Below are 239495 nucleotides of genomic sequence, written 5' to 3'. Positions count from 1 at the left end.
GGCTTCGCCGCGTGGCTTCGACGCGGGGTCGGTATGCTTGCAAGGTAGTACGAGAGATGGCGCGAGTGTTGCTCTGCTAACGACACCTAATGGCGGGGTTACTTAGGCGCGAAAAGGAGAAGGCTCTTCCTCTTTGGCTCGGGTTCGGCAAGCGACGCGGACGTTCTGCGCGTGCGCCGATCCATGCTTCTGCGAGACCACTTCGCGAAGCCTACCACGAAATGGACGAACACGATCGTTCGAAGGCACCACCGTTCTCGTGGCCGTACGCGCGAACGACCATGAGTTGACGTCTAGCATGGGGCGAACATACTGGCTCGTTATCCGGTCGCGGTGAGTCGGACTTCCACGATTTCTCGCGCGCCCATCGGCATGTTTTGTGGATAGCAATTCGGCTAGCAGGCATCAGTCTATGAAAGGTGCAATAAATGCCCTTGTGATTGTTTGCACTGCTGTGTTGCCGTTCCTTTGTCAAAAGAACACGGGTGAGAACCCCACAATGTCGAGCTCTGCAAGAGCACTTTCAGCTTCCACACCTGGTCGTGGTAACAGTTCTTCTGTCGCTCCACCAGGTTATCGGCATGTACGATACTTCCGACTTTACCATCAGGCGAAACTATGAAGGAGTGTTTTTTTTTTACACTGTGACGTTGCCGGGCGACAATCCCACTTCGAAAATTTCTGTAGCCCGCTGCAAGAGCTCGGTGTACTGAAAGACGTGACCGGTATAGGGCCATTGAAATAACGCATGTGTGGCTGATCAACCTACGAACGCCAGAGGTAAAGGAAGGGCTGGTTAACGTGACTGGCCTGGAGATGAAAGGGCGTTTTCGTGCTGTCACTGACACTGCACAGCAAGACATAACAGCCAATGTGAACAGGGTTCCATTCCACGTTACCGGGGATGCACTGAATACGACTTTCGACAACTATGGCGAAGTGAAAGATGTACGGCAAGTGGATTGGCAGGTGAGAGGTTTCGAGCAAGCCGAGTCTAACATAACTCATTAATTTCATTGCAGGGGTCGTCAGAAGATAGAATTGCTCATTTCGCATGTAGGAGCATAAGTGTCCCCTTAGGTTTGATTTAGAATAATATTGTTGCGGAGGGAATAAGCTAGACGAGAAACGTATTTGCAGTATGTACAATAGTTCACAGTAAATGACAAAGACAAGTCTGCAGCAGGCTGGTCACTGAAGCGTTGTCTTCTTCAGTCCCAAGCTCGTGCTCTTCTTCAGCGCTGTGCAGAGAAGCATAACATATTTCCGCTCAGCGCGCAAGCGCCGTCCCGGTGCTTCTTAGGCTGATAAGGACTGGTAGCGTAAATATTTTTATATTTATCTGCATGTACACGAGATTTCCAGAATGTTGTCGCATATTTTATGGTGAGAGAGTGTTATCTACTTAAAATGCGCACAGGAAGGGAATATTTGCGTACATTTCCGATCAAACGCGAACGCCAGCAATTGCGTTGGAATTTACAATGATTTGTGCCTGGTTAACCAACGTCATGACCTGCAGATCATATTCCGACAACGGGTGACAGTGCACGCCGCTATCGTTGTGCTTTGAGTGATACTACTTTTTCGGGGAAGAAGTGCCCGAAATATGGAGTTTGATTCGCCACTCATAATTTTGGAATTACTTCTAGATGACAGTAAAGACGTGTTATATATTCATTGAGCGAATACGGGTAAATAGACTTTGGACTTTTGTTCCGCTTGCGCTTATTCTTCAAACAAAATATTTTATTATTCACAACAGAGTTCTTCCTCTAACAGATTGCAGAATACAGTAACTTGGATATTATCAGGATGTCTTCAGAGAAAAGACAATTTTATCGCTTGTTATTCACGTTTCGTCGGAGGGAAGAAAACGGAAATACGACAGAAATATCTTTAGCCTATTTAAAAGTCTGTCAAATTCAAAAAGCTTCTTTTGAGCTCCTCCTTTCCACGCGGACACCGACTACGGGAAAAAAGAGGGACAGATAAATAAAAGAAGATAAGAATTGGGAAGGGCCACACTCGAAGAGGAATTACCGCTAACACTCGCAAGCATTCGTATACAGTGTGCAGTCGTTTTGGAGAAGCGCAATAGGTCTTTATGGTCTTCGGCTTAGGACGAGTTGTCAGGACATTTTTTCTCCTAGCGCAGTTTGCCATCCAAGCGGCTAATACAAAGCTCCTGGAGGAGAGCGTCAAGCATCCGGCGTTGAGAGTTCGGCATCCACACGTCAAACGAGGCACGCGTCAGCCTAAAAACGACAGGATGGCTGCCAAGGGATTGTCTTGGCTTGGATGCGATTGTCACGAGACCCAGAACAGCACCCTGTTTTCTAACGTCTTATTACTTGGTCAGCAACATATCTTCATTTATTTTTACTTAACCAAAAATAAATATGCACTTCAGGGATATTTGTTGTATCGCAGATATTTCGGTGTAACGTGATGTTTGTCCATAAAGAACACAGCCAGTGTACTGTAGGGTCAGTACAGATCAATATACAAGCCGATTGGTATGCCTATATCGACCGCTGCGAAGCCTTTTAGAGCATCAGACGGATAGGCTTTGTTTAAGCACGCATTCAGTTATCGTTTTACTTGGAACCATACCACAGACTAGTCTTCAAAGGTGTTCGCACACTTCGAGAAAGATGCCAATCTGAATCAACTGCTGCGCGGAGTTCAGTGGCCCCTCAGGGAACTGATCTCTGAAAACGTCTACAGGACCAGGCAGTTGGTGTCAGCACCAGAGTGTGTTAGTAGTATGTTATATGTACTAAGTTCCTTTATTTGCGCAGTTAAGTGCGCAGTTCCCTCAAGTACGAGGCCGCTTGCGACGTCGAAACAAAGATCGACTGTTTTTTTCTTCTTCGCGGTATATTCGGACTACCGCCACCGCTGTCCTACACGCCACCACACCCGCCTATGCGGTGCTCGATTCCCCGTGCTTGACTCCTCTATGCGCTTATAGAGGAGGGCCAGGGCCCGAGCGGGGACGGCGTGGTCACTCGACCCTGGACTGTGCCGTGGCGGTGACCAGCTTCCTGACGACCCGCAGGAGGGGCACGCTCTTCCTGGGACAGACGTCCTCGAAGTCGTCCCGCTCGACGTCGTACACGGCCACGCAGTACCGCGGGAACTCGTGCGACAACCGCCACAGCTGCGAAATGGTGAAACATCCGTGAAATATACTGTGGTCCTATCAAAAGGGGCCAGCGACAGTGGCACATTCGCTGCCACATTCTCCTACGGGAAATAGCGGTCTATGGAGACGATGCCCCCCTCTTTGCTTCGGATAGCAGTTGCGCGCCAAGATATTGGGTTGGACGCGCCAGTCTGCCGGTCCGTTTGTAACACTGCAGCGGCTGTGTCGCAGCACCGATGCTGGTGACGTTAAGAGTCGCGTCATTCTGAGTGAATAACATTCTAAGGACTGCGCCGAACAATTCACGGAGATGGAGCGAGGGTAGAGCATCGGGAATTGGTGCTGGGAAGACCGAGGTTCAATCCCAAGATGGGACACGTCATCGTTCATTCAAGAAGCCCTTAGCAATTTACCTAATTAGCTCAAGGTGCCCGGTACGAACCAAAGAATGCTTTGCGTTGAAAATCCACCCTGAGCCGGGGAGGGAACCCTGGCCCACAGCCAGTGGCTTCGCCATAATTTTCTGCTCTCTGAAGGCGAGGGAAGGGGGTGGAGGAGGGACATATGGGCAAGTTCCACCCCCTAGCTACGCCATTTCCGGCAGCGTCAGCGATTGAAATTTGAACCTGCAGATCATCCTGGCGATGTTAAACAAGTAAAAGAATGCTAGCTCTTCTGTAATGATAATAGTAATGTAATATAATGATAACATAATGGTTAGTATAATGATAATAATAAGAGCAGATATAAGCATGAAATGGCAGCCGGCAAAGCAGATTGGTTGGAGTAATTACGACGATCACTCACAACCATGTCACAACCATTCGCGCCTCGCCGGACGCTGCCGGCCTGGACACGCAGCGTGGCGCCATTTTATTCCTCCCGCATATAAACTACTGTAACCTTGTTTGGGGGACATCTCAAAGAAACATTCACAAATTACTTGTAATACAGAAAAAAGTTATTCGCCATATCGCAAATGCCCCATACGATTCCCATACGCGGGATTTGTTTCAGTCACTTAATGTCCTTTCTGTCAAGCATGCATACATATTTAACCTGTTCTTAAAATACCAGAGCAGCTTAAGACGCACAAATGAGCATTTTTTTCGGATGAGCTGCCTCAAAAAACCATTGCAGCTGCCGTACAGCGTAAGGCAAAGAGAAATATGGGATTTGCCATTTTCCCGAACCAATAATGGCTTTAACAGGTTACAATATCGTGTACCATTCCTGCTAAATAGCCTTGAAAGGAGGCATATAGACCCGAGGACCATCACTAGAAAACAGTGGAAAGAATTTTTAATAGAAAACGACGGTCTTCAACTTAAAAAAAAAGAAAGAAAGGGGAAAAAAGCGAAGGGAAAAATGTAATGTAAACGTTTTCTATTATATTGCAGGTCACTTGTTTTCGTATTACCTTTGTATGATTCTTTTATTGTCTGTACGACCTGAGTGAAAATGGTCTAAATTGGACCAGAAATGTGTTTTTTTTCCTTCCATTTCCTCTATATGTTTTCAGACATGTTGGCCTGTACGTGGGATGCTATTGTACGTGAATCCTTTTTGTCATACATTCCTTTTCCTGCATATGTTTTCAGACATGTTGGCCTGTAAGTGGGATGCTATTGTACGCGAATACATTTGTCTTGCTTTTTTCTGTGAGATGCAACACATATATGTAAACGATGTGTATTTACAATGAGTGTAAAACCTTTTCGCTGCCAGTCAAACAGGGGCAAGGGCCTCGTCAAGCTGCTTGTAGCAGCTTTTTTGCTCTTGTCCTAGCATTCTTTTTTTTCTACGCGGAAGAATGCTGAATAAAGATTTGATTTGATCTTTCGAAGGAGGAGGCGCAAAACCCACGCCGCGGAACTCATGGACCGCTGGCGTTGTAAAGAGCGCAGGCAACTCTGCCTCAACGCCGAAAGATGACAATCAAGCCTACGGTGCACTGTATCGGCCTTTTGAACGCGGTTAGTGGAAATGACAAATGAAACTTCAGCGTACAAGTAATTACAGCTTGAGTTATATTGTGAACAAACATTGGGAAAACATCGGAAGCAATATTTTTTGCGCAGTAACCAGGGTATGTAATGTGCTCCTGTACAAGGGGTTTGCGGCCAGCGACCGCATTTTTCTTAAGTTTTGCCAGGTTGCCCGGATGATCTCGTTTTGCTCTCGCAAAGCTGCCCGGATGTTCTCGTTTCTTTCTGGTTTTGAGTGCCCGGATAACGGCTCTGTACTTTGGCCCAAGGTCTCTTGAAGGTCGCCGGCAACGGGAGCTAAAAGCATGTCACGCTTAACATATACAGGGTGTCCCAGCTAGCTTTAGCCAGAGTTTCATCATCATCATCATCATCATCATCATCAGCCTGGTTACGCCCACTGCAGGGCAAAGGCCTCTCTCATATTTCTCCAACAACCCCGGTCATGTACTAATTGTGGCCATGCCGTCCCTGCAAACTTCTTAATCTCATCCGCCCACCTAACTTTCTGCCGCCCCCTGCTGCGCTTCCCTTCCCTTGGAATCCAGTCCGTAACCCTTAATGACCATCGGTTATCTTCCCTCCTCATTACATGTCCTGCCCATGCCCATTTCTTCTTCTTGATTTCAACTAAGATGTCATTAACTCGCGTGTGTTCCCTCACCCAATCTGCTCTTTTCTTATCCCTTAACGTTACACCTATCAGTCTTCTTTCCATAGCTCGTTGCGTCGTCCTCAATTTGAGTAGAACCCTTTTCGTAAGCCAGAGTTTAAGAATATGCAAATGCCACGTAGCTGGACCGAAGGTAATGTTGTTTGCGCCGCTTTGAGACGCTCAAACTACTTTTTAATTCCGAAATATTAGAGTGGTCTTAATTATTTAATTAACTTATGAAATATTATAAATAGATTAAAAGTGTCAAGGAAAAAAATGTCATGAAAAACTCCCGATACAGCTTTCTGTTCTTCAATACGTGCTACACGAAAGTGCTTTTCCGAGCGTGAAAGAAGCCCGTGAAAACACGCAAAGTGCCTCGAGCGGCCAAAACACTACAGTAGAAAACACGAATAAAGTTATCCTCCGTCTAACATATGCAATTTCCTGAAGAAATTGTGCACCTCTGTGGCAACATTCACCTGCAATTCTGACAAAAGAAATGTACTTCTTCTTTTATATAGTTTCTTGGAATTTGCAGCAATATAAACAGCATAAAGCAGTATAAACGCACTTTAGTGAAGAAATACTACAGTTACATCCTGTACATGGTGTACAGGCTGAACTGTGTGGAAGTGCTATTTTCAAGGCACCTCGGAGTACCGAGTCGTTATAGCAGGGGCACGGCTAGAACAGAGCATACCCAGTCAAGAGGCCCAAAATAAAGAAAGGGCGAACAGCTGAAATGAGAGCAGTTTGATTACACTCGACATCACAGCTAACCATAAATAGCCGTACATATACCTTGCTAGTGATAGTCTGCTTGTTGTCGTATGCGTAGAAGACCGTCCGGTTCTCCCTGAACCGCGAGAGAGCCTTCCAATCCACGCCCATCTCCATGGACGTTTGTTGGCAAGCCTATGCGGGGAATGGAACAACAGGCATAAAACCGAAATATTGTCGCAAACTTGACGAACCACCCCACATTGAGGCACAAGGTCATGGACACGCTAGTCCGACCACTCGAACTCTACGGCAGAGGGCGCTAATCAAGCGCGAAATTTCAAGCGTGAAGACGTCTACCCAGCGGTCGATTTAGGCACCACTGGCCTCCTTGAAGCCCTTGGGTTCAGAGGGAGCAGTGGTAAAGCAAACATGTCCGCAATAGACATTAGTAAGAGGCGACTGGAGGATTGGTAGAAGAAAAGTAGGGAAACGACAAAAGACGGAGACGTACTAAAGCACAGTTCGCAATAGGGGATCAGAAAATTTGGGCGTGGTAGTTCATAGTGTTTTTTTTTCATTGTTTAACTTAGGTAGAATATTAGACAGCGTAGTAGCAAGAGCTTGGTGGCGCAACCCACCACCCCGTTCCAAAGGGGACGCTCATAACATCCATCCATCCATCCATTTCAAACATCTATCTCGGGAAAAAATTCTACTCGAGTAATCCTTGCCGCACCTCTGGGCGATACGCAGGACGGCGAAAAGGGTAACGGGTACAACAGCGCACGACACATTTTGAGCCCGCATATACACAGTAACATGGTTCAAGGCACTTCAAATCTGAGGTATTACGCGGCAAAACCCCGATATGTTTATGAGGAACGCCGTAGTGGAGGGGAGGTGGGGAACTCGGGATTAATTCTGGCCAAGTGTCTTTCTTTAACGTGCACCCAATTCAAAGTGGACGGGTGTTTTTTTTTTGCGTTTCGTCCTCATGGAAATGCTGCCACTGCTGCCACGTAGGTTGATCCCACGACCGCGAGCTCAGCAGCATAACGCCAAAGCCACTACACTGGGATGGCTCAAGCTTGTGTCTTAAAGATATCCGGTGGTAGCAAATGTACATAGCTTTCTTGAGTTCATATAAAAAGTATGGTTTCTAGCGAAATGCTGTACTTTCAGTAGCATTTCTGAAATTACAACACGCACCAGTAAAATCCACAATTGAACAGTTTTACTTTATGGTTTTGTTCGTACGCGTACTTGTGGTTATCGCGGAAAGTATGATGCCCAGCTCCGCTGTGAAGCTGGGCCAGCGAATTCTACCACTTTACCGCGAATCCCTCACCGTTGAGCAGGCAACTCCAACTAAGTAATCATCACAAACTACTCGAGCAAGCACGAGCACAAAACAGACGACAATGACGACGGCAACGGCTATCGTAAAACACGCGGTGCGCTGTTTTCAATTCTCGTAATTATTATCGGAAAAACGCCAATGAGCGAAAGTTAAGAACGGGAGCCCAGGGGGGGTCCTCTCCTCGCGTACCTCCTTGAGGCCTGTGTAGGAGTACGCGAGCATGTTGTTCTTGGTGGGGCCCTTGTGCGCCTTGATCACCGTCATGGAGAGCGTGAAACAAACGTTGTTCACGCGCAGCTGTCGCCGCCATGGGTGGACCCTCCACAGCCGGTACCGCTGCACATCACGCGTCAGACATGAAGGATCCAGTTGCTGACATTTCTTGAGTCACGTCTTCAACTCGTACAGCACAACATTTTCTGAACGGGATGACTTCTTGTTACCCGAAATCGCATCTAATTACGGAACGTTGACAGTCAGATTCGGCAGTATTAGCTATTTGAAATGCAATTCTTATAGACCTAAAGATTACGTCTTTTTTGTAATCCTTTGAACAGAAAAATTAAGAGTAATATTGTTAGAAGAGCTGCCTTCTCCGTGATTTCTTTTCCTTTTCTTCGTTCTTTCCTTGCGGATTTCTTTCTTTCTTTTCTGTTACGTTTTCGGATTCGTGTTTTGTAGTATATTTTGCAGCAATTTATATAATGTATAAATTTCTTCAATCTCTGTGTCCATATTGATTTTAAGCAAATTCTTTCGTGTTGTATTGTTATAGTGATATCGCTAAGCTTATGATCACTAAATAATATTTTTTATGAGCACCGTTCTTTAATTTATTATTTTATCTCGTGATCTTGCATGTATACATAATTCTTACAGTACTTAATCGCTTGCTCGGTGCATCGTGTTGTTGCTTAGACCGTTACGTTGCGTACATAGTGAAACAGGAGGTCTTCCGGTCAGTTTCACTTTGGCACCTGCTAATGCACTGCTGAAAAAAAATTGTGCTTGTTTGCCTTTCGCGCTGCAAATGGACTTCAAACTTCAACCGCACACTTCTTATTTCGTTATTATCCAGGCGCTCACACTGGTACTAATTCGCGTGAACGCTTGTATAGCTATCTCTTGCCAAACAGTTGATCGACTTAGAGGGTTCCATGGCCCAAACCTAGCCGCAATGGGAGACACCATTGCAGAAGCTTCCGGTTTAATTTCGGCTGCGCAGGCCCCTTTTATCCAGCGCACGTAACGGGGTATAAGGAGATCGTTTCTGTACACTGCTACGTGCAAAATGCAGCCACCGCGGCTGCGAATGCGCAACCTGTCACGCCAGTCCAAGGGGCGTAATGTGAACGCACCAGGAGACAGCGGTAATGAATTAGAGAGCGAATGGGTGTAGCTAATATTCTATGCTGGGTGAAGAACTAAGAATCCAGCAAGAGCTTCGCTCACAAAACCAATGTGCAGTTGTCATCTGTGCCTCCATGCTTGAAAGAATTGCGCTTCTGCTGTAACATCATAGTAATGGGAAAATATAATTGTCTGGTTCAAACTTAGTTACTCAGTTAGTTAGTTAGTTAGTTAGTTAGTTAGTTAGTTAGTTAGTTAGTTAGTTAGTTAGTTAGTTAGTTAGTTAGTTAGTTAGTTAGATAGTTAGTTAGTTAGTTAGTTAGTTAGTTAGTTAGTTAGTTAGTTAGTTAGTTAGTTAGTTAGTTAGTTAGTTAGTTAGTTAGTTAGTTAGTTAGTTAGTTAGTTAGTTAGTTACCGGCCATATTCCCGTGCCAAGGCAACCGTTTGCATGAGCATATAGAGTTTACAATACCTGCGTTCAAAAAACCCATACGCTAATAAACTGATAGCATCAGATAATAATCTTAGTTCATCATAAACAACAACACTATCATCTCTAATTAGATCCTAATACTGCACGACACCAGCACAGAATTAATAACACGAGTACGAAACAAGCGCGAAGGCAGATGTATAAAATATACGAGAACCCAAATCCAATGGTGCACACACTCCATTGATTACGTCATACCACAAAAAAGGTGATCCGTTGAATTAAAATGGCATGCTTTAAAGAAACGTCTTTCCTGTTTTCGATGCGAAAGATGCCGCGGTGTCTGCACGCACTAACTCAGCTGGATGCCTGTGGCACTCCGTGACAGTACGAAGGAAGAAGACTTCCAAAAAAAAAATCCTGGAATTTATACATACAAGGTATTTTTGAGTTCGACATTCGTGTATTTGCCGCTGTATTTATAGATTCGGACGTATTACAAAAGAGATTATAAAAAAACAAATGAAGTTGCCCAGGCCACGTAAGCATACAGAATATAACTGGTAGTCTATTATAGGACCAGAAAGAGGTGCCAAGGAAATGGAAATGCAGTCGAGAACGTTCAGACAACAGAGTGTTGTAATTCGTTTAGGAAATTTACAGCTGTTCGATAGAGTCGACTGGAGCACGGAAGGAGTCATTTAAGATTCTTGCGAGGGGCCTAGCTTAGCTACTCGTGTTCATGGCAACAGTATGTCGATAAGCAAGGCCTGTGTAGATTTTAGCAAGTAATCATGGAAGGAGCTGGCGAGCTGTGTCTCCTCCTCAGTTGAACTCCCATCGGAGATTTCTTTTTATCAATCTATCTCTAGCTTCAAATATCGAAGGCATAGTCGGCATTTCACGGTAAAAAAAAAACTACTGATTTCTCGGCACAGTTGTCCTTTTTGCAGCCTAAGAATTACTACTACCGGTACCGTGAAATTTGCCTGTTCACTTTCTGATTCGCGTCAAATCTGCAAAACTCCGCTGAAGCGGCAGTCAATTTTTTTTTATTCTCCGGGAGATTGAATTAAAAGAAATATCAGTTGCGGTTTAGCGGTAAATGAGAGTTAAATGCGTTTGCATCGAGCCGCCCCTCTTTGAGGTCTTGGATCCATAATTTAAAGCGCAGCGTTCACCACATTGCCAGGCGTCGTTCAGGAAGTTCACTCGACACACGTCCTGCTGCTTGAGAAGCAAACTGCAAATTACGGTGTTACGGAGCAGGCTTTGTAATGCTAACGCATTAAAGAGCAACGGCAACTGGCGTTCGTCACCGACTGGTATGCCTACCATGTACACGTCCTTGTTGTGCGACCCGGAGAACGGCTGGTAAGGGTTGGGGTATCGCTTGCTCTTCATGTCTGGCATCTGTGCCACTTGGGCCTCCAGGACCAGGAACACGGGAATGCTGCGAGCATTCGCGCGCGCGCAGTGAGTGTCGCAAATAATGAGTGTCGTTTCTGAAGGAAGAAAATAACTGCACACGCAAGAAGATAAATTCGAGAGCGTCGGTGAGCTAGAGCTGAGGCGGGCTACGCAGGGAAACTTCTGTCGATGTTCTGTCGCGCTTCAGACGCGTCTTGGCAAGCACAAAATCCCGATACACTTATTATTCCGCCACGGAGGCCATGACTAAAAAGGTGGAATAAAAAATGGCTGTGGCTTAGCTAAGGTTAAGCCCAGGATGCGAAGCATACTAGCCTTTATTTTATTTGTTGGGCCACTGTTTAGCCTGGTGAACTGCTGTTGCTTGTCTATATTTGGTTCGGCTAGACGAAGAAACAACTCATGCAGGCGAGCGCACGAGCTGAGACCCGGCTATGTAGCTACGCGGCCGCAAGCGAGCGCACGAGTTGAGCATCCGCTTTTGCAGCTGTTATGACGTCATATGGTAGCTACGCGGCCGCGCGCGGCGCAGCAAGGAGGAGCGTAGTTGTGCGGCTAGTATGCTTCGCAAAATAGAAGCAACTTAATAACAAACATAGCAAACTTAAAAGAGAATAGACCCACATATGAGACGCGCAGCAACGAACAATGGCTCATACCCTCAATGGTAGCTACGCGGCCGCGCGCGGCGCAGCAAGGAAGAGCGTGGTTGTGCGGCTGGTATGCTTCGCATAAAAACACCTTTACGAATCTTCGTCTTGAGAAAGCGAGCGCTGTGAGAAGCGCGAGAATATCCTGGCTGACGATGAAGAGATAATTCGGGGGACGCGGCGAATCTCGCTGCGCGTCTTTCATTGTATCATGGTTATGGTTCTTGCGTACGTTCCTTTTGGTCACGAAAATACCTCGATGGTTTCATACAGGGACACCAGAGGTGTAGACGTAAGTAGATGGGAATCAATCAGCCGCGCCAGACGGCCAGGCTGTGCGATCCTGCAATCCTTTCACCGGGAAAGGTGCCTCTTCCACATTTATTAACGCGACGGCGTTAAGGAGCTCGTGTCGCAGAAAAGCCGGTGTCGTCGGCGTCAGCAGCGTTGGCCGTGAGCGGGAAATCCAGGCAGGCAATTAATGAATAAAAACAACTTGCAAGTTGGGCTGCGCAGGGAATCGTACCAGGGTCTCCGGAGTGTGAGGCGGAGACGCTACCACTCAGCCACGAGTTCGATCGTTTAAAGTTGGACAAAAACTCCTCTAGTGAATGCGGTGTTGCCTTACAAACGGGCCGTAGAAAGCTATACTGCTGTGTATATCGGTAATTATGAGCATGTAAATTACATAAGTCGCAGTTAAACGCGTAGCGAAGTACGTTTCCGTTACATTTCTTCTGCGCTTTTACAGCATGTTTGCAGAGCGATCTCGCCAAGAGAACGCTTGGCAAAATAATTTAGCGTGCGTTGCGTTTGCTCGGTTTCGCTCCGCTGTCTCTAATAATTATCTCTTTAATTAGATAAGTTAGGGACATTTTGTTAATAAGTTCAGTAAGTGAGTTTATCTACTTATGAATGCGTTAGCATTCTTAGGATACTTCTAGCACTTTCCCGGAGCCGACTATTTATTTACGCTCAGTGGCTATGGTGTTGGGCTGCCGAGCACGAGGTCACGGGATCGAATCCCCACCACGGCGGCCGCATTTCGATGGGGGCGAAATCGAAAATACCCGTGTACTCAGATATAGGTACTCGTTAAAGAACCCCAGGTGGTCGAAATTTCTGGAGTCCGCCAATACGGAGTGCCTCATAATCAGAAAGTGGTTTTGGCTCGTAAAACCCCATAATTTTTCATTTATTTATGCGTGTTTGTATCTAATCGTTTTCCCGCCTACCTGGGTAACTTGGTAGTCCATGATCGAATGGATCGCGCATCGGGCTATACTGTGCTGAAGGAACAGGTTTCGTAACCAGCGATCGGACCAAATTGCGTGGCTGAGTATGTGGCATTGTGTATATATGTGGTCCCATTCAACCAACCTCTTTCACGCTGTTTCGTTAGTTATCTTAATTTGGCTAGGTAATAATTAGTTCAACAATTTCCCCGCGACAAGCCGCTTCTTCACGCTCGGAATAACTTTCATGTTGCACGTATAGACCAACAGAAACCAGTATTGAGAGTTTTCCATGTCGCAGTACAATTTTCTCATTGACAATTTTCATCTAATTATGATGCTTGATAAGTTTACTCATTAATTAGGTCTAATTATGTAATTAGGCACCATGCAAAACAATCTCTGAGTATCTCCATGCGACAGCAAACATTACCTCGCTTCTGTACAGCTAAATAGTATTTGAATATTTTTTTTAAAATCTTGGTGCATTATATTTGGCACACCCTGTACGTCAGAGACCTTCATGACCATGTTCGTGATTCTCGTTCTCTCAGGTTTATCGTGGGCTCCATTCTTTGCGCTAATGCCCACGCAAGATGTGTGCATCGGTTGTGTATGCTATCTGTTTGTGTACTACTTTCAAAAGGATGAAGCGCCAACAGGGACAGCACACTAAGAAGGCACAAAGACAGGACAAGGAACAAAGACTGGAAGCGCCTTGTCCTGTCTATGTTCTTTCTTAGTGTGCTGCCACCGTTGACGCTTCATCTTTTTGAAAGCTATGAACCAACAGGCCCTACAACGTGTTCTACTACAATGTATACTACTTGCCTGGCCAGCCTTTCGAAGAGGCCCTTGGTGAGCTCCACCGTCCTCTGCACTTTGATGATGAGGCTTTCGTTACTCCTCATCTTGTGCACGAAGTTCTGCGCAAGGAACCATAAAGATAAGCGAGCGTTAATTACATGCGACAGCTGTCCCGAGCGAATGCCAGAACGCTCTCCTTACTACAGTGTCACCGTATGGCACCAGCACGGTGCCACCGGTACCAACGGTGGTTGCGCACCATAGCGCCGTACCACACGGTACACAGCCGTGCAATACAGATGGGGCTAGCGGTATCAACGGTGATAAGGTATCACCTTGTGGTTTTTGTCGCTGTGTTGGACCGCGCTGTCTTCAGGATCGGTTCACAACAAAAACGGTTGGGCAGCAACGAGAAAATCGTGGTCTGTTCACAAGGAAAGCCTATACGCTTTAACAATCTTGAAACATCCGCGCGACATCGGGCTGCCGCAGGCCATATTCGGGTGACGGGAAGGAAGGTTTTGAGTACGGGCTAGTTGGTATTCCATGGTATCAATCGTCACTCACAGCGCATACATAGACGAGGGACAAAAAGGACGACGAAGACAAGCGCTGACTTCCAACTGATTTTTATTTTCAGAAACAAACATATATACCCTAAACACCAAGACAAAAGCGCCCTCTACAAGCAGCAACCCGACATGAGCATGCATTCAGAATTTGTTCCCTAAGATGTACGAGAGCGCATGTGCGACCTCAGGAAAACGAGTCCTTTGTCTGTTAGTGCGATTGATGGCTTGCTAACCGAACCTTTTAACGCGACAGCGTTAAGGAGCTCGTGTCGCAGAAAAGCCGGTGTCGTCGGCGTAGGTGTCGGTGTCGGCGGCGTTGGCCGTGAGCGATAAATCCCAGCAGGTCCTTCATGAATAAAAAACAACTTGCAAGATGGGCTGGGTGGGAATCGAACCAGGGTCTCCGGAGTGTGAGATGGAGGCGCTACCACTGAGCCACGAGTTCCATGCTTCAAAGCGGTACAAACGCGCCTCTAGTGAATGCGGTGTTGCCTTAGAGGCGTGCGTCGCTTGCTCAGGCGCACATTTCGTTGCCGCGCCGAACGCTGCGTTGCTCGACGCTCACCGCGTCCGATGCGGGGCGCATAGTCGCTGCGCCGAAGCCCATTGTCTTACATCCCTTGGCGGGTCGACGGGAACGCTGTCGCGTTCCACTCTTGAAGGCGAAGCTTAAGCGTCCTCCAGTTTTTTGTCCCTCGTCTATGTATGCGCTGTAAGTGACGATTGAGACGGGAAGGAGCCGTGCTACATACCTGGCAGAACCTGATGAACTTGGTCCGGTGCATCTGGCTGGCCATGACCAGTTCGACGCCGCGCAGTCTCTCGTAGCGCAGGTGTGCCACCAGCGCCTGCAGGACGTCGCCCTCGTTCCAGGTGCCGGCGCCCCACCGAAACGACAGGTACCGCTCGCGGTTCCTGCTGAGCCCGCTGAACACGCGGTAGCCGTCTCGGTCTGAAAAACGCATCCGCGCGTTGCCATCGACCGGCCGTTCACGCAAATCGCCCGCCCGACGAAATCGAGACGTCAAGACTTGCCACTGGTATTGGGCCACATACATCGTGTCCAGCTCTACGTGGGCCTCGCATGTGGTGACCAGAGCCGCTATCTTGTACCCGTTCGAAAAGCCGACGTTCGATTTCGCCTCACGCGATCGGCCTAGATTGGCCTGGGCCGCGATATCGGCGCAGCCTGGACAATCGCGCGAGGCGAAATCGAACGTCGGTTTTTCGAACTTGTACGAGATAGCGGCACAGATGGAAAAGGGTCACCCAGACTTATCGACCTCTGCAGAAACATGCGTTGATGAAGGAACGCTTTTCTAAACGTCTATACACGTCCTATACATAAGCTGCACCCGAACTCACCCTCGGCTGGGACTGGAACCCGTGGTCACAGCGTGAGAGACGAGCATTAAATTGGCAAGCCACAGTTGGTGAACCGCCACGCGAGTTGGTTCTCCTAGAGGTGACGTCACTTCCGGAATCTCGCGGGCACGGCGCGTTGCTCCATAGCGGAGGTCTCGAAGGCGCTTGCCCTGCGACATTGTCGCCCCGCGCTCGATGGAGGTGAGCGCGATCCTAAACGTAGGACACCCGCCGTGGTTGCTCAGTGGCTATGGTGTTGGGCTGCTGAGCACGAGGTCGCGGGATCGAATCCCGGCCACCACGGCGGCCGCATTTCGATGGGAGCGAAATGAGAAAACACCCGTGTACTTAGATTTAGGTGCACGTTAAAGAAGCCCAGGTGGTCAAAATTTCTGGAGTCATCCACTACGGCGTGCCTCATAATCAGAAGGTGGTTTTGCCACGTAAAGGCCCATAATTTAAAAAAAAGAACGTAGGATGACCGACCAGAAAGTCACTCATGACACAGCTCGTCGTCGTCGCTGTAAATTTAATTATAAGGTAAAAAAGATGTGCTTGAATAGACCATTCGTCGTACAAGATGTGCGCCTTGCAAAGGACTCGCGTTGATTTGTTTGCCGCAGCGGATTTTCGGGGCTGTCCACTGGCCGTCGCTGTCCCTTCGGACTTCCGATGCGTAAATAATTTACTAAGGGCAAAGAAAAGTTACAAATTTGGCCATCAAAAATTTGGGTTAACATAAGGATATGGAGAATTGTCGATGAAGAAATGCTATGACAGGTAAGTCCGCTTCTAATAGGTAAAATTACAGCAGGATTATGAAATCCTTCCATTTTTTTCCTTCCATATTTCTCACACCAGCTGACGAGCACCTGCTTTTACGCGCTTTACAAGTGTACTGCTCCTTTTTTTACAGTACTACTTTTAAACAATGAGCCACTAGTTTCAATGAATAGCTGGTAATTGTTTTTCTTAAAAGGCGCCATCGAAACTTTAGAAGAGTTGTGCAGTTTTTAGACAACATGGCACCATGTATGCTTCAAAAGTTCCAGCCCTACAAAACGAATTCGTCTTTGTTTCCGATTGTTCCACATAGTTTGTATCAGCCAGAATTCACATTCTAGTTACGTCATCTTGCAATTTGTACAACCGGCCTAAGAGCGAGTCTGAGTTGCCTGTGACGGCTACAAGTTTTGAGAACGATTTATTTGATGTAGCCAAGCGTTCGACAAAAGTTCCTCTGGTCAGATAACGTGACGAAGAAGGTGAAAAAAATAAAATCGAAGAGACATTTCGGAACCCGTACGGGTTCCGAAGTGTCTCTGCGTCTTTCTTTTTACCTTGACTTGGTCAGTGACCTCAACTCCTTCCCCATTGATTTAAATAAGCAAAGCCCAGAAAATCGGTCGTACCTCGGACGTGCACCTGGAGCTTTCCGCTGGACTCGGAGCGTCCGATGGTCAGCGGTCCGGTGTATATGACGTGCGTGCAGTAGGTGTCCAGAGCCGTAGCCAATTTGTCGGCTCCGCGGCCGCTGGTGGCGCACAGCAGCACATTGGGCGTCACGCGTATCGGGGAGTCGTCTGCGAACAGACGAGTCATTTATACAGACAGACAGACAGACAGACAGACAGACAGACAGACAGACAGACAGACAGACAGGATGGATGGATGGAATAGATAGATAGATAGATAGATAGATAGATAGATAGATAGATAGATAGATAGATAGATAGATAGATAGATAGATAGATAGATAGATAGATAGATAGATAGATAGATAGATAGATAGATAGATAGATAGATAGATAGATAGATAGATAGATAGATAGATAGATAGATAGATAGATAGATAGATAGATAGATAGATAGATAGATAGATAGATAGATAGACAGACAGACAGACAGACAGACAGACAGACAGACAGACAGACAGACAGACAGACAGACAGACAGACAGACAGATAGATAGATAGATAGATAGATAGATAGATAGATAGATAGATAGATAGATAGATAGATAGATAGATAGATAGATAGATAGATAGATAGATAGATAGATAGATGGATGGATGGATGGATGGATGGATGGATGGATGGATGGATGGATGGATGGATGGATGGATGGATGGATGGATAGATGGATGGATAGATGGATAGATGGATAGATAGATAGATAGATAGATAGATAGATAGATAGATAGATAGATAGATAGATAGATAGATAGATAGATAGATAGATAGATAGATAGATAGATAGATAGATAGATAGATAGATAGATAGATAGATAGATAGATAGATAGATAGTGCCTCGCTCAATTTGCTAGAAACTCATAAGCAGATGTAGGTTGGCTTCACTTACAGTAGGTCACCCACTGTTTTCGGTGTATTGGTGGTGCTGCGCACACAGAAAAGCAACAAGTTACAATGGCGATAATAATTTCTAGACACACATAAACAAAAACAAAGAAGACGTGGTGACGTAATGGCATTTTTGATTGGTCGTTTCCCAGCGCTCCCGGATAACTTTGAACAGTAACTCACCTTCAACGGGAGCATATGCGTAAGTGGCCTCTCATGACGAAAACTGACGCTAATGACCTCGCCTTCGAGATAGTGTGCAGCGCACTCGCCTCCCTATCTCGGTGTTCGTGCTAATATCACTGATTTCCCCATAGAAATTACTACTGTAAACTCTAGTTACATGAACAGAGATGAATTGCTTCAGAAAGGCTGGTCTACGTTCCGATAGATGGGCCTTTCTCAAAGACTTTCGATAGATGGACCCAGTGGCGTAGCTAGGTCGTCTGGCACCCGGGGCCCATAGCTCTTCTGTCACCCCCCTCCCCGGGTGTAGCCGGCGGAAAGAGGGGTGTCTTCAGACGTATGACACCCCCCCCCCTCACTGGCCCCTTGCACCCGGGGCCCACGGCCCCCCGGCCCCCCCTGTTGCTACGCCACTGGATGGACCTATGTTTGTCAAAGACAATAGGTCCACCCATCGAAACGTATTCCAGCCTTTCTGAACACACTATCTACGTTTATGTACCTTTTATACCACAATGTGCTACCCCATCTGTCGGCCCCCTTCTTTACAGGGAACTGTCGTGCTCCATTCATTCAGGACCAGAGAATGGTGGTTATGATGGTTACTACACGGATTTACCTTATCTTCGTGCTTGTAGCTTCAAACGTACATCTTGCGTTACTATTTCGCTTTAAAGAAAAAATGTCTGGACAATCATAGTTTTATATACACGGCAAGACCAAAGACTAAGCAAGATAAATCTCTGCGGGCGAGCACAATCATTGCAAGTTGTTCCATTTGCAACACCAGAATTTGTTTCAAATTAAGTGTACTAGATAGTAGGAGTGGGTCAAGCGCGAGGTCCCTGCTGAGGCCTTCTTTTTTGAAAAGAAGGCTCAGCAGAGGTTCCTATGGTGTTTCACGCATCATTAGGTCGATTTTGTCCCTCTTAGCTTCGACACTTGGTTGATCCCTTCTTTTTCAACCAAGAGGCCAGGTGAGCCAATCCCCGAGGCAGTACCGTCTATTGTGCAATGTGTTCACTTTTCGACTATACTGACACTAATTAAGCCCGTACCGCACCAGTTAAGCCGCCTTCCAGACACCATTGCCTTGAACTAGCCCTACTTAGTCACAGCAAATTCGCTGCATTTACCAAAAGTGTGCCGTAAGACGGCTTTGCCCCACTAGGTCTCCATCTATGGCGGTGCACCATTTACAGGGATGTAGCGCAATGTGGTTAATTTTCGACTGTATCGGCGCTAATTACGCCCATACCGTTAACTTTATTCACTCTGCGACTAATTCTAGCGCGGTCTGGTCACCGGCGAACCCGCGTTCTAGGCAACATTGACTTGCAGTCTTACCTACAGTCTGACTTACAGTGCAACGGTACGAGGGTCCCGTTGCAGTCTTCGACTTTGGGACCCTCGTCTGTATATTGTATCTTTCCAGTGCATTGTATTTAAAGAATAATAAACTGAAACTGAAACTTAAACTTAAACTGAACGAGTCCTGCTTTGTCACAACGAACTCGCACAATTTCCCAAAAAGTGTTCTGTAAGGCGGTTTTGCCTTACCATGTCTCCAGTTGTGGCGGTGCACCCTTTACAGGGGCATAATGCAATGTGTTTAATTTTTTGTTGTATTGACGCTAATTACTCCCGTGCCGTTAATTTTACCTACTGTGCGGCTAGTCATCAATCCTTGTCTTGTTGATATCTATGTTTCGATACCTTTTGCAGCTTGTTACAACACTCCAAAACGATGAAATTGCCCCTTTTGTTTACAGGATAGCCAGATGCTGAATATGCCAAAGCCATGTGAAGCGAGCTAAGAAGACTGTGTCTTAAAAATTTGGCGACACAGAAATGTTGGCAGCAGAGGAGAGTCTCGGGTGTATAGGGGCCCTGAACCATTGTTCATCGAAGTGGAGAACGGCATTTGAAGCAAAGATAGACTATTTCAGAAATACTCTGCCACAAAATGTGTTTGAATGTGTTCAGCAAAAGCGGGTTTACTAGCAATCAGGCGTGGCCTACGCTGTGCTCCCATTTGTTCTTCAATGTCTCGCACTGTGAGGGCTATGGCGCCGTGGGGCGGGCACACAACGCTCTGCCTTCTAATTCCCACTGTGGCACAAAGTCGAAATCTTATTTTGGATGTCAACGTAGATGCCACGAGTTCCAATTTTGGGGGCCTACTGCGCGCCAAACACAAGCCAGACACGATTGTCCTCAGCGAACTGCAGTGCGCTTAGCCAGTCGTGGTGGTACCCCACGCCGACCGCTGTATCTGCACTACGCAACAACCGGCCGCTGCTACCGGGAGCAGTCACGTATGGGAATCCACTTTACTACAAAATGAAGCATAACTCTGGCTCCTTAAGCAAGTTAAGGAGGCAGGCTTCTGTTGAAACGACCGTTTGAGAGAAAGGTGACTTCGAGATCCCCTTGAGAGCTTCGCCCACCGCGTACGAGAGCAAAACTTGGCGGAGATGTTCATATTAGCATATGCTACCCGCGGACTACGTTACTTCATCAAGCCTGAGGGGTGGTTCAGGGCCCCTTGAAGTTCTTGACAAGTAAAAAAAGGCAACAAATGTGATATCTGCCATGTCGATGGGGATGGCGCAGTAAACCTGTATGCGATGTGTGAATCACATAGTCTGGGATGCTAATCAGCCTCAAGTACGCGTGGAATGGTTGCCAAATCTAATCAAAATGCAAAGATAAATTTTTTCTGTAAAAGCTCTGCAATTACGTCGTTTGAGAAGGTGAGCGAAACCGACTCTACATATGCCTTTTTAGTTCCTTTTGTTTCCGTGTTTTGTATAGCAGTCTTTTTAAACCATGGATCCCAACCAACTTACTGAGCTCCCTGTCATTCCAAGCATTGTGCCTTCACTTCAACCCTCGCCAATTTTCTTGATGTGTCCGCCGCCTCCTAGTCCTTTTTTTTTCTTTCGAGGGGGCTATCATCAAGCTCGACAAAATGTCTAGGGAAGTAGGGATACCGAAAAGCTACAAGCTGCATCCGGGAGTCCTCATTGGAGCCTATACTTCTGCGCCGTCTTTCCTGACAATAGCTTTTGCGTGAACACAACAGGCATTGCATTCATTGGCTACAAACACTCATCCTTAACAAAAAGGGAAAAAGAAAAATTGCCATGGGATGATTCCATTTCTCTACACAAAGTCCTATTTTCTTTGTCAAACACCAAACTGTTTCAGGCAGTCATGGCCTCATCCAAGCAAGCAAGATTAGCAAATCTCCCGCGAACGAATAAAGTTTGCATTCGGCTATACCGACGAAGATTACAAAATGGCACAATTAAGTCGCATCTTGGAAAACCGAACCTCAGGATCACTTTGCGTAGTTTACCTGTGGCAGTGTCCTCCAAGCCTTGAAGCGCTGAAACAACAAAAACAAAGCATCATCACCAGCATCATCAGCCTATTTTATGTACACTGCAGGACGAAGGCCTCTCCTTGCGATCTCCAATTACCCCTGTCCTGCTCCAACCGATTCCACCTAACACCCGCAAATTTCCCAATTTCGCCACACCACCTAGTCTTCTGCCGTCCTCTACTGCGCTTCCCTTCTCTTGGTACCAATTGGTTATTACGTACTTGTGTATCCAGCGTCGACACGTAATGCGGAAAGCAATGTTCTCTCCGGAATTAGTCGCAAATAGCCTGCGCTAATTTGGTGCAGGTCTCCAGGACGCTTATTTGGAATGGCTGGTACACCCACTGTTGTTGCGGCGTCTGCTGTTATCTTGTATTACGTTAATAATGGCCCGCGCTTCAGTATGTTTACCTTTCTTGCATTCTTAAACTCTATATGTCATTACGAATTCATCATAAACATTTCTCGTCTATGCAACACGTGCTCGATATCTGCTTCTACGTGCTGTTCTTGCCCATTTCGTATAGTTTGTCCCTCAGATGCTTAACATCATAACTTTTCTTGTGTATACAACACCGGGTTTATTTATTTCGAAGTTCTAATCCACCTTTTCCCATGTTTTTACGCATTTCCGGGTAGACTACTGTAGCGCCCCATTCGTATGAAAAGTGTAATTTTGATGTACTTATCAAAATACTATTTTATTTACTCGAGACTGCTTACTATTCACTTGTTAACTTTACACGATTTGCATATCCTGCCTGCGATATTGAAATCTTTAAAACTGATGGTAGCGCTGAAAAGGACGAACACACGGTGAAAAGACGACACAACGACGAGGAACGCTTCCTCGTCGCCGTGTCGTCTTTCCACCATGTGTTCGTCCTTTTTAGGGCTACCATCTGTGTTAAAGAATGCATCAGCAACTAGCCCAGCGCCAAGTTTTATTGAAACTAAAATCAAGTCGTAACTGCGAAGTTCACTAATTCTCTAAAAAAAAACTGGCTGTGGCTTAGCTAAGGTTAAGCCCAGAATGCGAAGCATGCTAGCCTTTATTTTAACGCGACAGCGTTAAGCAGCTCGTGTCGCATAAAAGCCGGTGTCGTCGGCGTCGGCTCAGGCGTGCGGCGCTTGCTCAGGCGCACATTTCGTTATTGCGCCGAACGCTGCGTTGCTCGACGCTCACGGCGTCCGATGCGGGGCGCGCAGTCGCTGCGCCGTAGCAAAGCCACCTAGAAACAGTCTCTGTAGCACGCCGCAACCTTCGCTTCTCATTCCAACGAGCAGGTCCGTCTCCAGGAGGCATCTCACCTCGTGAGTGTCTAGCAGAGGCAAGCGCAGCTACTTATATACCGCCGCGAGCGACGGCGCGAGTTGGAGCCCCGTTTCTCCTCTGTCGTGACGTCACGGTGTCACGTGGTCAGTCTTGAAGGCGACGCCGCGAGCGACGGCGCGAGTTGGAGCCCCGTTTCTCCTCTGTCGTGACGTCACGGTGTCACGTGGTATTGAAGGCGACACCGCCACGCCTGAGGAGCTGGGTTGAGCTCTAGTAATATGCTTCGCATAAAATTCTCACAGGACCCATCTCACGGTGACACGTCAACGTTAATGCGATTGAAATTCAAGCAATGTAGGGGCATACAACATCGCCACCATCGAAACGCATCACGCATGCACCGTGTACGGCCGCAGGCCTCCTCGATTGCTCTTTTCTCTGGACGCACTGCTACATCTAGAGCGGCGCCCTGGCAAAGTCCGCGCAATATTTCCTTCCTTTTGCGTGGCCTCCGAGATTTCACCGGCGGCGCACCGTTGCGTATGAACCGTGTATTGCAGCTGGACTCCTCTGTCACACTTGCCTCTGGACAGGCTGCGCCATCTAGCGGGTTAGCCGCGAAGTCTGCGACAAGTCCTTCCCTTTTTACATAGCCTTTGAGATTTGAGGCTCACCGGTGCCTATACTATATGTGTGGCGCAGCGCTAAAGCGTCGGCCTACTGTATTTAAAGGGACACTGAACAAAAAAAATATTTCTTCTGCATGACTAAATTACCTTTTTACGACACTAAAAATACCACTCTAACCACAATAAGACGCTTGGTAAGCCAGAGAAAGCGCAAGAACGCAAGACGGGTGGCGACGCCTCCTTGAAGTTCGCGCACATGGTCGCTGTGCCGTCATGGACATTGGTGGCATCTTCTAGGGCCTACTTAATTATATAGAAGTACAGATTGACTCCATTGTGTTCTAAAGAAACCAAATAATTAACATGGCAAGTTTCGGAAACCTTTACTCAGCCAACGCGGCCCAAATGCGAAGCATACTTTGGAATCCCTGATGTCACACTGACGTACCGTCGTCGGGGTTCCGGCGCGAAATTCAAATACTGACATTTCAACCTTCATTTTCTCATCTAATAATGTTATTTTCAAATGACTGCCTGCAGTTTTCTCAAACAATGCTTTATTAGTCTAAACTGATTTGTTGTTTCGCTTTAGTGTCCCTTTAAGGAAGCCGTGTGACGCGGCATTCGATTCCTCCTAGCACCAGATACATTTCGAGCGAACTTGAAATGTCTACACAGAGCTTCTGGGTCAACCATTTCTCCCGCACTCTCGACGCACGACGTGGTACGACCGCAACACGGCGCACGCGCAGTAGACATCGCGTTGAACAGATTCACGTATTCGTACCTCGAACGCTGGGGTCACGTGACCTCAGCAAAAGAAAGAAACGTCACGGTGACTGAGCATGGTCGTGGCGAAGACTTAAAGGGACCCTGAAACGATTTTGGCGATTTTCTACAAACGTACTGAGTCGTTAGAGTAGGTTCTTCTGATCATTAATTGATGCACCTAAGTGCTCTGCGTAAAGCGTGTAATTTATTATAAGGTTTTAAAAATACACATCGCTGCCGATCGCAGCGCACTGCTCGGCGGAATTTTAAGCCGCCCCTACCCATATGATGCAAATAACCCATATTACGTCACATGGGCGAGCTATCTGATTGGCTGACCAGGGCGCGTGGTCGATAATTTTGCCAACTTTATGGTGAACAAATGATGCTCGTAATAGTTGGAATGTTAGTTACTTTGTTTTTGTAAAAAGAAAAGAACTTAAAGAGAATACACAAGAATAGTTTTTTAGTACACTTCAGCACTTCCGGCACACAGCAAGTGTCGTCTGCTTGTGTTACAACGTACTCCATTTTGACGAGAGCTCCGCGGTCAGAGTCGGTCTCAGTCTTTTCGCGAGCACTATGATTCGACTTTGTTGCCTTGTGGACTGCAAACCTATCGACCTGCAAACCGCGATTCCAGTATTAGGGCAAACGCAAGCGCAAGGGGACAGGGTCTGGCCGCTTGACTGTGCCGGGATGAGCCACGAGATGAGTGTGAACGGTCTGCACGGTGCAGCCACCTGGTGGCACAGAGCTCAACCATACACAGTAGCAGCAACGAAGTGTATTCTTTGCTGCTGGTGTGTATTTTTCGCAGGAGTGTAATCATCAACACGTTGATTTATAAATGTTTAAAATGCTTTATACTTGGTTAGAGCAATATTAGCGCTTTGTTTGACTGGTTAAGCGCTGCGCCAGCAAGTGTCTGGACCGTGCAGACCGATCAGGCTGCTCACGTACGTCTACGCTAAAGTTCCTTCATCAGCTTGAGTTTATGCCTCCAGTCATTTGCCGAAATGACCAGCTTGCCTGTTTTTTAGCGGAGTACCGGACACGTTCGGCGCTACGACAGAATGCTCGCAACGCACGCTGCTTCGATAGCTCTCGGTCGACGGCCAAGCGGCTAGCGGAGAGGTCTCGCGCGGGAGGGGGCGTGCTCCTAAACAACCGGAAGTGAGCGATGTGACGTCGCATCGTGATGCTGAACCAGTGAAGGCGGAGCTTAGCGCCGCTCGCTCGGTGAGCGAGTTGAGGAGGAAAAGCATAGCTAGGGAGGAGGGTAACTTCTAATCGCTTGCAGCTCCATTAATACGTAACGCTTCACTTAAATTGTGGTGCGAATGTTCTACTTAAGCTGTACCCTACGCGCCTACAAAATTTGTCCGAACCGTTTCAGGGGCCCTTTAAACTGGCTGCGTCTCGTTTACCGAGTCATTGGTCAGGTGACTGAACAAAGTAAGAGCATGCGTGGAGGTGCGACGCAGCGGATGCTTAGCAGGACAGCCTCGTAGCCGGATGGGTAATGTACTGAATAGGCATCGCAATATAGTGAATGGTTTGTAGGAGCGGTAGCAGGAAACGCGACCGAACGGATGTCACTTCACCTGCTCAATGAAGCGTCATGCGTCGCTTTCCAGGTATGTGCGTGACGAATGCTGCCGAGGGCATAGTGGTTAATAATTATAGAATTTGTTTTTTGGGAGTTTCGAACACCAGGAAAAGCAACAAAGCCTAGTTACGACATCTGGCATCTGCGGACGTTGTTTGCACCAGTGGCATGGTCGCGGCCTGGAAGCATGCATCAAGATTTCCCAGTGTATTTGCTGGAATAATATGGCAACATCAAAGAAACTGCTGTCGTCTAGAGCCATAAATGTTGCTCGTAGTTACCGGAATTCATTCACAGCCACCTGGTAGCCATTTTCGTTAACACTCGCGACGTCGTACAGAGAGCCAAGGTGAAGTCTGCCTGTGAGTCGCCGCATGCCAGATCCTGTTATCTTTAGATAAAGATTGAGCGGTTCATTGCTGTATCTCATCAGCGACGCGCATGCGTGATGCACCTTGAATGCGCCTTGAGTTGCACTTCCATAGGCCGAGAAGGAACACGTCTTTACGTAACCGCGCCAGTTGCGGTCGTCACTCTTAAGCCCAGGAGATGTGGTCGTGCTACTGCTCAATCGCTTGTCTATGAACATGATGAACTATCAGTATTCATCATTGAGCACAAGATCGAGAGGGCGTTCCAAAGCTCGAACAAGTGTACGCTGACCGCGGCGGCAAGGCTCAAACAAATGCATGCCGAGAGCGACAACGAAGACCACGTGATCGAAATAACATCAAGTTCCTTTTAAGGTGACGCCCGAGTCATTAAACAGCACGCAGCCAGTTTTAGTCATAGCCATGTACAGTCACGGTGACGCTTTCACTGAGGTCACGTGACTCCGAGCTGTAGAGGTGAAAATAGGCTCTCCCGCAGTGGACAGGAGTAAGAGGGTACCTGTATAGCACATCCGAAAGGTGCTCTGGCTCTAGAGCACCGGGCAGCAGCAAACGTAAGTGTGATAAACCAGCGCTTAAGCTGTTCTATAATGCGAACGAAATTGTAATTGTGAGCAGAAGTCTCGCATAGAGACAAAATTCATATTTAGGTTCTCTCGCAAGCATTAAGGGAACGCGGGTACTTCCTCTTCCAACCATCAAGGAAGATCACCAATCTCTGCTCACCATAGACTGTCTCGTGTGTACTCTACACATATTTTTGGGGCTTTCGCTGCTGAAGAAACAAAGAAAAATCATAGGTATTGATAAAGAAGCGGTAGCCACGAGTGAATTATGGATGTTTCGCTTATAGTTAAATATCAAAAAATTGCCTGCTTCCGCCGTAAATTAACATAGGTTGTCTCTTGATGCGCAAAGATTTTGTCCTCCGTGGCCAGTGGCGTGTGATGGGGCTCCAGCAAGTCCTGCCGCAACCGTGCCCAAAATATAATGACTCCCAACCTATGTGAGTGGTGCCTCCTTAGATGATGACAGTTTTGGCCATCGAGTGTTACATACCTTCGCAATCTTTTCTTTAAAACTAGAACGTACGAACACCGATCGCACGGCACATTACTGTCTTACAACTACGAAAAGAGGTGAGAACGGCAATAATATGCGCAAGCGCTAAAGGCAATTTCCGGTTCAAATGTCAGCTGCTATATGCTGTTTGGCTCAAGGAGCACAGGCGCCCTCCTGCCTTTGTTATACACGAGGTCTCATTGTGCACTGCCACAAACAACCAGGCCACGCAGTCACATGCATTCGAAACCGTCGTTTCCGCTACTTTCTTTTTGTTGGGACAATACCTCCCACGCGTTCCTCAATTTCCTTCTTTTTTTTCTTTATTACCTGGCGGATGCGCGGGTTTCAGTATTACGAAGAACATGAAAAGCATATCGCGCATGTGAAATAATATTCTATGCCTGCTCATACATAGATTCGTCATAAACAGGGGCCGCGCAAATAACTCTGGCAGAGCATGTGTGTTTCCGATGAAAAACAGCGTGGCCGATTGCATTCGAACTGGAAATTCCTTCTCGCGCTTCTCGCCTTTATGAGGCGGTAGCACGTCATGCCGTCGAGGCTAGCGCAATGGTGGTTCAACTATTGCAAGCGTGCACGTAGAAGGCTACGTCCGTAGGCACACAAGCACGGAGGAAGGAAATGATCTAGGGGGGAGCATCACCTCCCACATACAGCCTTGGCAAGCATACTCTCCCTGAAGCCGTTCCCTTCGCTTTCTCTTTTTACTCGCAGTGTGGGCCCAACCCACGACCTTTGAGACTCGGCTTGTTAGGGTGACAACGTAGGGCACCCGGTAGTTTTTAATCTATGCGCAGCTGTTCGGCGGCCGTAGCTCTGCCTGCAAAGCGGGAGTGCTAAAACCTGACGTGGCGATCACGCGTGGCGATCACGTGGCGATCACTTGTTGATCACGTGTTATGCCGACTCGTCTGGCTTCGATCGCACGGCCGCAATGCTCCCTCCTAGTTCACTCCTCCCTCCGTACACGCAAGATTCCCCAGCGTCGCTTACGTACTCGGTGTATGAAGCGTGTATCACGCGGTCTTGACCCCGAGTCCTTGCATTGACTGTGCTACACGCTATGCTGAAATTCTCTTGCGTCTTTCACGCCGTTTGTGGTGCGCCGTGACTAACGTATAGCGAGCGATGACAGCAAGTATTGCCACGCGAGAAAAACGTCATTCTTGAGTGCTTACATGGCGGGGCGTTCGAAGAAGCTGGTTGGGCGACCCGGGGTGGCGGCGCTGGGTAGGAACGACACAAAAAGATGTTAGCACTAATCTCACAATGTGTTGTTTTTTCTTGGACCTTTAAACGCACGCGTAACACACATTGGACCCCTGCTCGCCGCCAGCGAGGGTGCGCAAGCTCGCTGGTAGGACTTTGGCAAGTTTGCTTCTCCGCAACAATAGTGTGTTTGAAAAGAAGCCAGCTTTACGACTTCGCCGATTATTTGTTGGCTCCTCCGCAACAATAGTGTGTTTGAAAAGAAGCCAGCTTTACAACTTCCCCAAGTACTCTTTTTGAAGGCATAGTCTGTGACTTGCAAGCATCTATGCGCACATGAGCGTGTAACGGAACGCGCATGCACGGCAACAAGTCTTTTAGCTACGTTGGCTTTTCCACAACGCGACGTTTCATTACAAGAATCAAGCACCATGACTTCGAGACGGCTTATAGATTGCGAAGTGTGAATATTTATTTCCTTTTTGTACGTGCCTGGGGAATCGGAACTGTCGTCTCCCTAAGTTTCTTTCGTAAACTCGACTTCATCACAACAATAAAACGTGAAAAGCCGATTTTACACTTTCTTTCACCATTTGTACACACGCAACCGTGTGAGGTTGGAAGCGTTCATCTGGTGTTATGAGTAACTGCAAACGTTGCCGTGACAAGGGTGGCGTATAGAAAAGATAGTGTATAAATAACAGCATCAAATCTAGCTTTTTTTAACCTAAGCCTAATAGACTATAAATTTCCTTGTGTTGCGTGGGTACATGAGGGTATGTCCAGCTTTACACACCCCTATGTAGGGCTGGTGCATGATTTATAGAATATTTTCTGGTAATGTCTAAAATTATATCATTGTTCGCGTAGAACAAACGTACGTAATGTACGCAATGTAGGCAATGAATCGGTAACTTCGGCGTCATTTAACTGCATCATGGCACATAAACCCAAACTTTCGCTGCGAACTCTCCACAGCTGCAATGCCCACAAAAAATATTACTTTTAATTTATGCGAATATGTGCTTACAATTGGTGAGGTAAATTTCTACAAAAAAAATTGCTGAATCATGATGCACGACGTCCGACATGGAATTGCGATTTCGAACAAGAGTGGTGGATGGCGAAGGAAACGTTGGCATTACACCTTCGTTTGGTAGCAAGAGGTGGATTATCATGGGAATGAACCATTTTTGAGAAAAAGAAACGTCAAAATCAAAGTATGTCATTGAATTGGTCAATTAAAGAAAACTCAGCTTGAAAGTAAACGAATTTATTGAACGTGGAACACAAAAAAAACTGAATTGCTTACGAATGTTGATTGTCTCAAATGATTCATCCGCGTCCACATCTCGGAGCTATTTACAACTTGCGGTCTTATGCGATAATCGCTTCCACTTTAGCATGTAGGCTTACAGTGAATCACGTTTAAATTGTGGCGGGCATATCGGTGAATAATTTTTATTGTGAGGCAAACTGCTGTTCGTTCAGTAACGAATACGAATCTCTGGTCCGTCGAAGTTCGACTTATTTGGCTCGTCATTGTTTTAGTTCGTCTCCTTATAAGCGTGTGGCGCATCTCTTCGTAGATTGAACGCTGTTGAATCTTATAATATTGTCGCCGGGTGTCCGAGAACCGAAAGACGCCCGCCACCTCCTGTGTCTCAAACAGCCGCTACACTAGAAGCATAGGGAGGTTATTCGACGGGGAGGCTATTGTGACATGGGGGCTATTCGCGTTACTGTGTTTGTCCACTCTGGAGTCCCGAGGTTAGCAAAAAAAGTGCCTTCTGGGATTTATCGCTCACGGCCAACGCCACTGACGCCGACACCGACGCCGACGACACCGGCTTTTCTGCGACACGAGCTCTTTAACGCTGCCACGTTACAAATCTATCCTCCAGACAGGTACTTACCAGCAGACATCGTCGAACCTGCAAAAAATGTAAAAAATGATTCACAACGTTGACAATCGCAAATCGACGAGTAGCGGTAAAAGGCTATCAATTACGCGGTACGTAAGCAGACGTTCCATGCAATTGTACTAGACTGAAACGTGCTAGCATCGAACAGCGTGCGATCAAACCGCACTCGGTGAACATCCGCCGTGATGGCGCAGCAGCTATGGCATTCTGCTGGCGAGAGCAAGATGTCGCGGGTTTGATTTCCGGCCGCATTTCGACGGGGGCGGCAAAATGTAACAACGGCTCGCGTGCTCAAGATTTGGGTGCACGTCAAAGAACCCGAGGTGGTGAACAAAAATATATCCGGAGCACCCCGCCGCGGCGTCTAGCATAGCCCCAGGGTTACCTCGGTAAGTTAAACGTCCCTCAACCCGTCAATCAATCAATCACTCAATCAATCAATCAATCAGTCAGTCAGACAGTCACTCAGTCACTCAGTCACTCAGTCAGTCAGTGTCAGTCAGTCAGTGTCAGTCAGTCAGTCAGTGTCAGTCAGTCAGTCAGTCACTCAGTCAGTCAGTCAGTCAGTCAGTCAGTCAGTCAGTCAGTCAGTCAGTCAGTGTCAGTCAGTCAGTCAGTCAGTCAGTCAGTCAGTGTCAATCAGTCAGTCACTCAGTCACTCATCAGTCAGTCAGTATCAGTCAGTCAGTCACTCAGTCAGTCAGTGTCAGTCAGTGTCAGTCAGTCAGTCAATGAATCAATAAATAATGCCATCAATCAATCGGTCGTACCGGCGAACATGAAGAACGTGGTGACGGCGATGCACAGCATAAGAAACGTCGCCAGGGTTGCCGCGGTCAGCCAGCGCAGTCGGGCGTCGGCACGCCTCCGGCCCTCCTTGTCGTACTCGGGACTGGACATATAAATAAGAGGGTCGGAATGCGGTGACGCGTAAGCGAGGCGCACACACCCCCACACGCGTCGCCGTCGACGCCGTTGTTTTACTCTTTCGACAACGTTCCGTTTGTTTTGTTTTTGTTTTTGTTTGTTCACCACATCACCGCTACTGTGGAGTCGTCGCCCCGCGCGAAGATGTGGCTACAGTATCCGTGAATTCCTCGGACGTCTTCGCCGACTCTGCTATATATATATATATATATATATATATATCGGGCCTTCATTGGTTTGTACACGCCTCGCGAATAGCGCTGTATACGTTGCGGAACGAACGCAAGCGCCAGGCTCTTTGCAGTGGTATATCGACGACGCCACAGGTGAGATAAAACGTTGTGTTGAGGGGAGAACGCGGAAGCTAGACCTTGCGTTCTTTGTGTCCACGTTATTGTTAGCTCCTTCATGAAAAAAATAAAATAAAGGTTCTGCGGAAACTGTCCATTACAGGGCAGCGCACTGACTCCACATAGTCGTCAGTTTTGAAGAGAAAAAGAATGTGTTGCAAGGTGTTGCAAGGAATATTTTCCATGACTTATTAAATCTAACAAAACCGACATTGTCTAGAAAGATATCTAGGGACAACGCGATCGGACCCTCGTTCGTTCTGTCGTCCTGCGTCTGCGTCAGTTCGCGTCGCCCGCGTCTAATACTGATTAAGGCTCGTTCCGCAGCGCCGCTGATGCGTAAACATTTGCTTGCAGAGCGCGCACACGTTGGCAGCGTCCGACGCGGAACTTACTTCATGTCAGGAGGAACGTCTGCGCAAGCTGAAAGAATAATAAAGAAAGAAGTAAGCATCTCATGAGCACTCCACTTTCGTTATGGGAAACACGAAGGGCCAAAAAAAAAAAGACAAATTGCGTGGCAGTGGCGTCACGCGACTCGATACAGTGAGGCTTCCTTCCTGCTATCTTCAGGCTCCTTGGCCTCATCTAATGACACGATACAAATGTATCAGCTAATTTATACAAATCTTACCGCATACCGCATATTGGTATCTTCTTGTTAAGCTACATAGTTTATTTAAACGCACCTACTAGAAGCGTCCTGTCTACACCACCTATGTATATCTACATTAACATGCACCCTTCTTCTAATAAGTCTGACAGTATACATTACAAAGCAATCGCTGGTGTTCACGAGTAAACCCGCCGCGGTTGCTCAGTGGCTGTGGTGTTAGGCTGCTGAGCACGAGGTCGCGGGATCGAATCCCGGCCACGGCGGCCGCATTTCGATGGGGGCGAAATGCGAAAACACCCGTGGTACTTAGATTTAGGCGCACGTTCAAGAACCCCAGGTGGTCCAAATTTCCGGAGTCCTCCACTACGGCGTGCCTCATAATCAGAAAGTGGTTTTGGCACGTAAAAGCCCATAATTATTATTAATTATTAGTGTTCACGAGTTAAGTTCGAAAACGTGCAACACTATCCGACCAGTCGCGGCAGCCCAGTGCCTATGACAGTGCGCTGTTGAGCTTCGAGGGTCGCTGGTTCGAATCCCAGCCGCGGCGGCAGCATTCCGATGGGGGCGGCGTGCAAGAAAAGCTCGTGTACCGTGCATGCGTGTACGTTAAAGAACGCCGGGTGGTCGAAATAATTCTGGGGTCCCCCACTACCGCGTGCCTCACAATCAGATCAGGGTTTCGGCGCGTCAAACCACGTAGAATGTGTGTCGTAACAATATTCGCGACGCGTGCATGGTTTCGTCAGGTACACGCCTCGATTACTGTAGAATTGGCGATAGTATCCGAAGAAATTGTGTGCACAATATGCGCGTCTTGGGCCGAACGACAACTTGGTGCCACTGATGAGCCGGTGAAAGATGTTAAGACATAAAAATTAAAACTACGACGCGTTGCACTGTGGAACCGAACTCACCGGAGCTTCAAAACCTGGCAGGTTCCGGCGGGAGACAGGTCCGAGAAGGTCTGATGTGCCACGCGCAAGATCTGATGTGCCACGCGCGGCTTGAGAGTTCCTTGCGCTTCTTCTTTTCCCAAACTCATTCTCACGGGCCCACAGAAGCGCAGGCCTGCCACCGGCACTAACCTATACCTAAGTGCAAATGGCACTTCACCTGTACGACAACTACATTATCTTTAAAGCCTACCAACCCTTGGTATGGCCTTGATCGGTCGGCTGTCTGTCGGTCGGTCGCTGGTCGAGTTCTCGCCAAGTATATTCAACCTCACTTTAAAAAAAATCATTCTCACTGCGGGATTCGAACCACGGTCCACCAGCGCAGCAGCCTGATGCTTTTACAAGAGCACTTATTTTTTTCTTTATTTATTTCAGGGAAGCAAAACCGTAGCACTTGCACTAAACACGCCACGAGTCGATGCACAGGCAAATTTTAATACAAATCAAATGGGTGAAACGAGTCACGAGATTCACTACAACGCTCGTATATCCCGCGTGTTTGAAGTATTTGTTCCTGGAAAGATGTTCTTCGTTGCTCGGGGTGGTTCGGCATGTCTATCAGTCATTCTTGTTCTGCAGAGACGATGCAATCCAATAAGAAAAACGAGATTGTACGCCTGGGTTCTGTCTTTCGTTACATCAAGATATCTGATAGCGATAAGATTAACTTCCAATTTTGCATTCAGTGTTATCTGTAGAACTTCCCAAAAGAATACTGCGCCACAACATACAACTAAGCAATATTCAATGGTATCTGGCTTTTTAATCAATGTACAATCTCTGTCCCATGGATGAAAGGATCCCTTAGTCTTCTGTCACGTCTTCACAGGAATCGTCCAGGTATGAAGTTTACAAAAGGAATTCCTTACTCCCGGATAAACAGACATTTTCTTAACGCGATTCAACACATCAGACACTTGATGACTGCTTGATGTAGAACGGTATACTGGCATGGGGAAAGTACACGTCAATAACAAACCTAACCAATACCTTACAACTTGAGCTAAATAAATAGGCTGTTAAGAACCTAGCCTAAAGAAAAAGGAATTAGTTACTTAATGTAAGCACGGGTATTTACCAAATCATATATCCTATATTATCATTCAAGCGAAAAGGGACCGGCTTACCCAGAAAACGGTGACGACAACTACTCTGTTTATTTTTATCTCAATAAAAACAAGGATCACAACCTTTATTGGAGGCTTGCATTTAGGCCACGAACGCATGGATGCTTCTCTCGTGCTAACACCCACTGACTCTCTCAGATGGTACCCACACGTTCATTATGATGACGATTTACCATACTATGCATGGGCACATGTCCACACATCCAAAACGTGGTATTGGCGAAGAAGCGGGCGCTACATATCGTCCAAGTAGCCCTCCGAGATGGTAGCCCCGTCTTGATGATGATTACGATTTCCCACTACGGTGCGTACCCACAAGGTTGGATGGGCCGTGAAACATGTCCGTGTAATGATAATGATGACGATGATTTCAGTATTACGGCACATGCCCGCGACAGGGGATCGGCCAAGAAGCGTGTTCGCCCGTTCATGATGATTATGATGATGATGATTATTATTATTATTATTAAGATGATGATGATGATGATGATGATGATGATGATGATGATGATGATGATGATTTCCATACTATGCCACGTGCTCACCACAGAGGTGACGATTTGCTATACTATGCATGGGCACATATCCACACATCCAAAACGTGGTGTTGGCGAAGAAGCGGGCGGTACAAATCGTCCAAGTAGCTCTTCGAGATGTTAGCCGCGTCTTGATGATGATTACGATTTCCCATTACGGTGCGTACCCATAAGGAGGGATCGGCCGTGAAACATATCCATGTATTGATAATGATGACGATGATTTCAGTATTGCGGCACATGCCCGCGACAGGGGATCGGCCAAGGAGCGTGTTCGCCCGTTCATGATGATGATTATGATGATGATGTTTGTGATGATGATGATGGTGGTGGTGTGATGATGATGATGATGATGCTTATGCTGATGATGATGATGCTGATTGTGGTGGTGGTGGTGGTGGTGGTGGTGGTGGTGGTGGTGGTGGTGGTGGTGGTGGTGGTGATGCTTAAGCTGATGATGATGATGATGACGATGACGACGACGACGACGGAATCGAATCCAGCCGCGGACGACGACGAAAAAATGGGTAAGCGCCAAACTCATCAAGGACATCATCATCATCATCACGACGATTTCCATATGCCACTTGCCCATAACGGAGGTGTGCCATAGAAGGAGCGCGGTCCATATGGTGCCACCAAGTATGGCTGCTTGAGATGACCGCCGCGTGTCTGATCATTACGATTTACATACAATGACACGTGCCCACAACGGGCGATCGGCAAAGAAGCGGCCGGTACACTTGAGATGAGCAAGAAGAAACGAGGAAATACGAGTCAGTGGTAATATTTGTTCACATTGCGTAGCATGGGTGAGCGGGATCACGTACTCGCGCCTGTTTCCGTTACGCCGAGGAGGGAGTAACGAAATGGGCAAATTTATATATGAGCATTTCATCAGCCGCTTTACGGGAACCTTGTCTTGACGTAGATTTGTTTTTCTTCTTAATTAAGCGAACAAAAGTTGCTATGCACGAGTAACGCTTAGAAGAGTTCGAAGCCTTGTCCTCCCAGGCCTTTGACCTTTGACTGGGGACCGCGATTTGCTTGGAAGGCTTTATTAGTTGATTTCGGCTCATTAGAATGATTACATTTTACTTCTCCATCGTCTTCATTTTACTTACAATGCATACGACCTAATTTTACATCTAAATATGTGGTGCAGTTTATTCACACCCTTTTTTTTCTTACATCCTCCCTCTCTCTCTCTTCTCTCATATGGCATTTACATAGCAACTCTTCCCGGACTACGCACACGTAGGCAGAAATACCTGCGTTTCACCATCGGCAAATTCATGATCACCAGGAGTGTACGCAGGTGACAAGGACGAAGCGCCGCAACAAATGTTTCTCTACGTTTCATAACGTGGCTCGATTATATTGTGCGATTCGACTTTGTTGCACGCTTGTTCAGCCTTGCTGGTTGGAATTCCAAAGACAATTTATTTCTGGTGCTTGCCTGAAGGGGGATTCTTGACTCGCGAGCCAATGCAATGCGTATCACGTCAAGTCTATATCGGCGACGCGTGTGAGGCCCTGCGCAGTAAACCAGTCTCCGTAAACATCAGTTATTCGATCGTATGTTGTTTCGGTATGCGCATGATGGCACCTCCCGTATAAAAAAAAGCAGCCTGTCGGCTCTGAACAACCATTGTTGCGAGCTACGCTCTTTTGCGCTACCTCGACCGTTACTTCGTATATCGCTTCAACTTACAGCCTGACAAATGCGTCAGCGGCTCGCTCTGTAGACCTCCCGCCATAACTTCATCAACGCTTAAAAAATAACAGTGACCCCTCCCCTACAACCCCTTCCTGTTGCGGCATTTCAAAGCTTCGTCGTTCACGCAGTCCCCCAGCAGACGGAGCTTGGGCGTTTCGAAAAAAAAAAATAGCAACGTTTGTTTACGTATGACAGTGACGTGCAAAAAATGAAGGGCGTTTGCGCCAAGGTGATCGACATTGCTATACCGCCGCACCGCGTCCACTCTGCACAACAGGTTCTCAGACGACGAGGCAGCTGGCATTGCGCTTCCCAAAGCGGGACCACCACCAGCGGCAGCGAAAGGCGTCCTGGAATCCCTCCTCGCGCATGGCAACGTTGCAGACGGCCTCGCCGTCTGGACGGCGGCAGAAGTGGCTGCAGAAGCTCGCGTAGAACGTCTGCCGGCCGGACATCTGCTCCATCGACTTGAGCTGGACGAAGGCGTCGCGCGAGTCGTTCACGTTCCTCTGCAGGGCCTCCGTGGCGATCCTCAGCGCGAACAGGCGGCGTGCCGCGGCTTTCTCTTCGTCCGACTTGGCCAGGTCCCACTGGCAGCTCTCGCTCGCCGACCACCAGAAGCGCTTGGCGTTGGTGTCGTCCACGCCGCGTCCGCGGTCCAGGATGGCTCCGAGCACGTTTTCAGCCACCTGCGTGCAGGTTCGTACGAGTTACTCGTACGTCGTCGTCAGCGGCGGCGGCAGCCTTTTCTAATTCCATTGAAAGGACGAAGGCTTCGCGCGGGATATCTCCGGCTCCTGTCATACTCCAGCAGAGCCTTCGCCGAGTGTCCCAACTAACGTTAGCTAAGCAGTTCAACGAAAAAAAAAACATTTTTAAACACAATGCAAGACAAAATTATAAAACTGATGACCGAACAGCGCAGGTATAAAGCTTTACCTAGCACCGTGTTTCCTTTTTTTAATCCTTTCTTTTTCGCTGGAAATCTTGGCTAACGTTAGCAGAGAGACACTCTACACACACCTACGTCTGCAAGGTTCCTACAGACAGAATGACACACAAGGGTTTTAGAGCGTTACCATTGTTGGTTTCGGAACGGGCACATTCGGGCAGCCGCAGTCGTATTGTGGACCAAGCTACCCATCAGGGCGAGCCCGTGCGCTCCTGCACTTCCCCATCATCTACGTGTTAAGCGAAGGGCCAATGCGGGAACTCAAGTGGCACTCGTCAGGTCTCGAGGGACATCTCGAGTGGCGGACATCGCAGCTCTTCGGCAGCACTCGTCTTTCCGAAGTGGTTTCTCATGAGAGCTAGTGAACAAGCACATTGCTGCTGCTTGGCATCGACGATTTGCCAGACGTATGAAATAAGACAGACGCAGCGGGAGACATGCGCTCCTGAGCGTCGGCTCAGCTGTCCCCGTCTAATATTGTCCCCTTGTAATAATACTGTCCCCGTCTAATAACACGCGCCAAGACCACTCGGTTATAGCTGAGATGCAGAAACAACGTCCTGCTGCGTGTGCGGCCCACGCTGCACGCAACTCGACGCCGGAGGAGCCCAGATAGCGCTGCTGCGGCAATAGGAAGCCGAGCCCAGGGGACAACGTCGACGAAACCCTGCAGTTCAAAAGCGTGCAGCGGACGCAAACACCGCGCCGCCGCGAGCGTGCCACAGTACAGGAACGCCAGGCCGGACGCGAGGCAAACACACGGTCACGTGACGCGCAGCTTTGTAAGGAGGCGCCACGACCACCGATGGGCCGAAAGTGCGAGCAGTATTGCTTTCGCAATAAAAAACGTCGACAAGACCCCGCAGCTCTGACCGATGGTGTTCGCGACCACCGAGTTCTTTGGCTCCATGTGGGTCTAATCAACCGGGAGGTGTGCCCCTCAGACTCGGATCCCATGGACGAGGCATCGACGACATACCGCGAGATAACAAACTACTGCAAGCAAAAAAAGACGAATCTACCCGCCTCCAAACGCAAGCCTCACGCGAGCGCAAGCCTCGATCCTGCGCCGAATCCAAACTAAGTAGTTCCCCAGCCCACATTGGCTGGCCATAATTACCAACGGGCAATGGAACTCAATATGTCCAAACTGCACAAATCGAACATTGGCTACCCAAAATCACATTCTTTGGGGGTGCGAGGGCTTACCCCCTCCCAGATCGCTCCTGCCAGCTCCCTCACAACAGACGTGGGAGGAGCTGCTCAGAACGCCGGATGAAAAACTACAAAAAGCCCTCGTTGCCTGGGCCGAAAGGGTCGCTCCTCGTGAGGGGCCATCCTAGGACTCGGGCCTGCCAGATCATAACTGAGCAGAATATCAATAAAGGATTTACCACCACCATGTGAGTCTGCGCATGTCCCGCCACGCGCGTTTACATGGCCAGTTTATGTTTACTGCAATTCATACTGCCACTGAAGCCTATGATCCTCACCTCGTGCATTATTCTAACATGTTGCGATCACATTCATTGTTTCGCTCTTATCGCAGAATTGTGTTTTTTTAGTAAGTAAATGAATAAAATTGCACGACGGCTGGATTCGAACAGAGGACATCTAGCGCAGAAGCCTGGAATTGTAACCATTGCGCTAGGGACGCTTCTTTTGATACATAACGGCGTGCGTGCCTCGTAATCGGATCGTAGTTTTGACGCGCTAAATCCAGGAAATCATTTAAAATTAATTAACACGTCATCATACGTAAAAAACGCGGGCCGCTCCCGAAGATAGTGATGTTGAGTCCGGCGTTCCTCCTACACCCTTCACGCGAAGAGTGACGCAATAAAGTGCGTTGTGCAGTGACTCTGCCCCTATCTCACCCACCCCCCACCCACCCAACTCGCTCGGGAAGACTTTGTCTTTCATTGACTTCAACTGGAGGTTGAATCGCCTTCCAATTTTTTTTTTTTTTTATGGAACGTGAACTAGCTTGCTCGCATGTCTTGCTTCGTCAGCTTCCGCGACCCGGCAAGAAACCTCACACTCAGTGGCGTAGCTAGGTCGTCTGGCACCCGGGGCCCATAGGTATTCTGTCACCCCCCCCCCCGGGTGTAGCCGGCGGAAAGAGGGGTGTCTTCAGAAGTATATGACACCCCCCCCCCCTTCACTGGCCCCTGCACCCGGGGCCCACAGCCCCCCCCCCCCCCCTGTTGCTACGCCACTGCTCACACTGTACCACCTCCGAATGTTTTCAGAAACGGCGTGGTTCACCTGGAAGCCGACGCCCGCGTAGGACATGCTGACGGAGCCGTGCTGATAGTACGAAGGCGGGTAGAACGCCGCGATCCGGGACATCAGCGTGTTGGTCGACGACAGGTACAGGACGTCCTTGCTGCGCCATCGATACCTGCTCGTGACGACGGGGTGCTCGTAGACGCTGCGCAAGTCGGCCGAGCTGTCCGCGTCCCGCGTGGCGAGCCAGGCGTCGAAGAAGGACGGGTAGTTGTCCGGAAAGCTGGCGTAGATCCAGTCCACGGGGCCGGGGTCCTGCAACTCCGCCGGGAGACTGGCAGGTACGGAGACGCTCCGCAAGACCTTTTCCTCCGCCGTCCTCTTGCTAACGTTGGAGATGACGTCGGACTGAACGATCCGCTCGACAAGGACCAGTATGATGCTGCGGACGACGTCGGCTGCCTTGTCGACGAAATGTGGAACGACGCCTCGCTCGTGGAGGTTACGCGCGACGCGCAGCAGACCGAAGGACTCCTGCACCGCGTGGAAACAGAGCGTCCTGTTGTCGACGCCGCTGTCCCGGTAGCGTTGGTCCGCTGGAGGCGCGAGATGGTCGAAGTCGGGGTGCACCATCCAGACGTAGGTGTACGCGAACGTCCAGCCGATCAAGTCCAGTGCCCGCCTGGCCGGAAGACGAGAAAGAAGCGCGAATATGGCGCGCAGTAAGCGTTCATTGAAGACGAGGACAGCGGAAGACTCTGGGAGAGTGTCGTTCGCGGGCAAGTACTTCTTGAGAAGCGTCAGCAGCGACGTCTCGTTGACTGCCGTAAGCGCAACGACCTTCTTGAGCGTGAATGTCTCGTCTTGTCCGTCCTCGTCGCTCAACGAGTCCAGCATCGACCGCATGCCCGCGTCGTCCCAGTACAGGACGCGAACCTCGTCGTCAGTGAGCGTTCCGGCGTCGCTGCTGTTGGCATTGAGGAGAAACTCGGCGACACTCCTCACCAGGCCCGCGTAATCCACCAGGGACTCGATTGCTCGCAACTGTCTCCTCCTCAAGAGAACCAGCGGTCCGGGTTCCCGGATGACCAGCCCCGAGACGTTCCCGACGATTTTGGCGACCCTGAGGTCGAACCATAGGGACACCTTCCAGTTCACGGTCAGGTCGAAGAGGACTTCCAGGACGGTGGACTTCGCGACCGCGACGCCGTCGACCCGGCGGGGCCACGCCATTCCGCGCTGCCTCATGAACTCGGCGAACGCTTGCGGTTCCTTGGACGACCTCTCGAGGCACGCCCTGAACGCCCCGGACTCCCGGAGCGACGCGACGGCCGCGTCGCCCGCGGTCGACGTAAGACGTGTCCCTCCGGTCGCCGAGTCCATCGGTAAGCGGACGCCGCGCGCAAGGTCCTTGGCGTACAGCCGCATCACCTCGTCCTCCAGGGTGGCGTTGTTCGGTCCCTCGCCGTCGTCGTCGGTGGAGGCCCGCGGGCCCCCGTGCGATCCGCAGACGTAGGCGTACAGGTTGGTGCACGGGTCCGACGCGGCGTTCAGGTGACTCTTGAGGAACTCGGCGTGCAGGAGGCAGTCGTCGGTGCCGCACGGTTCCGCGCCTTCCTCTTCCAGCATGCGCCGCAGCTGCCGGACGGCGAACACGCCGATGGCGGACATCACGATTATCGAGAGCAACACGGCACCGCAGAAGGAGGCGCGCGACGGCGTGGGTTTGGCGAGGCCCGGGCGCGGCACCAAGCCCGACCGCTGTGGAGCGCGCGCCTGCGTCAGTGGGACGGACACGACACGAATGACACTCGCGCAATGTTGACGAAACATCCTTTCTATGCGAAGCATACTAGCCGCACAACCACGCTCTTCCTTGCTGCGCCGAGCGCGGCCGCGTAGCTACCATATGACGTCATAACAGCTGCAAAAGCGGACGCTCAACTCGTGCGATCGCTTGCGGCCGCGTAGCTACATAGCCGGGTCTCAGCTCGTGCGCTCGCCTGCATGAGTTGTTTCTTCGTCTAGCCGAACCAAATATAGCCAAGCAACAACAGTTCACCAGGCTAAACAGTGGTTCAACAACTAAAATAAAGGCTAGTATGCTTCACATCCTGGGCTTAACCTTAGCTAAGCCACAGCCATTTTTTTTTTTTTGCCATGACTATATCGGTGTGTGGTTTCCACTGCGAGGCCCCCGTACACTTTGTTCCTACTTGAAAGAAGCTAAGCAAAAACTGCGAATACGTCGTGGCAGGCCGAAAACTAGTGTCATCAATCTGGTTTCTTCGTTGACGTGTCCTTAGGAAAGGCATCTTTGAGGTTCCTACTGAGCGAAGTACTTGCGGACCGTGCGAGAGCTTTACCCAGCCTTTCATGACCGTTTCAAATCACGAAAAAGGAATGGGCATGGGCAGGACATGTAATGAGGAGGGAAGATAACCGATGGTCATTAAGGGCTGCTTCACTCTAAGGAAAGTTTACACCCTTTGAGTCGTATCTTGCCACACAACAATAAACGTCATCTGTCTTGTCCGCGTTTCCTTTCTTTAACGCTGGGAGCCCAGTACTTGCCGGTAACGAACGGCATGCGCATTATCAGCATGACATAGCATTGCCGACAGGAAAAAAGCGGGCGCGGCGTTTTCAAGAAATGCAACGCAGTCAAGGCAGATTACGATTATTGTTGTGTGGCAGATATACACCCCAAAGGGTGTAAACTTTTTGATGGTGTTGTTCTGTGCAATATAAAAACAATTTGCACCTTTTGGGGTGTATATTTGTCCCACAACAATAATCGTCATCCGTCTTGCTTGCGTTTCCTTTCTTGAAAACTCAGCGCTCGCTACTTTCCTGTCGAGAATGCTGCGTCACACAGATAACGCGCATGCCGTTCGTGACCGGGAAGTACCGGGCTCGCAGCGTTAAAGAAAGGAAACGCGGGCAAGACAGATGACGATTATTGTTGTGGGACAAATATACACCCCAAAGGGTGCAACTGTTTTTAGAGTGTAGCAGATATACACGCCAAAGAGTGCAACTGTCTTTAGAGTGTACCGAGTTACAGATCCCCAAGTCGACCAAGTTATCTATTCTGGCACATACGGAGTGGGCCAAGTTGTCATGCTCGACAAGCCAGCACACTCTTAAGCAAAATTACGCCCTTTGGGTCGTATCTTGCCTCACAACGATAATCGTCATCCGTCTTGTGCGCATTTCCTTTGTTTACCGCTGCGAGTCCGGTACTTCCAAGTCCCGAACGGCATGCGCGTCATAGCACGCCAGGGCATTCTCGACAGGGAAGCAGCGAGCGCAGCGTTTTCAAGAAAGGAAACGCAAGCGAGACAGATGGCGATTATCGTTGTGTGACACGACCCAAAGGGCGTACATTTGTTTAAGAGCGCAGTAAGTTTTCCTGTCTATTCGGGTACCTACGCGTTGGTACATATGCCCATGCATGGACCATGCCAAATGTATACTCGGCAAGGCAGCTGCCAGAAGCGGGTCGTCTATTCGGGCACGTACACTCAGTGTCTCATGTCGATGACTACTGGGCAAGAAAAAACCTACAAGGGGCAAAATAACGCCTACAAAGTCCGTGAAAGAAGTGATGCAATGTTAAAGTAGCTGAAATGCAGAGCCCCCAAGCGGCTCTGCCTTCTTTTGTGTGTTTCTGCTGCGCCATGCCTAGCGGGCAAGATATAAGTGGCCGCAGTAGTAGCATTCGAATAAAAAGATGCGAGTTTGTTAATTCTAGGCGTGCTTGGCCTGTTTCTTCGGTGGCCGCGCTTCGCGGGCCAACTTGGTTCACGTCCACTGAGCCACACGCAATCGTATCAAGAAGGAACAAAAATGAAGTTTGGTCTTTAAAAAAAAGGGTCCCTGTGGTATAGTGTCGCCCCCTACGAGATTTCCGCGTTATCATACATTTATGCTTCGTAGTGGTCCAGCTAGATGGCGCACCCCCTTCTGTCACGTGACGAGCTTGGACCACTCAGGAGGTGCCAACTGGCGTGTAGAGTCTTTTTTTTTTTGGTAATAAACGGCCGCTAGCCGGCTCAGTCCTTGTCCGGTTTTCATCAGGAGCAGTTGGCTCCGCGTCTCCCTCTCTGCGTCGGGTGCTCGCCGCGCGTTCGCTGGGCGCGGGCCGCCGCTTGCCTGCCGCTGCCGACACCCCTTATAAAAATTTCTAGCAGCATTTTTTAGACAGTCCATAGACTTTTGTTACTAGAACCTACCAACAGTCAATTGAAATCCTACCAGCTGTCGTTGTACATCCTAACAACCCTCTAGTAGCACCCTAGAAACAATTGGCCACCAACTTTCAATAGAAACGTGTTCATAGGATGTCTTTAAACTTCCTACCAATTTCCTGTGAACATTTGTCTTTGTACACCCTAGTAACATTCTTTCAAAAGAGAAATGTTCATATATTTTCTGTTAACTTCCTACCAACCCCCTATTAACAAGCTTTCTTTATACACCGTATTAACATTCTTTCAAAAGAAAAATTTTCATATATTTTCTGTTGACTTCCTACCAATTCCCTATTAACAAGCTTTCTTTATACGCCATATTAACATTCTTCCAATTGAACAATGTTTGTAAACGTTCGGCCAACTTCCTACCAGTCACCTATTAACATTTGTCTTTATACACCCTAGTAACATCTTATCAAGAACTGGATCCTATACAACAGTCCCTATGAGTGAGATTTCGAGAGAGTTCAGTGCCGCCGCCGACTCACCGCCGAGGACTTGGCTGAATGCCGGGTGCCACTTGTGTGCTGGTCCAGCCGGGGGACCTTCCGGGGCTCGTCAGGCGATGCCACGGTGGGCGCCGGCGGCACGGATTCCGGCGGCAACTCGTAGGCCTCATCCGGGGACTCGTGGTCGGACGCGGCGTTGCTTCGGTCCGCGCTGCCGCCAGTCTCGCCGGTGCTCCTAATGCTGGTCCCGGTGGACGTCTTCTCCGAGGCGCTCGGGCGACGTGCGGCCGATGCCATTGCTTGCCTGCTTCCTCTTCTTCGTGCGCGAGCGACCTGCACGAGACACGCACTTGTCCGAGGACGATGGCGGTGGCAACCATAGCACGTGCAATTGTTTTTGCCCTATGGACTGTGTTCTAAGCGCGGGTACCATTCCGGACTGTATAGTTCCGCCATGTTGACGAATTCCACAACCTTTAGAATTTTTTTTAGTTAATCATAGAGGAGCCAATCATTCGCTTCGCTCCTTCCTTTTTTGAGTGAGTGAGTGAGTGAAAAACTTTATTGAGCCCTAGATTCGCTGGTCTTCTGCGGTCTTCAGATGGCTTCGTCCATCTTCTTGCACAGCGGTCGGTTGCCCTTAGTCCAGGGCTCCGCTGGATGCTGCTGCCAGTTGTGCTTGCCGAATCAGACCTTCTTGGTCGACCCGGCGATCGCTGGAGAACACTCCCTCCCATTGCTCCGCACTCGGGTTTGGTATAACGGGTACCACGTCTGTCTTCCGGCATGCCCACGTCATGTGATGCAGCGTGTGTGTTTCGTGGCACCAGGGGCATTTGTACTGCGTGGGATACGTTTTGCTGAAGCCAAACTTACTCCGCGTCTTGGGAGACCTCTAGAACCCACCGCGCGCGTGAGCTGCGCATGCGCCGTTAGCGGGGCCACGTGACAACGGCGGCGGCGTGAGTGCACCTCGAGCCTCTGTGTCACCTTTGTCGCAACAAAACGTCTTCGCGCTCCATCAGCTTCTGGGCAGCGTTTTGGCTTCCGCTGCTGGCCTCAGCGTTGTCTGCACACATATTCGGCATTGTCGCGAAGCAGCTGTGTACATGAGACACCGTGTTGCATGCACGGGTTTGAGCGGAAGGGACAGTAATTGCCGGACTATAGGACGCTGACCTGTATTCCGTCGGTGCCGCCTCGCTCACCGTAGCGGTGTAACGCGTCGCAGCCGGCGTTCCTCAACACACCAGCGTTGCGCCACGTCCGGTATTTGCCAGGGTGCGCCGCAGCAGTTTCCTCACGGGCTGCGTCGTCCAATGTCAACTTAGTGTATTGCTAGAACCCCGTGCGACGAGCTGGAGCCCAACGTCAGACCTAGCTATGGCTTTGAATCCTTCGCCTTGTAGCTGAACTCGGATTTCTTTATTGCGCAACACGTGATGCGAAGCATTCTTGTCGAATTTAGACGGATTTTTTCCTGCCGGTTATCTGACAGTTTCGGTGGGCCAATTCCGAAGGCAGTGCAGTTCTAACATCGTGCCTCAAAGAGTGAACTTTATTTGCAGCGCAAAAGTGTTATCAAGCACCCAGATAACAGTCAATGGGAGCTTTCAGGCCCGGTAGAACGCCGATGAAACAATGGGCAATAACTTATCGCTTGACAAAAATCTGCTTTCGAATTCTAGGAACAGCACGCCTGGGCTTTTCCTCGAGTGCGCACACGTCAGCAATGACGCACATTGGGCTTGCTACGCCCCCAGCGGTGAACTCAGCATTGCAGCCACCAGTGGTGTCACCGGTCACAAAACGTCGAAATCACCATCAGTGAACCGCGAATCAGTGAATCAGTGAATGAGCATTGAGTAATTACATTCGAGTGCCTAAACTTTCTTATAAATTTACATGGCTCTTGACATTTCAAAATGCTCATTTTCAACAAGGTATTGCGTTCAAATGCATCAATTCGCAATGGCGGTCCATTTGCGCAGTCTTTTTGGCTTCTGTATATATAAAAAATTGCACAGCTTGGGAATTTATGCTAATAAAGGCAGATAAACGTTTGCTTGTTTGGTCGGTCGGTTGGTTTGTTTCTTTGCTCTTTTGTTCGCTTCTGTTCTTCCGTTTGTTTGTTTGTTTGTTTGTTTGTTTGTTTGTTTGTTTGTTTGTTTGTTTGTTTGTTTGTTTGTTTGTTTGTTTGTTTGTTTGTTTGTTTGTTTGTTTGTTTGTTGTAAATAAAGCCTTAAGAACGTCTGAAGCCACAAGCACGAGTATCAGACAAATCCATGTACCACGGCAGCTGAACGATCGCAGCGCCAGAGTCACAACTAGTGGCTGAAGTCGGAAACTGTGGTACCGGTGACCGATTCCACCAGCACGCCATTCGCCGGCCTTTACCGGTTCTCCGATGAGCTCATTACAAGCCGCCACGCGGGCTGCTCTGTCCAGCTTCATACAAAGCAGACAACTGCATCGTGCGCTTTCTCGCCGCCCAGACGACTACGTACCGTTGCGTTATTCGCAGGGAACTATATGCCTCGTGAATACACGATTTTGTATTTGCGTACAGTCACTTCAGAAAGGCGTCCCTCCCCCCCACACTTCTCTATTCCAGCGATATTTTTACAACCCTGTTTTCTTGTGCTATAGCTTGCTTTGACAAGACGCATCTAACAACCCCGTAACGAGCCCTCAGCGCGATCGCTCGATGCAGATGGACTTCACCGCAGAATCATCATCGTCATCATCATGGATGGATGGATGGATGAATGGATGGATGTTATGAGCGTCCCCTTTGGAACGGGCGGTGGGTTGCGCCACCAAGCTCTTGCTACTACACTGCCTAATATTCTACCTAGGTTAAACAATGAAAAAAGACACAAAAAAACACTATGAACTACCACGCCCAAATTTTCTGATCCCCTATGAGCCAGAAGACACGGGCGCACTCTAGCGGGCGAAGGGTCAAGAGCCATGGGCCCGCCTCTGCCAGCGTCACGGGCGAAAGAGGAAAAGGAAGACGCAGGAGCAACTAACGCGGCGGTCGCGGCGAACCGTATAGCGAAGCTTCGAAGACGTCTGCTGCCGCGAGGTGTTTTGAGTGGAGTACATGTGAGCGCGCCTTGATGCGAGACCAGCAGCAGCAGCGGGGCGAGTGAGCGGCGGCCTCGGGCATGGAGGACAAGGAGCCCGCGTACGCGCCATTCTTCGGCGTCATGGGCGCCGTGGCCGCGATCGCGTTCAGCGCCCTGGGCGCCGCGTACGGCACCGCCAAGTCCGGCACGGGCATCGCCGCCATGTCGATCATGCGGCCCGAGCTCATCATGAAGTCCATCATCCCGGTCGTCATGGCCGGCATCATCGCCATCTACGGACTGGTCGTGGCGGTGCTCATCTCCAGCGCGCTCAGCTCTTCCTACAGGTATGCGCACTACGCGCGTCCCTGATCGCGGGTGTTGTCTTCACCTATAGACATATGAATCTGGCCGAGCAGAAGAGGCTTCAGGCTGATTGGACTAATTTTTTTACTCAGTAAGGCGAACACGCAGCTTCTTCGACTAGGCGTGTGACCGAGTCTTCGCATGACATTCTGCCGCGCAGCATAAAGAGTGCTACTATGCAGGGGGATCTGGAAATCTGCTAACACATTCTGTTTGTTTAGAGAAGCACTGAAGACAGGCTTGAAGATTTAGTTTGTGAAGCGCCGGGTACCTCAGCCTTGTGTATACCGTCAACGGACACTTGGGAAGCCAGAAAAACATGCGAGACAAGACAGGAGGGGACAGCGTACGCCTTGAAATTTCTGCACTACATCGACGTTGCGTATTATGACAGTGCTGGCTGGCGTTTACTTGTTGGTTTAAACATGGATAAATGTTGTATTGCGCTCGGAAGTGAGCAAACCTAGCAACTCTTAAGTGCTTTTCGTGCACCTTTTTTTCCTGAATTGGAAATGATTCATCTGGTTAACGACAGCGCAGTTTCGTCATTGCTAGATACGCTGCTACGTAGCGTAGCATAGGGCGACTAAATAACGAGGTTAGACATACAGGCCGTCGAGACAAGACATCTTGCAGCGTCGCGTCAACCTTGTTACTTGTCTGTTATTGCGCTACGAAGTAGCGTGTCCAGCCGAAGTGTTCCAACGACTAGCTCCCGTCACAGAATTGTTCAGCAGCAGTTTTTGACAAACCAAATCGAAAAAAAGCGTGGCCCTGATATCGCAAACACCAGAGACCAGCGGAGCTGGGGGAAGGCCATTAAAGCAGTTCCAAACCGCACACTTAGTCTAACTTTTAATGGGCTTCCCCCAGCTCAGCTAGTCTCTGGTGTTTGCGATAACTGAGCCATGCATAATTTTTTCCCACTGCGAGAGCAATGACGTCGCATTACCTGTGCCCCCACCACGCCGCACCTTGTCCCCCGCTATGCTCCACGCACCCTCGCCGCGTCTCTACGCTGCGCGATGCTATTTTGATACTCTGCTTTCACTCTCTCTCAGCTCTTTCCCCCAGCTCGGCGAAGCTGCGGACGTCAAGAGAAACCCAGTGAGGTTCTAGCAGCTCCGCTGTAAAACACGAGATAGGACACTCAGAACACACCACTGTACAAAAGAAAACTGCAGCTGAGCTCAAAAATGTCCAAATCGGTTAGTGTATTCACTTAGATAAGTGGTGGTTGTGCTCCGAGACAACTGCCGTCTTATTCCGTTGTTTGTGACATCATCGCTCTCCATTGTTCGTACAGGCTGTACCAGTCCTTCCTGCACCTGGGAGCCGGACTGAGCGTCGGTCTCAGTGGCCTGGCAGCAGGCTTTGCCATCGGCATTGTCGGGGACGCCGGCGTCCGCGGTACGGCTCAGCAGCCCCGGCTCTTCGTCGGCATGATCCTGATCCTCATCTTCGCCGAGGTCTTGGGCCTGTACGGGCTCATCGTGGCCCTCATCATGTACTCGCGTTAGCCGGACGGCACTTTCACAGCCCGAGTAGCCTGCCTCGTCGACCGCCGAACCGGAAGAACGGCTAGTCAGCCGACGGTGCGCGAGTGACCACGAGACTTCGAGAGGGGTGCCTTTTGAACAACTGTTAGAGGCAGGGCCCTAAGAGCTCTCCTTGAAGTGAACACCACAGACAACCGTGTCTCTTTTTTTTTATTTGTTGATGCTGTTAACTGCGTGGAGACTGTGAGCGGACAACAGATCATGAAAGCCAACGTGTGCGAGTACTCTGAACAGTGTCATCAAACTGTGGGGAGAGTCTGTCCAAGGGTGGGTTGTTGCGCGCTGTCCGACCTTGAAGTGGCTGCATCCGTACAATCAGCGGGTCAGGATGCCAAACTTTGAAGCTGTAGGTAAGACGCGTGGACACTGATTGCAACACCGCAGGGTTAAGGACCGAAACAGACTTGCTGGAGCCGTCCGCATGGTGTGCACTCGCCCCTGTTAGTGTTTCTGGGCTTCTTTCTTTCTTTGCTTTCTGAAGGCAAGTGTTGGTATTGGCATTGGTGGGGTGCTGATGAGTTCATACGTTTGTTTTCTTGTTCCTTTCACTTAGGTTTGTGAGAAAATAAAACACATCTTTTTTTGTTCGGGAATTTAGGGACATAGGAACTCTTTTCCGCCACTTCCTTTTCTCTTATTTCTTATTGTTTTTATTTGTTTACTTTCTCTCGCGCAACAATTTACACCTGAACTGTTCCTTTGACAAGCTTACATTATCAGGGCGTACGCAGCCAGTTGAGGGACAGGTACAGTTTTAGATTTGCATCAGATAAAGTGCTTGAGTAAGTGGCAGTCGTAGCAGTCACCCTGAACATAAACATCAGATTCGCTTACATGAACTAAATGTGAGTGGGTCGAGTCAATGTCAAGTTGGACCAGCCCTACCCGACCATGTATGCATGGGCCTTGACAGGCGGGTTTAGGCGGGTTAACACATGCTCTTGCAGACGAGTTGAAAACCCATGCAAGCCCTTGCAAAGTCGCCTCGACATGAACACGATGACTGGATTTCGGCACGGCAAACCGACTCCACCAAACTTTAAAGGAATCATATCGACGTTGCTATTATTAAGCCACTTGGAGTGGGAATGCTACCTGAATCGCACGTACGACCTTTCGGGGAACAGTGAAGCTACGGTCACGTACGGTTCAGCCACTCTGGTAGGGCCGAAAATACGCTCCGTCGATAGAACATGGCCGTCATGGTGGCGACTACTTGACAGAATAAGCCACGCCCTCTCTACGCTTTGTTATCTCTCCGTTTGACTCGGTGATCAGTAGATGGCTCGAACACCCTGGTTCGAGACTACCTCGGCCTCTCCCGGCTGTTCTCTTCGAATCTCGTTGTGATTGCCTCAAAACTTGGCTCGTACCCACGAGGGAGATTGGCCGCACTGGTGTCGGTCGTCTACTAACGCTTAACTACGCCTTCATCCTTTCTTCGTCACTTTGCACTATAGCATCGCATCGCTGCTATTCTGAAACAATAACTTTCTTTAGTTATCGATCTTTTTTTTAAAAGCGAAGCTTTCTTTGGTCGACATCCACGCGGTCTTGTGTGGGTCGTCGCTTTCTCGGCGGATATATTTCATAATGACATTATAATGGTTATGTATTTTTACTCTAAGCATTGTGATGCATGGAGCAGGGAAAAGAACTGTTAACGCATGACGGGGTTCCCACCTCCTGTAATACCTGGCAGCGGCGAGAGACGCACTACATTTGTACCACTTTCATCGCAGAATAATAAACCAAATACATAATGGCGTGTCGTAAATGGCAGCGATAAACAGCAGAAGGAACGAACTTTTCAGTACAAGATATACGAAGTTCTCTCTTTTTTTTTTTTCTCTCCTAACGCAAGTGCCAGCCAACGGGCTTATATGAACGCTGTACGCTGATCGCCAAAGCATGCTTTCAGTAAGCGCACCTCTCTTCTGCGTAATTAAGAAATATTTTTCTACATAAAAACTGGGCGCATTATGTTGGCTGCGCTCATTGGCATTTCTAAAGCACACCGACTTCTTAATGTAATAGTGGATTACATTCAGCTGCCTCTGTAATTTACTATCTATAGGATTTAGCCATTCGGTATGTGCCACTGAAGTTGTGCCCATTTTTGGTTAATCCTCCGTAAGTATGCGTCACTTCAGGATGGGTATGCTCCCCAGTGAAAGAGAAAACGGTGCCCAAATGTCCTCTTTAAAACAAACATACTCATTCAAGCGCATAATTTCTTTGTTAAAGCTAAACCTTCTGCGGCTTAATTCTTTCCCGGTTTTCGCTCGTACGTCTTTTCGGTCGGCTTCTCCCCGAGTGACATGCGAACCGGTCCTGGAAGGAAGTGCAATAGTAAACTGGCCTAATCCCAGATAATGTCTGATGCGAAGTGGCTCGGTCCCAAAGGCAGTGTAAACCGCGGTCATGTGAGTCGCGTGCTTGGCGTCTCCGCGCCTTGCTTCCTTCGCCGATCAGACATGCGTGTTAGTCGCTATGCTGCAAAACCCGTTGCATAAGATGGACAGTTTCATAGTCTTTAATAAACTACTTCACAAAAGTTTTGTTTCGCGTAGATTCCAAAATGTTCGTTGTATCAGCATAAATATTCGCGGTCGGTTTATCTCGCCTCGGAGCGCCTTGCGGGTGGCTCATCCGGGCGCTAGCAAGTGACGTCATAGCGAGTGGAGACAGTGCCCGCTAGGCGCACAGGTTCCCTCACAGGGGGCGTTGGCGCCGCCAGTACCGAAGCTGCGCGCGAACAGGGGGGCGTGAATGAAGGAGTGAAGCCAAGAAACAATGATTAATGAAACAATCAAGGAGTGAAGCCAAGAATGAGTGATTGAATGAATCAATCAGCGAAGGAGTGAAGCCAAGAAACAATCGTAATGATTACCTTGTCGTCATTCCACGAATGTCGTTCTATCGTCGTTGTGCCGTCCTCATCTCCGTCGTCGTTGCGCCAATGACGTCACCATCGTCCGGTCGCAGCCGTAACAGACGCAGTCCCGTCACCAACGATTGGACGATTCGCCAACAGTCAACGATCGCCATCTGGACATATGCATATTCAACTGGAAAACTGGACATATATATTCAAGTCCCGTCACGAAGAGCTATCTCGTAACTGGGGCGATCATCCATCGACGTTTTCCTCCCACTTATTATGCATATCGCTTCAAGAGAAACGTCGAAAAATCGCCAGGTTAACCTGAAGCTGATACAGTGAAAGCGATAGCAAGGTTTATAGCTTTGCACTCGAGCTCCTCACGCGGATGCTGCAGCGCGTGACGCAGCACGCGAGACACCCGCTTCTGGATGGATGGATGGATGGATGGATGTTATGAGCGTCCCCTTTGGAACGGGGCGGTGGGTTGCGCCACCAAGCTCTTGCTACAGATAGGAGCAGCGCCCCCGCCAAGCGCAAGGCGTTTCACAGTGCTGGAGCGATGAGGAACGCCGATAGTGGAGCGGGACAGGCGTCATGCACACTCCCGTATATGATACACGAGATAAGGCGGAAGGAAACCCGTGCGACCCGTGTGCGTTTTTCAGCGCCCGATGAAAAGGATGGGTAGATTTAGCTTGACGTATATTATCCGTTCCGCTCAGACCAGTGTGTGTTCCGCGGTGTCCACGGTATGAACGCATTTGTTCGGCAGGAACGCATTTGTTCGGCTCTTGTGAATTGCTATTTTATGCTGCGTTGTGTCTTCACTTGTATGCCTTGTATATATTATTGCTTTTTTGCGTCTTTTCCCCTGAGTATCACTTCAAGAATTGTACTCCCTGATATGTTCATCTTTTGTGTATTTTACTTCCTACTATTAATGCCTTACGTTACGTTTTACTCATGTTATTTCCTTAAGTGCACCTTTGTGGCCTTTCATTACTTCAGTTGTTCCTGTTTCATGTTTTAATCTTCGTAGTATTGTTGATGAGGCCTGTATTGAGGTGTATCTTTTGTGTACCACATTAGAAGGCTGCTTACTCTTTAACCCCCCTTACACAATGCCCCCATGGGGCCTGTAAGGTGTGTTAAATAAATAAATAAATAAAAGCTAACAGAGAGTTTTAGTTTAGGGGACGCATGCAAGCGGCTTGCGTACGCAAGAACTAAGGGCGACGGTACTGGGCATGCGCAGACTCAGAGGTAGGGGTCTGCGCATGCGCATTACCGTCGCCCCTATATTTCTTGCGTGCGCAAGCCGCTTGCGTCCCCTAAACTAAAGCTCTATAATGTGTGTGCACGCCTAACGCTCACTCCAGCAGTGGACTTGGCTTCTCCGGTTTTGCGTCAAGACACGCTGCTCCTCCGTGGACTCTGGAACGTTTCAAACAGTGCGCACGCATGCCAAGCACGTGCCGTGGATAGCATGGACTGCACGACGGCGGCGGCAACAGCGACGGCGCCTCGGGGGGCGCGTATAACTGATATCACAATGAAATTCGATTCATCATCATCATCATCAGCCTATTTTACGTCCACTGCAGGACGAAAGCCTCTCCTTGCGATCTCCAGTTACCTCTGTTCCGCACCAACCGATTCCAACCTTGCGCCTGCGAATTTCCTAATTTCCTCACCCCCACTTGGCCTTCTGTCGTCCTCGACTGCGCTCCCCTTCTCTTGGCACCCATCCTGTAACCCTAACGGTCTACTGGTTATCTAACCTACGCATTGCATGGCCTGTCCCGTCCCATTTTCTTTCTTTTTTCTTTCGTCCTAATGTCAATTGGAATATCGGCTATCTCCGCTTTCTCCTTGATCCACACCGCTCTCTTCCTGTCTCTTAATAGAGAGGTTTAGCGTGTCCGGTATTCGGATAAACGCAGTTGGGGCGGAGCCATAAACGGGAGCGTCCTTTAGAGCGTCCTGCATGGTGCATCCACCTGGCGGCGCAAAGCTCAAACGGACAAAAGCAGCTAATATTGCTGTAACCAAGTCTATTCTACTTCGCTGCTGGTGTAAATTTTCGGCACTGGCGTAATTCTGTTGCTGCCAAAAATTTATACCCGCAGCAAAGTAAAATACACTTGGTTACTGCAATATTAGCTGTTTTTGTCTGTTCGAGCTTTGCGCCACCAGGTGGCTGCACCATGCAGGCCGCTCCCGTTCATGGCTCCGCCCCAACGCCCCAGCCTGCGTTTACCCGAATACCGGACACTCTAAACCTCTCTAATGTTACTCAGCGTTCGCGAAACAGATTTCGTTGCTCACGGTGAGCCGAACAGCACAAATCGACGGCGCTCGACAGCATGACATCGGGCGACGTGACGCGGCGAGGCCCCGAAATTAAAGCCCCTCCGTGACGTCCTCCGCTGGGCAGGGCGTCCGATCAAGGGGCTTTGCCGAAAATAACGCTCCGCACATGCATGCATGCGTGGGGTTGGAGCGTTCCCTCACACGTGCATTCATGATGCGAGTTCGTGCAAGCACGAGAGAGCGAGAAACACGTGATAAGTTCTTCGCCGCGTTCGATACTTAACAAATGGTTCTTCAAGAAAAAGAAGAAGAAGAACCTTGCTCGCCTCGTCTGCGTCTTTCGTGCGTCGTTATCGTGAGGCCGGGGTATGCTGCCGCCGTACGGAAACGCAGCAGAAAACGTCTTTTACGAGAGGCTTCGTCTATTTCATCCCGCGCACGCACCGCGTTATTGACGAACAATGGTCCAGCTCGACGGCTCGCTGGTACGTATGTGAAGTTGTGTGCCTCGTTTAAGGCACCCTTATTCTATCTACCCTCTCCCCCAGGGCAGAGTAGCAGGCTAGAGCGCAGAAACGCAGGGTCGACCGCTCTACATTTCATGTAAATGAAATTGGTCTCTCTCTCTCTCTCTCTCTCTCTCTCTCTCTCTCTCTCTCTCTCTCTCTCTATCTATCTATCTATCTATCTATCTATCTATCTATCTATCTATCTATCTATCTATCTATCTATCTCTCGCTCTCTCCCTTACTAAAAAGTTGTGCCCCATAACATATGCTTCCTTCTCATGTCAACTGTGCAACAAACACGGATCCTTCATCTTCTGCGACAATTAATTAATTTAGTTAGTTAGTTATTGAGTGAGTGAGTGAGTGAGTGAGTGAGTGAGTGAGTGAGTGAGTGAGTGAGTGAGTGAGTGAGTGAGTGAGTGAGTGAGTGAGTGAGTGAGTGAGTGAGTGAGTGAGTGAGTGAGTGAGTGAGTGAGTGAGTGAGTGAGTGAGTGAGTGAGTGAGTTGCTACGCTCTTGAGTGCATGCATGTCGCTATACCGAGGTTATGAAAAATATTTCACGGCGGGAACATGCAAAAACTGAGGTTTCGCGCGCCATCTTACCGAGGGACCAAAGCAAGGGACCCGGCTAATCGATCCAAACGTGCACATGCCAGTCTCTCTTAAAAAATGTTCAATCCCTGTAGGACGTACATGTTGCGCGACTGGTCTGTGTGCCTCAATTCCGTGGCGACTGCGAAAACAGTGAGAAAAGGCAAAAAAAAAATAACGCTCAGGTTCTGCGTGGCCACTCACTGTCGACGGTCTTCGCGGCTGGTATCGACGCAAAACTGGCAAGACCGCCTGTGGGAGGGGGGAAGTGGCGAGGATCCAAGGGTGGAGGGGGAGAACAGCAGAAGTGACGTAATAAGAGCATCATGCGTAGTTACGTATAGTTACGCTCCTCGTGGTTAGCATATGCGGACTCATTTCGCGGATTAGTTCGCTCTAAAAAAACACGGCTCGCGCCACACGTTGTTTATTTATTTATTTATTTATTTATTTATTTATTTATTTATTTATTTATTTATTTATTTATTTATTTATTTATTCAGTTTACCCTACAGGCTCGGAGGAGCATTGAGTAGGGGGGGGTTACAGAAAAATGACAAATAATTAACGCAAAGAAGGGAACTGCATAGTAAGAGAAACAAATACGTTTGTACATTGGAAAAAAAAAGAACACTGTTAAACATTGGAAAAATACATACAAATTCAAGGAAATACAATGGAAAACAAAGTCCAAAAACAATACAAAGGCGAATACAATACAAAGTCGTACAAAAAAGTCAAAGGAACATGTGAAGTTCCAAATGTTCACGAAATTTCGCAGGATCTTTTATTGAGACAATATTATTTGGAAGGCTATTCCATACTGCGATGGCGCGCGGTAATGCCGAGTTATTGAATGACTGTGTGCGGCCAAAAATGCGCCTGAAACTGAGATGATTATGAAGTCGAGTAGATGTGCGAGAAGGAGTTTCAAGCGACAGGCGGCTGGACCATGAGTTATAGTAGTATTTATGAAAGAGGCAGAGGAGAGCAACGGAGCGGCGGGAATCCAAGTCCGGCAGGAGAACATCGCGTTTAATTTGGGTAATGCTAGATTGACGACTGTAGTTAGAAGTTATAAAGCGGGCAGCACGATTTTGGATGGATTCCAATTTATCTATTAGGTATCGTTGATGAGGAGACCAGATCGAAGAAGCGTGTTCAAGTTGAGGACGTACAAAAGTTTGGTAGGCCTGTTGACGGATGGTAGATGGCGAGAGGTGCAGATGACGACGTAAAAACCCTAAAGTTCTGTTAGCTTTAGCGCATATTTTCTCGATGTGAAAGCTCCAGGCTAAGTTAGTAGAAAAAAAACGCCAAGATATTTGTAAGTAGAGTCACGGGGAACTTCCGATGAGCAGATTTTGTAAGGGAAATTAGGATATGATTTCGTACGAGTGAAGGAAAGAACGCAGCACTTAGATGTGTTAAGTGTCATTTGCCAACGGTCGCACCACTGATTAACTAGGTGAAGGTCATTTTGCAAAGTTAGGTGATCATTATGACAGTTAATTGTTCTGTAAATGACGCAATCATCCGCAAAAAGTCGTATGCAGGAGGAAATGTTGCTCGGTAAATCATTTATAAAGATTAGGAAAAGAAGAGGGCCTAGCACACTACCCTGGGGTACACCTGATGTTACAACAGACGTGGAGGAGTTAAAGTTATTCACAAATACAAACTGGTGCCGATTAGATAAGAAATTGCGAAGCCAAGATAATGTTAATGAGTCAATCTTAAGAGCACTTAATTTAGCTATTAGACGACAGTGAGCCACTCTGTCAAATGCTTTTGCATAGTCGAGAAAGATGCAATCAATCATTTTGCCGTAATTCATGCTATAATGTAAATCTGATGTAAATTCCAAAAGTTGGGTGTCACAAGACAACGCTTTACGGAAACCATGTTGATTTTGAAAGAAAAAGTTATTAGATTCAAGACGGTGGGATAAATGGGAGGCAATGATGTGCTCGAGAAGCTTACAACAAATGCATGTTAGTGAAATGGGGCGGTAGTTACCAGGTGAGTGCCTGTTTCCATCTTTGAATATAGGTGAAGTTTGAATATAGGAAAGTTTGAATATAGGTGATAGTTGCTTCAGGTGAATGCGAAACCATGGCCGGTATTAAAGTTAATGTCATCAGTTTTTATTCCAAATCGGCCATTAGCCCTCCATGATACGTCAAAATGGATCGAGCTCTGCCCATATGGGCGTGGCACCCGCCCCCCCATATGGGCGGGACCCGAACTATTCCGACCTATCACGAAGGGCTTTAACGGATGAGGGATTAGAAGGAAAGTGTGTTTCATCTGTTTGACAGGATCTTGGATTGTAGCGCGAAGTGGCATGGACAGAGACTATAAGCAGACAGGACAGTGGCCGCCCGTGTCACTTCACGCCTCAATCCAAGATCGCGTTACCGTACCAACTCGCCCAGCTTTCTGTCCTTTCGCATTGCATTTCTGTTTGACAGTGTTTTGGCGTAACCGAAGGTGCAAAATTGTTTGTGAGTGTAATGGCACTCGATGGGGTGGGGGGGGGGGGGGGGGGACCGTCAGCGGGGCTGCAACGCGTGCGCCACGCGCCTCTGCGTTAGAGGAAGAAGAAGAAGCGGGAACCGTCAGCCCGCGGCTTCGAGTTGTGCCCCCCGCAAAGCCTCCCTTCTCTTTGCTCGCGAACCGCAGGCCTTGTAAGCCGGAGGCGCACACTCCACGGGAAGGCTCGCAGCAGCCCGCGCACCGTCTCGGCATGTCCGCCAACGTCCCGGAGGGCGGCGTCGTGACCGCCTTGGTGGCGCTGTCGGACGTGGAGCAGCGCGAGCCCCTGTACGCGCCCTTCTTCGGCATCATGGGCGCCGTGTCCGCCATGGCTCTGTGCGCCCTGGGAGCCTCGTACGGAACGGCCAAGGCGGGCTCCGGTATCGCCGCCATGGCGGTGATGAAGCCCCAGGTGAAGGAACGCGCAAGCGAGATTATTAACGATGCACGATGGCGATCGATTGGTTATTTCTAATGGCACGTCCCCTTTGAAGCGAGGCCTCGATAACTAAATAGTCACCTAAGCGAGCTTGAGGTTATCGGGTTTTACAACGTCTGTTGCAGTCTATAGCGTTTTGTGTCTATGTTATTTCTCTTTACTGAAACATATTTCTCTTTGTGTTGTAAAGTTACCTGCTCCTGTAATGACCCCTGGTTCATCTTTTCCCTGGTTTTATTATCCATCAATTATAGTGAACCAGAATACTGGCGTTCTATGTTTCACTGTACCACAGACACTCCAAACCGGAGGTTCCGAAACTTTCTCATGTTGGGAGGAACCCCACCTAGGTGTTCCCCCACACGGACACGAGTAGAACGAAAAGATTTAGTACAAGACAATGGCGTTGTCTGCGCATGCATGAAACGCTTTAAAGAGACGTATTCCGTCCATTTGTCGCGAGGCGTCTTCTAGGCGTGTACAAAAGTACGTTTTCTGGCCGCCTTGAGTAGTCGTAGACGTTGTAGCCCGTTTTGGCTGGTCACAGACGTCTATAAAACGACTTGCGTGCGGCGAGGCTTGAGTCGCCCTTGTCGCTCCTCCTCGTGTCCGCGTTTACACGCCTGCCTTTCACTAACAATGGATGCCAGTGTCGATTGGCTTGCTCAGCTCTCAGTCACTCCGAGTCTATCCGACCTCCTTCTGGCGGAAAACGAAATTTATTTATTTTATTTTATTTATTTCTGAATACTGCAGGCCATTGCTTGGCCCAAGCAGGAATGAATTTACATTGTTACATAACCAAGAGAATAAAATTTACACAATGTCAGCAGCACACATATATCAAAAGAATAAACCAAAAGAATAAAATCGTCGTTTCCGCTCTCCGTCCGCAGCTGATCATGAAGTCGCTGATACCCGTGGTCATGGCCGGCATCATCGCCATCTACGGCCTGGTGGTGGCCGTGCTCGTGTCGAGCGGCCTGAGCGCCCACTACAAGCTGTACACCTCCTTCCTGCACATGGGCGCCGGCCTGAGCGTCGGCGTGAGCGGCATGGCGGCCGGGTTCGCCATCGGCAACGTGGGCGACGCCTGCGTCCGCGGCTGCGCCCAGCAGCCGCGCCTGTTCGTCGGCATGGTGCTCATTCTCATCTTCGCCGAGGTGCTCGGGCTGTACGGCCTCATCGTGGCGCTCATCATGTTCTCGCGGTGAAACAATAAAACGAGACTTAACGAGACTCGCGATTTTAGCGATTTTAGCGAGACGATTTTAGCAGCCGCGCCTGTTCGTCGGCATGGTGCTCATACTCATCTTCGCCGAGGTGCTCGGGCTGTACGGCCTCATCGTGGCGCTCATCGTGTTCTCGCGGTGAAACAATAAAACGAGACTTAACGAGACTCGCGATTTTAGCGAGACGATTTTAGCAGCCGCGCCTGTTCGTCGGCATGGTGCTCATACTCATATTCGCCGAGGTGCTCGGGCTGTACGGCCTCATCGTGGCGCTCATCATGTTCTCGCGGTGAAACAATAAAACGAGACTTAACGAGACTCGCGATTTTAGCGATTTTAGCGAGACGATTTTAGCAGCCGCACCTGTTCGTCGGCATGGTGCTCATACTCATCTTCGCCGAGGTCCTCGGGCTGTACGGCCTCATCGTGGCGCTCATCATGTTCTCGTGGTGAAACAATAAAACGAGACTTAACGAGACTCGCGATTTTAGCGATTTTAGCGAGGCGATTTTAGCAGCCGCGCCTGTTCGTCGGCATGGTGCTCATATTCATCTTCGCCGAGGTCCTCGGGCTGTACGGCCTCATCGTGGCGCTCATCATGTTCTCGCGGTGAAACAATAAAACGAGACTTAACGAGACTCGCGATTTTGACGGGACTCGCACGGGAAGACGAGCAAGACGGGACGCACAAATGCTCGCACTATGTGCCGACTGAAATTTTACTGCAGGCATACACTCTTGAAACGGTTGCACCCTTTGGGGTGTATGTTTGTCCCACAACGATAATCGTCATCTGCCCCTGCTTGCGCTTCCTTTCTTGAAAATGCGGCGCTCGCTACTTTCCTGTCAAGAATGCTATGCCACGCTGATAACGCGCATGCCGTTCGTGACTTGGAAGTATACCGAGCTCGCACCGTTAAAGAAAGGAAATGCGGGCAAAACAGATGGCGATTATTGTTGTGGGACAAGCTACGCCCCAAAGGGTGTAAACTTTTTTAAGAGTGTAGGCGCCGACTACGCGGAGGGGGGAGGAGGGGCCCGAGCCCCCTCCGAACTTTTTCGGAGGAGCCTACCACACCCACTCCCCTCCTCCTAAAGTGTCATTACCAGAGTTCTGTCACCCACATCACTTGAGATTTCTTTTGAGTTGCCTCTGCCTCTTCACTTAAAATTTTATTGTGATTAAAAGCTAACTGCGTCATTATCGGCGCGGACGTGCACGACTTTTAACTCGTACTTTGCTTTATTTCTGCACATCCTGGCAATAGGAGCGCAAACGTATTAGAAGCCCCCCCACCAGTGGCGGCTACCTCATCCGTACTTAGTCACTTCAACTTTTTTTTTTATTTCCGCTGTAAGCACCACGCACAGACAATTATTTCTAATGGTATGGATGGCCTATGCCTAGAGACTGAATATGTTGCTCTATGTTCACCTCGCTTCAAATTGCTTTGCGTGCTTTTTTGACCTCGGAAAAAAAAAAACTGCCGACTTCAGTGACCCCTTAGGCACAGTCTTTAATCAACGGCGTGTGAAATGCGCGTGAATGATACGTGCCTCACTATTTATTGCTTATCTTTCCAGTAAACAATGCTAACGACTCATTAAAAAAACATTCTAATAATTTACAACATTTATTAGGGATCGAAACATCGTCACTTGCATGCAGAGGTCATAAATATACATAATTCACTCAGTAACCAAAATGAGGCCAAGCCGGATGGACTCGAAATCAAAATTGATGGCAGTTATGCGTAGCAGCGCTTATACCGAACTCACATTAAAAAAACAAAAGAGGCTGCAGTTTTGCCGAAAAGGCGAAGCAGTATTAGTGATAGCGAAGTATAAGACTTATATAAGTATAAGACAATTAGACGAAGGAAGAGATGCCAGATTTTTGTTGGTGCGAGAGGGCTCAGGCTGGAAAATTGAACTGTCTCCTACACATGAGGTCTTATAAGTATTCATATAAGGCCGTCACTTCAGTGAACAATTCTTCAAGTCACACGAAGTTTCTTCAAATGAAATCCATAGAGTTTCGAAACCTAACATGCACGTGGTCGCTATGTCTCTTGCTTGTAGTTACTTACGGCACCTTAAGTTACGAAACCGAAATAACAAATTTTGTCGTTTATAGTGAACAAGCTCCGCTGCGCATTCAATAGTACTCGCTACCGATTTCTTGCTCGAATAGAAGCTGAAACAAAATAGATAATCAAAAAGTCCTACACAAAATGGCGGCTCAACAAAAAATAATAATTTTAGCATAAATACGAGTAAAGTAACGCAATTCAAGAACTTGCACAAGATTTCAAAACTAATTTGTAATAATACTGTAAAGACCAACCCAAATTCTAAAGAAACTGTAAAGAGTGGAAAATATTTTGTGTTTTAATAAAATTTCGCCGTGCGTGTCGCGCCAGTCGTGCACACAAAGCAGCATGGCGTTTGCCACTGACCACAAATAAAAACTAGCAGACAGCTTTCATAACACAGTTGTCGCGCAGTTAATAGCCTTTCAATGTGACGCTTCCTTTGACGTCTCTAAGGCGCGGGAATCCGCCAGTGCGGTAAGCTCCTCGTCAAGCTCTGCGTTCGCGAAATGTCAGTTGCCCAAGGCGTCATTGTTCGAGAGTCCGAGAGCTCGAGTGTCAGTCCGCGTCGCGGAGTTTCCGTTCTTTCGTAATTCCGAACGTCCATTTCTTAGCTTGTGGCCTTTGCTTCAGTAAACCGGGGCTATTCTTTGGATCCATCCCGGTCCGTTCGACTGGACACGCTCCTAGTAACGCAATCGACCCGGGTGCGATACGACGTACCGGTACGCCGTGCGTTGTTTGTCGACCGAGCACCATATCCCCGGGGGACAATAGCTGATCGTTTACCTATTACCCGTACGATTACCGACCGATATAACTTGCTTCACACTGATTTCGTGGACCTCCAAACGATAACAAGTGAGGATATGGTATAGTAATTTTCTACCCGCCGTGGTTGCTCAGTGGCTATGGTGTTGGGCTGCTGAGCACGAGGTCGCGGGATCGAATCCCGGCCACGGCGGCCGCATTTCGATGGAGGCCAAATGCGAAAACACCCGAGTGCTTAGATTTAGGTGCACGGTAAAAAACCCCAGGTGGTCAAAATTTCCGGAGTCCTCCACTACGGCGTGCCTCATAATCAGAAAGTGGTTTTGGCACGTAAAACCCCAACTATTATTATAGTAATTCCACCGGGGACTTGAACGTATTCGCTCGAGACGATCGTACACTACAGTCTCGTTCACCGGCCTGTGTCACAACTCTTCGCGGCCCACTCCCGACTAATCGTGCCTCGCATGCAGGGCGAATTTTTGTTCTCACCAATCGCCAATTTCCTCGCCTTTATTAAGCTTTCTGAGACCCCTATACCTGTAAACACGAACCGCAAGCGCATCGAACATTTGATAAACAAGCGTACGTGTTTTGCGATACACCGATCTTCAGTTCCGCGGTCACGTTCGATCGTGAACTCCTCCTACAAACTGCGCGTCGTTGCTGGTCGGCGCCTGGCGATAAGATAACGATCGCGGACCTAGCGACGTTCCTCTCTTGTGTCCAGAGCCTTGATTACGAGGTCATGGCTCCAGGCCGCGTCGTAATGCCTGCGTGAAGAAAAGAGCTGGTACAAGGAAACCCGGTGAGGCAGCAGCAGACGACGCGCCCTTCTCGATCATGGAGCCCTCTGGTTTGACAACCGCAGAGGCTCTGCGGCGTCTGCATCATAGCCTCAAGACGGAACTGCAACAGTTTATGGTGAGTGTTTCACTTATTGCGGAATACTGTCGACCCATCTATTGCAGACCGTTTCGAAGCAAAGAAATGAAATGATGTTGCGCATGCAACAGGGATGGCAGAAACACACCCGCTTACACGAGGATGCTTGAGGAATATATAGATGTACTTCGTTTCATAAATAGCATGCAACAACACTACAAAGGCTCTCATAGAGAGATCTCCCACTGATGCAGCGCCATCTATGAATGAAAGGTGTGCATCGTGTAATTCAATGTAAAATTAAGTCCCATACAGTCGAACGGCTCTACAGCAAAATGGCCTGTATAGCGAAGTGTTACTTATGCCCCAGCTGAATTCCTATCTTTCATGCGTATTGGGAATGCCTGTACAACGAAGACCACTACAACAAATTTGGCTGTACACCGAAGAAATTTAGGTTTCCCTGACAGTTGAATGATTGCTTTACACAGATGTCACCGATGTGTGCTCTGGTCTCGTGCTAACGGCAACGTTAGTGCCGCCACTTCACAGATGTGCTTATGTATGAATTAAGTGCTGCAGAAGTATTAGACTATCAGCCGTACCTGCTGCAGTCTTCCAGGAATCTCTCAATTCATGCATTGCTTGTTGTACTGCATCAGATGGTGCAACAGCTGACGAATATGTTGACATGATGATGTAGGTTCAACTAATGACCTACGACATCTTCAAAACCATCCAGGGCAGAAAGGACACGAATGTCAAAGAATGTAACAGTGATGAGTATCCTGTAAACAAACAAAAGCATTTTGACGACAAGGGAGGTGATAGTGGCATTCGATGATCTCTGCTTTACTGTGCGTATCTCCTGCGTTTCGCCGTTGAGCACGCCTTGGACCACGATGCGGTGTGTCTGGCTGCTGTCACACATTATTTTAGGCAAAGTGTGCATAAACAAATTAGCGACTTACATCATTAAGCCCCTCTCGAACTTATGTTGAACAAAGGCTTTCTTCTGTTGAACATGCTTAGCATGCTCTATTGTGGGCGGTACATTACACGTCTACAACTTTGTTCGACTGTACTTTGCAACTGTACGACTGTACTTTGATGTCGCTAAATGCGACGTAATTGTTGCATGGAAAATGTCGCAAATCTGAACCTATCTGCCATCAAACAAGCGGAGTGGCACGTTTACACAACGGGCGGCCATGGCAAACCGTTTGGGCTCACGACCAAAACATAGTACATCGCATGCTGGAAGCACAAAGGTTCACGAATGGTGTACGATTTTACGCAATCTTACCCCACAAGATGTGCTTGTAGCATGTGAAGTAGTTATTCCGTTAAAAGCATCCAAAATCAGGAACGACTGCTCTGCGACGTCTCTTAAGTTAAATATGACTGCACTGCAGTGTGAGGCTTCCATGACCGTACTACTTACAGAGCTTCTGCGGCACTGCCTGCTAAGTGTGAAACATAGTTTAGCGACAACATCAGACTCAAGTGAAGTATATATGTATCTTTTGTATATAAGGGTACCTCTGCTGGATGCACCATGTTAGCTTCTGAGAAAGGGGCAGCAGCACTGAATCTTGTCTGAAGTCGCTCCACTTTGCTGCGTGCTGAGCAGTTCTCATGATGAGTAGTTGCTTAAGAGGTGCACCTCTGAGCTGATGCTTAAAGGGCTTGTTAATGATATTGGCCAATAAACAGCTTTTCTTGTGAAGATTAAGGGAAGTGTTGAGGGCACATTACGGTGTGGACCAAGTGAAGATTGAGAGAGAGTGTGTACTATGTAACAAGAGAGTAGTCATGCTGACACTTACGCGATGCCACTTAGGTGTCTGTTAAGGAAAATGATTAAGCATTCTCAGACGTTCGGACTCTAACAAATTTCAGGCTGGTTCAGGGACGGCCATAGGACCACGCTCATGTCTGCATTGAATGTTGGCCATGGATAGCACTTTGGGCTGTGGAGGCATAGTAACGCAGACAAATGATAGGTGAATAAGCTAGGGCTAACAAGGGTGCATCCTTCCATTATCGTTATTGACACTTCGGGTGATGTCGGAATGATTTCAATATGTATGTTTAGTTTGGAACCTACATCATGTTTGGTGATAGACATATAGCTCTGCAAAATCATATCAGGAGCGCACACACCATTCTTAACCACAATCTTGCGTAAATTCCTGCCAAACTATTAGCTGTGCTTTTCGGATCACGTGAGCGAAGTGCCTAGAAGAACACGCTATATTAATTTATTTGAGATTTGAGGTCTCAAGAAATTGCAATAGCAGGAGTGGTTGTTGCAAATGTGCTGCGGATTGCATGCAACTTGTGAATGGACATTTTCCTTTGTATCTCTTTCACTTATTCGCAGAATCTCTTGCTTTTGAGACAAAAACGTTTGCTTGTGTCAAAATGTTTCCAGCTGCATTGTATGTGTTTCAACTAGTTATTTTTTTGCCACACTTCTCATGGCCTTCTTTGTATTGTCTTTCAGCGTAAGGAATGCCAGGTGACGTGGCTCGGGGAGTCATTCCACCACAACAACCCGCACTCTATATTCCGCTGGCCAAGCGTGGTGTTGTTGCTCTTCGAAGTGGTGGCGTTTGTGGTGGCCTACTCCCTTGGAGGGTGAGTGCTCATTTTGGATGTCTAATTGAGGAGTAGCCAATGAAATATATTTCAGATTGCTTCATCCTGTTGCTCTCTCGAACAGAGAAAAAAAAAGATATTTGTTTATGGATGGTTCATTGTGCCTTGGCAGCAGGATATAAAAAAATGTGTTGCAGCAGGGCAAGATGTGTTTTAAACTTGCACATTCAAATGTTTAAAACTTGCAGATGTCCCTCGCTTTGCTCTGTTACCATAAAAATGTGCCTCCCACACTGGCAGATCTGCAAGTGGGCCCTGGAGGCTCGGCTACCCTAAACATTTAGCATTACACACGGGGCACATTCAATCGTGATCAAGCCCGATTGCGATCCAATTTCTTGGTTGCAATTGGCTTCCTTGCACAGACTGAGAAAAGTAGCCAATAGCGTCAAAGAACGAATTATCGGATAAAGTAGTAAATCTAAAATCTTTATCGCCGATATCATCACGTTACAAACATATGCAGCGTAACAATACAAGACCAAATACGTAAAAGAGTGCCAGATCAAATAAACAAAACCAGAAACAAGGCCCGCATGTGCACAGGGATTATGAAAGGGGAAAATTCTCCTTCACACGACCGTATCATGAAGTACAAATGAAACACATATGACGAGTTTCTTAGAAAGAAAGCTTGTACAGCAGTACAAGCTTCAAGTGGTGGTAGACAGTGGTTTGCTACAATCTAGCTAGTTGCTAGCTATATTGGCGCTAGCTGCTGTTGATAGCTAGCTGCTGTTGGCATGAAAGAAAGATGTCTAAAAATGTGGCCTTGCAATGAAAGCATCTGACTGGTAGAGCTGGGAGGCTGTGGTGTGATGCAGCCATCGGGCTTGTGTTTCATTCTTATTGAAGAGGTCTGGATTGATACAAGACAGGAACCATGAAATGACTCAAATTAGTCGAACAGGAATGAGTCAAAGAATGCTTGACACTTAACGGCAATGTCAGATTGACTATCTTTTTACAGCGCCGGAAGAAACAGGCAGGAATTGTTTTACATGCGGGCTGGTTCTATTGCAGGGGACCCGTGTTGGTTGGCGACTCTCTCTTCCTCATCTGTGTGCTGGCGCTCAATGTCATCCTCGTGATCTGGGAGACAAGAATACGTCACATGGAAATGAGGCACCGCGCCCAGGCCATGGTCAACACGTTGGCCAGTACGTCACCCTTATCCTGGCTTCTGTTTGCTAATTGTCACTACTCGGACAAGTTGCATACCTACCGCCTGCTTGAATTGTTGGAAGGATGCTCAGCAGATTAGCTATGTTGCACAGATTGTATGACAAGCAGTGCGCGAATCGACGAGAACAACTAAGAAAGAACATAGGATGAGGGATTCATCCTCGTCTGTTTGCCCACTGCTTTCAATCTATGACTTCTGTCATACCAAACTGTACTTTGGGACAGCCTAAGAATTCGATAGAATCTCTGCCAAAACAAAACAAAAAACAACTGCCCTTTGTGCCTCTGTGCTCCGTAACATAAATCCAGAGGGACACTAATATTGCAAAAAGTTTGTTGTTTATTTCTAATAAGAAGGACCCCGCAGGCCTAGGCAACATGTAGGAGGGATTCAAGCGGGGCAGCTAAGTTGGAAGCATGTATAAATTTTAAGAGTATCTGGGTACAGGTGTGGGAGCTTGTCCATGTATGGTAGGCTTCTGGGTTCGCAGCCCCCATCCACGCCTCGGAAAGGCGACGCTTACAGTCTACGCCTGTCTACCTAAACAGGTCCAGATGAGGTGGCAGACATCCATTCGTTCCACCGGGGTTGAGCAATGGGGGCAAGCTTGCGGGCTTTGGCTGGAGTCCGCTCTCCAGAATGCAATGACCGCCGGAGTGAAATACATTGTTTACCTTTTCCAGGCCATCACAGAAATTAGCAATGTAATTGGTTCATGCATCGACTCAAATTCTCAGTGCAAGGTGAGACAGCGGTGTAGCCAGTGCATTCTTAGGTTGCTACCGAGTACAGTTACATAACTCATTCGAAACCGTTTTAAAGCTTGAAGAGTGAAATACGTTGTTTACCTTTGCCAGGCCATCACAGAAATGAGCAATGTAATTGGTTCATGCATCGACTCAAATTCTCAGTGCAATGTGAGACAGTGGCGTAGCCAGTGCATTCTTAGGTTGCTACCTAAGAATGCACTTAGGTTGCAAGGACCTAGTCAAGCTGCTGTTTTGCAGCTTTTCGTTCTTGCCCTAGTGTTCTTTTTCTGCTGTAAAAAAGAATGCTGAAATAAAATGAAATGAAAATGAGTACAGTTACATAACTAATTCGAAACCGTCTTAAGGTATTGAAGAGCACAACCCTGCTTCAGGTGCTGGTAATTTTTTTATAGAATTATCATGAAAAATGTGGCTTTTGAACATGAGCTGTTGAGCATAGTTCTCAATCTTTGTTTGTATGCAAATAGGCACATAGATATGCAAATAATGTTGCAATGAAACGTGAGACTTTTCTTTCTGTTTTACATTTGCACTTGCACTGTACTGTCGATGGTCTCCCAGGTTTTGTGGTTGCCATCCTTTAATTCAGATTCTTTTACTACACAAGAAAGTTGTGCAGAATTTTCCATTTGGGAATGCTCTTGAGTTTTCGATACAAAAGACGGCTTGCATGTGTGTTTATGGATGCCATACTAGCATTCCATTCGCAGCCTCTGCTGTACTGCTGAAGGTAGTTGGAGGATAAGCTGATTGGTTCATCGTTCAGCAATTCATCAAGCTAGTGGTTGCCACCATGGCACGTGCATTGACATAAAATGCAAGTCATCTGTTTCTACTTTTTTTTAATGAACAATGACTACCCTTGGGTCAGAAGTTTCTGCAGTCCACGACATCACGGGGGAGCCAATTAGGAAGTATATACATAGCATATATTGCCGTTTGCATTTTACCGTTACACCATTTTGTGGCATGCCCAACCACTGCTCTTGACAAACACAAGGTGTTTTAAATGCGAGAGCAGTTGTTTGCCTCCATATAACCACTTTTCTGAACCCGAGTTGCTAGCCTCGATGCCATGCTGATGCCCACAGATGGCAACACAATACTTTCTGATGTGCACACATTGTGTGTGTCGGAGCAACATCATCACATGATGACGCTCTGCTGTGCTGCTTGTGGTGTTCGTGATGAAGATGACAGTGGCATTGAATGTGATAATTATGTTTTGATCCCCCATGACAGTGACAAAAAATAATGATGACATTGATGTTGACACTGCCCACAATGCTATGAAGTCCAATGTGATAATGATGATGATTATGGCCATATGATCATGAGTCTTTAGGTGACTGCTTATTCAAATGCCCTTGTGATTTTCCACACTTATTCACCTTTCCTTTGCTCTTGTTTGCAAAGACACATTGGGCCACGGGAGCGGCGACGAGGCGCCCTGGAGCACCTCAGACTACGCCCCGCTGTTCCAGCCAGCATCGCCATGCATCAGCCTGCAGTGGGCTGTGCGCGACGACAAGCTGGTCAATGTGCCCGTGCACCTGCTGGTCGAAGGGGACGTGGTGGTCATCAGGCCTGGACATCAGGTGCCAGGAAAGTGCAGCCTGCTCACAAAGGCAAGTCACTCTGGATTGGCTTAGCTTTGGCTCGTGGCTATTGCCATCTGGGGGCTTTAATTTAAATGTTGTCTCACTTGAATGTAAGGAACAGTGCATTGCGACCACAGAGAAAAAGGATTAACGAAGGGCTCTCGCCGTATCGCTATCTTCACAGCAAGAAAATTTAATTTCTGTCAATGATTTGCTATTTATTTATTTATTTATTTTATTGTTAATATACTAGGTAGCATGGTATAAAGGTGGGCTACATGCGTGCAGTGTGCCATTAGGAGTACGCACACCTTGTAACTATTCCCTCTTGTACATTAGACATTCCATTGTGTTCAGGCCGTTCAAGGTACATGTGAGTACATTATGAGAGGGAGGCTAGAAAAAAAGAACATAAGTCAAATGCAGCACATAATTGAGGATACATTTTTAGAAGCAAGAAAAGACCTTGAAGGTTGAGGCAAAAATACACGAAATATATGGTGAAAAGATAAAAGGTCATCAATACAAAGCAAAAATGGCAAAATAAAAGAACATAAAAAAAATTTGATAATGTTATGCGAGAATATTTAATACAATTTGAAAAGCCACAAATGTTAACCCATTCGCTGCCAATGCCGGCGAATCGACGGGCATAGCTGCAGCGGCAATGTTGCCGAAGCCGGCGAGTCGCCGGGCTGCCGCTTTTAGGATTTCGAGAAGCTATTGATAGATGGCAGCACTTATCACCTGATCTGAAGATGCTTGGATATATTACCGATAGATGGCAGTACTGAGTTGTGTCATTTGAACGCACTTTTCTTTTTCGTGATGATCTCTGGCGGCTGAAGGAATGGCGGTGCCCAGTGGACGGCGTGCTCTCTCCGAGCGTGAGATATTGGATATGCTCTTCGATAGCGACAGCGATGAGTAGCCTCAAGGCAATGCCAGGTGTGCAAGGCTAAAGGAAAGAAAAGGGAAAGCTGCTGGGAGGGTGAAAAGTGTGATGCAGCTCTGCACATGCCTGAATGCTTCCAGATTTTTCACACGCTTGTGACTTGAAAAAAACTGCACATAATAAATTGTGAAGATTTCTCAAATGTCGATAAATGTATGTTTATCAGTGCCCAGCAAATAGTTTGCTGCGGCGCTCATGACGCGCAGAAAGGTGAGCGTGTGGCACGCGCGCACTTTCGGTGAAAAAATATGCGGTACGGATGGCCCACACGCGAGTGCGGAGTGCGGCAGCGAATGGGTTAAATAATGATACAGGCAAATTATTTTATTTGTGGGGATATTCCTGGAAAGTATGACTGTGTGCGTCTAACAGTGTTACAACAGAATGTGTTGACCATCATAAGGTCTTATTGTCCTTAAGATGTGCAGCAACTTAATAGCGGCTAAGTTTTGTCGTGTTTATCTTCCTCTCCTGTTGTTTCATTTCCCTTCAAAGTGTCAGCGTTTCGTTCATGCTTTTTGTTTGTCCCATTTCCGCGCAGTTCTTTACGTCCGAGCGTGTACCAACCACTCTTGCAGTTTTCTTAGTTTTGCACACAGCACTGTCGAGTGTACGTAGTCACAAAATGCGCTGAACGAACCTTCCCAATTGTTTTTACACAAAATGGCAATAATGCCTTATTTGCACAAATATCATGCTGTTGTTCCCCCCTCCCCCCCCCCCAGATATTACTGGCCTGTGAAAGTGCTTTAAGTTATTATCAAGGCAGTTGTCATTTCATTAAGAGATATGTTGCTGTACAATACACAAGTGCATATGGTAGACAAGTTGCATGTCCTTAATTAAACAAAGGGGCATGTTTGTGCCCATAGTTCGGGCAGAAAGAGCGTACAAGTGACACCTCTTTTCACTGTTCTCTGCCTTGTACAGTAATTTCTGCCACACAACTTTTGCAAACGTGGCCGCATGTTTTAATCCTGTGTTCAGACAACATTAATAGAATCCGAATTTATATATATATACATATACATATATATATATATATTTTGTGTGTGATGCCCTGGATGTGACGGTAGCATGAAATCACACTGCCCTCGGATATCTTCGTGATGCCACGCTCTGCAGCTCATCTATGCATTGCCTCTCCTCGGATACGTGCAGGGCAAAGAAACACCACTGGTTCTTGAAGAGAAGGAGACATTTGTCCCAGAGACGGGCATCGGGACCTGTGCCACCTTCACTGGGGCTCGGCTGCGACGGCCGGTCGAGCCTCGCCGCTTTGTCATGCTCGAAGTGCCTTACCTGAAGTTCTTCAGGTACAGATTCGCCGCTCGCCGATTGTTTCACACCGGAGTAACCTTTTAAAGGACACCGAGGTGCAAAACCAAGTCAGTTTAGACTGATTAATTAACGTTTGCTTATTAACTGCTACTAGTTCACAAGTGTCACCGTTTCTTCTTTTGCACTCGTGCTTTTGTGTTCGTTCAGGATTTTGTACTATTTATTCAGTACTTTCTGTTTCTGTTCGTTCTACTTTTGTGCTTATTTTCTTTGTTTGTACAGTCGGACCTTGGTATGATAAAGTTGCATATTACAGGAAAGAATGCGGCTTCGAATCACCCTAGACGCTATCATTCTTATTCTGTCTAGACACCATACTTCGCCTTTACCATTCCTACATCACTTAGTTACCACATTTATTCCAGGGTATCAGCATTCAATCTTGACAGAGGAAATGAAGCCATACGCTTTCCTAGTCGCCTTACAGGCCAACCGCAGCAACATACAATGCTATGTTTTTGAATGCCGCCGAATTACCTCTTTTTGGGATGAAAACCGTCTATAGCCAATTGTGTGAAAAAGAGAAATAGCCACCATACCAGTAGTCAGACGCCGTTCAGGCGGTTGAGTTCCTCCAGCAGGTGGAGGCCATGACGAGTGAGAACACCGAAAATATCCAGTTAGAAACATCGCACAGTATCATTAGGCGCCACTCCTGAGCAGTTGATTTGCTTGCTTCCATGAGGCCTGTGCAATTCAAGAGTGGCTGCTTATGAACTCATGCTTATGAACCCTCAATGTAGCAGCCTAGTTCCTAATACAGTAGACTTCCATCAATTTGGATCCGGTTAATTTGAATTTTCGGTTAATGCGATTCCGACCGAAGGTCCCGACCGGCGCCCATGCATTTCCGTGGGCCTAAACTTTCGTTATTTCAATCGTAAAATTCGCCTTTGCCGGATAATTCAAACTCGATCAGACAGCCCTAGGAAGACTTTCTAGAAATAACCGTAGGTCATGATGTCTAATTAAAGTATTTATGGAATTCTGACGCGCACCCCTTCCTTCTTTTGAAGAAAAATTGGTCTGGAATTTTCTGCGTGGTGTAGTCGGATTCAAAACAAAAACAGCATTCGCGACGTTTGTATGCTTTACCACTTAACAGAAGTGTACTTCGGCATAGCCGACTTTAAAAGACCGTGCAGTGAAGCTGACTGTATAAAACTGACTTCCATTGTGCAACATATATTAGGCCCTTGCCCATTTTCCTTGCTAAAATATCGTGTGCGCGTTACATTTCTTACTTTAGTTAACAGCTTTAATGTAGTTTCTACGTTAGTTTTCAACTTTGGACACATAGAAATTGAGCACTTATTTGATTTCGTGGATGGAATGTTCGATTCGGGCAAATACTTCCAAATGCGTTAGTTGTGTTTTGGGATTTTTTCTTGCGTCTTGTTTGATTCAACCCGCTGGATAATTCGATCAATTTCGCTTGTTCCGTTATGGTCGAATGAATGGAAATAGACTGTATAAACGTGGTACTCTACTATGTATAGGGAAGACTAACAAGCAGTCGCACAATGTTGAAAACCTGCCAAACACTGCCGTTGTTGAAGCACCGCTCAACATCAGCACACACTATCTGACCCGAGCATGAGGCCATTATCGAAGCCCCATTCAGTCAATAATTGAGACTAAAAATGATGTTACTTAACTTGCTGAAAAGAGCAAAGAGAAACAATGTAAAAAAACTTGGAACGAACACTTATCATTCTTAGCATTCTTATCTGAAATATTGTTGCTTTCGTGAAATCGTCATGATGTCCTCAAGTGCGTCACGCACCTGGTATACACTAATAGCTGCAAAAAAAATTATTCAGTTCTATATTTACTTCACCATATCCAATAATTTGTTTTACCCGTATCTATTATATCATGGTTTGACTGCAGTAACACTGCCACACTGTGTGCATGCTACAGTTTGATGCGTATGCCATATGGTCTGTTTTGGTTGGTCTCATTGACAGCACAGTTTGGTCCTGAGCACTCTATTTTCCTTGTGCTTCAATAGACTTTGAAATAACAAACACGGATATATAATGAATTATTGAATGTAACAAAATAAATCTAAATTATTTATTGCGGATATCAGCATATGATGAATATATGCTTATAAAGAATATCAGATATAACAAAGTCATTTTCATGCCAGGTGCGACTTTATTGTAACAATGCATGACTACGTGGTGAAGGCTGTCATAACGGCAAAGCCTTACTGCCCACAATTCTGGCACCACCTAACCAAACGTCAGGACCCTTCTTATCCACCTGCACCTGTATATGTGGCTCACGCTTCCATTCATTCCCCTTGCAGGCTTTGCCTGGAGAACTCGCTCATGCGGCCCGTGTCCATGTTCGCCAAGGAGCTGCACCACGTCAACAGCACCTACCTCGAGAGGACCGTCATCGGCATTCTTGTGAGCCCCTCTCCTGTCCCTTCCCATCTCCGCTTTGCTAGACTGTCAAAGTGTCCGCCTGCACTGGAATCTCGAAGCACCCACCACTTTGATGACTCAGTGGGTCTCTTCGGTTATCCATTCCAGGCTGCCCAGGACTCCCTGAAGCGCTGCTTTCAGCCAATGAGTGTTGCATACGCAGCGTGTCGGGCAGTCTGGGAGGACGAATCGAAAAGACCCACTGAGCGTGGCATTCAGCTTCTGAGCACAGTGATGTTGCTAGTTCATTTCCCAGGCTTGGAAGCCGCATTTCGATTATGGCGAAAGGCAAACACGCTCGTACACTTCGATCACGTGTGGAAGAACCCCAGGCTGTCGAGATTTATCCAGAGCCCCAAGTGCAATGCACTTATGCCGTGACTGCGGTATCGCCCAAAGCCAGTATGCTGCTTTGCAGTGTTAAACCCCGTAATTTGATTTTTCTTTATGTCATAGCAGGACTGTGTGTCCTACTTGCCACGGTGGTTTTCTCGGAAAGGAAGGATTTCTTGGAAAGAAAGCTTGGCGGTTTAAGAAAAATTTCTTCTGGTCTGAGGTTTGAAGTAACGTAAAACTACCAAGAAACCTTTATGGGCTTTCTTTGTTGCTTAATGTGCTACTATCATGACGAATGACAGCATTGCCTCTCGCTAAACTTCCTGTCTTAGGACTGTTTAAGTGCATTGACAATGAGGAACGAGCAAGTGGGCACACAAGTGCTAGTGTGTGTCTGCTTGTCCTGGTTGTCGGTGCTCATAAACAACCCTCATTAAGTCTTAATAACAAAGCGAAACGTCAATGTTTGTCACGTTAATTCCTCTTTCTTGCAGATTTCGGCTGAATCAGTTGTCGATTTCGGCAGAACGTGACAACCTCTTATTCCCTGTTCCCGTGCTTTCATTTGATAATTCATTCACTCTTGTCGCCCTGCTGCCTGCTAGCGTCCCAGTTGGTAGAGCGAATGCCCCAGAGATGCAGGGGTGCTGGTTTCAATCACCTGGACCCAGACAAATTGTTGACACAACTGCGAAGCTTTCATTGTGGGCTTCCATTTGCAGCCTTGTGCTGTGCCTTTGGATGCATCACCACCTCTGCCTTTCGTGTCAGGTCCTGACGACTGTGCTGAAGCTGGCCCAGTGGCGCTACCTGGGGGACCGAGCGGGCAGCGTGAAGGAGCTGGTGCTGCAGCCCGCCCTGGCCATCTTGCCCCTGCTGCCGCTGTCACTGCCTGCGCTCTGGTTAGGTCTGCACGCGCTTGGAACGGCCAGGCTACACCTCATGGTGGCCACACAGGAGCAGACGGTCAGTCCCGCCAGCTCTTTCACAGGGAATAGCTCGAAGCTGAGTACAGTCGGCTTCAGTTAATTCAACCCTGATGGGACCTGTGGAATTGGTTGAATTATCCAGCGGATTGGTTGAATTAGACAAGGAGCATAAAAAAAATGCCGAAACACACCGCTGATTCACTTAGCAATATTTGTGCCGATTATAACACGTCCCTGAATCGAACTTGCACCCAGTGTTTATGGGTTCAAAGTAGAAAATTAACATAGAAATGACATTAGAACGCCTAAACAAAGTAGAAATCAAATGTGTGTGCAATTTTTATTTTAGCAAGAAAAGCATAGAATGCCTCCGGTTATGGCAATAAGAGAAAGACTAAACCAGCGAACTTCGACTTCACTGAATGTAAATTTATTTGCCTGATGTCCGTCCTCATCCCTCTTAGACTAGCACTTTATCGCTGTCTATGAAAAACCACAACATGTCTTCCTTCATGCGATTTTTACCGTCTTTGATATTCTGCGTTCTTGCATTCTGTACTCTTGATATTCTGACCTCGCTAAATTTTTCGGGCATGTGAGCATGATATCGCGTAACAGCAAACATGGCACCGTGAATGAAGTCGGCACCATTCAAGTTGTCGCCCGTCACCTCGCTCTCACACAGTTTTGAAGCAAAACTTTCTTTGTGGTGGCCAACAGGTTTTGATGCTGTATTGGTTGGACTGTGTGAAGAGCTATTTGCTGAAGCAAACACAATTTTTAGTGTCATGCCACTGTAGACAACAGCGAAGGTAATGTTGGCATGCCACAGCGGTAAAATGGACTGAAGGCTTCACCTACTCCAATCACCACAGTGTGGTGGGTCTGTTCTTTATATATATATATATATATATATATATATATATATATATATATATATTTAAGAGCGCATCTACCGTTCCTGCGTTGAGTGTCAGCGTAACCGAACGAACGCGGGGGATGAACGACAGTGATAGTGAAGAAAGAGAGCACAAGGAGGAAAATGATGGAGAGGAGGGTGCAGCAGAACCATGAAGTGGGAAGCGGAGGAGGAAGGTATGGCAAAAGTGGGAGAAGAAAAGTGTAGTGCCGCACAAGATGGGCTTTGCAGCGACGACCGCTACTAGATGGCATCAGAGTTGCGCCGTCGTTTGTTTACGATGGCATGCGGCAAGTGCGTCCACCGATACCATATAGCAAAAGAAAGCACTGCATGAGCGGAGGTCTGTCTGCGGCGGCTGCTGTGAATCGTGCTCATGTGTCACTTACGCGCTGCCTCTCCCGATCCCCCCATTAGCGAAGCTGTTGTGCCGTACTTCACTCCATTTGCAACGCGTTGCAAGAGACGGATTGTCCCCGCCAGCCAATATATCGTGAAATGGAAGCACGTATAGAGCTGCGCTCAAATTTTGCATTAGGGAGTATTGTAATTATGAGTGATTTTTAATTTTTTTTCCCAGCTTTCTGAGTGCCAAACATATGGCCACTGTGAGGTCTTTGTCGACATGGCATCAAACCATAATTTTGATTGTAGACTATAAAATTCAACAAAATTATCTGTTTTCAGTTAAAATTAGTTCTTTCTGCGTTCCTGATTATTCAGACTTTCTTTATGGCTCTTTCCATGCAAGAATAATTGGCCATTGACTGTACATCTTTGCATGCTAGGTTGAATTTTAGTGCAGCAAGATAGTCGGCGCGCCAGCACCGACTTCTTTGGGCCACGTTAGATAGCACGAACGATGTGCAATTTTTATTCTATGCTGAGCACCCAGTGGTTTTTATCTAAGCTTTGGCGTTATGCGAGTTCTTCCTTGCACGACGCTGAAATGATGTTGATGTTGATGTGGCTTCACGCGCAAACACACAGGGCACTTGGAGGCCGTTGTTCCAATCTCTGAGGCTTGTTCTGCCGGGCCGCCCGATGGAGATGACGCACCGCCGTGTTTGTGCGACGAAAAGTGGAAACGCTATGTTTTAACCAATGCATACACAATAAGCTTGTACAGTTTATGCGGATACAAAACACATTATGTTCAATGGCCGCTGAGAAGGGGATTTTACTTTACTATTAAAACGAAACTACTGTTTAAGCGGGTACGATTAACAGGGTTTTACGGTATTCATTTTTGGGGTCAGGAGGTTTTCTAATGCTTCCACATTGCATTTAAGTACAATGTAACCCATATTGATAAGCAATGAACTATCCTTGAGCTTGTGCTCTCAAAATCTTGTGGATGCCACTGAGTCTAGGTAGGATGGCATCCATGGCCTCACTGCTGGGTTGCCCCATTCACTCTGAAGTATTCAGGACTTCCTTGACACTTACACTCACATTTACCACAGCGGGAACTTAGGAAAATGAACAAATCGATCAATCAATTTAATCAAAGTGTCAGTCAGACTCGCCAACCGACTCGGTCACTCAGTCAATCACTCACTCACTGACTAACCAAAGTATTCAGTCAGCAAGTGCTATCGCAACCTGAAAACTTCCCTATCATTGCATTGAAAGGCAAAGCAAAGGTACAGATTGCCTGACACTTTGCTCGGGTTGTTGAATAAACGCCAGTCACCCCGCTCACCTGACAGGCCATACAGCATGCCCACGATGACCTGTTCGAAGAAACGGACGAGGTAGAGTCGACGCACTCCAACAGCTCGGACCTGTCGTGGGGCCAGGTGCGGCCGCTGTTCTTGTCGCTGCTGCGTGGCAAGGCACCGCACCTCTGGAGGACCTCCAGCCTCCTGCACGTCCTGGGTAGTGTGACGGTGAGCCTGCTTGCATAACGCGGTCCTGTCCACTTCGAGTTTCCTTGTGAGAGTGCGCGTTCATTGTTTTCATTTGCTTGGAAATTTGAGCACTTGAAAACTCGTATTTCTAGAAAATGAAACTGAATGCCCACCGAAGAGGTGTGGTTAAAGGCTAAAAAAAAGCCAATTCAGCTTCCACACAGAAGCTTTGTTTGCTAAAGTGTCTCGAAACGTGGAGCTATCTTCAGCACAAAGAAGAGACCACTGAACAGACAAGGTAGGGCGCTGGCTATCAACTGATGTTTATTGTCTGATTGTGTAGATCCAAAAGCCATTGTCAGCGACAGACAGTGCAGTATTCAAAAGGATGCCTTTGGCTCATCGAACCTTACAGTGGGCATAAAATTTGCCTTAGGACGGCATATCATGCCACACTCATTTCAGCAGTTTTGTCAAGTATCTTTGCATAAGTGGGTGGGAGATTACCATGATTCAGATTCAGCCATTTTCTTTTCGTTATCCATATTCTTCAATATTTTAAGAATTTGCCATCACACTTAGTTGCTTTCCTTTGTGATAAGAGAAACCCAATCCGTTTTGATCTTGTGATTTGCCGTTTTAAGCGTTCAACAAGAGCACTTGAAGGAGCAGCTTCCTTCTTTGTTGTGTTGCTCAGGTGCTCTGTATGCTCCTCTTGCAAAAAACAATTGGCAGTTTCTTCCGAAGGCGACACCTTATAAAAGGGCATCTGAAGGCGTCTTAGAACGCCGTCAGTACTGCTACATGCATCGCACCTCAATGGTGCACGAGATGATACCGCTGGAAAGACACTGGCCATTCTGAGCGCTCTAAGGAAAGCATTGCAGATAGATTTAGCTTGATGTTTACTGTTCGTGTTGCTTTCACCAGTGCATGCACCAGAGTGCAGCAACTGCTCAGCAGGAATACTGATACGTGTGCGCAAAGCACTCGTGCCAACAACGTAAGTCCAGACGCAGCCTATGGCTCTGGCAGAGCCGATTGAGTGTAGCATAGCTATGCGTCCACTTGGCTTTGTTACGTTTGCAGCCTAATGCATTGCACGTCTCTGGAGGCCTCCAGGCGCAGACGGTGCATGCACTTCGACACGTGACAGCACGGCGATGCCAACTGTTAGTTACGTGAAAGTCGACACCTTTCTCAAGTGATCCCTGCCAACCATTTTTCAGACTCTTTGCTGCGTCGACAAAAAGGGTATCCTGTCGTGGCCAAACCCAACGCCAGAGAAAGTGTTCTTCCTCAAGCCGCCATGGTCGCGAGGGAGCAGCGGTCACACATCCAACTTTGGCGGCTCGGGCAACGTCCGTAACTCTGGCCACTTCGATGCCGGTTCCGACATCGTAACGGAGGACAGACCGACTACACCTGGTGCCGGTGACTCGGTGCTTGAGGGTGAGCTAGCTTTCAAAAATCGTGACACATCTGAAGTGGTAATTCAGCAGCTTTGCATTTGTCACTGTGCGTGAGGATGGGTTTCGTCCATCCAAGTGGGTAGGGGGAGTGCCAAGAGACGGAGTAAGTGACTGGAGTTGCCATATGAGGCACGAGGTGGCAGCACTGGGACTGGTGAGTGCAGTGTGTGTTATGTGGTGGTGGACACAGAGGGCCGACAAGCGATGCATGAAGCTCAATAATGAAGAGTGGTAGCTGAAGTGTAGGCCCACCGTCAATCCTGACAGCGTGCTTGTGCAAAGCAAAAAGTGTGTATGGGATTTGAGAAAAAGGCTTCCTGCTTGACTATAGCAAAGGAATACATAAGATGTAATGTAGGTTTGAGATGCTACTTGGCAAATGAAGTCAAAAGTATGTAAGAACGATTGTTTGAGATGCATTCATGCGTTTTCTGGGAGTTTTCCAGTGTCGTTCAGGAGACGCCAGAGTTCATTCAGTGTTTTCTGGAAGTATCACACTTGAAAAAAATTGCACCCTTTTGGTGCCTATCTTGGCCCCCGAAGCAGTAATTGTCATCTATCTTGCATGTGTTTCCTTTCTTCAACTCTAAGCTCCCAGTACATTCAGGCCACAAACGACATGTGCATATCAGGTTGCATAACATTTTCCACTAGAAAATAGCGAGTGGCAGTGTCGAAAAAATAAAAAATAAGACGCAAGATTAATGAAAATTATAGTTTGAGGAATGATGTTAAATATTTTTTTTAATAGAATGCAAAGGGTTCTCAAGATTACAGGGAATTTTTAAATATGTCAAGGAGTTGAGTGACCATGGACTGCTGTTCGCAGTAGTATTTTAGTAAGGGAATCAAAGGGTCACTGCAGTCAAGGGATCCTTTTTTATTTCTTGGTGTTTCAGAAAGCCTATAAAGGCTATGTATCAAGTTTCTCTTGGGCACAAGCAAAATGGCTGTCTGTTTCGTGCTCTCTTCCTGCAAGTAGTATGTGTGAAATTACTGTATGGCATCTCTCGCACTAAATCAAGAACAGTTATTTTTCTAAACACGCATATTTAATTACACATCTCAGCATGTATTTCCTATTTGCACCTTTAAAACCTAATGAAGTACGTATTTAATGTAGCATGCATGTAATGTGTGCTCTTCCTGGGATTCATTGTGTACGTTTGCGCACCTATTGAGTCACAACATATCGCAAGACGTGGCGTTGTTCTCTTTCTCTCTCGCCATTCTCGATAGTGTCCACTCCCCTGGTTTGTAAAGTCAACCAAAGAAGCTTATGGACCACAGGCTCGGAGAGTGCATTAAATATTCTAGCACTGTGTGACCGTAGCCAGTAAAACCATACAACACTGTGTTGGCTGTTGGCAGTAAAAGTTTCAGGACCCCGGGATAACTATGTCACATTGTGTCCATTTGTCGTCATTTTTGCGTACATTCCGTTACCAGCAGGGGGCAAGGTGCTGACCGTTGACAACGGCCCACTGAGGCACGTGTCAGGCCTGTCGGGCTACGATGCACCGGACCACATGTACCACCCAGGTACTCACGTCGAGGTGCTGGACCTGACTCACAGCATGCTGTCGGCCTTTGGGGTTCAGTTCGACGACCCCCGGTGGAAGGACTACATCAACAACCTCAAGCCACTTGTAAGTGGGCAGTCTCAGAGGGCTTCCCCTTTCACTCCCCGTAGTTTTTTTTAAAGAAACGTGCATGAACTTTCTGTACTTTCTTTCATTTTGCCAGTTTTTCACACATAACGTTTTTAAAAGAAACGTTAACCCCTTGCAGTCGTACCTTGGACCCTTTCCAGCATGCGGAAATATCAGTTCCAGTCTGATGTCTGGAAATGCTTGGCATGCACACACGGTTGCGTGTGCTGTTCTTTCTCAGGAATATTTTTTTCAGCTATTAATAATCGCATTAAACAATATCTGAGCAAGAAGGCAGCAATTTCTTAGTTCCGCATTTGAAGGAATTCACATGTGCCTTTTCCTGGTGCCAACGGCGCAACACGTAGAAGGGACACGAGACAAGAAGACAACGCCACGAGTATTGTCTTTGGTGTCGTCTGTCTGTAGTGTATGTGCTTTTTGTGCTGCTAAGCACCGAGACGATGTCAATGTTTTCAAGCATGTGTGTTTTATGGAAAGAACACGCCAGAGTTGAGAAACCTTAAGACAGTTTTAGTGCCAAGGAGTAATATGTACATATATGTATCTCTTTCAGTCTACCAGCATACATCCTCGGATGCGAGAACGGAAGAGGACAGCAATGATAAGAAACCCAAAGAAAACTGTTCCTGTGGTGATCGCCAACAACATGATGTTGGCTGTAGACTACACTGTGCAAGAGCCTCGGGAACGAAATAAATTTTTAGAAATAAATCAATTACTGCGTTCGTGGCATACAAAACGTGGGAAATGGTTCCTGACTGCAAATTGGTCAAATGTTCGTGACTGCGAAGGGTTAAGAAAGCTTTGAAACATGTTTGGTATTAAAGAGTGTTTCTTCTTGCAACATTTCCCTACAAAATATTTTTTAATGTGCCTTGAATTAGCTAAGTATTGCCACTCAAATGCTACCTCTACACAGCAGCGGCTCACATAGCCTTCGCCGCCTTTTTGCCGCTCCTGCTATAAGTGCTGTGAATCAATCGTGCTATTTTCACAGCTTTGCATCCTTTGCCACAATGACATTTGTTAATGCTTTCTAGGGCCTGAGCATTCTGCTCAACACTTGCAACCCAGCCACCCAGGAGAAGTACGCCCGCTTCTGTGACCACATCGCTTGTGAGAGTCTCCACAATGAGTCGGCCGTTCCTGTCGTCAACAAGCGGTAAGGCTGTCGTTGGGCTGGTTCCCATCATTGCCGCCAAAGTCTTGTTCAAATCTACTCCACTTGGCTGCAGATACCTAGTTCGGTATACGCATCTGGTTCAGTGTGCTGTATTAAAACAGACAAAGGCAATAATTCAGGCCAGTTGGTCTGTCATACTGGGATCCCAAGTGTCATGACAAGGGATCGTGAGGTCCCTTGTCCGCCATCGTCCATCGGCGGCATCCCATTCATCCAGCGCCATCGTCCAGAGCCATCGTCCGCTGCGATGTTTTATGCTGACCGAGCTAGCCGAGTGCTCCTTCTGAATTCTCCATTTCCTCTGTCTTCGCAACCCTCCTTCTCCTCCTCTACGAACTTTTGTCAGACAAAATATGAAGTTTTAACTGGCCCTCCATTTCTCCGACCATCCTGTCTGGACACTCCACATACCTGTTGCTGTGTAGGCACACCTGTTCATGCACCATTTGCTTATTAAACCCAAATTAACTCCTGTTTCACAGAGAGAGAGAGAGAGACAAGTGTTTTTTTATGAAGAAGGGAAAGGCTAACATTGTCTTTATACAAGTCCAGTGTTCTGTCGCCCACTAAACAAGACATAACTAAACACTAAGTAGCACTAAAAAGACAAGCACAGACTCAAGAATGACAGCATGCGGCGCTATGCAGCTGTCGTGTGTGGCCATGCATATTGTCGTTCTTTTGTGTGTCCTTGTTTTAGCACTACCTAGGACAACTGTATGAAAGCTGAACTTGTGTAACTAGATGTCTCCTGTCACCCCCCCGTTTCATACTAATGGCCTAATAGGCGTTGTTTAGGGCAAGGGTTTACGAAAATTTCTGAGATAAGGCAGTTCCTCACAGAAACTGAGTCGTCTGTAGCACATTCAAAATGTAGTTTCTGGTCCTGCCACCAGGTGCCTCTGCGATCTGGCGGTCCAGATGGGTTTCACAGAGCGAGCTGTTGAAGCATACCAGCACCTTCAACATGTGGCACTCTTCAGGCATGTGGTCAGTCTGGCCAACTGGCCTTTTCTTATGTTCCTTAGGGATTTTATAATGTGCAGTTTTCATTGCACAGTTCTCTCGAGTCAGTTATTACAGAGCCATGCGTCAGCTGATGTCACTTCACTCACCTCTCCTAAATGTTGATTGATTGTTTCCTGTGATTTAACGTCCCAAATCAACTCTGGTGCTACGAGAGACTCTACATTGGAGGGTTACAGATTATTTTGACCATGTGGTTTTTTAAATACACCTAAGAACAGTGTACTACTAGAAAATTTTTTTAGTGGTGCGACCGTGCCTCTACACCTGATGCCTTTTGAGCTGGCAGTGGCGGTAACGTTTCAGTCACTAACTATTGGAGGTGCATCGTGGTGAATTGCATCGCGCGATGAAGCACGGCCGGCCCAGAACGTGCGTCTTGCATCTGACCAGACGTGTGCTGCAGACCGGTTGTGGTTAGAGCTATGGTTTGTTAGACGTGTTGAGTTACGACAATGCTGCCGCAATAAACACCACTTTGTGCAGCACGCGCTCTAAGGTGTGATGCTTGTCACTCGGTGGCTCACTACCCATATTTTCTAGTTCGCTGTTCCTAAATATAAGTACATAAGTGTTTCTGCATTCTTTCGCATTCTGCCCCCCCTCCCCCTCCTCGCCTCCCCCTATCGAAATTCTGCTGTCACAACTGGAAACTGAACCCCAACTACGGGCTCAGCAGGACACCATAGCCATTACACCACTGCAATGAGTCCTAAACTTTTCTGAAAATGAATCAGTGCACAAAATGACAGCGTCGATGTGGGCCAGCTGGTACATTTCGGAGTGAACACAATGCAGAAGAGCAGGGTAAAGTAAGAACATGGATGACAGTGTATAGTTCTCAAGTGAATCCATGTGTGAAAATGACCGACCTACTCACCGGAATGACTCGGAGGCCACTGTGTTCTGCTGTTGAACACAAGGTCGCGAGTTCAACTCCCAGCTGTCCCATCCAGTGGTGGCGGAATGCAAAAACAATTGCGGACTTAAATTTGGAAGCACGTTCAATCACACCCCCGGTGGCCAACATTAATCAGGGTCCCTCCACTGTGCTACTTCTCATAGCCTGTGCGTTGCTTTGCTGCACTAAGCACCATGATTTGCTTTGGATTACTCTGTAACTATTATTTAGAAGGGGCCAAAGCTGATTGTATGGTAGGTTTACGTGCACTTTATAGGTTTATAGGTAGGTTTATATGCACTATATGGCAGGTTTATATGTCTGGTAGGTTTATGTGTGCACTTGGAAAAAGTGCTGACCTGAAAGCTTCATGTCTTTGTTTTGTTGTTGTTGATGATTTGAGTAATTAGTCACCTGTTTGCACGGAAGTTTGCTTTCTCCAGCTCACTATGAATAACTAATTGCATCCTCATTTATTGCAACCAGTATGGCTTTGAAAGAGTCTTGAGGACGACATAATGTAGCTTAACGTAGCTTGTGATCACGTAGTATCACGAACCATTGAGTGTACTCCAGTTGCGTAAGGGATGCTAACTGGGTGAATGTAGCATTATTTGGCAACTGGAAACAACTAGTCTGAGTGGCTGAGCCTGGAAGAGACTAAAAGTGATAGTCTAGTCAATTCTAGAAGCCTTGAAAGGGACTAGGCGTGAGGCACTTTCAACCTAAGTGTGATACAGGAAGCTGGTTTCAGCCGAAACATCATTACAAAAGGTTGCAATGACGCAGCTTTCAGTGGTGCGCACCTTTTATAGAAAGAAAAGAAAATGGCTCAGTGTGGCAACTTACTCCCCACCGGACTATTTGCACAATATGCGCCTCATCCACAAATTCCTGTCAATGTTTCATTGCTATCTTTCATTGCTGTCTTCATTGCTGCAGCAACCTGAAGTGGTCCAGAAAGGCAGGCTGGCCCGGTCGCTCAACTTTCCACGGCTCAAAATGCCTTTTCCCAACATGTGCTGTGCCGTTGTGAAAGAGGTGGGCTCTCAGCGCAAGCTCCTCTCCTATATTCAAAAGCTTTCCTTGTCCGTGTTATAACTGATGTGCTGGACCATTAAAATACACCTTCAGCTTCTGCATGTAAGGAATTTACAGTCACAACCAACATTGATCACTTGTTCATAATACGAGGACATGACAAAAGATGCAGTTAAAAGTGTAATGTTAAGAGAAAAAAAAAGAGAGAGAGGGGGATGTTGACTCTTATGTGGAACTCTTATTCACTGAACTTGTTCTTGTACACCAAAACATCTTTTTAAGCACACTTTATTGTTTGGCAATATTTTTTATCAGCCTATAACGTGACTTGATTTTCCAGTGCGTGTTTGTCTCAGAAATTATTATTTTAATTGACCAGTTAATCTAATAAGAAAGTGTGGACAGATCACTGGTGTTGACCCCTAAAAGAAACATTAGAAAGGATATCAAATGTCAGGCAACTGACAATACCACACAGTATAACAGTTTCCCGTCATGCCTTCTGTACCAGTTTTCAACGTGACAAGGCGTTTCCTTCTGTGAACCATAATTTTGTTACCGCTGGTGTTAGCGCGACATCCTGTCTGCACGTACAACCACGTGCAGGCGCTGTCAGGAACGCTGCAGATGTTCACCCAAGGTACCGCGGACCTGGTTCTGGACATGTGCTCCGAGTACTGGGACGGCCGGGACCTGTGTCCGCTGAGCGACTCCGACCGCAAGCGGATTCTGGACTTCTACCAGCGGTCCAGCCTGACGTCCTACTGCCTGGCATTTGCCTATGCTCCACTGCTGCCATCGCTGCTTCTCAACCCGGCTCTCGAAGGCAGCTACCTACAGCTTCCACCTGACAGGTACCTACACACCGAGCCTTCTGTTTTTGATTGTGACAGCAAATAACCCTTTACATGTTCATGTTGCCTGAAATTTTCTTTTCTTTTCTTCTTCTTTTTTTTTCATGCTGAGTTTATGTTTTAGTCTAAATGTGTTTGACCAACGTTAGATGAGAGATGGCAAGCATCATTTGTTAGATTAGAGCAGGAACAGAGGACTAAGAAGAATAAGCTGACATAGAGAAAATGCAATGTGCACTTCTGTTTCACACCCAGCAAGACCCGTCTGTAAAAGTTTCACTCAAAGCCATAGGTGGCTTGGGGTGAAGCTTGCCTTAAGCAGACCTGGTGTTGACCACATATGGCAAAGCTGCTGCTGGAAAATTTCCCCCAGAATATTTTTCTGTTCATTGAATATTTTTATTCTCGGTGTGTATTGCGCATTTTGTCAAAAAATTACCATTTCCTTCAGATATTTTATCTCTGGTCTTTAAAAGTTGAGATGCATGAAACTGGGTTTCTTTCTGTGTCCATCTGTTCGTCTTTTTCATTATGCCAATGTTGTCATCATCGTGTTGTCATTACCATGTCATTGTCATTGTGACGCCAGCTCCCCGCCCACAGCTTCACCATCTCCATGGGTCAGTGAAACACAAAACTGTGCCCGCCACTACCGCCAGGGCAGTTTGCAACCACGTCTCTACAGCAATGCACAGTTTGGGAGCTAGGTTTGCCAACCACCCCGCAGCTTTGGCACTGGCTAGCTTGCGGGGGATTTTGAGCACTGCACGGACTCTTATGGCACATTGAACAGGTTGCTTTCTAGCGCCTTAAGCCCTCTCACAATGTGGCTAATTTTTGGCTGATTGAAACTGAGCATGTGAAGCACATTCGCCTGGTTTATTCAGAGCACCGCGCTGCATCTCGTAGCACTCGAAGGCATTGTCACCTTCGAGCTGGGAGCTTCGAGATAGGAGCACGGGCACAGCGAAATGGCGAAGACCAACCAAGAGCAAATCGCCACTAGTTCGTTCACACTGTTGTAGTCGTGCGAGAGCACTCGAACTTGCATGCTCCTCAACTCTTCTGGGCATCACAGCGTACCTACTCTGTCACTCTGCCGCCACGTTCCAACGCTCGGAGACTACAGCGACACTCCGTGTGCGCGCGTCGTGCAGCAGTCACCTGTTCCGCTCGTCCGGCAAGAAGGTGGGCGGGGCGGCGCTGACGCTGACCGTCGGTCCGGAGGCCGACAAGACGCACAGCCACCACCTGAGCACGGACTCGGTGTGCCACGAGGAGGAGACGATGGTGATGGACGCGGCCGGCCGGGAGCAGGCCCTGGAGGCCACCGTGGAGCGGCTCAGGAACCAGGTGTTCATCGGCATGGTCACCATGCAGTACCAGGCCTGCCCGGTCAGTTCACCCGCTGATTGTTGTGGTGTCTGATTCAGTTAAATCTCGGTTACGACGATCATCAGGGGACCGTGGCAAAATTATCGATATTCTGAAAGAAAAGTATATTAGGCCACCATCATACATCTCGCAAATAAGGCGTTACAGCTTAAAATATTACGTGTGCTTCTTTTAAGGGTGGCACTTTTCACTTTTTATTTTTTTCTTGGACAATAAGGGAGTGGAATGTTCCTCTGCCAGAAACTGTATATGCAGCGTCAAATTAATATTTTTGCCGTTCTTTGTGCATTTGAATGGAATATCAATTTCATTTCTTTGGTTATGTCCCTCCAGCTGTAATGCCTGCAAAGGTGAAGCAGTTACCAAATAAGTAAGTAAACAAATAAATAAATAAATAAAATTACCAAGCATTAGCAGGCCTGTGAGGTCTGTGTGTCTGCCGCTCATCTTGAAAGCACGCACACGTCTTGTACATTTCTCCAGGAGCATGTGTTTCAGGAAACTTGCTTACTTTAGTAGTGGTGTCAATCACGTCATGGTTTTTGTTAAACGACAGTGTGTTTCATTGGTCTGGTCAACAATGTGGTGGCCAGTTTGAGTGGTGAGGTCATCACCGAGCAGCACCAGCTCTGCCACATCACCATATGTGTGCTCGCACAAGCGATCCATTGAAGAGAGCTTTTTTCATCATAGGACTGCTGATGTTAAATGATCTGCCAAGAGCCTTGCGGTCACGTTAAGACTTTTTCCATTTTTTTTTCTCTCTTTTTTGAGACATCGCATTCTGTTTCCTTGGTGTGGCTACTGCTGCAGTCACCTAGGTAACTAGTGACATGGTCATTAGGTAGTAGTCATTAGGTCATTAGGTAGTAGTGACAGGTCATTAGGTCATTAGGTAGGCCTAGGTAGTGGCATGGCAAGCAGTACCAGGCCTACCCCAGTCAGTATGTATGCTCACGCATCTTACCATTGGAGATTGCCTCCTTTTCTTCCAGAACACTGCCAGCTTTTCATGATTTTCCCGGAGAGCCTCGTGACCGTATTCATAAACGTAGCTCAACTCAACACTGCTCCTCAACTTTGCCAAGCTGAGGGCAGTGCCACCTGTGAGCTGATGAAGTTGTTCATTAGTAACACATTTCAACAATTTCGAAGCTATAATTTAATCTTCATGTACTTTCAATGTATGCTTCAAGGCACTGGAGTGAGAAGGCCTCTCTGAACCAACGGCTCTGTAATGTAATGCTCTGTAATGTCGGGTTTAATAGCAGCTGGCTACTTGAGTCTGTGATAAGCTTCACTCAACAGAGTTGGGAAAGAGCATTAGGTTGAGTGCATCGGCAAGTAGTGGCTTTGGGAATCCAAGGCTATCTTTGCTTTTTCAGTAGCATCAGGTGAGAGCAGAGGCTAGCTAAGCAGTATTGTGAATTGCATCAATAACCCAGCGGGCTTCTAGCATGCCGCTGAGCAGGTTGCAAGCTCAACACTACACGTGTAAAAGAACTGTACTTGCTTGGAATGAAAGAACGCCTCTCAGCTTGAACAATTTAGTAGTTCTGTCATTGAACGAAACTCTCTTATTTGAACAATAGAGCTCTCTCCAGGTCAGCACGCTACATATAGTACCAGAGGACGTTGGCTTGTATTTAATAGTTTACACTAAAATCTGCTAGTAAAAGCTTGTTGCTTTGAATGATAGGGTTTGTTGCAGTGTGGAAGGTGCACAGGAGCACTTCATCGTTTTCTGAACGCGTGCTTAATATTTGCGTAATTCTACTGTTTTTTGCTCTGAGAAACCTAATCCGTGGTCTTGGTGCAGGACTTTGTGAAGCTTGTGGAGCAGCTCGAAGATGCCTGCATCCGATTTGTTCACTTCTCCAAGGAGAATGAACTGCGTAGCCGGGTAGGTACACAGTCACCTCTTGACGAGGTTCATGGCGTTGTTGCTGCTGCTGCCATGCTGTTATCATTGTTGTGTTAACTGTCGTTCTTGTTGCTGTTGTCATTGTTGTCGTCATGGTCATTCTTGTTGATGTTATAATTTGTGCAGTTCCTCTTAGATTAAGGGTTACTCTTGGTTTCATAGAGCATGGAATTTTGTACTCAAATTTGAAATAATAGAGTTCTAAAACAGGAGCCTCAATTGTTTTGTGGCCCCAAAGAAATAGCATCGTCGCTCCTGTGCAGGTACAAGAGGCAAACTACGTACGTGGCTTGTGTCAGGTATGCTCTTTTCCAGATAAATACCGTGCCACCACATACTTGCCTTAGAAGCTTTTTATCAGCAAACTTGACACTGAAGCAACAGCTCTCACCTGGGGCCAAGTCTGACCTGATTCCTGAGTGGCTGACATCAACGTGGTTTAAAGAATTTCACGTCCATTGTCAAGGCTGCATGTGGCGCCGGCTAAGCACTGGCAGGGTCAGATCTTGTGCACATACACAATAATCCAAATAGGTGGATAGCAGAGCACAGGTGCCACGGTAACTCAGTTGGTTGAGCATCGCACGGACGTTTTCGGGTTCGGTTCGGGTTCAGATTCAATCTTCTGCATATCTTCAGGTTTGGTTCAGGTCCAGCTACGGAGCAAAAAAATAGTACTATAGTGATTCGAACCAGTCTGAACTGGTTCATACAGGTTCATAACAGTCTGTAATTAGGGAGAATGAACATTTTTACAAAACATTTTTTTTTTCAGCCTCACCCTTGAATTTATGTGAGCGAAGTTTATTGCTATCCTCACATGACGCTGACCAATGTATTTGTGAGGTCTTTAATCCTGTGCAAGACATTTAATACACTGAGACCCGAGGTGTGCATGTGGAGGCATACTGTGATTTGTTTTCGAAAGCCACAGTGGCCAAATGCATTCAAAGCATGTTCAATTTCATTTGGTTGCACCGGAAAGCTGCCTTACTTACACCTGCATCCACCCCATGCATCGAGGTTGACAGACCGTTGAGAGAGCAATAACTTCAGATTTGGCAATGACACAGGCCTGTGTGACAGGTGTTTCCCTTCCAAACGTTGTTCTGTTCTGTACAGGCTGCGACCAAGCTCTAACGAATACCCATGCAGGATCCGTTATTTAAGCGACCTGAAACTTATGTTCTTACAGTGAAGCTGTTAGCATGACTAGAAGTCTTCGACAATGTCAGATGCCTTTTGTCACAATATTCGTAAAGATCACTTGCGACGTTTGTTTGAGAAAATGTTGGAAAATGTGGGAAATGTTTGGGGTGAAGCCCCTGGTTTATTTAGATGCTAAATGAAAATTGGTAAAACTCGTTTTCGACAGGCTTAAAGGCAGCACATGAAGCACTTACAAAGTTTCCCACTTCCTGGGAAAGACCAAAGGTGGCAGCAGCTCTATAGAGAAAATAAAGGCCATTCTATATATGTTGTGTACCTAAAGCTTTAAGAGCATAGGATAATTATCTGCCTCGAAAGTAATTTACTGAACGCTCGTTTTCTCGCAATTTTCATGCGTTATGTGAGGCATGTGCTAGTTCGTTTTTCCGATATTCTCGGTAGATTATGCCAGGCACGTTGCTTCCGTTTCATCAAAGTAGGAATCATATTGTGGGTTACACGCAAGAAGGTTTTAATTTGCGTTCATTAATTACAGTTTGTGTAGAAAACTTGTTCCAGCTTTCCAGAGTTTCATAGTAATGCCGTTATTCACAATGTTTCCCAGGGTCCGAAAAGGACTGTGTATATACAAGGGGTTTCAGTGAACACTTTCAAATATCTTTAAATGTTTTCCTGCGGCACATATCACAATTCTAGTTCATGAGCTGGTCTACGCGAAGCGGCAAACAATACTTGCAAAAAAAATTGAGATCCAAAATCAACTAATTAATAAAAATCCCCTAATTAAGTTTTAACTAATTGCATCATGGCCCATATTGCAATTAAACAAATTCTAGCCGTGGATTTCGCAAGGTGAGTCTACTTGGAAAGTATTTTCAAGATGACACCAGTTTTGAGATATTAATTCCCAAACTTTGAAGGGAAATGCATTGGCGTTCCAGTTAATTTGCTAACAAAACGTCGTTTTATGCACTGAAGCACACAAGTAACACAAGTGGGGTTCACAGGGCCTTGTGAATATTTGTTGAACCGGTTTGGAACAGTTCCTCTAATAAGTTCTGGTTCGGGTTCAGCTCCAAGATGGCAGAAAAATCATGGTTGGGTTTAGTTCTAGTTTGGTCCCAGTTCAGCTGAAAATAACAGTTCAGCTCTGGTTTTCAGTTCAGTTCAGGTATGGTTTGACATCCTGCTTTTTCATTTCCCTGTTTTTTTTTAATGCGGAACGTACCACATATTTAACCCACATTCTTAGTTATCTGTACAATTGAATTAAAAGAACATTTCATTTCTCCTACGCTTTTCTAGGCCTCGTTGTCAGTTTCATATTGTCGGCACAAGTGATTAAACTCATCAACTCCCCGGATTCTGCGCCTTCATTTGATAGCTTTAGCGCAGTTTGGCCTTTAGCTGTTTGACTGAGCTTTCCTCGCTGCCTTTTCGAAAGTTGTTGTAATTATGTGTTTTCGCATGTCTGCTCTCACTTACTGTCGCAGGGCTTCTCTGAGAAGATGGGCCTCGAATCTGGCTGGAACTGCCATGTCTCTCTTCTGAGCGACAGGCACAGGTGAGGCCAACATACCACGCATTTCGCTCTGCCACCAGCATAGTGGAGAAAAATATTTTTGTACCTGAAATGGAAAAACAGCACCTGGATTGCTAAAGTTAACAAATGCGGGTCTCTTGCAGTGAACAGCTGTTAATCCTTTAAATACGAGACATAAAAATACCTGGAGGAAATGCTTTTTTTCTTTTTCACTTTTTTTTTTTTTTCAAATGTGCAAAGTACATCGAGAATAGCGATATAGGTGGCGCCCAAAACTCCATGACTGGGACGTGTTTCTGGCTGCCCCGATAGCTTCTGCTGCATGCAACCAGCGAAGGCATAGCCTTTGAGATCCGCATTTTTAATTTTTCTTTTAATCCAGTGAGCACCAGAACTAGAGCGTGGATTTGGGCACCAACTTTTCAACAAAAAGAGAAAAAAAAAAGATATTTTGCGAAATTCTTTTTTTCTATTGTCCTTAAGTTTGTCGCCTGTGGGGGCAACACCAGCCAGAACATTGTAAGTAAGCTTCACCCCAAGCCAGCTATGGCTGCGTGTGGAGCTTGTGCAGACAGTTCCCAGCGGATGTGAAACAGAGGCGTACTGCATTTTCCTTGCCTCTATATCAGCTGTGTGATCCCACAGTGGCTGAGGATCCGTGCATTGGCCTTCCTCCCGTGATCGCGCTTTCAAAATAGGTCGAGTCACGTGTCAGACTTCTCCCTCGTCCTGAGTTCCTGCTCTGGTGCAGCAAACTATGCTTGCTGCCTGTCATTCACTGCTGACCAAAGACATTTAGTGAGAAATTCTGTACTCGAAACCAAAACTCAGCAAAAATAAAATAATATTCTTTTTGTGCATTTCCTGTAGGCAATGTTCATACGTAAAAGATTCTTGCCCCAAAGGCTCTCCAGCTCGAACCTCTGTGCAGCACCATGTTTTATCCACCAAAAGAAATCGTAATCTTCATCATGTCGCCACGACTACAATAAAACGAAACGTGAACACTTGGGGCAAAGAAGCATGCTGTTGAATCTGGGACTATCTCCTCTGCGAATTGATGATCCAGTCAAACGAAACCAACAGAGTTCAAACACTAACAGAAGCAACAGCATGGGGGGCAACCTGCTGTGGTTCATGCCACAGTGCACAACATGAAGAACATCTCAGCATTGATGAAGAAGGTACAGTGAAATTCTGATAATTTGAAATCTCTTCATTCATATTGATGAATAATTCGGACTTCTCTGTTGGTCCCGGCAAGGTCCTATGTTCTTGAATAGAGTAAAACTCTTGGGGATTTGAATTCTAAAAAATGGTGCAACAGTTATTTCGAATGAAATTTCTCATTCCCATGGACCGCATTTCGCACAAACATGAGTCAGAGGCGAAGGTTTGATGCGTCGCTAGCAAGCTGTAATGTCGCATGGTGTAAAAATTATGAGAAAAGACACACAGGGAGCTGAAACCGGACTGGAGCAAGCGTAGTGGTGTGCACCCTCGTTTTTTGACTGGCTTAAAAGGAACAGGAACGATCCCCCTAGCGCACGGTTGATGAGATTACTACACGCTCACGCTACGGCTCACGCTTCCTCTTACCGCACGTTTATCTAGCTACCCCCCCCTTCTAGCACGCGCTAGATCACGCCATCTCCTACAAGGGGCACACATCCCTTTCAGCTTACCCTTGCACATTTTCCCGTGCTCCCACAGCAAACGGTGCTCAAAGCATGATCTTATTGCACTTGAACTTTGTACGGAACCTAAACTTTTTCTGTCATATGTTGTCACACGCTTATGGACAAAAGACATTTTTTTTAATGCAAGCCCAGTGACGGTTTCAGTTTTGCATGCTGTAACGCACGATTGATCAGGCGCTCTAAAGGAGCATTTCCTTTGTTCGAACTCGGTTTTATTCAAATAAATTTTCGGTTCCCTTGGAGTTTTAATTAACGAGGTTCTACTTTATGAACACCAGCTAAGCAGGTCAGGAGTGATTCCTCTGCCCTACCCATAGAGCTGGTTAAACATTGTAATAATGTCAGTGAAATTTTTTCGATTCTCATTTATTGCGTTTTCACTTCATATCCATCAATAAATTACGGAATGTGTCGTCATTGGAGCCTGCAGCAGAACATCTCCTCGCAACCTACGATGGGCAGCTGCTAAAGCTTACACTGGTCTCATGAAATTTTTTCGAACCCCCATTCAAAACCAATACGCTTTGTGATTGTCAAGACTAATCATGCAAATCAAACCAGCCCGAGTTATTTATACAACAGGTTGTCTAAATCTCACATAAGCTACTGTTTCATGCAAGCGTTTTCCAAAAATGCATGTTGTAGAAACACTCCAGCTGCAACCACTGCATACTGCCACGTTTTGCCAATGGAGAAAAAATTTTTTTGCAGGACTGACAGCAACGCGTCAACCTGCCACCAATCGCAGATGTCGGCGAGGAGTGTGACATCCGTGCCCTCCAGTAACCTGGCCGTGGTGGCCGTCGACCCTCATGGGGTCAGCATCGTGGACGGCAAGTCGACGAGCGTACGTCACGTTACATGTGCACACTCCTATAAAAAAAATAACTGTAAAATGCAAGTGGGTGTGCAATCCCTTTTTGACAAATCTTGGCCCGAAGTATTGGGTCTTGGCCCCCGTTGCAAGAGTAACCTGAAGGCAGACTAATACCAGTGCCACGTAGGTGCAGCAAATGGCAGTAAGTACTCAATGCCTTAAAGTTCAATGCCATTCGCACAGCGCTTTACAAGCATACTTATTAGCTGTAAAACTTAATGGTACTTGCAACACAATGCATTCTCAGGACTTGCTTGGTCACTAAAGGAGCACTGTTTCTCACCAGTTATCGGTCGTGACTGCTCTTGATGGACACATTTCCTAAATAATCTGAAGTAGTTCCACATAAAATATCACTATTAATTAGGGCTGTGCAAATACTCAAATATACCACCATATAGAATCGAATTGCAAGCGTTCGTATAACGTGTTTGTCGAATCGAACGTCCGCTATTAGATTTTCGAATACTCGGTGCATTCGACAGTACCGCATGTCGCGTGGACCACGAAGCCCCTCATGCTCAACGCCATGCAAGAAGTGCCTCACTTCATTGTTTTCGGCAAAAGATGACTATGTGCAAGTCAGGAGTATTAAGGAGGTGTGGTGAAACATAATGTAAAGGAGGTGTAATGTAAGATCTATTAAGAAAGCAATGGACGATGCAAAAATAACAGGTGTTTTTTCTTGTTTATTTCTTTTATTTAAGGAGGAGGGGGGGGGGGGGTGCTGTACAGAATTTTTTAATATCACCTTTAGCAGATAGCACACTGCTACTTCTGGAGCTGGAATACTCAGAGGCAGACATCATCACTTGCACAAAAAAAATCAAAATTCATAACTGGCAAATTACCAAAATTTAACTGAATATGTTTTTAACTAATTACGACACATATTGTCAGTATATCTGCAGCCGGTCAGTTCACAAGGTGTATCCACTTCGAACTAAATACGATCTGGATGACACCAGTTTTGAGCTATTCATTCGCATAGTGTATGACAAAATACATCGGCATTCCAGTTAATTTTGTGATTCTAATCACAAAACAATGTTTCAGTAAAAAAAGAGAAGTAAGTGGAACAATAGTGAAACCACAAGTTTGACAGCGCATATCTCGAAACCAGTGCCATCCTTAGAATTAATTCCATGTGGGCATGCCTTGCAGACTCTCTGGCTACAATTCACAGGTTGTAATATGTAGCACGAAAAAATTAATTATACGTTTATTAGTGAAGTTTTGTGAATTAGTCAATTGCACATTTCATTTTGTTGTGAGAGTAATGCTTGCCTCTTCAGGCAATCCAGTTCAAGGATTAGGCTGCCTGCCGCAGGCAATTTGTGAAAACTCTGCGTAGTTTTAAAATAACATCCAGTGTGCTTATGTCAGCACTCTCCACATGTCAGCTGTCATTTTTACAAGACATGCAAGTTCCAGCAGCATTGTAGCGTAATAAATATCCGATGCCCTAAAAGTGATTCTAATCATTAGTTTCAAGAGAGCCTTTCTCTTTCTTTTCTTCCCATCCTGTAAATTGAAGAAATAGCGCTACTTCAGAGCAGTGTTCGGCATATTGCCCTGAAGCGTGTCTTGCTTCAACATCGAGCAAAAGTGGAAGCAGAGATGACCAACTATACAAAATAGAACTGCCTCAATTCACTTGCTGTGGGCAATCACTGCTACTGAGTTGCTTTCATAGAAATTTGAATCTTGTTCAAAGTGATCGCTGGCACAGGTTACTGTGTTCTCTGTCTTACTTTTTTAACTTAAACAATTTATAACCAAAGTTGTTTGTGGTAATGTATGGTCGGGCCAAACGCATGAAGATACAATACCATCTATTCCAAATTCCAGGTTATTATTCCTGAGTGCCCTTTTAAATGAGCCTAAAGCTCAAGCTCTAATTCGGCATGCAAAGAATGTGTAGCAGACAGTTAAAGATTGCCATCACATCACCAATTGTCATCAAACCTTCATAACACGTCATTTCACCATTTTTCAACTTGCGTTCGACGCTTTGCACTCGTTCGGCACGCAGGCTCCACCGCGGAGCATCAGCGCCCCCAACCTGGTGCACTCCGAGCTGATCAACAGTCGCTACGGTGATTCGCCGCAGTCTCGGTGAGTTCCCGCCGATTCCAGTAAGCTGCGTGCGCTTGTGCACGTTGACGAGTGCATTTGCACGTGTTGACAGCTAGGCTTGCATCTGCAATTTTTAAGCATGAAATTCTATAAGCTCCCATTGGCGACCTTCAAGAGACCTTGAGCCAAAATCTAGAGCCGCAGTCCGGGCACTCGGGACGAGAATGGGGCGAAAACGAAACGAGAACGTCCGGCATCGTTGCGAGAGAAGAAAATGCTGTCTCTGGCCTTCAACCCCTTGTACAGGACCGCATTACATACGCTAGTTAGTGGCCAAACAAGTTGCAAAAAAAAACGAGATTGTTTCCGACTTCTTCCTAATGTTTGTTCGTAATATCACTCGAGCTGTAAATTTTTGTACACTGAAGGTTAATCTGGCATTTCCAATAGCGACGTCCAAAAGCCAAATACAGTGCACCGTACAATTGATTATCATCTTTTGGCCCTGAGGCCACAGTTGCCTGTGCTCTTTTCAACACCAGCAATCCGTGAGTTTCGTGGCACAGGTTTTTCGCAGCCTCCTTCGAGAGATGGCGCCACAATTTGTGACCAGGCCGGCAGCGTCCGGCGTGCCATGGACGGTTGTGAGTTGGTTGTGAGTAATCGTCATAATTACTCCAACCAATCCGCTTTGCCGGCTGCCATTTCATGCTTACATCTACTCTTGATTATGGGAAAGCCAGCATTCTTTCTTTTTTTTTGTCTCCTATCGAAGTAGTGCGCAGTTGATTATTATAACACAGTGCCTTTGTACAACACATGGACCTGATTCAGGCACAGTTGTATGCATCAGAATGGGGGGTGAAGGATGGCAGAGAACTCCAGAAGGAATACTGGTTTTCCGACAAACATTTTCTTCACTTTGGTGTGGCGTGACATCAGAGGATGTAGCTACCAGTGTTACTTTTTGCAACCATGTCTTCGGCTATTCTCGGAAACAACATTGTCTGCATTGTATTGTCATTTAAACCTCAATAGAGTGAAACCTCATTACTATGAGCACCACATTAATGAACTTTTCAGGTTTATAAGCTTATAGTTTAACTGTTTATGTTTTCAACGTAAAAATATTTCAGTACTGCAAACTTCAGGATACCGAACCTTTAAGAATAACAGCTTGTTATTCAATTTCCATGTCATGTTAACAACACCTGAGCACTACCAACTAATATTCCAAAATCTGGGGTTTCTTAGGTTTCCATGTATTCATTACAACAGCCGGAACAGTAGGTAAGCAGACGAGGTGAAAAAAGTGGACGCTGTGGCGCATGGGTTTGGAAGCACCAGAGGAAAAAAAAATGCCCAAAGGGGACTTTTTTAGTATTGTGGAGGCAACAGCACATCGCATCAGATTTTGCGGGTGCATGCTCCGCCCAGACAAGTGTCGCCTAGCAACGGAGGCGGCGACACTTCCTTCTTCCGCCCTTCTTTCTGCAACCGTACCAGATGTGCATGCAGAGAAATGCAACCTCCGTGCCACCGGCGGGGACGCCACATGGTCACACTTTCCAGACGGTGTCGACTGCACGCACTTGCTCTTAGGGATAGTTCAGGTGTCAACCTCAAGTGATACAGTTGCGGCGTTCATGGCAAGGAATATGAAAAACAAACAAAGAAAAGGAAACATTACGCTTTTTATACAACATGGAGCTTCTTCTTTGTTGGTGGTTTTCTTAGCCTCAGCGTCCATTTTGCGTGTGCCGCTCTATATACGGTGCTGCAGTGATGTGTGGCGTCGGAATCTGTGTAAAATAGCAACGGCACAGGCCGAAAGCCAATGGCAATGTTTTCATGGATAGCTCATGCGGTGATAATAACTGATGAGCTGGTGAGTTGATAAGCGAAATGGTCAATTTTGGCGCTTTCACTATAACAACCTTTCAGAATAATGAACAATTTGCTGAAGTCCCCTGAAGTTAAACGTATCAAGATTTCGCTGCATAACATAGTCAGTAAAATCAGCACTTGACTTCGTTATGTATGAAAATTTAGCCATGTTGAAATTTGGCCCTTTTATGCAAATTAGTTGCCAATTATTTTTTCTTACATGGAAGGGGCCATAAAATTTTCAGTATTATCGGGCAATCAGATAAAATGAATTTGAATGAGCAAAAACTTTACTTCGTGAAAGTTGAGAGTCAGTGACCAAAGATGCAGACTCATGCCATGTCGATGATACCACATCGGCAGTCAAAGTAAAGCCTGCAAAACTTTTGCATCCACTTCACCACAGCACCAATAGTGCCCGCAGTGGGATGAGTATTGGCAGAGCATTCTCTACACAATCAGGTCAATGCAGGATAAATTCCCGTTGGAGTGCACACAGAAAGCTTCGCTTTAAAATAGCAATAAAGAGGCTATGGAGAACACCCTATTCCTCATGGCCACCATGTTTGTTGTAAATTTGCGACTTTGCACACCCGTGTCATGTCTATGAAATCAGACAAGATTCGGTGGCAGCATCCAAAATTTTGGTAGCCATTATGCATTGTTTCTAGTACTGGTTTTATGAGTAAGAAAGTGGCAGTTTCACCCGTGGGGCAAAGCATTGATAGTGACAGCAACATATTAGACTACTACGCGAAGGTTTGTTGTTTTATCAGCCAATCAAATTTCTTTAAACATTCTCTTACTAATCAAATTAAAAAGCGTAATGGCAGGCATGCACAGGCAGGCATGAGCGGATCTCGCTCAATAACTGGACACTCACTGTCACAGCGCTGGTGTGATGGAGAGGGCAGGCAGAGGGGAGGGAGTGAACACGTCATCTGCCTCTTGCTCTAGCGCATCTTCGAAACTTGAAATTGTGTGATCTTCAGCACCATGTGGGCTGCAGGACAGATCACATGAAGCCACCAGCCATCTCGGATCGGTCAGCCTTTGCATGCACCACAGTGCACGCTTGATCACGTTACTACGCACTCCTCCCTGCGTGCTGGAAGACGTCATGCATCAGCTCACCTATGCATGCTTTCCCTCCTGCCCAAAGCATCTGGCATGCGGGATGCGATAGGATTTTATTGCACTTGGATCTCACACAGAATGTGACAGCTTCACACACCCAACACATATACTTACAGAGCATGACAGCGAGAAGGAACATGACAATATTCCAGGAACATATGAAACGGTAGAAAAAAGCACATTTATAATGTATCTCACCGATAAGGCCTCAAGCATAACAGCGAGTCGGCCTAGTTGGAACAGATTCATCTTAAAACTTTTTGCGCGCAAACAAACAGGGACGAAGAAGCGCTCGTCCTTGTGTTGCCCCTATTCTTCGTCCCTGTTTGTTTGCGTGCAAAAAGTTTTAAGATGGATAAGTCCTCGTCACATTTGCATACATCCGCAACAATGGTTACAGCAAGTTTAATCTCTCTCGTTCACACGAATATTTTTAAGCGTAGCCCAATTGGGTCGTTTCCTTTTTTTCTGTGTTCTTGATCACGAACGTTTGCGCGGGGAAATTGTACATGACAGGATTGTATCAACGAGGTTTTGCTGTATACCGCGTCTTGTATAAGTCTCGTTGGAAGAATGCTGTCATTCCTTTTCCTAGTACGAGTGCCAACAGGACGGGAGACGCCGCAGAAGGAATTGTGAGCGGCGACGAGTCCGACCCTCTGTGGACCCACGGCGACTCGGCATGCCCTTCTCCGAGCAGTGCGACCGAAAGCAGCACTGACAGGGGAGCGCCAGTGGCCTTTGACATCTCCAATCGGGTGAGCTAGTTTCAAATGTCTTGCTTGTGTGTGTGAGGCTGTAAATCAGTATAAATAGCTAGGAAAACAAAAATACAAAGAGACAGACTGTGTATTGTGTCTGTGAAAACCAATCCCATTTCGATGGGTGTTAAATGCAAATATGTTTGTGTGCTTATATTTAGGTGCACATTGAAAACCTCAGGTGGTCAAAATTAATCCGTAACATTCACTGTGGCATTCCTCATGATAAGAGCATCGTTATAGCATGTAAAATCCCAGAATTTATTAATTTTGGAAAACAGCAGGCGTTTTTTGTACTTGAAGTGAAGGGTGGGGGTGGAGGGGGCAGCAGGGCAGGTTGGCATTGTCTCTGTTTTTAGTGTTGGTCAGTGCATATGCAGCCCAGGTACCCTTTTTTAGAGGTAATCTGCCATTTGGGCAAGTGGGCATGCTGAAATGGCATGGCATCATGTGCGTTGCCTTACTGTCCATTTAGACCTGGAGGTTGTGTAACCTCGAGTTTCGAAGATGCGTTGAAGCAAGAGGTAGATGCATTCGCACCTCACTGCCGGCGCTCTTCATGACAGCATCGTCCCGCTGCAGGAGTGAAGTCGACGCGAAAGTGTGGCTGGCTTAGCTTCATATAGCCGATGTGAAGATATCGTCAACACAACATAAAACCGTATTTCATCACCAACTCTCAAATTCAACAAAATTACTTTTTTTTCTCATTCAAATTTTCTTTTTCCTATTGCCTGATAATTTGAAGGATTTTGCGGCCCCTTCCGTCTCAGTAAAAACCATGAGAGACTGTACTTACTTGCATAAAAGATCGAATTTCAATATGATGAAATTTAGATGTAACGAAGCAAATCACCAATTTTATCAACTTCGGTATATAGAGGTTTAACTGTACTACTACTACTACTACTACTACTAGTACTACTACTACTACTACTACTACTACTACAACTACTACTACTACTACTGCTACTACTACCACTACTGCTACTACTAACTAGTGTTGAATGTTATTGTCTCTTGAGCAGAGGAAGGGTTTACATTATTAATTGTCCCGTGCCGTGTTGGTCTTGTGCATTTGCTATAGCTGCTTTCACCGCTGCAAGTATTAAATTTTTTTGTGTGTGTGATTGTAAATAGCCAAACCTCATTATGACGAAAGCACACCCAACACTGAAATAGCTTTGCCACATTCAACTTTTATCATAGGCGCGTATTCAATGAATGCCGATTTTCGTGACAAGCATTGTTCATTTACTTTGTTATACTCGATGATTCATTATATTGAGGCTCTACTGCACCACGAAGGATAAGAGAAAACGAGGGTAATGTGCCAATCTGTCACTGCCACACGCTTCTTGCGGCCTGTCGAATGCCGCCGCAGGCCAAGCTGCCCCGGGGCATTGAGAACATCCGGCCGCACATTGAGCACGTGGACAATGTGCCCCTGCTGGTGTCCCTGTTCACGGACTGCACACCCGAGGCCACCCTGGAGATGGTGCGCATCATGCAGGAGTACGGCGAGGTGGTTGGGTGCATTGGCAGCGCCTCCAGCCTCTATAACCTGCCCGTCTTCCTGCAGGCCGACTGCAGGTGAGGGGATGAGATTTCCACCCAAGGAGAGAGAGATAGCAAAGAAAGAATGAGACGAGCATCCGGATCGCTACCCTACACTGGGGGTGGGGTAAGGGGAAAATAAAAAGAAGTGGAAGGAAATTTGAGGCTTTTGAAGGGGCTGAAAGCCCTCTCAGAAGGGCATATTTTAGTGTCGCTTTGAGCGAGCGTGCTTTGTCGCTGGTATCGTTCACAGGCTGTCACAGGGAAAGGCTTAGTGACACTCGCTGTAGAATGCACCCAGCAGCAAGTGCATTTGTCAAACCTGCTTGACTGCATCGAAGCTTGTAACCTTGACAGCAGTGCTAAAAAAATTAAATAAATTAGTACTCTGTGGAAGAGCTCTGATCCTCAAATCAATGTCTCTGTAATTACACCCATTTAACAACTTTTAATACGGTTATTGTTCTTTGAGAATACAATTTGCAGTATGTCTGTCTGTCTGCACCTAGCCGTATTTCCGCCAACTTGGGGCACTGGATAATCCATTGTCTAATGGGTAGAGTACCAGGCTGCCATGCTGAGGGAACCGGGTTCAAAACCAACTGTCCGACCAACTTGGGTTGCTGGATAAATAGCGTTGGGCATGGGCTGCTCTTCAGGAAACCTCTTTCACGCCAACTTCGGCCAGTAGGTATGTGCCAGTGATAATGTGCCACTTCTTAATGAATGTCCTTGCTGCCAACTTGGGTCACTGCTGCTTGCGGACGTACTAAGCAGCAGTGGGAGCTTGAATAGGAAGAAGATGACTGCCAACATTGGTGCGATTAGTATTACCCATTATCGCATTCATTTGCTGTGCCCCAGAAGTTCTCTACGAGGATCTGCTTTGCGGAACTAAGTGTGCATTGTTCAAACTGGCCACTGCCACGAGCAACAGCGGAACTTGAAGAAGACAAAAAATACTTTGTCCGCCTGCATACCTGCCCGTACGTGATGCGTTTTGGCAGCGGCAGTGCGGTGAGTCGCTGCATTGCTGCAATGATAATTGCGATTCCATCGACATTCATCGCGAGATGGATTTTGCCACAATTTTCTTTGTAATCGTGAAACCTTACGAACTGACTCAGGTTTTTCTTGCTTAACTAGTGTTCCTATCATATGCCATCTATTCAGTTCCCTCGAAGGGAAAGAAAGCAACACTTTTCTTTCTTGCCCTCCCTGAATGGATTCAGCATAGCGCTGGAGCCGCTCGCCCCACAGCTGTGTGCACGGCAGTTCGCACCATCGCCGCCGCCGTCAACCAGGGTGGCGGTGACCCCACGGGCCCTCGCCCACACTCTGGGTTCCTTGCCCTGTGTGCTGAGCAGCCCCCGTGAGAAAAGCCTCAGCCTCTATCATCTCATCTGGGAGGTGAGCCCTCCCGAACTTTACTCTTTGATTTGTGCCACGTGCGTAGGCCGGCAGAATAAGGCGACGGTCACTCGTACTCGCTCACCTCACAAGATGCTGCCTTGAAAAGCGACTTTCCTGTCTCTGTCCTGGAGTATCTTAATGATCCAGGATGGAAGAACCGATCTAAAGTCACCTGCGGTGCCTTCCATGACATTTTTGAAGGCGAGGGGAGAGTCACGTGAGAGCAACATTAGGCGAATGAAGGCGATGGCCCAGGTATATGAAGGCACGAGAAACGCATAGGAATGTCTGCATGCAGGTGCATCAAGTTCTTTCAGAAGAACTGGGTGCACTCTGCAAGATAAATATTACAAGCGAGCTGGTTCGTACTGCAAAAAATTTGCTTCGCCCAGCGAGGTACCACTGTACCAATTAGAAGTTTTACAGTGCGTGTGTGTCATTGTTGCTCCAAATAAGATATTCCATTGCATAAGTGGTGCTAATGTTTCTGCATTAGCACTGCTTCTGTTTGTTTGTTAAAGAACACCAGGTTATCAAAACTGATTCTAAGCCCTCTACTATGACATTCTTTTGCTTCGGGACATTTAAACCACCAGTTAATTAATCAGTCAAACCTTATTAACATTGCCTGTAGACTTTTTTGTTTGATGCTCAATCAATGACTTACATCCATATCATATCAATATGCCATCGCATGTTACAGAATGCACCAAACGTTTCACGCTTCAGTTTCTTTTTCTCTTATCTTTTCCTTCTTTTTTTTTTGCTTGTAGATGATATCATTGTAATTTTCACTTTACTTCATATATCTTACAAATACAATCTGACAGTAAGATTACCCAGCCTTTGGAGCAATTGTTATTCTATGCATTTCATCTTTACCTTCACAGGCATGATGTCGGTGATGAAAGAGCTCCTGGTATGCCGTTAACAGTGCAATGCTTACACATAAATATATAAACACTTCACGAGACCCATCAAAATTGTTAAAGGGTCTCGTTCTATTGCTACTAGCAATATATGAGCATTGTTCAGTTGCAGTTGCCAATTATCTCATAAATACTATGACAACACGATAACAGATGAAGCGAGAAGCATTCAAAGCTGTTACTTGCACGAAAGAAAGATGAACACGTACACTAGAACCTCCTGTATATCGAAGTGAGCCTTAAAAATGTTTCTTGTCGTTATCAGTGATAACGAACATCTATAACAAATATTGGGCATAACGACGCCATGTCCATGTCAGATGCAATTTTGTTGCAACAACTGTACTTATCTGTATAATGTCTTTATGTGTTGCTGTTAATTTTATTTAACTGTTTATTTAAGTTTATTTAACCCTACCGGTCACGTAACACCCCTATTTTAATCTATTTATGGCGGCATGAGAAAAAGAAAATAACACCGCAGCAGACGCAATGGCTGAATGTCGACAGGAGCAGGAGCTATGGCCAGGCCTAGCAGCCGTTTTCTCTCACTCCTGTTTCTGCAACAGAAGCGATATAAGCTTTGAACGCTGACAGGTGACAACCACCACAATGTGTGCAGGCCCGGCACTTCAGCCAAGCGGTGCGCAGTGCCATGCAGTTCCTGCTGTGCTGCTGCCTGAGCCTGACCCTGGTGCAGACGCTCGCGGCTCTGGTGGCGCTGCCGCCCGCGCTGTCGCCCGCCCAGCTGCTGTGGCTGCTGGGGGCGCTACTGCCCGCACTGGCGCTGGCGCTTGTGTTCGGGGGCAGTGCCCACGACAACCCCCGGGTCATGACCACGGCGACAGGCAAGAGCCACCCGCGCGTCAACCGGCAGGTGCGTTCGGGGGGTTCGCGAGGTGAATCTTGCCAGACGATCCGCAGTGTGCTTTGTAGCGAAGCTACGTACAGTCGTACGTCGTTATGGCGAATCCATGTATCGTTACACGTACATTCTTTAACATATGTTTGCCATTGGCTGTCTTTCACCAGATTATCACTGTTATCGAGTGGTCACTCGGTGTAAGGCCTGGCTTACTGTATCGAAAATTTCTTTGATGTTGTGACTTACTTTGTAGCAAGCAGGTTGGTCCAACCTGCATGATGCAAGTAGTGTTGAACGTTCTTCTTTGTGTATGAGCGCGAGCGATTGCTCTTGAATGTGTGATGATGCATCCATTCTTATATTGCAGATGAAATTTACTCATGAGTTCAGGTTTGACAACAGCTAACGGCTTTCATTGTGGTTTGGCTAACATTCTAAGCAAGAACAGCTCAGCAACAGGACTAATGAAAGACAGAACAACGCAGGTGTTGAGTTGGTTTGTCTTTCATTGGTCCTGTAGCAGCGCTGTTTTTCTCAGAATGTTGCTCAACTAACAAGCCCAACTTCGCACTCCTGTTATTTGAGTGTTGAATGTCTCTCTGGGCACAAGTTCACCCAGTATAGAGTTTGATTTTCAACTTACACTTTTGGCAGTGTTGAATTATTCACTGTCACTACGACATACCTATTGGCTTGGAAGAACTTGTTGTTGGGCAAGTTGGGGCATATTAGCATACAGTTATATAAATTCACAAACAAACGACCACAGAGGAAGCACACAAGGACAGGCGCAGTCTGGACAAGTCCTTGTGCGTTCTCTCTGTGGTTGTTCATTCACCCAGTTATAAAACTGTTCACTACAACATAACAGTGTGCCAAAGTTATGAGTACGTCGGGCTCTTGCTGAAACTTTACAAGATTCACATGCAGTGAAAACCTGTAACAAGCCTGTTTGAGCACTTTACGGTTGTACTGAACTCTTCAGTGCCCGGCACGTGAGCGAGGTTTCTCCTCAGCACTGCGGCAGTCAGTAGGGGCATGACAGGCACAAGCAAGCATAACGTTTTCGCATTCTGTGGGTCTCGTTTATCTATAAAGGTGTGCCTTGTACTTTGTCCAAGGTGGCCCTTTTCTGTATCCTTTCTTTCTACATTTGTTTCATTTCTTTACAACACAAAGGTGGTGCTGTTCTTCATCTGCTGCTACTGCGCCAAGTTCTGCCCGTCTGTGCTAGTCACGCTGGCGTGCTTTGCTCTGGCGCTCACCCATTCCTGCCAAACCAGTGGCTTCACCCCATGTTGGCCCTTCTTCTCACATGGAGGGTGAGCATTCATTCATTCATTCATTCATTCATTCATTCATTCATTCATTCATTCATTCATTCATTCATTCATTCATTCATTCATTCATTCAGTGAGTCATTTGAAGGAGCACTGCAACACTTTTTTGAACATGGTGAGAAAACGTTCGCAATCTGTAAACAGGGATGCCATGAACATGCGAGCCAAATATTATTCCGCTCCCTGCCGGCAGGGAGTTCCACAATGAAAAATCACTGGCTCTGTCCTGCACTTCTCCAAGCCATCCTTATCATATGCCGCCTACAAAGTCTAGACCGGTGCCCGTAGGTGCTGGCCATGAGGCGATTATTCGAGACCGAGGATTAAGTGCACATGGGCTTCCCTCTTATAAATGGAGGTGCCAAAGTTGTTAATATTTCCATTCATCATGCCACAGCTTCTTTCTCACCCTCGGGCACTGTTGTTAAAGGCTAGCCTCGAAGGGTCACAATAAGTGCACCATAATAAGAAGAAAAAGTGATAAAGTAAGGTCTTTATTTGTTGGCTTCTCATGATATGATTAATAAAAATCGGGCCCCTCGGTTAACCCCCTTTCTTCTCGTTCATTACATAATGAGGGTCTCGAATCCGGCAACATTGATGCCTTCAGGTAGCATGTGTGGGTATACTGACCGGTTGCCTTCACCCAAAAAGATCACATTCTCGTGACGCCTGCAGCAAAAAGGACAATCCACGTTCGGTGCCAAGGTCTGTGAGTGGTGGCGCTGGCCAGCACTCCCAGGGTTCTACTAGGACACATAAATACCCAAAGAAACTGGATGGAAAAACGGTGCCGTGGTAGCTCAATTGGTATAGCATCCCACACGTAATGCGAAGGTTGTGGGATTGTTCCCCACCTGCGGCAAGTTGTTTCTTCATGCACATTCATTTCCAATAATTTATCGTTTCTTTATTTCATTTATTAAGCACGAGTAATTTCCCCTATGTTGTCCTCGGTGTCAGTGTTTGCTGGCTTCTTATGATATCACTAATAAAAATTGGGCCCCTCGGTTAACCCCTTTCTTCTCGTTCATACTTTACGGTGGGTATTTTTACGCAATTATACAGCCATTTTACATCTAGTATTTGTGACTGATTGTACCATCGACTACACCATATCCGTTCTGACTTTCTTTGGCCATCATTGGCCCTTGCAAAATCGACAGACACTTATTATGTATGACAAGATGGAAGAAAGACAACACATTGCTGAACTGCCAACTGAATCTTTAAGGGTGTTCTTTGTGTATGTGTGTATATGTTCGTGTGTGTGTGGACTCATGACGAGAAGACGCATACACAAGAAGATGCTGTATGCTGACACATGTGTCTACATTGGCAGTTGCGCAATCTTGATGCAAATATATCCTTTTTCCTTCTCTCTTAAGGTGGTTAAGTAAGTACTTCGAGTACTTTAGGTACCCTTTAAATACTTTCAAAGTCAAGTTATTCCTTCGTACTAACAGCACATTCAGATGAAACGCTGCATGAACAAGGGTGGAAGCTTAGGTGAGTTGCTAATTTGTTGTATAAAATTTGCACAGCATGAAAAATGACCCCAGAAAAATATACATACCCTTTGCTGACTTCCAATAATGTTTATTGGCAATACAGAGATTACACATAATATACAGGCATTTGCAAAAGAAAAAAAAAGGAAGGGTCAATCAAGTGTCGATGCTAAAGATAACGTCAACATACTTACATGGTGATTCAAATTATCGATGAATAATTGATTATATCTCTCCATTCTTTCTCTTCCTGTATCTTTTTCATGTTCATTATTCAGTAGTTTGGTATCTTATTCGTATTGTATTTCCCGTGCAATTGTGTCGACCTTGTCTTCTTTAGCGTCAGAACTTTGTTGACCCTTTCTTTATTTATTTTTTTCTTCTCGAAGTTGTTGCAAGATAGCTAATCTCAAATACACCTGTGAAGTCGCCAAACACCTTGTCTTCAGTAAGAAGCAATCCAAGGTATCGTATCACCCAAGCACCAGGAAATCTCGCTGGCCAAGGAGCACGTACTCACTATGTACGAGGCATGTTAAAGACATCAAAACTGATTAGATATGCAATCTCACATGACGTGAACTGAACAGCGAAATCTTCCGTGACGTGAACTGGACGGTGAAATCTTCCTACCCTTGGGTGATTACGGTACCTAGGATTGTTTAGTTTTTTTCTTTTGTACAATCCTGTATATATGTGCCAATAAACATTGTTGGAAGTGAGGACTGGGTTTGGCTTTTTTTCTTGTGTCTTCCTCTTCCCCGCTGTGCTTAAGATACGACAGTACATTCAAACGCAAAAGGTTATGGACCATGTTGCTCTGAGCAAAAGTTGAATTTCTCCGCAGCCTCGAAACGCAGCCTGGTAGTATTCGAATTTCTAGCATGTGCTGGCATATGCGTACAACAAAGTCTTATACGGTTTTACTAGTTACGGTCACAAACTGCTATAAAATTTAGCATTTTCTCAGGTGCCGTGGTCTTTAACCATTTGCTGTCCAGTGTTTGTCTAGGTCTGTGTGAGCTGTACTGCCTTTCTATAAGTCCTTTCAGTGCAACACTTTTTCAGTATGTTCCACCAGCTAGCTAAATGTCAAATCACTCTAAGAGTGCTTCTGTGACAGCCTGCGGCGTGCCCTTGTTCTGATTTTGTGCGTCCCAATGCAGGTCTTCTGAGGAATCAACTGGCGTGCCAGCCGTGTCCTGGGTCTCTGGTCTTGCCCTGTGCCAAAACGTCACTGCCTTCTTTCTAGTCCTTTACTTTGGTGAGCAAGTGTTTGGGCTACCTCCGTTGCCATTAAAGTAGACTGCAACGGCACTTCTGTGGATTATCAGAGTGCACAGGCTTGCTGTCCTATTGGTGATGTAATGAGCTCACTGTGTAAGCTCATTACAACTGGCATCACTGCGTGCTGCCAGTTGCATCACTGCATACGTTTAATGCCAGCAGCTTATTAGAATACGGCGCCGTGATAACAACTCTGCGTCCTCTGTGGTTAGACCCAGTGCCAATGTGGTTGCTTGTGTCCACGTCTCCCATAACCTGGTACGGGTGGTGTCCAAAACGCGACGTGTTTCCGGCTCCTAAATCTGTTCCGGTGCTTGCAGTTAGGTAACGTGCAGCCTTCGAGATCTATTTTAGTTATCCAGAGAGAGCTGTCACCGGGGCATAGAGTTTGACAACACCTATTCTATAAAGAGTAGTACATTTACAGACAGTTGAGTTAAGCAGGTTAGTAAATTACCCTTAAACAGCAAATCAGCCACTATTGCTGTGAGTGAAGGCCTCGTAAGCCAGTCAAGGCACAAAAAAAAAAAAAACGGAAGACAGGTGGCAACACTTCCTTTAAGTTCCCACACAAGCTTACCACAACATCATGTATTTTGACATGTCTGCTCAAGCTTGGTTAGTTATTGATCAGTAAATAAGACCTACATTGCATTCTAAAAGAAAACTCTTGCTGTGCCGAAATGTCCCAGTAATGAGGAATTACTTAAGAATCCATGTCGTTGCACTGGTGCATCAGTACCAATATTTCGGAACGAAATTCAGTAAGTGGCAATTTTACCTTCATTATATCCTCTATTAATCAAACCTTTACCACCAAGTGGCTGAAAATAGTGTTTTCAAAGAACACTTTGCTGGTGTAAATCGATTTTCTATTGCTTCTTAGTATCCTTTGAAGAAATATGAAGACTTTGGCGTTAAAGTGCAGATGCAGGTGGCTGATAACTGATGTTCTAGTTGAGATTAAGAGGGCAGTGTCGAATTGAGTAGGTCATGTGATGCATAGAGCAGGTACAATCAGTTATTAGGTCGTGCGATGCATATAGTAAGTACAGTCGGTAGTCTCTTGGAGCTACAAAATGGATGTCAAGGCACATGTGCATGTGCTAGTCATATAAAGTGCAATTTAGATAGATAAATGCACACCTAAAGAACACTGATTCATCCATTGTTCACATGCATATTTTTTAAATGATCACAATAGAGAACATCGCAAGTACCGCATTCAGATCGTATAATTTGAACTTTATGCCTTCGCACGTAATATACACTCTTTCACCATTTTTTTCTTTCTACAGCGATATCTGTGAACATTAAGTTAGCAAAAGTTCAGCATGCCTGCCACAAGCATCAGCCCCATGTTTATCATCGTCATATTTCTTTGAAAGAATAACTCACCAGAAAGTAAAACTGTTTGCCCCTATTCAGAAATGACCTCAGGTCCGCGAAGTGTAAGCTATCATGCCAACTTCAGAGTTGTTGTCGTAATAATGCCATTGTGCCATCGTTGTTCTGTCATAATCATATTTATGCAGCGTCACATTGATTAATCATACTTGTAACCAAAATCATTGGGTCATCTACCACTGTTCTTGGCAGTGGCTAAGTTTATGCTTCAGAGGTCAACTGCAACAAAATTTCACCTTTGCTAAATTGGCCATTCAACAGTAGTTTATTGTATTGAAGCAATATTGGCAAAGGTGCATGGCTGGTAGTTGTTTAATTTCCTAATTAACAGCCTTTAATTGGCACCTAAGCAGGCAATGCAGCATGCACCTAGTAATAAGTAGATATGACAAAATCTCAGACCATGGCCTCTGAGATTCTAAGCACGTTGTGGTTCCACTTGATCTCGGAGGTCATACCAAGGAGCCTCATTGGTCCTCAACATCAAGGTTGTGCATCATTTTCAGGGAGCTGTAATGGCAGCACTCTGGAGGTTTTGCTGTTGGGCAAATTGGTACAAGAAAAAGAGAGATATGCACAATGCTGTGTTTGTCTCTCTTTCTTGTCTCATTTCCTGCACTGTTTTTGTTCTTAGCGTCATTGCAGCATTCTTTGCGATTTCAGTATCATTGCAAAATTTGTGTGAGGCATTCAGTGCTGTTTCAGATGTTCATTTTTGCCTGAAAGCTGCTCTTTATCAACGCCACCTGAAACCAGGCGTTTTATGAAGTCCAAAATTTCGTTGCAGTTGGCCTTTAAGCGGTGCTCTCTAGTTTTTGTTTTTCAGCACCTATCAGTGAGGTTTTGCTTGAGACTGTGCTTTTCTGCATTACAAGTGCTAGAAATGCTGATAGTGATAGCTCAAAAGCGGTGCAACACTTTGACATCACCGTCTTTACTGCACTCGGTCCAGTGGCCATCTCCATGAGCTTCGTCCACCGGTCACAGCCAGCATGGAAGAAGAATCCGGCCTCTAATCGATGCTGGCTTGTCACAAGTCTCTCCGTGTAAGTCACATGACTTCACATCATGCACAGACATGCTTTGTCATATCAGTTCTATACTTGGATGCATCTGTAAGTACACTTGCCAGCAGGTATTGTTCTGGCCATATTTTTTTCATGGAACTTATTTCATGGAACACCCGTAAACAAAAGCCAAGCTGCAATTATGTGTGCAAGATGGATCCTGCAATTCGGTCAGCTGTTCTTCGAATAGATATAAACGAAACGAAGCTGCAGTGAAACGGAGCAGTCTGAAATCCGTTAACTACTTCATTTTTCAGGGTACTTTGACTAAAACACAGGTTACCTGCAGGATTTAAATTTGGTGAAAATCTCTGTGACGTGTTATTGAGGCCTGACTTTAAAGCATAATAAGAAAGCACAGCCTAAAGCCTCGCACACTTTCCATATCTGCAGGGTAGAATGAAATAATGCTGATGTTATGCATTTTTCAGAAAGGTCGTGAACCAGTCACACCCCTGTGATTCAGTGCTGGGGCATCCTGCCTCCGAGCGCAAGGTTGCGGGTTCAATACCCAGCCTTAGCAACTGCATTCCAATTGAAACAGAATGCAACAGTGCCACCCTGTGCTGACATTCTGGCATATAATGAGGTACATTGGCTGGTCGAAATTCTTAATAACCTTTACACTAAAGTAGTCCTCAACAGAGATCGCGCACAACCTACAAGGGGCCACAGTGGCACGCCACGTCAGCAGCAGCACCGGACAGCACAGCATTACGTTGCGTGTTACTGCGTGCCACCCGATCTAAGAGGCCGTGCATTCGTCACCTATACATGCCATTCATCCTGCCCACATGCTTCTGAGTGTTATGTTTGCAATCGACGCTTACACTGTGTTGACACGACATGGACTTAAGAGCTCGAAACGATTAAAACATACAAACATTGGCCAGAACGTATCATGTTGCGTGCTGAAACGTTCACTTCTAGGTGTAGCATTCATTGCTTTAAAATTGCCTTAATATGTTTCTAAAGCAGGCGACGATGCTTGGGACCTGGCTATCGAGACGTCAGTTTCAGGCACATCAGCGCCGCTGTAGACCAGAAACATGAACGCTAAATTGGGAGGGACGCGAAGCTTTCCTACGGTTGGTGCAAGTTGGCATCGCATCAGCGAGCAAATATGCATCGCAATGCTTGTGGGACGCTCAGTACACAGCATCCACCTTAGGCATAGCTGCTGACCAAGTATAAGTGTCGACGCAGCATCTTTAAAGATCCGTATGTTGAGCACGTGCCAGCAAGAACATGCACTGAAATACATAGCTTTTGTTTAACTTGACACGAGTAGTAGAGAAGACAGAAGTAAAATTAATTAGTCTGTAGAAGATTGCTGCACTGAGGCCCATCTCTAATCATTTAAATTAAACATTGAGTTCCAAGCAGAACCTCTTTAAATGTAAACAGTGGAGCCACCACTCTCGCTCTCCGTCCTTACTGAGTCATCGCTGTAATAAGAATTAAGCTGTTGTGCTTATTGGGACGCAACTACAACAATTACATATCTTTTTGCAAAATCTTGCACAAACAAGTTTGTATACAGCATGCACATTGCTTTTGCTTGCTGTTGTCTGCTGCAGCTAACAGACGAGACAACAGCACCGCTTAGTCCCCACCTCGTAGCACGCTTCCTACAGTCCGGACGTCTTGATACGTAAACCTGTCATTTGGTAGAGGTAATTAACCACACAACAAGCCAAGCTTGTCTTACCAGCTTTAATACTTGAGTAATAGAATTTTACTACGTACAACCAAAACAAATTATCAAATAAACGAAGCAGATCTAAAGTTTTTCTCACCAGTATCGGCGTGTGATGGTACCTATATGCTTATAATGGATATAAGATATAACTAAGCTATTTCTCTGTCCAATCCAACTCTGTTGCATACTTTAATGTTGAGCACATGAGTACAATACTCAAGTAGTACTCATAGGTAGTACTTAAATATATTGTTCTCTCTTCTTCTTCGAGTGTCACGTAGCAATATAGTACTATGTATTATCTGTACATTTTGAATTCTTCATGCTTGCCTGTTTTCTGCCAATGCATGCACTCTGTAGCTCAGATTGCAAAGACATATATATAAAGGTGTTTTTTCAGTTCAATAAAGTCAGTCGTTTTCCTGCACCTCGCGGTTTCTATGTGTCATGTTCTGTTGTTTTCGTTTCTTCGCAGAAGTACCCGCTTATAATATAACCAGAAGGCTGTTACGCTGGTTTAGCTCGTACATGATGCAGAGTCAAACGGCATCTGTTAGATGGAACACAGCAGTAGGAACAGATGGCGTGAGTGCTGAGTTGGGTAGTGAGTCAGCACCCGCTGTCGTTGGTTTCCTTCAACTCTTTCATTCCATCTTTTTCCATTCACCGTGATGGCACAGTGGCCATGGCATTTTCCTGCCCAGCCTAAGGACATGGGCTCAGTTCCCAGCCATGGTGGCCACATTTCCATGGAGACGAAATGCAAGCAAAACGCTAGATTACTTGGGTTTAGGTGCATGTAAAAGAAACTCAGGCTCTCAAAATTAACCAGAAGCCCTCCACTACAGCGTATCCCGTAGCTCCAGTGTTGCTTTTGGACGTTAAAACCCTACGAATCAATCAACCAACCATTCTTTTCCTGTCCAGTCTTCGTTCACTCGCGTCACGTGATCCCGGACACTTCTCGGCTCTTGTCTTTTTGTGCTGCTGTGCCGTCAAGCCTCGGAAACCTCTTTCCAGGTTGCTGTTGCAGCTGGTTTTCTGCGCGTGCAACATCTGGGCGCGGGCGTCGGAGCCACTGGATGTGGTGCTTCCGCTGGTGCCACAGTACGTGTGGCTCACGGGGTTCCTGTGGACACTCCTGCTTCTGCCGCTCAACGAGGTTGTCAAGATACACGAGATTAGGTGAGAAGCTGCCAAGTTTTCGTATTTGGTGTTATTATTCCGGTTGTTGTTGTTGTTTTTGTTGTCATCATTACATCGTAAAAAGATGGGAAGGTAGGCCTCCTTAAAACTAGCTGTCCCAAAATTGTAAACATTGTTGTTGCTGTTACAGTTGTTCTTGTTGTTATATCAGTTCTGTCAATATATCAGTTGCGTATCAGGTTACATCATTTCACAGTGCATCATGGGTGTGCTCCAGTTTTCGATGCAGAGTAGTACTCTGAAACCCTCAGTGGACAGAGTACCACTGAGTGTGTACTGCTTAGGAATGTCACATCCGTGACAATCCAGATGTAGACGGAGCAGAGGACAGCTTCAAGAAGACCACGTCAAAGTCCTTGGTGATGAGGGTTACTTACCTATCTAAACTTGCGGAGAACGAGTGCAAGTAGTGCAGTGTTAAACTATGGAATTATGAATTGAACAGCGTGCTGTTTAATCGGACTTGCCATCTTGTTGTTTGGTTGTTGAAGTTCTGGAGGTATCACATACTAAGCATGACTGCTGCTTAGGTGAAAAACCTGAGTTTTATTTACTTAACTGAGCTTTTTTGGCTAGTTTTCTATTTCTGCAAGTTTCTTTATTATGTTTCACTGAATGCACATTTATTTTAACTAAACACGTGTAACAGTGGGTATTGTGTTTGCATTGAAACATTTTTTTAACCATAAATTTGGTTGCCTTATGTATGGGACATAATTGCAAAAAAATTGTTTGCGATAAAATCTCATTTATACTTTTTCATGCAGTTCTATTATCCCTTTATTTTAAACAATTTCCCAAGCATGTTTTTGAAATATCTTGAATGTGACTTTCTAACGAGAAGACATTTTCTGCATATTTAGGCAAAATATTGGTTGACATAAATCTAGAGCTTAGTAACAAAACTGAATTCCTTTTGTACGTAGCACGTATGCCCAGAGTAACACCTAACATGTCAGTTTGGCAGCAACCACAACATTCACTCAGCGAGCAGTTAATTTCAGCTCGAATTCTATTCACAGAGTGCCATCGGATCGTGTACAGAGTCTGCATAATGTAACTTGCATAGTGTAATTTACGCCACTCGTAACCATGCTACTTCAATGGGACGATACTCCAAGTGTTTGTCAAAGGTAGCCACGTACACATAGTGCCATCACACTTTTACTAATGGCACTTATTACAACAATGCTGGGAAAAACTATACAACCTTCTTTCTTTCTTTTCAATTTGTGCCTTTGTTTCCAGCCTTTCGCTCAACAAGTGGAAAACTTCTCTCTCCTGCTTGCTTTGCAGGGCGAATCGTCGACAGCAAAAGAGGGCCCGGCTCGACTTTGGGACCAAGCTCGGCATGAACTCTCCGTTCTGAGGTCCCTGCTGCACGAGTGCTGGACGCTCCTCGACAAGCGGCCACTGTGATCACTCCGAGACCCTCGCGGTACATTGTGCCGACACTACGCTGCCTTCCAAGATGGCCGCTTGCCTGACAAAGGCTGCGCCATGCCTTCAAAGTTCCTCATAGACAGTGCGTGACGTAATATAGTGACCAGACTCGTGGAGTGGTGCCACCAGCGACTGATTCAGTGCTTACTGCCGACGCTCCCAAAAAGCGTGCAGTGGACGCTCACAGATGCACAACATGGTTGTACCACTGTGTTTTTTTTTGGGGGGTCAGGGTTGAAACCTGCCACATTGCTAAAGGAGGAGGTGAGGCTTTGCCAGGTTGTGAACTCAACGCCACATGCTGGGACCGCAACGGGGCACCAGAGGCCCACAGCGGTCCCTCTGGCCTTGCAGCATCGCTGTCCCGTGTTGTGCTTCGAGGATTCGTAGACTTTTGACGGTTCTGTCTCGTCTTGACATTTCCCGTCGCCTCTGAGCCGTCGCAAAAGCCGCCGCCGCCAAGTTTCTACGTACAGGAGAACACAAGTGCGGAAGTGCAGGGACGAAAAGGAAGGTGGGGAAAATTAACAGCCTCACCCTGCGAGAACTGCCCAAGCACCGCGGATGTTGCACCTGCTATGGCGGGTCCATTTCTGTACCACCCAATGTGCCTGCAGTGACAGGATGAGAACATGCATGCGACGATAGTGTGAACGTGTGCATACAAGCACAGGACAAGTGTGTCCGTGCGATGACGAGCCAAAAGACGGGCAAGCAGTGACAGGACACATATGTGCATGCAACGACAGGGTAAGGATCTGGGCACAATGACAGGAGAGGTTCGTGCATGCAATGACAGGCCTAAAATCTGCACGCAATGACAGGGCAGTGATGTGCACGCAGTGACAGCACGAGAGAGTGTGCGCACAATGACAGTACAGGTATGCGCATGCAATGGCAGTGCGAGAGGATGTCGCTAAATGACAGGACAGCCATTCATGTACAGAGACAAGATGAGTATGTGGATACAATGACAGGATGAGAACACGTAGACCTTAAAGGAGCACAGAAAAACTTGTCTTGAAACCTGTGAAAAATGCTGAAATGAGTGCAGTGGCCTTCAGTGAATACCAATGGGGATTTAATGAACACAGTGTTTACATTCCTCGTTCAGAAGATGTACCGAAATTTGGGCTAGTTCATACAGACTCATCGTGGTCTCATCTGGACTCATCTAGCACCGAGCAAAACTCGATTAAGAGGAGGATGGACAACAGAGCCATTTTCTATCCTCTCCTCAAACTGTGTTCTGCTTCGCACCTAAGACGCCACGTTCACTCCCAACTCATCTGTTCCGGTCAGCTGGGTGGCACAGATAGCAGCACCCTGGCTATCCTCTTCTTTCCTCTTCTTCTTTCTGTGTTGTGCTTATGGCAAGGACCTTTCAAAGTTGGCATCTGACAGCATTACCTTAAGTGCGATACAAGTGCGATGAGACAATGGGCTGGATGCGTTCACAATCACTGCTTCCCCACTTGCTAGAAGGTTGCAGGGGTCTGCATGCCTGTGTGAGCTTTCATTCAGGAATAATCCGTAGTTACGAGCAATCGAACAATGGATGGCGTCTGTGATCTGTTGCACGGGTCTTTGACATCATAGGCAGAACCTAATAGGGGGGGGAGGCCTCAAAAGCCACAGAAAAAAAAAAGCTAGCAGTCTGTTATGTTAGATTGCGGGGTTCCCCACCGCAGGTAGCGAAATAACATTTGGCTCGCCTGTTCGCGGCAGCACGGTCTACAAACGGGAAACATGTTCTCACTGTGTTGAATAAGTGCTTCAGTGCCTCTTTAAGGGGAAGCTTCAGCTTGGAGTGAGTTTCCTTATTAAAGCAGACAGAAAATGCAGAAGTATGCTCACCATAGGCAACTGCTGAACTGGCTTAGATGAAGTTTGTTGCATGTGAGTCAAGAAAGTTTTTATGTTCTACCAACAGTTCAAATCAGAATTTTGATTTAGGGCTTTAAACTGTGTCCTAAAGCTTTTTTTTAAAATTGAGACACCACATTTACAACATCACGATTGGCCACCGTAAACAGAAAGTGCAATTCTGTCAATTGTATCCTTTAGAGTCTATGAAGCAGACAAACATGATATTTATTTATTTTTATTTATTGAAAATGCCTTACAGGCACCTTGACAGGGCATTGAGTAAAGGGTGTAATAAAAGTGCAAAGTAACTCGACAGTGTACAAACGTACGGCTCAAATTTGCAATTTAACACAACAAAGAAATGAAGAGGAATCGATGATAATGCGGTGTGACGGCAAATATAAGATTGGGCAGGAAAGAGGACAACATGAAAAGAAAAAAAATATATTGGCTGGCATTATACATGTGGCAAAACTGCACCCAAGAACTATGAAACCAATCACAATGACGACAGTAAAAAGAAAGAAACTACGACCAAAGATTGACAGTCAAATATACGGATTCTAGACGCAGGAACAGTTGGCAGGGTTTCAAAGACGCACAACGGTAGGGCATGATAAAAACGCAGGAACTAATTGCGTGCACAGTAAAAACATTTATTAATATAAAATATGCAGTCGGTCACAAAGGGGGATACTGGAAAAAAAAAGGGGAAAACACGTGCAGTGGTACAAAAAATGACGGATGTCTTTGGTCTTAAAGCTGTCAAAAAAACAAATAAGTACATGGGTGGGATACAGGACAATGGCACAAGAAGTAAAACAAAATTGGAAAGAACTAGTGGTAAGTTTTTATTGCGAAAAGAAAGAGTGCAGAAGTTCCCGGAAACTATCGTGATCTGGTTCAGATGCGATGTTGTCTGGAAGACCATTCCACAAACGCATGGCGCGAGGAAGAGCAGATGAGTTGAAGGCGTGAGTTGACCCGTATAATCATGTGATACTTAAGTGATTATGCAACCGACGTGATGTAATGGAAGGAGCATCAAGGTGAAGTGGGAATGGTCTGTTGCTGTATGCGTATTTGTGAAAAAGGCATAAAAGGGCAACATCGCAACGAGCACTAAGATGTTGAAGTTAGAGATTGAGCTTAATTTGCGTTATATTGTTGTGGTTGTCATGATTACGTGAAATGAAACGGGCAGCCCTATTCTGAACCGCTTCAAGCAAGTTAATTAAATAATTGTGGTAGGGGGACGAGATAGATGCGGTGAATTCAAGCTGTGGGTGAACGAAGGTCTGGTAAGCTAGTTGATGGACATGAGTGGGATGGTTATGTAAATTTCGACGTAAATATCCTAAATATTTTCAAGCTTTTGCACATATGGTCGTAATATGGTGAGACCAGGAGAGGCTGCGTGTGAAATGAATACCAAGGTACTTATAAAATGATGCCTGCAACAGTTGGCAATTGTTAATGGTGTAGCAGTAGTTGGAAATGTTTTACTTGCGTGTGAAGGAGATTATTTTGCATTTTTCTGTATTCAGCAACGTGAGCCATTTTTTACACCAGTTGTTAATGCGGTAAAGGTCGTTTTGCAGCGTTAAGTGGTCGTCAGCACAGGTTATTGGACGGTATATGATGCAATCATCGGCAAAGATTCGCATGCAGGAAAAGATGTTTTCTGGCAAGTCGTTTATATAGATTAAACACAATAGGGGGCCGAGGACGCACCCCCGTGGTATGCCCGAAGTTACGTGAGAGAGGGAGGATTGTAAATTGTTAATAACCGTGAATTGCTGGCAGAGTGAGAGGAAGTTACGGAGCCAAGATAAGTTTAGCTAGTCTAATCGAAGGGCGGATAATTTAGAAATCAGACGGCAATGGGCGACACGATCAAAGGCTTTTGAAAAATCAAGAAAAATACAGTTGGTCTGGAGGTTATTGTTCATGTTGCAATGTAGTTCTGTATTTAATTCTAGTAGCTCGGTTTCGCAAGAGAAACCTTTCCTGAATCTGTGTTGGTTGTTAAAAAATAAATTGTTAGATTCTAAGTGTCGGTAAACATGAGAAGCGATTATGTGTTCAAGAAGTTTGCAGCACATGCAAGTCAAGGAAATTGGACGGTAGCTTTCGGGAGTATGTTTATCACTGGCTTTAAACACGGGCATCATTTTACCAATTTTGCAATCGGAGGGAGGTTGGCCTGTCACTAAAGATTACCTGAAAAGGTGGTAAAAAATGTTAGCAGAAACGGAGACGGTGTTTTTAAGAATTTTAGTTAGAGTTAATATTGTCAATTCCGGCTGAAGTGGATAATTTAAGGTTATTAATTAGAAGTATTATGCCCTTGGCAGTTATTTCGATCAGTTCCATATATGGGAAGTCAAGATCGGGTACATATGGAGCGTCAAAAGAGTGTTCCCGGGTGAAAACAGACGAAAAAAATGTGTTAAATGCCAAGGTGCAATGACTCTGAAAGTGGAACATGATCGTCGTCTAACAAATATATCTGTTGCGGATCATGTTCGAGGGATACAAGTTTCCAAAACTTCCTAGAATTAGATTTCAGAAGGGAAGGTAAATCACTAGAAAAATATTTTTGTTTAGCAGATTCTACTGTGGAACAATAAATTATCATAAAATCTTTGTATGCCTTCCATGCGGAAGGTGTGCTATGTCGTTTATCTGTGCAGTATAAACATTTCTTTTTGTTTCTAAGCTGCCGGAGGGATTTTGTAAACGAGGGGTTTGATTTATGGTTTTGACTGTTTATAGCGGAACGTACTGATTTGCTAGCGAACACAATTTGTCTCGATAAAGCACCCAGTTATCTTTGATGGGATGACTGTCGAAGGATGGTAGGAATGTATCAGTGTGGAAGGTTACGACTTCGACGTTAATTTTGTTGTAGTTGGCTTTACTGTACTCGCGAATTTTTTGCTGTCGGTGCCACAGAATGGTGGTGCAATGTTAAGGGAAACCATCCATGTGTAGTACGGTACCTATGGTTTCAGCAGCTGTCGAATTGGTTTACAGTTTGGTTTGGAATGTATTGGTTTACAGTTTAAGCACAAATTATTGCATTGTTTACATGTTTTCTTCTGGTTACAATTTGTTGGTCTAATTCAAAGCAGTGTACCATAATTTATAAATTTTGCGCATTTTAGATTGATACTGTTCACAGTACTCTATTACAGTTAAACCTCGATATAACGAGATTCTCGATATAACGAATTATCTAACTTTTTTTTAACCACTTGTCCATAAAGCCATGTATTTAGAACCTCAATATAACAAAGTGTGTTTGTACGTGATTTCAATATAACGAAATTTCACTGCCGCCGCAATAGAATGCCGAGGCAATACGCGGGCACAGATGGTCCAATGGCTGAATTAAAAGTGGCTGCTTGCAAACGCGCTACTCAAATCGCGCACCGCGCGACAAGAGCCACCGCAGGCGTGGAGCCGCATCATGTTCCAAGTGCAATAAGATCCTATTGCGCCCTGCGCACTGTGTGCTTTAGGTACGAGTGAAAGCGTGCGAGGATGAGACAAGAAAGATGGTGGCTTCACGAATGCCTCCTTCCCGTGCGAGCAAAGTGAAAGAGGGGGAGGGGAGCGATCTCGCGCTAACGTGATCAAGCGCACGCAAAAAGCCGGAGTCGGGGTAAAGTTGGCGCGCGTCTCAGCCGCGGTTGCGCATGGCTGTAAGCACGGCAGAGCACATACGCAGCTGCGCACCTCTGCCGCGCGTGCGAAGAGCGGGCGTGCCGAGAGGGGGTGGCTACGTGTAAGCTGTCTTGCCGCGCGTTTAATATCGCAGGTTGCGAGTTTCGGTGACCCGTTGGAGCGAGAGACAGCCGAAGCATTCGCTCCCGACTGCCGGCGCTTTTCCTGATAACGTCGCCCCAGTGCGAGTGACGCTATCGGCCATGGGGGTGGAGTACATGGCAAAGTGTGGTTGGCTTCACTTAATTCGTACCGCCGATGTGAAGATATCGTCGACGTACGCGGCATGAAACCATATCATTCGTCAAAATAAAAATGTTTTCTCATTCAAATGTTTTTTTTTTCCCGATGGCTCGATAATTAGAAAAATTCTGCGGCCCCTTTGTATGTAAAAAAAAAAAATCGGTCGGCGATTGTACTTATTTCCATAGAACGAAATTTCGATATAGCGAAGTAAATTGCTGATTTACCGACTTCGTTATATCGAGGTTTAACTGTATTTGTTTCTGCTGTGAAATTAATCTTATAACATAAGGCATCATTTCATTGAACTTTTCTTACTTTTGGCAGTTTCTTTACAACATTGAAGGTCTAACCTACTCGGCTGCTGCATGTGCTCATATTTTCCACTTGATGGGACAGGTTGGTTTATTGCAGGACATGTGGCAGAAGTCCTTGCTTCTTGTTATCGACGTTCAGAATACCATCAAGCCATGTCACCTACAAAGTGTGGCTGTTGTACTGCACCAAACTGTTTGCATTGGTGTGAGTTGCTTGGGAAATGACTCAGGCTCCTGATATGGTGAAGCTGTTGCTTCACCTCCACTCGGTTGCGTGACCAGGTGCTTAACGGAACTGTGTTAGTAAGGTGTGTTGTCAAAGCATCTTTGCAACCTGTGAGAGTGCAACTCCAGTAGCCAATCATTTGGTGGAGTTGACGTTTCGTCCAAATACCATGCAGTACAGCTAATAATGAGGACAAGGAACGATTGAACACTGACTGGCAAGTGAGAAGGCATTGATTTACGTGTTTCCTTTTTTTTTTCTATATTGTGTCATTTATGTCAAAATGTCTACCACTTGCACACGTATGGGCACCACCACAAACACAATTCGGGAACCAGGACTTGTTAGTGTCGTTAAACTTAAGCAGCCCATTGTTGCAGTTATAATATGGCTTGCAACCGTCTGCAGTAACTGAAGCCAAGGAAGGGCTTAGAGAAACTGAAACAGTGTGCATAACTAATTGCAAACCAAGTGCCAGTAATTCTCAAACTTGCACCGGTCATGGAAGTTTTCACGAAAACATGCGCACACAGAAAAGCAAATGTATTTTTTGGGCGATAACAGATAAACCCTTCTTGCACGTCAAACTTTCATTGCTCTGTTTTAGGTGCTTTGTTTCTATGTCACTCAAAAATAGGGTAGTTAGCACGTCGGAAACAATTGTGAATTTTTTTCTTAGCCTCGCCTTTAGTACTGCTGCATTATCACACATGTAGTAAGAGTGGCCACAGTTCCAGAGTTGTTGGGCTTCCTGTGTGATTGGACGCTTCAGAAGCTGCTCAATTCGTGGAGGCATTGTTAACATCCATAAGCCATTTGAGATTTTTAGAGCATTAGCCTTTCTTGGCACGTTCCTTAGTTTTGCACCGTTGGAGTCATCCGCAGCTAGTAAGGCAAGAGAGGCTTGACACAGCGCCTCCATTGGTGGAAGCGCACGCAACGCCCATTGCGTGCACTTCCGCTAATAAGAGAGCACAGTTCGGTCACGTGACCTAAAGCTGGGTTCCCTGGAACACCACCAGATGGTGTTCTGGATGGTGCTCTGTGCATCATGGGTGGCGGAACACACCGATTGTTGCCCGCAGTATCGTGGAAGTTGTGGTGTGGCGCAATCACACCTTGCCTCCCCCTTTGGGAGGCTATGGTGGCACTGCCATTTACCAATGCGCCCTATTGAACAGATGGTGTTTATGAGAGCTCCCCAGTTGCCCAGTCACCCAGTTGCGCCAGTGCTTAGAAAGTCGGCGAGCACTCAAGCATTGGCTAGTAGTGTAGTACTTTAAACCTGAACACTATAAAACATCTGTTATCCTGAAACGCCATGGACGAAGCAGGACCTCAAACCCCCAGGCGATTTGGCAAGCTCGACACTAGGCGCAAGAACGCCCAGCCCACACCACAGCTAACGCTTAAGCATTCGCATTGCACACTTGTGACTGTCTTGTGACTTTTTTCTTTTTAAAGAGATGTCTGATGAGGCTTAGTAAACTGCCATTGTCCATGAATACGCCTTGGGAAAGTCTTGATGCCAGCTAAACGCCTTTTTAAGGTACCATTGTTTTAAATACAGTGCATGCAAGTTTTATCGAGGATGTGTGTGCATTTTAGAAGTAGGTGACTAAAGTGTACGAGGAAACTTGTTCTGAAGAACTTGGAGCCTGTGTTCCTTGAACTCAAGAGTGTAAGATTCGGATTGTGGCTTGACACAGAGTCAAAATCTATGTCTTTTGAACTTGCTGTAGCGTAGATGATGTTCTGGTTGATATTCAAGAAGAAAAAATGAAGTTGGTTAGATCATGTAAAATGTAGTAGCAATGGCCTGGTTATCTGTTGGCTCCAGGCTGTAGCTCTTCTTGTTCGGCCACTGTTGATTACACTGGTTTATTGATTACAGTGGTCTATTCATTTCATATGTGTGATTACAGTGAGTGCCAGATTGGATGCCAAGAGAAGGAAAATGCTGCTGATAATAGCAAAAAATGAATTGCAAGATGACAAGATTAGGTATTTGCATTCATGAGTGCTTTTGATTTATGTAGGACGTGGATGGTTGTAGTGAGATCTCTGGAAGATGCCTTTGGTTCACAGTAGACTGGTGATGATTATCGTCATCGTCATGCTTTGATGTGGTAACAAGAGTGTGCTATACCAGCTGCTTAGTTTTTCTCCGAATTGGTGCTTGAGCCACGATTCCGTTCACGAGCACGGTTGGGACTAAATCCACTTTCTTCATGTCAAGCCCACTTCCCTCAGTGTTGCCAACTGAATAATATGCTATATACTGTCCGCAGCACGTTCTTTAAAATACTGCTAAACTTTTTCATCATTAAATTGAACTTCGTTTCAGTGCTTCCCAAAGATTGAAAGAGAGAATTAAAAAGCCAGTGCTTTTGAGCCTGGAAAACGCAGTGTTGTCGCAGAGCTTACTGTTGGTTTTAAATTTAGCCCAAATTAATCTTCACAGCATTCTAGCAGCATCTGCATACAAGTTCAGTTAGGTCATTTGTGCACTCCTAAAATTAGCCCACTTTTGCATTGCCTCATGAAGTGTATAGGCACTGTACAGCACATAAAAAACAATTTTACAGCTAGGAAACTGGCTCACGGGAGCTGAATCGAATGCACCAAGTCACTTTTTTTTCTTTTGTATGCCTTTTTAGTGAAACGTCGTTAGTACTGCCGCAAAACAAAAGCACCAGTGTCATGAGCATTGGGCTTAGTGACCTCATAGTTCTCACTGAGCAAATTTTGTTTGAAACATTCACTTGCAAAGTGGGAGTTGTATCAAACTCTCTTGTCACGCCAGTAGTTTAGATGTGTGTTGTTACCTATGATGAAATACCATTTGCGAGAAATCGCTGGCATTCTGAGGTGCCAGAAAGGACAACTGTGTTGTACGTAGTATTAGGAAACCTAGCAACAATACTGACAATGTGATTGACAGTGGCTGACTCTGTACGGAACTAGATGGCTAATATTGTGGGCTTCTTGACAAACCTCTGTAAAGGTGGAGGGGGCAGGCTTACCTTTAATGCATGTGTTTTACAAGCTGCTAGTTTTCTTACTGTATAAATATTGCAGGCCGCACCACATATGCACTCAGTATGCTTGGTTTCTAAAACAGGATCTTCATAGGCCATTTGATTTCCCCTTGTTTAGCACACCGTGTCAAAAGGCTTGCACCAGAATGTGTGTTTTCATTGTTCCAGTGTACCTCTGAAATTCCAGATGTGAAGCATGGCAATCTAGATAAATACCACTGAGCTCACTTTGACATATCCATATTTACACTGAGCACGACTGTATTGCAGAGGTGCACGAGGACAGCGAACAACTTTTTGAAGCCAATATCGCATGCTTTAGATAGGAGACGTTTGAAATAGCGAAAGCCACAGAGTTCAACTTTATTCACCGAGCCGGGGATGACGTAATGAGTCCAATTCTGTACCTTCTCGCGCTTCGGCAGTGGTCATAGCAGCGCTCTATCCACTATGCCATCGTCCGGCCATAAGTGGTGAATGATCACAAAGGAATAAAATCCTTCCTGGAAACAGATCCTTACATTATGCCGCCCTACGTGTCGAAGGAGTACTGACATGATGTTTTTGTCGTTTTTATGCGGAGAATGGAGGCATGTACCCTCCGAGCCCTAGAAAAAAAAAAAAAACCACCGGCAAGCATCGGAGCACCTCGAAAAATGTACTTGTGCTCTTTTCTGAAAACCACTTTTCGTACCCAGGAAGTGTGTGCATTGCGACGCTGTGTTGTGCCAGCTTGCTTTGTTCCTGCAATCACTGCTGATGCCACTCGTGAATGCAGCTGAAAGAAATACGCATAGCGCTCTTGTTTGTATTTTTTCTTTACGAGAAACGTCGTCACACCTAGCAGTGCTACAAGTTGGGCTAGTTGGTTGTATTGTATGTTTTTAGTATTTCTTGCCGAGCTATTTTGGAACACCAAGCACAGAGCAGGTCACAGTCAGGAGCACAAACTAACGACTGTTTTATTTCATACACGTTAGCATTTACATTCACATAGAGTTTGTGTTACCCATGCATATAGAATAGGTAGGTAACCTGGCTCACTTTTGTTGCTGTGTATTACATTTCAAAGCAGCATAGTAAGGAAATGAAGAATCAACACACTTAACTTTATCACTACATAGTGTCGGCAAATCTTGCTTTGTGTCATGGCATCCCGATAATGTCAGTGATGCCTGGTTCGGCCTTTCGAGACTAACTTTTGTATAAAGTTAAAATACCTCGTGTTTTTCAACATTCACAATCGTTAAGTTTGATCCTTTTACGTACAAGAACATGTGGTAGCATTTCTATAACTTTGGAAAATGTGTGCCTGTACTCTTTTAACCTAAAATACTCCAAAATTCTGAAGAATTTATTAAAAATAAGAAAAAAAACTTCACTTTATTTTTCTTACTATCAAATTTTGCAGTGTTTGGCATGCTCATATTATTAAAAGAGGGAGTGACAATAGAGGTGCCATTGCAGGAATATGGAGATTAATTTGGGTTTGTGTTAATCCTGTGCAATTGTTACATTATGCATTGTGTAAAACAGAACTCCAGACACCCACTCTCGCACAACTTTTCGTACAATCAATTGCACCAATTCTTTCTGTTGTAATTTTTTAGACGGTGTTTCAGTGTCACTGTAGGGGCCTCGCCACTTGCATGAAGCCAAGGACAATGGAAAGTGTTTTGCTGTTCGAAAGTTCCTGGTCAATGTGTTTACTTTGGTTCTGAACCAGAGTGTTGCTGTTGTGAAACTTTTTGTTCTGATAAATGCAACAACACCCTTCTCTTATTGAATGGTTGTTTCTCTGCTGGTGCAGGGTGTGGTACCACTTTGTTCATTTTCTGCCTGTGACAATTCAATTCAATTCGTTGCCTCCTGTAATGGCTACACTTTCTGGCTGGCAATTCCACTGAGTAGCTCCGCCTACACCTGAACATTTGTTCAACTCTAAAATGTTCAGCTCTACCATTCCAAGTTTGTTGAAGTGGAAAGCACAAAGGTCTTGGTCAGAGCAAAGTGCTTTCCACAAACCATGCCAAAAAATATATATATATATATAGTTGCAGTTTCTCCTGAAAGGCGAAGCATCGAATGTGATAGCAACATCGTCCATATCAACTTGTTAGCATCACGGAGGCCGCATTTCGATGGGGGCGAAATGCAAAAACGCCTGCGTCCCATGCATTGGGGGCACGTTAAAGATCCCCAGGCGGTCAAAATTAATCTGGAGGCCCTCGCTGCAGTGTGCGCCTCGTAATCAAATCGTGGTTTTGCCAAGTAAACCCCACAATTCATTTAAACATGTAAACATTCGCTTGCTAACTAAATTAACAAGCATGGTGTCAGTGCGCGCAGTAAACACGAACACATCACACTCGATGACCACGGACACCCTGTTAAAACGCTGCCTTGAGGAAGCGCGGCAGCAGCAGCAAGTGAAGTGACCTTTGTGCTGTCTATCGCTTCAATGCAAACTGAGCGCTGCGGACACACAGCACGCACAAAGCTACAAGCCGTTGACGCGTCTAGACTCTGTCCCCAACGCAGATCGCTCTCAAGATACGGCTGCACGACTGTACGCAGTCGCCACATATGCAGTTGCAGGCGGAACAGAACCACCCCCCCACGCCTCACAATGTTGCATGTCTCGCGCATGACGGAAGACAGCACACTTCTCCTCCACTTTCCTCTGTTTTGCACGGGCGAGATTGAGCTGCAATCGTCGGCTCTCCTCGCAAGCTTTCACTCGCATGTACAGCGTAGGGCGCGTGGCGACGGTGTTATCGCCCTTGGAATTTATATGGACCATCATGGCAGCACCAATGGCAGAAATGCACCTGGAGCGTCCATACAATTGGTATCGCAATAATAAAGTCTTCATAGAGTCGAAGTTCACCACGAGAATGAACTATGCGAGAGGGTAAAAAGGACCACTGGTGCTGACAAATTTCTCTGATCTGTGCTTTCGGTGAACTGTCTCGTTTATGGGGCCGTGCAACAGTGATTTTTGAGACCGAATCGAATAGCGCCAGAAGCAAATTGAATCGAGTACTTTTCAAATGGTGTTCAAATATAGAACGCCATTACCACAGTTATTATAAAATGATGTTGACATTTCAGTATTTTTAAAGCTAGCAAGTTTTTGTCATTACATAGTGCATTATGAAGCGCCGTACAAATGGAGCATTACAAACAAACAAGTAGTTTCCTTGGGTGACCACTTCAGAGAATGCGAAAGATCGCTGTATAGCCCGTTAAGTATGGCTATCCAAGTATTAAAAAATATTTGCATTTGCAAATATCGACTATTCAATTCGAAGACTGAATCGAATAGGACCTCCGTTATTCAATTCGTTATTCGAAAGTTTCAAATGTTCGCGTACCCCTAATCCTTTGTATATCGGTACATCAGCATCATAAGTGAAGCCTCTCATGGTTTCTTGTTCATGTGTGAATTTTTCCCATTGCGAGTTTACTCAAACATTTTTTACTTGTATATGTTTTTGGGGTAAATGAAAGTCCAAACCATCTAAATTCTCAAAACAGCACAGCTGCGCATCAGAGCACCGTCAATAGTTGACTATAGAATACTAGATTCTATGAACCAGTAGATGTGCCACAACGTGATGGTACATTGAATCGCTCTGTTTCCTGCAATCGCCACGGCTGCCTTATGCGAGTGCAGCCGGAACAAATGCGCGCAGCACACTTGTCTAATCTAGTATGAGCAACCCCATCACACATGGCCTCATTGCTACACGACGTCGGCAAATTTCGCTCTGTGTCATGGCCGCGATAACGCTGATGGCACCGGGGTTGTATTTCAATGCCAATTGTAGTATCAGATCAAGATGCCTTATATCTCTGAGCATTTATGCTTGCCAAGTCTCATCCTTCTCAATGTGTGAAGCACGTGGTTTCTACAGTTTCAAAAATACTATGTGCCAGTACTCCAGACAAGCAACAGTTGATCGGTTTATGCCGGTTAAGTATTCTTTCAAAAGATTATTTTCATTCATCTGGCTGAGTAGCCTGATAAGTGGAGGAAATGACAGACAAGCTGCTAGGGTAATTCTTTGGTTTCTTTAGAATGCAATGTACTCCTCGTTGGCAGACGATTAACTAGACCCTGGTGGAGCCTGTCAAAATGCTTGACGTCGCAAACGGCTGGTAGCTTTAGGATGGCGCTGCTAACCATTCCTGCACCTTCTCTGGCCTGCCCAGCTTCTCTTATTCGAGAGCGGCCGCTCTGCAATTGCCAGAAGCATACTTTACTGGAACAACTGACTCATCCCATTATAACGTGCAGATTCAAGCAGAAACATAACATTCATAAAAGAACTTGGTCCGAGACATAAAATAAGTGCAGTTTCGCCTGAAATATCAAGCACCGACAGCACAAGCTACGTTAGTGTGCTGCATGCACTAACCTTGCGCAGTTTTGCACAGTACTTTTTTCTCTTGCCTTGTATGTAGCTTTTGCCTTTGTTGTCCCACTAAATCTGAATAGTGATGAGGAATCTAGAGTAGGCTGCGGCGAAATGGAATGCGCATACTGGAAAGTGTCTTGTGTAAGCATCTGTAGCCACATGGACTGCTTCTATGTAGGATACCCTCGCAATGCTCCTGTGACTGCAGAGGGTGAAATTGCAACGCTCCGAAGAATGCATTTGATAGTCACGCTGACGTCTCGTAAGTCGACTCCACTCAAAGGCTGGCACCATTTCCTTTCAGATGTACCTGAAAAAAATACCTAGCTATAGGGCAAACAGCCACTGCACCTACCTGGTTAATTGCAGGCAGAGAAACAAGTGCAAGGTGAGCTTCGTGTGACAAGACATGCTCCATTTCTCGCCTGGCATGTGCTAGAACATAACGAGAGTTGCAGTGGGAAAGAACCTGCCGCTATGACTCGGCGGCTAGCTATGGTGTTGTGCTGCCAAGTACAAGGTCGCAGATTGAATTGCCGACTGACACTGCTGCTTCCAGAGTGGGATGTAAAGTGACACACATCCGATTTTTCCAGCGTCAGAACACAGCTCGCATTAAATTTCATGACACGAATATAACCTTTCGTGCACCTCCTTGAAGAACCCTTGAACTTAGAAAACGAGATTCAAGGGCCCTCAAAGCTTGACAATAAATGTGCTCCTTGAATTCCCTGAAAACTGGGGTCGGGGGCAACTTTCGAACATTCAGAGTAACCAACTCTGCATAGTGACTTGCACATAGACACTTTCTATAGAAGAAAATCCTAGATATCTTATTTTGAGAGTGTCGCTAAACGATTGCAATGTGCAACCAGTAACATGCTTGTTTAAATCACCGTTGCCATCGTGGGGCTCGGCAAAGTCAGATCAAGCAGCCATGCCGCACCACTATTTTGTTATTTTGCTAGTTGGTTAAATAGAGCCATCATGGCTCCATTTTCAAGCCCTAGGCTGTCGAAATGTCTGCTGGAATGAGTTACAGGCATTTGCCTCTAACACGAGTATCTTTGGATGAAGTAAAACACTACTAACCATCGTGCAGAAGGCAATTGTGATTAGCATCATTACAATGGGAAAGTCAACTTAGAAAAGCGATCTGAAAAACCTTGAAGCATGTGTCCGATTCAGCAGCTGCTTAGCTGCAAGAAGTTGCAGCCATGAAGGAGATTCCACTGTTACTCAATGTATGTGTACAAATAAGGTTTGTTCCCCTGCCTGAATTTTGAGTCAAATGCACTCAAACCCTGATGTAATGAATTTTTTGTTCTTAATTTTTTTTCTGGCAGCAAGCTAAACAATTATGCGCCACTGCAATTTCTGCCGTGTGCGATTGTGCCGTGACCAGTTCTGAAGTGCTGCCTATCCAATAACTTTGGTGGCATGGAGGACGGCATCGTTCTCATTGCCAATGACAAAGACGTCAACCGTGACAAGTGAATTGTGCGTGCACTCATCCTTTCACTGTATTTTGCAACGGCAGTTGGCAGCAACAATGAATTAAGTGCCTTGCAGGCATCCGCATGTATGCAGTGTTTCCCATTTGTTTTCTTTCGGCATCACATTACACTATGCAGTAATCGCAATACAGTAAAACCTCATTGTAAGGAAGCCGAAGGGGGAGGCAGAATTATTTCATTACATTCATTATGTATGTACTGCACTATGAAACTTGGGGATTTCTAGGGGAATTTCACTTAGTTCGTTACACCCATTGTTTCGTTATTAGGTATGGCTATATATACATTTTGTTCCTTTTTCTGAGGGACTAAATATCCCCCATCACAGAACAATATTTGCATATCGTGCTTTGGATGAATGTCAAAGAACCCCAGATGGTCAAAGCTAATCTAGGAACCTCCACTGCAGCATCGCTTACAACCCACTGTCGAGTTTCATGACGTTAAACTCCATAATTTAACTTAACGAGCACAAGGTCCTTGCTACAATGCACGCTGTATAATTGTCTTGATAGCACATCGTCAATGCATGTCCAATGGCCGAAAGATGACGAACATTTGAAGCTGAATTGTACCTTACAGTGAAAATTTCTCAAGAAGCACTAATTCTATAGAGCAGCTACACAGCAACACTAACAAGGAATAAAAGCCACAGGAGACCATTTAACATATCTACATCTTTATTTACATGGTTCGTATTAAGAGTATCAGGTAAAAGATATTTACATGATATGAAAGTTTTTTGATGCACTCGCACACATACACAACATACACACCACATGACTTTGGTATTTCACAGTCGTGCAAACGGAGAGTCTCCTCCGTGGCACGAAACAGGCTGTAAATTGATAAAACTGTTCCACACTTAGCCACTTCTCGGTGCTGCGATGCAGTCCGAAGCACACCTGATGATCCTAAGTCGTCACAACAGTGATAAATAAAAGAGATAAACTGATGGAATCGTCCTGAGAAGACTTGGAAGTCACTGACTTGGCCGTTACGGGAGCATGGGTTAAAAGGTGTCGATGGCTCAACGATAAATACGACATGGATGAGATTCAGGAACCACGCATGGGATAGGAACACTATAACGTCATCAGCGGAGGCGGCTACAAGGGCGTTCGCTGGAGAAGCAAAGATGAGGCTTGTGGCAACTCCGCATCAACACATGACAAGAATGCGGTGCTCGTGTACGCCAAAGAGCAACACCGTAACGATACTTGCACTTGGCTTAACAACAAGTGTCGCAGGAGAAAAAGAAAAAAAAGAAGTCCTAGTACATGTCCATGCTGGTCTTCTTGCCAAGGTACGGTGCCGTGCGCTTGTAGTTTGTCGAGCTGCGGGGCGACGCCCGGCGCGAGAATCCCGAGCTCGTCGTTCCAGTGCTGTTGGAGTTGTACCCAGATCCCGAACTGAGTGTGCCTGTACGGTATGGCTCGCGCTTGATGCACATGAGCACGTTGTCCCTCAGGTACGTCCAAACCTTGCGGGTGCAGGAGAAGCAGAGGAATATGAGAAGCCCTTCGAATGCATTAAAGAGGACAAAGAGGTACCACAGCGCTTCGACATCGAGGTATCCGGCAACGAGACCCAGCGTCCAGGTGAGGCCCATCATGGTGGAGAGCCGAACATAGAGACTGAAGTTGCGCCTGGCGGCACTGCCAGAGCGCTTGACGCTGGACTTTGTCGAACTGATCACCATGATGGCAGTTGAGGTGAAGAAAGTGATGTTGAGGAGCATCAACGCACCAGCGGGCCCAGCAAAGAAGATGAGAAGGGCTTTCCGCTGCCCAAACCAGCAGCCATGGCGCCCAAAGAGAGGTCTCAAGTCCTCGGGCATACCAGAGGCGCGGTCGTCAAAGAAGACTGCAAGGCCAACAATTATGGCAGGAAGAGTCCACGAGGCAAGGCTGTAGAAAAAGAAACGGCGCCACTGCGTACCGGAGCTGACCCGCAGTTCTCGTGTGGCAACACGCAGGGTCCGCCACACGTCGAACGCCATCGTGCTCATCCAGAAAAAGGATGCGAGGAAAAAGAAGTACGTGGTGACAGCCGACGCCTGGCAAGCTCGTGCGGCTGGTTCACCAATCATGCCAAACAGAAAGCTCAGGTAAGCAACGAGAAGCGATGCCGAGAGGCAGGCAAGGTTTTGTCCGGAGAGGTTCCTCACATCAGGCACCAGGAAGAACACAACAAGGTGGGCCACGAGGCAGGAAATGGACACCCCAAGTCCCACAGCGGAGACATAGCCCATGGTCCTGGAAAACTTGGCTATCTCGTTGGTTCCATTGAAGATGATGCATACAAGGGCCCGAAGGTCACCTTCCAGCAAGTAGCTGTCAGGAGCAAAGTCACGGTCGTAGCGAGTGGCATAGAGGTAGCCATTGGGCCGTATCATGTACTCTCCCTTGTTCAACATCGTCTTTCGGCATGCGAGGAACTCCTGGGTGTAGAAGATGGTACCATTGCCGCTCCTCGGTTCGATCTCGTTTTCATCCTTGATGCACTTGTCACCGTCGAGGACGTAGCCTGTCACGCCACACAGAACGTTCCGGCAGACCTTGTAGAATGGGTCGTACAGCTCCCCTTTGTTGCAAAGCCTCTTTTTGCCAACAATGTTGCCTGCTGATGGGCTGACATCCATGAGGATGCTGAAACTGAAACCGCGGGGGCTAACGAAGCTGGTGTCGCTGTAGAAGCCACATATCTGGTGTGGAGCAGTGTCATTGTTGCAAACCATGCACTCTGGGTTGCGGTAGTTCACGCCGTAGACGTTGATCACCGACTGGTATGACTTGCACTCTTTCTCGGTCTCCGTGCCGGCCCAGCTGGGATCACATGTCGACACAAAAGAATTACAGGTGTACACGCTGGACAGGTTCTGAGGTGCGTACTCCAAGACACAGGCAAAAAACCGTCGGAAGTCTCCCGGAGCAGTAAACCACACACCCCAACTGGAGTTTGTGGGATCCAGCTCAATATTGTTTCGAATGTCCTCGCCTGTCATGTTGATGAGGCCGTAGAACTCCTTGCAATCAAGGTTCACCTGCAGAATTGCACAGTAGTATGTAAACAGCTGCACCACTGTACTATTAATTTACAAGTGCACATCAGGCTATGCCTTTAGTACAAATAAAAGAATTTGTTACTAAAGTTATTCAATCACTATTAAATCTACTGACTGCAGTAAAAAATTAACAGTGCACTATTACTACACTCTGGACCTTAACGCATTGCAGTGGCCTAGTGCAATCAAGCGACTGACACATAATTTTCTCACGGTGCTAACTTTGCAGCAACGCCAATTGATACAGTCATAACTTTGCCATATGATAACGGTTCCACACAAGTTAAAGCTTTAACGAGTAGTTGTGTACCCAAATTACTGCTAACTTGCACACACTACATGGAGCAAGAGGACAGGACATTTTCGGCAAGGCTAACTAAGAGACCCCACATTTAAGACTAATAAAGGTGCACACTTGAACTTGAACAGACTGCCACATGTCTACACAGTTTTCATTCATTGGAGGCCGCCAAAATGAACTGGGGTGTTGAAAATTGAATCCAAGGTTTCATTTGTGCACCTTGGCTAAATGAATCATTCACAAATGATGTGAACTAAGCTGTCAGATAACTTGGTAACACAGGCCTTAGTAGATTTACAACACATATACACAGCTAAACACCACCATACTTGAATTCATCCAGTTTCTGTCAGACTACCTTTTGCTCAGCCATCACACTACCTCAGCGGACTTAACACAAGTGTGTGGCTTCATGAACATGGTGTGCCAAAATGAAATGAGAAGGGGTTAGCAGCAGAGCCCACCCCCCCATCTATAACAAAAAGCTTCTTGCACTAAATCTCTTTGTAAAAGAAGACGCGAATTGTGGCAGTGGACATCACATTAGCAAAGGTGGCCAGCCAATGACAAAAAGCACTTACGGATGGATAACTTTGCAAATTTGATCCCAGGTCTGCATTTAAAGCAGCCAATTTTCCTTGTTAGTGCACTGAAGTAATGTTCCATGAAGAGGATTCTCCAGCTTGAAAACTACGTAGAAAATCTAAAGTTAATGAGGTCATACGGCACTTTTTCAGGAGCTGCTGTTTCAATACATCAGGTTAGGTGTTCCTCTATACGCTGGTGCTAAGTGCAAATGCAGTCGGCTACAAAAGTCTGCGGGTCACGAGTGTGACAAGAAATGCGAATGTCTACTCTGTTAAGGCATGACCATGCTTTTAACTTAATGGGTCACTCACTATGTAAGGCTGTAAAAAGTACTCCAGATTGAAGCGTTGAATTTCATTGATTGATTGATTGATTGATTGATTGATTGATTGATTGATTGTTTGATTGATTGATTGGGTTTAGCGTCCCAAGGATGGGGATGCGACAGACACCTTAGTTTGGGGCGGGGAGGGAGGGGGGCTTCGGATAAAGTTTGACCACCCAAATCCAAGTACACACGCATTTTTGTTTTTTCCCCTCCATTTTTCCTGTGACCTTGTGCATGGCAGCAGATCGCCATATATGGCCACCGCCACAAATTTAGCCCAGCCACAGCTTTCTTCGCATATCCCATGCGTGTCCCGCAAACATCTTTTCGGCCGACTGTATGCACACAAACAAAAAGAAACGGCTTTCGAGAAACTCCTCACCTGCCAGCGGCGGGTGTCGTTCAGGTCGTCGTTGCAGGCGGCGCAGTAGACGTTCGCGTACGTCACGTTGGTCCGCGGCGACGTCACCGGGGCCATGCCGTTCGGGTCGGTGATGCGGGCGTCGGCGCCGCGCTCGCACTGGACGCGCACCTCGTCGGGTCCGTCCCAGTTGGGACTGCAGGCGCGCCGGACCCAGGTCGCCTGCATGTCGCTCCGCACCCGCACGCACTCCCACTCGACCGCGGGGCGCCTGCCGTCCGACGTGGCCTCCAGGAGCGCGGGCGCGTCGCGGCAGCAGTCTCCGAACTTGACGCACGCCGCGTCGCAGCGGCACACGTTGGAGCGCTGGAACGGGTTGTCCGGGTACGAGTACGGCGTCGCGCCGGACCAGTTGCCGCTGCCGCTGCTGCCGTTTTCGTGGTCGACGGCGAGCGTGGAAGGCCTAGGGGCGCAGGTGTCGTTGCATCGCACCAGGCTCGCCTCGGTGTCCCCTTGTCCTCGGCAAGGATGGCTGCCCAGGATGGCGATGACCAGGAGCAGAAGGACGGTGACGGCCGCCGGGACGGGATGGGACGTCGCGGCCCCGCCGCCTGCCAGCTGCCTCCCCATGGCTCCTGTAAAAAAAAAACATAACGACAGGCTTAAGTAGGACCTTAGGACGCCGCATCGTAAAGAGCTAGTTTATACAGTAGGCCTCACTACCTCGGATGAATGAGTTGACGTGAAAGTTCGTCACGAGTCAAGCGTAAAACGTGACAACCAAGTGCCAACAATCAAAATATCCCGCCGCGGGTGCGCGTCTGGCAACAGTGAGCGGATACGCGTTCGAAAATAAAAGTTGGCACGGTGAGCATTTCTCGCTCTTTAATTTTGTTTTCTTTTTGAAGAACTAAAGTCGTTTAATCGGCTGTGAGTTTGTTACTTATTTTACGGACTTCTGCGGTTTGGTGGCAGTTTGTCCGAATCATCCGCTGTGCCTTTTCGTACGGTTACATTTAGCGGACTCCAACGGGCGGGAAACTTCGGAAACTCTGCGTCCGTTGCGTCGAACAGACGTCGACGAAACCGGTCGTCCGACAGTGCTAATTTTTTTCAAGTTTATTGAAATGAGCCGGCCGTGATTTCTCCTCCGCACATCGACCAGAACGTAAGCCCACGCGTCACATATCCTTTAGAGAGTCTTGTGAAAGTTTTTTTTCCCGCGGCAGCTTCCACAGCATTCAACACGTCCTGCGGATGTTTTGTTCGTGAAAACATCTCCCAGAAGACGCGCCTATTTCCGCCAATACCATTTGAACGAGCGACGTTTTGATTTGGCGATGCGCCAGAAGTGAGCATATATGCCGCTGGCGTATTTAATGCGTACACACTCGTAACTCAAGAGTATTTGTTTTTCGATCACGCGAATACGATTTCAGAGATATGGCGCCCGCCATGTTGCGCGATGCGATTGCCGGTCACGGTTGTTTATCAGCCTTCGGCGGCGTTATAGCTGGGGCATATCGATCAATCGGGAGACTTCTGGTGTGATTTGCATCTGATACCATATGACGCTCGTCCTCAAGCGTTGAAAAGTGGACAAACACACACTTACACACGCGAGCAGAATTCAAGCAGGGGACAATCAAGACATTCGTCTATTGTATAAGGTGCCGTACGTTGGTGTTCTCATTTAAAAAGGGAAATCTCCGGTTCTACGTGCCAAAAGCGATTATGAGATGCATGCCGTAGTGGGACACTCCGGACTCGTGTTGGTTTTTTTTTTTTTTCAAGCGTGCGCCTGTACATAAATAAACGGGCGTCTTTTTTGCGCTTCGACGCCATTGAAATGCGGCCAGGGTCGCAACCTTGTCCTCGGTTTCAGCAGCGTCTTGCTGCGGGCGGTTTTCTCCGTCAACAATTACGGTAACACGCAAGTTCGTGTCACACCTGTGTGTGTATAACTTAAAGGAGTGCTGACAGAAAAAAATGGCTGTGGCTTAGGTAAGGTTAAGCCCAGGATGCGAAGCATACTAGCCTTTATTTTAGTTGTTGAACCACTGTTTAGCCTGGTGAACTGCTGTTGCTTGGCTATATTTGGTTCGGCTAGACGAAGAAACAACTCATGCATTACTGCTTCGCCTTCAAGAGTGGAACGCGACAGCGTTCCCGTCGACCCGCCAAGGGGTGTAAGACAATGGGCTACGGCGCAGCGACTACGCGCCCCGCATTGGACGCGGTGAGCGTCGAGCAAAGCAGCGTTCGGCGCGGCAACGAAATGTGCGCCTGAGCAAGAGACGCACGCCTTAGAAACAGCTCGTTTCTAAGGCAACACCGCATTCACTAGAGGCGCTTTTATACCGCTTTGAAGCATCGTACTCGTGGCTCAGTGGTAGCGTCTCCGTCCCACACTCCGGAGACCCTGGTTCGATTCCCACCCAGCCCGTCTTGCAAGAGTTGAGCCAAAGCCACTTCTCCTCTGTCGTGACGTCACGGTGTCACGTGGTTTCATGGCGACACCGCCGCGCCTGAGGAGCTGGGTTGAGCTCTCGTAATATGCTTCGCATAAAAAAAGAGGCATTCGTGTCGTCTTTATTGGATAGCTGTTGACCCACTAATACGCTAGATATAGGAGCCTCCATTCCTCGATGACGCAACAAGTAGTTCATTGCGTTAACTTTTAATGCGACCACTTCAATGTACACGCGTCAAGTGCAGCGTCACACTTGGGCCGCGAAATCGAAGCGCGCAGCTTTTTGGCGACACGCGGGTTCTGGGCACTGCCAAATTCCGCCACATTGTCAGATTTGGTAATGGCGGCATTTTGAGACAATCAGAGAGGCCGTACAGCAGCCCTCTAGGGGCCTCCCCTAGTGGTCAGAAAAAATGTCATTGCCAAATTTGACAACATTGCGGGATTTGGCAATGCCCAGAATGTAGCACCCGCGTGTGGCCTTCAACCACACCTTCAACCTAGTGCTAGACCACGGCGCCCGGTTGTTTGTGATATCACGTGACCGTCACCTCCGCCATCGGACGATTACGTGACAGCCGTAATTTTTAGTTTTTTTTTTCTTCTCACGTCTGAATTCGTGTTGCACTTAACACGTTTTGAATGGGTCATATAAAATAAATGGTGCCAGGAGGAATTGAGGCTTCGCGTTGTAACCGTGGAGTCGACAGCAGTGGCGTAGATAGGTCGTCTGTCACCCGCCCCCCAGTTGTAGCCGGCGGAAAGAGGGGTGCCTTCACATATATAAGACACCCCCCCCCCCTCCCACTGGCCCCTTGCACCCGGGGCCCACGGCCCCCGGGCAACCCCCCCCCCCCCCCCCCCCTGTTGCTACGCCACTGGTCGACAGGCACATAAAGAGTCAGGTGGCGATTCAGCGATAAGTGCGAGAAAAATGCGTTAGCGTTACGTAGCGCCTCTTTGAGGTCTCCCGGATCCACGATTTAAACCGCGTTCACCCCACTGCAAGGTCTTCAACAAATCATGCCTCTCCGGGGAGCAACTGGCGGTGGTCCGGAGCATATTGTGTGCGTGCGTGCGTGTGTGTGTGTGTGCCTCCACGACGTGTCCGGCTTCCCACACGCGAATATAATAAAACGAAAATAATAATAAAAAAACTACGCAAGATTTTCGCATCAGTACTCTTCTAAAGCTCACAGTTAACTGTGCAGGCGCGGTAACCGATGTCAAGTCACGGTAGCAGAATAGTGACCGAAGTGTTGCACAATTATCCGTCGTCACGTCAGGCTGCGGCCGTGAATTCGATGCTATAGTGCAGGCTACGCGAAGCGCTCTTTTTCGTTTTTTGTTTGCCTTTCTCTCTTTCATTCGGAGTGACGGCCGTCTCCGATACGTCACGGTCTCGGCGTATACGTACGAGCCTTGTGTTAGGTGATTTCGTGACACCTGTATAATTTTGTACCTTTACCAGTTTTACGCACTTAATAGCTACTGGATCATTTTGAATCGAGCACCGAGGCTGAGCTCCAGTCAAGTCAACCCCAGCCGCATTTGAGGTCGTCTCCCAAGTACGTTGCATTTTCTTGGCTTCGCCGTGATGCGCGTGATTCTGATGGCGTATTGGGGCAGTTGACACGGCGCGCTTCCGGGCATTGATTTGTGTGTATCTGTTAGCCTAACGAATCTGCAAAAGTAAACACTGCCGACTCTGTCGTTTGACAAACACGGTGCTTCCAAGCATAACACGGATGGCACTCGGTCCATTTGCTTACAAGCGCCAGCCAGCCCATGGGTGCCGAGTTGCAAAGCACACGCAGTTTTAAAACGAAATCGACAGCGATAGCGTGCTTCCAGTTTGAGCGTTGTCTGCTCGATATAATTTATAAGTAATGGTGCTACCGTGCACGGACGCAGTCGAATTCGCCATCTTGGCTGCTCTGATTGGCCCGTACGACTGCTACGGCCCATCTGATTGGCTGAAAACGCCGCCATTGCAGAATTTGACAATATGGCGGAACTTGAGTGCAGCATTCTAAGACTACACCGTAGGACGTAGTCTGTGGTCAATAGTCTTTGATGGCTGCGACGCTCTGCAGCGGCAGCGAAGGTACAGAAACTGTGGAAAACAAGGTCGGGAAACGTGGCAACAGCCAAGGGCGCCGTGAAACATTTTTAACTCGTCGTGACGTCCATCGCAGAGCGAAGCAAACAGGAGGCGGTGGCTCACGTGCCAAACGTGTGCGTGTTGTTTGCGCTAAGAAAAAAAAAAACTGCTACGTAGCGCGTCAGACTTGCACGCGGGTCGCTTATAGTAGCTCGAGCCGTCGGCGACAAACACAGCTGCTATACCTACGACGCGCATCGGCTGTAAGACACGCCGATAACATCGCGGCATGGCGGGCACGTGCAGAAGGAGCGAACGGCCGGGCTTTTTCCCACGTGCTAGCAGTCACGTGACTCGCGCGGTTCCTGGCTCGGTCGTACACGTCCCGGCGTTGTTTTTCTTTCTTCTTTTTTTTCCCAAGCAGGAATTAAGGGTATACACGTAAGCGCCTGTGTGCCCGGCAAACAGGCCTGTCGCAACCGTTCACCCCTCAATTAAGCCGCATTTATTTCCGTTGGCTCGACGGGGCGCTTATAATGATCACGAAGGGTTTACCTGCAAGGTCAGGATCCTGCCGGGTGATGCTGTGCGATATGACTTTGCCCAATCAGCGTTTTTTCCAACAGAGGATTGTTTAGTGGCATCTTTCTTTTGAATGTTTCATTCATCGGTTGGTTGGTTGGTTGGTTGGTTGGTTGGGTATCGCGTCCCCGGGTAACACTGAGACCGTGAGAAACACCGTACTTCGAATTAAAACCTCCCATGGACCATAGTTCATACTATCTCCCCTTTATAGTATTCTTTCTTTCGGCAGCATATTGGAGCAGGTGGACATGAGAAAATGTGCTGTATCCGCCGGGTAACTCATCATCTAATATTTTATTCTGTCCAACACGTATGAAATGTTAACTACTTAATTGTTTAATTTAATTATAAGGTGTGGTATATGTTCCAACTGCGAAATTCAAGCCCGTCAATGCCGAAGGCATTTCAGGAGATTAAAAACGTAATCAGGAATTAACAGTGGCGCGAATTATGCGCTCCCGTAGAAAAGGAAAAGAAAGAAAACTCTTGTATCTATCTGTATTGCACTGCTCTTAAGAATTTTCATAAGTAGCCCCGCTGTGACTTAGGTGCGCTTAGCGCTGACAGCTGGCGCACGATCCGAGAAATTAAATGCGCTAATTATACGAAACAGAAGACAAACAAGATAGGTGTCGACACGAGCGCTCGCGTCGTCTGCTTGCGTGTCTCGTTTTTCCAACGTAATTCGTGTCTGTTCACTTGTCTGACCACGAGTCGAACAACCTGTTCTGCTATCTGCTTGTCCAGCACTCTCCGATGCCTGTCGTCTATACCTTTGGTGGTCATCTGGTGCCCGAAGCCGTTTTCAACTGTTCCTATAATGAGAAGCAGACGACACAGACTTAGTCCTAGCTGATGTATCGTCTGCTAACGAGCCAAGCCGTTTTCGTCTGTTTCCGCAACGCAGAGGCAGACGAAACAGATACTTCGCCCTATCTACATGTTTCTCTCGTCTGCTCACGAACCAAATACGGGCCCCCAAATTCGCAACGCTTCGCCCGTGTGTAACCCACTGACACGGTCCGCCGAGATGCTAAGCGATCGTTAGCGTGTGGCCCGCTTTCTTGTTGCTCATTTTTCTTCCCCCCCACCTTTTTTTTTTTTTTTTTTTATTCCGCTAGCCGGCGTGGTGTTCGATATGACCCTTATCCCAGCGGCTACAGGCGTGGCCGCGATGGAGGTACGGAGCGGGCGAGATTCTGCGAGAACCCGCTGCTGCCGTGGTTATAAACGGCCGTGCCGGCCATGGTTTGGTAAGCATCCCGGTCGGCAGGAGGCGCCCGTACCCGTGACCTCTCCGCCATTTCTTCTCCCCCCGAAAAACGTTGCGACTGGACCCCACAGACTACCGCGTTATGTAACACATGCTCGGCCGAACTTGAATTATTGGATAGGGCGAAAGAAACAAAAAAAAACACGACGAGAAGCGCCTAAACGCAGGCAAGGAAGCCTCGGCAGCCGATATTATACGTGCGCGCTTCGCTGCGGCAGTTCCGTGCAGTGTGCAGGACGCCGAGCGCGTCTAGAAACGTCATAATCTAAGCAGCGACAAAGTAACTTTTGCGATGGTTATCTGCGCAGAGTTTATTGCTGTTGCGTAAAACGTGACTGAATGGAACTGTGCACAATACCGCAAGTACAACACATTGCATGGACGTCGTCGTTCACATAATACATGCGGCTTGTTACGAGTAAGACAATAAATACGCCAGCTTGTATAACTTCCAGGGCTGGTACAGTTCACTACCATGGTGTCCACGATGACGTCACCGCAAGCAGAGAGGACAGGGTTATGCGAAGCTTTTCTCCACTTATTTTTACAGTGCACAGTTGCAGCGCCCACGCTGTGGTTCCGCAACCAGTTGGAGGAAATGCCAACATATTTTCACCGGGAAAAGCCGGGGGCTCGCATTACTGAAAAGCTGTTGCTGTTTTAATCGACGAACAGTCTCACAGAGCTGTAAAGATTTTTTTTTTTTGTTTTTACAAGCTCGTCAGCCATTTGGCCTCTCTTATGTTTAGTAAAGGTTGCGAAGTAATGATTATTTTATCCTAGTTTTGCCTTTTTGATGTTTTAATTGTCCTTACACCCCACGGTTATTTTTTCTTTCGTAACTATAGCTTTAAGTAAGCTCCTGCGCTGGCTAGCCGACGGTCGGAATGTGATAAAAAAAAAACACCTCAGATTTTCCAAAACGATATCAGAGCTTAAGAGGAAGCTTTAGCTCCAGTGATCCCATCTAAATACATGTAAAAGGAGAATTCGTTTTTCTCGGCAACCACTGCACTAAATTTGACAAGGTTTGTTGCATTTAAAAGACAAAGTGAAAATCTAGTGACTGTTGGTTTCGAATTTTTGAGTTAGATCGTCAATTTGTTATTAAAAATTGGCAAAAATCGAAAATTTTCGAAAAACGAAACTATCAAGTTTACAACTCTGTAACTCAACCACTAAAAATGATAATACAATTATGTGAATAGCATCTAATAGTACATCTAAAGCGGACAAAATTGATATGTCACACATGAATATAAAAAAATTTAATCACAGGGAAATACAACTTTTGCAAAACCGTTATAACCAACGTAATGAATTCATGTAAGATGTAAAATGACATATTGAATTTGTCCGCTTTGAATGATCTAATGGATACCGTTTACAGAACCGCGATATCAGTTCTTGATGCAGAGCTATAACTTTGTAAACTTCGTGCTTCTATTTTTTTCAAACGGTCAAATATTCGAAAATCGTTTAAAGAAAATTCAAGCCCTAAATCGAAATTCTGCTTCCAACAGTCACTAGAATTTATCTTTCTCTTTCAAATGCAACATATTTCATCAAAATCGGTCCAGGGGTTATCTCATAAAAACGTTTTTGCGTTTTACATGTATTTGAATAGGCCGCGTCGGAGTTGGGCCCGAGCTAAAGCTTCCTCTTAAGACTGTGTGCTTTGTCTGGAAAAGTGGCTTTGGTGCACCTGGTTGGCTCACTCATGAGCTCTTCGGTATCTGCTTTTAGAAGCAGCGAGAAGCGAAGGGACATTTATCCCCCTTGGGATTCCTTAAAGAATTAAAGTTCCTTAAAGTTCCTTAAAGAATTTTAACCGCGGCAATTTATTACATTTACGGCGCCAAAAAAAAAAAAAAAGATCCCTAGTAGTAGGATTGTGCTCGCGCCGCGTGACCTCGGAGGCCACGTAGAGTTTCACGCAACAGTTACTAGAGGGAACTCAGGCGTGCCATTGTCTATGGGGGGGGCTGCAAGCATGATGGTTCAGCAAGCATGGGAATGATGGGCAGCTACGCGGATTTGCCTAAACTTGATGCTTTCTCGCTTCAAGATGACTTTGCAAGTTTATCATTTTCGACAAAAGTATCGCGTTGTACACGCAACAGTTTGAAAACGACTTCGCACGTGCGCTGAGACTTCGTCACGTTGCCGGGGCGTATTGAAAAAAAATACTACGCCGTTCTTTGAAATTGACACAGATTGAAGCATAAGAGAAGAAAAAAAAAAAACACGCAGCCATGAAAGTTTCAAGACCATAAGCAATATGGCTAGACAAAAAAAAAAAAATCATAGTTCCTACGCGCCAGCTGAAGAGGCGCAGGCACCAGAGTTTCCCGTCCAGTAAGTCCTTTTTTATTTTTATTTTTTTGGTAAGAACCTGCACGATGTACACACTTCGAACACACCGTATTTCGTCTCGCATGTAGCGCCGTCTATTTTTACAGCCAGGCCATTGATGGCGAACCAACGTGGGCTCCAGACTGGCGACCGTAAAAAAAGGCCCCTCGATCGACGCTCGATCCTCCGTACTTTCTTTTTATTTTTAGCGGACCGAAGCCGGACAGTACGCAGTTTAGCATGCAGCACGATCCTCAGTCTTCCTAAATTACCTGGCGCAGGCCGGTTAACCCCTTTCTTTCTGTCTGCTTTCTTCTTTCCTGCGGCGTTCCTTGCTTTCGACGTTCCGAGAAACCGCCCCCGCTCGCGCGGTAACCCCCCACGCAAGCAAGATTCACGGCTCGCTTGACCGTGAAGCCGCCGTAACCCGTTTAGTATAAATATAGTATATGCACACACATATATATGTACGCATAGACTTCTCCATAAATTCTCGCAGCGACGCCACAAACCGGGCGCTTGTCTGTGAACACCCGAGAAACCGCAGGGAAATCTAACCACCTTCAGCACGACGAGATGACGTTTGAGAACATGGGAAAAAAAAAACTGAACTGGAATAAAAAAAGATGAAACGACAGGCGGAGCCGCGCTATTCTAAAACCACGCGATCTACGGAAAGTCCCGGGCTATTCATTAAATGTCCGTCTAACGTCCGCGTTTTTTATAATGCGACCGGAGAGCCAACATGACGAATGTAACGTCAGCGACGTTTCTTTTTTTTTCCCCTCGAACTGAAGCTCGCTTTGTGAAACTTCCCGGATTCTTGCTCATGCTGTCGCATCCGCCCGATTTATGCGCTATGCTAATCGACGCAGTCGAGCAGCATAGCGCATAAACCTGAAAAAAAATTTTTGCGTCGAGCAGCATAGCGCATAAACCTGAGAAAAATTTCTGCGTCGAGCAGCATAGCGCATAAACCTGAGAAAAATTTCTGCGTCGAGCAGAATAGCGCATAAACCTGAGAAAAATTGCGCGAGAATAAAGATGTCGCCTTTGTGGCGGGCAAACTATCCAGCGGTCGATTTAGGCACCACTGGCCTCCTTGAAGCCCTTGGGTTCAGCGGGAGCAGTGGTAAAGCAAACAGGTCCGCAATAGACATTAGTAAGAGGCGACTGGAGGATTGGTTGAAGAAAAGTAGGGAAACGACAGAAGACGGAGACGCACAAAAAACACAGTTCGCAATAGGGGATCAGAAAATTTGGACGTGGTAGTTCATAGTGTTCTTCTTTTCTTTTTTCTGTGGTTAACCTAGGTAGGATATTAGGCAGCATAGTAGCAAGAGCTTGGTGGCGCAACCCACCGCCCCGTTCCAAAGGGGACGCTCATAACATCCATCCATCCCATCCAACATCGCTCATGAAGTTCTTCACGACAGGGATGAAAGTGAATGTGATTGTGGCCATCGTTGTTATTTCTTTGTGGGAAGTAATACACGCTGTTTCGGCTAAAGCCTCACTTCACGTGCATTCCCAACGCGTCGTTGGATATGCATTATTTTTTTTTTCGTTACTGAAGGTACTCGACGTATTTCACTTTCAAACGATCATCGGAGGCGAAACAGGGAAGGAAAGTATGTACGTAGAAATGCGTTCGCCGCACTCACGTCGTGACGTCATCTAACTTCTTTATTATTGTTGTTGTTGCAGTCGCAGATTCAACCCTCTTTAGCCGCTCTCGGGAACGCGTTGGTTTTACGTTCTGCGTCGATAAACCGCACCATACATTCACGAAAGTATACGTGTACATACAATACACGCTGGTCGAGCACCCGGGTCGATGTGGCGGCGCGCCGTATATGAAGTGTAGGAACGTGAGCATAAATAAATCGTGACACAGCCCATCATCATAATTTATTTCCGATTGCCTGATGACGTGTGGGTCTACTGTAAATTTCTAAAGTTCCCCGCAGGGTTGTCCTAGGAATACTCCTTTTTTTTTTTCTTTCTCAAATAAGACATCGCTAGGTCTGCTTCGCCAATACCCGAAATCTACCCAAGACTCATCGAACGCTTCACTACTGGTAAATTCACTATATCTGAGCTTACTACTTCTCTTCGCTATATCGGACGCGTGTTCGTGTGTGCCTCGCTAGAACAGCAGCTTACCCGCCGCGGTTGCTCAGTGGCTATGGTGTTGGGCTGCTGAGCACGAGGTCGCGAGATCGAATCCCGGCCACGGCGGTCGCATTTCGATCGGGGAGAAATGCGAAAACACCCGCGGTACTTTGATTTAGGTGCACCTTAAAGAACCCCTGGTGGTCGACATTTCCGGAGTCGCCCACTACGGCGTTCCTCATAAGCAGAAAGTGGTTTTGGCACGTAAGACGCGATAATTTAATTTTTAATAACAGCAGCTTGTCGTACTGGTGTGGAATAGCGCCTGTGATGTCGTCTTCTCGTCTCGTGCCCCGTCTGCTGTTAACAATAGCGTGTATGCCTGCGCCGCTTTGTAAGTTATGCCCGTGCCTGCTCGACCCGATGGGTCGAGTCGGCTTGTCGGGACAGAAATCCGGTCGTCGGGTTCACGTAAGCAGCCAGTGGGTGTTCGTGTATATATATATATATATATATATATATATATATATATATATATATATATATATATATATATATATATATATATATATATATAGGGGGGTATCGAGCGATCGACGAGACGAGTTCGGTCACCTCGCCTGCACGTGTAGGGCGAGGTTCAACGTGCATCCTTGCCTAACCCACTCGGCAAGAGAGGCACGTACAAAGGCGGTCGTCGAGTCGGAACGGGTGATCGGCGGGTCGAGTTCCGACTCGACGCGTCGAGTGATCCGGCCTGTAGGCCGCGCCCGCCTTTCTGGCGCCCTCGGATTCTGCCACGGTGCACGGAAATACCGAAACGACGCAATCAGGGGGGGGGGGGGGGGTTCTTTTTATTTTGGTGTTTTCTTTTTTTTTTCGTCGTCGTCTCTCGATGTCTCGCTGCCTTTCTACGCGCGCGCTTTCCAAAAGCGAATCGCGCCTCTCTCCGCGTAGCCGCGTTTATTATTTTTCTTGGCAGCCCTCTGACAGCAATATACAGTAGCACACAGCGTGTTACGCGGCCACGTGGGTTCGCGGTCAGAAGAAGGTCGAGGGCGGTACAGTAACGAGCTTGTCCAGGGGCAGACGAACGAAGCGAGCGCTGCTGTGTGTATGGACAGCTCGTGTTCTTTGCAGCGTTTATTATTATTATTATTATTTTGACGTCACTCAGAGGAAGCGGCGAAAGCAGTGGTGCGTAAACACTGGTCACCCCGAGCCCGTAAAGCGTTGTTTATTTTGGATTCGGTGCTAACTATCTTATGTGTGCGCGTAGACGAAGGTGGAAACAAGCACTCAAGCCGGTCGGCGTTCGTCTTCGCTGCTTTCTTTTTCTTTCTCGCTTTTTTTTCTTTTAAATTCTTTTTTGCCCATTGTGTATTTGTGGCTCAGACAGGCCTTAAAAGAAACTTGCTCGCCATTGAGAGCACGATCGCTATTCGAGCGACCGTATTTCGGATCGATCACCCGTCGGAGACACCTTCACTTTTCTGCGACACAGTCTGGCTCGACGCCGAGCTGAAGCCGAAGGGCAGTCTAGCACTAACGGACGTCGACACAGTGCTGGTATGCGCTGGTTAAAAAGTGCGGGAGGGGGCGGGAAGGCAGGGGGTGGGGGTCTGCGTGCTGCCAAGAACGAGGTTACAGGTCGAAGCGTGGTCGAAGCGGAATGCTTACTGCATGGTCGAAGCGGAATGCAAAGTGAGCTATAGTGTGTGTGTGTGTGTGTGTGTGTGTGTGTGTGTGTGTGTGTGTGTGTGTGTGTGAGAGAGAGAGAGAGGGAGAGAGACGGGGGAGGAAGGCGATGCAATGGGCACAAAATAAAGCCGCCGTGTGCGTTAATCCTACGTGGTACTAAAATGAACAAAATTGGCCCAAATACCGTTCGCAAAAGGTGTGTTAACGGTGCCGTAACAGTAGCCCCCCCCCCCCCCCTCTCCCCGTTTATGTAATGCGATGACCGAACAAAAGCACGCTCAGTCGCCCAGCTGACCGTATCGAACTGGAATTGGCGGAATGACTTTCGGACCGTATATAATAAACGTGGCGAACCGTACGTCGTTGTCCGACAGGAGCTATCTCGATTTTTTCTCTCCCTGGGTAGCAAAGCTGGGATCGCCGCCTTTGAGTGAGTCGCGCACGGGACGTACAAAGAAGGCGCAAGCATTAGCGCGTTACCACAGACGGTCGAGCTCCATGGACCACCCCTTGCTTCCACAAACCGCAACGGGCTAACGGGAATAAAGAGGCCGAACGTCGTGCCCTCTCGAAAGAACACCCCTGCGCTTTGCAGGGGTGTTGCCGACGCACGCCGATTCGATAGAAAACCTAGGCGGACCTCTTAGGCCTGTCGTACGAAACCTGAAATGCGGCCTTGCTATTACGAGTTTCCTTTCCTTCTTTTCTTTTTTTAGGGTTTAAAAGTTGAGACAAAACAAGATATTTTAAAAGACGCAGTGCAAGATACAGTTGTAAAGCCACCGCATAGTTCGGTTGTCAGATGTCCTAAGACAGAATACCGTATATGGTGTCTTGCACAGTGTATGTTCTTTCGTTTGTTTTTTTTCGCTGAACAGCCTGGCTAACGTTAACAGGGAGACCTTATATATTCTCTCGATAAAGCGCTGAATCGAAGCTTCGTTAATTTTCTAACAAGATGTTCATTACTAGAAGAATAGACGAGGAAGGCTGAACTTGCTTTCTTTTCAGTTCAGTTTCAGTTTCTCGTGCCCGTACGCCACTGAGGCGTGGTGGATATTAAAATATACTTTTTTTGTTTCTTCGAATTTATGCCATTCGTGGTTCAGTAAGAAGCTCCCCGAAACATGCTGACTTAATGTTCTTCTGGAGGGGGGGGGGGGGGGGAGGGGCTCTTTGAAAGGATACAACGTAGTCCATCTGTGCTTGTAAAAAAAAAAATAATGATAACTAGGCCCAGGCAGATGCCCGTCAAAATCCCGGCGAATCGCTGCAAGAACTTCAAGAGGTCCCCCCCACCCTTTTTTTTTTTTACCACGCCTCCTGTCATGGTAAAAATGGTTGCCTCGATATTGTTGCGAGGCGGAGACAAGCGCGAATGTTGTTTATGCAAAGCGATGTAGGAGGATAACTTCGACTAAACATCTCGGCTTATTTTTCTCTTCAGCGCTTAAAGAGTTCGGTTCGCCACATTGTCGTGACGTCGGCTTGCGATTGCATCATGCTGCGATCGGTAATTTCCCCAATCGAAGTTTCCCTCGATTATTTCCCCTGGTCACCGCACCGCGTTGTTTCTTTTTTATTTATTTATTTATTTTTCAATCACAATTCATGTTCATCATCAGCCTGGGGACGCCCACTGCAGGGCAAAGGCCTCTCCCATACTTCTCCAACAACCCCGGTCATGTACTAATTGTGGCCACGCCGTCCCTGCAAACTTCTTAATCTCGTCCGCCCACCTAACTTTCTGCCGCCCCCTGCTACGTTTCCCTTCTCTTGGAATCCAGTCCGTAACCCTTAATGACCATCGGTTATCCTCCCTCCTCATTACGTGTCCTGCCCATGCCCATTTCTTTTTCTTGATTTCAACTAAGATGTCATTAACTCGCGTTTCTTCCCTCACCCAATCGTTCGTGGGTCGGCAAACACGAGCGAGGCGGTCACCGTCCACGTCTTTGTTTGTACACATCAGTCTATAAATACGTGGCTTCCTCGAAGCCTCCGGGATTTCTCGAATGATATACGCGCTGCCCCCCCCCCCCCCCCCCCACCTCGGACTGCCGCCGAAAGACCCGAAGAAGGTCATCGTAAAGGGAACACGCCAAACAAACAAGCAAACAAACGAAACAAAACAAAAAACGCGGAGGAGTTAAATGGAGCCTCTCTCATTTCGTGGTCTCCTGCTCTCGGAGCATTTTTTCTTTTTTGTTATCTAATCTCGTGGCGGGTGTCCCGCCTGGTAGCTCGTCACGCATTCTCTGTTCTTTTTGTTTTACCTTTTTCTTCTAAATTTCGTTGTTTTCTCCGGAGCGAAGCACCCGGACTTCCCTCGACCTCCTTCTCACGTATTCGTGGCGCTAGCTGCATCATTTCGTTGTTGCAGGGTTTTTCTTCTTTTTTTTTTCTTTTTTTAGTTGTTGTTGCTCCATGTAACGCTTTTGTGGATTCGAAGCTTCTTGACCGTGCTTTCCCCGACTCTACGAAAACTTACTCCCCGTGAAGAATGTTTTAAAAAAGAGAGAAAAAAACGGGGGGGGGGGGGGAAGGAAGGAAAGCTGTGGTCGAAAACAAGAATTGCGAAACTTTCGGGGCAGATGCTACGGCTACCGGCGAAGCACGGCGAGCGTGTTTTACGGCAATGGCTCTCGAGAAGGAAAAAAAAGAAAAAAAAAGAATGAATAAAGGTTGCTGGAACAGTGTTTCCCAGAGCAAAAGAATCTGGGTCAATTGAGGGACGCTGGGGCTGTCGAGAAAGGTTGGGTTGCCCACCTATAAGCTATACGCTCGCACTGCACGAACTGCGCGCCGTGCGGTGAAAGTCTATCGGTCGCGTCAGACAACCAGAACAAGAGATGCATGCACTCGAGCACGAAAGTTTACGGACCGCGGTTTGTCACCGGAAAACGCGTTGAATTTCCGAGCATCCTGCAGCGGTAAAACGTACATCACGACAGAAGCTGTAAATGCGGGTACCTAGCTGCGTAGCGGGGCTACGAATATATTGAACTTTTTGTGTTTTTTTTTTCGGATCCCGCGGTCCGTAAGCTTTTGTGGTCGACTGTATGCGTGGTTCGACGAGGTGGCAATTTGGGCGAGTCTGTTTCTTATTTGCGCGCGTTTGTCCCTTTCTGTGTTTGCTGCGCAGATATGCAGTCAAAACGAGAGATTTCTTAGAAAAACAAAAAACGAAGAAGGGGGCTCCCACCACCAATGTCCGCCGTTGATCCCTGCCCTCGTCTCCGTGCGACGCTGTCACGGAAGGGTTTTGCAGTGCACAATGGGCAAGCGCCTTCTACTATCTTCCGTTCAACGTTCCGTTCCGTTCCGCCGCTGCCACATCCGCCGGAAGTTGAAAAGGCAACGAGCGCCGCCTCACGGAATTTATGCTGAACTAACTTCAACTAAGGGAACCGCCGCCGCAACGGAAAAGCGAGCAATGCGGCTGGCGTCTAGTAAAGGAGGCATTGGCTCGAGCTGTTGATTGGCTGAGCACGAGCCCTTACATTTGTTATAAGCCTTTGCCGCACCGCACGGAATTGGTGAGACGGACTACGGCCACGGCTATGGAAGGTGAAGTACTATAGCGCCAAACAGACGACACAAGAAGAAGAGACACGGACGAAGCGCTCGTCCGTGTCTCTTCTTGTGTCGTCTGTTTGGCGCTATAGTACTTGAGTAATGCACCAACTAGCCCAACAAAAAGTTTCTATGGAAGGTCCTCCCACTTTCGTGCGCCTTGGGAAGCCTCGTTGCGGCGAACTTGGGAGCGTTTCGAGGGACGTTTTTCGAGAAGACTTTTAAGATAAGAAAAGAGATCATGCTGGGGTTGCGGGTTCGTCGCCCTCGGATCGCTGCACGATTCGATGGGAACGAGAGCATTTGACTATAGGATGCGGTTTTTTTTTCTCGCGGGGTGTTTTTCGCACGGCCGATGAGATTCGCCGTCATATATAGCCCCGCGGTGTCCGGAATCGATGAGCTGATCTCGCCTTTTCGTGGGAACTGGATTGTGTGCACACTCCCGCACGATGTGACCGTGCGTGCGCCAGGTGCAATTCGATGAACGCGCGTCCGTTTACGGTGACTGCAAGCGATATTCCGAAGCGCCGTCATACGTTGCTCAGGGCACGTAGCAATAGTTATTGTTGAAAAGTAGCTTTTAAGCAATACCGCGACCCCCGATTATAAGGGGTATTTTCAACTGTACTAAATCAACATTACGTTTTAAATATAAGTGGGGACTATGAGTGGGAAAGTATAAGTGAGTATAAGTGGGAACTATGAGCATAATCTTTTTCATTGTGTTCGCACGCGACAAAAAATATGCACTAAAAAAAAGAAAGAAGGCTTAGCGAGCAAACCGACATAGCCACCTCGCTGTGCTACTGTTGTCGAGTCCTGTCCAAAGAGTTACGGTAACTCCAATCCGGCCACCACGGTGCCCGCCACATTTGACAAGAGAGAGAGACAGAAACGAAGAGGGAAAGGTAGGGAGGTTAACTAAGGGCGTGCCCGGTTCGCTACCCTACACTGGGGGAAGGGGAAATGGGAAGAACAGATAAGGAGAGAGAACAGTCAGCCGCAGAGAACATCCACTGTCACAAGCGTTCATGTAATCCGAAACGTAATGTAGAAATGCAGAAGCGCTTTTGTGGCCTTTTGCGTGCAAGAACGCATAGGCCATGGTCCAAGGATATTTTCTTGTGAGAGCACCCTATTGTCTAGCATTTGACAAATTCTAGCTAGCCACAATGAGCTCACGGGGTAGAAGCGTCGGATGTGCACACAAAGTCTGCTTAGCCTTGCGGGAAATGAAATCCGAGAAAATAGTAAGCACTTCGGGGTTTTCAAGACGTCGAAATGGGCGTGCTGATATTCCGAGGGTTTCGAGGGGGTCTGAAGGACCACTACGGACGTTCGTTACTGGACGAACCAAACAATGCACCGACTAGCGCGTACAAAGATAGGTGTACCTTCTAATCTCGCCGCTCAAAGATGACTATGAGTGGTAGTTTATACGTGCGCCGGTGAAGCAAGCTTTCATTTGTGCAGCTACGACCTTTAATGTCATTTGCTCTCACCTAAGTCAATGCAATGGCAATTTTTCCCCAGTAAGGACTTTTTCGCGCGCTTTAGTGTTAAATCGCTGCTTCAGCTTGATTAGAGGGTTATGCACTCGTGATTGACACAGGTCGTGCGGCGACTACGTATAGCTGTGACATGCATAAATTTGCAACTTTACGTCATGCTGTTATAGTATGTGTTATTGTTCCAACCAATGGCGAAACGCTTCGACAACTTTTATTTTGTTACTTACATGAATGGTTCTCTCGTTTAGTGCCGTATTCTTTAGCTGTACGATTTCACCGTAGCGAACTCTCGCGCAGCCACACTTCCCAGCAAACTGTGGCAGTTAGTAAACGAAAAGAAAGCCACGACTTTGCTTTTGGGCCAAGCAAAGCTCAGGACTGAACCACACATACGCCGGCATTATAATGAATATATTAAAACTGAACTAAATGTATTCATCACTGCGCTTTTGGCTATAGATCCGCCTGCCAGCAACAACGAACTCACTTACCCGCCGTGGTTGCTCAGTGGCTATGGTGTTAGGCTGCTGAGCACGAGGTCGCGGGATCGTATCCCGGCCACGGCGGCCGCATTTCGATGGGGGCGAAATGCGAAAACACCCGTGTACTTAGATTTAGGTGCACGTTAAAGAACCCCAGGTGGTCTAAATTTCCGGAGTCCTCCACTACGGCGTGCCTCATAATCAGAAAGTGGTTTTGGCACGTAAAACCCCATATATTATTATTATTAACAACGAACTCAGCACGTACGCGCAACTGGTCGGGCGGTTTCACTTATTCACCTAATTTGCAAACTTAGCGCAGCATCTCATAAGTACTCGTAGGCGCAGGTTCATTACATTGGAATGCACACACGCCCCTTGCCCACGCATAATTGCCTTCGATGACCGGAGGGACGTCGACGACAACACCGTTATTTCTTTATATTAAATTATAGGGAGGCGTGCGTACAGACAGTCGTCCTGACTCGTACAATCTGTGCGGAGTCCGTGCGCCTGCCTACCCACTGTAGCGCATCGAGCCCTCTCGTCGAATGCCCGATCGCAACGCCCCCTGCCGCGTAGTTGCACAATCACTCAATACAAACGTGATTGGATACTTATTGTACAGTATTCCAGCTACGAATACAGCAATCGCGCCAATGCCGAAACCTCCGGCCTTCGGTCACAATCATAGGAATAGGCGTGCTCGTGCATGTGAAATTTCCGTGCACAGCTTCAGGTCTCGCAACGCGAGAATGTTGAGCAAGTTGGTCGGGGAATCACGGTGCCCAAAAGGAAAGCGCGCTAAAGAACAACGGGCACAACTGGGAACGAATTCGGCGTATGCGTTGTGTCCCCTTTTTTTTTTCGTTCCTATACTCGCGTCCCTGTTAGTGTGCCTTGCCTCCGCGGTAGCATCGGAACTTACTCACCGATATCGTGCGAGCTGCGACGAAGTGATCACGTACGAAGCGCGGTACCGGGAACGCCGCCGAGGCCTTGGAGGAAGAAGCACACAGGGCCACGCTGAGGACCCGTACGGTCCGGCCGTCGAGTTGAATATGCCGCGAGCGAACCCAGGTATGTGCGCGTGTGTTATACGTTACACCGGACGCCGGCTCGCCAACCAATCAATACCGCGAGCGCACGCGGGCGCGCGGAAGCAATTATAGCTCCCGCTTGCAATTCGAGACTGTTCCCCTCGCCCTTCCCCCTTTCTTATTTCCTCCTCACCCGCTCGCCCAGCCATTGTCTTGGGAGACTTCCGGCTTGGCACGTAAGCGTTGTGTGGTTGAAGGCACACCCGCGACTTAAAGAAGCCAACCGTCTCTAGGCTGCTTATTGGCCACAGCTACGCGCTACGTTTCTTCCAGCGCAAAACAAGTGTCGACCAATTGGCCTAACGCTAAGCTTCTGACGTCAACGACGGTTTTTGAGCGACAAGCGAAGGTTGCGGAATGTGCGTGTACGCACGCGCATGGCTGCTGGTATCGGCGGTGGTAGCTACGCGCTGGCTACCGCCGGTTGCCGCCGCAGTGGGCAACGCGCGCTCGCGTAGAATCGGTTTCACTCGCCCTTTCTAAAAACGGACGACCTCCCTGGCATATGAATGAACGGTCGCCGACGGCGAAGCGACCAAGCAAGGTCGCTTATACGCAAGGCGTTTCTTAATGCGCGGCGTGGGTCAGTCGTTCGAAGGGGCGCTAACGGCCGGGGTTGCGAGTTTCACCGGTGAACTCTGAATGGCTTGAATGGAACAATGCGTGCAGCGGCAGCTTCCGTTTGGTATTCCGGTCCGGCCGCAGGACTGGCGAGAGCGTGCTATTTGAATGAGTGAGGAACCCCCATTACTGTCGCTGGCTGGCAATCGGGCTCCCGCGTCCGAGCCGCCGAAGAAGATCGTGCCAAATGCTGCAGACACAGCTTTCGATGAGACGTCTGCGCAAGCGAATAGCGGAGCTCACGCCGCATATGAAGCAGTTCCTCTTTTCGTTCCTGCGTTGAGTGTTGGCGTAACCGAGGGAACTTGCACAGCGAAGGATGAAAGAGAAAACGCGGAGTGCAGCGGGGATGAAAGACAGCGATACAGAATAGAGCGCGAGGAGGAGAAGGAGGAGGAGGGGGGGGGGGTATGAAGAAAGCGTGAGAAGAAAAGCGTAGTGACGCGCAAGACGGGCTCTGCGGCGGCGACCGCTACAAGATGGCGCCAGAGTAGCGCGCCGTCGTCTGTTCACCGACGCGGCGAGCGCGTCCACCGATACCATACATGGAAACAAAGCGCTGCGTGAGCGGACGTCCGTCTGCAGCGGGCTGATGTGAATCGCCCCACACTCGGCTCCGTTTGCAATGTGCCGCACCAGATTGATTGTCCGCGCCAGCCTGGCTGCTCACAGCGTTCCCTTCCCAATATAAACTGTGTATCTATATAATCACAATGCAAAATATTGACGCGCGTACTTCTTTCACGTATAGAGCTGCGCTCAAATTTGGCATTAGGGAGTATTGTTCTCATCGGCGAATTTTTTCACAGCGAAGCTGTATACCTCTACCGTCCAAGGAAATGTTCGTGTCATTATTGGCGTGGTAAGCGAGAAAGCTCCCCATACGTGGGCCGATACCGAAGATAGTGCAATGCCGGGCCGACCCGCGCCGGAGGTCCAGCTCGCCATTAAGGGGCCCACATAACACAGCTTCGCTGGTCATCCTTCTTCACAGAGTGGAAGGTCACTGAGTTTTATGCGAAGCATACTAGCCGCACAACCACGCTCTTCCTTCCTGCGCCGCGCGCGGCCGCGTAGTTACCGTACGACGTCATAACAGCTGCAAAAGCGGAGGCTCAACTCGTGCGCTCGCTTGCGGCCGCGTAGCTACATAGCCGGGTCTCAGCTCGTGCGCTCGCCTGCATGAGTTGTTTCTTCGTCAAGCCGAACCAAATATAGCCAAGCAACAGCAGTTCACCAGACTAAACAGTGGTTCAACAACTAAAATAAAGGCTAGTATGCTTCGCATCCTGGGCTTAACCTTAGCTAAGCCACAGCCATTTCTTTTTCCGCTCTTCATCGCTTCTCGCGCTGCCCTGAAGCTTCATTCGAGGCTGTTGTGATTAGTCACTGTCAGGGACATAAGCGACTGCGTCAGTTTTTTTTTTGTTTTCTTTTTGTGTCTGCACCTTCAGCGTCCCTAAAGCAGACGGCGGGCTCGGGGCGGGCAGCGCCGCCGCTTCCAAGTGACATTGACGCTTCTCGTCAATGCAAGTATACAAACAATCAACAAAGGAGCCGCCCCCCCTTTCACACCTCGCGCTCTCGACAAAAAAAAGGTGCGTCCACGTTCGACGGGCCCGGCGCGAGCGGCCACTTAAAACGCCACGGAGTAATTAGGTAGTCGCGAGCGTCGCACTTGAGAAAGGTTCCCTCTTCTGGATCGGTCGCCGACCCGGTTGACACGGGGTCGCGAGGATGACACGAACATTGTCGGAACGCAGGTGCGTCGTCCGCGCGCCCCTTGCCCTCCCGGTGCTGCCGTTGCGTGCATGAACTGCGTTTGCATTGACCTTTCAAAAGCAGGTAGGGGGGGTTGCCTTTTCTGGCTGAAAGCCGGTCGCGTCCGGTCCACGTATACGCCATTGTATCGGACCGAGCTGGCGTCGAGGCGGGTACGGTCGACCGGCTTGCAAGATGGCCGGCTTGTCCCTGTATGCGACTCCTCGAAGATTCAGGGTCGTGTTGGGTCAGCTCGACTACTGACTCGACTGTCTACTCTGACTCGACTGACTACTGTCTGCTGTTAAAAAGCTATACCTATCAAAACGTACGTGATTTTTTGTCAGTCTGGTTCTCCACCTGTTTCATACTGTGCTGGATCTATTCAGAAAGCCTAAACACTTCAACACAGACCCTTGCAAATGTGTCACTTCTACGTATAATACGCTATCTCGGTTTTTTCATTGTGTATGTGCATGTATTCTCCTGACAGTTCTGTTTTATTACCATTGATTGATATGCACTGTTTTTCTTTTTTTTATGGTTTTATTTGTATGTATCCACCTAACTGTATTAGGTTGTATCATTAAAAAAGTAGATATGCGCATGACATTGTAGCTGCTACTACATATATGACTATGGGCCTACACTAGCCTTTAGGCTACAGGCCCAACAGTTCCTTTGTACAAATTATTATCAAAGAAAAATAAACTGAATTGAATTGAAATTGATCCGCTCGCGTCGAGTACATCCAAACGAAGCTATATATTAGTCGGTCGTCGAAAGCGGCGAAAAAAGCAAAAACGATAAAAGCGGTGAACCCAAAACAACTCCACCGTTCTCTCATCGGATAAAACTACGGATAAGCAGAAACCATGAATACCTTGCGAGAAAAAAAGGGAGGTTGGGGCGTACACCAGGGAAGAAATTGATGGGACCGGATCAGTTACAGGCGTCGATACAAGATAGGTAGAGAAGTTTTGAGGGAAACGAAAAAGATTATGGAGATGCATACAAAAATGCTAGAATGAATGACAAGTACGGTATACCTGATTAACCGAGGCAGGCTACGGCCCCGCTTCGAAGGGGATGATGCCAATAAATCGTCATCATCAACTTGGTCGTCTTCCTCGAAAGGGAAGGGGGCGAGGTCATTGCACAGGGAGTGGCAACTCTGTCCAGAGGGTCGCGTCAACTCTTTCTCCGTCGCCCTCGCCGCCGAGACCGGACGCTGAACTTGCACAGCGGGCAAGCACAACAACAGTCTATATAACAGTCAACAACAGTCTTATAGGTGTTGTTGGGAAGCACCTGCCCTCGGAACAATGATTGCAGCGAAACCTTTTTTTTTTCTTTCTTCTTGGCCGAGTTGGCCGTCCGGAGGATTGCTGTTTCTTCGAAAGGCGATTTCAGCCTTGCAGTTTCGCCGACGACATAGCATTGGTTCTCTTGAGTGCTTTACCATAGTAAGAAATAGAACAGGTTTGCTTCAGCCTGAAATGGATCGCCCCTTGACGGACGCCATGAGGTGCGCAAGTTCGTCCTGAACTAGAGGGGCGCTTTTTCGAAGTACTCCAGATATTGGGCCCGCACGTTCGTTTTATCTGCTTTTTTGTCGCCTTTTTTTTTTCTTTTCTAGCACGATGCGGGGCGAGCAAGGCAGTGTTTGCGCCCTGGTATAATCGGCAAACACAACGTCCCTGGGATCTCGCGCTACACGCTTTAAACGCTCTAATACCCGTGGTATATTCAAATGCCGTTGTGCGGTGCTTCAGTGTCAACTACCGTTCACCTGAACGCCAGTTGAAAGTGTCCGAGCTCTTTGAGGTCGAAAGAGGTACAGGTGACCGCCCCCCCCCCCCTTCCCTCAAGCCCCCCAGCCTGGCATCAGCTGTGTGGCCCCCTTCAGCCGGTTCCCCGCCCCCTCCTCTATTCTACCGTCTTGAGCCAGCTTGAGCACGGCCGTTTGCTTTCCTTCGCTTCACGCCGGTCCCCAACAAGTTTCAAATGGAAATCAGCTGTATGACTCATAAACCGGTGCCTAGGGGGGACTCCACCACCCCAACACTAGACAACAAAGTGTGTGTGAGGAGGGGGTTGGGGTGGCAGGGGGGGGGAGGGGTTGGCGGTCTAGGCGGCACGTTCACAAGGGGGCCACCAAGCACGTGTTTTCGACAGGAAGACCAAAAAGGGAAAGGGTGCGCAGTCAGCTGCGGGGGAACGAATAGCTCCAGCGCACGTGACAGCTGAAAGCCTCGGTGCAGCCTGGGCCGGGAAAGATTGACACGGAGGTCTTTAGAAAAAGATGTGCGGAGGGAGGTGTATCTAGTTAAGAGGTCGTCCGAGTAAGAAGAAAACATAGCACGGGAGGAACCTTTCCGTGGGGCCCCCGACGGGCATGGGAAAGATCCCGCCCGTACATCTGCAAGGGCTCCCAGCAGCAGCTTGACCTTGGTGGGTTGCGGGCCCGCACGGTCGGTAGACAACGATTCGTCTCGCGTTGTGGGATACCAAAGGCGATAACGCCGGCAACATTTCGAATTACCCGGTCCGCGGGGTCTCTTCCGACGGTCTGCTTGTCGCGGATTGGTGCGGTGGCATTACTGCTCCAGTCAAGCTGACTTTCCCGCGTCGATACTCCGAACACTAGCGATACGACATTGGTTACGTCATTTTCTTTCTCTCTCTCTCTTGTAGAACCCAGCATGCACCGAGGTGTTTTCTCCAAACGTGCCCATTGCATTTTTCAAGTGGCAGAAGTGGCAAAAACACTGGGGAAGACATAAGTGAAATCACGGTGAGCGAGATTGTAAGTAGACATCGTTGCTGTCTCGAGGAGGGGCCCCCGAATCATTTCTATGCGATTAGTTTATTTGCGTAGGACTTGGGCAATAGTTCATGCAGAAGGCTGCAACCGGCAGGCTCCGAAGTCAACCGTCGCAGTAAATAATAATAATAATGATAATAGAGTGCATCAACGTGGTGTGACAATGCAGGCGATCCATCCGTCATCGAAAATGTACCCGAAAATCCTAACTTCGTTGCATGCGTTTTGCGTTCTTTTGTACTCTCTTTTCGCACGCCTGGCCGATGGTGTGATACCTTAAAGACGTGTGTCGGTCATATCCTGTCCGTCTTACTGCGACCACCGAAAACGAGAAAAAAACTCATTTTCAACACACGTGCAGAGGTCGCACGGTCCAGCGGGCTCACACAAAGCGCATCTCGTAGACAGAGGAAACGTTACGCTCTAGCTTAACAGTGATTCAACAGCAAACATAGTTCTGTATCTCGCTTATCAAGCTACAGATGGCATTGAACAAATAAAGACAAATGTTTTGCACTCACTCAGAAAGAAAGCCTGCCTCGACTGGGAACGTGACCGGCTGGCAGACGACCGGCTAGTCGAAGGCGTCCCAGACGACCAGAGCAGACGACCCGCGAAGCCGAACGAAACACAACAAAGTGGGTGCAGACGCACAACTGTGAAGCACGGAGACGGGAGCAGACGACGACGACGCGCTACCGAAAACAGCATAGTGGCGGAACGCGCGCCTCACACCGTCGCACGCGCGCAGCAGAAGTGCTTTTCTCACTCAAGCCTCCTCTCCGATTTTTCGACATGGTGCGGTGTTGGGAAGGGGGGGAGGGAGGGCGTCCAGTGTCGGCGTGGAAAATACGAGAAAACACGACGCACAACGAGCACAAAAGCCGTGGAAACCGAAAGTCCTGACAACGGGCGCACGGCCGCATACACCTCCGAGTCGACTGGTCACCGAAAGTGAGGAGTTTGAGCGGGAGAGGGGACAGGTATGGACCGCGGGAGATGTTCAAATGAATTCCATCCTCTTTCTCAATCTCTCTTTCCCCCTCCTTCGCGAGATATTCTCCAGTTCTCAAAAAAAAAAAAAAACTTCGAAGGCGAGCGGTTGCGAAGCGGTAGGGTGGCTACGAATATCAAATAAAGAAAATCAAAAGAGCTGCACTTATGCGAAACAAGCACGAGGAAAAAGAAACAAAGAAAAAAGGGGGTAGATGGGGCGACGAAGAAACCCCGTGACCCAAATCTTGGGGAGCGCAGACATCCGCTTTGAGAGAAGCGATTATGCCACGGCGGGCGCTCACAGTCAAGCATGCCTGGCTGCTTGCTAGCTCGGCCAGCTATATTCAGGGGGGCCTCGTTTAAGGGGGCGGCCGAACGGGCGTGTGATGTTCCTCTCGCGCCTAGCGATGCACGGCCGAGAAGTTAGTGTGCGAAGTGAAGAAAAAAAAATGAAGAAGAAAACTAGTGGCACCTTTTATGGGCGACGCGCTGTGCTCTCATCGATGACGGGAAAGAAGGAATGAAAGAAGCCCGGAGTGAATGGCCTGTCGTTTTGCTTCTTTAATAAAGCAGAGGCCATCTTCGGTGACGGGATAGAAACACACAAAAGACAAGCTACGTTGCCGCCCCCTATCGGGTTCTAGTTAGACGAGAGATCTCGCTGCGCGTGGTGCTGGCGTGGCTGCGATAAAGGAACGCCACCTAGCCCGCGCATGTTGTGTGCCTCGCATTTCCGAGAAGCCGTGGATCGTTTTAATTGAGGTTTCCTCGCAAAGTGGGGGGTGAACGGGCGGCCGGCCGAGCGGGACAACTGTTGCTACCGCCGCCTTGCGGTTAGGGCCGCACGGAACGAAAAGCGCCAACTACCGACGACGTTGCACCACTTCCTCGGTTAAACGATCTCTGCCTGCGGGGCGGATCGGAAGTGGCTGGGCCACGCCACCAGCAGAAGGCACGCGTGCGCGATCTGGGTTGATGCAGACGACGATTCTTATTAACGCAGAAAACAGTCGTCCTCGGGTTTGTGTGTGGAGGGGGGGGGGGGGGGGGGGGGTTGTCTAACACATTTCCTGTCCAGATAGTACCGGAAGTGACGTCATCGACAGCCCCAGTTTGAGATTCGCCATTACTCCATGGAGTCGCCGTGAGCTTGTTACGTGATGCACACTTGAGCTATCTGGAAGTGCCATGAAAAGTCAAGCGAAAATTTTCGGCGAACTTCATGCTGAATCGCATTATTTTATTTTAAAGTTTTTTTCTTATTTGCATATTTTTGACGGCTTTACCAGCTTCAGGCGCCACCGATTGTTCTTGACGTGGAAGACTTCTGCTTTCCAGAAGGCTTCCCATCACTGCTTTTAGGAACAAGCAGGCGGCCATCTTTGCGCAACTTTTTTTGCTTTTCTCCGAGACATCTTGTCGCTCTTTCGGCATCGAGCAGACGAAACCGTTTGTGATGATTTACGCTCTCTTGAAGCCTCCCCGTTTTCCTTGACTTGGATGACGCCGTGCCTGCTGCTATGTGACACCTTAGAGCTATTTCACGGCGTGTCTCGTCAAGCGCGAACTCTTACGCGCAACTACTGAATTTAGTGGCAACATAAAGCAACTCTTGCAACAGTCAACTGACGGACCAGTCAAAAGTTACTGCGAACTAAGTATGTGTGAAGCAAGGGCGAGGAGGCCGCCTTTCACGCCGTTGTGCGTTTGCGTCAAATGCAACAGTCACGCAGAGCAGCTCTACGTGTATTTTGGCTTCTCGTGCGAGGCCAAGGAGACGTCTGCTGGAGTAATACTTGCAAAGGCCGCTGCAGGATCCGACGTTGAAGTATTAATGGTAGCACTTTTGTCGCAGACATTGTGTAAGAGATGCGCATCGATCAGAGTTTCGTAACCACACCGTAGTAATCCGTCATGAATCTTTATAACGCTTAACCAAATTTACCAGACGTCGCCAAATAGCACTCCAAGAAATGCAGCATGCTTGTCGTCTGCACTTGAACCGTAAGTCGCTAAATGTCGGCATATCCCACGCATATCTGTGAATCAGCGATAATCGAAGCTTTATTCGATGTTCTCAAAAAAAAAAAAAAGGATTATGTTGATTCCTTTTAACCGGGCGCATACCCACGAACGAGATTGGCCACACAAATGAAAAATTTAATGAGTGTGCAGAAACAACAGTATTTGAAGATGCCATCACTTCTATGTGGTTCAATGCTTGTCGCTTAATGCCGCTTTGGACCCTGTTTGTTTACTTCACTTTTTTCTCCACACTCGGTTGCTTCTGACCCGCCGTGGTTGCTCAGTGGCTATGGTGTTGGGCTGCTGAGCACGAGTTCGCGGTATCGAATCCCGGCCACGGCGGCCGCATTTCGATGGGGGCGAAATGCGAAAACACCCATGGTACTTAGATTTAGGTGCACGTTAAAGAACCCCAGGTGGTCGGAAATTCCAGAGTTCTCCACTGCAGCGTGCCTCATAATCAGAAAGTGATTTTGGCACGTAAAACCCCATACCTTAACTTTTTTTTTCGGTTGCTTCTGTTGCCAAACTGCTTCACTTCTTGTCTCTTGTTTGCCTGTCCATTCGGGAACGTGACCGGTGGAACATACGTATCTTGCGGGATTGGCCAAGAATGTGGGCACACATGGCAAGTAAACAGCCAACGCCCGCATAGTAGAGGGAAGACACTAAGAAGGCTTCGCTTAAACAGCATGCCAAGGGTTATGCAGCAGACTTGTCGTCTGCACTCGAACCGGCCGGAACTGTCGCAGACGTCGCTGAATACAGGCTTTCCTATCGAAACATACTTGTCGTCTGCTACTGAACTTTGCGAGGATAGCAGACGGCTTCGTGGGAGGCCTCGCGTTCTTTCTTTGTCCTGCGAAACTTTATTTTTCTTTCCCGAGAGTACACCGCCGGTTTTGCCACGCTACACCGAAGACGAATAAATGAGCGCAGCGCAGATTAACGCGCACGTCGAAGCGGAAATGCGAATCCAATTTCCTCTCATTGCAACGGTCCGATCTCGAATCTTTGTCTTGTGCGGGACATTCCGCCCTGTTCTTGCAAGGTAAGCGGTAGTCGCGCATGGAGGCGAGGACGGCTCCATTGTGTCCTGTTCTGTCGGCCGTGACCTTTCTTGCCTTGCAGCCAAAAATAAAAAAAGGAAGAAAGAAAGAAACAGAAAAACGCGTCTATACGTCACTGGACGGATATGCAGGCTGTTCTCACGCAGCCACCGGCGTTCCGCTACCGCCGCACGACCGTGAAAAAAAAAAAAGGAATGCGACGCTTTCTCGTATTACACACCCCGTCTTTGTCGGTAGCCATGTTCGCACCCAGCTTCTCACCCGCTGGCTACACTGAAAGCCGGCCACCGCTGTTCAGCGGCAGTCGCTGCTTGCAACATTAGAAGCAACTTTGTTTCCATAGGCGCGGTAACGAAATAGTTAATCTCTGTCTCTCATTTTATTATCTTTTTTTCCAAAGAAAGCGCAGATTACGCGTCAAACGCACAGAATGAACCTCAACACCGCCTGTTCCGAGATACTTTCTACGGTAACAAGAATCGCCGGCGACGCTTGTATGCTTGAGAGAGTAGCCAACGCTGAAGGGCATAGAGTCCCGGTAAGTATGAACTAGAAAACCCGGCGGCTAGAGTTTTGTACATTTCCGCGTTTGAGCACAAGGTCGCGCATTTAAAGTCAGCATCTCCCTCGTCCACACATACAGCATGTGTGCGTATATATACATAGATATTTCATTGTGTGTGTGTGTGTGTATCTGTGCTCTAATTTCAGTTAATGAAATATGCCATAGACAAACTTCACTCAACGGGTCACATCGGAGGCTAGGATAGTAAAGTGAATTTCATATCTTCTTCTACGGGAATCTGCCTCTGAACCTCGGCACACCTTGTTACTGTTCAACATAAAGCAACTGGCGAAACGCGAAACAAACGTCTAAGAGGGAATTGCAACTTCCACTAAAATAAGACGCAAGCGCTTACGTATATAGCGCAGTTATAGGATAGGCATTACGCTGGTTCCGCTCCAATCTTAGCTTACGGATTGTTTGCTCCGCTTTCGAGTGCGTCATATGAGCAAAACGGATTGGCGCGGTAATAAGTGTTTGCTCGGACCAAACACTAATTGCCCGTCATCCCGATTCTCGTGACCTATTCTTGCTACGCTCCACAAATAGCTCCAACTGATGGACGTAGTCTTTGCGCCGTGTGCGGCTAATTCATCCCGTGCCGGATGGGACCCCATCTCCGCTGACGTAATTGGCGTGTGTGTGTATATCCACCATAACCCGCAGCAAGGTTGTACGAATCAAGGAACGGATACGGAGAAGACGCATGCCCTGTGTGGTCAGCGAAAGACGTAGCGAAAACGAGTTTTTTTCGCTTGTGTGTGTTTTCTTTTTCCTTCACTTCTGCTCTCCGTGTTTGCAGACGACGTCCGTCTTCCCATATGTGCACCTCTAACGTTTATTTTTCTGTCGTCGGCTTTTTTTGTTTGCAGGCGACGGTACAGACATGGGTCCGAGCGCTGGCAACTAAAGGGGAAAAAAATACAACGAGTGAGAACTGCCTTGCTCGTACGGCCACTTGCTCTTTTTCACGGTGCGTTGCTAAGATTCAAGATTGCCTCAGCTTAAGCGCGTTTTCCCAAACGGATTTACCTGGTCTGGTCCCGACGGCCGGTAGGCATATTCGTGCCGGACCTGCTCGGCGTAGCATGACGTCAGACAAGCGCGTTTGTTTGGGGCGCTAGGGACGACGCCGTTCGCTCCCCAAAAAATAGCAGCACCAACACGGGCCGCAAGATGTTGCGTGCCGTCTGCTGGTACTGTAGCGCCGTCCGCAATCGTGTCGTCTGCGACCACGCAACCAGACGGAGACCGACGGACGGGTTTTCGTCTGCCACGCCACACACGGCCCCATTCGGTGGTGGGTGTCGTCTGCTATCGGCTCCGCACATCTGCCGAGGTGCGTTCCTCACGCGAAGAGAATGTTTCTTTTTCTTCATTTTCTTTGTGTGTGTTTTTGTGCTTGTTGCCGTTGCTCTCTTTTTATAGAACTCTTATCTCTACCTATTTCCGAAATGTGGGAGATTCCGCGGCGCTTTAATTAAATACCGCGGGGGTCACGGAGACGCTTTTAGAACTCACGTCACGTGTGCAGTTCTTTTGATACCGCCTGCGGGAATGAAAAATGTCTACCAGCTCCGCACGGTCGTGTAATTGAGCCCTACACCGTATCGTTGCACCACTGAAAAACGGGCGGTCGTTGTTGTATTACTGGGTTTCATTGATCGAAGTCTCCGCGCCGGTATACCTCGGTCCTCACAGTCACGAATTTCAAAGTTATTTTGGTCGTATTTTCGCCGTCTTGGCGTAGAAAATGTCTTAGGAAATTGCTCGATTGCGTCCCTAATGCCTTAAAGATGCGATGTAGTCCTTCTTTATGGATAAACAGTGTTCTGGACCCTAGAAAATGCCGTGAAAATCTATTACGTCACGGCGCGATGGTGCGGAAACGTCACCACGACGCCAAATGTCGTTATATAGTCTTTTTCTGGCTTGCTTAGCCTCCTATCACGGCAACAGTGTTTGTTTTGTTACTGCAGAAGCGTAACTTACTAATGCAGCTTATCTTTGTATTTCTCCTTACTGCATCTGTAACTAAACGAGATCAAGTTATATTACGCTGCAACTGGCCTTTAAAGGCCGACCGCAACGAAATTTCGGACCGCCTATGAAGGCCTGTCGTTTAAAAGAGTTCTAATATAGAGCAGCGTCCGCGCTAAAGTTTGCGCTTTAAACATAAAGCGTTGGTGGCGACATAATTATTAACGTGCAATCCATCTATGATTATCCTTCGACGGAGACTGCTTATGCGACACAGCATTTTTTTTTTCAAACACACGTTTCAAACACAGCTATACTGCTGCCCTTCACTGCTCCGGTAAGCCGGTAAACCGCAATTGCGAACAAGATAAAGTTATCTAGTGTTATAACCACCGCGAGAGAAACCATACGCAGACCGAGCAGCGAGGTCTGCGAATTCGTCGTGACAAGAGTTCCAGCGTTTCCGGTATTCCGATATACGCAGTAGCGTTTTGCGCAATACCGGGTTTACCGGACGCCGGTAGCGACGTCTTGTGACGCTTCGTCGAACCACAATGCCGCATAGACGCGTTTTCGTGCTCCGTGAATGTGCATGTACAAAAAAAAAAACGCGTTTAAAAGAGGCAATGCGCTCGTGATTACGCCGCTGACGAAAATTTATGCCAGCTGTGAAGTAGAATGCGCTTGGCTACTGCAATAGCAGCTGCACGTTTGTCTGGTAAAGCTCTGCGCCGCCAGGTGGCACCACCACCAACTCGGCCGCTCACATTTGGGACTCCGGCAATCAGCAAACCGAAGAAGTTTGACGGCAAACTGAAAGCCGTCAAACATATATATATGTTTATATATATTAGCATATTATTAACATACTATATGTTTATATATATATTTATATACGTGGCAAAGAGACAGCGGCCTTGGTGGCTCTACGAGTACTCGAAGAACCGAGACGGCACGAGCATAAGGCCGTCAAAACTCTTCCTCGATCCTCGGGGGGGGGGGAAAACCAAGGAAGCGGCAGCTGTCGTGTGGGAATACCACGCTCGTCTTCTGTTTTTTTCTTATTTTTTTTCCAAGCGCCAGGAGCTTGTCCGGGTGCACACACACACCCTTGAACACGAGGGCGTGCATTATGATTGCATGCATACAGCGAGCAGTAGCAACAAGCAAGTCGCCGGTGCGCCTCGTCTTGGAGCGGTGACAACGCCTTCTCTGGGCCGTTTACGCGCCGTGAAAATTTAGCTTTCATTATCGAGCACTCTTTCCCGAATGATTACGCGGCGGCTCGTAAAACCCCGTGCTGTCCAGTGTATATCGGGAGTAAGTGGCCACTTGGGTTAATCGGCAGGACCAAAACAACGCCTTGCTTAGTCTCAAGGACATTCGGTAGCCGAACCTGCGAGAGACCAACAGAAAGCACTTATTGTTGCTGAGATTGCACAATGTGGTACAGCCTTAAAAGCGCTCAGGTGTAGCGTTTCGAGTCAAAATGAAATCAACATTTAACCTGCCTAAACTGAAAAATAGAAGTGACCGATGTGACGCGCTAGGGAAGCATGCGTGATTTAGGCGATTAACAAATCACCTTTTCGTTTGCATTGCACCCGTGCTGCCCGCCTTTGTTTTTTCTTCATTCGTTCATTTTCGTTCTGCAACTCGTATGTTACCTCACTTGCAGTGAAGATTCTTATAGTTGAAAGTCGAAGAGCTCGTCCTTGTCCGTGCTTCGGCTTACATTTCGAATCGCGACCAGAGCCGGCTTAACTAAAAAAAATATAAAAAAATTAAATTATGGGGTATTACGTGCCAAAACCACTTTCTGATTATGAGGCAGGCCGTAGTGGAGGACTCCGGAAATTTTGACCACCTGGGGTTCTTTAACGTGTACCTAAATCTAAGTACACGGGCGTTTTCGCATTTCGCCCCCATCGAAATCCGGCCGCCGTGGTCGGGATTCGATCCCGCGACCTCGTGCTCAGCAGCCCAACACCATAGCCACTGAGCAACCACGGCGGGTCCGGCTTAACTAGCCCAGTATTTTGACGTTAACTAAGCTGCAAGGAACCAACTCCAGTTCATTGAACCCTGCACGTCCAGGCAGGCTAGAATGAGAGGAAAGTGCCCACCGCACCAAACAGACAGCTCCTCAAGCGCAGGCCGTATACTATGTATACAGCATTGTACGACTGCCGCTCTGACAATGGGAACGGCAGGCCGGTCCTTTCACACGAGCATCGCGCGCGCATACCAGGCCCATATATGGCAGGTCACTGAGAGAAAGAAGAGGGAAAGAAAGACACAAAGAATAAAGCGCTAATGGTGCGTGCGAACCAGGAGGCGCGTTCGCGTCTGAATTGCGGCGAAAACGCCGGAGTCTAGTACCCGCGGTAGGCCGCATACCGCAGGTGTGAATGCGCGCGCGCGCGCACGTACACACACACACACACACACACACACACACACACACACACACACACACACACACACACACACACACACACACACACACACACACACACACACACACACACACACACACACGCACGCACAGGCCCACGCCTACTGGGTTTTCCTTTTTAAGAAAGCGTTGTTCTCCCTGGATGTGTGGTGCGCAGAGTCGTGCACGAGATATGCGATGGAGAGCGCGGGAAAAAAAGAAGCGAGATTCGTTCGTCGACGCCATTGCCTTTGTGTGCTGCTCTTTAGCGCAGCGGTTTTCCTATAGTTGGTGCTATTACAAGCGAAGCCGTAGGCAGCGTGCAAGCACTGTCGATGCATGTTCAAGCTGCAACTCCGTGTAGGCGACGAGGCGTCACAGATTTAGCCGGACGCGAAAGACAAACCGTGTGCGGAAACTGCGCCGTCCCCTCAGCCGAAGGCCTACGCCGCCTACACCGGGCTACACCGCGTTGGAGCCTCCGCTGCGCCGAGACAACCGAAGTGCCCACTGTCTGCGCTCTTTAGTGTCGTGATGGAGTACTCGCGTGCTTCGCTTCACCGCTTACCAGATAACGGCGCCATCCCTGTGGAGCGAGAAGCATATTTTACGAGTTCGTAAAAACGTCGCATCCGTTGCAAGATGCTAATGGTGGACCCCAGCATGAAACACTTTGGTGTTCAAAATGAATAAACAGAAAGGGACAATCTGCAAAATATTGCAGTACACAACGGAAGAGCGTCGCTGTTGGAAACGTTGGTGATTTTGGTGCGGGTGTCCGTGAGGTGCACTTAGTGGCTGGCGTCTCTTATATATAGTGTGCAGAAAGGCGAGCTTGTGCAATGCTTCGGAGGGTTACTTGCCCCGTTCTTTTTTTTTACTTTTCTTTATTTATCTTTGGAGGGGGGAAATATAACTTCGTACTGCCCAGGACGCGAAGGCCCGATATAAAGCCGTAGACCGTGAAATTACCGTAAAATAGCGCTTACAGCATACCGTTCTCTCCGATCGTATTTGCACGTCGGACGAGCTTTTCCGGCTGTATTTGGGTACCATCGTTTCCTTTTTTAAGAGTATTTATTGGCCTCACGTGATAAAAAAAATCGTAATAGAGTGTTATTTGGTCACCTATTATCCAGAACTGGCAGTATCGCCATTTCCCTGTACAAATCAGGTAGCGCCACTGGTGCGTGAAGACAGCCGCTCACAGCGTAGACGGATGCTTAGCCACTGAGCCATCGAAAGCCGCATATTCTTGCAGGAAGGCGAGGTACCCAGGGAGTGAGCAGGTTGCAGCGACAAATGTATGCCTCACTGTTAGGCGCTGCCTATATAGAATGCTTGCAGCAGGCGCGAGGTGGAATCAGCTTGATCAAGACAGGGGTGATTGGAGATCGTATAGGGAGAGGCCTTCGTCCTGCAGTAGACAAAGAATAGGCTGCTGCTGCTGCTGCTGCTGCTGCTGCTGCTGCTGCTGCTGATGATGATGATGATGATGATGTAGAAGACTGCGCGGGTTCTTACATGATAGTACATATGCGATGCCACACACACAAAAAAAAAGGAGGAGGAAAAGTGAGATTTTGAGGATTGAGTAACGACGCCAGATCCCGAAGCCTGACTTCCCGTAACACGTTACTTGCCTTTGAAAAAAAAAAAAAAAGAAGAAGAGCGGAATGACTCTGAGCAATGGCTCCGAGGAATTTGCGACACTATAGCTCGCGATTCCTGGTTTCCGCATAGCCCGAGCAGCGTACGAGTCCGTGTGCTGGGAAGTTCACGCCGTGCTTCGTTTTTTTGCCATTGTGTGGGCGTCCGCGTTAGGCCTACCAGATTGCTATACCACAAAGCGTCGCCAGCGGCCTGTGCGCACACCCCCCATTTGCGCTGATGCACGGCACGAACCAACACCGTCCGTCCGTCCCTCCCTTTTTTATTTCTTTCCTTCTTTTTGTTTTTTTTTCCAGCGCGGCGGATTGCCAAAGGAGGCGCGGCCCGCACACACACCTTTCGCGAAATGCATGCTATAAAAGAAAGGCCTGCCGCACCGCCTATATACGTCGTTAACAATGGAAAGGCATTAGGCCTAGGCGCTGGTATACGGAAGCCCCGAGGGGGATGCTAATAGGGCACCTTCCAGCGTCTCCACCGCATAAGCTGCGGCTGGCTTTTTTTTTTTTTTTTTTTTGCCAGATACGCGGTCAGTGTGTCCGAATCGCGATGGGCGTTGTCCGGCGCCGTGTTTCGGCCTCGGCAACTTTGCGCGTGATAGCGTATTCCATTAAAGGAATGAACACGAGAAACAAGAGCAGGAGGACATTGGCATACTAAGAAGCCGAGTGGTAATAGGGTAAAGTGCGAGGGGGCTGAGTAAGCGTTGTACCTTTTGTTGTGCGGACGATGTTCACATGCGGCCGCGCTGTGTCATTTGTGATGCAGACGACGATGGTAGCAGACGATGGTAGTAGATTTGCGAGTAGCAGACGATACACTTCTGCAGTGGGCTCGGCGCGTGGTTCTCCATACATCTCCCGTATAAAGTTAGATCGTAGTTCCTGCTCTCGTTTTGTGGAACTGCAACTCTCGCAGTGACTCGTCAAGAGCGACTTCTATAGATACCCGACTTTTGACAACTTTCTGACGCATCAGTTTTGTGTGTGTGCGTGCGTGCGTGCGTGCGTGCGTGTATGTGTGTGTGTGTGTGTGTGTGTGTGTGTTTGTGTGTGTTTGTGTGTGCATGCGCGCGCTTCCAACTTTGACATCTCTGTGCCAACAGGCGATCGCGTTGCAGCTGTGTCGCTTGAACCCGGCGCGTTGATTTACTTGCCTTTTGTTTGTGACACTTCGTAAGGCAGGCATATAATGTCAGAACCTCGGCCTTTGGGTTGCATGCTGGATTTTATCCACTGAAAGTAAAGTAGGTTGGCTGTCCGTGGGGAAGTGAAAGCATTATGAGCCTCTTTCCTTTTTGTGGGTCAAAGCAGTTTTGCAGCGCTTTCGGTTGTTTTCATCGTGTTCGGGCCAAGGATTGCGGACGAACAAAGCCCGAAATGAAAATAAAAGAACTCGCGCCGAGAAACGCGAAGACGGCCACGTAGACGCAGTCGAGCAAGATGTCCGCAATCGCATTCTCAAGTTCGCACGCTTTGGAGTCTTGCAACGAGCTCATTGCGAGCTGCCATCAACGGCCTACGCCGTGGGAAAGTCTCGCAGACGATCTCATTTGCGGTCACGCAGCAGACGGCTCTTGCGGGTGCGTTGCTGCCTACGCATCGTCTGCGCTGTCGTCAGAAGACGTCGTGTGCGTTGACTGCCGTACTCCCAACCCATTTTATCTGCTTTAACTGTCGTCTGGGTCGGGGACTTGGTTCGCACTCGATCTATCCTCTGGTCAAGATATGGTGCGCACACTTTAGCTATCGTCTGTTCGACGCGTGCGGTGACTGTCCCAGTTTACTAATCACCCGAGTGCGTCACCCTGTTTCTTGGTTGTTGTAGATCGCTCGCGAATTTATTGTCTTCTCCCAAAGGAAAGTCAGCTCAGTGTGGCGCTGGCGAGGAGGTTTGTTTGGACATGACCACGAAAGCAAGAGATCGTCTGTTCTGCTTCGCCCACGCAACCCACTTCAACTGAGCGTCACTATAGCCGTCAAGCTATCATCTATTCGGGATATCTGTCGTTTCTCCGACGCCTCGTAAATTTGCGAGCAGTAGTATTGGTCTTCTGAAATGCGTCGTCAGCCCGATAGCCAACCTGTCGTCTGCTCCGAAAACCAAATGCATTCCAACTTGTCTGCTCCGAACTGCTCCTGCCCTTTTCGTTTGCTCATAAACTGACACACATCAACCAAAGTGCTCCAAAGTGCTCCTTCTGCTGCTGCGAAGAAGGAAGATAGCAGAAAACACCAGAACCCAATCGGCATGGCGAAGGACACAGTGAAGGCGATAACATCTTCGTTTCGGAGTTAAAGGAAAGGGTAGAAAACAAAAGAAAGAGCGAAGTAGTGATGCATAAGCGCTGACCGTGCCCCACATTCGTTGGGGCTGACGACCAAGTAAAACGCGGCCACGCGCGCTTGCTCGAGCAAGCCGGCGGACAAAGATAACAAATGCCCTTAAAGACGGCACTACGGGGCTGGTCAGCGCGCGTTTCTATATGCATCGGCCGTTCACTCGAAAGCATTGGCGTTAATGGCTCTCCATTTTCGGGTATCTCGTCGTTGTTCTTCACGTGCGCCGGTTCTTCCAACCTGTTCGCGCGGACCAGCTCCCGGATGGCACGATGGAGCAGACGTATTGTTACGCAAATTTACTATGCAGACGGCACTTAAAGGTGAACTCTGGTGCCCTTTCCTTAAGAGGAAGCTTTAGCTCGGGCCCAACTCCGACGCGGCCTATTCAAATACATGTAAAAACGCAAAAACGTTTTTCTGAGATAACCCCTGGACCGATTTTAATGAAATTTGTTGCATTTGAGAGAGTAAGATAAATTCTAGTGACTGCTGGAAGCAGAATTTTGATTTAGGGCTTGCATTTTGTTAGAAAGATTTTCAAAAATTCAGAAGTTTGAAAAAAATAGAAGCATGAAGTTTACAAACTAATAGCTCTGCATCAAAAACAGATATCGCGGTTCTGTAAACGGCATCCATTAGATCATTCAAAGCGGACAAATATTATATGTCATTTTACATCTTACGTGAATTTATTACATTGTTTACGAGGGTTCTGCGAAAGTTGTAATTACATATTATTACATTTTTTGAGGTTCATGTGTAACATACCAATTTTGTCCGCTTTAGATGTGCTATCAGACAATTCACAGAATTGCGATATCATTTTTTCTTGTTGAGTTACAGAGTTGTAAACTTGATAGTTTCGTTTTCTGAAAATTTGCAATTTTTGTCAATTTTTTATAAAATATTGACGGCCTAACTCAAAAATTCGAAACCAACAGTCACTAGATTTTAAGTTTTTCTTTTAAAGGCCGCAAACCCAGTCAAATTTAGTGCAGTGGTTGCCGAGAAAAACGAATTCTCCTTTTACGTGTATTTAGATAGGACCACCCGAGCTAAAGCTTCCTCTTAAGGCGAAGCTTTCTTTCACGCTTCCCCCCACTTTGCGTGAATGGCCGTATGGCCGAGTTGAATTCAGCCGATCCCGGATACAGTATAATGAAAGGTCGTGGCTTTTTTTTTTTTTTCGGGAGGATTTGCCGAAAGGCACATGGGGAATGAAAACAAAACAAAAGCTTCAAACCCGTTGGGCCCATCCTGATACCACGTGCAGAACACGTTCGTTCTCATGAGTGTTTTAACGAGTTTTGTAACGGGCGCCGATTCTGGAGCCAATGCAACGTCACATCAACCACGCAACTCGAAATATTAATTAACAGAGCTGACAGTAAGTGTCCTTAGTAGCAGATATCGGCAGGTTTACCGAGAAGCTATCGCTTGACTTACTTAGCCATCATCCCATTATTTCTCCCTCTCTCTCTCACACATAAACACACACACACACACACACACATTTGTGCAGACCAGTTTAATAGAAACAAAAAGGGCTCGTCCGTAGAGAGAGTAACATCGGCTATCAATACCTGGCGTTCTTGCACCGGGCCCTCATTTAAATGCCTTTTGGCCGACAAGTAAACAAAGGAATCGGCTACGCTGGTGCCTCTGGAAAACCCCATGCCGCAGAAGCCCCACCCACCGTCTGCTGCAGTGCGCAGTTCCTTGCGAACGTGGGCGAAATTGTATCGTCTGTCGTCTGTTTGCTTATGCCTACACTAGCGCGCAGGTGGCGGGTCAGAGGGTCTGCTAGGCTTCGCAGACGACAAGTTGCAGATGACATGTCGCCGCCAATTTACCTGCGGCTGTGAATCATCGTCAGTCGATTGAAGAAGCATAACTCTTTGTGCACAAACTTGTCTTGGGATTGTTCAACGGCTCCTGCGTACTCGCGTGCGCGAAAAAAAGGAAGAAAGCACGTTATGCGGAGTGTTTTCATGAATCCTTTTTCATTGAACGTGTTTTTTAAAGTACGGAAGTCGTGCTAATAGGCTATGAAGTAGTTATATTCTCCGAGAGAAATGTGTGTTCGCCGACTGAGACTCGCACAAACGCGAGCGCTGTTCACCAGCTTAATCTCACACACGATGATAAAACTGTTTGTTCACTGCGTTACTTCGTTCTTGTGTTATTTATTCGTAAGATCTTTATTGATTCATTATAGGCCAGTGCATTTGCTACTGCATTGTGGGAACTTGAGGCCTGTGTAACTTGAAAGCTTGTCATTGCAATAAAGCCCCTTGTATCTCGGCGGCGGGAATAGTTACATGTGGACGCGTGCGTTATTTAACTCAGCAAAGCCACAGGTTTGCCTGCAGTCGGCCACAAAGCGAGCATCGTGTCAGGAGGACCTTCTTGGGGAACTAGAAATACACCCATAAAATAAAATAACACTCATTAGCTGTAAAAAAAGCTTTTGTTTATCGGCTGGGAAGCCGACGGTATCAGCCGACGGCGCCACCAAGCTCTATCGTCTCCCCTGAATATACATATAGCGCGACACAGCTGGAGCTTCTCGCTCTCTCGATCGCCTCTGTATCTACGCTACAAGAATGCGGCAGCGAGAAGAAAAGAAAAACGAAAGCAAAGAATGTCTGCGATAGCGTGCGCGCCGCCACCACCGCCTCCTAAGTGCAACTTCATGCCGCTCACGCAGACGGCGCGAGAACGCAGCGACGTGCTCGCCATTCTCAATCATGCGCCCGGGAAGGCGGCGAACCCCATCTCGAAAGCTACCCGTCTGCACCCGGCACGCCATCTTGTCGTCGTCTGCCACTGCAAACAACAAAGTCGTCTGCTACAACTTCCGACTTCCGAACGAGGCTTCTCCGCGAACGCGGCGCGCGACCCACAATATCTCTTCGAGAAAAGGACGCCGACCAAGAGGACGTGTTCCGTGTAGCTTTGCGAAAGAAGTATTTGGCTGTGCCTTTTGTATTATCTGTCATTCCTTTCTTTTTTTTTTCTGTTTTCGCCAATCCAAAGGATACGTACGATTCAGCGTGCGCACGCACACAGCCCAGAAACACGCGTTCGGACGAACGATGGACGCGCTGTGTACAACTGCCGGCAGGGGTCGCTGGGAACGCCGTTGCCGCCAGTCGTGACGTAATCTCTTGGTTCGACGTAGCTGACCCCTCATCGCGTCTGCTCGGGGGTGAGCAAGGGGAGACGTCGCTAGCGGCACGATTGATCGTGACCCGTTGAAGTTCGTGCCCAGTATATTTAGCGGAGGAAGATGGCGCCGCAAGGTCGAATGTGCCAGCTTCGGGACCCCTAAGCAGTTGTTTCGAGACATGAAAATCAAACGTCTGTCTCTGATTGTTCCGTGCTGGCCGGAACAAAAAGCAGACGGACAATGTGTGCAGTCGTTCAAAAACACGGCCATGCCTTGCAGACGGCGATGTAGCGAAAGGGAGGTGGGCTCCTTATTATTATTTCTTTTTTCGCGGCTCTGCAGCCAGAAGTATACGCTAGCAGTGGTTGTTATGGTGGTGGTGGTGGCGCTGCGCGCGTTATAATGACGCCGTCGCGATGGATGATGCCACGGTCGCACCTGCCGCGTGATGGCGCCGTTGTTCGATCTCCCGGTCCTGCAAATAGGTGCAGACGTCGCCTGTTGTACCTTATTCCGGCCACGGCAGGATGCAGCAGCAGCAGCAGCACGATCTTGCGGTCGTGACCCGCTCGGTGGGTGCCTAAAATTCGTGCGTGCTGTACTTAGCGATGCGTACGCTGGCCGTCGGCAAGGATTGCCCAAGAGGCGAGTTATGGCGCCGCCACGGTTGTTCGAGACGCCGGATAGGAGACGCTTTGAACGGGCTGGAAATCTGTCCTGCGCACCCGCTTCGCCGTATACATTCATGCTCGGGAACAAGTCAGGCGGCAATACTTCAATCCGCGGATCATTCCATTTTGCCGATTGCTTCCTTGTAAGGCTCACTGACGACGCCTTTTAGAAAGAGAACCATTTCCACGGAGTTATGGGCAATCCTCGGCCGTGATTACCCACCGCGAATGCTGTCGAACGTCCCGTCTCCCAGAACGAGGTCGCGCGTTCAACACCCTGGTTGCGGCAGTTTCAGAAATTCGAAATTGGTAGCTGCAGTTTCAGAAATTCGAAATTGGTAGCTACGCGATATATAGAGTACCGCTTACATCACCACTCGCGTCGCTCGCACCGCGATGTAGGATTATTTTTATTATCAATACGGCAGATGTAGAACGTTGAACCGTGCCTCTCCTCGCTTTGTACAGATATAGTACGCGTTTTCGGGACCGCGTTCTGCAGAGCTTTAACGCGTCGCGGTGGAACGCAGAATGAGCGCCCCCAGGCGGACAGTTCCGCATGCTGTCGTTACAGGCGCCGTCGCTGCTCGTGTTTGCCTAAATGCAACACAACGTTACCCGATATACCCTGTTTGTTCACCGCTAAATGAGGTGATGATGGACGTACGAGAAACGAGTCATCATGATTAATGTTAACGCGGAACTAATTTCCATTAAGGTTAACGATGCCGCTCTATGCAGATAGCTCACTTCTGCACCGAAACATCCATCCGTCTGCTAAGCAACCTGTTAATTACCTTGACGCTAAAGGCAGAGGGGATAGCCTAAAGCGGAAGAGGAGATATACAGTGCGGACACTTCGGACGGTCATTGCGATTTCAGTAACCGTTGTTCTCTTCTCCCATTCGTCGGGCACTTCCCGCCCCCGAAGTAAGCGGACACTACACGTATATAGCCTTATTTCCGTCTCTGCGTAACATTCGTCTGCTTAGGTTGCACTATTGCGCTTGCATAGTGACACCGAAACAAATGATACGCATTACTCCTCCAGTAGCACACACAGATAAAAACCCGTCGGCACGTTTATTCGTGACCCGGCAGCGTCGTGCGCGGTACACTTAGCACGGAAGTTGGCATAGCAGGCATAGCAAGGCCGCGCTAAAACGAGTTGCGCCACAGGCTGCGACGGTGCAGACGAAAATCCTGAATCGTCTGCTCGATTTTCCGCCGATGAAGCAGATGACAACGACGTTGTCATTTATAGCTGTATCTATAAAATCTTACGTCTGCTGTGCAGTCATCCGGAATGATCACTCGGTTTCCGGTCGAGCTCACGCCAATCTTATTCGGGGATGCAAATATACCGTCTGCTTAATCTATAAGTCGTCTATACCGGGTTGTTCGTGACTCGTCCAGTTCGCCTTTGCATCATATAGTATCTGGTTCTGGGTCAGGAGTTCTCAAAGATGGTCGAGGAAGCGGGAAGCTTTGTGACATGCCCATACGGAAAGAACTGTTCCTAAGCGGAAGCAGACGCATTTTGTTCGGCGTAGCCCTGAGCAGACGGCGAGACTGTAGCACTCGGTCGGTTCTGTCATCGCGGAAAACGTGGCATCTGCACGTTATGGGTTTTAGTCTTGACCGATGAGCAGCGGTACACTGAAAGCGCTGCGTTGTTTTTGAAATACTACAACGAATGTGCTCTCATGGGCATCGGTAGCGCGACAAGCGCGTTTCTGCTACGTCTATAACAATGCCAAAATACACGAGGAACCGCTTAGCGCCGTCGTTTGCTCTGCCGCCTCTGCTTTAGAAAGATGGTCGACGACTTTGGTCGTCTGCGCTGTTTGCCAAGTTCGCCACTTTCGCAAACTAGAATAGAGAGACAGAGGAAGGAAAGAAAGAAAGCAGGCACTGCTTTTCGCTACCCTAATTGGAGCTTGGCTGAGCACCTACAAGATGTATCTGTTCTGGCAGAGAAATAACTCATCAACTCAAATAACGCAGCCAAGCCGGGATAGCTGAACAGATCAGCCTCTTGCTGTCAGCAGAGGGGATTCTGCAATGTCGCCCACGCTCGGCACGTTTGCTAAGGCGAGCCCCACTTAAAAAAATAAAGAACACACAAATAAATCAAATCGAAATGGAAGAGCTTCGCCCGAGGTCGTTGCTTCCACGTCGATGCCTCTGGAACCGTTGGCCTCCCCCAGCAACGCTCTTGTACTCCTTCGACGCGAACCACCTTGAGCGAGTACGCGAGGTGGCGTTGCCCGTGACCTATACACTGTCACTCACAGGGCCTCCTTCGCGCTCGCTCTTGAAGTACGCTTTCGTACTGCCATATATATGCTTGCAGCGGTCACCACACAACCCGCAGAATCGAGCGCATTCGGTGCGGCAGAACGTTTGTATCGAGACGGTGACACCGTCTCGGTCCAGTTGCGCGTTCTATAAACAGACGGGCATCCTTCTTACGTTTTTCGTCGTCTATTTCTTACGCTGCTCCGAAATATCGGTTATATACCGAATGTCGTTGCGTTTCTTGCTTTCACCGTCAGGCGTCGCCGCTTGCAGATCGTTCTTGGCCAATTTGAAGCTTTCTCTCCAGTGTTCGCGATACTTGTCAGCCAAAACAGTGGTATGTGCGGGGCCGGACCGTGTTAATTTCGAACGTCTGAGGTCAATCTTAACGTGTACCTAAATCTACAAGAGCGCTGTTGTTGTTTTTGCAATTTGCCCCCATCAAAAGGAGCCGCCGCCAGCTCAAGTTCACTGGCCCACCGTGATAGCCAATGAGCCTCGTACCGCGGCGAGTTCCCAAACTCTGCCGAAGACAACCTTCGGTTACCCGTGACGAACTTCTGGTACCGCTGTGGCCTCCGACACATTTTACGATGGACTTGGACTTCAGTAATAATAAACCCTCTTCCGCCAAGATATGTGTATGAACACGCAGTTGCAGGTCAATACTTTACCAGTTTTCGACTGCTTTAGTTTTAACTATTCAATACCCATTTCAACAACAAGGAAGTAAAAGTCACGTAGACCCTAAAGCTCCTTAAACTTCGTAAAGTAGTGCCACGCTTTGAAGAATACCGCCTCCTCCTCGCGCGCTCTGGCCGAGGCCGCGTCGCTATTGGCCTAATAGCATCACGTGGGGCCCTCGCGCCGTGCTTCAGCGCCATTTTCGCTCGAGAGGCGTCTACGGAGTGGCGGGGAGCGCATGTTGGCGCCGTTGCTACGCTCGAGCGGTGTAGGCGGCGCCACGGTCGAGGAGGGAGCGTGAAAGAGAGGATAAATGAGGAGGAGTGAAAGCGGATGAGGAGTGTGTTGCCATAGAGTTTCCTAAAAAAATTACTAGAGGGAACTCTGGCGCTAGTGTCTACGGGAGCTGCAATGACAGTGGTTGTCCCAGCATGGGAATTATGGGAAGTACGTGTATTTGCCTAAATTTCGTCATTTTGGCTTCAAACGGCTCTGTGACTTTGTAAATTCGTCATTTTCAACAGTGTATTGCGTAATAAATGTTCAAATAAACGTCATTAAAATTGCCCGACGGCAGGATTCGAACACAGGGACTCTAGCACAGAAGCTTGATATTGAAACCATTAAGCCCCGGATGCATGTATCGACGAGCGAGTGAAACGCCCTGATGAATTTATCGTGGGCGTGCCAATGCCTTGAGACGCTTGGCGCGTTTCGATTTGGCCACCTGGACAAGCTCAATCGTTGCGCAATTGACAGCAATTGAACGCGTTTCTGGCGTCTTCTGCACTTCGAAGAATATAGATTGTGCTGAAATATACGGCAATAAGATTTATATAGCGTAATATACAAAGCCACAAGAACGTTTGAATCCACAAGCACGAAGATCAGACAAATCCATGTACTTCCCATCATTCCCATGGTAGGACAACGACTGCAGCGCCAGAGTTCCCTCTAGTAATTTTCGTAGGGAAACTCTATTAGTGTCGCTACTTTACGAATGAATGGATGAACTTTATTCCCCTTTTAAGAGAGGAGAGGGGCGGGAGAGACTTTACGAAGTTTAAGGGGCTTGGTAGAACCGAAAGCGTCCCACAACCGCGGCTGCCTCTACAATCTTCCCGGGGAAGATCGGTCATCCACCTTTTCGGAAGCGGGCGCGATAAAAAAAAATATGAATGTATACGCAACTCGCGCTGTCTTCCGTCGGCTTTGCCAAATGCTCGGAGAAATGAAGACACACGACGAAGTCTCGGGGACTACGTGCGACCGGCCGTGTCAAGGTCTCCGGCGAACGGCACGGGTGCAGCTCTGCGAGAACCGCCCCCGTAGGCCTCGAGGCGCGTTCGAGACGTAATCGGGCGACTTCCACGGCGCTTCCTCCCGAGGAAGTGACGTCGACGCGCCCGGAAGTCCACCCCACCGTGGGCGCTGCATACCGGCGCATACACACGCGTTTCTCTCACTCTATCGCCGCGGCAGCCGGAGGAAACTGTAACGAAGGAAGGGCCTTGGAAAATAACGAGACGTGCTTTTTTTTTATCGTTACTGCGTCCGACCGAATACCCGTTGCATAAATAACGACGCTAATCAACAGCCGGGAAATGAGAGACCTTCCGGCGATAGGCAAAAGTCAAGAGGAGGGCGTATGCGCATGGAAAACACTGCTGTGTGACAAAGGGTTGGTGCACTGTGGTAAAGGGTGGCTCCGACAAGGCTTTGCCTCAGAGCGTTTTCCCCCGTATCTACGAACGATGTCGAAGTTGAAGTTTGTTACGATTTTGACAATACAAGGTTGTCATGGCGCCTGAGCAAAAGGCGAGACTATGCACGCCTGACTAGGCTCCAGGTTCCACGAGCACAGCAGACAATAGTGCAAGGAAATATGTATACATATATACACATAATACACACATATATACATACTTATAGACCGTTTTTTCGTAGGCGCCGCCATATTGTGAACGCAGTGGCGCCGCCTATGGGCAGCGCCATACTGGCTTGGGTGAAGGCGGTCTTTTGCATGGCAGGTATACGCTCGGAGTTAGGTTCTCGCGTTTGTTTTCGCGGTCGTGCGGTCTGTTTAGTATGACGTGCGTCTTCCACGTGGTAAACGGTTCTGTGAGACGTGCTGAAGTGGTTTAAGGCGTCATGGCCGGAATTTCTGCTGGCGTTGAGGTGGACGGAACACGCAGCGCGATGTGTGCGCGCATATTTGAGCCTACAATGAGCGTCGCAGATCAGTTGTGTATTTCTGAATGTTCCAATCACTAATGTGACCTTATTGCAGTATTATCCTCTGTTTCTAAGCTGCGGTTTATGAGCCATTAAACATGCGCGACGATCGTAACAGCGTGGGTAGAGTTCTGCTACGATAGGAGCTATGCTGTTATACTTTGACAAGCGTTCAAACTGTTCGCTGCAGGTTACATTGCGTGACTACTTGGTTGGATGGATGAGCTTTTCACCCATGGATAAAATAGTTTCGGCTAGTAATAGCAGCATACCTTACAGTCTGAATTAAGCTTGTGCAGCAAAGCGATCGTTTACGAACTGCGCGAGCGTCCTAAGCAGTAGTAGGTGCTGGATTACAGATGTCTTTGTTCTATATACCGCATGGTCCAAGCATACGGCATCAGCGGTTACATATTTATAAACGTTGTGCGGCGTTAGCCCGTTTCCTCTTGCTTTTTAGAGTAAGAGGATGATAACCGATTTCCTTTTTCGGTTGTGTTCATTCATTTCTCTACGACGCAATCACACGTATTACAGAAATATTGCGCTGAAAAATTGTCATCGCATTCTTTTTATGCGAACCCTCTCATATATTATGACTGTATGCAGGGCAAAAAGGCAATGCCGAAGCACACAGCTTACATGTGTATCGTGCTGGCTCACCAACCGCAGTGATCGCTGGGTTGAGCAGCGCCATCGGCCTCATGCAGCAAGGCTAGCGTAGACATATGGTAATTTCATGCATACTAGACTTGCAATGCGCGAGACCTATGCCAGTGTATCACAAATATTTGATAGCGCCTGTCGCTCAGATGTTTCATGGTTGCCTTAGGTTGGCCATGCACGAGGATGCGCTCTTATGTTTTACGTTTTACTCCGTACGCCAATCGATCAGACAGTGAGCTGATTTAGCATTTAATGCTGGTAATGCAGAGACGCCGGTTTTCTTTGTCGAAATAAAACCGATATAAGCAAAATAGTAAACAACACATACGCGCACCGCGACTGATAATGTGCGTACACCGCGGCTCATAAAACGCGTCACATTTTTGCGCCCCCAAGAGATATTTCCGCCTACTGTAGTTACCGATGCACCGATAGGCTTCCCTGACGACCTTATATGAACGAACATGGCGTTAATTTCACAAAGTACCATCTAAAACATCTCGAAATCGTTCCGCAGCACGCGACAGCAATACTTTCAAGCAGCGCCGCGCCGGATCGCCCAAGCCAGAGAGGAGGAAAGGCTCTCCGCGCGCCCTATCCTCCTCGCCCGATGAAACGGTCTATATGCATATATGTATATACACGAATGACACAGTCATGCATACGATAAATCAATGCAGTGCAATAAGTATAAATAATGCATATGGAGAAACAAAGTAGGTACAGAAAGATACAGAAAGGCCAAAGCCAAATGGAAGCAAAAAGTCTTGCAACGCATAGAAATTGCATATCAGTCGAAAAGCAAGAAAATTAATTAGAAAAAAAAGACAAATGTCAATTGTCGAGAAAATACAGTTTCGATTTCTTTCTGAACATTGAAAGGCTCGGTTTCGTTACCGAGGAGGTCTGTGCGTGTGTGTGTGCGTTCAGTGGTGACGCAGGAGGTGGTTCACGAGGGAGTAGAACGTCGTTGCGTACCACAGCAGACGACCCGAGCCAAAGCGAGTGCCTACACGTCACGACGTTCCACTCCCACGTGACCATATCCTGCGTCATAATTGAACGCACCCATACGCACACCTCCTGGGAAGCGAAACATAAACTGGCTCGTATAAAAAACCATCAGGGTAAGTTTCTTAATAGTTCTTTGAGGTTTGACACTTTTTTTTTTTGCTAGAGTTCCGATGTCGAGTGCCTTGGTTTAACGCAAGAAATTTTAAAAGAAAGGAAGATTTGTTCCCGCACACCTTTGCGATCCGCGTATAAATCGAAATCGATCGTTCCTGTGGTGTTCGAAAGACGTTTCAATCCCAGACCAGTCTCTCTATTATCGAGCAGAACTTTTTGTTGGGCTAGTTGGTGCATATTACTGAAGTACTATAGCGCCAAACAGACGACACAAGAAGAAGAGACACGGACGAACGTGTCTCTTCTTCTTCTTGTGTCGTCTGTTTGGCGCTATAGTACTTCAGTCTCTATTATCGTCCTCGTAAGCACAAAACCACCACGGCTCACGAGGCTGAGGAATGGTAAAATGAAAAAAAACGGACACTCCGGGAACCGAAAGGAACTTCATTAGGGAAAGAAATATTATCGCGCGCGGCGACGTTGCTGTGCCGTACCCTTTGTACACGCGATTTGGAACGCTGCGCGCCACATTGTTTCGCGACTCTTGGTCCTTTTAACGACGTCGTTCCGTTTCCGAGCCCCTCTAATTGGCCTCCGAGAATGAGCACTGTGTGTGTGTGTGTGTGTACGCCATTTGTTAATCTCCCTCCCTTCTTTCTTTTTTTCTATCTCTTCCTACTTCCGTCGCCGGCTCGCTCAGTCGCTCTGTCGGTACAAATGAACCCGGAAATTCCGGACCAGAAAAGGGGGAAGAAACAAGAAACAACAAAGACCACCTGCCAAGTTCCATTTTTCATGGCACACAGCGCGGAAGCTGTACCGTGACAGTCGTTGGCAACAGCCTTAGCACATGCGCACACACACAAAGAAAGATGCATGTTGCGCGGTGTCGTCGCGGTTTTCACGGAGGTCGTCAATTATTCTCAAATGTTGCACAAGGTGACCACACCTGCCAACTCTGCCGATTTTTTCGGCTAACTTTACGAATTTAAACTGGCTTTACGGTTTTACGCATGTTGCGACAAATTTTACCCCCCCCCCCTCCAAAAAAAGATAATAAATTCTCATCGCGAAAAAGTTTGGGTTGCCGTTGAAAGTCTTCCGATGGTGAAATGGTGCAAGAGGTGATAGGCACTTCGACGAAGCCGATACAGACAAGTTTCCAGAGCAGGTGAAAATCAACAACAGGTAAATGTCGCTGAAGCTGTCACTGCGATATACAAAAAAAGAAATAAAAAAATAAAAGAATACCCGCCGATACTCCCTAATGCGAAACCTGAGCGCAGCTCGATACGTGTTTTCATTTCGCGATTTATTGAGGCAAAAAAATTTGAGACCGAAATCGCAGCACCGGCTGGCAGAGGGGGGCCAGTGCCGTCAGCACCTTCGCAGAGAGGGAGGAGGCAGTATGGGAACACTGGCATGATGAGCGGCATCGGAGCCAGTGATCCTTCTCCTTCCATCAACATAACTGTATAGCCAGCTGTGGAAGACGTCGACGAACGTGCGAGCATTGGCACGAGCGTGTGAGGCAGTATGAGAACACCGGCGGTGGTGGTAAACTTTATTGAAAGGGGGGAGCGGGAAGGGGGAGCTTGCTGAGGGATTGGGCTCAAGTAAGGCCCTGGACCTGCTTGGCCTTCTCCGCCCAGTCCACCAGTTTCAAGCCGTCGGTCGACGTCCCCGGACCTGAGCCAGGCGGTCCAGTCAGCCTCGCTGCGGACGGGGGGATGAGAGAACTGGAGCGAGGTGCATTCCCACATTATGTGTGTGAGTGTCCCTGTTTGTGAACAGAGCCTACATAGGTCGCTTTCCTTTCCCCCTGCGATTTTGTTAATGCCCTTTGGGGGTGGGTATGTGTTTGTTTGGATTCGCCTATAAACGCGACCGCTTGCGTTTTATCGAGTTGCTTGGCCGGTGGTGGGAGCGCGCGACGCGTCGAGCGATGCCTATGGGCTATTTCGTGATAAGTCAACGACCAAACCCTGGCCGTCCAGAGTGCCCGCGATCGGGCCGTCAAGCTCGGCTTGGCGGTCCCTACGTGGGACTATAGCCGGGTGGCGCGGGGCCTCCCCTGCGGCTTCTGCTGACCTATTAACGCGACAGCGTTAAGGAGCTCGTGTCGCAGAAAAGCCGGTGTCGTCGGTGTCGTTGGCCGTGAGCGATAAATACCGGGAGGCACTTCATAAATAAAAAAACAACTTCCAAGATGGGCTGGGTGGGAATCGAACCAGGGTCTCCGGAGTGTGTTAAAGTTATTTCCCCCACTCACTCACTCAGCAGGGTTCCTCGTGGCTCAGTGATGTGAGCCCGTTCGCGCGGTTACGCCCACGCTCAACCCAGAAACGGACGCCTAACGGCCGCGCTCTAAAAAAAAAAGGCAGAGAATAGTTTGATAGAACCGGAGTAGTTGCAGGCATGGGCAAGTGTACAACACAGTGGTAGAGAAATATCAAGGAGGATATAGGGAAGGATGCGTGACTGCCACACAGGTATGCTACACAGGTGCTTAGTTGAAACACACTAGTATTTCAAGCGGTAAAATTCGGTACGGAGGACACGCTATACCTACGCTACTTGATGCGAGGCCCTTCTTTGTTTTCTTTTTTACGCGACCCAAGATTCCGTTCCTGCTGGCCTTTTGCAAGCGTCCGTTTAAACGCCGTAGCCGAATTCAAATTTACTCGGCGCGAATTGCGTCAGCGGCTGTTGCGCGCGGCGTAGGAGGTTTCAGGCAAAAAACCAGTTGCAAGCTGCACCGTTCCCGTACCAGTACCACGCGCGGCGCGAGGCAGTTCCCGCATTCCGTGCCGTCAACCGCGCGTCTGTCTCTTAGCACGTTGTCAGCCTCACGTTTTCTCTCACTCTCTCTCTCCTACGTGTCTTCAGCTTTCTGGAAAGCCCATAAAAAGAAAGACACATCGATAAATTGGCACTACTACACCTACTTCCCGTGTACGCTGTTTTCCTTTGTTTCGTTCGTTTTGACGCCAGCGGACAGGCATGTCGAGCTCTCGCAAGACAAAAATAGAAGCGACAAATTACGCCTTAGAAAAAAAAAAGGGGGGGGGGGCGCGAAAAAAAAAAGGAAAGGTAGGACGAAGATAGACGAACAAAAGCGAAATGCTGGCGTTACGGCGGTTACGAGAAAAAAAAAAGTGGGACGCAGGGGCAAACACGAAGCAGGAAAAGTAATAATTGGAAACAAAATGAAAAGCAAAAAGGGAAGCAGCGTGCAAGTTATCCAAGTGGAAGTGTACGTGCATGTGCCTCTTCAGACCTTGACATTGGCCCCTACTACACCCCTCCCCCTCCCCCTTTCCTGACGTCACACCGCGATAAGTTCTTGTCACTTTCCGGGGCACATTTTCCGTATTTGTTCTAGGTGTTTTTTATTTGTCTATTTTGTAAAGCCAGCTACCTTTTTTTGCACGAACCGTCGCAGCGTACCGTCGGAAGTGCAGTCCTTGCCTGTCAGCGGCTTTCGCGTAATTTTCTTCTCATTTCTTTTTTATTTTATTTTGACGGCAGCCGTCGGAAGCTCTTCGTCGGCGTTACGTGGAATGCGCGCCTGCAACAACGCGTGCGAGCGCGTTTGCGTTCTCCGCGCAGCTTTTGCCCGTTTCTCCTTTTTTTTCAAAGAACGCCGCGTCTTCATGTACGAGTGAACCGGTTGACGAACCGGCGTCGACCGGTCGGTTACGCGATTACCGAAGTACGGCACTCCGACCCCCCCTTGCGACATCGCCTACTTCCGAAAGTTCTACAGGTGTCGTCCGAACCCAACCTGCATGCGGCTAGCACGAAGCTTTTTCAAAAGATGGGCTCTAAAGAAACACTATATCCGAGAAGAAAAGTTCTGCAGGTGGTTATCAGAACCCAACCTGCATGCGGCTAGCACGAAGCTTCTTCAAAAGGCTCGCTCCAAAGGAACACTGTATCCGAGAAGAAAAGTTCTGCAGGTGTTTATCAGAACCCGACGTACACGCATTCGGCTAGCACGAAGCTTCTGCCAAAGGTTTCCTCGAAAGGAACACCATACCCGAGAAGAAAAAGTTCGCGCTTGGGCGCTTTGCACGAAGGCCAGGGTTTGGCGAAACTTGGAGGGGTGTGGAGTCTCCTCGAGTTCTGACGACGACTTGGGGTGAATGAACTTTCTGGCTAACGGTATACGAAATCAGATGGAACTCCGAGGCGTGTCTTAAAATTTTTATGGGCTAAACGTCACTAAAACGTCACACGTGGTAGGCGATCCAAAGAATCGGACCCGTGCGGTACACTAATCAAATCACGCGGCAGAAGTGCAGAGATTAACTAATGAACGACACCTGGCGGCGCTGGTATCTTCTAAACACTTTCGTTATTGTTTACCCATTTTAGGCCATGTTGGGTGCCCTGCGGTTTCTTCATAACATAGTGTATTAAAGGCATCTAGGTTGTTACAATCCTGGTTATGACTTACTTTTTTGCCAACGATAGTTTTTTGAACTCTTGCCAAAGCTCTGCGAGCTTGCCCGTTCCGGTTTATCCACCGCATAACCGTGGATCGCAGTGACGCATCTCTGGGCGTCTGGGTCACACGAACAACACTGCGATCGAAACAGGCGAACAAAAAACGGGGAAAGAAAACGAAGCAGAAGGCGACATTCAACTGTTTCGTCTGTTTCCAATTCGTCTGCTTCCCGCCTCGTCTGTTTTTCATCGTACGAAGTACTACGGTGCAGTAGAACCGACGCGCCAAAATCTGGAATTTGTGCGTCCCATTTTATCCACAATGCAGCCGTTGATCGCAGTGCTATCGAAACACACACACACACACACACACACACACACACACACACACACACACACACACACACACACACACACACACACACACACACACACACACACACACACACACACACACACACACACACACACACACACCAGACGGCACACCGTACTGCACCGCCGGTATGTCCTCCTCCCCCTCCTCAATTCGTGATTCGTCTGCTTCGCGCTAGCGTCTGTTCCGTGCAGACGAAACATAAGGGTGCAGTGGTGCCGACAGCCGAACCCGCCGCAGTTCTTCCGGTCAAGGAAAGGTCGCGACCGTCAAAGAGGGCCGATAAGCAGGCAGGAAGGCTGGCATTGACAGTGACACCGCTCCCGCTTCCCAGATGGGAGCGGAAATCGGCTCGGCAGCACCGACTGTCGCGATACTTCCCCGAACTCCGTCGGGCGCCGTCCCGACGCCGGAGGCGATTAGCGCGGCTGGTGGGTGGGACGGCAGGCGGGAGGCCACATAGATAGGGTGCGCCCGCGACAACCTGCAGCTGTAGCTGCCGCGTTTGCCTTCGAACAGGAACATGCTTGAAACAGTCGAAGGGGGAAGCGAGGAAGCAAAGCGCGCTGCCGAAATCGATGAAGTATGAGGCGGCTCTCTCTCCGCGACCCGAAGGAAGTAGTGACGCATCTTCTCGAAGCTCCAGAAGATCGCACCGCAGGCTTCTCCCACGTAAAAGGATAACGCCCGGCAAGCAAGAACGTTGGGAAACAATTAAAAGGTCTTCTAGTTTGATACTAAAGTTGGCTCTCGAAACGCCGGCTCAGGCGTCGTGTAGCAAATAGGGCTAGGTACGATGACGTCGCTCACGAATGAAGTAAACAAGAGTGCTGCGCGCCCTCCTTCGCGCTGCCCTTGAACGTAACAGCTATAGTGGGGCACGCTGTACATGTCCCTCGGGGAGCTCCACAACTTTCCGGCTTAACCGATACCATGCAACCGCACTCGCCAAAGAGTCCCGATCATGCGAGTAAATTGCTTATTTGTCGTGCCAATCGCTTCGCTCGTGCTTTAAATACACAACGCTTGGCGACGCGCAGCGTAATGACAAGATACTCGCTGTCGTCAGTTTCGTTATTCGAAAAGCCATTCGAAATGTAGTACGATTCGATTCGTAAGAGGATTTGTAGGAATGAGGCGCGCTTCGTTCGGTCTCGAGAAGTACGTGATTTTTACCCGCTTCTAAAAAAATAAAAGCTGCGTTTGCGGCAAGGGAACAGATGGAAGATGTACAAGCTCGCCCGAGCCGTTCTCCGGGACGCCAACAACGTCACCGCCAACCGCAGGGAGCGGTGACAACTAATAGGCCAAGCTTGACACGACGTTCTGCAGTTAACCAAGAACGGTTGATTGCAGCTAACCACGATATAGCATACAATTGCAAAAAGCCTCTGTACAGCTGGGCGCCACTTTGATTGGACGTGTGCATAGCAAGGTCCACAACGATCGTCCGGTTGAGTACACGACCTCGCTAACCCAGAGTGGACCTCGCGGTTGGCTCGCGATGAGTCAGTGTACACAATTCTGCCTGCAGTGCTCGCTGAAACCGATATCCCGGCGGGCGTCCGAACCAACGGACAGGGGGGAAAACAACACGCGATGGCAATGTCTATATTATCACTGCTTCTCCGTCCAGGCTAATCTATGCACACGCATCCTAGCCATTGCCAGGCCGTACGAAATTGCGAGAGAAGCAATCTCCGTTCTCGTCTTCGGTCCGTCGGCCCCTCTTGGCCGAAACAAGCTGCAGTCATGCAGATGTGTACGCAGCGCGATCTCTCTTTGTCAAGGGCGCGATAGCTTGGCTCCATCGCTCGAAGAAGACGGCGTGGGGCGATTTCGACGGGTGTATGCAAACCCCGGGGCACCGGCCTTGCTAGTCGGCGCTGCAGATTACGGGCCACAACTCTTCGCGCTTAGCGTGGGCCGTCTCGGAAATACGGCCCGGACAGTTCCTTTGCTTTCCTCCGAGCAGGAAATAGTCGACGCGACATTACACGCGGAGTAATATACACCTTGTTTGCCTTAACCTTCTCCGTTTGTTCATCTCGCCAGTATACAGCGAAATCTATAGGGCTCCAGTCCGCCAAGCTACAGAAACGAGAGCCAGGAGTATGACCAGGGCAGCGTCGAATTCTGCTATGCCGGCGTCCTGAGCCAATCAGAGACGCCGCAGCAGCCCTCTGGACCAATCAGGGCTCACAAGATGGCGCATTCCACAATGTGGCGGAATTCGAGAAACGAGAGAGAGAGAGAGAGATATGCATAGAAAGCAACGTTTTTAGATTAGGTACTAATCTAAAAACGTTGATAGAAAGGCAGGGAGTTTAACCAGAGATAGAATCTCCAGATAAGCAACTACCCCTCACGCGAAGCTTCGATTCGATCGGCGTCGAACGGAGCGTGCTCAGAGACGAACTGCGAAATAGCCCATTATTCTGGTTCTCTTTTCTGATTGGCTGATGGCGCAATGTTTTGTCAAAGCGTGAACCGGCTTGCGCGCTTCGCTAGCAGAATAGCGGTTAACCAACACTCGCAGAACAATAACCGCAGCGGGCAGCATCATTAACACCTCTGTCGAAGTGTTATTTTCTTTCTGTTGTTATAGCCCACATCTGTGATATACGCCTCCATCTGGCCGACTCCGTGCAGTGCTTAATAACCGTACGTTCCTATCTCTATATATGGATCAGTGGAGGCTCGTACGCGGTTCTCCATTGTGGCCACCGTGACGTCATTCACGCGCGAGCCTCACCGTACACACACGTATACCTGCCTGCTGTTGTACAATCGTCGTTACACACGACATGCAATCCCCGCCTTGTTTACCGTTGCGGTTGCAGTTTCTATGTATGGAAGTGGTCTCGTCGAGCAGACGTAAAACACGCCGTGACGATGCCTCCAGCGTTGCAGTATATAGATAGCGTGCTCCTTCATGTCCAATACCTAGTGAAACCCTTTCGCCGTCTGGAGAGAGTTCAAAAGCTAGCGCATTTAGCAGACCGCTATCTCATTGTACGCGATAAAGCCGGGGCTTTCCCTCAGACCATTTTGTGCGGACTGGACTTGGAGGGGGGGGGGGGGGCGGAGAAGAGAGGGACAAAGAGACTACACGGCCAGAAGTGAAGTGTTTTCGAGCGAAGTGCGTTCTCAGCGATGATGTGGTAGCAGATGAGAAACCCGGCAACAAAGAAGGGTCCATATTTGGTAACGATGTTGCGTTTCTTTTCTTTTTCTTTTTCGATTCTTATCATCTGCCGCATGCGGATGGGTCGAACGGGGTTACGGTAGCTATTGGGCGAGAGACGAAGGGTGGAAAGAACGGAATACGAAACGGGGGATCGTTGCCAAATATAGACCCCGATGTCTTAACCCAGAAGACGAGAGGGTTATGTCAGACGCTTTGTAGGTTTACGTGCGGTAGGTACAGAAAAAAAATACGTTTCGCAGATTGGGCGCGCAGCCATCGCGTGAGTTAAAAGCTCCGGTAGAGTTCTTACGACAGAAAATCGTCACGGTGTACTGGTGCCTTGAATACCAAAGCACCGCCAGATGTGCGAATTAATCATTCGACTCATCATTAGTCGAACCATTTTTTTTTTTTCGTTTCTCGCCACACACAGTGAACCGTTAAGAGCGGCTAGGGCGGGGGGGGGGGGGGGATCGTGTTCTGAAAGGAGGGACCCCGTAGGGATTTGTAGACGTGGTCTCCGCGCCCCCTGTCCAATCACAAACGGACTTGGCCGCGCGAAATGTGGTCCGACATGTCCGTTTCGCTATACAAGTGGCAAGAACATACCGGAAATTTCAAATGTCGTGTGGCTCGTCTTGCTCCTTTATAAACCAACTTAAGAAGAAGCTTTAGCTCGGGTGATCCTATCAACATAAATGTGAAATGAGAATTCGTTTTTCTCGGCAACCACAGCAGCAAATTTGGCGAGGTTTGTTGCATTTAAAGGGAAAACTTAAAATCTATTGACTCTTGGTTTCGAATTTTTTATTTACGTCGTCGTCACTTTTTTATTAACAATTGGAAATAATTGCAAATTTTCAGGAAACGAAACTATGAAGTTTACGACTCTGTGACTCAGCAATGAAAAATGAAATCACAATTATGTGAATTGCGTCTAATAGTAGATCTAAAGCGGACAAAATTGCTATGTTACACACAAATTTAAAAAAAATTTAGTAATATGGAAACACAGCCTTTGCGAAACCCCTGTACACAACGTAACGAATTCACGTACGATATAGATTGACATACTGAATTTGTCCGCTTTGAATGATCTAACGGATGCCGTTTATAGAACCGCGATGTTATCTGTTTTTGATGCAGAGCGATTAATTTGTAAACTTCGTGCTTCTATTTTTTTCGAACTTTCCAATTTTTATAAAAAAATCGTTTAACAAAATTCGGGCCCTAAATCGAAATTCCGCGACCAACAGTCACTAGAATTTACCTTTATCTTTTAAATACAACCAATTTTATTAAAATCGGTTCAGGGGTTATGTCAGAAAAGCGTTCCTGCGTTTTACATGTATTTGAATAGGCCGCGTCGGAGCTGGGTCAGAGCTAAAGCTTCCTCTGAACCTACAACTTTATAACAGTGATAGTTCTATGAAAGGATGGTTGGCAGCGGAAGTGAAAAACATTGTGGACCCACTGAGCAGAAGAAAACAAAAGCTGCTCAATTTGACACAATCAGCCAAAACGCTGCCACGTGGCATAACCTGCTCGCTAAATGTCTGCACAAAAAAAAAAGAGAGAGAAAAGCTGCTGGAACGATGAATATGCGGTCGCGAGAAACGGGGGAAAATCTGCTGCATTTGACATGACATCGCGAAATATACCAATTACTTGAGAAAATATGCTATGTCTCTGTATATATGCTATGCTATGTCTAAATACTAAATCATGACGTGTACAAAATAGTCGAAGTTTGAACCCGCTGCGAAAATGCCGAATAGGCGGACCGTGGCCTTTATTATAAAGGGTTTGCTCAACATCTGACGAAACCTGCCAAAAGATATATATATATATATATATATATATATATATATATATATATATATATATATATATATATATATATATGGCGCCGTGATCAGTCTACAAATAGTTGATATAACGTGCTAAACGCGCAGTCACAAAAAAAAGTAAGAATAAAGCAGGAAGCCCTCAGTAGCGGAGGAAGTCCGCTAAAACTCTAAATACTCGATCTCACGGAGCATCAAGAATTCAGCGCCACGTTTGCGCGTCGCGCATTTGCATGCAGAGAGAGAGACGGCGCGTGCTGTCGGTACAGCGGACCGAGAAAAGGAACAACGAGTCCGGCGTTTAAAGGAACCGCCGCCGTAAAACCACGGACAGGGGGAGAAGATTGATGGGCTCCACATGCAAATGAGCACGCGGTGGCGGCCGATAGAACGTGCCGGAGGAGAGAGGCCACGCCGGGCATGACCGTCCCGAACCAGAATGTCGACGACGACGATCCGCCGTATGCAAATTTGCGGCCAGATCGCGTGGCGGGCGGTTGGCGACAAAGCTCGAGAACGCGGACGGCACACACGCCACGACGGAGGAAAATCTTCGCGGTCTCGAGATGCAGATTAGCCGGGGGGGTGGTCCGATAAGGCGCGACGCGCCGCCCTTATAGCCCGGTGCCGCAAACCCAGTGTACTTACGCAACGACAACGAGCAGGCGGCCTTGAAACGACGTAATAAAACCGTCCGTGCTTCTAGAAGGCCCATCTTTCTTCGTGCTTGTCTGCAGTGTAATAAACCACGAAGAAGAAAGCATCCGGAACGAGGGGAGAGAGAGAGAGAGAGAGAGAGAGAGAGAGAGAGAGAGAGAGAGAGAGGTATTGGTTCTTTCTTTGATCGGAATTGTGTGCAGAGAAGCACCGCTTTGTTTTCGTAGCACCTGTAACGACCCGGGCCAACACAGTAAATCTGCTTAGAGGCTTTTGGTATCCTGAATAGATTGTTTCGGGAGCAGACTAGGTATTTTCTAGTGGACGTTGTGCGTAGTGTTGTTATTTTCTTTAATTTTCCGTGCTATATTAACGGCAGTGTCGTTCTACCTTTACCGGTAGCGTTTATCGTCGGGCGGTATGACAGTCGACGCCGTGCTGGTATTTTAATTCGGCTGCCGTGCGAAGTCTGGGTTGCTCTCTTATAATAACATTCCCGTTATTTCTGTTTCCGCCTGTATGCGATTTAGATCTCAAAAACCGAACAAAATTAAAAGTATGGGGTGCAATGTCCAGCAGGACCGCAGTGGGTTGCGACAAGGTGCGGTGTCGTTTAACGCACACCCAAAGAGCGGCATACGCGCGAGTATCTTTCTTTTTTACTTCCGCGCGCCACAAACGGAAGTGAGCCCACCGCCGCGACCGGGATTCGAACGCGCGACATAGTGCCCAGCACGAGACGTCGCCGCAGCCACAGACCTGCCGGTGTGTGTGCTCTGGGGCCTGCTTACTGTTCTGCCTTGTTCCTCTTCACTTCGAAACCTGAGCTATGGTGCAATGTCGTTCGGCATTGTGCATTGTGTACTTCAGGATGTGCAAAGATGGCGGGAAAACGGGCGGGGCAAGGTAATAGTTCCGCCATTGTGTAAATCTGTCGTTCACGACTGTTCCGTCTGTTTACTGGCGATAATTCAGCATCGTGCGAAACGGCGGTTTTTGGGTTACAGGTATCCGTAGCGCATACGGGTAGAAAAAAGGAAAACGACGATCCACGTAGTGCTCGGAAGACAAGGATAAACGATGCCGCTGTGGATTACTGGATCCCGATCTGGTTTCCCGCAGTTGTCTTCCTCGCCCCCCCCCCCCCCTCTCTCCCCTGTGGGCCCCTTACGCCCTCCATAATACCGGCTCACAAAAACAAGCTTCCGCAATAAGGCAGAGTAAAACGAGACATGGGGAGGATTATCGGCTACCCGGTCTCACCGCTTTGTGTTCTTCGTTAGAAGCGCATCCGCCAGATTACGTGAGGCCAATCAATGCCTCTATGTAGCCCAAAACGAGCAAACCCCCCGGCGGCCAATTTCACCGCGCTGTTTGGGACTCGTCCTTCCTCGTCGCCAGCCGCCGTTGGGCGTTAATGAGGCGACTGGGTAACTTGGTCGGGGGGGAGGGGGGGGGGGGCGACGCAGCCGCGCTGGTTTGGTCCGGAAAAAATCCGGTATGCTTCCCGCTACCCTCCCTCACGCCTTTATTAGTTTCTTTTCTCTGCGGATCACCGTCGTTTGCCGCCGCGTCTGAGTGCGCGAGAGAGAGAGAGAAGAAGAAGGGGGGGAAAAAGAAAAAGGAGGATAAGTGAGCTGCGGGAAAAACGGTGGTGTGTGCCAGTAGTGACAACAAACGACGCGGCTTACAGTCGGTTACGGGGGTGTTGTGCGGCGCGCGACGATCGGAACGTCCCTACCCCCCCCCCCCTTTTTTTTCCCCTCCTCCTTCACGACTCGGCTCCGCTAGGTTTTCGGCCGTTTCCTCATCGTTGGCGCGAACCTTTTGTTGCCGCCGCGGAGCCGATGATGGTCGTCGTCGAGTTGTTGCAGAGGCGACGGCGGGCGAAGATGGCCCCAGCGAGCGGTCTTTCATTCGGCCGCACTTTCTTTTTCTTTCTTTCTCTCTTTCTTGCTCTTCTGTCCGAATGAGGTGAGCGACCCCGTAGTGAGAAGACGCTTGCGCCACGCCAGCCACGCTTTTTTGTTTGTTTGTTTGTTTTTTGCGCGGAGAGACGAGTGTGCGGAAGAAACCAAACACTTTGAACCTGCCAACGCGTGAGACGTCTGGAGGGGGGCGTGAAAAGTGAGTCACAGCGCTGTTTAAACAAAGAGTCCTCAATTTGCGCCGTCTGTATGTTAATGCCAGTTATTTCCGCACCTAAGCTGCCCTTGCGTCTGCCGGACAGTGTGCTGCAAACCTTAAGCCGGACCTTTTGTGCAGCAGCTTCTTATGCGTGAAATCGACGCGAGCGGGTCGAGACAGAAGTCGAGCTGAACCCACCCCCTCAACCTGACCGCGTTTTCATGCATCCAGCCAAGCGGGATGGCGCAATCAGCCCACACCTTGCCGGCGGGTTGACTGGACTCGGGTTACCGCTTATGTGAACCCAACTCGATCGTATCTAATTTCCGCAAGCCGGACGGGCCAACTGACACAAGTAGAGGACGTCTCTTGTGCACATTGTCCCGACTCGTCCCAAGGACAAAATGCTAAGTACTTCTGTCGCCCGGGCGTTCCAAGAAGGTGTGACCCCTCGCCTCCCCCCCCCATCTCCCCCCTTCAGCAGCCGAACATTGCGGTTCCCCCGGAGGTGAGACTTTCCTGCGTTCCGGATCAGTCGCACCCCATCGGTCATCGTTAACTGCATGTCAAGGGAACAAACAATTGGGGGGGGGGGGTGCATTGCTGCTCCCCGTCCAACCGCCGTCGCTACCTACGACACAAGGAGCTTCCTATGTCCGATGCTTGAACGGGTTCATGACCACGCCGCGCAAGTGTGGCGTTCCGAGAATATTGGGATGTATTCTATAGCGTCCCGACCTACGGCATGCGTACACGGGAGGGAATACTGATTGGGACTTGCCCGCCTAGCGAAACGAGGGACCTTTCTGGGAACGAGGAGTGTGTAAAGTAAGCGCCTCCGCCACGTTTCTCACCTCGCGTCTCACGACTTTCGTCGCGTAAATAGACTGCGAAGTTCGAGACGCCCGTGGCCGCTGTCCTGCGCTCCCGCCCATTACGCCTGAACGACGCGCGCCATTTCTGGGTGCGACCCAGTCTTAATTTAACTTGCGCGGTTTAACATCCCAAAACTGCACCGTGGGTTATGGAAGCGCCGTTCTGGGGCAGTTAAAGATCTTTAATTTAGGTTCTGGTTTGTCATGTACCAAAACCACGATTTGTCTCTGACATACGCCATAGGTGGGGGGATCTTTAGATTAATTTTGTCAACCTGGGGTTCATTAACGTGCAGCCAATGCAAGCCACAGGGACGTCTTTGGTGTTTCCCCCTCACCGAAATGCGCTCGCCGCGGCGGGGATTCGATCCCGCGTCTTCGGGTTCAGCAGTGCAACGCCAACTCCACCGGAGCGGGTCTGGTTTCTTTCTTTCTTTTTTTTTTAACGTGCACCTAATGCACGGCACACGAACGTTTTTCTCGCACTCCGCCCCCAACGAAATGCGGCCGGGGGGAGTCTAACCCCGCGACCTCGGCAGCTCGACGTCTCACAGCCACCTAGTCGTCGCGACGGATATATTAACGCGACAGCGTTAAGGAGCCCGTGTCGCAGAAAAGCCGGTGTCGTCGGCGTTGGTGTCGGCGTCAGCGGCGTTGGCCGTGAGTGATAAATCCCAGCAGGCACTTCATGAATAAAAAACAACTTGCAAGATGGGCTGGGTGGGAATCGAACCAGGGTCTCCGGAGTGTGAGACGGAGGCGCTACCACTGAGCCACGAGTTCGATGCGTCAAAGCGGTACAAACGCGCCTCTAGTGAATGCGGTGTTGCCTTAGAAACGAGCTGTTTCTGAGGCTCAGGCGTGCGTCGCTTGCTCAGGCGCACATTTCGTTGCCGCGCCGAACGCTGCGTTGCTCGACGCTCACCGCGTCCGATGCGGCGCGCGTAGTCGCTGCGCCGTAGCCCATTGTCTTACACCCCTTGGCGGGTCGACGGGAACGCTGTCGCGTTCCACTCTTGAAGGCGAAGCTTAAGCGTCCTCCAGTTTTTTGCATAACCCAGCCTAGTAAAATCATGGCCTCCGAGATCGCGCGCCCGCTATCTCGGAGGCCACGAGTTACGAAGCGTTAGACAAAAAAAAAAAAAACTGTGCTCTCTCTCTCTCTCTCTCCCTGTTGCATGCTTAAGGTCTACTCGATTCAGCCAAGTTTCTCTGCACCTATTCACGGTGCACTGCACCTAGACCCTCGATTCCCCGAGGTGCACCAGTGCAACCTGCACCCCCGCGCTCGATCGAACGGGGTGTGCAAGGCAAGGTGCCGCCGCGGTGCACTGCACCCTTGATTTTATTTTGTTATAGCGCGAGCCTGACACGGACAACAGAAGGCACATCTGACACACACAGCGCTGCGTGTGTCAGATGTGCCTTCTGCTGTCGTTTCAAGCTTGCGCTACAACAAAGTAAGATGTGCCGCACCAACAAGCCCCTATTGCTATCCTGCACCCTTGAACCTTGCAGCGATTGGGTGCAGCCCGGCACCCCCTGCACCTTTTCGTTTGGAGTGCCGTGCACTTTTATGCGAAGCATATTACGAGAGCTCAACCCAGCTCCTCAGGCGCGGCGGTGTCGCCTTGAAACCACGTGACACCGTGACGTCACGACAGAGGAGAAGTGGCTTTGGCTCAACTCTTGCAAGACGGGCTGGGTGGGAATCGAACCAGGGTCTCCGGAGTGTGGGACGGAGACGCTACCACTGAGCCACGAGTACGATGCTTCAAAGCGGTACAAAAGCGCCTCTAGTGAATGCGGTGTTGCCTTAGAAACGCGCTGTTTCTAAGGCGTGCGTCTCTTGCTCAGGCGCACATTTCGTTGCCGCGCCGAACGCTGCTTTGCTCGACGCTCACCGCGTCCAATGCGGGGCGCGTAGTCGCTGCGCCGTAGCCCATTGTCTTACACCCCTTGGCGGGTCGACGGGAACGCTGTCGCGTTCCACTCTTGAAGGCGAAGCAGAGTAACGCATGAGTTGTTTCTTCGTCTAGCCGAACCAAATATAGCCAAGCAACAGCAGTTCACCAGGCTAAACAGTGGTTCAACAACTAAAATAAAGGCTAGTATGCTTCGCATCCTGGGCTTAACCTTACCTAAGCCACAGCCATTTTTTTCTGAATCCAACAAACCTTTAGTTCCTTCGGCAGTGTCGCGAGAACCAGCGCGCCGCGTAGTAATACAGCGTCGGCGACGGCCGTGACCTCACAGCGGCAGGCGTCCGCCGCGATAACCCCGTGGCGGGGCCGCCGCCTTTGCGATAACAGGTCGCGCGGATGGGGTTTTATCGGCCATCCTCGTGTCGTAACGAGTAAAGCATATGCACACTCCGAGGCGCGAGTCCGGCGTGTACTTTGAGGATCTGGGAGCAAGTGTGCGTCTAGCGCATCTGTGCGCTTGCCCTTCTTTTTTATTTTTTTTTTGGCGCGGGTGATGAATCTACGAACTGCGCGCACCGCTGCCCGTGGAAGTGTGTAGAGACGTAAAAGCTGGACGGTTTCCCGCCTTTCTTGTTGGTCATTTCCATTCTTGTTGCGATACGGCGTAAATACACTGTAATCTTAGCGTCCTTCAGGCTGCAAGTGCGAGCGTTTTTTAAAGAAAAGGTGGTCGCCGGCGGAGCGACGAAAAAGGCACAGCGTGAAGACGTCATCTTCACGGGGATCGTGTCTTTAGAGAACAGTCAACCTCCGATTTATTTTGTTCGTGTTGCAAGGTTGTGACTAATTCCACACCCGTTCACGTAGAAGGGGGAATTCACTAACGTCGTCATCGTGATAGGGGCCCCTACGACTTCCCGGTATTGGGAGGGGGGCGGACACCGAATGACGCAGCGTTTGTGAAGACAAGCCTCGTTCGTTGCTTGGTCCACCGCCACAGATCCCGTGGTCTGGTCGCCCCTCTATTATGACGTCATCATCGGCCCCGTACAACTTTCATGTGACTATAGTGTCGTATGGAGGAGTGATTCTATGTGCGAGGGGCTAGTCTCGGTCGCTACTAGTTGTCGCTACGCCATGTGGTGGCTAGAACCACAGATCACGTGGTCTGCCCGTCTCGCTCGTGACGTCAACACTAAGGGCGACCGACTTTCCGGCATCCGATTCGAGGGGCTGTAGTCGAACGGACGCGAACGTTTGTAAAACAATTTTTAAAATAATTATGGGGTTTTACGTGCCAAAAACCACTTTCTGATTATGAGGCACGCCGTAGTGGAGGGCTCCGGAAATTTCGACCACCTGGGGATCTTTAACGTGCACCTAAATCTAAGCACACGGGTGTTTTCGCATTTCGCCCACATCGAAATGCGGCCGCCGTGGCCGGGATTCGATCCCGCGACCTCGTGCTCAGCAGCCCAACACCATAGCCACTGAGCAACCACGGCGTTGTAAAACAATGTCCGCGCTTGTTGTGACACACTTGCTCTGCCACCACACATCGCGTGATCTATTCGCCCCGCTTATGACGTCATCACCTGCCCCTCCCTCCTTTTCGGGGTGGGGGGTTGTATAAAGGACGAGTGCTGCTATATACCTTTCAGCGGGCATTAATGTGACCGACTCACGTCTACCTGTCGGGACTTCCCGCGCGTGCTTTCTGGTTCGCCATAACGGTTTCAAAAGCCAATCGCGCTGCTGCGTTGTCACTGTTTAAAGCGTATCTTCCTGCACGTCTCTGCTCCAGCGACGGACAGTGACTCAATAAACGGCGAAGTAATCATTCGAAGCAAACAAACGAACAAAAACGTGCAACGTTCTCCTCCTTCGCGGCGTCCCACTTTTCGAGCACACGTAGTACGTGCCACGTATGTGTATATACCGCAGCTTTTACGGGCTTTTCGGAATTCCGAGGAAAATACGTGACCGCCATGACACAACGGTCTGTCTTCCCCTCCCCCTCCGGGTAGCTGATGTGTCCACGCGCAGTTCAGGTCTCTTGCCAGTGCCGACATCCCGTTTATGTTACATCCGTTGGCGGTGTTGACAAACTTGTAATATATATATATATATATATTGTCACGTGGTAGTGACGGCACGTGACTATATATATATATATATATATATATATATATATATATATATATATATATATATATATATATAGAGAGAGAGAGAGAGAGAGAGAGAGAGAGAGATTTAGAAACGAAGGTGCACACTTACGAAAATTGCATCTTTAAGGCAATATTAATTAAAGATTCAATTTTCGTAAGTGTGCACCTTCGTTTCTAAATCTACCTATGCACCGGACCTACAGAACTTCTCATTGAATTATATATATATATATATATATATATATATATATATATATATATATATATATATATATATATATATATATATATAAAATTATTTAAATATTTATAAATTATTTAACGTGTTCTGAACCTTTCCACCGTTTTTTGTTTTTTCCTATGTGGTGTCGAGGTACAGGACTTCTGTATAACGCAAAAAAAGTGGGTTGTCTGAAATTACCTGTCATACGATGTCTTACAAGTGCTTCCCAAGCCTCGTACTTGTTCGGGGTCCGTTACGGGGTCTCACGTGACTACCGCATCCCCTCGCCCCGGCAGCATATGTATATGTGTACTTAACCAAGATAACGGTTTCTTGCACGTGCACACCAGATGCCCGAGAAAATGCACCCTGTGTCAGCTACTCTCTTTCCCTTTCTTTCCTTTCAATGCATCCATCCCCTCTTCCGCCGTGCAGGCTAGCCAACCGTCCGGATAGCGTCCCTGCCTTATCTCTCTCTTGCCGTCACGTGATCCACAGTTTGTTCGTTCGATCTAAAAGCTTCCCCCCTACCCCCTCTTACCTTGCTAGCTCGTTGCAATAGCTAATGCCCGAAAAAAGCGGCGTCTAGTCCAGTGAAGCAAAAAAAAGATTAATCATCAGGAATGGCTCATACCCCCGTAAGCAAGCGAAGATGTCATGGCTGAATATGAATGAAGGAACGAAATAAAGAACGAACAAAGCAAAGGAAGAAAGAGGGAACGAAGAAACCTCTAGGTAGTGTATTAGGTATTTCGCCTCTGTCGCTGGAGGGGGTGGGGCCTCGACCTACAACACCATGCGTTTACATCACACTGCGGGCTCGTTACGTCTAACTTAACGTATAACTTAACGCATCGTATAACTTGACGTATTACCACGTGGACAGCAGGCTTTTGCCTCCACGCGTTACAAGAGTGTAACATGCTGCCGAAATTTGGTTTTTGTTATTTAGGACGCTTTTTTTTTTCATGCCCAACGGCGTAAATAACCACGCATACATTAAACGCGGGCCGCTTTCGGCAGTGCACACTTCAGTCGGTTTCGGTTGCGGGGTCCTACGCAAGCTCTTGGTGAATTTCACCACCTTCTTTTAATTCAATGCCGAGTTCCTTGTCAGGAGACGCTTGAATCTGGCCTATTTTCCAGCTTTTTTTCTTTTTCTCTCTAACCAGCAAATCTCTTTTCTGGCAGCCACGTACCTTTATTTTCCGTCGCGTGCCGTTTTTCGCGACTTTTATTACAGTAGAGCCGAATATTGCAACATACTTCCTTACAAACTACAAGGAAAAAGAAGAAAGACAAAAAAAAAGGAACGGCGCCGATCAGTTAGTGTTTCCCGGATATGTCGCAATCTTCGACCTGTGCGTGGTTCGACGCAGTCGCAAGTAAAAAAAGAAAAAAAAAACGCACGGCGGCTGACTGACCGACCTGTTGCGGCACATCTGAACGACCCAGAAGTTCCACTCAAAAGAGTTGTTACACAGCACATGGCGGTGAGCATGCACGCATGCAACCGCCACCACGAGACGCATTCTTCCAAGGTATCGCCAGCTATTCACTCACGTCCTTCCTGCGTGCCAACCTCTATAACCCCATCTCTAGCCGCCGCGGTTGCTCAGTGGCTATGGTGTTAGGCTGCTGAGCACGAGGTCGCGGGATCGAATCCCGGCCACGGCGGCCGCATTTCGATGGGGGCGAAATGCGAAAACACCCGTGTGCTTAGATTTAGGTGCACGTTAAAGAACCCCAGGTGGTCGAAATTTCCGGAGTCCCCCACTAAGGCGTGCCTCGTAATCAGAAAGTGGTTTTGGCACGTAAAACCCCATATATTATTATTATTTCGGCTGAAGTCATTACACTCCGTCAAGGTCCCTCGAAGGGTGTATAGCCTCGACAACATTAATTGTATGAGTGAGCGAAAACAGAAAAAAACTAAAGGAATACGGAAGGTTCATGTTTTCTCAAGCTTTATTCCACCTACGTTCAGCTCCAGAAACAAAAAATAACAGTTTTGTGCTTTCGATGGTTACTTCATTGGGAAGGCCGAATGCCGGTTACTTCAATGGGAAAGCCGAATGCGCCTCGAGATGTGTTCATCCGCCCCGCGTCGTCTGTTCAGCGGCTGCTCGATTCGCGACGTACGACGCTCAGAGGTCCTAACATTGTCACGTATCGCTGTTAACGTGTCGTGTACCAAGCAAAAAAACAAAACTCTGTAATTCTGCCATTAGTCGGACGGTTACGCCCGGTACTACTTTCTGTGGCGCAGGAACATCGCCTGTGCACGCTTTGTACCTTCGGCAGCGCTACAAATGACTCGCGAAATGGTGAGAAACGGAGTTCGTAGCCGCTATTGCGTGGGAAAAAACGGTTTGCAGGGAATTTCAAAGCTATGACAAATCATTTTTGAGGGCTGAAGCGCAGTCTTAAACAACGGACGATCGTTTTCTTTTGCGAGAGGAAGAAAAAAGAATACTCACTAAGCCTTTTTTTTTTTCTCCACGAACCACCACCAGCCACTAGAAGCAAGATGAGTGGTGGTAGGGAGTGAAGCTTGTTTGCAGTGGCTGGTGGTGGCTCAAGGATAGGATGCAAATTGGAACTGGCTTGACTTTTGACTTGCGCAGACCTCGTAGCCCAATACTCACAATAAAATCCACTACGCGTAGCCCAAAGCAATATTCCAGGATCCTTAAGCATTGCGGGAAACTTACGGACTAGTCCTTGGAAAAGGCAGTAGATTACAATCAACCGTTCTCGACGATCGTCGAAGAAAGTGTGGATAATTAAAGCTATGACTATTATAAGTGAGAAACAGAAGGAGAGGCAGTGAATGGAGCATCAAAGGTGTATTAGAGGATTTCCTTTGTTCCAGTTTCGCTACGCTGTAGCGAGTTGTCGTAACCCTTTCGCAACACGTGTTTGGCTTCCCAACGTGGGAACGCACGAGTCGAGCCCGCGACAAAGCGGCAGCACGCGACGATGCGAGAGCTGTCGGTAATTGTAGCTGCGTAATGGGATCGTCTGTCACGGCTTCAACAATGGAATCAAACTACTCGGCCCACGACATTCATTGCCGGTGCGCTTGGCGTCATTTTGCGTAGTGTGAGGTGTCCGCGCTGGACGTCGGGAATTTTCGTTGAAAAAAGGTTCCCCTTTGTAACGTCTACTGCAGAACGTCCGATAGGATAAATGCAAAAAACATGTGAAACTTCGATTGAGCGGCGGGTTCTACGCACCTTCGACAACCATGTGTAGACTGAACTGATCGATGAATGTCGAAAACACTGGGTACCAGCAATATGGCGGCCATTGGATAGTAGTGTTCCCGCAAAACCCGAGTCATAACCTAGTATAGCGCGTTGCATTAACCGTTTAATTATCGTTATTTGACGATCTTCAACGGGGCTTTTTGTAACATGCCAATATTTTCGATGTTGGCAAAACAAACACACACAAGAACATCAGTTTGGTTTGATATTGGTACGTCCGTTGAAGATCTGCACGACGTCAAAGCCTACCCGGAGACGGGCACCACGGATAAACTCCGGCTGAGGTTCGGGGCGTTGGATGCGTGACAGAACGTCAGATCATAAACTTCTTTGCTGATAGCGATTTGACGGGAACGGCGTTCAGGACAAGCTGGTCCTGCAGTGACCCCCCCCCCCCCCCCCCCCATGCCCGCAAGAGTCCGTTCTGCGGAGTGTCGCGCAACCAAACGGTTAACGACACGCTTTGGCGACGAGAACGGCAATTGCCGCCCCCGTCTCAAAGCACCAACGCGTCTTAAACTGCTGCGCTGACGTCACTCGGTGTTTTTTTCCGCGTACTCCACCTCTCGCCAGCCCTCTTTAACTAGCAGCACGTGTTACCACGGCGCAAGCATTGCGACTTACCAGCTCCACGCGTAGTTCACGACTAGTGGTTTCTGCTGAAAAGTGGAAAAAACTGTCTATCTACAAAAATTCAGTTTGAAGATTACCGACCAGGTGGTGAATGTCATCACACTTCTATCGCGAGTCGGCTAAGGTGAGCACGGTTGTGCGATGTTTTTTTTTTTTTTTTTCGTTCGCTGTTCAAAGAACACTACTACAGTGTAACGCCGGCGCTAAGTCTACAATGTAAAGACTAAACAGCTCTGACTAGTGGCCTGGTGCCGGCCTTAGGCGGGGATAGCCGAGAGGCTGCGAATAATCATCATACGCAGGGAGTTGCAGGTCGCTCCTACGAATAAGAAGGGATTAAGCGCAGTGGGCTCAGTTTCCGCTTCAGAGCACGAGGTCGAAGGTTCGAATCCCGGGGGCCCCCGTCCCGACGGAGGTGGAAATGCAGGAACCCCCGTAATATTGAGATGTACGCTGGAAAACGCCAAGTAGCCAGTATTGCTAGTTGCACCCCCACTATTACTACGACGGCAACGTGGTGCTTGGGATCACGTGCTTTGGACGTTAGGCGCCATAATTGTATAGAAAGAAAGAGCTTAGCTGGCTTAGGAATGACACACGCAGTGACCGATGTGCGTGGCTAAAGGGAAATCGAAGACCCCCCCAAGTTTGGCAGCTGATAGCGCGCTCCAAAGATAACAGCCTTTTCCAGCGCTGGCTAAACTTGTCGCTGTCAAAGCAGTTGACCGTAAAATCCATCTGATCTTTGTGATAAATGACTTCCTTCGGTGACTAATCTGACAGGTTTGAACATCGTGAAAAAAAAAAACGAAGAAAGACCGTTGACAAGCCATGACTCACAAGCTCAAACTTCTTGACATCTTATTTATATGCATTGGCTCATAGACCATGCATATAACCGCAAAAATTAATATCCATGTAGCTGACTATGCACTGGAGCACATACAGGCAGAACTAAGGGATATGGGGTGCGACGTGATAAGGCCAGTCAAGCTGTTAAATGCAGCTTTTTTTCCCATCACACCTAACCACGTTCATGTGCACTTTCATGTAGTACCTGCCGTGTGGTTGAATAAACTCAAACTCAAACGTCGTGATCACGCGCGTGAAAAATAAAATAAAATCAGTGGGCTACCCACACGTGGAGACAAAACGAAGTGCCTTCGACGCGCATTCTTCTCTTTCGCGAGAAATCCGAAACGTCCCAACAACGACTCATCATCGACAGTCCGAGCACGTCCCGACACGAATGCAAGAGCGAGCGCGTCGGTCCCCCTCCCATAACGAGACTTGTTTGTGCCGAAAAAAAGAAGCGAGCTTGCCACTAATGCAGAAGAAAGGTGGACTCACCTGCGTTGGTTGGGATCACTCTTTTTTTTCTCTCTCTTTCACGTGCAACCGAAGGCGGCGCACGCAGCACCGAACATCACTCGGTCCCCGGAAAACGGCGTAGAGAATTCCAAATGGCCGCCCGAAGTTCGTCAGATGCGGGCCTGCTGTTGTCAACCACGGCGGACACCAAGCACCACTACCACCACCACCACAACCGGCGCGGAGAACAACTCGTCGAAAACTGGAACGTCGCGGTCCTGCCCGTCTGCCCAGAGGCGGCGAGGAGCAGAAGACGCGCGGTGGCAGCAGCAGCAGACGATAGAGTGAGAAGGGTAGGGAGCGCCGCGGGGTTCCCCTCTCTCACACTACGTTTGTAATTCTTTCTTTCTTTTTTCTTTCCCTACTGCCCTTCCCTTCTTTGTACTGTGACGTACAGCGTGACGTTTACACGTCTCCACCAATGAGGAAAGCGAGAAAAAGTTGAGAACTGTAGAGAGAAAGAACGCGATGGAGAGAGAAAGATGTCGGCGCGTGGCGGCGGTTGTTGAGAGGGGGAAAAACCCGAACCGGAACGGTGCGCTCGCTGCCTCCTCGCTCGGTGTCTTCTGCTTCTCGCGCGAAGTCGTCTGCTGCTACTGCTGCCGAAATGCTTTCTTTCTTCAGTTCGAAGATTTAACGGCCGTCCCACCGCTTGGGAGCGGCAATCTGAATAAGGGATATATACAAGGGCGTACAAAATCGGCGCGCTGTAACTAACCGAGCGGACGGGATGAGATATGGGGTTCAGATACGGAAACAAGGTAGCGGCGTTGGGAATCCAGTTCCGAGTGCCGGAGAAATATACCGGCGCGGCCATTGCGGCAGGGTGTGTCGGATGGCTGGCAGACGAAATTGGAGAATGCGTCGTCTGCTACTCGTTTGTTGCAGGCGAAAAAAGAAAAGCACGATAGGTGATCCTGCAGGTCGAGTGAGGATATATAGAGTACACAGAGATGATAATCGGGCGCCTTGATTTGCACCACTACTGGATAAGTGTGCCACTGCGTCCGAGGCTGCAAAATTCTGTACCGGTCTGTACCGTGGTAGAACTAACGATGTAGCAAAACCACAGCCCATATCTCAGCTGCAGTGTGGTGCGGTTCGATGTCGGCAGACATTGTGTACAACACCGCATCTATCACAGTAGGATGTAATAAACATGGATTTTTTTCTTCCATGCTGCATGCCTAATGGTGCTGTGTCAGTGGTAACTGATACAAGAAGAAAACTGACAGAATGAAAACTGCTATACAAATCTTAAACCGTTGAAAACTAAAAAAAAAATCAGTCTGACTCAACAAATCAAGCCTTACTTCACAGGGCGCACTGGATATCGGCGGATTAATTTAGTGCGCATCCGAAATCTCATTTCTCTGTAATCCTGGGACTACACTGTTCAAGAAATTCCATTATTTAACGATCCTTGAAGAGAAACTGAATTTGAATAAGGTGCTTGTATACTGTGAAACGTGGCAGTAATATTGATGACAAACAAGTAAGTCAGTCTTCTTTTGATGTGTACATATTTTATAAGGATGATGAAAAGGAGTTCTTTGAGCATGAAAGCGGGGTACAGCTTGTCTCATGAAAAGGATGTGCTCTACGCGTTTCTGTAACGCCTGCATACAGGCTGTTTCTTGTTGTATCCTTAACATAATTTTTAAAAATAACCTGAATTTTTAAAAATAACCCGTGACATGCAGGCAGACATGTGCATGTTACTCATAAATGTATTTCGAGTAAGATACTAAATACTGCGCAAGAAATTTACTCAGTGCAGTACTAAATATCGAAATTCCGAAATGTTCCTGAGTATAAAGCACAAAATACTGAGAAAATATTACATTATCTTTAAGAGACTTTTCAAAATACAGAGCACTGCACAATCAAAAAGAAGACTTGCGTCATTGAACCGTTTAATTTTGTTAAATGAAGCAAAAGGCCGAATTAATAAAGTTCTTGCCCTCCGTTGAGAACAGCTGCTTTTAAATGTTTGCGTTAGATAGCCTGCCCGTCTTTCCTTTTTTTTTTATATCGCCGTCTACGCTGAAAAGCCAGGCTACGGCACAGCGGCGTCTGGCTTAAAAAAAAATCGTGAGCCATTTCACTCTGTGGCGGTAGATGCCCAGCGAAGCTGGTAGCACGCGACAATGAGGTGACACACAATTTGGAACAAATGTGCCAACACATTTATTGTCTTGAGCGGTGGTCATGGTGACGAAAATACGCGCACAAATTTGTTTTTTACATTCGCGTTCATTCTTGTTATGCATTCGTTACATGCGTGTTTTCATTTCGTGATATACTGAGGCAAAGAACTTGACACCGAAATCACAGCAGCGACTGGCAGTGGACCAATGCCGTCAGCGCCTTCGCAGGGGGAGGGGCAGTATGGGAACGCTGGCATGATTATCCCCACCGGAGCCAGCTGTGGAAGCCATTGCTGATGATTACAGTTCTTGCCCGCCCACATGAAAATTTTACGGAACCCTAGCTATAAACAGCTCCGCTGTAAAAAAAAAAAAAAGGAAGAAACGGCGGTACACTTCAATATCGACTTCGTACCTTGGTCCCAACTATCGTACTCAATCTACACTGTAAAAAAAAATCACTGACGATTACGATAATCCCATAACGCGAAATTTGAGCTGAGCTCTTTACGTTAATAAAGGGAAAATCCGACATCCACCCTTTCGTAGCGTTTGCTACAAAAGAAACCCATACGGTTTCCTCGAAAGGAAAGCCTCACAGTTGAAAAAAAATTCGTCCTGGTCCGGGACGAATTTTTCTTCAACTGTGAGTCTTCTTTCGAAGAACCCGTTATGGGTTTCCTTTGTAGCAATCGCTGCGAACGGGTGGATGTCAGATTTTCCCTTTACTAATTACTACTCTCCACCTTGCGGGTTTCCGCAGAACTATTATGTCAAGCTCTATATGTGTTTCAATTTTGCGATACATTGGCTGGCGTGGATGATCTGTCTCGTGAGGCACGTCACAAACGTAGTGAAGTATGGCGCGACCGCCTCGCTAAGCTGGAGACCGCGAGAGGCTGCGCGCGGGTCCCGCAGGCCTCGCAGTAGGAACTACGCTGGCGCGCTACTGTGGCGCCATCTCGTAGCCATCGCCGCCACCACTGCGCTTTTCTTCTCGCGCTTTCGCCACACCCTCCTCCTCCTCCTCCGTTTCCTGCGTCACGGTTTCGCGCTGCCCGCTCCTCCTGCGCTTTCCTCCTCCTCCTCTTTCCTCCTCCTCGCCTATTCATCCCCGCACTCCTCTCCGCGTTCGCTCTTTCATCCTTCGCTGCCCTCGTTTACGCCGACGCTTGCCTCAGGAACTGAAACAGTTCCTACGCGCCTAAGAAGAAAATAATTAATTTATGGGGTTTTACGTGCCAAAACCACTTTCTGATTATGAGGCACGCCGTAGTGGAGGACTCCGGAAATTTCGACCACCTGGGGTTCTTTAACGTGCACCTAAATCTAAGTACCACGGGTGTTTTCGCATTTCGCCCCCATCGAAATGCGGCCGCCGTGGCCGGGATTCGATCCCGCGACCTCGTGCTCAGCAGCCCAACACCATAGCCACTGAGCAACCACGGCGGGTGCCTAAGAAGAGTGTTTAGAAGTTTTAGAGCGCCTGGGAACTGCGCTCCAAAACCAGGCGTCGCTTTAATGGTCGTGTTAACATAATTGTTTGGCAGGTCGTCGGCGCGATTCCCACAACACGTTTATATCGCCGTTGAAAAGGATAAAAAGATAATAGCCGCGAATACTATAGATAAAAAGAAATTGCTCCTTATAATAACGCGATTCGCTTGGCTCACCCGTGCAGTACGTCACGTTTACGCGTGCGCCTGAAACCATGTGGTCAGCTCCGCTTGAAATATATTTTTTTGTTATTATTACTTATTTTATTTGCGAGTGCTGTACGTCATCCTGTTGCTAGGATCTTTGCAGGGCGGTCAGTACAACATACATATAAAGGCTTACAAAGACATGAACTGGCATTAAAGAAATATTGACTATTATAAGATATTTCGATAACATCAACTGCAAAAATGATCCATTTAAATTGCGAAAGAAAAAAAACCGACATGATTAAACTCAAATGCTATTAGCATAACGACGATGGTCCTTGCAATATGGTCAGTCACATTATTTTATTCCATGACAGTTCTAGTTGAAAAAAAAAACGAATATTTCAGAAGTATATCGATAAGTATGTTAAATAAAAAGTGCAACGTTGCACCGAAAAAAACTTAGGGTACAGTAATAAATACCGCTTTACAAAAGTATTTCTGAAATTTCAAAATATTCACGAAAGTAATTAAAGTTCGGTATTTAGAGTAGAGTACTTTAAATACGTACAAGTCTGCTTGTGGCAATGTCCTACTGATTGGACTAAACTACTCTGTAAAAGGCGGACATAACTTTCACGAGAAATCGAAATGCATAATTGGCTAATTGCTTAAACCTTTCTAATTATTTTTAGACTAATTCCTTTAGGCAGATATTACAATTTACGAATTATCTCCGGTGAGCTCGAAATCATGTCCACTTAGAGCGAATTCTGAGGACGACGCCAGTTCTGTGATATGCCTTCGCAAGATATGCGACAAGGTGCCTTTGTAGAACTTTCTAATAATTTTTGAGCTGCGCATAAAAAGCTTTGTTTTTTTTAGTGGAACAAAACGTGCATTTTTTAGCACAAGTTTGACGTCGCTTACCTCAAGACTTGCGCTAGTTCGCATATCTCTCCCCAGTGGGCGTGCCTTGTGAGATCAATGGTTTCGGTTACAAATTGCAGCATGTGTGTTACAGCAACTCGTTGGATTCGGTTAATTAGTTAATACTATTCATTTATCAATCCGTCCACTAACTTGGGGTATATATGTTTAACAGATCTAGACCTGGGAGTGTTAGCCAGCGCCACTGAAAGCCGTGGTGGGCGGATGTATAGCATACTTTTTTGCCCGATGACGTCACGTAACACGTGACCTTAGGGGAGCAGGCACGTGGCTAAAGAAACCTCCCGTGCTGCCTGATGTCGTCAAGGCGGCCATATTCGAGACCCTCGCTATACGAATGAACGAGAGAAGGGAAACGAAGGGGCTCGTTTTTTTTTCCTTAATCGTGACCACATAAAGCCAACAGACGATAAAGCCAATGAAAGCAATGGGGAAAATTAGCTGCGGTTGAAAGTCAAATGGAGGAAAAGTAAGGGAATAAAGGAAAATGAAAGGGGACGAAAAGATAACTTACCGCCGGCGGGGGGGTGAGTCCACAAAAATGCGAAGCTTGGTACGAGACACTGACAGTGACTTATGCGAAATATTGATATTCAACAAGTTCTGAGTGTTTGCAGTCACTCTGTTCGTACACACGTAATCGTGATAACAATACAAAAGTAATCTTTATTACAAAATAAATCAATGATCGCCTCGAATTGTGTACAACGAATGAAGTTCTTATTGTTGCACATCAGTAGACATATTGCAGGGAAACCGGTCGGCGCCATCTTTCCAGGGGAAAAAAACCCCCCGAGCCGGCCTAGCCGCCGTAGCACAGCGCGGAGGGCATTCGTAGTGCTTGTATGTTTCCATATCAAATAATAATAATAATAATAATAATAATAATAATAATAATAATAATAATAATAATAATAATAATAATAATACACGCCCCTGTTATAACGTTATCCGGCTATCACACAACCTCTCGCCGTTTTCTCGTCACCGGATGTTGTCCGTACGTCTGCTTCAGTCTGGAACGGTTAGAGAGGCGCTCGTACGCACACCACGTATGAAATTCACGCGTCATGTAGTCGCTGGCAAGTCGCTGCGTACGCTATCACGTGGCGCAGCTGGCTCGGGTGTTGTGACGTCATGTACGCATGTTGCACGACGTTCTCCATTTGGTTTGTACGTATCGCGCAGTTCGCGTTGTGTTTGTAATTGAGAAACCCATTGGGATGCGCGCACAGGGGAGACGAGCGCTAGACATATGACAAAAGGAAAGGAAAGGGGTTGCGTTTGTGCAGCGCTCATCCAGCCAGAACTACATATATATCTGGTAAAATAAAGTGAGCGTAAATTGAAAACCAGCGCAGTTCTTTCCTTGTTTACGCGTTCTGCGTGTCTCGCCGGCTTCCTGTCTATTTCACATATGCGCACCAACTCTCCCGGCAAAACATTATGTAGTATTACGGCTGGAAAACCGGAACGGTTGCACTAACCTCGCTTACAAGATTGCAGAGTGCTATAAATATTTCGCATACGCAACATCGCTCGGAAATCTAATCGACAGCATTGTGAAGATAGGTATAAAACTGCTTTCCAGACCCGTATTATTTAATAATCAATATTGACACAGACCGTTAAGTTCCAAACTGAGCTTGTATAATGAACCTATATACATTACGAAACGTTCAAGTGTCATTTGAAGTGTGTTTTCTGCTGTTCTCATGGGTTTGTGTGTATAGTATTTGGTGACTGGGAAGCTCCGACTCCACCTGAGTAATATGCGCATGTTACATCAACAAATCTTCTCGACGCGATATGGCTGAGTGGCATCAATATCTTTAGGTGCACATCAACTATAAGAGAACGTCCACAGTGAAATTCGATGACCCAACCGCTTGAATTCAGTATGCAAATCAAGACAGCGCTCGTGCCGTGCAATTCCTTCTGTGTTCCTCGCGTTTGCGCTCGGATTTCGTAACCGGGAATTTAGTATACAAATATTCAAGACCCTTTTCCGGCGATGCTGTTTCCCTTTCCCGGCGCGTTCCGTCAGACAACGAATGGCTTTCACCACTTAAAGCAACGGCTCATACCTGCGTGAATTTCTGTACCTCACAACGCGACCTTGAAACAGAGATCTAAGGCTTTCGCCTTAAAAAGCAGATATGAAGTGTTTGTCCGCATGTACACAGCCTCGTAATAGCACTCGCAATATATACAACAAACAAATAAATGAAGACGTTGGTCAGCACTTGCTGGTGCAGTGTGCATAAGGTGTTTACAAACAAAAAATGGCTGAACATGTTTCTCGCCAACCAGCGAGTTATCGGTGGTGAATAGTACGCATTCACGTCACACGAGAGACCGTTCGCAATTCAACGCAGCGAAGAAGAGCGGTTGGCACAGCGTCCTGCCCGTTTCTTTCTATCGACACCGGCGGCAAGAGCTGGGATGCAGAAGCTTATTTTTTTTTCTACCACTACACCCAATTTTGAACTGATATACATCTTGAAGGGACACTAAAGGCAACTACTAAGTCAAGCTAAAGCGATGGATTAGTGCCCGAGAATCTCTACGGCGTCAATATTATCGCAAACAGAGCCTTAACAATCGATAAACTGAGGTGAATGCAGGACGTGATTAGAGGCTCTCCCGGGGCGTTCGAGCACTTGCCCGATGACGAAAGCACTCCTCAGTTAAATTCTGCCACTAGTACTCAACTACTCGTTGCAGAAAAGAGCCTTGTATTGTATCATAAGACGAAATAAAATGCTACTTGTCTGGTTCTGTAATTTTTTTAGAAAATATAACTCATTGAATTTACTCTTGACAAAGACGCGGGCGTTCGAAAGGTTTCGTTTTCGCTCGACTCTGCGCCGCCCAGGCTTTCGTGTTTCAGTAGTTTCGTTACCGCGTAACGCTGCGCTGGTTTTGCTGGCTCGCGAAACTCGCACAAACTGCAAGTAGCACAGAATTCAACGTCCATGTGATGTCGCAGGATGCCCAAACTGTCTACGCCACTTTTTAACATCTGTATGATTGGTCTTTCCGAGAGGTTGGCACGCGTAGAGGGCGTCGAGCACACCATATACGCCGACGACATCACCTTGTGGTGCTCCGGCGGCTGCGAGGGCAGAGTCGAATAATCAAGCCATGCAGGAGGCGATCGACGTGATCGAGGAGTATTTCCGCCCCAACGGACTTCGACGCTCCCCCGCCAAGTCGGAGCTTCTGCTTTACAGAAAAAGAGAAGGGAGGCAGACCCAAAGATTGGAAGCCAGTCTCCGAAAGCAGCATCAGTCTTCGCACTTGTGACGGGGGGGGGGGGGGGGGTGAGTTGATACCCAGGGTCGACGTTATTCGGATCCTGGGCCTGTGTGTCGAATTCAACGGCGGGAACGGAATGGCTCTCCGCAAGATTATCGCAAAGACGGACAACGCTTTCCGCCTCGTTCGCAGAATAGCAAACCGGCACCGAGGAATCAAGGAAAACAATCTCCTCAGGCTTATCAATGCCTTCGTACTATGTCACTTTACGTACACAATTTCTATGCACAACTGGCTCAGAGCGGAGCGAGACAAGCTCAACGCTCTCATCCGCAAAGTGGTCAAGAGGGCTCTCGGGCTACCCATGAGGACCCATACCGAGGATCTCCTCAAGCTGGAGATGCATAACACTGCCGAGGAGATTGCCGAAGTCCATGAACGCGTGCAACTCATTCGCCTGAGCACCATAGCGGCAGGTAAACACATCCTCGAAGAGCTGGGTTACCGACCTGCGGGATTCCCGATGGTCAGTACCCCGATCCCCAGGTGCGTTCGAGACAAGTTCGAAGTGGCTCCTATGCCCTGAAACGTCCATCCCGTCCATAACGAGGGCAGACGCAAGGCCAGAGCAGCAGCCATCCTCAAACAGATCAAGCAACGGGATATTAGAGCAAGCTTCATCGACGCCGCGGAGTACAGCGATGGGAAGACCTTTGCCATCGTCGCGGTCGACTCCGGTGGCAAGATTTCAAATAGCGCCTCCATTCGCACTTCAGACCCCGGAGTCGCCGAGCAAGTCGCCATCGCACTCGCCCTGCTAGACAGTCGTGGGTCCGAAATCTATAGTGATTCCAAAACGGCAGTTAGGGCTTTGCAGAGGGGTTGCATTGCCAAGAAAGCTGTTCGTTTTCTTAGCAGCTCGAGTCGATATGCTCTCACGCATCATTCAATCCACTGGTTTCCTGGTCACGTAGGGTCGGTCGAAGGTGCTCCCCCGAACCTCAATGAGTCTGCTCACGAGGCTGCGCGTGACCTCACCGACCGCGCTTCCTCTGCAAGAAGCACCGGCTCCCCTCCTCCCTACGGCCAACAGGGACGCTCCCGCTACTCACAACGAGATTATTAAATTCTTCTACATGTCTATATATAGAAGGGTCTTTCCACCCCCTCACCCCAAGTTGAATAGGGCGCAAGCCGTTTCGCTTAGGCTTCTGCAGACCAGTACGTATCCGTGTCTGTCCGTTCTCCACGAGGCTTACCAGGACGTGTATCGCGACGACGCCTGCCCCTCCTGCGGGCAGACCTCCACTCTAGCGCACATACACTGGGAGTGCGGGTCGACATACCCCAAGTTCATCAAGGAGGAGTGAGGCTCGCTTCTGCGTAGCCCCGCTCTAGAAAAGCAAATCCTTGCTGTCCGGCGTGCCCGCGACCGGGCCGGTGGGCTAGACCTGCCGGTCCTAACGTGGGACTAGCCGGGTGCACGACAAGTTCGCGTCCTCGCCCGACCTGCAATAATGTTTCTTCACTCACTCACTCACGCCACTTGACCAAACATCAGCTCCAGCGGCGAATCCGCCGGTCTGTCTTGGCTCGGTACCGCCGTCTTTCGGCCGCCGTTTTACTCACCGGCGGCAGCACAGAGTGGTGATGGCGTATACTAAAGAAGGGCTTTAGCCATGTGCTACGTCACCACTCCCTCTGTTGGGTGGCGGGAGATTTGAATTTCGAAAAAGGTCTTCGTACCCTTCACATGTAGTTTTCCCATAAACTGAGTCTTGACACGAAACAAGCATTGTGAGGTTTCTGGAATGGTATCCAAACAGCCCACGTCGTCCTAGTATTTGCCTTTCGTGTCACTTTAAAGATGTTTCTTCTCAAGTTTTTTTTTTTTTAACCGCGGAACCACAAATGCAACCGAATCCTGCGCGTATTCCGCGGCTGCCTATGTGCTAGCAACGCGCCCTCTTTTGCCCCTAGCAGTATGGCCGCCAGGGCATCGTTCGCTCCCGTATAGGCGGCTGTAGGGACAACCACTCCAGAAGTTTTATATGTGAGAATGACCACTGGAAACGCGAACCTGTGTACGCGGCGAAAATAAAAACTTCCGTTTGCGATTGCGTGCATACATAGAGTTTGCGATACGTGCATACATACATACATACATACATGCGTGCATACGTACCCACATACATACGTGCAGTTTGTGTTTAGCTGCACCAAATTTGTTGAAAATTGCCAGTGTCAGACAGCACGATTCTAAACAATTGATCTAAATTAGCCGATGAGGCGGCCGTTACCTGTATGAGAAATCAAAATCCCTATTTGAATAATTAACGGGATGGTGCTCGTTAGATTTTTAAATTATTTTACGACACATATCTTAATCTACGAATTGTAGCCAATGAATTCGCCACGCGTATTCACTTGAACTAACTCTCAGGACTGCACCAATTTCGAGATATTAATATTGAAGTGCCCGACGAAGCGCACTGGTGTTCCAGTCACTTTAGTGCTGCAATACATAAAACGGCGTTTTATTTTGAAATGATGCAACTGGACATATATGATATACACATTTACAATATACATATGCGTACTAGGTGATACATATAGGTATAGATTAACAGCTACAGCGCCAGCATTGTCGTATACTTGGCTTGAAATCTCCACGCTAATTGTCCGCCTGTGCAAGTCAGTTTAAAAGTCGAGTATACCGCGAATGCTGAAGACACTGTTCTTTTTTATGAAAATCACATAATTGGAAATTCTTCTTTTCATTCAACATATATCAACAAAAAAATGGATGTGACAACGTCGACGAGTCAAACATCATTTTGACCTTCCACTGTCCGTAGTGGCACAGACACGTTGCACGTTGTAAAAGATAACCCCCAGCCCCTCAACAAACACAAAAAGAAGAAAGCTGCCCGAAAATAAGCGATCGCCTTCATCCTTGGTTACTTGCTAAGGCCCGCGTTTTGAAGGTTCGCGGGTCCCAGCTACGGCAGCGTGCCATCGTGTTGTACCAGTGGTATATGTCGTGGTAGTGGCTGTTATTTCTGAAGGCGTCAGTGGGGATCGCTCGGCAGACGGGGCACAAATTCCAGCCGCCCCAGTGCATTATTTTGTAGCGGCCCTTCCAGGCAAAGTGGCGCGCGTACATGCCAAAGTCGCGCGACGTGGCCACCAGATAGCGCGCCAGTGCTGCGGGAGAGCTGAAGGACAGCGCGTCCACGTAGGAGCCCCGGGGCGCGACATAAGCGTAGTCGGCACCGCCAAAAACGACGGGCACGATGTCGTGGTCGAGCGGGTTGAACAGCTTCTCGGTCACGTAGTCGCGGCAGTGGTTGTTCTCGAACGACAGGTAGAAAAAGTACTCGCTGCTGAAGTTGTGCCAGCAGTTGTCCCGGCATCCCTGTGTGCCGCAGTTGCCGACAATGTCAACGTCGATGTGCTTTCTGAGCTCTCTGACGAACAGCTCGCGCTTCGAGTAAGTGTGGCAGTGGCTGACGGGCCAGACGGCCATCCGGCGCTTCCCCTGCCACAGAAGCCGCAGTGCCTCCATGGAGTATGCAAAGGGCTCCTCCTGCTCGGCGGTCCAACCGTAGGGGACTTTGAAGTCCGAGTCTAGCCTGCAAATGGTTCAAAGAGCGCATCCGGTCCAGACTCTGCCATTGTAATCATGGAAAGGTATTTTTCTGCCCTCTGGTTGAACTCAGCGTGACTGTAATGGTGATTGCAGTCACGGTGATTACATAAGCCAACGTTTATGATTTTATACTCTACTCTGCTGGCTGGTGCAAGTTTTTCGGCAGCACATAGAGACTTCTTTTAATGACTTTTATTCGTCAAGAACACCTTATATGTATCACGAGAACGTGTCTGGCGCGTTCTTGTTGGACAAAACCGGCAGAGGATGTCGATACCAGCATTTGTGCTGCTAGTACACTATATGACCTGGTGTTTCGTGAAGGTCAATATGCAGACGCCTACGGAAAAACTGAAACTTTCAACTGCATGTCTGCTTCACTCACGCGGTCATGTGGTTTCAGTCTTATCTGCAAGGTCCTTTGGAACATGCCTTTAGGCTCTTTTCGCGAAGCGCTTTTCTCGGGATAAACCAGATGGCGCTTTCGGCGGCGCGCCATACGTTGCCTCAGCTACAGTGTACCTCAGCGAAAGCGCACGAATACAAACGATTTACAACTTCGGCCCTGCTCCTGTGCGATCAGCTGTGGGAAATGTAGGTTTGTGTTGGCTGACGCACTGTGCTCCTTTCATGCTGCAAAATTTTGGGGGCAGTAGAGGGAAGATGTGCGATGTAGTTGGCTGCAAAAAAGAATAGCGGCTGGCATAGGATGGAATGGAACGAATCTGTGAGACCAAGTTCATGGAGCGATGCTACGTAAGGACTGCCTGTGTTGCCAACCCTTTGCGGTGCTTGGTTTTCCCCGTAGTTAAAAAAAAAGAAAAATTCACGCAACCGCCACTGTTGTATCGCGCTTGCCTGCAAAGAGGGTACATCGACCCCGGAACGTCGGCAGGATTGGTAACAAATGGTTACGCAGTGACAAAGGGAGTTACACCGCTTCCGCGCTGTTATACGCTTATCGCACGTTTCTATGCACGTCTCTACCGCAATTGAGCTGCAAACTTACGCCCACTATATCGCCAACGTATGAAGAATATCTGAATCGGCGGACACTCGAATCAACACGCCGAACCTTGGCTGACAGCCACTACTCCGACAACGCATGAATGCCCGAAGCTGAACGTTTCGTGACGCCCCATGAATTAAGCGGGTGATTAGGCATAATAAGTATTATTTGCACACAAGCTATTACAAAGTGCACAATCTCCGCCTTCCACGCCCTGTGCATAGCAAGAACAAAACTATCGCAACTATAAGCACAGCCGCGAGGAATGTTATGAGGAAGGTTATTGCCGCGAAAAGGGTCAACTTAACCATGCGCGACACAGCAAAAGAACCACGGGACAACAAGACCAGAGTCGCACGGTTCTTTTGCGGTATCGCACCCGTTTAGAGTTGCTGTTTCACACGTACCTGTAGGTAAGCGTCCAGTTGATAGCAGGGCCGAGCAACATCATCTCGTTGGTGTCGCTGTTAGGCGCTTCCATGGTCCAGAAGACCCACTTCTGGGCCCGCGCACGGTACGGCGGCATGTCGCCGAGGTCCAAGTCCAAGCCGTAGAACAGCACGGCTTCGCTCGAGTCCAGCGAGTATCTGTCGTTGGTGAGCAGGCAGTTCACGTCGCCGCAGTATATCGTTATCCCGCTACCTCGGGTCCTGCTACCGGGAAACCAATAATCTTGGAGTGTGGTCCAGATCAGGATCCTCGGCATTTCTGTAGAATTGTCAGGCGCCTTCCTCAAGTAGTAAGGGACGTAGCGACCAGGAGTGCTCGGATGAGCTGCCGAATTTTAGGAAATTGGTAAGTTGCAAATAATAAAGGCACGAAGTATACAAATCAGTAACTGTGCAACAAAACCAGATATCGCAGTCTTGTAAATTGAATCCGTTAGAGCATCTGAAGAGGACAAATTAAAAAAAAAATTCTGCAATTTTCGAAAACATTAATTAAACATAACTTCGATGGCCTGAATCGAAAATCCGCTTCCAACAGCTCACTATGGTCACATCCATATAAGTGCTCTACGTTTCGTATAGGTTAGAGAAGATTGCGGTATAAAAATGGGAATAAAAGCTGTTTTCACTGCAAGCAGTAGACTTCCCGGTCTTTGCCGCAGAGTGCGCAAAGAAGCTTCAACAAACCTTTTTAGACTGTTACGAATCCAGATTTTTTTTTTCTATTAAAGTGCCTTTGCCATGTCATTGCATTGTGTAAACCATTAAAAGCCTTCATTTCTTTATTTGCCATGTGAGCATGACTTAATTCTTTTTTTAAGTTATGTACCAGATGCAGCCTTTATGTAATATCTTTATATATTGCTATGTGGTGTAATGTGACCGCCGTGGGCAGTGTTTCTTTTTGTGTATCTTCTTTTTTATGACTTTGTATGCTACTGCCAAATAAGGGGGGCCGTTGCTCTGTCAAGCTGTTGAAAGACAGCTTTTACTTCGGTCCCCCTGCATCATCATGTATGACGTGATGGTCGAAAATAAACTTACTTACTTACTTACTTACTAGATAGATCATATAGCGCACCTGCTGAGAAGTTGTGCCAAACAGAGGCGATCAGCTTACCATCGGTGTCGTTCGTGGTGTCGTTGGTCGTATGGAGTCGTGGAGGTGTCGCCCAGGATCGCAGGCGAGGTGGCCTCTTGTGTCGGCAGGTGTCGTCCTGTTCCAATACGTTCGCGTAGAGATACAGGTACGACGCGCAAAAGGCAAGCAAGGGCACCAACGCTGCTCTCGCACCTGACATAGCTGCGAACTGGAAGAGGCGAGGGAGACAGTGACATAAACCTCAGCGTAACTGAGACTCGCTAACGTTCCGTGCAGAATACACTCGGCTTAAAGGAACACTCCAAAGGGACGTGTCACGGCGAAAGCCTCACGTGTCTCATCAACGGGGAAAGAGTGACCGTCGTGTAGTTGTCTGTCAACACGAATGGCAGGAAAAGTCACGTGACCTCAGCCGCATCGTATGTATTACGTAATATACACTGTAAAATGATTTACAACCTGAAAAGTGAAAAGGGTGTAAATGTGTCTATAACATACACCCTAAGTGATAGACACATTTTACACCCTTTCTCACTTTAAGAGTGTACATCATTTTACACTGCTAATGCTCACGCAACAATTTTGATGGTGCGCGGGTCACCGTCGTCATCGTGTTCATTAAGGTAGAGTTAATTAAGGCACTCGAACCAATTACATATGTCGTTAATTAGGGCGAAGCTAACTAAGACATATAATTAAGGTAACCTCAATTAAGGCAGTCGAACCCACCACCCTTGGTGGGCGAAAAGAAGTAATAAGTAGCAACAAATTAACGTGTTCGAATGCGAATGTCAAGTAATCTAACCAATGTCTCTTGATCATGCAGGGTATCGCTTTCATCCTCTTTGGCGTATGCTAAAGTGACTGTCAATATTTATCTCGAGCTTAGGTTGATAGGTAATGCTTCTGCAATCATTAATTCGTCTTCCGTAGCTAGAGCAGAGCTTTCGTCAGCGAGAAAGCGGCGAAAGTGAAAGGGGAAAAAAATCAGTGCCTTCAGTGTGAAAAAGGATGACCAGCGAAGCTGGGTATGTAGGCCCGTAGGTCCACGTGTAGGGAGTTTTGTGCTTACAACGACACGAACATTTACTTGAACTTGGACGGTAGAGGCATGCAGCTTCGCCATAAAAAAAAAAAAAGCTTCGGCGTCCACTCCGAACCGCTAGGCCTAGCCACCGGCCAGCTCAACGCCTCGGCATTCCAAAGCACCGTCCAAGTACAATTCACGTTGCTCAGCTTATCCGGTCTGACAAGAATTAGCGCGTTCGACGCGCGAAACGGCCAGTGGTCAAGTTCATAGGCACCTGTAGTTGAGGAAAGAAGACTTACCTGAACGGCGTCTGTTCCCTGCCGGTGAAAAAGGAGGCTTTACTTATGATGCTGATGATGATACCTTCAACAATGGTACGAACCCGCTATGTGTGGGAGTGGCGTTCGACCACAGCCTCCCCGTCGTGAATGCGATAGGTCACGATTTTGACGCCACGTCTAAGTTTTCAGAAATGTGTAGTAACCATTCAGTATATTAGGACATATATATATATATATATATATTGTTACGGTGAAGTGAAGGAAGACGTTGAGTTGGACTAGAGAAAGACGAAGTCTGGCGGTTGCCTGAACGCCATATCCATCATTTGTAAATATAAGTTATTTTACACTCGTGGGCCTGCTTTCTTCCCGCAACATTTTGGTGGAAGGTGCGGGGTACCACCACGGAACTTCGCAGCGGACGTCATCTACCTGCTGCCACAATGGCAAATCAACCGACACAAGCGACAACGCCTCGGCAGCCCGTGCCCACGGTCATCCTCACTCACCCACGGGACCCGGGAACATTTTGTGGCACGGACAACGTCGACGTCGAGGACTGGCTTACGATGTACGAGCGAGTGTGCGACAACAACAGGTGGGATCCTACAATGATGCTTGCAAACGTAATATTTTATCTGAAGGGAACTGCGAAGCAATGGTATGACACACATGAAGCTGACCTAACGAGCTGGGATGTTTGCAAAGAAAAAATGCGAGACCTGTTCGGCAGACCTGTCGGTCGTCAGCTGGCAGCTAAAAAAGAACTTGCGTGCCGCGCTCAGACGTCCACAGAATCCTATGTCGTGTACATACAGGATGTGCTGGCCCTCTGTCGCAAGGCTGATGACAACATGACCGAGGCAGACAAGATTGGCCATATATTGAAAGGTATTGCAGACGATGCCTTCAATCTCTTGATGTGTAAGGATTGTGCCACTGTGGATGCAATTATTAAGGAGTGCCGGCGCTTCGAACAAGCGAAGGGCCGCCGCGTCACTCAAACTTTCGACCGGTTGCCCAATACCGCCGCGACATCTTCTTGCGAAGACCCGCCGCGGTTCGTTCAGCCCGCAGGACCGGAAGAAATAACGCGCATCGTTCGCCGTGAGCTTGAGGCCATGGCCCCGGCTCCCGTTCGTTCAGACTGTCGGGAAAGCGTACCCGCTATCTCCCTTATACAAGCGGTCGTTCGGGAGGAAATAGCAAGTTTGGGCATTCCATCTCTCTGCTCAGTCCGCCATACCAACACCTACCAAATTTCTCCGACCGCTCGCTCCCGGACGCAAAGCTTTCCACCACTCCGCCGCAACCCAGCTGAATGGCGCACAGCGGATGATAAACCCATCTGTTTTAATTGTTCCGGTATTGGACACATCGCCCGTCATTGCCGCAACCACTGGTCGTCGCCTCCTCGGTGGTCGTCTCCGAGTCACTACAGCCAAGTACCCGACAATCGCACTTTCTCGCCCTATACGCCGACTAGGAACATCAACGCCGACAGTGCTCCACCAAGATCCAGCCGATCCCCGTCTCCGCAAGGTCGTAGGTCCCGTTCGCCTCTCGTTCACCGCTCTTCGTCCCCTTCTGCAACCGGTCGCTTCGCTTCGGGAAACTAGGCGGTGCAGCTCCCGGAGGTGAAGCTGCAACTCCGACCCGGCCCACAAATCCTCTATTGACCCTGCCTACATGTGGAAACCTGCTGGACATTGAAGTCGATGGCGTTCCTGTTAGATCTCTCGTTGATACAGGAGCGCAGCTTTCAGTTATGAGCGCTGCTCTCCGCCGCCGGCTCAAAAAGGTTCTGACCCCCGCCGTACCGTGCACCGTGCGAGTCGCCGATGGGAGTACGTCACCTGTCCTTGGAATGTGCACAGCACGTGTGACCATTGGGGGCCATTATACCGTTGTTCTATTTATCGTCCTTGAACACTGCCCACACGACCTAATTCTCGGCCTCGACTTCCTTTCGAAACACTCTGCCCAAATTGACTGCTCCGCAGGTGTTGTACAGTTGGACCTGCCGCTTCCTGCCGACGCAACCACTTGTGCTCCACACCGCTTATGTGCTGCTGAATTTGCAAGGCTGTCTCCACAGGCTGCTACAAATGTCCTGCTGACGCCCTGTCCTCCCGTACCTGATGGCGAGTACGTCCTGTCGCCGCTTACTGACGTGGTTTTGTCGCGTAATATTGCCCTACCGAGCACCTTAATTCGGATCCGCGAAAACTGCGCTCGCGTGCCCATCCTCAATTTCGGGTTCTCGTCACATGTTTTGCCACACGGTATCGCCATAGCGCATATCACTCCTTTGGAAGAATTTCAGATTTCTTTTTTGACCTCTGAATCCTTCCTCAGTACGAACGGACCTTTGTCATCCACTCCTTCGTACTCGACGCCTGCGGACGATGTTTCTAAGATGATCGCCCCCGACCTTCCTTCCGAGCAAACAACAGCTCTTCGTCATCTCCTGTCATCTTATCGGGACATCTTTGATTTGGACGACCGTCCACTTGGCCAGACATCTGTTGTCACGCATCGCATCAACACCGGTGACGCCAGCCCCATTCATAGGCGGCCATATCGTGTCTCGGCAACAGAAAGGGCCATCATACAGAAAGAAGTAGACAGGATGATGGACAAGGACATCATTGAACCCTCCAGTAGCCCGTGGGCATCACCGGTTGTCTTAGTAAAGAAAAAAGATAACTCGTGGCGCTTCTGCGTTGACTACCGTCACCTCAACCGGATAACAAAGAAGGATGTTTATCCCTTGCCTCGCATTGATGACGCTCTTGACTGCCTTCACGGATCCCAATACTTTTCATCAATTGACCTCCGCTCCGGCTATTGGCAGATTAGCGTCGATGAGATGGACCGCGAGAAAACCGCCTTTGTCACACCGGACGGTCTGTACCAATTTAAAGTCATGCCCTTTGGATTATGCAATGCGCCAGCTACATTCGAGCGCATGATGGACTCTCTCTTGCGCGGCTTGAAGTGGTCTACATGCCTGTGTTACCTCGACGATGTGATTGTGTTTTCGCCGAACTTTGAGAGCCACCTGCGGCGCCTCACAACCATACTCTCCGTGTTTCGCAGGGCTGGCCTTCAGCTAAACTCCTCCAAGTGCCATTTCGGTCGCCGTGAAATTAACATGCTTGGTCATCTCGTCAACGCCGCCGGAATCCAACCTGATCCACAGAAAGTTCACGCCGTGCGAAATTTTCCTGTACCTTGTTCAACGAACGATGTCCGTAGTTTTCTGGGCTTATGCTCTTATTTTCGGCGATTTGTGAAAAATTTTGCGGACATCGCTCACCCTCTCACTGACCTTCTTAAGAAAGACGCCTCTTTCTCTTGGGGACCGCTACAGGAGAAAGCCTTCTCTACCCTGATTGAGCGGCTTACCACTTCCCCGATTCTCTCCCACTTTGACCCTTCTGCGCCCACTGAAGTACGAACTGACGCGAGTGGTCATGGCATCGGCGCTGTCCTCGCTCAGCGTCAACAGGGCCAAGACCGTGTCATCGCTTACGCTAGCCGCCGCCTTTCCACGCCCGAGCGAAATTACTCCATTACTGAGAGAGAATGTCTCGCGCTCGTATGGGCGGTCGCGAAATTTCGCCCGTACCTTTTCGGTCGGAGCTTCTGCGTTGTCACCGACCATCACGCCCTCTGCTGGCTCTCCTCTTTGAAGGACCCAACTGGACGACTTGCACGTTGGGCATTGCGCCTACAAGAATATACATTTTCTATTATATATAAGTCAGGACGCCTGCATAAAGACGCTGACTGCCTGTCCCGCAATCCCGTGGATCAACCGGACGATACCGATGCAGACTCGGACATCAGTATTCTGTCCCTCTCCGGCTTCCTCCACATTGGCGACGAGCAGCGCAAGGATCCTGTTCTTCGAACACTTATGGACCGCCTAAGCTCCTCGCCCAATGACCCGTCCCTTCGGATGTTCACCTTGCGCGATGGAACTTTATACCGTCGTAGCGTTCGTCCTGACGGCCCGGAGCTCCTCCTAGTCGTCCCCAAGCACCTTCGACTCACCGTGCTCCAGCAACTTCATGACGCTCCTACTGCTGGACATCTGGGCGTCACTCGTACTTACGACCACCTGCGGCGCCGCTTCTTCTGGCCTGGCATTTATCGCTCTGTGCGCCGTTATGTCGCTTCTTGCGACCTGTGTCAGCGCCGGAAGACGCCTGCTATGCCTCCCGCTGGTTTGCTTCAACCCATTGATATACCTACAGAGCCCTTCTTCCGTGTGGGCCTCGACCTCCTTGGTCCGTTTCCAATTTCCATCAAAGGAAACAAATGGATTGCTGTAGCAACCGATTATGCCACTAGATATGCCATCGCACGAGCCCTGCCAACCAGCTGCGCTACAGATGTCGCCGACTTCTTACTAAAAGACGTCATCCTGCACCACGGCGCCCCTCGCCAGTTGCTGACGGATCGCGGCCGCTACTTTCTATCGAAGGTCGTTGATGATCTGCTCCGCTCCTGTTCTACAGAACATCGGATTGCTACCGCGTACCACCCTCAAACGAACGGCCTCACCGAGCGACTCAACCGCACACTCACTGAAATGCTCGCCATGTACGTCTCCAACGATCACCGCGACTGGGACGTCGCTTTACCATACGTCACTTTCGCATACAACTCGTCCCGTCACGACACTGCCGGATTTTCACCATTTTTCCTTTTGTACGGCCGCGACCCCACCTTGCCTTTTGACACGTTGCTACCTTCCGCAGTACAGTCACCCAGCACTGCTTACGCTCGCGAGGCTATTGACTTAGCCGCCCAGGCCCGAGATGTCGCCCGTCATCGCCTCACAGTCTCGCAAGCTTCTCAAAAGCGACGCTACGACCTTCGGCACCGAGACCACCATTTTTCACCTGGTTCCCTTGTCCTTCTCTGGACGCCTTCACGTCGTGTCGGCTTGTCGGAAAAATTACTGTCCCGTTTTTCTGGTCCCTACCAGATCTTACGCCAACTGTCCGACGTGACCTACGAGATCGCCCCACTCGGTCAGCCTTCCGTGCCTCCCAACTTACCCAGTGATGTTGTTCACGTCACCAGGCTCAAGCCCTATGTCCCCCCAATAAGTGAGGCTGTTTAACTTGCACCGGGACGGAGCTCCCCCACCGGGAGGGTGATGTTACGGTGAAGTGAAGGAAGACGTTGAGTTGGACTAGAGAAAGACGAAGTCTGGCGGTTGCCTGAACGCCATATCCATCATTTGTAAATATAAGTTATTTTACACTCGTGGGCCTGCTTTCTTCCCGCAACAATATATATATATATATATATATATATATATATATATATATATATATATATATATATATGTGTGTGTGTGTGTGTGTGTGTGTGTGTGCGTGTGCATACATACATACATACATACATACATACATACATACATACATACATGCATACATACATACGTACATACTTTTTTATTTTGTGAAAATTATGAGAATTGTGAAGAATTATAATGTGCAGCTCGTTTTGACATCTGACGTAGAAAGCTGCAGAGGGCTTCACAAACGTTCCTGCGGCTGTAACCCAATAGCGTAGCCCCAAAGGATAGAGTTATAGGGAGAGTCAAAGTCAATCCAAGTTTTTGGAAGGGTTGTTCTAAAAATCTTTTCCGTTGAATAATAAAACGGCAACATGTAAAAAAAAAAAGTGTTCCAGAGATTCACTCTCATTAAATAAAGGGCACAAGGGTGATATAGCCAGACCTGTGGAGGTAAAAGTTCAGTGGGGGGAACTCGGTACCGTCGTCTTGTAATCGCTACTTCAATTTTTCTAGAGTAGCACCATTTGTTGTTCAAAAGAAAACTAAGGTGGTAAATCAGATGTTGCCAATGACGATTGCGCGAACCTATTTGTAGTAGTATGTTTTCTTTATTGCGCCGCAGTGATGGAAGCTGACGAAGGCAAAATGGGGATTGTAGGACCATCGTGGAATGCTACTGCGAGTGAAGCTTCATGTTCGTTTAAGGCTAGGCCTTTGTGATCGGGCACCCTCACTAAACGAATGACACGTGAGTGTCTTGGAAGAAGAGAATAGACAGTTTTTAAAGAATTTGACAATTTGGTTGTGGTTAGTGAAGAGCAGACAGAAAGGCAATCAGTTAAAATTATGGCTTATGACAGAGATGGTGGTGATTTGCGTAAAGCTGACACAATTGCCAATAATTCCACCTGAAAGATAGGCGTAAAGTCAGGTAGTCAAATCGAAAAAGACCAATTTAGATGTGGTGATACAATGCCCACACCTGCCTTTTCTTCACAGACGGAAGCATGAGTTGCTATAATGGTCTTTATTTCCAGGTGTGCAAGGTGATCTTCCAGAATATTATTCGAATATTGACTGGGAAGATGTTTAACATTATTTGGGAAAATATCACCAAACTCAATTTTAGCATCTGGAACCGAGGACGGACGGACGGAAAAAAACTTTAATGAGGAAAGGACCTGCGGGGTTGCCAGCCCGCGCTCAAGCCACCCGGACATTATGTGCGGTGAGGCATAGCCTTTCCACCGCTGCCCGGGCCCGCTGGATAGCGCCTAGTTGGTCGTGTAGTTCCAAAGCTAGTCAGAGCGTTTAGCCATCGCTCCTCGGTAATGTCCGCTTCTATGTTGTCCTCTACATATATTGACCTGATCTTTGCGCACTTCCGTAAGATGTGTGTCATGTATGCCTGCGTGTTCGTGCTTGCAGAGCTTGCAGCTCGCGCCTGTGTATTGTGTTGAATTTACTCTGCTTAAGTGTGCTGGGTTTCGGAACGTTCTGGTTTGCAACCTTCTCCTACATGGTTCTTGAGAGCTGTCGAGTTGTTTGTGGGGTTGTGGGTATACGCTTCTGTTTGTTGCGTATAGTGTGTCAGCATGTCGTGGTACGTGACCAGTATGTCCCTGTCATCCTGCATCACTACTTCGATGCCCTCGCCTCCTCCGTGTTCTCCATCGCCTCCGTCGCAGTCCTTCCCTCTATCCCCCGGGGGTTGCGGGGGTGTTGGGCCGTCAGTGTCCGAGCCGCGGTGGGTTAGTTCTCGCGCGACTCCGTGGGCCTTCTCCTCGAGGTTGGGAGGAGCATTCGTGGTTACATCTTCCATATGTGCCGGCATCCATTTGAGGTATTTGGGTGTGCTTTTGCCGTTCTTGAAGTCTTCTGCTCTGCGGTTCAGGATTTTGACGGCCTCGGGGGAGACACAGCCCTTTGTGAAGTTCCTAATAGCCGTCTTGGAGTCGCTGATTATTGTTCTGTCTTGTTGCCGACCGTTGATTATAGGCAATGCGATTGCCGTTTCTTCCGCTGCCTCCGACGATCTGGTCCTTACGGAGCCCGCAGTCAGGGTCTTTGTTTACCTGTGTAGCGCATGCGCGATCTACGTGCATGCCATGTATAAAATGACGCAGTGGCACAATAAACTTAGTTGAAAGTTTGCGCTTGGTGTGTCGTCTTCTTTCACGTCCGTTCGTTTTTTATGTCGCGCAATATCATTTAAGCAGGGTCTTTCCTTTCGTGCATACGGCCGCCATTGCGAAGAGGGAGTTACCTTTGTCAGCGGCAGTTACCTTTGTCAGCGGCATATTCGGGATATGTTCTTCGGGATATTTTCCGTGTTTATTGCAGCTCGGACGTGTGGGTAAATCTGCGTCTTGGGGCAGTTCATTCCGAGGTAGTTTATGCCGATCTTTCCCACGATTTCTCTGCCCGCCTTGGTTCCGGAGATTATCTCGAGTTGCGCTATCCTCTGTGCTTCCGGGATATCCTCCAGCGTGTTATGTACCCCGAGTTGTAGTGACTTTTCGTTTCTTGTGTATTGGGGGAGACCCCGTGCCGTTCTCTACGCTTTCCTAATGAGCGCGTCGATCCTGTCTTTCTCAGCCTTGTTCCAGTGGACGAATGCCGCCACGTACGCGACGTGGCTGATCGCGAAGGCCTGGACGAGCCTTACGACGTTTCTTTCGCAAATGCGCCTCCTGTTGTTGGAGACTCTCTGTGTTAGCCTGACGGTGGCCGTGACTTTCTTTTCCAGGCGCGTTATAGTTTCCGCGTTCGTTCCCCTAGCTTCGATCCAGAGACCCGGGACTCTGATATTTCGGACCATGGGTATCTCCGTGCCTTTTCTCGTGGTTAATCCGATTCCCCCTTTTGTGTAGTCCCGCTACGTCTCTGGACGGTTTGCCTAGCCTCCCGGGGCGGTAGAGCACCAGTTCCGATCTCTCCGGCGAGCATTCTAGTCCGGTTCCCTACAGATGATTTTCGATTGCCGCCACCGCCCCCTGAAGTCTGTTCTCCATATCGCCCTCACTTGCGTCCTTCGTGGTTCAAATCGAAATGTCTTCTGCATAAACGGTGTGATTAATGTCTTCTATTCGCTCGCTGTTTTTCCGATAGTCCGATCATGAAGAGGTTGAAGAGCATCGGTGACACGCCGGACCGTTGCGGTGTGCCAGCGCTGCCCATGTCCACCTGGATGCTCTCCTCCTCGTCCAGTCGGATTCTGGCTGTTCTTCCCGTAAGGAAATTTCGGATATAATTACACGTTCGTTTGCCCAGGCCGAGTTGCGCCATTCTGTAGAGCATGTTAGCCGCTTGCTTGACCTCGTCGTAGGCCTTATTCAGATCAAGTCTAAGTATTGTCTTCAAGCCCCCGCCCCGTGGTGTCTATGACTTGCTCCTTGAGTTGTGTCATGGCGTGTTGGGTAGAGAATTTGGGTAGAGAGGAATTTAGCTCACTCATTTCGTGTCGTCTTTTGTTGAAATAAACTTTTTCTGAACACACTTGTGTATTGTGACAATTAGTTTATGTGTAACTATGCGTTTCGTGGGTCCCTGTGATTATACGTTAGTGAGTGTGGACTCGGACACTTCTTTCAAAACGTACCGTGTATATAATGCTTCGTACTTTGTATGTGTTATCGTCCTCGTGGAATGGTGCCGTGATTGTGACCCAGTGTTCGTATCGTCTCTTGTTGAAATAAACTTTTTCTAAACACACTGCGTATGCAAAGCTTCTTACTTTGTATGTGTTATCTTCCTCGTGGAACTGTGCCGTAATTGTGACTCCCTACTCAATGTCGTCTCTTGTTGAAATAAACTTTTTCTAAACACATTGTAGTTGTGTTTATGTGTTACATGTTCAATAAGATTCCCCTTGCGTAGCACTGAGGCGTACAGGGGCAATATCCTTGCGCAGAGGTATAACGTTCCGGGCGTAACTGGCTGTTTATTGATAAACTAGAGAGTTAAATTTTTCCTCGCTACATGATACGGTACAGCGATAACGTGACATGACCTTTACGCATGCGCGTTGTATACCGAGAATTACTGTGACAGTTACCGCCGGTAACCGTAATGGCCACCCTAACAGTGGCAACATGGCAGCGCCCATACAGCGCCGACCAGCCGCCTCGATCCGAACTTGTTGCTGGCTCTCCGCCCTGTCAGCAAGAAACAAGCGGTGGAATCCGTCGTCAGACTAATCTCAATTAAGCTGAGGTCAAATCTTTAGGCACGTTTTGTCGTAGTTATTGATATCGGCTGTTTGTTTTCAAGCTGCTAGGACTACAGACATGGCACCGACCCGTAAAACTGGTTTAATTTCTAGTTATAACAGATGGCGCCACAGCATTACCATTGGTGATGCGTTGACGATGCGGAAGGCTATAAAGACAAAATCATGTTCACTGCATCGTTAATTTACTGCTCCGCTCTAGCATGGCCCGTATGACCGTAGCCGTAGAATCTCTAAAGGCGTCAATATTATCGCGTCGAGAGCCTTAATAATCGAGAAACTGAGGTAAATGCAGGACGTGATTAGAGACTCTCCTGGGGCATTCAAGCACTTGCCCGATGACGAAAGCACTCCAGTTAAATTGGGCCACTAGTACTCAACTACTCGCTGCAGAAAACATACTTGTATTGTATCATAAGACGAAGTAAAATGCAACTTGTCCGGTTTTGTTTCATTTTTTAGAAAAAAAAATGACTCATTTTAATTACCCTTGACAAAGATGCGGGCGGTCGAAAGGTTTCGTTTTCGCTCGACTCTGCGCCGCCCACGCTTTCGCGTTTCAGTAGTTTCGTTACCGCGTACTGCTTCGCTGGTTTTGCTGGCTCGCGAAACTCGAACAAACTGCAAGTATAGCAAAGAATTCGACTTCCAAGTGATGTGTCGCGGTATGCCCGAACGGCCAACGCCTTGACAGCACATATCCCGAGATTTATCTGAATTGTTCTTGCTTGGTCTGTGGTGAGGTTGCTACTTTGCCCCATATGCTCTGGGAGTGCGGGTCGCTGGGCCCGAAGTTCACCAAGGAAGAGGGGGACGCGCTCCTGCGAAGTCCCGTCCTTGAGGACCAAATCCTGGCCGTCCAGCGCGCCCGCGATCGGGCCGGCAGGCCAGATCTGTCAGTCCCGTCGTGGCATTAGCCGGGTGCGCGTTTTATCGCGTTTTGCTGGACCAAACAAAAGTTTATTAGAGAGTTTTAGCCCAGCGGGTTTACGGCCACCGGAGCGGAGCGGGCGAGCGGTGACGCGACTGCGCATGCGCACCACGCTGAGGCGGCCAGCGGTTTTACGGAGCAGCGTTTACGCCCGCTGGAATGCACTCCCCAGCGGAGGGTATTGGCGGCGAGGAGTTACGGAGTCGCCCTCTATCGGAAGCGCCTCGCTGGCGTAGTATGAGGGATCACGTGGCGCGCTCCTCATAGGTTTTGCTGTCAGCGCTCGCTGAAAACACCACGCGCTAGCTCTCCCGGACATTTCTGTAAGTACTTTCGAAACGAGAGAAGTTTCTTACTGTCTAAATAATAATCTTGGGCAAACTGAAAGCACACAATCGTTTACAGCCGCTATCTCTTTACCGAATACGTACAGTGAAGGCCACTGCGCGCGGTCGCCGCGATGAGGTCTCCCGAACCGGCTTCTTGCGTGAAAGGTAGGTAAACGCTGAGGGCAAACTATGTGAAATATGTTCTGCTAATGTTTGTATAACTAAATGGAGCGTAATAGAATGAAGCCTCAATGCAGCGATCGCGCAGATTCGCAGCGACCGACTGCGCGTCTGCACGCTTGTCCGCGCACTGTTTCGCTTTCACCGCGCGCGCGTTTTCGCACCGTGCCATGTGCTTTAGGCCGCAGAATATGAGCATTTGACAGTATACAAGCAACCATTGTTGCGTGGGCGCTATGTGTTCAAAAATAATTTTATTGTAGAGACTTCGACGCCTACGGGGACTGTGATGTGCCGTCGCGACGATTCAATCTTTTTTTTTCTTCTAAATTCTTTGACCTTTCAATATTATTTCTCGAGTTAATTGCGTCGCACTGTACATTTATCGGTGTTCTGAGCCTGCGATTTCCCGCTCTTCTTTTTTTGTAATCCAGTGCATCAATTCATAACACAAACATGACCATATGCCATGCTCTTCTTTATTGTGCTTCTTACCGCTCCCTTTCCACCCCAGTGAACTTGCCAGTATTTATAGTATCGACAAGTTCATAGACCAAACCGTTATGACATTAGTCGGGCAGCGGAATCGGGCGAGCGTCCCAGTGCGCGTTTTCCGAACATCGCAGACCCGCCGCCGTAGCAGGAATCTTCCTCGCGTCTGTGCTTGCTGCATACCCGAGTTGTAGCCGATGACTGTTTGCTGGTCTCATGTTTCGCGAGCCAAGCTTCACGCAGCTTCTTGTCCTGCGGCTACGAGTGAACAAGGCTGACACCGACCTCCGTTACGTGATTTCGGCCTTGCGGCACCGAGCAGTAGCCTACGATGTTGCGCGCCTTCAAAGGCAGCCACTACCTATTGTAGTGCTTTCAAGCGTTGTAAAGGAGACACTCGAAGCGGGAAAATTTCGCCACTAAATGAAAACCGCAGCGTACGAGGGAATTTGAACTCGTTTTCAGCTCGCTTCGGCGCGCCCGAAGCAGCCGACGCAGCCGCTATGTCCACGTGATCCCTCCTAGCACGTCACGCCGACGGTGGCGCCAGCTTTTCCAGTGGTGGAGCTCGAGGCCAATACGCAGCGCGCGAGCGTGCGTAAGGACGCGCGGGCGTGTATGGGAAATGCAAGACGGCAGCCGCGAACATGAACGCCGGCAGTTCTGCATCGAAGACGGCGACTGCCGCGCTGACCCGTGCATTAGTACTCAGTACATTGTTAACAAATAATGCACTGAGAACGTGTAATATATCTTTATTCAACATTTCTTGCATAATAAAAGCAAGCGTAATTCAATTTCATTTCTCAGTAACTCCTATTCGAACCACTAGGTGGGGCAGCAGAGCGCCCCGCTCTTTACCCCGCTCGAGCGGGTGTTCCGCTGGGCTAAAATTCTTTTTTCGCGAGCCGCTCCGCTGGCGCAACGGTGGAGACCGCTCCGCTCCGCTGGCCGTAAACCCGCTGGGCTAAAACTCTCTATTCACTCACTCGCTACGCCACTTGACCAAGCAGCAGCTGCAGCGGCGAATCCGCCGTTCTGTCTTTGCTCGGTAGCGCCGCCTGTCGGGCGCCGTTTTACTCACCGGCGGCAGCACAAGATGATGATTGCTAGAGTTACATCATATGCTACCAAAGGTAGCATATAACTTCGGGAGCATACACAATAACTCTAGTTACGGCGTATGCAACGTCACCACTACCTCTGTTGGGCGGAGGGAGATTTGAATTTCGTAAGAGGTATTCGTACCCTTCAGATGTATCTTACTTAGAGATCTATGTGGTTCTGGGAAGATTTGTCTTTCTTTCTTGAAGTGGGTAGTAATTTCTTTGTAGGTCATCATTCGCTCCTTGGCCGACCTGAGCTCGGGGTAACGCACCTGCCGGTTAACTACGGATCCTCGGGCAAATTGGTGCGCCGCCTCATTTCAAGGATGGCCCGAATGGGCGGGGACCCAGATCAATGTGATCTGGCGGGTATTGGAGATTTTTTGTAATATTTTGATGGCCTCTGAGTGGGCCCTTCCTTTGCAAAAATTTCGGATTGCGGTTTTAGAGTCGCTGATGATGTATTTGGCAGTGGTGGCGGTAATGGCTAAAGCTGCGGCAGCTTCTTCGGCCTCCTCCGGAAATTTTGTTTTATCGATTGTCGCCGATGCGAGGGGAGAACCTCGATGATCGACAACTGCCAGGGAAAAGGCGTCTCTCTCCGCATGTTCTGCCGCGTCCACATGCACCGTGTCTTTCTGAACTGAAAACCTTTCTTGAAGTTTTTGTGCCCTAGCCTTTCTTCTGTCTGTATCGTAGTGCGGATGCATGTTTTTGGGCAGAGGATGGGCTATTAAGTGTTTGTGCACGTGTCTTGGAATTGGCAAGGTGTGTGCACGGATTCCTTCATATTGTATTCCTGCCTTCTTTAGGATGAAACGTCCCGTTTCAGTGCTTGATAGTCTTTCGTATTGTGCGGTGAGGTGTGCTTCCATCATTTCCGCTAAGGTGTTATGAATTCCTAAATGTAGTAGTTTTTCATTTGGGGTATGACGAGGGAGGTTGAGCGCAATTTTGTAGGATTGTTGAATTAGAGAATCCATGTCGTCCCTTTCTCTGACTGTGAGGGTGACGTATGGTGTAGAGTAGATGACCCTGCTAAGAACGAAGACCTGGATTAGTTTCCTGGTCTCGGCTTCTTTAACTCCTCCTCGCCTTTTCGCGATGCGTCTGATGAGGAAGGAGATTTGGTTGACTGTGTTTCTCAGCTTCTTAATTATTTTGTCGTTTTCTTGGTTTGACTGTATCAGCATTCCCAAGATTCTTAGTGTTTCCACTACTGGGATGGCTGCCCCTTCCGCGTATATTTTGATCTCTGGCGCTTTATTTTTTCTTTGACGATTTGGGGGTAGGATGAGGAGTTCAGATTTTTTGGGGGAACACGCAAGTCCCGCGGCTTGTGCCTCCTCTACAACTACATCTGCCGCTTGTTGTAGCGTATCTTGTATCGTGCAGATACTCCCCTTGGTTGTCCAAAGGGTGATATCGTCCGCGTACGAGGAGTGTTCTAGGTCTGGGATTTTGGCGAGTTCGTGTGCCATATTGATGAGGGTTATATTGAATAAGAACAAGCCAGTTGGCGGCAGCTCCAAACAGACACTTTCTTTAATCCGTACGTATACTCCATATGGTTCCCAGAGCAGTTCAGCCCCGTCTGTTCTCTCTGTGGGCACCATAAGGCAGACACACCACACATCCTATACTCATGTAATCAAGACAAGCCATCGAAGAGTCTGCAGCTCTCCAACCAATCGCAGTGGGAGGCCCTGCTGCTCAGCTCGAACCCGGAGTTTCAACTCCGAGTCACGGAGTGGGCCGAAGAGGTCGCCGAACGACATCGTCGGTCGGCCACCTGGCGTCCGGCCTAGAAGAGGAGCCCACCGCGGGTAGGGGAACGTCACCCCAACCCCCGCCTAAGACCTCTTCTTTAATAAAGTTTAACTCCTCCTCCTCCCTTCAGATGTAGTTTTCCCATAGACTGAGTCTTGACACGAAACAAGCATTGTGACGTTTCTGGAGTGGTATTCAAACAGCCCACGTCGTCTTAGCATTTGCCTTTCGTGTCACGTTAAAGATCTTTCTTCTCAAGTTTTTTTTTTAAACCGCGGAACCACAAATGCAACCGAATCCTGCGCGTATTCCGCGGCTGCCTATGTGCTAGCAACGCGCCCTCTTTTGCCCCTAGCAGTATGGCCGCCACGGCATCGTTCGCTCCCGTATCGGCGACTGCAGGGACTACCACTCCAGAAGTTTTATAGGTGAGAACGATCACTAGAAATGCGAACCTGTGTAGGCGGTGAAAATAAAAAACTTCCGTCTGCGATTGCGTGCATACATCGAGGGTGTTTGTGTTTATCTGCCCCCAATTTTTTGAAAATTGCCTGTGGCAGACAGCGCGATTCTAAACAATTGATCTAAATTAGCCGATGAGGCGGCCGTTACCTTTATGAGAAATCAAAATGCCTGTATGAATAATTAGTGGGATGGCGCTAGTTAACTTTTTAAATCATTTTACAGCACACAACTTAATCTACGAGTTGTAGACAGTGAATTCGCCATGCGTATTCACTTGCAAGTCTC

General features: G+C 47.9%; 7 protein-coding genes across 13 annotated transcripts; 3 read left to right on the top strand and 4 right to left on the bottom strand.

Annotated features, from left to right (window-relative positions):
* Window positions 1–2699: 2699 nt before the first annotated feature.
* LOC139048508 (uncharacterized) lies at window positions 2700–33473 on the bottom strand. Of its 2 annotated transcripts, XM_070522909.1 has the most exons (14): window positions 33373–33473; window positions 32235–32262; window positions 31333–31454; window positions 30554–30571; window positions 28607–28654; window positions 21636–21665; window positions 18087–18122; window positions 17136–17306; window positions 15111–15310; window positions 13811–13905; window positions 10999–11116; window positions 8070–8216; window positions 6599–6712; window positions 2708–3166 (listed from the first exon to the last, which is right to left on the bottom strand). In XM_070522909.1, exons 2-14 carry the CDS (start codon window positions 32237–32239, stop codon window positions 3011–3013), a joined length of 1260 nt encoding a protein of 419 aa, XP_070379010.1. In that variant the 5' UTR covers window positions 32240–32262; window positions 33373–33473; the 3' UTR covers window positions 2708–3010. The 2 variants fall into 2 exon arrangements, with proteins under 2 accessions (XP_070379011.1, XP_070379010.1); XM_070522910.1 differs by lacking the exon at window positions 6599–6712 and having other exon boundaries at window positions 2700–3166.
* A 1074-nt stretch (window positions 33474–34547) lies between these two features.
* On the bottom strand, window positions 34548–52881 carry LOC139048863 (neprilysin-like). 2 transcript variants are annotated; one of them, XM_070523745.1, is made up of 4 exons: window positions 52579–52881; window positions 44726–45019; window positions 40018–41754; window positions 34548–37486 (listed from the first exon to the last, which is right to left on the bottom strand). In XM_070523745.1, exons 2-4 carry the CDS (start codon window positions 44981–44983, stop codon window positions 37079–37081), a joined length of 2403 nt encoding a protein of 800 aa, XP_070379846.1. In that variant the 5' UTR covers window positions 44984–45019; window positions 52579–52881; the 3' UTR covers window positions 34548–37078. The 2 variants fall into 2 exon arrangements, with proteins under 2 accessions (XP_070379846.1, XP_070379847.1); XM_070523746.1 differs by lacking the exon at window positions 52579–52881 and adding an exon at window positions 45866–46039.
* LOC139048862 (V-type proton ATPase 16 kDa proteolipid subunit c-like) lies at window positions 47651–50278 on the top strand. Its single transcript, XM_070523744.1, has 2 exons — window positions 47651–48107; window positions 49433–50278. The coding sequence occupies exons 1-2, from the start codon at window positions 47860–47862 to the stop codon at window positions 49644–49646; spliced, it is 462 nt and encodes a 153-aa protein (XP_070379845.1). The 5' UTR covers window positions 47651–47859; the 3' UTR covers window positions 49647–50278.
* Window positions 52882–55212: 2331 nt separating the features above from the next.
* On the top strand, window positions 55213–60202 carry LOC139048507 (V-type proton ATPase 16 kDa proteolipid subunit c-like). The gene is made up of 3 exons (XM_070522908.1): window positions 55213–55370; window positions 58672–58936; window positions 59860–60202. Exons 2-3 carry the CDS (start codon window positions 58736–58738, stop codon window positions 60175–60177), a joined length of 519 nt encoding a protein of 172 aa, XP_070379009.1. The 5' UTR covers window positions 55213–55370; window positions 58672–58735; the 3' UTR covers window positions 60178–60202.
* Window positions 60203–62630: 2428 nt separating this feature from the next.
* l(2)k05819 (transmembrane protein 94-like protein l(2)k05819) lies at window positions 62631–128499 on the top strand. 3 transcript variants are annotated; one of them, XM_070523743.1, is made up of 29 exons: window positions 62631–62765; window positions 63790–63983; window positions 66454–66587; window positions 67632–67768; window positions 69981–70192; window positions 72282–72436; window positions 74779–74881; window positions 76007–76201; window positions 78796–78975; window positions 80166–80388; window positions 81951–82057; window positions 83125–83246; window positions 84164–84257; window positions 86137–86235; window positions 86842–87089; window positions 88247–88484; window positions 90304–90387; window positions 93072–93142; window positions 95533–95668; window positions 97734–97816; window positions 101397–101559; window positions 102947–103155; window positions 104352–104529; window positions 106084–106338; window positions 107506–107648; window positions 110344–110441; window positions 112824–112917; window positions 115661–115825; window positions 117143–128499. In XM_070523743.1, the coding sequence occupies exons 2-29, from the start codon at window positions 63903–63905 to the stop codon at window positions 117213–117215; spliced, it is 4080 nt and encodes a 1359-aa protein (XP_070379844.1). In that variant the 5' UTR covers window positions 62631–62765; window positions 63790–63902; the 3' UTR covers window positions 117216–128499. The 3 variants fall into 3 exon arrangements, with proteins under 3 accessions (XP_070379844.1, XP_070379843.1, XP_070379842.1); XM_070523742.1 differs by having other exon boundaries at window positions 81861–82057; XM_070523741.1 differs by having other exon boundaries at window positions 81858–82057.
* Window positions 128500–133320: 4821 nt separating this feature from the next.
* On the bottom strand, window positions 133321–209088 carry LOC139048860 (uncharacterized). Of its 3 annotated transcripts, none has more exons than XM_070523739.1 (3): window positions 208832–209088; window positions 137325–137938; window positions 133321–135704 (listed from the first exon to the last, which is right to left on the bottom strand). In XM_070523739.1, exons 2-3 carry the CDS (start codon window positions 137931–137933, stop codon window positions 133932–133934), a joined length of 2382 nt encoding a protein of 793 aa, XP_070379840.1. In that variant the 5' UTR covers window positions 137934–137938; window positions 208832–209088; the 3' UTR covers window positions 133321–133931. The 3 variants fall into 3 exon arrangements, with proteins under 3 accessions (XP_070379840.1, XP_070379841.1, XP_070379839.1); XM_070523740.1 differs by lacking the exon at window positions 208832–209088 and adding an exon at window positions 156414–156545; XM_070523738.1 differs by lacking the exon at window positions 208832–209088 and adding an exon at window positions 138027–138171.
* Window positions 209089–219373: 10285 nt separating this feature from the next.
* Window positions 219374–224439, bottom strand: LOC139048506 (alpha-(1,3)-fucosyltransferase C-like). The gene is made up of 4 exons (XM_070522907.1): window positions 224402–224439; window positions 223091–223280; window positions 221929–222295; window positions 219374–220495 (listed from the first exon to the last, which is right to left on the bottom strand). The coding sequence occupies exons 2-4, from the start codon at window positions 223269–223271 to the stop codon at window positions 219811–219813; spliced, it is 1233 nt and encodes a 410-aa protein (XP_070379008.1). The 5' UTR covers window positions 223272–223280; window positions 224402–224439; the 3' UTR covers window positions 219374–219810.
* Window positions 224440–239495: the final 15056 nt, after the last annotated feature.

This window comes from Dermacentor albipictus, chromosome 8 (genome assembly GCF_038994185.2).
Source record: "Dermacentor albipictus isolate Rhodes 1998 colony chromosome 8, USDA_Dalb.pri_finalv2, whole genome shotgun sequence".
Classification (NCBI taxonomy): Eukaryota; Metazoa; Arthropoda; class Arachnida; order Ixodida; family Ixodidae; genus Dermacentor; species Dermacentor albipictus.
This window is presented reverse-complemented; position numbering and strand designations above follow the sequence as displayed.

What these genes read in the sequence shown, in the direction of transcription:
- LOC139048508 (XM_070522909.1), bottom strand. An exon ending in AGTTCATCAGGTTCTGCCAG is followed by an intron (nt 13,906 to 15,110) that starts GTATGTAGCACG and finishes TTCCTTGCGCAG; the next exon opens with AACTTCGTGCACAAGATGAG. An exon ending in AGCAGACTATCACTAGCAAG is followed by an intron (nt 3,167 to 6,598) that starts GTATATGTACGG and finishes ACCATTTCGCAG; the next exon opens with CTGTGGCGGTTGTCGCACGA.
- LOC139048863 (XM_070523745.1), bottom strand. Translation starts at nt 44,983, where the DNA reads ATGGCATCGGCCGCACGTCGCCCGAGCGCCTCGGAGAAGACGTCCACC. An exon ending in ATTCAGCCAAGTCCTCGGCG is followed by an intron (nt 41,755 to 44,725) that starts GTGAGTCGGCGG and finishes CCACTGACGCAG; the next exon opens with GCGCGCGCTCCACAGCGGTC. An exon ending in ACGCGGGCGTCGGCTTCCAG is followed by an intron (nt 37,487 to 40,017) that starts GTGAACCACGCC and finishes ACCTGCACGCAG; the next exon opens with GTGGCTGAAAACGTGCTCGG.
- LOC139048862 (XM_070523744.1), top strand. Translation starts at nt 47,860, where the DNA reads ATGGAGGACAAGGAGCCCGCGTACGCGCCATTCTTCGGCGTCATGGGC. An exon ending in GCGCTCAGCTCTTCCTACAG is followed by an intron (nt 48,108 to 49,432) that starts GTATGCGCACTA and finishes TTGTTCGTACAG; the next exon opens with GCTGTACCAGTCCTTCCTGC.
- LOC139048507 (XM_070522908.1), top strand. Translation starts at nt 58,736, where the DNA reads ATGTCCGCCAACGTCCCGGAGGGCGGCGTCGTGACCGCCTTGGTGGCG. An exon ending in TGGCGGTGATGAAGCCCCAG is followed by an intron (nt 58,937 to 59,859) that starts GTGAAGGAACGC and finishes CTCCGTCCGCAG; the next exon opens with CTGATCATGAAGTCGCTGAT.
- LOC139048860 (XM_070523739.1), bottom strand. Translation starts at nt 137,933, where the DNA reads ATGGGGAGGCAGCTGGCAGGCGGCGGGGCCGCGACGTCCCATCCCGTC. An exon ending in ACGACACCCGCCGCTGGCAG is followed by an intron (nt 135,705 to 137,324) that starts GTGAGGAGTTTC and finishes GCAATTCTGCAG; the next exon opens with GTGAACCTTGATTGCAAGGA.
- LOC139048506 (XM_070522907.1), bottom strand. Translation starts at nt 223,271, where the DNA reads ATGTCAGGTGCGAGAGCAGCGTTGGTGCCCTTGCTTGCCTTTTGCGCG. An exon ending in CACCACGAACGACACCGATG is followed by an intron (nt 222,296 to 223,090) that starts GTAAGCTGATCG and finishes AAAATTCGGCAG; the next exon opens with CTCATCCGAGCACTCCTGGT. An exon ending in AACTGGACGCTTACCTACAG is followed by an intron (nt 220,496 to 221,928) that starts GTACGTGTGAAA and finishes AACCATTTGCAG; the next exon opens with GCTAGACTCGGACTTCAAAG.